The following is a 288358-nucleotide window of genomic DNA, read 5'->3' on the forward strand; positions in this document are numbered from 1 at the left end:
CAGACTTTTGCCCAAATAAAATAAAGACAGGTGATTATAAAAATTTCATACATGATCGATTTTTAAAAAGAACTTCTCAAGTCATTTTCATCTCTAGAGAAGAAACAAAGTAAAACCTGGTGGAAAAACAGGAAAATGAGATTCAGAAAAATACAGGCATGTATGACAGGCTGTGGTTTACCATTACTCCTAACACCGCCGTTGGAAGTGGACAGGACTCGGGGGGGGGGAGGGGGGGACCTGTATAGCCTGAGGAAAAGACACCGAGGGCTAGAAATGACGATCGCCAAGGCACAACGAGAAGAAAGGCACGCAAGAGTCTTGCGTTATTTACAACTTAGTACTTTCGCCGAGCTCACAAAATATCCATTCCTTAAAACCCACGAAGCCAGCGGCTCCGCGTCGCCCCCCCCTCCCCGCCCTCCACCCGGGGGCCGCCGCCGCCTGCGGCGGGGCGGCGCGGCGCGGCGCGGCGGCCCCCGGCCCAGCCCGCGGGGACCCTCCCTCGCTCCCTGCCGCCCGCCCCCGCGCACACGCCGGAGCCGCCCGGGGAAGCGGCGGGGAAGGAGCCGCTCCCGGGAGCGCCCCCTCCCTCCCCGCCCGCTCGGCGAGGCGATGCTCGGGGAGGGGGAGGAGGAGGAGGAGGAGGAGGAGGAGGAAGGGCGGCCGCTCGCGGAGTAGGCGAAGCGCGGCGAAGCACCTGCCACGCGGGCTGCCGGGGGGCACCGCGGCTCCCCGTGCGCGGAGGAGGAGGCGGAGAAGGAGGCGCGGCGCTGCGCGGCCGCCTCGCAGCCCCGTCGCCGCGCGGGCTGAGCCGGGCCGGGAGAGGGCGGCGCAGGGCGGCCCCCGCCGCCCCCCGCCGAGCGTCCATGGGGCGGCGGTGAGCGGCGCGGCGCGCAGGCAGCATGAAGTCCCTGCTCTTCAGCCGCTTCCTGCTGCTGCTGCCCTGGGTGCTCATCGTCATCATCGTGCTGGACATCGACAGCAGCCGGGCGCCGCTGCCCGCGCTGGCTCCCCGCGGCGGCGGCCGGCCCGCGGCGGCGCGGGCGCCCCCCCAGCGGCGGCCCGAGGCGGCGGCGCTGCCCACCATCTATGCCATCACGCCCACGTACAGCCGCCCGGTGCAGAAAGCCGAGCTCACCCGCCTGGCCAACACCTTCCGCCAGGTGGCGCGGCTCCACTGGATCCTCGTGGAGGACGCGGCGGCGCGCAGCGAGCTGGTGAGCCGCTTCGTGGCGGGCGCCGGCCTGCCCTGCACGCACCTCCACGTCCCCACGCCGCGCAGGTACAAGCGGCCCGGGCTGCCCCGCGCCACCGAGCAGCGCAACGCCGGCCTGGCCTGGCTGCGCCAGCGCCACCAGCACCTGCCGCCGCCCCAGCCCGGGGTGCTCTTCTTCGCCGACGACGACAACACCTACAGTCTGGAGCTCTTCCAGGAGGTGCGTGCCCTCCCCTCCGCCCGCCCGCCCGCCCGCCTCGCCTCCCCTCGCCTCCCCTCGCCTCCCCTCAGCTTCCCGCCGCGCCTCGGCCGTTAGCCGCTGCCCGCCCGCGCGCCCGCCGGCCGTTAGCCGTTGGCCAACCGCTGCCCGCGCGCCCGCCGGCCGTTAGCCGTTGGCCGCCCGCCGCCGGGCTGTGCCCCATCTCCACTTCCCGCTGCCCCTCACCCAAACTCGGGCGCGGGCGAGTCCGAGCTCCTCCTCCTTCTTCCCGGTCGCAGCACCTTGCGGCGCCCCGTGCCTCGCCCAGGCTGCCTGCGGTTCGTGCATGCGGCCACCGCTGTCCTGAGTTTAAACTTCGTGGCTTTCTCTCTCTTCCTCCTCCCAGCTCCCCAACTTCATAGTGCTGCTTTCTCGTTTTCCTGCTGAGCGAGCCAGGTTTGGGATTTATATAACGGATCAGATGTTTGTGTTAAAGCTGGGAGGAAAGGCACACTGTCTGATACATATTTTTTTTTTTCTAAAGGTTGTGCCTCCTTCCTTGTAGGGCAAACTCGCATCAGGAGTCACGGTCCTGTGGGTTTTTTACTTGCCACAAGTGAATTAATCCAGAAACTGCTCCTTCACGAGGAGTTGGTCAGCCTTTTTGACGCCTTTCGTTTTTAAAAGCAGCAAACAGTTTTGTATATAATGGCTAAACATTCCCTCAGGAATCTGTTGTGAAGGGACATGTTTTGTCTTTATTTCAGCCCCTTGGTCAAGTGCTTGCTCCTTTCTGGTGGAAACTGGCAAATGCTTGGGAGTGAGGTTATCCAGCTTTCTTTCTGATTTCACACTAGCAGGAAAGAGCGATGTTTAATAAGTGGACATAAAAGAGCAGAAGAAAGATCATGTACATCCGTAACCTTGGCAGAAAAGCGAGGGAGGGGAGCGGTAGAGTAGATGAGCAGGCAGGTAGGAACTGTACAGTAGTTTAGACAAATGGAGATCAGTGTCTTTTATTGGTGAGAAGTACATTATTTAGTAGTGTGCACCAATGTTCTGTATTTTGCAAATACTGTATTTCCTCAAATGCTTTACAATTGGTAGGTTAAAATGAACATGATATACAGAAATGGGAAGTCTCTAGAGCAAGTTGTTTTAGGAATGCATATGTTGATTTGTTTTTTAGATTTATAGTGCATCAATTTCTGTTTTCAGTATTTTGACAGGTACACAGTTCCCATTCAGCAGGGATGTCCCAGTTTCTTTCCAGGTTTGGCATTCAGCATGGAAGCTGCTAATTTGAAGACCTTTGCCTGAAGGCTAAACCTTTGTTATAATTGATTTTCTTAAAATCTCCTGGCTGTGCCTAGCTTGTTGTAATGCAGAATAATTGCATATACCGATCTTTGATATAATGGGAGTGTCTGTCCGTTTTCAGGGATATAAAGTTAATATGGCTTATTCCTAGGGAGTCTGTGAGTTGATACAGAAAATACACCTCACTACAATGAGTAATATGGGACAAAAGATATTTGAAGACAAATCTCTGCATTTTTGGAGTATAAATGTTTAGGACAAACTAAAAGAATAGCATTGACAGGCACACCACTTGAGTGACTCACAGCTATTGAAAGGGCAGAGTCAGTTTTAATCTTTTATTATTTCACATACTTTGCTTCTAATTGCAGTAGATGATAAAATAAAATGATAAAAAAGGATGCAAACTACCTTTCTAAAGAGCTAGGCTGTAAATTTAGGAAAACAGGTGATAAATCTGACTGAAGGGTTAACCTTGAAAATTGCAGGCACAACAGGCAATCTGTGTTTATTTTTGCTGAGAAGAATGCTAACCTTATATATAGCTAAGCAGTCCTAAGACTTTTCTTTTACCAGGGTTCAACTGCTAAGAGAGAAGTTTTTAATTTGAATTCTATGTTCACAGGCAGACAAGTTAGCATGGTTGAGTTCTTATTGTGAAACATAATAATTGAAAAGCTCTATTACTGGGAGGAGAAAGATTTTTACTTCTCTTATCTATATATTCCTATAGCAATATAGATATATAGATATATAGAGAGAACGGTTACATCCCTGTAACTGTTGTCTGGTATTATCAACGAGCTCTTTGTAAGACAGGTCTCTGGAACACTACCAACATGGTGGATTCCTGCCTGTATCTTGACCTGGCAAAATTAAAAGTAGCTAGTCTCTTTGCAGATATTGCCAACTTGATGCATCTTTACGATGAATGGGAGAGTACATTTGGAGAGAGACAGTAGTTTCAGTCAAAGCATTGCTTGGAATTTTATTTCTTGTTTTTTTAAAAAATACACCGTTTTCTTGGATTTTGACTCTGAAGCTCTGAAGAAAATCCCCATCTCTCCTTTGGGAATTGACTGATTGATGAGGGTAAACTGTGCTTTTCTTCAAGCATGAAGAGAACAACTTCAGAACACATCACATGAAGTCTAGTAGTAATTCCTTTCATGAAAGTGGCTGTAGTGATAGCTGAGAGGGAATCTTTTTTTCAGCATGCTATTTCTTACCCCTACCAGGCACAATTCTCCAGAGCTGCAGTTGCCTATTGGTGATCCCAACAGAGAGCTGATTAACCATAGCTGCCCAATCAGAAGAGTAGTATAGATAAAGAGCCGGGAGACAGCAGTTCCTGAATTCTGATCCTACTGCTATCGTTTACTGGCTGGGTGACCTTGAACAAGTTACAGTCAGAGGCAAGCCCAGAGGCATGCAGATTCCAAATCGCTCAAAGCTGTGTGCATTCGATTCTGGCCCACAGCAATTATGGATGCCTGCTGGCTCTTCAAATAGTAGGCCTCTGTTCTTGGTAACAGTTTCCTTTAGACTTAATGTTGTTGACAACAGTGAGGACTTATTGGCGGTAGAGTGGGAAATAATGTTTTTGTGGTTGGTTAGAACAATAAAACCAGCACAATAGAAGTGTTGGCATTAGGTGTTCAGATTGCTCATTCATGCAACATTATCAAAGAGCAGGTGTGCCAGGGAACTTCACATAAGTAAAGGATCATGTTTAAGGCAGCTCCTTTGCGGTGGGTTTCCCTAGTGCCTTTACAGAAGACAACTTTAAGAAAGCAAGAACAACAATGGCTTTACTCTGAGTGGAGGTATATAAGCCATAAGGATGCACTCAAAAAGGAACTTACTTTGATGTAAGATGCGATAGGATGCTTTTGAGCGCTTTTGATTACGAAATTTTAATCTCTGTCCAAAGTACTTAAAATGTGCTTATTCCTATCATATCATTATCAGATGTACTTGGTATGTAGTGAGCTGGTCCCATGAGAGCGGGCAAAAATTAAGTGCTCCATGGAAATTAGGAGTCCCTTACCCCCAAATTACAGTGGTATTTTTTTCTGGAAAATACCACTATTTGTGATAAACTTGGAACCCCATGACACTGTTTATAATTGTTGTTTTCCATTACATGTGAGACAGATGACATGTGTATAGCTTAGTTTTTGACTGGCAAAAATATGTCTTCAAAGTAAAACTGAAGAGAGTGAGAAGGTTTACCTCTAGTTTCTAGAATATGGTGGAGTGTGTAATTTATCTTTCTACTGCCTCAATGTATTTGGGATAGGCTTATCTGAGCATTTTGTTAAGTTAGGCTAACCTTTTCTTCCCTGAAAAGGCTTCAGTGAGAGGAGCAATTGGTTAGTTGGTTCCGCAATTGTAAAATACTTTGGAGCGCTAAATGGAGTCACAGTAATGATGATGAAGTATTTCCAGGAGGGGAGGTGTGGTCTTTAAATTATTCATAACTCTTTCCACTTGAGAGTAAATCAGTAAAAGTATGGTTCTTCACTTGAGTACTTTAATACTGGTGGTTCTGGTGTACTATGTTTGATCATTTATTCTTTCTATTTTCTATTCCAGAAACTAGAAACTGATTTTTCCCCCGCTACTTAAATATCATCTGTCCACCTGGAGATCCATCTCTCCATCAGAAATAACAGTCCTTGTTCTGAAAATGTCTTTAGCGTTTGAACATCAGGCTGTGCTCATAATTAAGCTAGTGAGAGGACTGCAGTCCGAAATATGTTACTTGAAATGCTTTATAGATATTTCTACATGAATCGTCGTAGCTTCTTTGTATATTTTACTTGTCGGCTGTTCCTTTTGGAACAGTGACACTGTGTCATGGTTTCTGTTGTGTTTGTGCTTCATCGTAGTCTTGAGTGCAAGTTATTGTAATATTGTGACTGATGCTCAGCAACTACCAATTTTATATTTTCAAACTTCCAGAAAGAAGTCTTAGATAAGGCTGGTATGCCATCTTCATAGCGAGCTTTTAAAAGTCAGATCAGTCTAAGCGCTGGAAACTGAAGGTACACATAGTTGAAGTTCGCCTTCCATTAGCACTTCACATCTTTCATGTAGGTCTCAGATACTTTCTTTGCCTTTTCTGTATTTTGAGTAGTTGACCAAAGGCCACCACTTTCTCATGTGTGGAAATCCAGTCTACTGTTGGTTACACTGAGACTCTGCTGGAACTTCTGGGGATGAGCTGCTTAAGGAGTACAGAGGAATACTGATCTTTACATATATAAGAAGATGAACTTGATATATTTGGAGCGTGTTAATTTTTTAGAGTTTCCTGCCTTCTTGCACCCTTTCGTTACAGTTTGCTCAGATACCTGAACTGAGATGCAAGTGGAATTGAAGTGCTTAAATCTTAAAACTGTGATCCATGATCTCCCTCAGTGCTAACACTAGCCCTTTGGGCACTGGTGTCTAAGATTTTGTATCAAGATTTGCTAAGTGCCTGAAGAATGCGAGCATAGTATATACCACTGTCTTATCTGAGTGTGAGTTGAGCATTCATAGAGTGGGTTTCCTTAGAGGAACCCACTCGATAGAGCCTTTTGAATACAGACTTACAACACTGAGTTCAAAATAAATCTCAGCATTAGTTATCATTTCTAAGGAAAAAAAAATCTCAGTTGTGGTGCATGCCCTTTATGTAAGAGCTTAATAGTTAGCCCAGTTATCCACTAAGTTGGAGACCGGAATTCAAACTTCCATTGGTGACTCTTGCAGAAGAATGCCCTATCATGCTATGGTTGAATCTGGAAAGATTCAAGAAGAGAGAAAGTTAGTGTCCTCCATTCCCTCTCTTGAAATTGAGACAGTCTGCAGAGGAAATCTGAGATTCTTGGAGCCACAGAGAAGGTAAGAAGAAATATGAACCTGGTCAGTAAAGAGGACACTTGGCTGAGTTGCTCTTCCCAGGAGTCGTTTAAACAAAAAATCCCTTATACTTTGAAAATATGCTAAAACTTAAGTAGTGGCCTGAATTGCCCAGATCATCCTCTAGTCAGGGAGCTGGCGGAAGTTATTGCCAAGCCGCTCTCCATCATCTTTGAAAGGTCCTGGAGAACTGGAGAGGTGCCTGAGGACTGGAAGAAAGCCAGTGTCACTCCAGTCTTCGAGAAGGGCAAGAAGGAGGACCCAGGCAACTAGAGGCCAGTCAGCCTCACCTCCATCCCTGGAAAGGGGAGGGAACAGCTCATTCTGGATGTCATCTCCAGACATATGAAGGAAAAGAAGGTGATCAGGAGCAGCCAGCATGAATTCACCAAGAGGAAATCCTGCTTAACCAATCTGATAGCCTTCTGTGATGGAATGACTGGCTGGGTAGATGAAGGCAGAGCAGTGGACGTTGTGTACCTTGACTTCAGCGAGGCTTTTGACACTGTCTCCCATAGCATCCTCCTAGAGAAGCTCAGGAAGTGTGGGTTAGAGGAGTGGACAGTGAGGTGGATTGAGAACTGGCTGAAAGGCAGAGCTCAGAGGGTCGTCATCAGTGGTGCAGAGTCTAGTTGGAGGCCTGTGGCTAGTGGTGTCCCCCAGGACTCAGTCCTGGGTCCCATCCTGTTCAACTTTTTCATCAGTGACCTGGATGAGGGGACAGAGTGCCTCCTCAGCAAGTTTGCTGATGATTCCAAGCTGGGAGGAGTAGCTGATACACCTGACGGCTGTGCTGCCATGCAGAGAGACCTGGACAGGCTGGAGAGTTGGGCGGAGAGGAACCTCATGAGGTTCGACAAGGGCAAGTGCAGGGTCCTGCACCTAGGGAGAAATAACCCTAGGCACCAGGATAAGCTGGGGGCCAACCTTCTGGAGAGCAGCTCTGCCGAGAAAGACCTGGGAGTGCTGGTGGATGACAAGTTGACCATGAGCCAGCAATGTGCCCTTGTGGCCAAGAAGGCCAATGGTCTCCTGGGGTGCATTGGGAAGAGTGTTGCCAGCAGGTCGAGGGAGGTGATCTTACCCCTCTCCTCAGCCCTGGGGAGGCCTCATCTTGAGTCCTGTGTCCAGTTCAGGGTTCCCCAGTACAGGATAAACCTGGAGCTACTGGAGAGAGTCCAGCGTAGGGCTACAAAGATGATCAGAGGGCTGGAGCAGATGAGGAATGGCTGCGAGAGCTGGGCCTCTTCAGCCTGGGGAAGAGAAGACCGAGGGGGGATCTTCTCAATGTGTACAAGTCCCTGAAGGGAGGGTGTCAAGGGGACGGGGACAAACTCTTTTCAGTTGACTCATGTGACAGGACAAGAGGCAATGGGCAGAAATTGAAGCACAGGAAGTTCCGCCTGACCGTGAGGGGGGATTTCTTCCCTGTGAGAGTGACGGAGCACTGGCACAGGTTGCCCGGAGAGGTTGTGGAGTCTCCTTCTCTGGAGATCTTCAAGGCCCGCCTGGATGCAACCCTGTCTAACATGGTCTGGGTGACCCTGCTGAGCCGGGAGGTTGGACTAGCTGATCTCCAGAGGTCCCTTTCAACCTTACTGATTCTATGATTCTATGATTCTAATCAGCCAGACTTGAACAAAGATTCATGAAGAAGAGAGAAAAGATATTAAAGATCATGTCTTTGCTAGATGATTTGACCTAAAGCTGTCCAATTCTATGATACTGTGGAGCAAAGGACAAGTGATCCAGGCTGAAAACATTTTCATAACCCTTGCCCATCACTCTCCGAAAAAGTATGCATGCAGGTAGCTCATATTCTAATTGCTGTTAATAGAGTAGCTTGGAAAAATCCTTTTTAGTAAAAATGTAAGTTATTTGCAGGCATTGCATGTCACATATGGCCACCAACGATATCTGTCAGCTGTATACAGACTTCCTTACTCGACAGAGAGCTATCCGTGTCCACATATCGCTGTTTTATAGTTGTTCTTTCACTCCAGACAGGACCTAAATACAGCAAGGTGTTTCTTTTCAGAAGCACTTCTCATTGTGTCTAAAAGCCCATTTATGCTGTGAACTTTTTGCAGGAAACTTGTGAACTCACCTAACCTTTATGAAATGTCTGTCAGGTGCATATATAACACACAGAGCAAGCGTTATGTATTATCAAATGTATTGATTTTATCATGAGATAACAGGCTTTCAGTACATGTAAATATGCACACGTTTCAGAGTATCGTGTGTTCTTTGTTAATGGTTTGAATTAATTTATTGTTTGTATGTGGGAGATAGCGCTTTTAAATTGCTATATTATTCATAAAGTCAACACTAACACCAAAAATATCCCAGCTCATTTGCTGTCTAGGGACCTGTGACCTGATAGAATGATCAGAGAAAATGGCTGCAAGTTTTTCCACTGATTTGAATGCTCCTAGATTAAACCTTAATTGAGAAGTGGTATTTAATACATGATTTGTCAAAAAACCTCAGTAAAATATTTTGAATGTGAAAATTAAAGCTTTCATGAGAAATTCACACTGTTCATGATTTTGTTCTCTATTAGTAGAAAAAAGGTTTTAAATTTTGTTTTTAAAGTTCGAGGTTTTTTTCCTTGCAGGGAGATTTTTCATGTTAGATAGGGGTTTCATAGGTATGAGCAGTTGGCAATTGAGATTAGACTTCAGGTTTTCCATGACCATCTTTAAAATATTTTGAGAGCAACTCAAAAAATACACCAGAGAATTGAATATTTATTACATATTCCAACCTTAACTAGTGAAGGGTTAGTGCTCCTTTGATAGCTTAATATAGGGTTTTAATCTTAAGACAGTTATTTAAAAAACAACTTCTTCGTATTTTTAATGGCTATACTTATAAAGATTTTTAAAGTAATATAAGTGAATCTGTTCATGTTTCAAAAACATGGAGCTCTTTTATTGTCTCTTGTTGGAGTTGATTGGGAAATCACTGTTGCTAGTCTTAAAAATAACAATCAGTGGCCTAGACAGAACTAAGTATTAACTAGCTGTCATTAGTTATTTTCCTCATTATAAGAAAGATCCAAATATGAGTTAGCAGTGCATTAAATACCTTTCTAGTTTATAAATGATTTAAGAGTACATGACAGATCTTAAATGCATCCTGACATTCCCCTTGCACACATTACATGTAATAGCTGTGCTAAAAAGGTTGGATTAGAAAAGACTGATAGAAAAACAATGAAATAGCTTTAAAATGAAAGGAAACAGGAAGAAAAAGGAGATTTGAAGCAGATAAATCAGAATGAGGAACTCTGGATTACAAAGTACCAAGCACTGTCTGTCTGTATACTTAAGGCAGCAGTTGTCTTATTTCCACCTATGAAACTAATACCATTGCTATGGTATTAAGAATGGTCAACAGCTCTTCAGAGATGCGTTGCATGATGCAGGAACACAGTCTAGTAGAATAATAAAGTAGGATAAGAAAAAGAATAAGTAGGCTAGTCAAAAAGAAGCATGAATAATGAAAGTTCTGGAAGTCTTCTCATTCCAGCAAAATTGGTTCCTCACTGATTTAGTTAAATTTAGTACAGGTTCCTCTTGTAGGGAAGCTGAGTTGAAATTTGTGCTCAAGGATGTCAATATTATTTAGAAGCATTAATCATTGTATCCAGTTAATAAAATGTTGCTGGAGAGATTAATCTATCCTCCCTATTTAGCATGGATGGGATAAGAATCAGCAGAGGAGGTTAAGACAGGTATTCAGAAAAAGCTTTCTAATAATAAGGACATCGGATCAGATAACCTGTGAGGGTTGTGGAGCTTTTATTTTTTCTTGTCTTTAAGAATAGATTAGATGAACATCTGTCAGGAATATTTTAAATGCCATCAATCAGTCTTGGTGGCAATGGGGTGTCGCAGACTAGATGAGTGACTGACAAATTTCCTTGATTTGTAGACACTTTCTACAAGTTTTTGTGTGGAGATGTGTGGGCCCTTTACACTCAGGTTTACTGACAATAAGCTTGCTTTTTGCGGTTGTTACCCCAAGGCCTGACAGTCCCTGAACCACAAAACCACTGGCACAGATTTTTTATTGACTCAGTAACTCCTTCGAAGTAATGGGAAGTAGGGATAGAAGCTCCATTTAGTGCCTAAGAATATGGGCATTGCGTTGTTGCAGCTGAGCTGTCCTGACTTGTAGTGCAGTCACGTAAGTTTTATGGAAGCAGAATTCAGCTTTAAATGACCTGTAAGTCATGCCGGGTGCCTGTTTGAGAACTGATAGAAAAGCTGGTTGTAGTCACGCTTGAACTTTTTTCTCTCTCATGGAGTTGCAATGAAGAAGCTCTAGATTGTATCTTGGTAGCAAAGTATTGGAGTTTTGTGTAAAAATCTGCTTGAGTCTTTCTGTGGTGGAAGGGCAAGCCTGGATGATAATCTGTAGATTGACCAGTACAGATTGCAAATCACACAAGGGTTGAAGTGATAGAGAATGGAAGAAGGAAAAAAAGCTTACTGCATGTGGCAGCCAAATTCGCTGAGAACTTTGAATCCTGGATAGAAGTACATCCAGATCAGGCTGCAAAAACACTAGGATGACTGTTCCAGCATGGAAGCCTTTTCACTGTAGCAAGTATAACTATATTTTTAAATTTGTATTTATAATATTTATATTTATTTATATTATTAGCATGGCATCTTCCTTGTCCATCAGTCCCATATATCCCATGTCTTATTAAGCAGCTTCTCTTGACTGACTAATGAGATGCTATTTTTAGCAGTGCTTTTATGACTCTCTTTTATTGCTCTGCTTCATTTTCTGCATTTTTACTGGTTAGTTTTTCAGTGAGCCTTGTATTATTACTGTATTTACTGCTGCATACTTATCACCTCATTTGGATTTCTCCTGTCATTCCTTAGGCTTCTGTCCTTTCATTTCCTTGCCCATTCTTGCCCAGTTTTGTCCTCCCCATTTCTTTTTGGCTTATTTTAGTGTGCCCCGCCCCAGCCTTCCCCTTCCCCCCCCCATCTTCCTCCAGCCAATACATCGCACACCTCTGGTGTCCTGACCCCTTTTCAGATGATCGCAAAGTAAATAGGGAAAGAAGTGAAGATTTGTCCAAGTCAGGCAGGATGAATCACGTCGGTATACTATCTCTGCTCATTAGCTATCATCAGTCTAAAGAGTTAGCATAGACTAGTTGTCTAGCTTGCAAGAATTAAGTGAGATGAATTGAATTCATGTAAACTACTGGAACTTAATATGTTGAATAGTAAGATAATGTGCTACTGTACATTAAAATGACAGGTGGAAGAGTAACTTAGGAACAGCTTAGGAAGCTGTTGTAATTTATAGGAATTTGGAAGTTGTTTAACCCACAGCAACAAAGCTATTTAGAATTAAGTTTTTGAGTTGCCTTTTTATGGCCCAGTGATTGGTAGCATCAAATTCCAGATAAAAACTGACCCTTGAATCCCAATACAGTCTTTTTTCCATCCTACATGAATACAGCCATAACCTGTACAACACAACCTGTATGTTAAATGCAGTAAGGTTGTTCTCAGAAGGTTAAAAGAAATATCCCTTCTTTCATCTATCTTGCATATCCTGTGGCTATAAGGCATTTTAGAATTAACGTAAATACAGGTGTAGATATGCTCCTTTACTTTGCTGTATTTTTGGTACCTGCTTATTGCATTCTCCAAAAATATAATGATGTGAGAGAATAAAGAAAAAAAGTGTCATAAAGACAAAACAAAGAGCTCTGTAAATATTTACTTAGTTTTTGTTGATATCTGGTAGCTTTACTTACCTCACAGACACTGAGATGGGCCCAAGACTACGTTAACTAAATCATCTTGGACTATTTTATCCTGGTCTGATGAGGTCAGAGAGATACTCTTGTTTGGCAAGATTTTACTATTCATTGTGTAAAGCATAGAAAGTATGACTGCAAATCAGTCTGTGCTAGTATATATGCTGTGGTACCTTTCACCTAATTCAGAAGTGTTGTGTGATCTAGCTGATGTCAAAATATAACTACTGAAATGATTATTGGGAGAAAAGCAAGGTAGGGGCTTACTATGCCTTAGCTACTTTGCTATAATTAAAAGTGTGCATTTTCTGATCTTGTGGCTATTTTATGTTTACCATGGGGAAGTGCATGGGGTACAGGCAGTTGGTCTTGAGTAAATAGTATGTTGTAAATCCATATAATAATAATTTGTTCATATAGCTATACTCTCCAGAAGATTCTTTTTGGAGGAGGAGATGCATGCCTCTCCTGTGTGTATATACACATATGTGGATTTTAAATATTTATTTTAAGCTTTCCCTATATTAAGTTCTCTTAAAAAATCTGCTCTTGTTTTTAGATGTGGAGTGTAGACCAGAGCTTTCTGGTAGATCTCCTAGGAATCTAGACAATGAGTATGATAAATCTTTAACTTTGACAGAGAGGGAAGAGTTTAATATTAAATCAAGGTTTTCTTTTGTTTGAACATCTATAGGTATGGGAGTGCTGTTAGGAAAAACAAGCAAAATTTTACATGTTTGTAAAGTGAGTATTTGGAAGGGATAAGCTTTCCCTAAGGGATAGGCCTCAACTACACTAGAAAACAAACTTAAAAATAATCAAATTAAAGCCATGTTATGCTGAAATAGTTCAGCTTAATACGTGCTTAAACAGGATTATATTTAAGCACAGTACCTGTAGTTAAGTTGCACAGATGAGGTTGCAGCATTCATGAGCTCAGTTCTGGGCTTATCTTCTTTGTTCTCATGTCAGAATGTCAGTGACCTTCCAGTGGGGAGCCATACCTCAGGGTTCTTGTCATGTTACCATCAGTATGTCCTGTTTACCAAAGAAAGTAATTTTCTCACCAGCAAACTTGAATTCATTGAATCCTAATTGTGCACTCTTTTTGCTAGAAAGTAGTTTTCTAATAGCTATAGATTCCTCTAGATTAGATGAGGACTAAAAAACTTCCACACTGACACTGAACTAACAGCAGCGTGCTGGCCAGCCTTTTTTTTTTTTTTTTTTTTTTTTCTTATTTCCAGAAACATTTATATTATACCTAGAAAAGATTAAAAAGGTTGATGAAGAAGATGAAAAATTAAAAAAAAAAAGAAGAAAAGAGAAAAATAGTCAAAACAGTCCTTTTTTTATGAACCTTTAATAGGTCTAGGCCTCATCTTTTGCATAACGCATCTGGTATGTTCCAGGAAGGGAAGAGTTGCATGTCACAATTTCTTGTACTCAGTGTATTTGTTACCAGTCTCAAACTAATTGTACATTTCTTCATGAAATGCGTATTTCTTAATCTTTATCATCATGCTTTTTTCATGGAGCATCTACAATATATAGATAAACTATAGAAATAAACCTATTGAAACAGTGCTATATTCTTACAGAGAAGAAAGATCTATACACCTCTAAATACTCAAATAAAAAAAAGGAAATAAATACTATTTTTCATAGCTTTAAAAAATGTTATTATAAAAGATAACAGGATATTTTCAGTAGAATTGAAGTGTCTACTGGTTAGAGTGCTGGAGATTTCACAGAAAGCAAGTGGGTATGCTCAGCTTTCAAATGCTTATTTTGTCAGGCTAAAACCTGCGAGACAGAATTGCTTTTCAACACCTAGTATTGATGACTAATGCCTAGGTTTTCCATTGACACTTAAAAAACAAACAAACATAATCAACCCAGCTTACTAGAAAACTGATGTAAAATCACGCTCTACGTGCCTCTTGCAGATGCGTACAACCCGCAAAGTGTCAGTGTGGCCCGTGGGACTTGTGGGAGGACGTCGGTACGAGCGCCCTATTGTGGAAAATGGTAAAGTTGTTGGCTGGTACACTGGCTGGAGAGCTGACAGGCCATTTGCTATTGACATGGCAGGTAAGTGCAAGTTGCAAGATGTATATTTCTCCTAATATCTGTCTTTTACACCTTTTATGAGCAGAACAGAAACATGATTCAGTGTAAACAGCTTATAAAGCTTTTAAAATGCAGCCATTGCATATATCCCTTTTAGCATTAAATGTCTTTGAAGCTTGCACACTTTATCTAATTAAGTTGCTTCTTGGTGATAGCCAAACATACTCTCACTCGTTTTAATTTTATGTGGCAACTTATTTTTTATGTTGTATAAATTGTTTGTCTAAAACAAGTTAATAGTAGATTAATTCATCTAATTAATTTTTTTAAGAAGTCCCCACCTTTCATTATCACCAGTCTACACTAGACAGTCTAAATGAAGTCCCTTCTTAGACTTCATGTTGTAAAATGCTACTTATGAAATAATACATTTTTGATTGGTTATTTGGAATGACAGTGATAACTATAGATGGATATAGTTTGAAACAGCAAGCTTAAGAGAAAAAAAAGTCACTAACTACTATAGCCTAGTAGATGAAGGCAGAAAAGTTTCTAAACTGATCTAATCAATCTTACTCTGTGAAGTTAGCATACCACATAGCTCTGTCTTACTGTCAATCCATGCTTAGACAATCATCTGAATTTATTCACAGCTACGAACTGAATCACAAGCATACAGAATTCTGATATTTGATGTGGCATCAGCTTATTTCCCAGAATGTTATTTGTGCTTAAGCATATTCTGTATTGGGAAGAGGAAGGAGAAGGAAAAGGAGGGATATGAGGACAATAAAGAGAAAATAGCCAGCTATATTCCTTCTTCTTGAAACCCTTATATTTTAGGAGTGGGGAAAGTAGAATGCTTTTTCATTTCATCAAAATGTTTTTTATGGATTGAAATGTTTGATGAAAACTACGTAGTGTTAATTGGTTAAAAATTATAATAGGAGAACTAACAGTAGTGTCTTAGAAATATTAACAGCTGAACTTTTCTGCACTATAGAAAGATTTCAAGTCAATGGTATCACCTGGCATGAAAATATTTGAGAGTCTCTGTAGTGACATTCCTTAGACAGATCTCTGTCTCAATCCTTAAATGATTGTGCCTATTGAAGGGCTGCTGCTGCATACTTCAAGAACAGTCTCTGCCTGTATGTTTTCAAATGCACACTGATACTATGTTGTGGAAGTGGTTATTCATGGATATTATAAGGATGATAATATAGTCCATAATTCATTAGCAACAGGCAAAAAGTAGAAGAAATAGCAGCTGTTTCCTGTGTTGTTTTTTCTTTGGCAAACAGGCCATATGAGTTTGTTCTTTAAGTTCCAGTTCAGTTTTAACTGTGGATGGTTTCTAGAATTTGGCACAGAATTTCTTACCATTTTGGGGGGAAGGGAGAAATTAGGTATTTCAAGCAAAAAGTGATACTGATTCTGAGGAGGAAAAGGATGGGAAAGAAGAGTGGAAGCAGATTGTTAACAAGGAGGAGAGTATTTGAAGGCTAGAGAACAAGGAGGTGTGAGAGAAGAGAATAGGAGGCAAAGAGAAAAGGCACAGGTACTCAGAGGCTAGAAAAATGTGCACTCAGGAGAGAGGGGCTCCCCATACCGTAACTAGAAAACAAAAGCCTAAAATAGAGAAGGGGGCGGGGGAAAGAACTCAAAAGTGAATCATGTTTTTTAGCCACGCTGCCAATATGGGAGAAAGCAACAATGGTACTAAAGCAAGGAAGGGAAAAGGACAGAGCTACTCTTTGTGCTTAGCTCCTGAGAATCAATTTAATTCATTTTCTGATAGTTGTGGTACAATATACACCTCTCTTTTCATAGTTAAATATGGTTGTCTTGCTAAAGAGGCTGCTAAGGCCTCTTAGTTTTAATACTGGCTACAGAAAATAGGACCCAGCATCTGCAATATGTTCTGTTGCCTCTTATCTCTTCTCATCCTCTATAGCCCCTTTAGTTTCATAAAACTCAGAGCTTAAGTGAAGAGACAGAACAGTGTGACCTCACAGATAAAATGATTTTCCCACTTCTAGGGTAAATCTGCCTTTGTTTTCAATATAATGCTAAAAGGTATTTATTGTTAGCTGAAACCAACCTGTCCTAATTACTTTGGAAATACCTATTGCCTAATACTGTTGAAGGGATTTTTTTGTATTTCTTGATGAAAATACCATTTAGCTATGTTTTGCAATAAATATTTTGGTACTATTAATACTGCTTTTAGTAAACTACAATAAATAAATGTTTTATTGAACAGAGCTAAGCAAAATCTTAAACCCAGTATATAAAAATTATAGAAGATGGACTCATGTATACTGCAAAATCAGATTCATTAGAAAGAAAACCATCCTTCAGATACAGACAAATATTTCCCAGAGGGTGGAAGGGGAAACAAGTTGTCTTTCAAAAATTACAGTCCTAAGACTTTTAAAGTATTACCAGAATCTTAGTTAAAAATGAACTGAGGAAAAACAGTTAAAAAAACGAATTGAAGTAATATCAGCAATAAGAACATAGGAAGTATGCTCTGATCTCATCTTAATCTAAACAAAATATACCACAAGCCAGACTTCCTTTAAGTTGCTTTGATTACTGTTTCATAGAATCATAGAATCAGTAAGGTTGGAAGGGACCTCTGGAGATCATCTGGTCCAACCTCCCTGCTCAGCAGGGTCACCCAGACCATGTTAGACAGGGTTGCATCCAGGCGGGCCTTGAAGATCTCCAGAGAAGGAGACTCCACAACCTCTCCGGGCAACCTGTGCCAGTGCTCCGTCACTCTCACAGGGAAGAAATCCCCCCTCACGCTCAGGCGGAACTTCCTGTGCTTCAATTTCTGCCCATTGCCTCTTGTCCTGTCACATGGGACAACTGAAAAGAGTTTGTGCCCGTCCCCTTGACACCCTCCCTTCAGGTACTTGTACACATTGAGAAGATCCCCCCTCAGGCTTCTCTTCCCCAGGCTGAAGAGGCCCAGCTCTCGCAGCCGTTCCTCATAGGGCAGATACTCCAGCCCTCTGATCATCCTTGTAGCCCTACACTGGACTCTCTCCAGTAGCTCCATGTCTCTCTTGTCCTGGGGAACCCAGAACTGGACACAGGACTCGAGATGAGGCCTCCCCAGGGCTGAGGAGAGGGGCAGGATCACCTCCCTTGACCTGCTGGCAACACTCTTCCTAATGCACCCCAGGAGACCATTGGTCTTCTTGGCCACAAGGGCACATTGCTGGCTCGTGGTCAACTTGTCATCCACCAGCACTCCCAGGTCTTTCTCTGCAGAGCTGCTCTCCAGCAGGTCGGCCCCCAGCTTGTCCTGGTGCCTAGGGTTATTTTTTCCCTAGGTGCAGGACTCTGCACTTGCCCTTGTCGAACCTCATGAGGTTCCTCTCCACCCAACTCTCCAACCTGTCCAGGTTGGATTTCTGCCTGATTGATTAGAATTTTATTCTGTGATTGCTGTGAAGCATTTGTATTCCTTGGTGTTTCTAGCTGTCTAGCTGGAGCACTTTTTCTAGTAGGTTGGCATGCATATTCTGTAACAGGCCCCATCTTGGTCTCTCGGTCAGGTGAGCGCCACAGTAGAAAGGGAGTGAAGCTAGAATTTCTAGCAGTTTGGCTTGATGTAAAGCTCCCTAAGAAGACTTCAGAACACCACTCCTTATTTCACTTGTTCATCTACTGTCAAAAGGTTTTCAACAGTGAAAGAAAATGTACTAGTTAGAGTGTTAACATGGATGATACTTGTAAAACTTACCATACTGAAGAAATAAATGATATATTGAATAGCAGTATGGGAAAGAATAATTATTTACACTGCCAAAAATAATCCATTTGTTTAGACTGGCTAAAAAATAGTAACTTCAAGGAACAAGTATTTATATTTTGGTGGGTAGAAATACATTGTTTCTATATACCTCCATATAATATTTGAAGAGTTAGCTTGCCTGAGTGTGTCCTAATGTCAAGCTGCACAAATACTTGAATTGTCTACAAGGCATGAAGTATAATTTTATCCATGGACATATTCTGGACCAGGAAAGCCTGATGCAAGTGTGAATGAGCTCCATTCTGTCACTACACTTTTGATATCTAAAAGAATACAAGCCATGATGAGATATGTTTTGGCTTTTATGCAAATTAAATAACTGCAGTGGAGCTTTTCAAAAATATATTTAAACTATATTTTCAGATTACCAGTAGCCATGTGCGCTTTTGAAACAAATGCATTGTGTTGTTTATTGTAGACTTGATTTAAAATACAGACTATTCTATAGAACGGATGCTGTTATTGATGTACTTCTGGCTTGTTCCCAGTGCGAGAGTTTTTAGCCCATCTACAAGAAGATGTTGGATCATGATTCTTCTAATGCCAAGATTGCTCAAGGAAGACAGATGCGTGCTTTAGAGTATATATGTTAGCATTCCAGAAGCTGCTTCAGCTTTAGAGATTGATCTACATGTCTGTTTACCATGGGAATCACCAGGCAAGCAGATTTTGGACTTTTGGTCCAGAATTCATCTGCTGTGCGCTTCTTCTGGGGCCTGAGCAACCAACTTTTTTGAATTTTGCCATAATATCAGATCTTCAGTATGTTATGTTTGTTATCGTTCTGCTAAGAAAAAAGCTAGACTATTAATGACCAGTGGCCACTACAAAGCATGACATCTTTTGTCATGCTTTTGCTTGAAAAAGCACAGCTGAAAGTCAGGAGTACAAACATCAGGAGAGAAAAAAAAAAAACACCTTAAGTCAGCTGCTATGGCAGTCATAGCTCCCCTGCATAAAAATGCAGCAACCAGTGCCCCCGAAAGGTTGACAAATGTTTTTAAATGTTTTAGAGCTCAAGGTAGAGAGCCTATTTCATAGTAATTTAACTGTCAGCAGATCTCTTTTCTAAACTCCAAAATCCTGTTCTCAACCTCTACCTTAGTGCAACCAAAATAGCCTATCACAAGAAGCAGGTATTTGAAGGAAGCAAACCCCAAGCTCTGGGATGTTAAACAAGTTAAAGGTAGCACGTTAAACTGTGTTGAAACCAGCATATCTGTACCAACATCAACACTGAGCATTGCATTTACACTCAGGAAATGATAAATGTTCTCATTTGGTTTCTATTATGCCTTCAGCTATTATCCTATCTATCTGAACCATTCAGGAGGGAAATGCATTAATCACAGCAATTGTCTATCTTTTTGAAGATAAACAATTTCCTAACTGAATGAAGAAAAAAAGTGCTACTTTTTAAACAGAAGGCACCGATCTAACACAAATCACTGTGTGAATTAACAGAAATAGCTTCTAGAAGGAAACGGATCTAATCCTTGCCATATCTGCCAAATTATCTTGTCCTCCAACAGATAGATTGATTCTTATCCAAGTGGCTCTTCAGCCCATTAGATTTACAGCCTTGGCTTAAACACAAACAGCCCTTCACATGCTGGCTATGAAATTGTCTTGTGGTGTTTCAGGTGATTTTAAGTTCAATATGACCTTGCAGGAATAATTACCAAGGTAAAGACCCACAGCACTCTTCACTTATGCTACTTTGGAGTCAGTAATTCCTTGTAATCTCTGGTCAAGGATAGCATTCAAAATAGCAATGGCTTTTCATCTATTACCAAGGGATCACTAGCTACCAAGGGAAATAAATAGTGCTCGTGTAGTCAAAACCTGAGCCATCTCCTCTTTTTGATGGCAAAATGATCCTTCTGTGATACAATCAGTAGAAAGCTGTTACTCGAAAATGGTTTTTACTCAGGTCCATTAGACACCTATCCATGTAAATCTAAGATGTCATAAATGTCAGAGCAAAGTAGAACTGAAGAAGGGGAGCCAGGAGTTTGTTTATTTCATCTTTCAAGTTGCTGCTTACTGGATTCTCTTAAGAGATACAAAGACTGTATCATCATTGATCCAGGAAACAAACATCAGGCCACAGGCCAAGCAGCACACAGTAGTCTATGACCTCACCATATACAACACTTGGTTTAATAATAATTTGATTTTATTTTTCAGTCCAGGTGCCTGAAAACACAGGAGTTTTTTGATAGTATTCCAGAACAGTGGTTTGTAATGGTACCAATGGTGCATGTTAACTGGAGGGGGCATGGCACATCTAAAGGTCTGTTTTTGGAGAAATCCATCCCCAGCACTAAATCTAAGTTTCTCAACAGAGCAGCTATTTTTGCAAGAAGAGAGCCTAGAAGAAATTAAGATGTGTAGTGTGGGCTACTGTGGACCAGGGAGCCAAGCTGTTTGGAATGTACAAAGATACACAGCAGAACATTTTAGATTCTCTTCTGCCTGGGTCTGGGTTCCTTCTCTACTCTAAAAACCAGGAAACTACAGCAGAGGAGGAAAATAGTTTCCTCACATGTTTTCCATGAAAATAATGCTAAGATTAAATCGAAGTACATCTAGTTTTGGTGTTTACTTCATTTTCTTCTTCAAGTATCACCAGCTTAAATCTTAAAAATGAACTCTTGACTCTTTCAAGAAACAGTAACTCACACAACTGATCAGGGCTCCAGTCATGCTTTTCTTTCCCAAAGCATCAACCACATTAAAGCCCTGTTGCACCCAAAACCTGAAATGCACTGTGTTCTAGTTTAGAAAAATCTAACTGTAAATACTGAACTGCACCAGGACAGTTGTTTTGTTCACTGGTGCTAAGTCTACAGTCATCTTTCAAGGTTGCAGAAAGCTGGCTGTATGCACTGGAGCCAGCCTTGCTGAGGGAGTTTAAACTCGCCACCTCAGCTCTTCACAGATGATTATCCATGGCTGCTAATAGCACAGAATGGGAACCCACCTTACACTCCCATGCAGCAAGGCCACAAAACATGTGAAGCAATAAACCTTTGTGGCCTGCTGAAGACAAACGCCTGCCCAGGAAGAGGAGGAGTCCAAACTGCTGCTGTTCTCCCTGTTACCACTCATCTAAACTCAGCAGCAATACCAGAGAAAGGCTTGATCTGAGCACAGCTATTAGCAGATTAGGGAGCCGGAGCTGAAGGCTTAACCATGCAGCCCAAGGGGAGTCTACAGCTGAAGTCTCCTATCTCCTGGAAGGCTTTTATTCACTAGAGTGCTCTGCAAAGGGTGGATAAACCCTTTTTCTCATCTCAATACACCTACTTCTTCTTCGGCTTAGGCAGGGTACCATGTGGACACAGAATTAAATATGTTTTCTGTAGCTATGTCCCTCAGTGAATTGGTATCTCAGTTTCCATCCAAACCCTATTCTTTCATCAGCAGTACCTTGTTTTTCTTAAAAAAAAAAACAAACAAACAAAAAAAAAAAAAAACAAAAAACAAACAAACAAAAAAAAAAAAAACGCTTTCTGGAGCCTTACTATGTTCTGCTACAGGTGAAAGCATGATAATTTTAAGACAGAGGTGGTTTCAACGTGCTTTCTTTGCAGGTGATATATTATGTAGTTTGTTATATTTTCCTTGTTGAAAGGTTCCCACAAAAGCCTGCAGATACTTTCAAGGAAAATACTGTAGCAAGACTATTCTAGTATAAAAGGGGGAACTCATTTATATGCCACTAGAGGACATTACATTCCTTTTTTATGAGAAAATATTAATACTAGCTTTAAACTAACATAGTAATTTTAAATTAAATAGATAACAATACTGCGTTACTACTTCTGTGATAAAATGGCAACTGGAATCATTTGGAACTGACCAAAGGATTTCATTGGTAGACTCGGCTATTAGGGAATTAGACATGGTTTTTCTTTACTGGTAAATTTGTATAGTTTATAGTAACAAGTATAAATGCTACTGAGCCTTACGGAATGACAACTGGAAAGTTATATAAATAGTGGCATGATAGTTGCTTCGGTGAAAGTGAATTTGTACCAACTAGTGATTTGTTTGTTACCTCCCTGTGATAGACCTAAAGTACAGTACTAGGGGAATGCACAGCAAATAACGTCAAGTGCACTTAAGCAGTCCTTTGAGTAGTTCTGCACAATCCACAGATAAGCTACAGACTGTCTTGCAGACTACATTTTGTTAATTATTTTCATTAGTCTACGAGAACTATACACAAGACAAAAGATTACTTTGACTTGCGTTTCAGCAATGTTAATGTTAAAACTGTCTAAAGGCTAACTGACCACAGTAGTTATGATTAAGTAAATGTTATTTTATTCCATTTTTCCTTTTTGACTCTTACCTTTATTACCTAGAAGTGTTTGTACAGTATGAATTTCATACATTTTATTTTAGCTCAAATTTAGTTTTATTTCTTAATTAGAAGTAGAAAGGAAGGATATACTCTGAGACCTTAGCAGTACCTGACTTTTCAGGCAAAACAGGAAAATGACTATATCATGTAGGAGAAGTTACAGCACCACTACAAAAAAAAAAAAAAAAATATTACTGCATCTTCACAGCAAAAAGCAAAACAATGTAGTATGTGTAACCTCATCAAATATTGTCTATCATGTACAGGTTTAATTTACACATTTTTAAAAGGAACTTGGAGATTTCTAAGATTAAGTATAATTTGCATAAAAATGTAAAATCTCAAGGTTTTTCTTAATACTTTTTTTATTCAAGGATTTGCTGTGAGTCTTCAAGTGATTCTGTCACATCCAAAAGCTGTATTCAAGCGTCGTGGTTCTCAACCAGGAATGCAAGAGTCTGATTTTCTAAAACAGATAACAACAGTGGAGGAACTAGAACCAAAAGCAAACAACTGCACAAAGGTACTGATTTTCACACCTACTAAAAAGCTTTTATATTATCTCTGTAGATTACCTAGTACTGTACTAACACACGTATTATTTTACAGGTTCTTGTATGGCACACACGAACAGAAAAAGTAAATCTAGCTAATGAGCCAAAATATCATCTGGACACAGTCAATATTGAGGTATGATCTGGAGATACAGTTATACAGGAAATAGGAGTACAATGGATATATCAGAAGATGGGAGAATTCAGCCAGTTAAAATAGTGTGCTCCTGTGTGAGAGCTTTTATTAGTTATCTGATGGACTTCTGTGGAAACAAAAAAGTTGTCATATACCCTGATAAGCAAATCAGATGGGTGTGCTTTGTTCTAACTTGTTTGCATGCATTTCTGAACTTGGTCTTAAGACACTTAAGACCAGACACTTACTTACCTTTATTTTAAGACTGTTTCCACATAGTAAAAACAATCAAGAGACAAACATGACTGCAACAGAATATTTTCAATATCATCATTTATGTATATAGTTTTTGTATTTATCCAACCTAATGATGTAATTATAAACTGATTTTAAATCACAAACTGTTGACCACCAAAATATTTATGTAAATGGATCCTCCAAATTGAGTATGTTTTCCTTCATTAAAAACAGACTTCTTGAAGAAAGAGTGATCAAAAGGTTCATACAATCATGAAATAAAAAATCCACAATCATTTATGGATTTATCCTTTTAATATAGGGAAATAACATTTTATTATTACGAGGCACCATAAAATGTAAACACAATCACTGTCATAAACCTGGATATCTCTGCAAGGAAAAATATATCTGTTTACATTGAGTTACCTTGTATACATATTGTGCCACTAGTTCCCAGCATTAACACTGTGTACATGCCTCATAAACCAGACTGGATATCTTATCACAGGAAACTCAAATGGATCAAATGCTCTTTTTTTTTTTTTTTTTTTAAAAAAAGAATAAACTATTAATTTGTAGAACTACAGTAACATCCAGGTTTATCTTTCTTTCAATAATTATGTTCCCTGTTATGCACACCATAATAACATCACAGTGAAATGTATGATGAAACAAAATTTGTTTGATACACTAGAAAACATTGCTCAGTGATACATTTACATTCTATTTATATATGATTAAACATTTGTTCATACAGTACCTTCTACAGGATTACTGGGTAATTTGGGTGGAGGCAGGGTTTATTTTTAGATATTACTAACATGATAGCTACATCCCTTATATGCAGACATTTGATCTACAATTTTGAGGGAAAATTCAATATGGGATTAAGCAGCTTCTTAAATATATGGTCTATGAAATCATGTGCATTGTAGTATGAAAAAGCTGCCAATGATATATAAATGTATTCTTGATCTGCTTTTCACTACATCAAATTTAAATCAATATAGACCACAACACGGTCAGTCAGTTATAGTCTTAATCTGAAGAGCTGGGGAAAAAGAAAAATATGTACATGGAGAGAACAGGGAAAGTAAATGCATTTGAACAGGAATGTTAGGTGGCTGTTCTGGGTGAAACTTGTATTGCAACGTTCATTTCCACAGTTGTGTGCTGAGAGTCTGGCCAGAGGAGCTTCCAGTCCATCCTGCCACTGTGCTGGGGGGCTGGCCAAAGCCCATCACGTTGCTGGAACTGCTGAGGGTCATTCCAGCCATTTGCTGATTCATCTGTGAAGCAAGCACACACGCTTCCAGTTAACACTGATGTTGGAAAACATCACTATTAGCTGTAAAGCAGCAATACTTTCTAAATTAGCAACCCAGTTAAAATGTTTTCCTAAAACTAGCATTTCTGATTAAACAAAAATATTTCCTCAAAATAAGTTTCTAGATATTTTTCAAGACACCGGCTCTTCTAGGACCAAGATGACCAAGTGATCATCATTACACACATCAGTTGACTAGCTGCAGCAAAGTGTTTGAAAGATGACAAGTCTGTACAAACATTTTACTAGTGAATCTACAAAAGATGTGACAAAAGGATGTGTCTGATGTTTTTCAAATAATAAGACTTTTCAAATTTTCAATTCCAGTAATATTTCTTTGGAGATCTCAAAATCTTTATCAAAACTTAATAAATTGTCCACTTATCATCAAAGAACAAGACATTTTAGAACTTCAGTATTATCTAAAAATAAGCATTTTTGCTAAAGACTAAAATTTACTCAGATACTGTATTTCTTTAAAATAGAAGTGAAATTATTCATATTAAATTAAAAAAATACATCTAGTTAAAGGTTTAAGAAATTGATGAGTTCAAAATTCAGGTTATTCCTTTTTAGGAAGGTTTAAAAAAAATACTTCTACTGTCTCCAAATACTAATCATTCATTTTAATTTTCAGTGCTCTATGTAAAAATGTTCTTAAAATATCAGCTCCTCAGTACCTTCCCAGTACTACACACTTGCTGGCAAGCCAAAAGCCTAGGCACAGTAAAACATACACAGAGTAAAGATATCCCCTCTCTAGTGTTAGAGATCAGAAGAGCATTTGGTGAAATTAATAATCAGTTTATGAACAGGAATATTGGATTAGGAACATTATAAGCAAATTAGAGATAACATTAGGTAAAAGTCAGAGTTCATGTAAACAAGACTAACAATACCAGATTTCAAAATGAAATTGCAAATCACTGGTGAAAATAAGTAGTTAAATGAATTGCAAACTAGTATTTCAGGGTAAAATTCAGTACTGTGCGCTTCCACGGGTGTATCCGCAAAAACCATGAAAATTGAAGAAAGCAGATGAAAATTCTATTTTAGAGTTCATATAAGTCTTCTTAAAGTTAGATATCTAAAAAGGTTGTTAATATTAATTCTACATTTTTTTTTCCTTCTGACATTTTGAAATTCTCTTTTTAAAAATTATAAAACTAGATGACTTCTGAAAGCAGGATGACAGACCCTATATTCAAATAGGGGCTATTTTATCCGTTTAAGAAATGCTGCTTACTTTCATAAATGTTCACAATGCAGAACTGAACAGAATAGTAAAAATTAACATAATTAAATCCAAATAAGCCTTTTAATTAAATCTAAATAATCCTTTAAGGTTCACTTCGTAGAGTACTGCAGTAAGCAGCATATAATTACTATATGCTTTTTCTAATTCAAAGAATATTACAGAAAATTTAGTTGCTATCATCCATAATGAACTCTTCAATGGAACCATGCAAAATAAGAGACATCATTTAAAATAATGTCTCAAAAATCTGATTTCAAGATGTTCTATTGAGTAAAGTACAAATATAGTACTAATTGCATATTAACACATTTAGATAACCCTTTAAACATGTTTTAAAAATTAAAAAACAGCATAGGAATACTACAGACAATTTGCTTATATTAATCTATTATTTATTTACAGGAGATAAATGTGCACATTCCTCTGAAATTTATCTTGAAGCTTGTTGAAAGTATTAATTGTTAATGACTAACCTTTAGTAATTAAATTCTGCTTTTAGTTGTAACACTGTATTTACAGTATTCAGTACTGCATAACTGCACCTAAGCCAGTTTCTTCCTGGCTTGTTCAGATGTCAGGATGAGACCAGCTACCTCAGCACAGATCTGAGTTTGGTCTATCTATATAAATACAGAATAAAATTTACCAATTCTTTATCTTTAATTTAAACTCTTCTCTGTTCCCCCCCATCCCCGCTGCATACCTGAACAATTCATAGTCCAACAATCTGTAACTAAACCCTGCTGCAACTTTCTTTTTACAACCAAACATTTAGTATCTGAAAAGCAGCATCCTTTTTAAAGCATTTGTATTTGGGAATAGTAAGTCTTTACCTGAGAGAGATTCCATTGAGCTTGTTGATTTTGTTGCAAACCGTACTTATTTTGTGGCGTGACCATTTGTCCCACCATTCCTCCTTGAGGTCCAACGACATTTTGAGGAAGTCCCATCACACCAGTTTGTGCAGTACCAGTAAATCCATTGGGCATTCCCATTCCTACCATCACACCTGTGTTCTGTCCCATGACTGGCACCGATTGTCCCATCATGTTTCCCATCATTCCAGTTGCTGCAGGCACAGGAACTCCCATGGCTGGAAAACCTTGAAAATGAGTTGACTGCTGTGTGGTAAATGGTATAGAAGACGATCCCATGAACATACCTGTATCAGGAAGAGGACGATTACAGCAAAAGTGTTTTGTGATACCCTCCCTCATCCCCTTAAGCTTAAAGTATACACCAAAGCAATTCTAAAGCATAATTTTGTCCAGTTATATCCATCATCTGGCAAAACTAAGAAATTGCTTAAAATCTCTCAAAGGAAAGGGACTTGCTTATCATAGGTTAACTACTAAAAAAGAGTTTGACAAAACTTTTACAAACTGGAATCTTTTAATCATACTACTGGAAGTCTCTAGTTTCATATCAACATAGCTAAGATAAACACATGACAACTCCATAGTGTGCTGGCAGCCTGCTGTTTACACAGAGGAGACTTGCACGTTAAGCAATGAATTCGACAGCAGAAGCTGAATTCAGAAATATTTTCAGTAAATTGTGTGTCTGATATTTAGAACAACTGTAAATGAATTAAAATCACATACTTGTTTTTCTTTAGTCTTGGTGTTATGTTTCCATAATTTCCTCATTTTTTTTAATAAATGGCTGAAATAAAGTTTATTTCAATATATGTAAATGCAGTTTCACACTGTTAGGAAATAACAGCTGTATTGTAAATAAAGCTTAAAATAGGATATTAGATACATTAAAAACATTATTTACCTGGAGCATTTTGCTGCTGCATGGTTCCTGTGCCATACAGTGATAAGATGGAGTCTTTGGAGAGTTGTTTCTTTGCTGACTCTTCTGATTTTGTTGTTTGCTCAGTGAATAGATCAAGATCCCCAGATGTAGCAGATAAGGTGGCAGCTGTTGGTTTAGTGGAAGTGCTCTGGGAAATTAAGGTCAAAAGAGACTACTGAGTGAAACCAGCAGAAGTCATGTTACATTAAATATTTACTGCACATTCTCATTCCTGAACTAAATTAAAAGCAGTTTAGTTATCGGACTTAAAGTAAATGAATGTTTTAGAAGATGTAATATCACCAAAAATCCATTTGTTCTGGAATGAAGACGTAGAACGAGGCTACGAAACAAGCAAAACCAAAACCCTGACCATACTCCAGTGCTTGTATGTGTAAGTTATTCAGTTCTTATGCCTACATTTTTCATCATTGGGCAGCATAAATCATGAGCTGTAGTTAGATTATGAAAAATAATTAGGAAACCAGTAAGAAGATTGTAATTCACATCTCATTAATCCTCTCATAGACAAAAGAAATTGGAGGAGCTAATACAAAAGATTCAGTGTTTTGGAATATACTACTTCAACTAAGACAATCGTATTTTCAGAGAAAAGGCAAAGTAATATTTTAGTTGATCTATTTAACATAATTTCTTAAATACATTGTTTCTAATTGCCTTATGATTGTCTAAGTACATTTGATTTACTATGAAAGCACTGTTATCTAACATTTACTATAGTCCAGCACTGAAAAACTAAGATGCACTCCAGCCATCAGGCTTTTTATTGTCCTTGCAACAAGCATTTTATAAACAAATTACATCCATGTGTCTTTCAATTGTATTATTTTGCTACTAATACATATATAATTCCATATGGGAGCTTGCTTAGGTGACTAGGCAATACACTGTGTTCACGTACTACTTCTGTTCTGTTACCAGTGGAATTTCCAATGTAGGAACTGTACAGGCATTGAGAAAGAGCCAGGATTACAACGCATGCCTAAGTTATGGCCGTATTTTAGTCTGGCTAAGTGATCTCCAAATGTTTAGCATACATCTACCTAATACCAGAACATATTCAATTTTCAGTCCTTTTAAGCAAGCAATGAAAAATAACTATTTGTACTACTGCATTAAAGGGACTGGATCTGCAATCAGGCCCACCATTTTACTTTTATCCCATACCAATGTTTATGGGATGGACAAGAAGCCACTACAAAACAAGCAAATACTATAACACACCTAGATTTCTGCTTAAAGCATCAACTTCAGAACTTTCCCTATTTTTAGTGGCAAGTTGCTGACCAATCCGCTCTATTCATACTGGATTCTACAAGCATTGCAATACAAACATGCCACATATGTTTTCAGAAAAAACAGATCTGATTGCTGAAGTGATAAAAATCCATAGAATAAAGTAGTGTTATAAATTAGAGAAAAAATAATTACAGAAATAATTATAGTACCAGCGAAACTAGTCAGAAACTATTACGAGGACCAACTGCATAATTTAGATGGTAGCTGGCTCAGGAAAGTATCTAAAACTATGGTGGAAGGGAAAGAAGAAAAGAGCAAGAACTCTGTGGCAGTGGAAAACCCTGTGTTTATACAATATTCAATTCAGAACAGAGTCATTAGACCTTAGTAAACAAAAAAAGGTAGGATGTGGCAGTACAAATAGGAAGGTAGATTGGAGAAGACCAGAAATTGTTTTCACCTCATGTGAAACCTCTCTGGCCAACATGTAAGCTAGCAACTTCCTTCTGTGCATATTAATAAAGCTACTGCCTCAAGCTTCTTACTGACACAAATTTCTGATTGCAAAGCAAAATCAAAAAGTGTCATGACAGGGAGCAGGAGCCTTCTCAATCTGAGACGGTCATTTGTCAGGGTGGCATAACCAGTTTTTGACAATGCCAGAGCTAGACTTAGAAAAATATCCAGATAAAAGCCCATACTAAACAATAGCGTTGGTTTTTATCATATGTGCACCTATGTTTGTATAGTCTTATTACTGCGTCAGCATAAGGCAACCTCTGTGCAACAGACATGCTCAGTAGACTGGAGAAATACATTCAAGTAGTGGAAGTACCAGAGGTAAGAGAGAAACTCTTATCTGAGATGAACCACAGTTTAGAGTGTCTCCAGATCTGTGAAATACTCACCTATAAGTGCTTTAGTGAAATTAAAAGAAATCACTGCATTCATATACAGAAGGGAGAGCTGAGGACCTGGGGACTGGTCAGCTCCTACTATGATTATGTCATGAGATTAAATGTTCATTTAATGTCTGTTCATTCAGTTCCTTTTTGGAAGATTCTGAAAGAGCCAAAGGCACTGAACAAGCACTCCCTCAAGTGATCATCAGCTACAAAATAGAAGGTAACACAAAACATGGCAAGAAAATGGCAGGCAGCATTCAAATAAAAATTAAAAACCAAAAAAACCCCAAACCCCCAAACCTCCCACACCTTTGACATGATTTTCACACATTAACATCCTCATGTTATCCAAGACCTCCATAAAAGCATCTTTTGCATACGTACAATGGCATGCCTTTAAGAAGCACTGCGGGCACTGTTCTCAAACAGTCATTACGGCAAAACGGAACGCGCTGCAGGTGGTTGGGGAATAGTACTCACGAGCTGCATGGTGACATTAGTGTAGTGGAATTTCTAAGAACTATTTGCTAGTTATCTGAAAAATGGTTCCTATTTGAGCAGGAATAACTTGTCATTGCTACCTTACATATTACCTGTAAGCGGTAATACCTAAACAAAGGAAATTTTCACTGTGAAATATTGGTCAGATGTATCAGGCCCACAAATATTGTAGCTGAATCCATCACTTTACACTTACCATCTGACAGCACAATTACACATGGCTGACAAAAGGAAGTTTAAAGTAATATATGAGACTAAAATCAGAATATTTTGATTTTGATTTAAATTCCCAACACACTGCAAAATAGTGGATAAAGATCATGGCATTCTTGATATTAAAGTTGGTCTATGGCAGCCACAGCAGTCCAAAAATAAACCACTCACATTGCCCCTGAACTTAATCCTGAAAAATTAGGTTTTCATTTATGATACTGTGTGGCGGTTTAAGAAAATGTATTTTGTGAAAGATACAGAAATCAATGCTACAAGAACACCTTGAACATGGAATGAGTTGAAAGAAAAGACCCAGAATTTGTCCACCACACTGCAATCTCCATAGCTAGACAAGTTCAAACAAAAAGTTAGGCTTCTAAATACTTACACAGTAACCACATCTTTTGTAAGAACACTGTGGATGATCTACGAGTTTAAATGTTATTCAATGGCAGATTATTTAGTTCAGCGAGGTCAGGATTTGTTTCAATGAAAAAATGAAAAGTAATCAGTAAAAACGTTGCCAAGGAAGTTGAGACAGTAAAACGGGAATAAAAATTAGTAAATTATTTATACTAATGTACCATCTAGAAAATCACTGGAATTACTTTCCATCGTCATCCCTTCCATGTCAGATATTATCCAAACTGCTGGATATGGAGGAGCAAGCACAGGCCGCAGGCTCCAAGCTACACATTCCAGAACACAAACAGCCCAGCCCGCTTGAGGCGGAGTGAAACAAAAAGCTTCTGCCAAAAATAAGCCCCCACGTTACCCTAGAAGGGCCCTAGAGATGGCAAGGGCAGCTTCACATTCCTCCAAAGCAGCCCTCTCAGAAACCGCTGCGGGCGAGGAAGCCGGCAGGTGCGCGCCGCGCGTCAGAAGCTGCGCCAGCCGCGCTGAGCACCAGCGGCTCGTTCTTTGAAAGCTGCCATGAAGCAGCTGCAGATTTATGCGTTTCTCTAGGTGTCCCAAAGCTGCTTCAGTCAGCCACAGCAGGCAAGTCCATGGGGCTCTTCCAAGCTAGCACAAGAGTGAGAGAGGGGCACGCTGCCTCTCCCTGAGGAAGGAAAGATGCGTAAGCTCTAAGGAGAGACGAAGACAGATCAGCCCAGGAAGCAGTAGTCTTTTTTCCTTGACATCCGTCTCGATTTTTAGTATGGAGCTTGAGATCCCAAATTTTTAGCAGCTCAGTCAGAAGCATCTGGTACAGCCTTTCATAAATATCAAAGCATTACAAAGCACTTAAGTTTGACTTAAAGCCCAATAATCTACGAACAGCGAGTGAAAAATAAATTCAGCATTACCTATTAAAAACAGAACAAAAATGAAGAGTACAAATTAAAAGAAACAATGACTACCATCAACAAGGTAAGACAGAGCCCAATTTAGCCAGATAATTAAGAGGAATCAGAAGACAGTCTCACAATGCTAATATCCAAGCAGCAGGGAAGCTGGAAGAGGTGAGAAAAATGTGCCATTACAGCTGAGAAAGTCTCCAGCCTTGAGTGCTCAGAAGTACGCATTCCTCCTGGGTGAATCTCCACATGAACAATTTGTTGAAGGAAAGCATGCATGCTCGTATACCTAAGTGTGTGTATGTGTACATATATTTATGTACACGTGTGTATATTCATATATATACACGCATAGCTGTGTGCGCGTATACAAAATTTACCTGAGCAGGGGATACAGCAGCTACTGGTAAGGGGTTAGAGATCATTGGACCGAAGATATCCAGGTCATCGTTCAAAGCTGTAACAGTAGTAGTGCCTCCATTTGTAACAGATGCTTCAGATGGACCATCTTAAAAAGACAACGGATTCACATATTAAATTGCAAATTGTTAAGTGTTTCAACACGGTGAGAATACTTAAGGATGCCTACCCTACCCACCCATCCAAAGTTATACTTGATGTCAGAGATTTTAGACATTTTTCAGGTTGTTCAGATTTTGTAATGGCTTCTCTCCATGAAAACACGATGACAGTGTGCTTCAGAAACAAGACACCACTTGAAGACTTCAAGGACAGCAATGCCACTTTATCAGAACACATTACTCACTTCTTCCAAGTGTTTTCTTCAAGCATACAAGTATTATTTTAAGTGACAATTTAAACAGACATCCTATCAAGAAAGCCCCAACTTGGTAGTACATATCAGACAAAATATACTCAGGTTTTTTTAAATAAAAATTTGTATTTTAGAATGCATGAACTTATTCATAATATGCTAATTTACTCAAGGATACATAATTAAAGTTCATAGTAGAATGAAGCCACCCACCCACTTTTTCAGAACTACTTTGCACCTGCCTCATTTATAGCTTCACATGAAAACCACTATTAAGCACAGAGGGCTAATTAATAGCTATAGCTCTTGCTCTGTACCATTAAAACCTTCCACAGCCTTTGCACTTGTAACCGTTTGAATGCATGAATATATTTAGTGATCTAGGTGAAAATGAATACATGTGGGACACGAAAAGGCTGAAGGATTATGGTTTTAAGTAGAATTGCAAGAAAATATTCAACAAGATGTAGGTACAAGAATACTGCAAAATGTATTTGATGAGTAGAATAACCAGTGCTCATTCTCATTTGATTTTAAGCTGTACAAGAAAAAGTAGAATCAATAACATTTATTAGTCAATTCTTAAAGTTTATCACAAGTAGGTTGGTACTACACAGCACTCAACAAATACAAAGTAAAGATTCTGCTGAACATTATGATGGCTGCACAATGTTAACGGTAAACTTAAGGCAGCTTTTTTAGGCAAAATAAAAAGTTATTTTTTTAAAGTATCCAATACCCCCTGCAAATGTCAAATTTCTTTGGCTGAATTAAGTCAAAACTGTCCCTCCAACCCAAAGAAAGTCATACCAAGTAGCATGGTTGTTTACGTATTAGTAGGATCACTGAAATACAGTATACTGAATTTTATTCAGTTCTAAGGTATTACTAGTATTTTAAAACTCTTTTTTACTTAATTCTTTAACATATTTAAAGAACAAATTTCCTTCTCCCAGTTTCACATGTTGTAGTCACATTATCTGTATTTCATTATTCAGCATAAGTATTAGTTTCTGTAAATCAAATTTTAACTTATTTACCATCCTAACTGGGGGATTTTTTTTCTTGTATCACACAATTACCCAAAGGCAGCTAACTTCATCATCAAGTGCCAACATACAATTACAAACCAACACTGCAATATATTCCAAATTTTAAAAGAGAATACAGAACACCACTTTTAAACTTTTAAAAGCATCAAGGACATTCAAAAATAATTAATGTACATTAGAGGTAACATGAAAGGTATGCCTTACTACACAGAGAAGTGTACAAGGTAGACTGGCAGATGTGAGGTTTCTTTTTATCAGTATTTTCTAGAACTCTCTTAAGTACAGAGAAGTTGTCTAATTAGAGCACTGGTGAGACACAATATTAATTAAAATCAAATCATAGGAAGTATCCAATACTTATTTAAAATTTACTCAAATTTTAAATACTCAAATTTACTTGAGTAAGTTTATTCCTTAAAAATAACATCTCCCTTTGCTCTCCCCTACTTTTTTATCGAGGGGCACAAAAAGCAGCCTCCAGCAGCTTTTGTCACCTTATGTGAAATATTATCATTTTTCATCATTTTATTCTGTCGCGTACAAACTCACTGCTGTTCTGCCAGCTGGCAGCTACGCTTCCCGGCAACCGAAGACGCTGGCACAAAGCGGCAGAAAGCAGAATCAGTAAGAAGCCCCAAAGCAGCACCCGTCACTTCATCAGGCTGGAAACTGCTTCACTGAGGAAACCGTAGGAGCTGACGGGACGAGGTTTCGGCCGCTAACTCACGGGAGAGGACCCGCCGTTCGGGAGCAACCTGCTCGCAAGATCACCGTCCAGAGATGCCTTCTCATTTCAGTCTGCCTCCCCGTGGAAGGCCACCCAAATTTGGCTGCCTTGCATGAAAGCACTTATTTCTATATTTATTTTTAAAGATAAACACTGTTAAAATATTTGCTATATCTTTGAAAACTTGACACAAAAGTCTTTAAAGGTTATAAGTTAGCACCCTCCATGCATAACCGATTTTTCTCTTACCGTAGACATAACCTCTATGCCTTGGTGGACATGTATTTCAAAAAAAAACCAAAACCCCCAAAACCTCATCTCATATTCCAAAGTGGTTCGGTTTCCCTGAATATAATACTTTTCAAGTGTTTAATAAGTTGCTTATAAATAAGTACTATGAAAAGCCAGGTTTTTGCTAGATGGGTCCAAAGCCTTTTGTTATAGGTATTCTCTAGGAGTTTGATTTGATAACGTACATACTTTTGATATCTTAGTGAATTTTACAGCCAGGGAAATGTGTATTTTTAGCTTACAGGTGCAGAAACTAGCCATTTTGAATTACTGTTTACAACACAAATTTTAAATTTGTACGAATAATATTTACAGGAGACCCTGTCTTACTTATTTCCTCAAAAAAGTAATGGTGGGAATATTTATAGCTATTAAAAAGCTACTCTTAAAGCATTTCTCCCTCAACATGAAATTAAAAGATGCCAGAAAAAGCTCAAATTCAGAATATGGAAGAAATCTAACAGTATTTTCACTTCCTGTTTATTACTTATGTTAATGTATTAATTTAAGCATATAATTGCACACATACACAAAGTTGTATTTCAAAACAATAGTTCACACGTGTTTATGGAGATTATGGATCATTTTCACCTTCGACATGCCAGGGCACTGATTAGAAAGCATTTCCTGCTTTCCCTCCTCCTTTTAAAATGCTGCTGTCGTCTAAGGATGATGCTCCAGCTCAGCACTAAGTCACTCTAAGTGCAGCACGGTTCAAACAACTTTTGCTGCCTATCACTAGCAGCTGAGAAGAAGAGGTGCTGGGTGTCTGATACAAGGAAACACGACTGATTTTACACATTGCCTCAAAACACCAAATGAAACTACGTGGCTTTTCTAAATATTTTGAGAAACCTACAGTTTTAAGCAAGAAATGTCATGCTAAGGGGATCCTCATCAAACTACTACGAAACGACTTCCTTTTAATCAGCCACGCTCCCATCGCTCGTCCGGGAAACGCATCAGTAGCTAAGAACGAAGCATGAGACGTGGCAGCACCGCTGCAGCGAGGGCGCGCGCGAGGCACGGCTTTCATGCTCGGTCAGAGAAGGTAACATGGAAAATAAACAGATGTTATTTATGTTTTTCATTGCTGTTCCTATGCTATGGTCTCACAACAGACATTTATTAGATATCAGACCAAAAGATCCATCTGCTATTCCTTCTCTATTTACATTTATGACAATACAACAGATCACATTTGACTGCCATCTTCTGCAACAACAGATGCTGCTTGTGTTTTCAGATTAGAAAGTCTTACACAAATTTTTTTAGTAGGAACAGAACCTATTTACCAGGACACCGTAGTGAGGGAAGGGTGCTAGTCAAGGTTACACTTATAATGTTTTTCTCTATATATATTTTCTTAGTACCTGACATTGTAATTCCTACTTCGGTATTGCCTTTTGTTATGAAAGCTTTCACATACAGCATTGGTATTTGCTGTATTTATCTGTGCCATCAGTGAGAACGACCTACGGGAGAGTTTCAAAGGACCAGCAAGAAAGAGAAATAACAAGAAAAAAGACCTATTCTTAAACTTTGCATTACGTTTCTGAAATCTGTATTTTCTATTGGGCAAACTATTTATACAAAATTTGTTACTAATCCACCATACTTTTTTTTTTATATACATATTTATTAAAACTATACTAAGACTTCCAACAGAGGGAGAGAATATGATCTTGAATTGGGTGTATATAATTATTCATTACACTAAATTACTAGAGCAAGAGGAAGAGTTGCATACATTAAATGAGACAAAGATAAAAATACAGTTTGTATCAAATGTTGTTGGAATTATTCACTGCATTACTGAAGCCTTTGCAGGAAGCAACAAAGCATTATTTGGGAATCTGTTTCTAGAAAATACTTCTCCAAATCAGATTTGGAAAGCCAGAGAGCTAACAGTGTTTTATGCCTCAAATGGTTGCAGCTATTTTCCTTGCAGGTAGACATATTGCTGCTTATCTGAGCATAACCTTAACAAAGCAGCATTGCTGTAAATGTTATTATGTATCTATTATATCTATATACACATACATGATATTTATACATCGGTAAATGTTTTTATTTCATAAATGCAGCTTCCCAACATAAGACCAATGCTACTGCTTTAGTACTTACCAGATAATACTGACAGAAGTACATTTCTCAGATATGCACCATTCAGCTACATCTCATGCTATGATTTAGCTCTCAAAACTTACTCTTCCTTCTCAGAATATCCCCCCAAGCAGCTAAGCAGCTTTTACCACGCCATACTTCGCCTCCAGCCGTGCCAGATCGATGTCCCACACCCTCACATTCATTTAACCATAGTTTCCCTTTCACCTCTACAATATGGCCATTCCCCACTTTGTTGTATTAAACCTTTCCCCCCCCACACACAATAATTTACTTATGGTATAACCAAGAGCTTCTTAAAATAAACATGAAGTAAAACACCATAATAAATTCTCAGCCTTTTCTCCTGGCCATTCATTATAATTTACTACAATGATTATTTCAGAATGCACAATTATCTGCTTAATTAATGGCACATTTGAATATGGTAAATGATGCAGAACATGTAAAACGCATTTTTCCTCTTTTCTGGTAATTCAGTTAAGATAATGTATGTTAAAAATATTAACTTCTCATTTTTTTCTATATTCATGTAATGCTGAAATAACTTCTAAGCAACACTTCTTAATCCAAAACCATCCATATAATTTTCCAAGAAAAGATACATTCTCATCAGCTATCAAGCTATTTTTATAAATATTTTAACAAAATTTTACTTGCATCAATCTGGCATAAGTGAAAACATCCAACTGGTAAGAGGAAACCCCTAAATATCAAGCAACACAGAATGCAAAATTAACACCAACAGGAATAGATAGCAGTGACAATGACCAAAGTACTGAAGAACTTTGGTCTACAGGCTGTGACATTCAAACTGCAAAGTGCTGCATGTAATTCCCTATTAAAAATTAACAGTATAAAACCCATATTAAAGATCTGAGCATTAACTGCATGTCCTAACATTTTCTATAGGACACTTTTTTTAGTGTGGTCAAGATCCAACTAATTGTAGGGATCATTAAAAAAACAGTTTCAGTTTCACACTGCAGAAATAGGCTGTAATTTCTCATAGCTTGGGAAGCAAGGGAAGGAATTTGGAGTTACCTGGTAAGAACAAAAGATTCAACTTGCACATTCAGTTTCCCCACTGTTTAAAGTGAGTGGATTACTGAATTAAAATGCGCTCTTCCAACAAGAGGCCAATGTGCTTATGTAGAGGGGCTATCAAGAATCGAACAGGGAAATTATTCAGAGAAATTAGTTCAGCTAAAAAAAACAATATCCAAGCACTATCTTAACAATAAATTCCCTTGAACAAGGAGTCAAGGGAACCACATGAATCCATTTAAGAAGGCTCAGAAGAATCACAAACAGGATAATACAGGCAGTAAGGATATCATGCCTCTTCTGCTATTACAGGATTTAAAGATACTATTTGCCCAGGCATATTAGCTTGAGAACTTCATCTTCTGTAAAGAATGGGAAAACCCAATTTATTTTTAGAAAATTACCCTTTTTAGCTACAACTGCCAATAGTTTCCTAAGTTTAAGTCCTATTTCACAGCACTTTTTCCTTATTCTGACAAGAGTTTGCTGTTAAAAATCCAGCGGAGACAAAACCAGCAAGAACCCAGAGATGTATCTAGCACTGAGGTTTACGCAAAACCAACAACAATAAAACAGAATAAACTCCACACACCAAGCAACCACATCTTGCAAGAGGTTAGGTTGGTTTGAAAGCCAAAATTCTTCTAGCATGAATTACAATCCATTAAAATTACTTGATCTGCTACAGCAAGTGATTCCAATTTGCCACAGTGAAAACTACTCCTGGGCTTCATTTGCAGAAATCGAGTCCTAAGAGAATGAATCATTACCATTAGAAATGTGTCCACTCAATATGCAGAATAAGCTACAGAATCATATCCACTTTAATACTGTTTGATATGATAAATATATTGCAGTGGTCTTTCTTTTAATAGTATCTGAATCAATAAATTACGAACAGGTAGTCTACTGCAGGATTTCATTAGAAAACTCTCCAAATGAAATACACTTTCATTGATATACTTCTCTTCTGCAGCTCAATGGACTCCAATTGATACCAGCTTACTGCACTGCATTTCCATTTATTTAGAAGATCTTTAAAAACACCTTCCTCTAAAATCATTCTTTGCTACAATACATACTAAACTCCTCCTCTTCTGTATCTCGCTATGCTTTTTTTAACTGAAAAAGCATAGCTGTTGAAGACCAATTTCAATACTCTATTTCACATAAAATATTAAGTTAGCCTATTATAGTCAAGAGTCTGAGCCATTATCATATCATAAAACCATATATTACCATATATTATCTGACAATTTCAGAAGCATACAGTGATCACATTTTATTTCTTAATTAGATTGTTGGGATAGTAAAGGAAAATAAAGGAGGACAAGCTTTCCATCAAGTCCATTATTTTTCTTAACAGGTTCATTCTATATCCATAATCTAATTTCTACTGTGTTAATTAAGATTTGCCTGCCCATTTGCAGCAGATTAGTTGGGATAGGATGTAGACTACATATATACATAAATGGTACAAAAATGATAGTATTTTACATGCTTCTATATCCAAAGAGAAAAAAAGCCTGTATTTTAAATGTCAGTGTGAATTCTAAAACAGGGAAAACAGTTTTTGCTTTGCTGCAATATTATTCATACTTTATCTAAACTCAAAAGTTAAAAAAGGTTTTCTACAAATTCAAGTTTGTAATTGTTCTTCTCATCTGAAGTATGTTAAAAGATTTATCAGCTTCCTCCAATATCCTCAAAAAAACAGGGAAATTTAAGAATAACCAGTATATTGATATAAAGATATAAATTGAATATTCTGATATCCACACACAATTCTCAGAAAGTCCTCCTAAAACTGAACAGTAAAAGAGATTAGAAATAGTTACTGTAATACTTCCTTTTCACGGATGCATTGTAAGTTTTTATATTCTATTCAATGGGAACCCAGTGTATTATAGTAATATTAAAGAAATGAAACATGGAATTTATAAATATGGCCTTTAACAAGCAGAGAAAAAACTTAAAGAATATAATGGTATATGCAAACAGTATAAGTTAAATGATTTGAGTCCAAAACTATGTATTTACAAGACAAATACACTGTTACTTCTCAGTGAAGAAAACAAAAGGTACATTAGATAAAAATGAATGTTTGTCACAGCCAGTTCACACCAAGAAGCCCAATATGTTTATGTATTGTTTACCTCTTAAGTTTTAAAAGATACCAATTAGCTGCCATCCACAAACATATTACTCTTCTTTTAGTATAGGTATTTTATGAAATAACATTGTAGTGAAATACAACTCAGACAACCCCAGCATTTCATGTACAAATACAGTTGCACCGTAGCACCGAAATGCCGCAGTGCACAAGCCCTTTGAAGATCCCTTCGGAAACTCCCCTTCCCACAGGAGCTTGTTACGCTCTTTAGCAAAGCACAAGTATGGACAGACACAGATCCCCATAGTCCTTTCCTTTACAGTTTCAGCTGCATAGACTCAGTCTTACAGTTTTCAAACTCTGCTAGCAGTATCAGTAAGCACAAAGAAAATTAAAAAAATCATTAAAGTACAAAATGATGGATTTGTCTTTGATTGAAAAATAGAGAATGATTTATTGCTTACCGAGTCCTAACAGATCAATAGTGGGTTCTGATGACTTTTTTGGACTTGCTTTAACTTCTAATTGCTGATCCTCTTTCTTCTGTGGCTTTGCAGGAGAGAGAGAGAAAAAAAAAAGCAAGTAACCTTTCTGAAAAACATGCAGTACTTAAAGTATTCCCATTAAAATCTCTGCCCAGTATCAGAAATAAAAGCCCTTTTCTGTATTTGTGTATTATAAATAGATTTGTAATGAGATAAGTTGCACATACAGTATAGTAAAATTTGTACGATCAATTTTAAAATAATGTAATTTCCAGTCTAAGTTAAAAATAAATGGAAATACTAAACTGAATCACTGCAGATCATGCTTTAGGTAAAAAAACTGCCTGTAATCCAAGCTCTCAACTAATTTCAGTATCCAAGTTACACAATTCGCTACTTTAAAGAAAAAAATATTAAAGTTTTTAAAAGTTTAAATTAAAAAACATAGAAACAGACTATTGCCACTGTTCAGCATTCCTGAAAAGACTATCTGCAGAAACTGCAAGCTTTATAGATGCTATGCACCGATGGACACAATCTGTGTTCATGGCCTTTCTTTGTAAATCTAAGGCAAATAACATTATTTCTCCCCTTGGGAAAAGGATTTTCCAGTCTTTTCTTGCCTAGAGATTTCAAAAGGTAAGGTGGAATCAACATGAAATCTGGTTAGGACAATGACTTTTCGTAACTATATTTATAGTTCTTTTTCTCATAGCAATCTCAGGTTGATCACCATAATCCATCAAAGCCTCAACTATCTCAATGAACGCAAACTGCTCGAAAGCAGCGACATTGCGAATGTATTCTCTGGTATGCACTCAGTTTGCATTTACTCCATCGTCACCACAAAAACCCGCCTAGCTGAAGTGGAGGGGCTCATCGGTGAGTAAAGCCACCACCTAGTGCCGGTGAGAAGCCGCGGAAGGAGCAGCGCCCTGCGGGGCTGGGACCCCGGGAGCCCGGTTCGGCCCCCCCTTTAGCGTAACATCGCTTTGGCAGAGTCACCCCATCTGGCAAAGTCACTAAACCGTTAAACCTCAATAAGGAGTATTTAGTATCAGGAAATGTTATAGTTCTGTAACGTGCTTCAGGGCACGGTTAGAAGGTTTCTTTCGGTACGTAATCCTTTACTTCCCTCTCCTGCAAACGAGGAATAAAGAGCAACGAGCTTAGTGCTTATTTGGGGCAGTGAGAAAGCGAAGGGCAGTCAACGTGAACAGAACCTGACGTGCTACTGGCCCCCCGCTTACTCGAGCAATCTGCCACCGAAAACCTCAAAATACCTGCAATAAACCGAGCTCCGTTTCTGTAGTTATACAAGACAGGTAACTTCACACCCAAACTAGCCCTCACTTAAATTTAGGTCTGTCGAAGTCATATTTGCTTACTCTAGCTTAAAAGCCTTATATTTACACTAATGGTGCTTTTTTCAGGAACAAGTTTGTTTGGGAGATTGCTTGCTGGAAACATATTCCATGGTGGAAAGCATAATCAGGTTTCCTGAAACTATACCATAAGACAACTGTATATACATAATAACTAAATTTTCATGTTCGAGTGCGCAATTTGAAGAGAACTATATGTATTTCATATGCTATTCAATATTAGAGAGAAAATTTATAAATACATTTGGTATTAAGAAAAAAAGTATGTTTTTTTTAATTTGAATTATTACTAGGAACATTAACCAATCAACAGCAAGTATGTTAGCAAAGATACATAATTTATCACAAAAATTTGTATGTTTGGCCTTTCTTGGACAGCTATAAGGAACACTATGGGTCACTGAAGTTGTAAAGAGAAGCATTTCTGACACATTGCTTGGTTTCATAACACTAACTTTTTTTTTAAACAGCTTAACATTTCTGAACATAGAACAATTGAAAAGCAAACCTGTTAAAATTACACTAAATGTGCACATTTTTCATTACTCCAATTAAGTTTACAGTCACTATCTGAAGGCACAACTTTGAAATACTTTAAAGTTTGACAGGGTTGGTTTAACCAAAATGCTGCTTTTGCATTCATTAGTAAGAACTAAACAGCCAGAATTCAAATGGCATTCTTTTTTGTTTAGTAATGCATTTATTACTGTAGCAAATAAACCTAATTACTTATGCTAAAAATACAGTAAAAAGTCTACTCAGGTCCTCCGTGTTGTCAAATGAATTTTTTCAATACTTATCAAATGCACTTTTACAATTCAAGCTGGTAATTTTTATCATAAAAGGATTTTCTTTCAGATAATAACAGTTATTCTTCATGTTGCCATATTTCTGCTTCATCACCCTTTAAATAAGAAAAGGGTTGAAAACATAAGGTATAGGAATATTAATTTTCTAAATTAAAAGGTACTTTAAGGTATGATTCCCAAGGATTTCAATACTATTACTGTATTTCTTTATCAACATTTTCTTCCCCATTGTGTCCCATTGCCAAAATCTAAATAACAGATTTTCATAGGTTATTTTGTAATTAATTCCACTTAGTAAGATCTCAAAATTATTTTCAAGCTTTTTACAACAGCAAATATTTTTTGACATTAATACCATATTCACTTCTCTGATGGAGATTTTCTACTTTAAGCACTGGTCACAATTTCTCCTTTTTGACCAGACAGTCTTCACCAACGCCATAAACCTTCAGTTTGAGAAAAGTAAAAAGCCATTTGTCACCTAACAATTTACCAGTGTTCATCTTTATAGCAATGTTCATAATAAGCAATACTCAGCAGACGGGCTGGGGTAAAAAAGATTTCCTCTCAACATCCTCTTACCCTGAAGTTCACCTGCTAGTAAGTTGGTTTCCCATCATTCTCTGCCCACAACACACACTAGTTACTGGAATTTTCGATTCTCCTTTCAAATCTGAAACAATTTCAAAATTCATTGTGCCTTCATTTCTGGCTAAGGTGTTATGGACTATATATTAAGGGTTTTGTGCAAATTCAGAAGATGCATCGCTCAGTGCCTAAGCTCTGCTGTGATTCAGAGATGGAGAGGGACTTCCTTCACGTCACCCGCACTAAGGTGTAAATTAAGCAAGCCTGGTGCTGTGGACTGAGTTGGAACTAACCACATGCATGCAACTGTTCTTAATTTAAGAATACATAAACAAACCTCCTTCCCTGTGCTATTTCTTAAGATCTTGTTTTTTGCTCTTTAGCCTCACGAATCTTTTTTTGCCTGACTGCACTGCGGTCCACCTGAAGCAGGTGCAATGGAAAGCAGCTCCTTATGGAAGTAGGCTGTGGCACACAGCTCCTGGCATACTTCTGGGGCTGGAGCAGGAGCTCCCCAGAGGTTCCTTCCAACCTTTACCTTTCTGGTACAGACAAGAAGGTGTCAGAAGTCTCAGAAAAGAACAAAAGGGGAAGCCACACCAGAGCCACTTGAAAATGTTATTCCAAATCATAAAGAGAAATTTGATATCTAATTTATTTTTAGTAGTTTTGCTTTAGTAGGACTCATACATGACTAAGCTTTACGTAGAGGGCAATCTTTAGAGATGTTAAAGCTAAATATTCCACACTTAGTGAGCAGAGAAGTGGGCGGCAGGCAAAACATTGCATAGGAAGGCAGTGACATTTCTTAAACTTAATGTTTAATTTAGTGTTGTGTTTTATCTAAAAATCACTGCATTTTGTAGCAGTATTTCATACCATGATATAGACCTGCTTGTGAATTCAGCTGCATTAAGATTCACTTCAGTTTCTATTACTAGTCTGCCTGACTATCATAGCAAGTATTGACACTAGTACTAGACAAATTATCCTTCGTTGAGTCCTTTGGGAAAAGCTAACATAAAAATCAGAAACTAAGCAGCATCAGATAAACTAAGAATAGCATTAAAAATCTGCTATAGTGAAGTCAAGTAGAAGGGGATTGGTACGTATTTGTGCACTTGCCTTCAGGGTTACTGGGGCCACCATTTCTGACAAACTTCTAGGTTGGCTTAGCAATGCATTTGGTTTGGGAGCTTTTGCTTTTTAAGCAAAGTACATGATTTTGAGCAATCCCTGTACATATTTATTTCAGGTCATACGTAACAGCTTCTCATTTAAGGTCATCTTTGTTCGTATGAAACACTTCTCTCAAAGAGTAGAACCTCAAAACATCCATCCTGTACAGGTCTTGCATGTCTGTTTTTTGCAGCAGTCACTTACAATCACCGCAATATATATTTCAGGCTGTTGTCCCTTTGAACATCTACTGAAACCAAGCAATGTCCTCTGCTCTAAACTATTCCGAGATTACTAAAAATAGATTATTTGTAAATAGCACTGAAAGAAACTAAGGGTTGGAGAGACTCCTAGGGAGTGGGCTCTTCTGTACCTTCCACATGATCAGCCTATTAAGTAGCATGACTTGGAATTTTCTGCCCTAAGAAAAATTGAGCCTCTGTTTTGAGGTAGGCACAACAACCCCTTGAAGTTATCCCTCTGGTAGTAGATACTATCTACTTGTCTCAACTTAAGGAGACAAATAAAGACCCAAACTTGCAACCTTTTGCAAGTATTTTCACCTATAAGGCAAACCTCTTCAGCAGAGTGGTGGGTATGGGGATGCACTTACTCCTCATTCAAATCTAGTGTGGGCATCCTTATTTTTGGCAATCACAGTTAGATGGTATCTAGCTGTGATAATAGTCCTTTACTATTTTTTTTATCCCAAAGTTACCAACTTTTTACCTAAGTATCTTGTTCTCTCAAATTATGCAGCACATGAAAATTATAAGCTATTTTATTCGCTCTAGCTGGACATCTTTGCTTTTCATACTTTCAGGCAACCTAGTAATCTGTTTATTTTCTCAATGGAAGGGGCTAAAGTAGTCTTCCACGGTCTGTGGGCAAGTCAGTCTCAGCATCACACACTGATTTCTCAAGAGCTCATCTATCTTAGCTGTTTTGGTATTAGTACAGAGAAACACTGTCTCAGGATAGTCATTATGTCTCTGTAGCCATAAACTCTTTCCTTTATCAGTAATCATCCAGTATCACCTGTATCTAATGTAGCCTCTTCCTAGAGCTCTGTATGAGAGGTATTGTAGTAGCAGCTCTGAAGATTGCTTCAGCAATTATGTGCAAGTCTCTTCTGCAGGAGTATGCCATATGCATACTCCATACTTGATTATTTTCCAGTTTGCTTTTTTTAGGTTTCTACTGAAGCAAAGAGAGAACAGTTGCTATGAGGATCCATAGAGGTATGCCATGCTGGTGGTACAGCAAGTCAAGTACTAACAGTAAGAATGTTTTTTCTTCCATTACTTGACTGAAATTTCCTTTTGTTATTCTTCTGAAAAGACTGTGTGATACACAGGAGATTAATACAAGTGCTGCTCCTTCATAAAATACCTGAATTTTGGCTTAGTATTTAGAAGGCATATTAATCATCAAAATATCTCATCATATGGATAACTTGTATAGGTTGCATTTTATTAACTGTACACAAGACAAATGTAAGTAGTTGTGCACTTAAAACTGATGAAGCTGCTACCATGGGAAAATTCCCTCTTCAAGTTCTGCCCTCATTTAATTCACTCCCAATTTTACACCCAAATCAAGCTACATCCAAATCCTGCCTACTGCATCTCTACAATACAGTAAAAACATTGCATTTTGTAACATTGCATTAATATCTTATCCATCAAGATTCCTCAGGTAACAAGAGTAAGTCATCTTTTAATACCTAAACAGCAGCTATTTCTTAAACGATACTGGGGGGAAAAAGTTGTATTTGAAAACAGTTAGGAACTTCTCATTTCCCATAAAAAATGTGAACATTTTGTAACAAATTAAAATGACCAGTGAGAAAAACTTCATCCACAGATACGAAGAATCATCTCTTGCCTGTCTACATTAAATGGAAATTAATGCAGCAATATATGGATGACCACTAAATTTCCATGCACTTTTCCTGGAAGTCAATGGGCCTGGATTTAACAGACAAAACTACATATGCTGTAGAACTTCATGTTGCAAGTTAGTCAGCTTTAATGCTTTGTGCTAATAAACCATCACAAAGAATTCATGTTCAACAACTGTAAAAAGCAGTCATCTGTGGATAAAATCAGGCCATCTGTAATTTTTTTAAAACAAGCAAGTGAATGGGTCTGCTTAAATAATTTTATGAAATGTAATTTTCTTAGATTCACACTAAGTTGATGTCTTCATTAGTGGCAGCTGCACCAGCTAGCCTGCTTGTAATTCATAGAGCTATCTGGTATGATTTAATCAAAATCACTCTTCAATCTTGCCCATTTTCCTACCATTTCATCTCCATGATTTTAAAACATTTTTCAGGCCATCAGTTTTTGACAGAGAAATTACCCCCCCAAAAAAAAGTGTACTTAACCCACAATTTGGACTTGTATTTTGTACAAATTCTGACTACATCCCTACAAGAGCAAAAGCTTATCACTCTAGAATATTAACTTTCCAATTGACATGGAACAAGAAAATTTTCCATTCCACTGTGAAAAAGTAACTTGTAAATTTAGACCTTGCAAGCTACACTTACTTTATATTGCTGGGTTTTCCCCATTATTGCACAAAATAAGTAGGGAAAGAGTAACAGTAGTTATCTGAAATTTAATTCAAAAAATAGGGTTGCAAGAATACCAGTATAAGTCAAGAAAAAAACAACCAAAAAAGAACAAAAAAAGTATGTCTCTGATTGGTTTCAATTTAAAAGGAAAAGTTCAATTTTATATAAACCAATATTGTATTTTATTAAATTCTTACAATGCACTGCTCTCAGTATAACACTAGGGAAACTATTCTGGTTCAATCTAAATGAAACAATTGCTCAAATTAGTTGAAATCAAATAAACCAGTAAATAACACTGTTAATTACTCCAGTCACACATCAAGAATCGGGCTTGATTTTAGAAATTTACTGTCTTATATGCTCTTCTAAAACACATTTATAGTAAATAAAAACATTTCTTCAACAGAGACAAGAGAACTAAATCTAGTTTATACCATGTACTTTGCAAACTATTTGCCAAGAGCAGCTTGAGACAATTAAGCCATATAAAAATCAAAATAGTTGAAATATAAATTAAAAAAAGTCTGCAATAGCTTGTCAGCTGAAAACGGCGTTCATCTTTTAAGTTCAAGCACTGCACATCACTTGTGTAGTCAGATCAATTTACAAGAGATTTCCACAATACTAACGAATCATTTGAGCAATGCTAGCAAGCATTTGTGTATACCCTAGTCACTATGGCAATGTTGTGCTGGTAGACCAGTTGCAGTACTGGAAAGAATCATCTGGGTCATCAAATCCAGTCTCCATTACTTCTGGAAAAGGGCAAAAGAATGCAAGCTTGGATTTCCGTACACCGGGTCACCAGAGTAACAGCAAAGAAAAGTACCCAGGTGACCCTCTTCAGTGGGCAAACTGCCCCGCATCAGACAAGGACCAAAACACACATGCCAGATGCCTCCTGATCTACTCACAGAAGCCATCACGGAGAAAGAAAAGATCTGAGCCCTTCTCTAGCTCCAATCCATATTCCACAAACTATAACAAACCATCTGCCTTTATCACAACATTTTAATTCTAGCACAAGTTAGTAATTATTTGTTCCTCCAGCCACAGTCTTGACTCTTAGGACTGAGCCAGCTGGACTAACTGAAAATAGAGTCACCTTTATTTATTTAATAATTTGCAGAAGAGCAGGCATAGCAAACACATACAAAATAAAATTTAAGAAGTTACAACAGAATGTGTTTGGATATGTAACTCAAAGATTGCAAACCACCATCCACAAAACCTTTATGATACTATATACACTCATACTATATATAAGAACACAGCCATCACCTGCACACGCTGTTCTGTCAATTATGCAAACTCTTGTAGTCAGAAACTGAGAATTTCCCAAGATTAGGATGTGATCGACATAGTCAGTCTAGTAATTGGGTTACACAAAAATGCTACAATATTACAAGTTTGATAATACACTGAAAACAGCAAGCTCTATTCTAATCAAAATTGACATGTTTATTTGTTACAAAAATACACACAAAAAGTGTGTAATTCAGTATAGTGAATGCAGTGAGACTGAAATAAGGCTGAAAATGAATCGCAAGAATGAAACACAAGCATCTTTCTACAGAGACTTCTTCTTTTTTCTTAAAAACTACTTTTAACCTACAATCACCTTTAATAATTTAGGAGTCTAAAAGCTGTAAGCTAGTCACTCAGTGCTCTTTCTGCAATCATGGAGAGAAATGGAAGTCTTCAGAGAATAATTAGTCTTCTTAATCCTATGTTCCAATATTCTCTTTCTGACTATAGGAAGAATCTAAACTAAGTTATGCTTACTAAGGGGCCAATGCTCTAGAAATAATCCTATGCCATGAAGATATTAACATTGCAGTAGTTTTTATAAATGTATGTTGAACGTATGTTAAAAAATCATAAAATGCAAGGACTAACCTTTGTTATCAGGAATGTCTTTTGCAAAGACATGGGTTTAGAAAGTTATACAACAAACAATAATCTTATTTGACAGAAACAAATGATAAAGTAATCAACTTTATGGACAAAGTATTAACTTATTTTAAATAATCTGCACTTAATTCCTGTGGAAATGTCAACAGCAAAAGAACTAGTGAATATTGACATAGTAGTAATGTTTTACAGTTACCTTTTTGAATCAGAAGGTTCAAAGTGAAATACTGCAATTGTATTTGCCTGCTGCTCCTCATCACCTTTACAGTAAAAATATGCTGTAGTGGAAAAGCAGCACATTTCCCCTGCCCCATGCATCTGTAACTTTGCACAATATGATCTGACAGGGTAATATCTAAACTGTGTTTGAATGTATCAGTGATTTCTGACTTGTTATGCTACTAAATTACATTCTTGAGCACCCAGAGGTACTGCACAATTGAAATTATCAAAAGCCTTTGCAACAGAAACTGTGGGCACCACTAGTATTTCGTATCTTCTCTCTAAAAACCTCAGCAGAATCCAGAAAAGATATGACCACATTTTCTGAATTATTCTTCTTAACTTAGTAACTATTTGATTTGAAAAACAGCATGGACTCACTCAATATAGACTTCCATCATATCAGTTAATCCCACGGGCTATTTAATGAAGTTATTTTTTAAACAAAATAACTAACAAATACGAGAATACATGGTCCTTACCATGACACAAAACCTTTTCGCTAAGAGGAGGAGGTTTGGGGTGACATCCAGTTCGAGACTGAAGTTTCTTTCTACAAGCAAGCTTGTTGTCTAGGCTCCATTACCACCAGTGTAGCTCAGAATCTTATCCCCAACTACTTAGTGTAAAAATAAATAAATAAATAAATGAAATAAAGAACACTACAGGGACTCTTATATAAGTCTTCAGTCGAAGACGAGATGAATACTGAATGCAGGAGACATACTACACACACAGGTTGTTGGTTTAGAGATTTCCTACCTGCTGATCACCTTTTGAAGTGATCACAACTATAAACTGTTTTAAGTCAGAAGTGGTACAGAGACATACCAAGTAACCCACCAACCTCATCATTATTTTACATAGGCCCTAATGGAAAGGAACCAAAACACACAAGAGTAGTAAGACATTTATGAAACCAACTACTAAGTAGCAAGAAACAGTTTCCTGGAAAGCTATTTTAAATCTTGATATTACTATAACACAGCCCTTAAAAGGAAGCTAATCATTCTCACCACTATTTGGCCATAAAGTATTGGAAATGGTTACCAAGAAGTACAGAAGACCATCTTTTACAGAGATTTATATATTCGTCTGGGACTTTGGAAATGTTTCTGAACTTCTATGGATACCCTCAGTGATCTCAGAAGCAATACTGAGAAACATCCCACATCTAGTTCCAGCTCCCTCTAAAACCAAAACTACAGTAGTCCTCAAACCAGAATCTCTTCTCAGTCTTATTAGGATCTGGAAACAGAGTAAACTGAACACATCAATCCTGATGTTCAAAGGAACAGAATAACCTCTAGCAAAAGCCCTGCTCAGAGCAAGAAATGGACGGGCTGAAGAACAATTTCACTTATTAACAGTGTCAGATACTACCACATAAAGTCTATGACAGCAGTTTCCTAAATCTGCTATGGTAATCCACTAATAGTAAATCAAAACTTTCAGTACACACAGCTGGTATGACTGAATACACAACTTGCATCTGAAGTAGATTTTTCCATATCCCCAGGCTGCCGAAAATGTTAGTACCGTAAGTCCTAGAAGTCTACCATTTTTTTCCTTATATCTTCAAAATAGTAGTTGAATGCACTCAATTCAGTCTAGAAACCAGTGGAAGACAAAGTTGCTAGCAGTTTAAACTCCAAAGGAGTACAAATGTTTCTATTTCAAATATGTGGGTCTAGTGTGATAAACCACTTTAGAACAAGCTGAATTAAAGTAGAGAAGATTAAGTAATGCTAACTAGTGAAGTGTGTTATCTCACCTATGGAGAAAAGGAACCTGATTCCTGAATATTTATCATTGAGCTTTGTCTTGCAAATAACAATGGACAAAATGTTCACTAAGAGTAGGATGTTTTGTATGAGGAAAATTAATTTAGTAGCAAAATGGATATGAATATCCCAAACAAGCCCTTCACCATACTTTCACCACCACCTCAACACACAGGCTAAAACAATTTAATAAGCCCTACTGCCTCATACTAGAAGCGCATCTCATTCAGCTCTCCCACAGAAACAGATTTACAGCTTCATCAGTGTTGCAAGAAAAGAGCACTAGAAAAGGGAAATATTTTGAATGTCGAAATGTGAGTATCAGAATTTTGCAGTACATGCGACGCTAGAATCTGTTTATCCAAAAGTACACCTCCACTACTGGGAATGGGCAGCCGTATTTTCCTCTGGCGACTGAGATGGCAAGTCTGCAGGAGATGCAATGGCGAAGAACATCGACTCCTGAAATGCAAGTTGCATGCTGTAGAAAGTCCAGAGCCTAAGTAATGTATGTCATCTGATTTTGTTCAGCCAACTATTTTTGAGGATATTCATTAAAAGATACTGGCTGCCTCTTCAGATAAAAGAAAAGTAATGAAAGCTTTGCTAGGTCAATCTTCCTTTTTCCTCTCCACAAAGATAATGGTACAGCATGGATCATATTTGTCTACAGGGCATAAGGTTCTGTTCTAATAGGCAACTTCTTTCTAAGCACCTCTTGTTTAATAAATTCAAGGAAAAAAAGAAGAGTCAATGTCATCATGACTGATGGTCACACACCTATTAAATTCACATACATAACATGATGCTACACGACCTACTTCTGGTGTTACCTATTCCTTTATTTTCCAAAAAGTCAGCTTGCCCTCTCCTGACTCTCAGCATAATATCCGCAGAAAAGAAAGTGATGATTGCAGATTTTTCACTCCGTCTTTCTTAGAATATCTCAGGTTGGTGACAAGTACCTTGTTTGTATCTCAGACAACACAATAAAAATGCCAGAGAAATGCGAAATCAAGTTTAACTAGCACCAGGGAACTCTTATAGAAGGAAAACTGTGCAGATGCATATCTGACTATGTGCAGCCCTGTAGTAATGGAGCTTAAGAGTTTAAAAGCAAGAATGAGGGCAACTAAATCTCAGATGATTTAGGCCTTAACTTGATTCTTCTGACAAAAATAGCACTGCAAAAAGCACTTGGATTTCTTAGCTACAACGTATAGGAAAAAAAATCCTGTAACTTAGGCACTAGTAAAGAGGCTGCAGAAAGCAGTAACCCGTAACAATCTATGAAAACCTCTTTGAATGTAGAGACTTCAGAGAAGAAACAGTTTTTAAAAGGCAGAGAACTCCACTGGGTATCCTCAGGAAAAAAAAAAAGCAAAGGAGGTAGGAGCAAAAAGGCCTAGGCTTCTCACAGAACTCAGGTTGAGTGCTTTTGCTAAATAGCACAGAAGTAATGCAAGAAGGGAAGGTCTTAAAACCTGGAAGATTTAGTTTTTATTCCATACCAGAAAAAACATAGGCTCAGAGTTAGCAATCACTGTTTGCTATGGAGATAAAAAAAAAAAAAAAAAAAAAAAAAAAAAAAAAAAAAAAAAACCCGAAGACCTAGACTGGTGTTGTTAACACTAGAATCATAGAATCAGTAAGGTTGGAAGGGACCTCTGGAGATCAGGTAGTCCAACCCCCCTGCTCAGCAGGGTCACCTAGAGCATGGTAGACAGGGTTGCATCCAGGCAGGCCTTGAAGATCTCCAGAGAAGGAGACTCCACAACCTCTCTGGGCAACCTGTGCCAGTGCTCCGGAAGAAATCCCCCCTCACGGCCAGGTGGAACTGCCTGTGCTTCAATTTCTGCCCATTGCCTCTTGTCCTGTCACACGGGACAACTGAAAGGAGTTTGTGCCCGTCCCCTTGACACCCTCCCTTCAGGTACTTGTACACATTGAGAAGATCCCCCCTCAGTCTTCTCTTCCCCAGGCTAAAGAGGCCCAGCTCTCGCAGCTGTTCGTCAAAGGGCAGATGCTCCAGCCCTCTGATCATCCTTGTAGACCTACACTGGACTCTCTCCAGTAGCTCCATGTCTCTCTTGTCCTGGGGAACCCAGAACTGGACACAGGACTCGAGATGAGGCGTCCCCAGGGCTGAGGAGAGGGGAAGGATCACCTCCCTTGACCTGCTGGCAACACTCTTCCCAATGCACCCCAGGAGACCATTGGCCTTCTTGGCCACAAGGGCACATTGCTGGCTCATGGTCAACTTGTCATCCACCAGCACTCCCAGGTCTTTCTCTGCAGAGCTGCTCTCCAGAAGGTCAGCCCCCAGCTTGTCCTGGTGCCTGGGGTTATTTCTCCCTAGGTGCATGTCCCTGCACTTGCCCTTGTTGAACCGTATGAGGTTCCTCTCTGCCCAACTCTCCAGCTTGTCCAGGTCTCTCTGAATGGCAGCACGGCCCTCGGGTGTGTCAGCCACTCCTCCCAGCTTGGGATCATCAGCAAACTTGCTGAGGAGGCACTCTGTCCCCTCATCCAGGTCACTGATGAAAAAGTTGAACAGGATGGGAGCCAGTCCTGAGCCCTGGGGGACACCACTAGCCACAGGCCTCCAACTAGACTCCACGCCACTGATGACGACCCTCTGAGCTCTGCCTTTCAGCCAGTTCTCAATCCACCTCACTGTCCACTCCTCTAACCCACACTTCCTGAGCTTCTCTAGGAGGATGCCATGGGAGACAGTGTCAAAAGCCTCGCTGAAGTCAAGGTACACAACGTCCACTGCTCTGCCTTCATCTACCCAGCCAGTCATTCCATCACAGAAGGCTACCAGATTGGTTAAGCAGGATTTCCTCTTGGTGAATCCATGCTGGCTACTCCCGATCACCTTCTTTTCCTCCATATGCTTGGAGATGACATCCAGAATGAGCTGTTCCCTCCCCTTTCCAGGGATGGAGGTGAGGCTGACTGGCCTGTAGTTGCCTGGGTCCTCCTTCTTGCCCTTTTTGAAGACTGGAGTGACATTGGCTTTCTTCCAGTACTCAGGCACCTCTCCAGTTCTCCAGGACCTTTCAAAGATGATGGAGAGCGGCCTGGCAACAACATCCGCCAGCTCCCTCAGTCCTTGTGGGTGCATCTCATCCAGGCCCATGGATTTGTGGATGTCTAGTCTGCCCAGAAGGTCTCTGATCCTTTCCTCCTCAACCAAAGGAAAGTCTTCCCTTCTCCAGACTTTCTCCCTCACATCCAGGCTGCAGGATTCCTGGGGGCTGCCTTTAGCAGTGAAGACTGAAGCAAAGAAGGCATTCAGTAATTCTGCCTTCTCTGTATCCCTTGTCACCAGGGCCCCTGCCCCATTCAGTAGCGGGCCCACATTTTCCCTAGTCCTCCCCTTGCTGCTGATGTATTTGAAGAAGCCCTTCCTGTTGTCCTTGACATCCCTTGACAGACTCGATTCCAGATGGGCCTTAGCCTTCCTCGCCACATCTCTACATACTCTCACTGCATTCCTATAATTCTCCCAAGCAGCCTGTCCCCTCTTTCACATTCTGTGTACTTTCTTCTTCTGCCTGAGTTTGGCCAAGAGCTCCTTGCTCACCCATGCAGGTCTCCTGTCCCCTTTTGCTGCACTTCCTACTCACAGGGATGCACTGCTCTTGAGCTTGGAGGAAATGATGTTTGAGTATTAGCCAGCTCTCACAAACTCCCCCTCCTTCTAGGGCCTTAACCCATGGGATTCTTCCAATTAGGTCTCTGAAGAGCCCAAAGTCCGCTCTCCTGAAGTCCAGGGTTGCAAGCCTGCTTGTTGCCTTAATCCTTTCCTGCAGGATCCTGAACTCCACCATCTCATGGTCACTGCAGCCAAGGCTGCCCCCAACCTTCACATCTCTAGCCAGTCCCTCTCTGTTGGTAAGGACAAGAATAATACTAATAAAATATGAGCCTTAGAGATGCAGGTGAACATTTCAAGAGTTTCACCCAAATCCTTCACTGTAAGGAGGAACTGAAATAACAGTATAACTGGACTCACCACCCTATTTTAGATGCTTGAATATTTAAGACACAGGATGTGCACTGGGAAGGTGATAGCAAGCAGTTTCAGCAAATCTAGCCCCAGGCACAGCCCCACACACTGCTTAGACAAATATAAGCAGCAACTATTATACCTGACTACACATATGCGACACATGTATGCACACAAGAGTCTCTGAGAACAAACTGCACGAAGCCAGGGAGAGAGAGAGGGAGAGGGAGAGACTGTCAGACGAGCTACAGGAAGCAGCTACATACATAGTCCTAGACAGGTACAAATACAGAGTAAAATGTATTTACTTAAGTAACCATAAGGTAGGTTCAAGGTGTTATATTTTTATAATGAAATCACTGAAGACTACAATTACAGAACTATCACAATTCACCTGACAAGTAAACTAGGATAACTGGTTTGTACAATCCGTTGCTCAAAGCAGTTTTTAAACTCCTATTCATATTGTAATCAGTTATTTTTCCTATGCACAAATGCCCGGTTGGCTATCAGGTACCGAACAAGATAGGTAGGAGGAAAGGAGAGGGAATTGCAAATCTTGATTTAAACTTCCCTAATGACTGAACAGACACTGTTTGCAAGGTCTTCTGATAGGAGTTAAACTTAGGAGAAAGAGTTAAACTAGGAGAAAAATCTAAGACTATTCAGATCTAGCAGCAACTATACTGCTCTTCAGTTACCCCATTCTCCTTTTTAATCATTATTATGACAGAACAGTAATTAAATTAATGACAAGGTTAGCAGTGATTGACAAAGTTAATAGTGATTAAGTTAGTGACAAAGTAGTGGCTAACGGTAACAAACTGTGAAGTGGTTTAAGGCCACTGTGCTCAGACACTGGCACCCTTTGAGAGCCTTTTGGAATACACCACGCACACCAGATCCCACGGGCCAGTCCGAACTCTGCCTGTTTTGCATACTCCCCTTTCCCAGATCACCGTCCTCTCACACAGGTAGCTGAGGATATTTTGCATGGGGATTGGCAATGGTGAAACAAACTTATTCGGTAAAGGTCGTGTTAAAAAGAGCTAGTAAAAATGCTGCAGTTATTTTTAGCTGTAAATGAGTAGCTTTCAGATAGAAGAATAATGACAGTTAATTCAAGTTTCCATTTTCTGCTTCTGTAACTTTATACCAATTTTTTATGCACAAACATTACAGGTTCAACAATTTTAGAAGGCAAATGACATCAAATAGAAATGTAAAAGTGATAAAAGATACTTTAAAAATCAAAATGGAGCTATTTTGCTGAATTCACCGCCATAAGACATTCATGAAAATAATTCAGTAGATGTCAACAAAAGCATTTAGCATTAATATTTATCTTATTCTCATTAACATTAGCTAGAAATTATTAGAAGGGGAGCATACATGGTGCATAAGCCGCATCACTAACAGGTCTGAAGTAGAAACTCTTGAGTCAGAGCAATTATAAGCCACTATTTTAAACATATCAATTCTATACTGAGGCAAGATATCAGTCACTGTCAAAGATCTGATGTATCATCTGTCTGATCCAATATTTTCTCCTGCTTTTGTACTTAAATATCTTACAAAAAATACTTCTCTGAACATTTTTCTCAATTTCATACCTCAATGAAAAATCCACATGAATCTAGAGTTCAGCCTGTTTCATGCCCATCAGACCTACTCAAACGTTTATTTCTATATCCTGCCACAACTACAAGAAGCTTTATGAAAGCTGAAGTTCCATCAGATAATTTAATGAAAAGCACTCCTAACCTACTTAAAAGCAATTTCCAGTTTACTCACTAGAGCCTGTAAATGCTTCTATGCTTACTGAACAAAAGTCTTCATTTGCTCTTATTAGGTAGAAATTGTATGCCTTCTACATAAAGTAATTGGATTCCTTCCCTCTATTATTGCTTGCTTGCAATAAAACTTTTAAAGATTGCATAAACATTTGAGAATTCCCATATGAGAAAGTAGAGTTAGTAATTTATTATAAGCCAGTAATAGGCCTGCAGATATGATTTTTCCTGACAGCTCATATACTTTTATACTTTTACTCTGGAAGCTACTTTAGTAAGTATCTATTTAAAATGTTACTTATTCAGGTGTCCTAGATTGTTTAAAAAACATTGTACAGCTTTTATATCTGACATAAGTACAAACTCAAAGTCAGTATTATGAAAGTATAAATGATGTTAAAGACTAAACATGTTGTTTACGTTCTTATAACACATTAGCACATTTCTCAGACTCATAACTAAATATGAAGATACTTAACAATCAAGCAGACTCTTCAAAATTTCAGACAAATTTCTCTTTTGCCCAAATAGTAAGAAACCCAGAAAACAAATATATTTCATGTTCTGATCCAATGTAGTATACTACAGTGGTATAATTTATGACGTTGCACAGATTACAGCTTATCAATATGTCACATATTTCTAAACAACAGCAAAGACACTGTGTCAACCAAAAAAAAATACTGTAGCTATTTAAATGAGATTTACCTCAAATAGTTATTACCAAGGGAAAAATTATCTAAGTCTATTACGATTTTTTCAATAAACTGCTCTCAGATATTCAACTACTTACATTAATGTAAGTAAGCTTATTTAGGGCATTTATATCCAAGAGAAAAACAAAATAATCACTTATTTTAACAGAAATTTGTATACATGAAGGTCTCTCAATTCAAGTGCATTACTCAAGGAAAACATTTTTAAGTTGTCATTGATTCAAATTTCCATTTTAAATAGCTGCATGTACGGATTTTGTAATATTTACAATGTTAGGGCAAGGTACTTGCATGTGATTTTTTATAATATGTGCTAGATTTTTATCCATTTGAATCAAAAACTTCATGGCACAACTAACAGGTAGCTGCACTTTAATCTTGCTCGATTACTATGGTTTTACCTGAGTCTAGGCTAATGTGTTAGTAATATCTACGAGAAAGGGATTAGACAGTTCCTGTATTACTTCTTCACCACTTCATGCAACCATTTTCTTTTAACTGAAATTAAAATGTTAGGTCAGGTTTCCTTTACTCAGGCCTTCCTGGAATGCGCTGGCTTACAAATTCTTTCATGTCTCATACGTACCCAAACCAGTTCAGAACCTTCTGGCATGACTATCAGAGACTCTCAGAAGTTGTTTTAGGTGATTTTAAGCATTACAGTGGCATGCATACATTTTCAAATACGCTCTTAAAGCTGACAAGTTCAAAATAGGGCCCAAAGAAAGGGTGGGAGCTCTTTTCCTAAGCCAGAGCTAAGCACTTGAAGAAAAGCACCAAGACCCTGTGAGGCGAATGCAAGGTAAAACTCTCACAGCACGAGGTAGGAACCCAGAGCTGAGCTAGAGAGGGCCGGCAAGCAAGGGTAGGTGCAGCCTGAGTGTGAAGGCAACAACATTTGCCAGGGGTTCTTGGGGCAAGGATTTCAGAGTCTGCTGCAGCTCAAAGTTCTTGAAATGTCATTTAAACCGAGAAGCAACAATTTGCTCACAAGGACATGAAAGGTGTTTATCAATCTTTTTCTTATTTTGTCTTGTCTAGTCATGAAACTTGATTGAAAATGATGAAATATGAAACCCAAGCGTTCTACTTCTAATCCCCCCAAAAAACTGTTTCTTTAAAATTTTCAGAAGAAATCACTGTGAAGGAGAAAAACTAGATCGATCCACTTTAAAACATGGACTATGTCCTATAACAACACACACAAATGAGATTAGGGTTCAAGTGTTTTAATGCACCTCAGTCTGCAAGCTGTAAAATGCAATAAACTTGTTTTGTATTTCTCTTTTAACTGCATCTTCAATTTTAGAACCACATGTAATGGTTATTTGAACTCAGCTTACATATTTGTCCTCTATTTCCATTGAGCTAACTATCCTGAACAGCACTACAGCAATGCAGCTCTATCAGCCTTAATTCCTCAACTTTTCATAACCATGTGGCTCTGCATTCTCTTTTGTAGATACATTGCTTTCCACCCCTATTTGTGAAGGTATGGTTTGCACGCTTTTTCTCAAACATAATAAAACTGCTTTTGACTGAAAAACACATCTTGTACGGATCTCAAGTTCATCCAGTACTGATACCCTACACCCTTCCCAGTCACTAGCTCAGCCTTGTATCTCTCCAGATGCTGCTGTCCTATTCTTTAGGAATACTTTGAGCAATATCATTAAAATGTCGTTTTCCTGTCATCAACTTTTTATCTCATCCAATCCTTGTTCTCCTTTATATTCAATTTTGCATATCAATATTACTTCTGTAAAAATCTCCTGCTTTCTTTGCTCTTGCACATTTGATTAAACTATACAGAAAGTTGGACCTTACAAAAATCTGAATGTTTCAGGCATGTGAACCCTCCCTGTTTACTCTGGAAGAACACCAAAGCCTCAAGACATCGTATCTTGTTATGCTCTGAATGGTAGTGTGGACTAAAGCTGTTCTGCAACTGGAGGGCATAGAAAGCTACATTCTGAGGAAACCTAGAATTGTCCTAGTCAATGTGAAATTCAAAGAAAAAAAAAATCAAATCCTTATTTGCTGATAGCATGTAATTCAGTTATCTGATCTAAATCAAATATATATACAATGCAAGCACCTTTACCAAATGAAGTAATATCCTTAATGCAACGCATTTATGGTCTTACGAACTTCTCAAACTCAAGTTTCCTGTCCATTCTGTAGACCATATACTAACTATTTGATCACCAGCAAGCACAAAGTTTTCTTGACTCCATGTTTTGATGCTCTGATAGCTATATTTATACTTAGGGCAGAAAAACTCCACAGTTTACACTTGGGCCATGCCTCAGGCATGCGCTTAACAATCCCAGTCCCCGAGTCTGCATGTAACCCATTTCTTTCCTTCCTTACTTCCTTTCAGTGGGAAGGGGGAACACAGATCCCACCCCGGCACACTGCTTAAAAAACATAATCTGAAGTATGCCTGAAGTGTCCTTTTGTACTATGAGCAACAAAGATTCTACATAGAAAAAAATTGCACAGTGGTAGTTTTTTGTTCAGAGAGCTATTATGAGGCTTTGGTATCTAACCTATACATAGTCTACATATTCTAAGTATTTTTGTTACTGCCACCACACTGAATGTAAATTGAGCATATTCAATTACTTGAGGATGAAAAATCCTTCAGCAGATGTACTAGAAACAGAGTTCAGCGTGAAAGAAGAACTGGTTCAGCCACCTCAGGCAGAGAAGGAAAACAAAGGAAATTCAATCATAGCTGCCGAGAGAAAGTTTTGACCAACTTCAAGAGTGCAAAGGAAAGCCCCTCAAAACTGATGAAACAGTGGGCCAGATGAAGAGGAAGTTGATGACCAGCTGTTAAAAATTTGGCTTTTTTTAAAGAATACTAAGTTAAAAAAAAAAGGGTAAGTTGGTGGTCAAACTACAGATTTTCTTCCTTCCTTATTAAAGAAATGGTCTCTTCCAATAATTATCCAAATCTTTTTTTAAAGCTAATATAATCTCTCTGAAATTTAATTGTATAGAGAACTTAAGAAATTGATTTCATTGCATGAGAGTCTGCCTTGCTATCTGCCCTAAAGAAGTATTAATCTAGCTTTCATATATCTGATTATCTCCATTGGTGTATTTATACTTGCAATCCAATGCATTTTATCTTTCTAAAGCTGGTATTTCTGTTCCTTGCAAACCAGCCCAGCTTTGACTGGACACCTCAGCTAAACCTGCCCCCAGCTTTCACATTAGAAAGAGCTGTACGCTAAATGTTTCTAGCAGTTACCTTGCAACATCTTCTCAAAGTAACTGTATAGGTAAGGTTATTTTCAGCTACAGACTAAGGAAACTTTAGGTCTGCAATTGCGGAAAAGGCACCAGGAAAGGGGCAGAAAGTAGCCTGGATAAGTTCTGCCAATTTCTAGGAGATAAGGGCATTATCTGGAAGAGCGATGCTGGAGTGCTGGAGATGGAGATGCTTGTCAGCTCAAGAAAAGACACTTACAGAAGACTCTAAGCTGAAAGTTGATGAATGCCAGAAGACTGGGTAGGAAGATCCTGGAAATGCGAGTTGTTGAATACTGGGAGAGTAAACTGACAAGTATTTCTACTTTCATCCTTTTAATATCCTATTGCTCTTTGGAGGAGAATCAGCAGGCAGTGAATAAAAGAAGAAGAGGATATAAGAACATAGTCAGAGATAACAGGTCTGATTAGGTCAACTGCTCCTGAACAACCTGCTAGATTTCTGAATATTATTCCTTTGGTAATTTATGTCTCGTCATACTTGCTGGATAATTTTTTAAAGTATGCTTCAGGAAAACTTGCACTTTTCAAAAAATTGAAAAAATTTTTTCTTTCTTCTTAAAAAAGCTAGGGATTCAAGAGCTTTATTTCTTATACTCTAGTTCTCTGCCAGTGCTTAAACAGAAGGATTAACTTCCCATTTTATTTAAAAATATGTATATATATTTGTGATGTGTCTTGAAAAATAGACATCCACTTCCTCAGACTAACAGCATGATTTGTCCATAGCTGTAGCTAACAAGTCTTTCAACTCATTCATAACTTCCCATTCAAATTTGCATATAAAAGTTTTTCTATGTTACTAGATATCCTGGCTCCCAATTACTAATTTACAATGTGTAAATAACATTTCAGTGAAAATTAAGATGATTCATTCTTGGGAGGTGCCCTCTTGAAACCAATGCTGCTTAAAGTCTAAAATGGACTCCAGTTCACCCATATTTTACTTTCATCTTCTTGAAATACGCTGACAATTATATTTTATCTCTTCTGGTAGAGTTTCTTGAAAACCTTAGTTTTTCAAACCTTTGTAAAATACTGATGAGCTAACAAGGGCTACAAACCTCTCAAGAAATGTAACTATCACATCCCAAAAAATAAATAAATAATTTGAATCCTGACACACTATTACAGTAGCCTTAATATTTTAGGCCACCTTAGAAATTCTAAAACTAAACATAAAGACTCTATAGTTTCCTGACATGATAGATCACTATATGGTTTTCTGCGTGCTGAAAATACAGCATTCAAATTATTGCATAGTTATCCTGGAAAAGTGGAACCATGTTGACATTAGATGCTCTGTAGTCTGTACTGGTAGTTAGTTATATTACAGCAAGTCTTAAAGATTACCTTTGTAAAGCCACAAAATACTAGTGAATCATCAAAGCCTTATATGTATATTTATTTAATGGTTACAAAAAGTTTGTTGTAAAAGAAGCTTATCAACTGTGATGCACAATCTACAAGTGTACAGTACTTTTGCATCAAATGAGGACTTACACAGCAGAAAAGCAACCTGTTTTTTCCAAGCACTACTGGCCTATTACCAACATGGAAAACTGATCAAACCACTAGACCAGACTTTATGAAGTATCAGAAACTAAGCAGTAACAGTGGAGTTGACAACACTACCACCTCCTAATAAGATTTCTTCAGTTTGCTCATTAGACTCAAAAAAACCCTCTATAACAGCCAGTAGCTTTGTGATAATGCCACTTTTTTTTTTTTTTTTTGAATTCTTCAAATTTAATTTGCAACATTATACTCCCAAGAAAACACTGACCACCAGGCTAGAATCAATCTGTAACTGACACAGTAAGATCTTGTTACAATAGAAATTACCCAGTAATTTTGTTACAGAAAGTGGCAGAAAGTGGAACGGTCCAGAAAAATTGAGTCACAGCAAGTATCACTGCTGCTGGCTATTTTGCAGAAGCTTTCTCTCTGGTTTTGAGTAAATTCTACCCTGCATTTGAAATCATTATCAACTAGAAGTCTGATAAAAACACTTACCAACAAAAACTATTTTTAAGGAAATCACGATTATTCAGTAGCAGAGCAATTTCAAACAGAAAACCCACCAAGGTTAAATCAGTTAAAAGGTGAATTTCTGTTCTTTTTATTCAAAGTACACTAATCAGTAAAGTACCATTTATAGTTCAATTAAACTTAAATATTAAGGCAATATTGGAAGAATGCATTTTACTGAATTAATGCAAAAAGTTTCCAGCAACACTTGAAAATGCAAAATAAATAGGGCCAGACATTCAGCTTGTCAAAGGCTAAAGATGACCAATTAGTCAGTGCTGAAAGGCTTTTTTGCAGATGCAGGAGCAGACTAGTTGATTCTATGAAGCAGAGACCTGTACACAAGAACATTATTATCTTTTAGAATGCACATTTTTGTTTCAAGAGCTAACGAAAAGTCACTGTAAGACATAGAAGGGAGGACATTAAGAATTTAAGACTCACAGGAGTATATGACTTCATATAAAGAGGTCCAATGGGACGTTTTCTATAGCTTCAAGTTTCAAGTTTTGACAAGCTTAGAATCTGCTGATTTTTAAAATCTTTATTGGTTCTTCTACAGGATGTCTAAAATTCTGCTTAAATTACCTCAGCCAAGAAAGGTCTCAAAATTTGTACCACACTGCCAGCTGCTTGGCCACGTATCACAGAATCACAGAATGGCTGAGGTTAGAAGGGACCTCTGGAGATCAGCTAGTCCAATCTCCCTGCTCAAGCAGAGTCATCTAGAACATATTAGACAGGATCACAGGCAGGTTTTGAATATCTCCAGAGAAGGAGACTCCACAACCTCTCTGGACAACCTGTTCCAGTACTCTGTCACTCTGATAGTAAAGAAGTTCTTCCTCATATTCAGGTGGAACTTCCTGTGTTTCAGTTTGTGCCCGTTGTCTCTTGTCCTGTCACGTGGCACTACCAAAAAGAGTGAAGCCCCATCCCCTTGAAATCCCCTTAAGGTATTTGGATACATTGGTAAGATCCCCTCAGTCTTCCCTTGTCCAGGCTAAACAGGCCCAGCTCTCACAGCCTTTCCTCATAAGGGAGATGCTACCATGAGAAGAGATGAGATGATCAGTCCTCTGATCATCTTTATAGCCCTGCCTCTCTCCAATAGCTCCAAGTCTCTCTTGTACTGGAGAGCTCAGAACTGGATGCAGTACTCCAGATGTAGCCTCACCAAGGCTGAGTAGAGCAGCAGGATCATCACCCTACTCTTCCTAATACACCCTAGGATACCATTGGCCTTCTTGGCCAGAAGGGCACATTGCTGCCTCACGGTCAACTTGTTGTCCACCAGGACTGCCAGGTCCTTCTCTGCAGAGCTGAGAAGTAGTTTTGATTCATCAACATTCCAAGCTTGAAAGATCTATACTGGAAATACACTATGCAGGAAGGTGACCCTTATGAGTGAAACCAGTTATTTTACACACAAAACGTTTACAACTTTTAAATCGTTTCCTTCTCCAAGAAGCTCAGAACTGGAATAAAAGACATCTGCCCCCTAATGTGGTCATTGAAATATGACACTGTCACCAAGATGCTAGTATTCCCTTGCTGATTCAACATGCAAAATCAAAGATACCCTATAGACAGTCTCTAACTGGACATCAGGTCTGTCATTATCAGCCAAAGAACAATATCCTCGTCTTTAATCAGCTCCCTGAAGCAGAATACTACTACAAAAGTAGCAATGCATAACTCTGAAAGCATAAAAACAGACCTTCCATGTTCCTACCATTCCCCCCTAGTATTTTTCAATGGAAATACAAGCATTCAAGATATATGCATCTTTTCTTTAGATTCTAGAAAGTGACTGGGATTAACACACGTAAAGTTTATAGGCTTTGTCTAAAAACAGTGTATTTTGGATGATCCCTAGAGCCTTAAAGAGCTCTGCCAGAGGAATATCTTAATTAAGAAAGGGATACACAGATGAGTTTAATTTGAGCAATCAGTACTAACACATTAATAATAAAGTATACTCCAGTATTTCAAGCATTTTTCAGTTGTTGCAATAGCATTGTTATCTAATGTTGACGTATTTACCAAATAGCACATTTTGTAGTGTGGGTATTTAAATTCACAACACTTCTTTTTACTTTTTTGGTTATTTAATTGGCAATCTAATGACATCTCAAATGTAAACCTCAGTGGCATTTGAATTAGTTTTTATTGTGAGCATCAGGGTAGTCCCTCAGCTACAACCATGCACTGCTGTCTTCTCTCCTCACCCAACCAATCATTCCTAGCCATGCGACAAGGTTCAGGCAACATTATAAAGGAATATCCACTACCCCCATAGAAAGTGATGCCTTTGGGCTTTAGAAAGTTAAGACTTCTGACCACATTGACATTTTACATCTGCAAATCTCAACTATACTTTTTCTAAGAGCCAGAATAAAACTTTAAGTATGGCTCAAGACAAAGAACCTGTGCCATTATAAAACTTCAATATTCACCAACTTTAACATTCTTACCTTCTTTAAACACGCACTGATCTCCTGCTATATGAACAAGGATATCCTTTTTCACTAAATCATTGAAGCTACCAAAATTGTCATAAAAGTTTTCTTCTGCAATAATAGCTTATTTCAATTTCCAATTTCTGAAGAAAGGTATTTGTTTAGGGGAAGGGCTTGTTTGCTCCACATCTGCATATATTTTTGTACTTCGTTATATTATGCAAAATGAGGAAAAAAAAATTAAGTTTGAAAACTGAACTAAAAGTACATCTGCAGTTATAATGTATCAAAACACAACAGCACTTTTCACAACTATAATACAGCACTACTGGAGAATAAACTGACAGATGGGGACTTCAATGTATTCTATGGACTGCACAGCAGATAAGAACAAGCTAACCGATTCACTTAAACTGTGAAAGACATCTGTCTGAAAAGGAAGTATTATATTTAATACTTAAATTATCTATTCCATTTTTATTTAACTCTATACATAAGCGTACGTTAAATTTCAGATGCAGCTACAACGCTGAAGTTGCTAATTAAGCTTTAATATAGCTGATTAAAGAAACAGCTTAATGAGCAGGATTGTCTCATGTTATGTGACACGTTCTAGTTGAGTATTTTCAAGATATTTGGACTAGAGTTACTAATTAAATTCTAGAAACTGTAAGCTAAGGTTTAAAATGAATTCATTTAAGAAAAATACTAAGTTATTCTAAGTAGTCTCCAAAAATATTCATTGTCAAGTGGACAATGATCTAGAACTATCATTAGGCTGTATGTACCTCAGCAAAATTAGAAAAAGAACATCTGTTCAAATTCATTCAGTCAATTTCCATGCTGGTGTCTTGCTCCGCTTTTGTCCTCTATATATTTACTAGTATTTCACTTAGTCAATCTCTCTTTCTCAAAGATTATCTTATTAAGATAATTTCTAAAGTTCTGAATAAGCTTCATCTTAGTTTAGTGCTCTGTTCACTAAACAGTCCTTGTCCCTCTTGTTATGTAAATATTTTTGCAGGCCAACAAGCTCAAAATGTCTATGGGATGCTCTGCATTGGGATGGAGAATCAGTAATTTCAGATGCTTTGCGTCCTGTTGCTTGAGACTAGCATTTTATTACATGTTCACAGTACAGGAAACATGCTTTTTAAAAAGAAATTCAAAGATAGCAATGGTACAACTTTAAAACCTTAATTATCTGAGCTTACACCTTAACAAGTGTTTCATTACACTCACTTCCCTCTTTCCCCACACTAGTAAAAGATTCCTCCTCATATGTTCAATCTCTATATGCAAACCATAATGAAGGCTACCTGGATTATTATTCAGACATATATTTAAAATTTTGTTTTTCTTCAAATCCTGACAGTACATGGTCTAATACTGAATGTAATTTTGTAGCAACTGAAAAAGCAGTTCATTCTTACCTTTTCAACAGCTAGTTGTTTTGATGGTTTTTCTGATTCTCTCTCTCTCTTTTTCTCTTCTTTCTTTTTTTCTTTTTCCTTCTGCAAGAAAAAGTATTTTGCCAGTACTCAATAACAATGCATTTACAAATATATTTAATGCTCACAATCATACAGAATATAGATGGAAGTCTTCAGTCAGATACAAACCCTGAATTGAAAAGAACTTTCTGATCTAATTGCAAAAATGACTCACTGTGCTGAAAGCATACTACTAAAAACAATGTAACTTCTGAGACTTCAGGAAAACATGCTTTCAATTTCTCATCTGCATTTCCATTTATAAGCAGAAGGAAAAACACAAATAGTGTTGCTCTTTCTAAGCTAAGCAGATCTGAAGAGAAGAACACATCCATAACTGGCCAGAAAAAGAAATGTTTGGGAAAGGCCACTTATTTACAAAAACTAACTGTACCTTACTAAACCTTTTTTCTTCTATATCACTTAATTTCACTGCTTTACATCACCTTCTAGAGAAGTCCTTCCAGGAGAATTTCATCTTTGCTGCTATCCCCTCCGTTGATGTTCACTGGTATCTCCTCCACAAGAGTAAAGCTCCACAAAGAGCCAAAGAAAACAGGACAGCATGCCACGTTTGACTACTACTAGAGACGTTCTGAATGAAGAATTACTTTCACCGCATCGCCCATCTTTCCATAAATCAAAATAGAATAAGTCCTGAATTTCTGTTTCAGAAATCTGGAAACAATGGTCAAAAGATATCAGCATGTAGATTCTGCTAGAAATTCCTCCTGGAATCTGGAAAATGTTTAGAAAAAAGTACCATGGATTTTTCAAGGCACAGAATGCCTTCCTATGAGAATCAGCTATACAAACTACATTGCAGCTCAGAGATGCAAAAAGACAGCTGAAATGTGATAGATTATAGATTCAGCATCTCAAAAGGCACTTAGAGAGTAATCAGGGATTTCTTGCTGTCTTCCAGTGTAAGAACAGTGAACTATCAAATGAAGGCTCCACAGAATAAGGTTCAAAATAAGTCCAAAACAAAAGGAGACTATTTTCTACACATAGCAAAATTAAGGTGTGGAACTTCTTCTCGCTGCCTATTTAGATGCTAAGAGCTTGCGTGGGTTGAGGGGGCAATAAGACAATTTTGTGGAAGAGAAGCTACAACAATTACTAAATTCACAGAAACTGCCATTTGTTAGGCTCATGAAAAAAGGCTCATCTCCACCAAGGAGTACTCTCATTAGTGCTGATTCCAATCTCTGTGACCGAAGAACTAATAAGGTAATTAGGAAAATTTTGAACTAACCACGAGGAGACGGCAGGACAATTCCCGTACAAAACCAAGATATGTAAGCTGGTCTTTGGTACCGCACAAGAAATATTACAGGTAAACCTGTATGCGACTTTCTGCAGAGAGTTATTAATGTTTACGAATTATTCTAGTAGTACCAAAAAGCAATACATAAGATTGACACTTAGCCAAGGAATAAGGAAAGCTCCATCAGGTAAAAGTGAAACAAGTAATGACTGAAAAAGAAAAGCCAACATGTTTGCTAGATATTTTTACTGCATTCAGTATTTGGAATGAAACAAGAGTTTTTACAGCACGGAACAAGAATTTGCCATCTGTAATAGAGGTAATGAGGCAGTAGCTCCTAAATGTTCTTTCAGTCAGCAGGCTTGGATCACTTTGTTAAAACCCTTTAAACAACTTTCTTCTGCAAACTACTATTTTTAGGAAGTCTTCAATTATTGAAGCAGGTTATACAATCGGCTGCGAAGCTCTAATACAAAAAAATGAACAAAGCTCACCAGCCTCCGCATTTCCGTCAATGAGGATTCTTTTTAAACATCACATATATACCATTTCCACTCCGTGTAACAGATGATATTTTGGTTAAAATAGTTCTAACGTTACCATGAAGGCTGTTCTCCCTCTCCCCCTTCTTTATTTTAAAAGGAATTTAAGTATCATTCATTCTTTACAACTTCATGGAATTTTTGTTTTCCAAAACATATCTACCAGAAGAGATCATTGAGATTGATGGCACAGTAGAAAAGTCACTATTTTAACCACAGTGCACTTCTGGTCCCTACTAGAAATGATATCCAAGATACACAAAAATGAAGGTAGCTATAAAATTCAGTCTAAAGAGATGATTCAATGAGATTAGACTTAGTATTATCACCCAAGTCAGAGGACAAGCAGCAAAGAAAAAAGTTTACTAAGCACTGAAGTGGTATCTCAGGGAACTTCCCAACAGCCAGTATCTTCATAACGAGTACCTGTAAGGTAACAGGTTCTTTGCATAGTTATAGGATTACTGTATAAAAGACACCTTGTCCCTAAATTATGTACATCACTTTGATGCCAGTCTACTAAAAAAGCAAAATGAATAGAAGGAAGGAAGCTTCCTTGAATTGCTAGCACCAGATCTATCCAAAGGAAAGTCATACGTCTGTCTTCAAAATTACTTTATTGGACATCTCAGTAACCTTTTGCAAAACAGAGAAAAAAGGAGAGATACAAAGCTAAATGGAACTTGCAAAAAGCCAACACCAAACTAAGCAGAAAACATAGATGAAGCACACCAACAGTGGTACCCCAAATCCCCCTAAAACTTAACTTTTTACAGCTAAAAGGAAACAAGTGCAAGAAAAAAGAACCAAATCTGACTTTTCTCATGAAAGGACTTGACACAGAGCACAGCATGTACTGTACATAGATACCATACAGTGGTATATATGTACTTTAGGAAACTGTACCCTTTCACGTGCAGGCATTACTTCACCCTAGATCCCATTCAGAAGCAGTGTTATTCAACACATATTCTGTGAATAAACTGCAAGACATCAGTAAATCAGTTACTAACTTTAAGCCATATTCAGCACACAAGCGTGACTTAGCATGTGCTGATGCAGTCACAAAACAAGCTCCAGGTCACAACCACACACTGTGGTTTTGTTTTTAATCAAATGGTAGAAACTGTGATAAACAGCAACCTCATGATTCCATTGACAGTAGCTTGCTTAGAGGTTAACACATTCACACTTTTACTTCCAAGTGGGAAGGTGATTTATCTTCTTTCATCCTCCCTCAAAAGGTTAAGTGATTCTTCGATGCAGAGCACAAGAAACCACTCTTCCCTCTCAGTTCATTAAATTCCAGTCATTCTTTATCCATCCATAACACTTCCATAAGCATTTTTGTAGAGAAATACATAAAACTAATGTGCATCTGTCAAAATCAGACCTTCAAGCATGCACCAAAACTGAGAATGACAGTACTTGTGGTTAATATAGTTTAGGTTTAGCATCCCAGAGACATTCTTAGCTTTCAAAATAAGAACATTTTAATGAGCAGAAAAGTTTAGTTCACGTGGCAAGCAGGATTTAGTATTGAACATTTTCATAAGTACAAATGAAACTGAAAACACACAACAAAAACTATTCCCACAGCAAGGTGGAAAAACAGTTCATCCTTAAAAAGCAGTACACTTTTAAACAACAAATCCAGTATCATGTAAAATAAAATATTCACTGATTAGCAGTTTCAACTAAACCCCTAAACCAGAGGGAAGGTGATAGAAAGAGAACATTGTCAAATTCAAAATCAAAAAAAATATACTATTTGTGAGCTTGATTCAGAGGACCAAATTCTAAGAATAGGAAAATCTGTACATCCAAAAGCTAGGTATTTGTGAGGTTCATCTTTACATTGTCTGAGCAACTATTAGTAGTTTCCTTCAGAGCCTAGAAATGAAGGATAAAGAACCTCCCAAAAGAAAGTACTGCACAATTAGCACACACAAGTATTAGCACTTCTGTTACCCTGGGGAGGAAGCACGATTGGGTTGAATATGGTGCAAAAATACTGTGCATTCCCACTTTGAATGCCCATTAATAACAAAAATAAAAGTCTGGACAACTGGCTATCCGTGCAGCAATTGAAACAAACTTCTAAGGAAGATGAATTTTACTGTGAATTAGCTCCTTTATAATTGTAAAAATGCAGTCAGTCTACTGTCAGTAGACAATCTAAGTGTAAGTTCCATATTTATAGAGAAATAACCTACATATTTATTCAATGGAACAAAAAGTTTCTCCAAACCATTTCTCCATCAACATTTCTACAGACCAGTGAATTATGTCTATCCCATTTCTTAATTTACCAAAGCGAGGGCTAGCAATACTACAAAATTTTGTTAGTAACAGCTTTTAAAGCATTCGTTCCATGCAGCTTCAATTGGGATGTGGCACATCATCTGCCTTCAAACCGCACGTCACCCAGGTGAATTGTTTCATCAGGTGTTTACTTGAACACTCAGGTCTTGGAAAATGAGTCCATCACACCAAGCACCTACTTAACTGTGGCTGTCACTCAAGCAACAGGAAATAATGACCACAACAGTCATGAATAGACCCAGTTTATCTCAGAGCCAAGATCTGTCAGATTCAACCATTAAAGAATGCATTTTAATCTGCAGTAAATGGGCAAAGCATTTTGGAATGTCTGTTTTGTGGAATAACAGAGATTGGATTTTAGTGAGCAAGCAGGAAAAAAAAAATGAGCATTCTGGGCCAGATAAGAGGCCCAGCTGACCCCTTACCTTCCCACAGCAGTGTCAAATGTTCAAGAAAAAAAAAACTTACAAAGAGGACAGGTACAGAAGCATGTTTCATCTTAAAACTTTCATATTTATTGTGCTCCTACTTCTTTTTGTAGGAAAAAATAGTGAAAAATCACTCCAACCTCCTCCATTCCATCTATAATTTGTATACTATCATACCTTTTTCAGTGATACTTTTTCCAAAAGTATTTTTTTCTTTCAAGCTGAATAATTCCAGTTTATGCAATCTCTTCCCATAAGGAGGCTGTTCTACATCTTAGACAACTGCCGTTTGCTTCCTCTCCTGGGAAAGATTGTTGGAAGTTCTATGACTGCACACTTAATTTTCAAACACAGCGTCTTACATTTACTACAGCATATTCTAGTGAAAGTAATTTTAAAGCTTTTGCACACATTATTCTGCAGAATATCCTGATTTCCAGTCTGACTTCAACAGGAGTTTTGTTTAAATATGTTTGGCTAGAGAACACCTCACTTACAGAGGGGAAAGTATTAGGAAAGTTTTATTTCTCAAGACTGAGAACTTTGAGGGCTTCAAATAAGTTTCATATCGTAAACACTCCAGAAAGGTAAAGAAGTGTAAAGCAATAAATGCCTCTCATGGCACTTAAGAAATCCCTAATTTCTTCATACTGGAGATTTGAAGACTTAAAATGCACTACTCGCCAGCTTTTCCTCCTCCGTACCTTAACACAGCCTACAGAACCTCTTTTAATTCCCAGTGATTTTATTTTCACTCACTATATTTTTACTGAGAACCTAAAAATCCCTGACTCTTCACACTTTGCACGTTCAATAAGCAAACTTCAATGTTTATTTTTTTGTCTAAAAATGAACTTTATCTCATTCAGATAAAAACAAATTCAGATAAATAAAAACAAATGAAATGTTATATTTATGGCAGAACTTCAACCCTCAGCTATTTCATTACTTGTAGAAATAGTCAAAAAGCATTATCAGTATGCTAAAATAAACTCTCTTCACCTCGCTCTTTAACTCTGTAGAAAAAAAAATTCATTTTTCCTTAAGATTCATTCTTGGGCAACAACCTGGCAAAACAATCACACAGTGAAATTTCCAAATTTGAATGCATCAAAAGAGAGCGTTAAGAAGAGAAAGGTGAATAACAAGAAGCAGCTGTTGCTGTTCCTCTTACAACTTATAAAATGTGCAAGAGGTTACATTTACCAAGGCTTGTGGCCTAGTCCATGTGACTAATTCAGGCTTTAATTAGTATTTAAATATAGCTGAACTAAAATAATTTCTAACATCTGGCTGCATTTTATGGTATCTAGAAGAAAGAGAGCATGATTTATGTTTAGATCATAAGTTATTTTATATAGGATATACAGTCTCAATTTACACACTTCACTCAAAGTGAAGTGTCAAATAAAAAAGCCTAACATCAGGCATTCATGTTTAAAAGATGCATTTCATTTACATTAGGAAGTCTGACATTTACTGAGAGTTTCATATGATTGATGCCTTACCTTATTGGTATTAAATTGTTCATAGGCCTTCTAAACATTAAATGCAACTTCAATATATATATACACTCCCAAATAGAAGGGATACTAAAACCAGCATATGAGTTAACAAAAGGGTCACTAGCTTATTTCAACACTTATATCCACCAAAGTGTACGGCTGATCATTTGGATTCTGAAACAAGCAAGTAATATAGGAAGGTATTGAAAATTATTCCTGAGAGGACAGGACAAATCACTCACACCCATTAGCTAGGAAGGAAAAAAAGCGTTTTGACATGGTTCTGTGACACTAAACCAGAGCAGAATCAGAATTTCAACATAAAGGTATCAATATATGACAATCATACAGGTGCGGGGTTTATCCCACTGAATCAGTTCTCTTCATTTACCTATTCCAGGAAGCAAGGGGGACAGGAGTATTTTAAATGCCCCAAGCTTTACTAAAGATAAAATAAAGTAACCTGACAAGAGTTACACCAGAAAACAGTATACCTCAGCTTTGCTCTTCTCGGCAGCAGCTTGTAGAGAGGGAGAGGATGCCAAAGGCTGAGCAGCATCAGAAGAGGATATCTATATAAAAGAGGAAAGAAATGAGAGGAAAATAAGCAAGAACAAGTGGAAAGGGGGCAGAAAAGGCAGCTAAGAGACATGATTTTCATTCTTTTTCAAGAATTTGGGATAAAAATTCACCCCAAATAGAAAAAAAACAAGAAGAAAAGACAAAGTATTTCCTGATTTTTTTTCTTTTCTAAATTTTCACCAGTAATATTTCTAAAGGAAAACGTTAGGTAACAATGAGTGATTTATAATGAAATTCACTAGAATAGAAAAAAGAAAATGAACCTGGATAAGATCGTATCACAAGCATACAAAAAATAATTAGGTTTCATCCACTGTTCAGTTTTATCCAGCGTGACTACTGAAATACCAATGCCCGGATGCATGAAGGCACATTGTCCCCAGGGGAGGGGGAGAGGAGAAAATGTCTTTGTTCTTGTTCACTGCCACAAAATAGTTGCATTAACAGCAATACAAAATAACGCTGAAAGTTATACATTAATTAAAGTTCTAATTAACTGTTTCAGAGCACACCAAATGAGCAGACAGCTTAGGTTAACATAAAGCAGCATCCTAGCAGTGGAATGCCAGACCTATTGGAGAGGTCATTTTTGTTGTTCCAGCAATGCCAGACCAACTAGTCAAATATTAGCTGCTTTCTAGGAAACACTGTTTCCTAGACTAACTATCTAGTCTATCCTACACTGCTACTAGCATGACCATACTTCCAGAATTATCCAAAAGGTGCAAGTTATATATGCAACAGATGTCGTTTGCTCAAAAAAAATGAGATTTCTCTAAATGCATTTTCATACATCATCTCATCCTATTTCCTGCATATTTGATCACTTTAATGCAAACATTATCTTTCTTTTTTTCCATTTACTACAAAAATGCTACTGAATTACATTTACCAAACAGGTAGTAGATCTTCAAAGCTATAAAGCTGACATTTCTACACTGCTTTGTATTATCTCTACTATCTATGAGGAAATTTTTTTAAAAAATGAAGCTATTACAGAGCAGGTCATTATGCTGGATCAAAATAACCAATTTAGATGACACAGCTTTACTTAATTTCAAAAAAGCAGCTTGCATTAAAAGGAAACAAAGCCACAGAAAAGCCTTACCTCATGTCTAAATGCAATATATTTCTAACAGATAATGCTGCCAGTACCATAGCTTATATATTTGGAATATTCACAGAATATTTATATCCAGTATATTCACAAACTCAGAAACCATGCTTAGCTTGCAAGATGGTGCAGAGTTTCAGGAAAGATTTATAAAAGGATCAAATTTTAAACCAGATTTAACCTGTGAATATGAAAGGCATACTCTTCAATTTTAAACTTACTGTTTTAAAATTCTCAAGTTATTAAGAGTTACTGATACATCTGCCACAATGAAACGGAGTTTCTTACAGTGTTGCATTCTGCCACAATAGGAACACAGTGGTCTTTATTTCACTACACTGTAACGGAAGATACCAGAAAAATTGGTAATTTCAGATATTAAACTATAAGCTCCAGTAATAAATTTTAAAAAGTAATTTTCTAAAGATAAGTGGGATTTTTGTTCTTTAACTCTTTCTTATACTTCAGATTTTAGAGAACTAAAGGTCACTAGCTCTCACAGATGAACAGCAGGTAACAGCTCCCGACCACACAAACAGATGAGCAGAATTTCTTGGGTGTGTGTGGGGGGGGATATGTAGGGCAGAATCAGCACTATAGATGTTTGTGTCACATCTCCATCCTTTTATAATGGTCCTTCTCAATCTACATATCATCTATGTAAGTTAAGGGAGCATCTAACCTAAAATAAGGTAATCTTACGAAAGTTTAATTACTGTAATTTTGCAAACTAAGTACTGGAGAAACAGTATGTAATCTATAAGCGGCCAGACAGAGTGAAAAGCAGTTGCAGTCTACTCTGTGATATGAGACAGGATGGACAAGTGCAGAAATGTCCAAATGTAATGTTTAAAAACACACAGTAGCACTGCATTCTCTTCAGGGTAATAACCAGCAGTCAAAAGCATACTTCACGTATGCGAGCACACAACCAAGCAAGGGTACAAAAGGCATATGAATGACGATCTTTAAGAGAAAAAGCATTACAGTGTACAAAGAACAGACTCGGTTGATATAATGAGAGCAACAGCACGATTTGAGACCAATGAGCAGTTTTGTCACCATCGTATTGTGTTAAATATGCTATCTACGATGCTGCGCTAGATAAGGGAATATGAATGATGAAAAAATTCAGTCAAGTCAATTGGAGGGCCCGCATAAGCCTGAGCACAAAATACAGTTAAAAACCAGACTCCGGAGCAATCCATTCATGAGCAGCGGTTAAGCAGTCAGAGTAGCAAGAGTTGATGAGTGCACCTGAGAAGCCTGGAAAACTATTTGCCATTGGGACAAACATATTTAAGGAACAGCTGACCAGTGCCCTGTTCCCAGAGCAAGCTAATACTGCGCAAGCTATCTCCAGAACTGGGAGCAGGTCAGCACTGTGCTAAGCGTAGAAGAGCCTTCAAGAGGGACAGAGCGAACTAGTCAGGAATCCAGGCCCTGCAATTTCAACTATTTTGTTCCTAATCTATGCTCAGCTGTTGTATTATCTCACATTCATACGTCAAAACTAGCACTAAATACAACTAATACCTATAATGACACTACAGTGTATGGGTAGATACTCTTGTTATCTTGGGTATTACTTAACTAGGGTATTCCAAATTTTGAATAATACAAAAGTAATTATTAAGAATGTTAATACCTTCTTCAAGTGTTAGGAGAAACCAAACAACTCAATCATTGCATACTTGATTTTCAGGAGTGTTTCAAAATGCTCATTTTTAACTAATGAACTAACCCATACAGAATGTCTCAACAAATCAATGGGGTTACCTGATGTTCTGAAACTTTAGTACAATCTATTTTCATTCTCCCTTGTGCTCTCCACCAAGCTCTCCTTACTTTTACAGATTGTGTTACGTTCTTATTTTCAAACTGCAGTATATTATCTAATGTACAGCAAAACCCTCAATATATAGTCCTCCTCATTAGCATAAGCCATTCCTAAACAGCTTTCAACACTATTCTGCATATTTCATTCTCAAAGCCAGATCATTCAAAGTTAGCATTGATATCTATGTCCTGTTTGCAATACATATATATGATGGGTGATATTAGCTACTGAATAGATGAAACATTGATGAAGAACAGTGGTTCACAACAAGTCGTATGTTGCTATTTTATAGTTCTAGCAGTACTTTATGTTTTCAAAACTACTGCTGTGTTGTATAGCTCATAGAGCACTTCCAATCTGTGTATGCTAATGAATCTGTTTTGACTACAAACACCTGTAGTGTTAAAAAGTCTACTGCAAACATTGCTTCCCCAATACAGATGACAAATCTCATGAGAACTGGTAAAAGCAACCTGGCCCAAAACCCAAGAATAGCTGTATCTATCACAGCTTCTACAATGAAAATACCACCACCCAAAGGCAATAAACTGAAAGACCCATTTGTACAAACACTCAGGTGGCATCAAAACTATAGGCTGCAGCTGGAAACCTCACCAACGGGACTTTCCCTTTCCTGGCTCTGCATCACTGACTTAAGCCGTGGCTTTCTAAATCATGGCAAGTGAGGAAGTAAGTGAGGAAGGCATCCAGAAAGCTACCAATATACCCCAAACAGAAGGGAAAAAAAAGGCAAAAAATTGAAGACAGTGAGCAACTGCAATTGAGCCAAGGTCTGGTGGGAAGGATATAGAGGATAAAAAGCCTAAAACGGAAAAGAAAGAAAGAAATCAACAACAAAAAAATAATACTTGGAAATAGAGGGAATAAATTAAAATGAAGGCAGTCCAATGACTAGCTTCTACTGAGTTTTCCCATTTGTGGAATTTCTTTTTTAAATGCAGATTCAGAACTACACAAGTCTTGCCTACTGTAATAAGGAGTTTCACTGCAAGAGTAAGGTAGTTCATTTTCCTAAACAAGTAAGAATTAAAAGAAAACCCCATAAAGATAGCTTTATTTTTCATTCTTTTGGGATATCTGCCTAACATCTGTAGTTAGGTTCCTATTTGCTCCACAAAAAGCACTATTTTATCAATCTTTCAAGTCATTTTTTTTTTTTTTTTTTAGTATGTAAAGCTATTTGTGTAATTGTTGTTTGCGCTTTTTTAACAGGGTTCCAGGAGATAATGACCTAGAGAAGCATAAAGAGTTTTAAGCATAAAGAGTTGCTTTGCATGTTTTACCCTCCAGTTCTAGAACTGTTACATACATAAAAACAAACAAGCAAATAAAAAAACCTATGATGAATATAAAAGATTGGCCTATGCTTAAAAGTGGAAAGCAGGTGCAAGTCTGAAGTGGAATGATATTTCTAAACAGCTTCATATCAGCACCCCCCTGAAGAAGAGTTTAACATACAAAACTACTTCACACCAACCATCATGGTAAATGTTTATACACCAGTTACTAAATTACAGCACTGATGCAAGTCCTTAACTGCTGCAGACGAGCTCTTAGTGATAAAAAGACTCAAACACATGTATATCCCACACGTTACCACATCTTAGATGTATCAAGTTTATAAAGACCCCTAATCCTTTCATGACTATGTGAAGCTTGCTTTAACGGATTCTGTATTATACCTTGCATCCTTCGCAGCCCACTTTCATTTCTAAATATTATTAAGAGGACTCAGCATAAAATTAATTCTACGAAGAGGACAGTATTAAGTTGAAAGAACTTTGAATAAGTCAATTTGTCAACAACTGCTGCTGCTCATAGATGAATATTCAAATAGCAAAAGACTATTCCCACAGTTAACAGTGCCTATATCACACATAGTATTCACGGAACGGTAATACACATATATTCCCAAGTAATATACAGTCAAGTTCAATTGTTTCTTACTCATATTGCTTCTAAATTCTTTTTAAAGGTAAATATTCATTAAAACATTTAAATATTTTTTTAAAAAAGGAAAGTCCTGCATGTTTCAGAATTATATCTTATCAAAGCAAAACCGGAAGCCTGTTAGACAGATCAAGAGATCTGTAGGTTAAAGCAATTGGTTTTTATAAATCTTGATAAGCTGAGGTCTTACCACAATAGGATAATGAACAACTTCCTGAAAAAGAAAGCACTGATCTTTTATACTAGTATGAGTCTTAATGTTGAGAGAGAATTACGATAGGCAGTGGCTTGAGAAATATCACTTCCAAGTCTGTCACAGGATATACAGCTTCAATGCAATACAGTTCCCATAGTGAGGATACACTTCCCTAAACACGACAAATAGCATAGCATTGCCAATGCAGTTTCAGTCATAGTGTCAGAACCCTACAACTACATCTAGCATTTACAAATCATCATAAATGTAACAGTTTTTGAAAGAGTAACATGTATCCAGTTACTACAGTTTCCACTCTCCGTGCTGACCAGAAAGTAACAGCTTCTGTGAGTACAAAGCATTTCCACCTTAAACGCCTTTCTCCTTGAGGATTATGCTTCTCTGAGCTATACCCTAACTTTGAAAGAGACACTCTTGCTTACAGAGCTTCATTTAAATTTAGCCGTTTATGACTTAAAGAAATTATTACCTTGTTCCATAGTTGTTGCATGTACCTGGCATCTCACCAGATGCAATGAGAACTCCAGAGGCGCAGAGAACTTACTGAAAGAGAGCCTCCAAAAACTGATACACCAGAACAAATGACAGCTCAGACTGCTAAGCAGACTCAGTAGTGTGTTACAAGAGTCATATCAGCCAATCTGTCTGAAGACACTTCCATGCAGTGCAACAAAACTCATTTTGCCTCTCTTGGTAAACTAATTTATTTGTAATTCTTTTCTTCGCATTGGTCAGAATAAAGTTTTTAAGTGGTCAAATACTGCAATTTCAATGGCAATTGAAGGGAAAAAAAATCAGAAAAGGGAGAAAAAGTTGACATTCCAATATATTGAAAATATTTGGAAGTATTATTTAAATCACAACGTTTTTATGTATTTTTCTGAAGTTTGCTCCCCTTTTAATACAACATCATGAAGCAACAAGCACATATGTAACTGTTCAAGAGATCCAGCTGTTAGAAAAAGGCTTCTGCTCCAACTAATACCTAAAAAACCCTTAAATATTCCAAAATGAGAAAGGCACAATAAAAACTTTCCACATTAATTTTTCCCTTGAATTCTCAGGCTGCCTTTAAACCTGTTTTTGTGGGGGTATATGCAGTGAATGTATCATTTTTGTGGCTTTGTGTATCATTTTTGTATCATTTTTGAGACTTTTGAGGCTTTTGAGGCAACAAAGCCCCTAGGCTTTGTTGGCTTTTTTCAAGATACATTGCTTATTCTGGAGTGAATCCTGTTTTTATATTTTTTTGCAAGTACTCCTACTTGACTAAAGAATAAACAAGCATAGCGTGATCACCCAGGTGATTTTCTATTATGCCATTCCTAACCTGACATAAAGACCCAGAAAACCTTATTTTGACTACTAGGGGCTATTGTTCATGCTCTGTTCCAGGACACTACTCTCAAGGTGAAAGCCTGAATTTGTGGTTAGGAGATAGACCTAATTTCAGAACGTTTCCCAGTACCAAGCAACTGTTCAATAGTGTCCATCCCCCAGGTCTCACTATAGACAAGTCACAAACCTGCACTAAGTCTGGGCAGCAGAACAAGAGAAAGGAAAGAGGCACAGTACTTGGTACTGTGTCATAAACTGATTATCAGTAACTGGTATAACAGCTGAATACATCATATCACATATTTAGTCTTGAGCAACGCTACAGAATCAGCACTGCACATTTTCCCAATAACAATGGCTCAGAAAAGTTTGAGATCTATGCATTTTGATAGTGAAGTTAATTATTTTTCAAGTCATGTCTCTTTCAGATGATGTTAGATTTTTCTAGTGTGTATTTAATTTCTATTTAAATGTATTATCCTATTTCAAATACAACTAGTGACTGAAAATACTTCTGTTTGTTGCCTAAAGCTTTATTCTGCCTCGCTTTTCACTGAACCATGAAGAAGTCATTAAATTTTCCATATTTGCCTATTTTTAGTCTGTATGTTTGGTCACACTACTGTTCTTTGCACCGGCAAATTTTATCATCATATTATGTGCCTCTAACATTTCAAAGTTAGAACTAAAACATGGTGGTCAGAGAACATACAATTACACAATTAAAATTTTGTAACAAAATAAGTAAGATACAAGAATTTTGAGCATCAGGGAATCAAAAGCTGACCCCCCCCCCCCAACATATACTCCTAGGTGCCAATTGAGAGATTACATTAATACAGAAATTGTACTGTTAGTGAAATCTGAAAAGACAGCCATCTCCTTCCCAATAATTAAACTAATATTGAAATAACATATTATTTTGACTGAATTCTGTTAAAATGTACAACTCTGATGCTACCTAAAGTTTTTATCACCAGCTATTTGTAACAGTGGACCAAATCCTGGAAAATCCTTTACAATTTTAAATAGCACCTCAGGGAAATTAACTAACTCAGGTAAAGCAAGAAACCCTTATATGGTCGGAACAGGACTCCAGCTGATGGAAGTATCATGCTATCAGCTGCTTCGATGCTACCAAAACTTTTGACAGAGGGCTACAAGAGCATGAGCAGGAATCTCCTCCTCCTCACTACACTAGCTTAGCAAATGTGGTCATGTGTGCGCTTAAGATTTTGCTATATATAATTCCCCTCAATAGATTGCCTTCCTCAACCCTAAAGATAAGCAGGTGAATGTGCATTTGCATGACTGGTTGGTGTTAAATTATTTTATAATAGGACATATTTGGTTCTTGCGTCTTTAGACAGTTCATGCACCTCATGTTAGTTATTGACTGAAAAGCCCTAGTAGAAGAAATAAAAGGCTGCTATCTAGTCAGCAGAAACATGCTGTTACTTTAGGATTTCTGGATTCTACTCTTGGTCCCATGAGAGATAAGCAATTTATATTAGTTTGCAATAGGATGAGCAAAATCTGATTAGTCTTTCAAATATATTAAAGCAGCAGTGGTTTCTATCATATTAGACACCTAGGTTCTCTGTTTAGAACGATCTTGTGATGCTTTAAAACTTACTTAAAGAGGTATAGTTGTGAACCAATTTCTACTTCAGAATCAAAGTAAACAACGGCTACTAACATCATAATTCAAACTACAATTTGTGTTTCACCTCGTAAGTGAGCAACTGCCCCTTTACTTCAGGAATACCTAATGAATTGAGCTTCTCAAGTTTTCAGCTTGGTTTTATCCTATAATGAAAATAGTTCGAAGATCTATTTTCACTGCTGGCAAAGGCAGGCATAAATTCCCACTCCTTCCTCCCAACCTGGCATTCATCTCCCTGACAAAATTCACTGTTTACTCAGATGCAGTGATGCAGTTACATTTTAGGCTGTATTTCAATACTACAGATATAGAAGAAGGAGTGTTTAAACATAGAAATACATATATAAATAAAAATTATGTAAGCTCAGTCATAGGCCCCAAAAATAGCTGCATCAAAAAAACTAAAGTGGTCATGAACTTCATTAAATGCTAGTATTCCTGAAACTGCTTTGCCGAGTAAAGCACTCTGTTCACTGCGGTGAACATACAGCTCCTTGATTATAAAACTGCCTGATTGCCCAAATTTCCTATTACAGTACACGTCAGTATAAGTATCCTTCTAGAAGTCAGCAGAGCAACAAGACCCTCACAAGAGGTCTCAAAATACCTTCATTTTTCCTCAAGATTTTCTGAAGAATGAGGGAAGAAAAGGTTGCAAGAAACAGCAATCTTATTTTACTCCTGTACCACAGAAAAAGATGTTCAGAAAGAATGTACAAGTACGTTGTTAAAAAAAAAAAAAAAAATACGAAAGAGCAAAACATCACAATATAAAAGGCTTAAAGCAAGCTATTTGTTGGATGCTTTGATCTTATAAATGTAACACAAAGTACACTGACTTTACCAAATCTGGAAGTAGATTTCAAAAGATATCAAAAGAAAGCTTTTAGTCGCATGTCCAAGTTTTCTACTGTTAAAGTGAATTTGAATATGTCTGAATATAGTACCTCTTCTGTTATAAAATTATACCTAAATGTTCTCTACATTTCTCTTATATAGCTTGCAAGTAAGAAAAGAATATTAGTGAAATTGTTTACTTACATTGAAGGCATTAACTGCATTTTTATCATAATACTTCTTCTTTTCATATTTATCCCTGATGAAAAATTCCACAGCTCTGGAAATAGCTAGTTTAAGGAAAACATGCGTTTAGTTAAACAGCAACATTAATTTGATAACTTATCAGCTTTTTTGGTTAAAATAAGATTCTTGTTCCGTATCACTTTGTATTTTTAAAGCAAAAGAAAATAAAACTCTTTTTATACAAAACAGCTGCTACTGCATTGTCCAAATAGGGTTTTCCTTTACCAGAGGAGGGGGGGGGGGAAAGCAATCAGTATAATCTGTTAATAAAATAGTATGAGAAAGAAATACTAAAAGTATTTCAATGTTCCACAGCTATGATATTTTAATATTTATAAGCTGCAGGGCTGTAGTGCTGTAAATAACTTGCAAAGGTACTCACATACTTATAGTAAATAATTAAAAGTACAGTCTGCCATCATATCTTGGAAAGATTATTTCAGAAAAAAAAAAAAAAAAAAAAAAAAAAAAAGATGATATTTATGTAGCTGTTTTCTGATTTGCACAATTTATACCATGCATCAAAAGCTGATCATAAACTCTTCTCTGAGATCAACAGAAAACTCTCCTGAATGACTTACTACAATAAACATCTCTGTGGAAGGGAAAGAAAACCAAAGCAATACTGATGAAAAGATACTGAAGGAAAAGTGGAAATCGTAGCAAGCATACTGATATAGAAGATGAGATCTGATGAGTCACTAGCTCAAGCACAAAAAGAAAAAGGATGCTAGTTGTGTTTTTTCAACTATTATCTCAGTTTATTTTTAAGCACATAAAGCAGCTCTTCCAAAGCAGTTTTAATACTTTAACCATATATAAAGCTGATTCTCTAGTATCTGTAGAATAAATTTTAACTAATTTACTCTGCAATATGATTATCCATCCAAAAAGCAAAATTCCAAGCTCAGATTCTTTGTATCTCTAACTCCCATATCGATCTTGCTCAATTAAGGGAAAGATACCTTATTTCCACACACTGGCTCTTAAGATTAACACTGAGCTCAGAGCACTCTCAGCTCTTCCATTCTGCACATCAAATCATACCCTCAGCACCCATATTCGGTTTTAAATTAGTTTATGCAACTATCACATGAGACATGACCTAACCTATTTAGCCAACTCACCCATTTTCAGCTTAATAAAAAAAATTCAGAAGGAACGAATAACGGGCATCACTCCCCAACATGGGCAAATAATCACTGCAGCTACCCATACTGCAATCAGAACTAATTCCTAGGTAGCTGAAGTACCTACAGCAAAACCTAAGAACCTTCAAGCAAGAACCAAGTATATAATGTGCTTACTTGGCAGGGTGTAAGTAGCGCTGAAGCCTCTGCTGTAAAAAATACGGCTATAGTAGAATTTGGAAAACACTCTTGAAACTTAGTATTTCAAAAACAGAGATTAAAAGAGAGAGAGAGAGAGAGAGAGAGAGAGAGAGAGAGAGAGAGAGAGAGAAGGAAATAAATATAGCAAGAATCCCAACCTTAGACAACTACCAGGAGTAGCGATTTTCCTTCCCAATCTTCAGGTAGTTTGTGAGCTTTTTTGGTAAGTCAGTATTTCCTCATACTGCCATTCTTTTAACTCAACACCTAACTCAAGACAGCTTTCAACACTAGAATCAATTCTTACACCTACTGATTACTTAGGCAATTAATATACATGCATTTTACTAAAGCAACTGAGATGAGTTTAAGCATTTTAATTTGTAGCTTCCCAACGTGGGTCACTCTACACTCCTTTTGTAGTCAGTGAAGGAAAAGAGAGATCTTCATGCTCCAACGTGCCATGCTCCTTTCTTTTTAATAATAGTGTGAGGTCCTGACCTGCATTTTAGACCTCTTACAGACAGAATTTGTTCTCAATGTCCACAGCAGGCAGCTTTATCCAGCATACTTGACACACAGAACCAGTGAAACAGTAAACTAGCATATGAATACCATCTTGGGTTGTAACTAGCTATCTGTATTCAATTGTAACTAATGGCTGATGTTTCATAATTTATAAAAATAATTACAAGTAGATTGAAAACATTCAAAACTAGATACAGCAGTTTACATGCACTACACTGATACACACGTATCAGTCCCTGGATGTTACCATATTAGCAGATAAAAGTTTATTGTTAACTCAGTGAGGAAAATTACCGGATTTAGAGTTGACTGTCATGAGATACTTTAGAACAACTTACTCTTTCTTCAAAGGAGAAATCTTAGCTACTTGCCAGAATTAACATTTTCAGATGGAACACTTACTTTGTCAATTGTTTTAAGTTTTGTTTAAGTTAGCAGATTTTGGTGCTCCCCACTTTAGCTGTTGTCCTGCAGAAATCATACTCTATTTTGAGCAGTCTCCTAGAATGCTTAGGTTGGCTAACTTCACATTTGATGTTTCAGATAATTAGAAAGTTTTAATTGAAAAATTTTAATACAGAATCATAAGTATATGAAGTTGATAAGGTTTGATTTTCAGTAAGCTATTACACGGGGGTAATAAGTTACATGTTTTGAAACACATCCACTGTATTCAAGTTAACATTTTTCAACACGCAGGAATTTTTGGACCATCTCTAAGTTTCTACAGATAAACAATCTATGGCACTCTCGTTACTAAAGAAATTTAAAACAAACTCAACAGATGTCAAAACTGTTTTTAGAGGCAAGTAAAATGAAGGCATAAAAAAATCATAGAGTGATTTAACCAGCTCTTGGAACAAAACAGCTTTCAAATAGAAGCTAATATTGACACAGAAGACCATCAAGATAATCCCCAAAGATAACTTTGGGGCCAGAATATCTTGCCAGGTGCAACAGAAGAATGAGAAATACTATAAAGGTCAGTCTTGTGATTAAGCAGCAGAAGTCAGACAGGGAATCTTTAGAAGGAGATTGCTGGCAGATCCCACACAGAATCCTGTGTCTCTATTCTACCACCTAGAAAGTAGAAATACCTGTATCATAATGCTATAGGAAGTTAAACATTAATACAAAACAGTATATGCAACAATGATCATTACGTAGCTAGATGTTTTCATAGTTCATCCAAAAGGAAATGTAGAATATCGAAAATATTCACAATCAGAATAGACCCGATGATTTTATGCTGATACAAACAAAGGTCAAGCGAATAGGAGCGGTAAAAGGGCCTGTATCACAGCAGCCTGTCACTTGTACTGGCTAGCTAAGTAGCTGCTGAAGTTGAGGAAGAACTGAGAAATAAAGCAGAAAATGCTGGCATCCTGTCATCTGCTGCTATCTTTAATAAGAACCCATGCAATTAAATATATTGAATGTACCAAGTTAGCATTTAGAAATAGAAAACTGTTCAAGAGACTGTATAATTGTCTCAAGGTATGCAGTGTCAACAAAAGAATTATTTTGAAAGTCTAAAATAAGCCTGAAGTGGCAGAATTGTTGATTATCTCAGTTGTTTATGAGATCTACTGTGCAAGAGAGCTAATGAAATTTTTGGTCTTAACTGACAACAAAAGGTTAAAGTAAAGGCTTATTGCTTCTCCTGCAACAGTAACAGTAAATTCAAGTTAACTGCAGTTAAGTACAAAATATGCAACTTCAAGATCAGCTTTCAAATAAGTTTTAGTCTTATGACTTTAATAAAATTCTATAATATTATAGCCTAAATATTACAGCACTATCTGGTTCCAGTTTTTCTTGTTCTTATGCCTAGCTATCCTTAATTCAAAGCTACCAGAAGAGCAAGAAACATAACTGTTTTGTTCAAGTGCCTTTTATGAATAATAAAATTATTTGAATGAAATTATAATGAATAGCCTGACCCTTCAAAAGATCTTCTACAAGTAACATATCAAGCACAGTACCTAATAAACAGGTGAACCATGATCACTTTTGGATATAGAAGAAGAAGATTCAGATCAAGCTATGACTAAGTCAGTTTATCAGCCTCCATAGGCTGTATCACCATTAGGCTAAGAGACCTAGGAAAAGATTCAGTTCACTTAACCGCAGGTGTTTCAGATCTCACAGTTATGAGGTCCAGTAGAATTACATGAACCAAATCTTACCTGTGGAGTACAATCAATAAATCAGGAGCTAATACAGATCTAAATTAATGTCATTATGCATTATCCTATGGATTCAGTACACATAAAAAAGGTAATTCCTGAGGAAAGCCCTTTACTAGCAGTAGACAGTTTTTCCTCCAGCCCTCCCCTTCCTGGTACATAGTAATAATCGCATTCTAGCACAAATGATAGCTATCAGAGCTTTGATTTATTTAAGTATTTCCATACTAATCATCCATGCTCACACAGTTCATAGAGTGCATACACTTCAACTCCAAAAACTACAGAATACTTAAAATCAAACAGCGGAAACCCCTACTGCTCTTGAGTAAGGTTCAAATGCCAATTTTACTTTACCGTTCAACTCATTATTTTCTGTTCAAATGCTTCTAACTTCAGCTGGCAGTTATTCAAGATAAGGACAGAATATGCAAGAGTGCTCTGATTCTCTTGGAATTCCTACACATACATGGAATTTATGAAGTCACCTCTTTTGATAGTAAAAATAAATGGGGCTTGCAAAATCTCATTAAGAAGTATATTTGTTATAGCTGAAGTCATTTACAACTATTCTGAAACATTTCCACCTTACACTGTTGCTTCCCAGGACTTACATAACTGTATCAATGAAATGATTAATAATACAATTTGCCCAATCTAGCAGTTTCAAGAAACAGTCATAACATTTGAATTGCATTGAAGTCATTTAAATATGAAAACTACAGCAAAAAGGATACTGATCTGTTTGAGGTCTTCTAAAGTTCTCCGGTAGATTAGCTTCATAGAGTAATCTTGCCTTGGTATTTCCCATTTCCTGCATGCACTAAGGAAAGGCAGTAGAAAACAATTAGTTCATGACTATCAATACTTCAAATCCTAAAACAGTCAGAATGCTAGAAGAGTGCTTAAATGACACTGCAAGTTTTAAAGAATCTGGATGCCTCGGAATTATATCATTTAAGAGCTTCCACTTCTCAAACTAATTCTACATATTAGTATATAAGCTAAAATTGATTACTTCTCCCCATTAATATGCCATACTTAATATTCTATCAGTTCAAGTGGGGTATCTAGATTATTAAAAGGTATAAATAATACCACGTTAGATATTTGTGAGTAGACTGAGGCTGCCCACAATCTGCTCAATCTCATGATGTGAAACAAAACAAAATAAACTCTTGTACTATCTACACAGGACATGCTCTCCTTAGAGTGAATCAGAGTGGCTAGTGAGTATATTCAATATCATTTCACTGCCTTAGCACAAAATCACATTTGAGTGACTAGGACTTTTGGTCTGCAGGAAAGGAAGCTAAAATAAAAGAAATACCAGTTAAATATACCTCCCCAAAACCACAAGAATCTTTGAAAATACCCCTGCACATGCAGGAAAACTGCATGAAATCACCCTCCTGGACAGTTAAAGTTGCCCTCAATCATTCGACAGCCACATTAGAGTTGTGTGCTTTGGGAATGTTTGATGAAGCTGTTAACAGCACATTCAGCTCAGAAGGGAAGCGTTGCACAGAGCGTTCTGCAACGGTGCTAAGCTTTGCTAGAGTGTGGTGACCACTCTTGGGAGTGACACAACAAATCTTCAGGTTCAAACTGGCTTGTTAGGTAAGTTCTTGTGTAGAGCTGACACAACTCTAAGATCACCCAGTAGGGAGGGTTCTCCAAGAGGACTAGGATCTGCAAAGGTTTAATATAAAGAAAAGCTTTTTGAACATCAAAGGTTATGGAGAATGTATTAAATCCCAGAAGCAAAAGATATTAGAAGTAATGGAAAAACTGGTCTCCCAGCCCCAGATTTCACTCTAGATTAACACTCTTTGATAGGATACACAAAAGAGCAACTATACCGGCCCAAACAACACCTGTGCTTGTGGCCAATAATCACGTTCAGTTTACACCACAGAGAAAATGTAGAAGTAACAATTCAGGAGCTCAGATAGAGAACTGACAATCATCCTAAGCACCAGATTCAAATTTATTGGCAAACTGAACAAATAGGGTACACGAAAACTAACTCGTTCAAGAGCCTTTAGAACATGAAATCAATTTGCCATCCTGAAACTGGACAAATCTCCTAGTATGATCAAATCAATCAAAACTGCAACTGAAAGATGCAGAGATTTCCTAAATAGAGAGATCTGAAGTACTAGGGGGAAAGAGAACAGCAAGCACATTCAATTATGCCTTGCAGTAGCAGGGAGACATCTTCTCAAAAGACCTGCCTAGAGGAGAGAAGAGGACAGCACATCCACTGCAAAATGAAGCATCTCAAAGGCTCAGCAAAGCTCTGCTCTGAGACTGCATCTTCCCCAAGCCTACTGATCCTTTGGATTACACAATGACAAAGTAAGTGCTAGAGACAGTTACCAGGGTCAGATAGGAGCACTTAAAAGTAAATAGTAACATTCTTTGAAGTGAATCTGAAAAAAAAGAAGAATAGCAGGGAAAGAGGTACACAATGTACGCAGATTCCAAACTCAGCTTGTTCTCATATTGTAGTTTTTCCTGTTAAACATTTCAATCCATTTCAAGCAGGGCCCACTACTCAAAAGTCCACCAAGGCACAAAATTTGCTTCCCACTTCCATTCTATTCTCTCACATTTGTTCACGTAATGCATCTCAGCATTGACCCGCATGCAGAGCTTTAACAATTTCAAAGAGAGCGGAAAAGATCAGGTTCCTACTTGCTTCTTTGCGCTGGTGAAGAGTTCTGCCACTTGCAATTCTCAAAATATAAGAATATTACAGATATGAATATAAGAAGGAAAAACCCTGCACATGCTTCTGACCACCTGAAACTCAAGTACACTGATGCCAAAGAACTTCTGCACTCCTGAAACAGCTATCTCATCAGCATCCCTAAGTTATGAAGAATAACTATCTGCCATGAACAGCCTCATTCCTCCCTGATAATGAGGTACTCTTGTCAACGCTCACTCTAACCAAGTGATCCCAAGTCAAGATCTCTGTTCATAATTTTAAGAAATGGGAGGCAACTGCTAAATGAAACCACATAGAACCGCTCTAGAACAATGTAAGGCATAAAGGCACTGCTATGCTGCCACACACCTCAGGATGGCTCCTCAGACCAAGAGCCACAGCAATAAGAATACTTACTTTGAGTATTACAAAAGGAAATAAAAAAGATCCCTATGCAGTACTGATGCTAAAAACAACAGTGTGAAAGAAGCATACCAGAGCAAATAGCTGCCACTGCATTCAGGCCCTGAGCTAATTGAGGAAGAATTCTCCAGCACATCCAAAATCATGAAATGACTGATATCAAAAGAACGCAGCAGAAAGCAAGGTGCAGGTTTCACACTGGAGCATACCTGGAAAATTCAGCAGCTAGTACACCAAGAGAAAGTATGCAAAGGTCAGAGAGATGGGTGTACTCTTCCTTACTTTCTCCTATTCAGAGACCTAATTGGTAGAGTCTCATGGGTTAAGGCCCTAGAAGGAAGGGGGAGGCCAGGAGAGCTGGCTGATATTCAAACATCACTTCCTCCAAGCTTAAGAGCAGTGAATCCCTGTGAGTAAGAAGTGCAGCAAAAGGGGACAGGAGACCTGCATGGGTGAGCAAGGAGCTCTTGGCCAAACTCAGGCAGAAGAAGAAAGTACACAGAATGTGAAAGAGGGGACAGGCTGCTTGGGAGAATTATAGGAATGCAGTCAGAGCATGTAGAGATGTGGCGAGGAAGGCTAAGGCCCATCTGGAATCGAGTCTGTCAAGGGATGTCAAGGACAACAGGAAGGGCTTCTCCAAATACATCAGCAGCAAGAGGAGGACTAGGGAAAATGTGGGCCCGCTACTGAATGGGGCGGGGGCCCTGGTGACAAGGGATACAGAGAAGGCAGAATTACTGAAGCCTTCTTTGCTTCAGTCTTCACTGCTAAGGGCAGCCCCCAGGAATCCTGCAGCCTGGATGTGAGGGAGAAAGTCTGGAGAAGGGAAGACTTTCCTTTGGTTGAGGAGGAAAGGATCAGAGACCTTCTGGGCAGACTAGACATCCACAAATCCATGGGCCTGGATGAGATGCACCCACAAGGACTGAGGGAGCTGGCGGATGTTGTTGCCAGGCCGCTCTCCATCATCTTTGAAAGGTCCTGGAGAACTGGAGAGGTGCCTGAGTACTGGAAGAAAGCCAATGTCACTCCAGTCTTCAAAAAGGGCAAGAAGGAGGACCCAGGCAACTACAGGCCAGTCAGCCTCACCTCCATCCCTGGAAAGGGGAGGGAACAACTCATTCTGGATGTCATCTCCAGACATACAGAGGAAAAGAAGGTGATTGGAAGTAGCCAGCATGGATTCACCAAGAGGAAATCCTGCTTAACCAACCTGGTAGCCTTCTGTGATGGAATGACTGGCTGGGTAGATGAGGGAAGAGCAGTGGATGTTGTGTACCTGGACTTCAGCAAAGTCTTTGACACTGTCTCCCATCACATCCTCCTAGAGAAGCTCAGGAATTGCGGGTTAGAGGAGTGGACAGTGAGGTGGACTGAGAATTGGCTGAAGGGCAGAGCTCAGAGGGTCATCAGTGGCGTGGAGTCTAGTTGGAGGCCTGTGGCTAGTGGTGTCCCCCAGGGCTCAAGACTGGCTCCCATCCCGTTCAACTTCTTCATCGGTGACCTGGATGAGGGGACAGAGTGCCTCCTCAGCAAGTCTGCTGATGATCCCAAGCTGGGAGGAGTGGCTGACACACCTGAGGTCTGTGCAGCCATTCAGAGAGACATGGACAAGCTGGAGAGTTGGGCAGAGAGGAACCTCATACGGTTCAACAAGGGCAAGTGCAGGGACATGCACCTAGGGAGAAATAGCCCTAAGCACCAATACAAGCTGGGGGCTGACCTCGTGGAGAGCAGCTCTGCCGAGAAGGACCTGGGAGTGCTGGTGGATGACAAGCTGACCATGAGCCAGCAATGTGCCCTTGTGGCCAAGAAGGCCAATGGTCTCCTGGGGTGCATTGGGAAGAGTGTTGCCAGCAGGTCGAGGGAGGTGATCCTGCCCCTCTACTCAGCCCTGGGGACGCCTCATCTCAAGTCCTGTGTCCACTTCTGGGTTCCCCAATACAAGAGAGACATGGAACTACTGGACAGAGTCCAACGTAAGGCTACAAAGATGATCAGAGGGCTGGAGCATCTGCCCAATGAGGAACGGCTGCGAGAGCTGGGCCTCTTCAGCCTGGGGAAGAGAAGACTGAGGGGGGATCTTCTCAATGTGTACAAGTACCTGAAGGGAGGGTGTCAAGGGGACGGGCACAAACTCTTTTCAGTTGTCCCATGTGACAGGACAAGAGGCAATGGGCAGAAATTGAAGCACAGGAAGTTCCGCCTGGCCGTGAGGGGGAATTTCTTCCCTGTGAGAGTGACGGAGCACTGGCACAGGTTGCCCGGAGAGGTTGGGGAGTCTCCTTCTCTGGAGATACTCAAGGTCCATCTGGATGCAACCCTGTCTACCATGCTCTAGGTGACCCTGCTGAGCAGGGAGGCTGGACTAGCTGATCTCCAGAGGTCCCTTCCAACCTTACTGATTCTATGATTCTATTGTCCAGGAAGAGGCCTAGAACATGCTTTCTACAGATACCACAGAGAAAGCTTTCACAGTCCCTGTGGCAACGTACTATATATCTAACATGAGACATAAAATATAACTGAGATACCTAACATGAGATATCTAACATGAGGCAAAAAAAGATAGCTAACCTAACTTCTATACCAGTAGAGGTGTAACAGTAAGATACTACTTACTGTAAAACACCTAAGTTGGGGCAATATGATAAATACAAATCCTTTCAAGAGGATTCCTGACATTTATTAGTAATATTAAAGAGCTCCAGCTCAAAAAATACTGAATGGGGGAGCTTGATTCAGGATCAGCTCCTGCTCTACTCTACTCAGAACTAAGAATTTGAGTCTTCAAACAATGACATGTTAATTCAAATTTCTACCTCAAGAAGCACCCATCCCATTCATCAGAAAGGTATATATTATAGCTCTTAAGACCAGAATCAAACACTGATTTCCTCAAATAAAGCCTGAATTATCAGCAGTTTATTTAGCCACTTCAGTCTCTTGAAGCCAGAAGGGCTCGAAACTTTTCCCTGTATATCTTACACGTACAGACACCACTCTCTCCTCAGAATTTAAATACATTCTATTCTACTGAAAATGTGCTACCCACTTAAATAGTCTTCAGAGGCCAAAAAGCAGCAGAAGGAGGTATGGAACCCCATAGTGCACAGCTATAACATCAGCTCTGGTTGTGCTCTAAGACAGTTCCAGACTGGAACCGATCTGAGTCCTACCACAGATTATGTATGTGGCTGAGCAGGAGGTCTGCAGCAGGATCTTATTAACTCAATCCCACAGAAACAGCTTTTAGAGCTGCCTTACATACAGCTCAGATAGGCAGAAGAGATAGCCACAAGGTTTCAGAAGCCCATAGTTTTTAGCAGATTTTAGAAGTTTTATGGACTCTAACACACAGAACTAGTTAAATATGTTTTCAGATCAAAAGGCTTCTGCTCTGCCTACAACTGAAGTCTGATGGAAGTGAGAGAGAAGATTACCACAGCATGTTAAAGCCTCCTTTTTACAATATTCAAGAAAGTGTTGACATCCACAGACACATTCTTAGACCACACCGAAGTCAGAAAGCCATGCATTTTCAGTTTCCTATATATGCTGTCTTACCAGAGTTCAACACACCATGTCACACATTTTTTACTGAATATTGCACATGCTTCTGATATTACACCACTGCCTAAGAGTACGTACTAAGACACCCATGACTATGGTACTGTACACTTTAATCTGCTGTGGGAGGAAGGAGCCAGATGCTTCTACACTTCATTTTCACTGTATCAGTCATCAAAATAACTGCTCTTACACACCACGTTTTCCTGTAATGGGGCACTGGTCCATCTGAGATGTTGATCACTTCCGTTAGGAGTTAACTTCTGAAACATCTTTGTCCCTCCACCCTGGAGATCACAAGATACATCACACACACCAAACCTATACGGATTTTGTTATGCAGCTTGCGAGACCAGAAAGAGGTATCAACTCCATATTAATAAGACACTATAAACACCATCTACAAATTCATTACGGTAACACCATTTGCTCCATACCTCAAGACTCCTCATAGTCATCAAGACCAGACCTTATTCCCAGTTAATCACAACATGAAAATGAAATTTCAGTTATTTTGGACTGCAGCAAGGGCAAAAAGATAATACTCAGATGAGATGACAGCTTATACTACAGTCCCTGGCTCCTGACAGTTCCCCAGCACAAAATAGATGCACAGATACATGGAACATGAACCTGGTAAAAAATCTGCAAGTATTTCATGCCTGTAGGTTCAATAAGAACACTTCAGGTGTAGCCATCTACAACTGAAATAGTAACAATAAGGTTCCAGAATTGTTAGCTCTATACAGGCACTTAAAAATACTGCCCGTGAAGTTAACATTTTTAAGTAATTACTCCAGTGCTACATACAGTATTACTATTCAACATCTGCATGACCAGGTTAATTATTATAACATCAGAAAATTCATTTCAGAGGAACAGCCAAAATGAGTAAGTTAACTTCAGAAGTTGATCAAATCACTTCAATTTAAAGCAATTAACTACAAATTAAGATTTTTTGAGTTTTAAAGTTTCTTTGTATTCTTTCCATTTATCAAGCAAGTAGAAGTAAACACTTCTCTCTCACTACTTCAGCCCAGACAGATTTCTAAGCACACCCTTCCAATTTGAAAACATATTTTAAAATATTTTACCTGTATTTGCTCTGGTGTCCATTGGTCCAAGTTGACAGACTTGACCCTTGATATATGGACCCCAAGATTTCGATGTATTCCAGCACATCTGATGCAAATAAAAACACCAGTGTTCCAAGAGGCCCATCTTGGACCTAAGGGGAATAGAGAAATAAACCAGTTATGTTTTCAAAATTCTATATATTGTGAAGAATTTTTTTTGACATAATTCTATACTGACAGCAAGAATAAGCAGTGTTGAATAAGGACTGACAGATGTTTTTCTCAGGGAGCTAGTCAGACTGCTAGCAGTCTCCACAGTCAGCAATTTTATCTTTGGTTGCTATTTCCAACTGATATCAGAAAAAATTTGAGTTAACTAGATTAAGCTAGGAAGCCCAACAAGGTATTACTTTTTGAAAAATCCTTATGGCTACATATCAGAGGCAAACAACAGCAGAAACTAGTAGAAGTTACTTCTTTTTCTCCAGTTAAAAGTTTTGTAAGACGTACATCTGTATATACCTTGAAATTAAATGCAGTGCAAGCTTATATTATTGTAACAAATCCTTTAGACTTGTGCACACACAGACATCACAATAGTAGCAACAGAGATTTTTGAGGGACCACTTCTACAGCAATTTGTAAAACAAGCTCATTAAAATATCCAAAACTATGGATGCAGCAAAATGGAATAAATTCAGAACCCTTGATTCCTAAACTACAGCATGATTGCTATTCACAGCCAGTGAATTCTGTATACAGGTTCAGGTTGATTTGAGTCTTATCATTGCTTCTCAGCTGTGTTGGCATTTTAGACAGAGACCTAGAGTATGCTGGCCCTGAACTCCCACAGCAACACTTAATGAGTGACTTGAAGTTACTTTGTGGCCTCACATTAAACATACTTCCTTACATTGTTTTATTCCAGCTCTGAGCACCACCACTGTCAAAGGCACTGCTTTAAAGTCCATCCACTTCCAATTCTAAGGAATTAAGAGATTAAATAATCACCATCAGAAGTAGAAAGGCATGTTGAAGAGACACAAAATGTTCTGAGCAAATGTTTTCTCCCTCTGTTTCATAGATGCAGGTCTAGCCTACCAATGCAAGAGCAGCAGAGAACTAAAGTATTTGTACAAACACTTTCCTGGGACCTTGAAAATAATTTTTGCCTCCTCCTGATCCTTAACTCAGATCCTAGGTGTAAACTTTGTTAATCTAAAACACTGGAAAGAGACCAAGACTACATTTTAAATTCACTTCTAAAGATTTCTAGACCTGCATTTACTGATAACTTTTCAAAATTAGTGAGCCCTTCCAGCTTCTCATATTGCTATGTTCTGAATTTCAAATAAGAATGTTATTTGAATGCTAAGAAGCAAGAGAAATCCTTCCAGCTGGACTCCATTCCCTTGAATGCTATTCCAAGAAGAGTAATAACTGAGAAGAAGGCTTTCCTTTACCAGGGGAAACACTGGCTATACTGCAGGTAGCTGTTTTGCTTTTAATTTTCTTTTTCCCAAACTCAAAGACTCAGAATTCCAATATCCTTTGCTTGACCTTTAAGACCAAAATGATTAAGATGACTGGCAGTTTTCAAAGTGCTACCACTGTAAAATTAGATTTCAGAGATCAAGAGCTCTAACAGTCCCTCACTGAATGTTACTGAGTTACTTCAGAAACTGCACTTCTATGGAAAAACAACTACTTGTCAGGCAAGACCTAAAAATCAAGGTCTTTGCAATCCCTATCTTAATTAGCTCAAAGGCTAGCCCTTTAACAAGGGCAAGTGAAAAGTCCTGCACCTAGGGAAAAATAACCCTAAGCACCAATACAAGCTGCGGCTGACCTCGTGGAGAGCAGCTCTGCCGAGAAGGACCTGGGAGTGCTGGTGGATGACAAGTTGACCATGAGCCAGCAATGTGCCCTTGTGGCCAAGAAGGCCAATGGTATCCTGGGGTGCATTGGGAAGAGTGTTGCCAGCAGGTCGAGGGAGGTGATCCTGCCCCTCTACTCAGCCCTGGGGACGCCTCATCTCAAGTCCTGTGTCCACTTCTGGGTTCCCCAATACAAGAGAGACATGGAACTACTGGACAGAGTCCAACGTAAGGCTACAAAGATGATCAGAGGGCTGGAGCATCTGCCCAATGAGGAACGGCTGCGAGAGCTGGGCCTCTTCAGCCTGGGGAAGAGAAGACTGAGGGGGGATCTTCTCAATGTGTACAAGTACCTGAAGGGAGGGTGTCAAGGGGACGGGCACAAACTCCTTTTCAGTTGTCCCGTGTGACAGGACAAGAGGCAATGGGCAGAAATTGAAGCACAGGAAGTTCCGCCTGGCCGTGAGGGGGAATTTCTTCCCTGTGAGAGTGACGGAGCACCGGCACAGGTTGCCTGGAGAGGTTGGGGAGTCTCCTTCTCTGGAGATACTCAAGGTCCATCTGGATGCAACCCTGTCTACCATGCTCTAGGTGATCCTGCTGAGCAGGGAGGCTGGACTAGCTGATCTCCAGAGGTCCCTTCCAACCTTACTGATTCTGTGATTCTCTTGATCTGCCAATTTTCCCCTCACAAAACATTACAAACTCAGAACACTTGTCCTATCCTAATTTTTTTTTGCAGATCTATAGCACAGGAAGATCCCATTTTCCTATTTACAGTATTTTAAGTTTTAGTGCCCGAGGCTGGAGCTCTGCAGGCCACTTGCCTGAACATAGTAATGCTTCAGCTAAAGCAGTAAAACCCAAGAAAGAAGAATTCAACTTAAGGAAAATACTTCCTTAGCTTGCCACTGAAGATAAGAAGTTCCTCAGCTTATACAATTGTTTACTGCAGCCAAAATGGTTTAAAAACAAAAAGAAAGGACAGGTACGGCTTGCCTGAAAGCTTGTCCAACTTTTCTCCATTGTATAACCTAGGAATGTGCCTTCTAAAGAGGGGAGCCAATTTCAATCAGGTTACTGTAGGAATGAGAGGAATTGCTGTACTATATGTACTGTCCACATTTTTCTCCTTATATGATATTTACACAGCCACTACAAACTTTTTACTACAACAGAGTTTATATAGCTACACATCACATCCGTGTCTGAGTGGGGTGCATATGATCCCAGATATGCAAATTCTACATTAATGAGGCAAGACCAGGGCTAGGCTTGACATAATTAAAGTCTACCTTAATGTATGAAGAGGGAGACTTAACTTTGTTATTTAATATTTTAGCTTAAAACTTTCTGTTAACAAAAGGAAAGATGATAATATCACTTGTGAACTAGCTGTTATTGTTCTGGAAAGGAAGAGTTTCTCATTTTCTCAGGAGCCTGAAGTTCATTAATTTGCACTTATTTCTGAAATAACTTAGGGAAATTAAATATATTTAAGCAATAAAGAAGCAAATTAAACAGTAGAATAACACTGACTAATCTGAGGCCAAACAAAAAATAATGTTTACAAGAAATCTCTGTAGTTATTTCAGGTTAATGGCAGTGTGCAATATTAAACACTTCAAAGAAAAAAATGCATTAATTCATACAAATCAATTATAGCTACAGAAAGCCATTAGGCAATAGAAGTTACTGAGTACTTTTCCTGTATGGGCATAAAACCACTGAATGAATATGCAATAGGACAGCCTATGAATAAAAAGGATCACTCAGCTAATATGCAAAGTAGGAGTAACTTCTGTTCGTAAGTATTTACTTTAGGTCATTTAGCTTTAACTTAGCCTACAAGCCTTCCTAAATCAGGAAAGTTTAACAGTAACATGGACCAATTCAGCATGCAAATTACAGTTAGCCCAAGTCTGCATGAAGTTAGGCTCTTCATTTATGTACAAAATCCCCATATTTTGCACATAATGAAGTATTCACAGGTTTCTTATGCTTAATTCTTTAAAGAGACGATAGTTTTTCTTCAGTTAAATTTAGAAGAGTAAGCTAGTTCATCCACTGTATGTATCTGGCTTCAGAAATAAGATCAGACATTAAAAGGCCAATGAAGGCACTTTTATATTATTTAAAAAAACTTTATGTCAGAAGTAAAGCTATCTTTCCTATCAAAATGTATTACACATTGCAACCATTCAGCAAGTATTAAGTATTTTGGTGTAAGTTTTAGTACAACAGTGATTTTATTCCTTCAAAAGTCATCTGAATTGTGGCAGACTGAGAACTGGCTGAAAGGCAGAGCTCCGAGGGATGAACAGTGCAGTGCCTAGTTGGAGGCCTGTGGCTAGTGGTGTCCCCCAGGGCTCAAGACTGGCTCCCATCCCGTTCAACTTCTTCATCGGTGACCTGGATGAGGGGACAGAGTGCCTCCTCAGCAAGTCTGCTGATGATCCCAAGCTGGGAGGAGTGGCTGACACACCTGAGGTCTGTGCAGCCATTTAGAGAGACCTGGACAAGCTGGAGAGCTGGGCAGAGAGGAACCTCATACGATTCAACAAGGGCAAGTGCAGGGACATGCACCTAGGGAAAAAATAACCCTAAGCACCAGGACAAGCTGGGGGCCGACCTGCTGGAGAGCAGCTCTGCAGAGAAAGACCTGGGAGTGCTGGTGGATGACAAGTTGACCATGAGCCAGCAATGTGCCCTTGTGGCCAAGAAGGCCAATGGTATCCTGGGGTGCATTGGGAAGAGTGTTGCCAGCAGGTCGAGGGAGGTGATCCTGCCCCTCTACTCAGCCCTGGGGACGCCTCATCTCAATACTGCGCCCAGCTCTGGGCTCCCCATTGCAAGAGACACATCGAACCACTGGAGAGAGTCCAGTGTAAGCTACAAAGATGACCAGAGGACTGGAGCATCTCCCCTAGGAGGAATGGCTGCAAGAGTTGCGCATGTTTAGTCTGAAGAAGAGAAGACTGAGGGGGGAATCTTATCAATGTCTAGAAATATTTTAAGGAGAGGTGTCAAAAGGATGGGGCCTGACTCTTTTCAGTGGTGCCAAACAACAGGACAAGAGACAACAGGCACAAACTGAAACACAGGAAATTCCACCTGAATATAAGGAAAATTTTTGCTGTTAATGGTGACAGAGCACTGGCACAGGTTACCCAGAGAGGTTGGGGAGTCTCCTTCTCTGGAGATATTCAAGGCTCACCTTGATGCAACCCTGTCTAACATGGTCTAGGTGACCCTGCTGAGCAGGGAGGTTGGACTAGCTGATCTCCAGAGGTCCCTTCCAACCTCAACCATTCTGTGATTCTGTGAACACAAGCTTCTCACTTGAAGAGTATTCCACAGTTTCTTCAAATCTGCAAGCTGAGCTGCACTTCAGCTTGTTGCACCACTATCAATGGATATTGGATTAAAAAAAAGAAAAATACTTTAGTTACTTTCTTCACTTTCTTCAGTCACTTAAGGAATGGGTAGACTAACAGTTCAGCTGCTTAAAAGTATTTGCAACCTCTTTCATCTTTTGCTAAAGATAACATAAGGAAAAAAGGTAATTTTCAGAGCTGGGCAAGGTCACATGGCTATGGGTTCATTCTGGTCTATTCTAGTAGCCCAGCAAGCCTTTGGAACACTGTCATGACACATCAAGAAAACCTGCCAGTAATCCAAAGGCAGACTGCTGCTTCCGAGACAGAAGTCCAGTTCTCATTTTTCTAAACTTTTCCTGCTTTTCACCATTGTTTGCCTACTGATTAGACTTCAATTTGCTTTTGAATGCTTAACATGCAGCTAAATAAGGTCAGCTGTGAAAGGTATGTGCTACTTTGCAGAAAATTCACCAAGATTTTGAATGTGTTAGGTCATTGGTAGTGAACAAGGTGAACACTTGACAACCTCTCTTAAGATGTTTTCACATAGTAAACAATTTAAGTAGCCATTCAGATTAGAATGAATACTAATAAAGAGACCAGGAGATTTTATACACATTTAGTGTTATTTTGCAGCTGTAATTCAGTTACCTTCTTAAAAAGCTGACAGTGATTAGGTTTTGATTTGAAATTAAAACAGAAAAAGTGCAAGCTTTTTATACAATTAAGAGGAGGCATGTATTTGAGTAGTTATAGAGCTTCACACAAATTAATCTGGATTCTTGTATATTATGTGTTATATGGAGAACAAGTGATATTTCCCACTCCTGTAGTAATTTTGTATTCAAGAATTCAGTAAGTCAAGTGAGCAAGAACTGGAATTCAACTGAACATGCAGAAATACAGCACTAACTGTGACACATCTAGAGTATTTAAGAAGTCTTTTTTTCTCAGGACATTGAGCCTTTCAGAACAAAGGGAGTATGTAACCACAAGACAACATTTCCAGGCATGCCCAAGTTTTAGGATTGCTAGATAACTTAGAAATTAAAAAAAAAATAATAATCTGAAGAGAATTTTTCCACTCACACTAAAGGTTTTACATTGGTATGGTTATTGAACAAAATATTCTCCCTGCTTGCAAAGTATCTACAGCAACCAAAAAAATGAGAACATCTCAAGAGCAGATTTCAGCTGTCTAAAGTTAAAGCAATAAACAGCTTAAAGTCGTTTATATAAAAGTCATACTAACTACATATGAGTCCAAGCAATCAATACAGTATGAAAGAACGTCTTAACCTCTTCCTTTGAATTAGTCAGCATAAATTTTTTTTTTTAACTGCTTTATATACCTTAGTCATCAAATATACATCTTCCGCTCCAGTAAGAAATCAGCAAAAAAAGGCTATAGGCTAGAGGAAAAAGACTAAGGCAGGAGTAGCAGTACTTCCCATATAAGCCAGGGTTTTATTTATATATATATATATATATATATATACACACACATATATATATATATGTGTATATATATATATATATATATATATATATATATATAAAAGTTAAAAATGGCATAGAGGCATAAAAATGAGAGACAAAAGGAAACAAAAGCAACAGAATATGGCAGAATTCCACAAAGGAGCAAGCATAAGATTTCTGCAGATATGACTGCAAAGTAGGAGAATGATAGTGATTGCCTCCTTTACCACAATAATTCAGTTTCTCCTCTCCACTACCATCTGCTCAGGTTTCTTTAATAACAGCTAATACTGAAAACATCCAGGCTTACTAAATTTCTTGCCAACTTACAGGGAGCAAACAGAAGTTAGAATTGGGGAAAAAGGGTAAGCACATGGCCCTTCATTTTTATATTTGTTATCAAAGGAAAGGGTGACTACTTTACACCTCTACAAACTACTGTGGACCCCTTGAACTACGTTTATAAAAACAGCCAGGAGACTATTAAGTTTGAGATAAATCTTTAATTAAAAAAAAAAGAAAGAAAGAAAGAAAGCTTGTCAAAGCTTTAAATCTAAGTATATTTTATACTACAGAGACAGTTAAAGTTAGTTGTGGTTTTAGACTATTGCAGTTACTAAGCAGTCATTACACAAGGAATGAAGTCCAGTAAGTTCTATTACACATTATTTTAACTGCTATGCATCTCAAAATAATCGGTAGCAAACTTCTCTTGAGCTAACATCTTTTAGGACATCTGCCAGACTACAATTCTGTAATTCTTCCATTCACCTAAACTTTTCCCTGCCTACCTTCTGACTATAAAGTACACTTAAGCTACCTGAATTCATTTCTGTTCCCCATATTCTGCTCTTTGTTGATGGACTTTTTGTCAAATAAATGGCTCCATCTTGTGGAACATGACTTAACTGCACACAGATTTGCACATTTCTCTTGACTCATCCTGTCCAGTTCCTAAATGCTATTACTTTTTCACCCAAGACTTACCAAAAAGTCTTGGGGTTTGCATCAGTATAGGCATGTGCATATACTGCTCTCCATCTGCATTACTCCCACACACAGTTAGTGGCACGGAAGTGTTCTGATATTCAAGGTTTTAATCAATGAACATTTTCCAGAAATGGCTGTAATTTCAGAGTTAAGAATCAGGAAAAAAAAAAAGATCATCAGTGCAACTCCAGAATTATTATACTTCAAGATGCCCCTCTTCCTCCTTTGCTTTGCAAGTAGCAGTTATTTCGTAATTCAATACAAGAACATCTACATAACACGATAAACCCCATCTCTCATGAACAAGAGGAAACTATAGCAACTCCTTTGAGTTTCTCATCACAAAACATAAAATGCAAGGGATCAACATTAAAGTCAAGGTGGTCTTACAGTGCTCAAAACCAATAAAATCTACTATTGTCCATTCTAGTATAACCCTGATATTTGAAAGATCCCCTCCTTCAGTTTTTCATTTGAGGCTGTCATTCTCCCCAAAAGAAGCAGACCTCTATCCACCACCTCCATACTATGATTTATGGACTTTCACACACACAAAGCCCACAGTTTTAATCGTATATTAGTCTTCAAAATGGTAATAAGAAGCCAGGAAGAAATATTTCAGACACTGTCAAGAACAGGCCTTTCACACAGAAGATGTATAAAAGTCTTAAAGTCAAGAGAACTAAGCAAGAACCACAGTATGCAATCTTTATTTTCACACAAAATGCTCTTCAAGGACCTTGAACCTTTACTTTTTGAGTCTATTGATATGGGAATATCTACCCACCTCTTTATACACTGAATTAATTTCCGATTAAAAAGAATAAATAGCCTGAAGCAGCTTTATGGCACATCTATTCCCTGACATTAACTTTGATGTACCTTTAAAGTAGCTCTAAAGTAGGTAAAACTTCCTTACTTTGCCTCCAGAGTCTAAGACTGGGAAAACTGCAAATACAGTCTTCCTATGGTCTTCAGATACAAAAGTATAAGAACACAGCAAAATGCTGTTCTATATAAGCAGAGGCAACAAAAGGCTGCAGCTCAAACAGATCTATAGAGGCATTAGAAGTCCCTCCCAACTGGCTGACTAAGCCTGCATTTTGATAATCAAGGTCAAAATTTAAGAGTAAACTTAAAACTTGCTGCATCAAAAAAAAAGCATGTACAGAGGGGTTAGTTCAGTCAAGAGTGGAGATGTTTTAAAACAATTTGAAACAACATTAAACTCAACTGCACCAAGTTCAAGCAACCAAATACACTGCTGCAGAGTCCTGTCAAGATAATGGATAAGCACTGTGCAGTTCAAGATCTATTCCAAGAGCAGGAACACAATATTCACATACATCATTTTTTTAACCAAAATTTGATAAGTTTCATCAAAAAAAATTCATCAGCAGAATTCTCACAAATTTGTCTTGTCTGTTATGGCTCCTTGCATAACTATTTTTCATGAAATAGTCACCCATAGAACCATTAAGCTCAATCCTATTCATAACTCCAAAGAAGCCATGTAGAAATATTCTGAATGAAACGTTTCCTCTGGACTATCCCACCTCTAGAACTTGACTAGGGAGAAATCCATATTAGCTAGTTCCAATTATTCCTTCAATAATTTTGACCTGTTTGCTTCAAGAGCATCAATAATTGGGGGGAAAAAAAATAAGTGTTCTAAAGAGAGTAGGAGAGCATCCCCGTTCGTGGAGCTGTATGCAATCTTCACTAGAATGAGAGAGTAGCGACCGGCATGAATGCTCATTCAGTTATTTAATTCTGCAGCTTAAACATATATTTCTAACTCAGCTGACTCACTTGATAACAACTTAAAGCTTAAATAAAAATAAGCAAGAATTCAGACTTAAAGTAGATACAACTTCAGTTCACAGAATACACTTGAGTCATAAATCATGTCAAATATCAGAAGTTTCCTGTTTTCAAGGGTTTTAAATTAGGAATATGAAAAAGATTACTTTATAAACCAGAGAGCTGGATAGTTACAGATACTGGGCACATACAGGAAAAAGAATTCAGTTTATTCCTGAGATGAATAGCCTTTTGCTTCTGTCAAACAGATATTAGAATAAGAAATCTTGTAATTCTATAACAAAATGATAGGATTAAGAAGTGTCCTGTCCTTATTATAAAGTCAGTTCCTAAAAATCTGAGTTCTGACTGAATATTGTAAATAAATTCATTTTTTTTAAAAAAATCAAAAATAATTTCACCAAATTAATGATATTACACAAATGCCAACAAACTTGTTAACCAAAAATAACAGAATACTTCCAGTTTACTGTGGAGTTATAAGCTCATATCCCATACATAGCTGATCACTCTTCATGTAAAGCAATATTAAGACAAAAGGAATATCAAGAACAGCTTTGGGGCTGTTCCCCAAGATGACATTAAAGTCTACTATCGATCTTATTTCTAAGATGACAGGATGTAAGTAGAATACCTTTCTTATCAAAACACCTTTTTTGATGCAGGCATCAATCTAACTCAAAAAAAACAAAACAAACAACAAAAAAAAAATACCATAAACAAAATTTTCCTTTAAAGCAGCACTTCCCAAATTTCATGTTCCTGGATCGGAAGTGTTGCACGTTGCAGATTCCCCCAACCATCCTGAACGCCCAGTAGAGATAGGCAAGCAGGATCATAACAAGCTACTGAACTGTCAGAGGGCAGCTCCTGATCCTTGGCTGTGGATCACGCCTGCCAGCCTCAAGCCTGGTTACCAAAGGCAGGAACGCAGAGCGCGTGGGATAATGCCACAGTATTCCTACCACTCCTGTGGGACACTAGGATGCCACAGCACACCCTCTAGAAAGTAAAGCCACTCCTTAAGGACCAGAAATGTGAGAATTACCAGTCTCAGATTCAAAAAGCTAATAGCTTTGGATATCAAATTCAACTTTAGCTAAGAAGCAGTACTCTAATTTTATTCAGTCTGTTTACTTGTAAAGAAAAAAACAATGCTAGGGCCAGTTTAAGCTACAAGAATAAGGTGTGCAAGTATACACTGCCTGTTAGTAGCATTTGATACACTTTCTAAAAAAAGAAATTTCTGTGGCATATTAGAGTATTGACAGCAAGTTTCTGGAGTTGATCTTGACTACAATTATTCCCTTGCAAGGAAATAGCAGGGAACAGCTGACAGGCTTCCTCCCGTCCCTTCCCCCCAGGACTTTTTTTTTTTTTTTTTTTTTTTTTTTTTTGGATACAATTTAAGTGTCCTTTTCTACAAATGAAAAAATTTGGGGAATAGCAAACAAAATCTTAAAATAATTTTATAAGGTGATAGCTAAGCTATCAACTACTTTCATCAGTATCACTGACATAAAAAAAATACTTGTAAATCTATGCTACTCTATCAGTATGTACAGCAAGAGTCCTCCTGTGTAGCCCGACACAAGATAAAGGTTACATAAAGCATCTGCTGTGAAAGTCTTCAGTCAGCAATAGAAGTTTTTCCCTTCCTGTAGATTTTTCTGCAGTTAACCACGACAGAAAACTAGGAAATAAGTCAATATTGTTTGCAAGTTCAGTTTATAATACAGCCTGCTTGCCATAAACTAACAAGAAGAAAGAAAAATTGTCTTTATTCGCCATTTATATCTAGTAGTTGCATTACTTCAGCTTTCCTCTACCATTTTTGTTCTTCAGTTGTATTTGAGTAGACTGCTAAAGCAAAGCCCCCCAGCCGGCCCCCTCTGCGCAGCCCTCAGTAGCCTCCTCCTCCATGCTGCACTCCTTACAAGCAGATAAATAGCTGGTCACCCCCATGCCCTCTCCCATGTGAACCTGCATTTGGAAAAAACGCACAGAGGAACCAGAAACCTGAGTTTGCAAACAAGAAACAGAGGGCTGAATTCTAGTCTCTGGACAGTAGAAATAGACTAAAATCATATGCAATATTGTCATTTAATTTGTTGTACTGACTTTCTCCATGTTCACTGCTAAGACTTTCTTGCCTACCCCACATACTATCTTCCCTCACACTCCCTGCAAGTAAACAGACTAGATGAAGTATATTTTTGTGCTACATTTTCCACTCTTTCCTACAGTCTGTTCTCCTCCACAAACACTAGTATACTGCATTATTAAGGTGCAGGAATGATTTATTATGTAAATGCAGCTCCAGTCTTGGTTGATCTCTGAGTATTACTGGAACAGTACTATTACCCTTTCACAGACATGAAAGCTTAATGCAAGATCATGGAAAGGAGCAGGTTGAAGGGAGTAGAATCAAGCCGCTCCTCCTTTGAAGTTTATCAGAATGAACCCAGATTCTTCCTACCAATCCCCAGGAAGAGCTTGCATGCCAGTCCTATATACACCGCACTGCAGTTCTTCCCTAAGCCCTAGCAAAGAGGTAAGAAATTGGAGTGCTTCAATACCCATCCTTATAAGAGGGTTTGGGCCACTCCACAGAGCTTACACATCTCACGCAGCACTTTTGCCTCAGTCCCTGCTCTTTAAGAGATACAGCTGCTGTATTTCTCAGAATCACAAAATGGTTGAAGTTGGAAGGGACCTTTAAAGATCATCCAGTCCAATCCTCACCTGCTGATATAGAGTCACCTAGAGCATGTTGCCAGATGGCTTTTGAATATCTCCAAGCATGGATACTCCACAGCCTCTCTGGGTAACCTGTTCCAGTGCTCAGTCACCATCACAGCAATTAAGTGTTGTCTTATGTTCAGACAGATCTTCCTACGTTTCACTTTGTGCCCATTGCTTCTCCTTGTATCACTTGACACCACAGAGAAGAGTCCGTCCCCACCCCCTTGACATCCTCTCTTTAGATACTTATACCCATTGATAAGACTCTCTCCCCGCCCCCCACCGCCCCATCTTCTCTTCTCCAGGCTGAAGAGTCCCAGCTCTTGAAGCCTTTCCTCATAAGAGAGATGCTCTAGTCTTCTAGTTATCTTCATAGTCCCACACTGGACTCTTTCCAGCAGTTCCCTGTCTCTCTTATCTGAAGTGCTGGAGACTCCCCACGACAGAGCCTCAACAGGGTTGAGGAGAGGGGCAGGATCACCTCCCTCAACCTGCTGGCAACACTCTTCTCCAGGATACCATTGGCCTTCTTGGCCACAAGGGCACATAGCTGGCTCATGGTCAACTTGTCCACCAGCACTCCCAGGTCCTTCTCTGCAGAGCTGCTTTCCAACAGGTCAACCCTCAGCCAGTACTGGTGCCTAGGGTTATTCCTTCCTAAGTGTAGGACCCTGCACTTCCCTTTGTTCCTCTCTGCCCAGCTCTCTAGATCTCTCTAACTGGCAAAACAGCCTTCTGATACATCAGCCATTCTTCCCAGTTTGGTATCATCAGCAAACTTCCTGAGGAGGCACTTCTGTCCCTTCATCCAGGTCACTGATGAGTAAGCTGAACAGAACGGGACCCAGTATTGAGCCCCAGGGGATGCCACTAGCCACAGGTCTCCAACTAGACTCCGTGCCTCTGATGACGACCCTCTGAGCTCTGCCCTTCAGCCAATTCTCAATCCACCTCACCGTCCACTCATCTAATCCACACTTCCTGAGCTCCTCTAGGAGGATGTGATGGGAGACAGTGTCAAAGACTTTGCTGAAGTCCAGGTACACAAGCACTCTCCCCTCATCTACCCAGCCACTCATTCTATCAGAGAAGGCTATCAGGTTGGTTAAGCAGGATTTCCCCTTGGTGAATCCATGCTAGCTACTCCTGATCACCTTCTTTTCCTCCACCTGCCTGGAGATGACATTCAGGATGAGCTGTTCCATCCCCTTTCCAGGGATGGAGGTGAGGCTGACCAGCCTGTAGTTTCCTGGTGTCCTCCTCCTTGTCCTTCTTGAAAACTGGTGTGACACTGGCTTTCTTCCTGTCCTCAGGCACCTCTCCAGTTCTCCAGGACCTCTCAAATATGATGGAGAGTAGCCTAGCAGTAGTATCTGCCAGCTCCCTTAGCACCTGTGAGCGCATCCCATTGGGACCCATGGATTTGTGGATGTCAAGTTTGCATAAGTAATCTCAAGGAGAATTGAATTAGATCAATGGGAAGTCCTCCTTTCTCTAGACTCTCTCTCTTGTCTCCAGGCTCTAGGATTCCGGAAGGCTGCCCTTAGCAGTGAAGACTGAAGCAAAGAAGGCATTCAGTAACTCTGCTTTCTCTGTATCCTCTGTACCCAGGGCACCCACCCCTTTCAGCAGTGGGCCCACATTTTCCATAGTCTTCCTTTTGTTACCGATGTATCTGAAGAAGCCCTTCCTGTTGTCCTTAACATCCCCTGCCAGACTCAATTCCAAATGGGCCTTAGCCTTCCTTGCCACATCTCTGCATACTCTGACAGCTTTTCTATAATTCTCCCAAGTAGCCTGCCTCTGCTTCTGCTTTCTGGTTCTGTGAGTTTTGCTCCTTGCTCACACAGGTCTCCTGCTCCCTTTTCTTGACTTCTTGCTCATTGGGATGCACCATTCTAGAGCTTGGAGGAAGTGATGCCTGAATACTAGCCAGCTCTCCTGGACTTCCCTTCCTTCTAGTGCCCTAACCCACGGGATTCCTCCAAGTAGGTCCCTGAAGAGGCCAAAGTCCGTTCTCCTGAAGTCCAAGGTTGCAATCCTACATATTGCCCTGCTTCCTCCACACTGGATCCTGAACTCCACTGTCTCATGGTCACTGCAGCCAAGGCTGCCCCCAACCTTCACATCTCCAACTAGTACCAGCAGTCTGTCTTTGTTTGTTAGTACAAGGTCCAGAAGCATATCCCTCCTTGTTGGCTTCTCCACCACTTGTGTCAAGAAGTTATCATGAATGCTCTGCAGGAGCCTCCTGGACTGTTTGTGCCTAGCTGTGTTGTCCACAGCTGTGTTGTACCAGCAGATATCATGGTGGTTGAAGTCCCCCATGAGAACCAGGGCCTGTGATCACAACGCTACTTCCAGCTGTTTGTAGGAGGCCTCATTGACTTCTTCATGATCAGGTGGCCTGCAGTAAACACAACACTGTCACCCATGTTAGCCATTTAATCTTTACCCATAAGCTCTCAACTCACTCTTCATCCACCCCTAGGCGGTGCTCAATACATTCCAGTTGCTCTCTCACATAAAGAGCAACTCCACCACCTCGCCTTCCTGGCCTGTCTTTCCTAAAGCACAAAGCCATCCAAAACAGCATTCCAATCATGCAAGCTATCCCACCATGTCTCCACAACTGCACCGAGATCTCCAATTCCTCCTGTCTCTTCATAGGAGAGATGCTCTAGTCTCTCCATTATCTTAGTAGCATTTTGCTGGACTCACTCCAATAGCTCCATGACCCTCTTGTAGTGGGGAACCCAGAACTGGATACAGCACTCCAGGTGTGGCCTCACAGAAGGGCTGAGTAAAGGGGAAGGATCACCTCCCTTAACCTGCTGGCAATGCTCTTCCTAATGCACGCCAGGATACCATTGGCCTCCTTGGCCACAAGGGCACATTGCTGGCTCATTTCTCAATCAAGGAATGAAATTATTCCTTTAATAAGGAATGAAAATATTCCTTATTAAAGGAATAATTTATGTAGGAATGGACTTCTTCAGACCATTTAGACTGAACTATGACTTTAAGCAGATCTAATTAGATCAGGCTGTTCAGGCCTTTGTTCAGTTCAGTCTTGAGCATCACTGAAGTATATTCGCCCCTTCACTGGGGGGAATATTCCCACCCCTTCTGGGTAACCTGTTGCAGTATTTGACCACCTCATGGTTTAAGAATAAAATGAAAAAGTAAATCCTTACATCTAATCAGAATTTATCATACTATATGCAAGGCTGAAGTAAGCCTCACATTTTCTCCAAAGACATCCTCTTGCTTCCCAGAACTGTGGTGCTTCCTCTCTGACATGGCCCCGGATTAACAGTATTCACTGGAATTATATTTCTTAAATATTTTAGCATCTTTCATAACATTTTAAGCATGCCTGATGGAGAATTTATCACCAGCATTCAGATATTATTTACCACGGAATCAGCTACACCTGACTGCTGAAGGAAGAGAAGTTTATTTTTAAGGATTAGGGTTTTTCCTGCATGTAATGAGTTGTCATAACTGGATATTGCTTCACATAAGAAAAATCTGATCTCAAGCAATTTTGGTTTGAAAAAAAAAAGTTATTTTTCCAAAGTGATTACTACCTCAATAGCAGAACAACAAGCTGCAAGTGTAAGAAGTTTCTCCTCAAAAGACTCTTCTTCAGAAGCTACGAGAACATATTAAATATAACAAAATAGTCAGCTGCATTTATCTTGGAATTAAAAAGCTCGAAGTATATGTTTGAAGGGGAATTCAGGTTGCTTGAGAAGTATCAACTCTCAAAGTGCAGTCCTACACCTTCGAAGGATCCCCTAGCATGTGATCCTGAGCCTGGATTTCTTCTATTGTATTTCAGAGTGCCTTATTTAAGGTGAAACAGTTGACAGAATTTTATTGATATATAAGCAAGTTATTTTTGGAGTAATCTTTCTGAATGAGAATTGTATGAATACATATATTTAATGAAAATTACAGTGAACAATGCAAGTGTGAAGGGGCATTTAAAATCATTTCTTTCAGATGCTGTTTGTTAAGGGTGGCAGAATGACCAGAAAAAATAAGTAAGGCTTCATAACTTTTATTAACCAAGGGGAATGACAGAATTTTTTCTGAATCAAGTAAGCAACCCTCCAGACAGTCAGCATATTTAGAGTAGAAAATAACCATCTAGATATTACTTGGTAATGAGACCACAGACAAAAGGCTTCCAGTCAGATCTGCATTATTAGCGTGACTGTTCTGTTTCACCAACCCCTTAGAGGGGAGCTCAAATGCATAAGCATATTTCTGCTAAAAGCATTAGAAGGGGCGAGTGCTAACTATGGTGTTTGCTATGCTTGAAAAAAAGCTTGAGATATTTTTGGTGTCATCTACTGGTAACAGACAATTGAACAAATATCCCATAAATGTATACCTTAATGGGAAAGTCAGTTTCCACATTAAAAAAAAAAAAATCATTGTCACTTACCGGTATACTGGTTGTTCCTGCAAATTGTTCCTAATTACAAATTTGAACCCAAGTGATATGATGCTGAAGAGTTTATTTTATAGAATCTCAAACCCAATTGCCACTCACTACTATGTTTTGAATTTACCTGCAAGTTGAGCTGCATTTAAGAATTACACACACACACAATAAATCACTTCCATCTCCTTTTGCAGAAATTCCTGTAGGACTACTATTGCCTTTAATCCTACTAGAGAAGTCCTGTATCATCAAGCTTCATCCTTATGCAAAATTGCATAATAGATTCTTGCTTCCTCTTCCTTAAAAGCGTGAGTTAGTGCCCAAGAAGAGTTTGGCAAATAATAATCAAACATAGAATATCAAATTCTCTTTCTCATCGAGGCAACAGAGACAATTGCCTAGTCATAGTGGATATGTTTTCTTCCACACAATCGCAGTCAGGCATAGCTTTAAGAAACAGAACTGCTCTTCCTTCAAGTAACACCTGCAAAGTTAGAAAGGCGCAGTGTTGCTAAGCAACTATGCATCACACATCACCAACCACAGCCTCACTGTCACCAGGACTGAACTACATTTCTCAACCCTTTTTCCTCCATGTGCCAAAATAATCTATAGGAAATAAATACTTCTCCTCAAAAGAAGGGATAGGAAGTAGTCAGAGATATAGGCTTACTGAGATAACAGGCTAACTTTCTGACTAAATCTTTCACTTCTCATACTTAAAAAAAAATAAATAACAAAAGAAAACCCACAGACACACACACTTTTCTCCATATCCATGAGAATTAGTGGTCTCTATATTTCCATATCCACAGCTACCAAAAACTTTCAGTGCAAGGATGCTCTCTGAATCTTTGAGCCCTTTCTCTCCAAACTGCAATGCCAGAACACAAAGACATCTGGCTCCTGTAGCCAGAGGAACACAAATTAACAGTTACAGTAACATATCCAGGGGGACATTCTACCAGGTCACAAGTGACAAATGCAACAACAGAATCAGGCCTTCAATACTTTAGGTTGGAAGGGACCCCTGGAGATTATGTAGACAGAAGGGACCCCTGGAGATTATGTAGACGGAAGGGACCCCTGGAGATTATGTAGACCAAGCTCCCTGCTCAAAGCAGTGGTAAACTACAGCAGGTTACTTACCAACTTGTCCAGCTGGGTTTTGAGCATCTCTAAGAATGGAGACCACACAGCCTCTCCTAGCGACTCAGGCACACCTGCCCCCAACACCACCCCACACACCACCTTCTCTTCTCCAGGCTAAACAATCCCAGCTCCCTCAGCCTTTCCTTCCACGACATACTCCAATCCCTTCATCATTGTCATTACTCTGTTGCACTTCCTCCAACGTGTCCATGTCTCTCTCATACTGGGGAGCAAGAACTGGAAACAGCACTCCAGGTGTGGCCTCACCAGGGATGAGTAGAGGGGAAGGATCACCTTCCTCAATCTGCTGCCAATGCTCTTCCTAATGCAGCCCAGGATATCACTGGCCTTCTTTGCCACAAAGGCAAGAGAACCTCTCATCCACCAGACCACCAGTGTCTCTTCTGCAAAGCTGTTTTCCAGTTGGCTGGCTTCAGCCTGTACCAGTGCATGGGCTTATTCCTCCTTCAGGGAGGAACTTTGCACTTCCCTTTGCTGAACTTTGAGATTCTCATTGACCCATTTCTGCAGGCTGTCATGGTCCCTCTGAATGGTAGCACAGCCATCTACTCTGTCAGCTACTCTTTACAGTTTTGTAATATCTGCAAACTGGCTGATGGAACATTCTGTCCCATCATCCAACTCATGAATAAGCAGGTTAAATATCAGCCTTAGTACTGACTCCTTGGGTTTACCACTACTGATTGGCCTCCAGCAGGACTTCGTGTTGCTGATCACAACCCTCTGAACTCAGTTCAGCCAGTTTTCAAACTACCTCACCGTCTACTTAAGTTTCATTGACAAATTGATGAAGTACAGACTAGTTATGTGAGACAGTGTCAAAAGCCTTACTAAAGCCAACAAAAACAATATGCACTGCTCTCCCCTCATCCACCAAATCAGTCGTCTCATGGCAAAAAGTTATCAGGTTGGTTAACCATGATTTCTCCCTTCATAATTACATGCTGATGACTTTTGATCACCTTCTTGTCCTTCAAAAGTTTGTAAACAGCTTCCAGGATTATTTGCCCCATCACTTTCTGAGGGATCAAGGTGAGGCTGACCATCCTGTAGCTCCCCAGATCCTCCTTCCTGCCCTTCCTGCAGCTATAGGTGATATTGTCTTTCTTTGGGTCCTCAGAACCTCCCTCATTTGCCATGACCTTTTCAAGATAACCATGAGCCAGCTCCCTCAGCACTTGTGCCAGCATCCCATCAGGTCCCACAGGCTTGTGTTCATTTAGTTTAAGTGTTCCCTAACCTGATCTTCATCCACTGTGGGTAAATCATCTTTGCTTCAGACTTTCCCACTAGTCTCAGGGTCTGAGATTCCTGAATGAAAGTCCTGCCATACTTATTTATGTGCATATACTTGAGGTGAGCCCCTTTCAGCCTTGTTCTGTTGATCAGGTCTCCTATCTACCTCAGCCTGCACCCTTTGCTTGCCAGCTTGGTCCAGCACTTCCTCACCTAACTGTTGGCCACCCTATCCCTCTGCTATTGTTACTAGTTAAAAGCTCTCCTCACCAGGTTGGCCAGCCTAAGGGCAAAGATGCTTCCCTGCAGCCCTTAATTCTCAAAAAGGGTCCCAGAGTCAAAAAAGAAAAAAAGCAAACAAAAAAACCCACAACACCATGCTTGTTAGCAACAGCTGTGCAACCTGCTGTTGAGCCACAGGATCTGTCTGCTCCACAAGTCCTTCCCTCTCACTGGCAAGATCAAGGAAAACATATCCAAAAGTCTACAAAAACTAGCTGGAACCCAGGAAAACACAGAGTTAATGAGCACAAAAGAGAACTGCAAAGGAGTTACTGCAGTAATATTACTAGAGACCCTGGCTGGCCAACTGATGAAACTCAATTTGAAGCTAAATAACTTCACTGCAGTCTTTTGATTATAGGTTTTTATTAGCCAGAAACAAACAGTGCTGAATTAAAACACACACACACACACACACACACCCCTACGAGACTATAGCCATCTCAAGATGATTCTAGGATGTATACTAGATCTTTTTACTACTCCCTCAAGGTTAAAAAACAAAAAACAGAGATAAGAACCTATGCAAGTCTTGCTACATATTTTTACAGGCTGTTGAAATCTTCTCCAGGCTTTGTTCCTTTTGATAAGCGTTTGAAATTAAAGCATGCTGTTATCTTCCCTAGAAAGATGATCAGTGAAACAACATGCAACTGACATTCACAGAATGCTGCCCTCAAATGCTAGTTCACATAGCGGTATCTTATAGGTACCTCAGTTAAACTGGCAAGAGGGGAATACGAACAGCCAAGTCTTGACAGTTTACTTGGCATAACTGTTTTACAAGAAAGTTCATGAGAGCAAACAAGGATACTCCTAAGAGGTCCTATTCTATTCAGGTAAAGGCTATTTGATGTCCAAAGTTTAATGTCCACACAAGCAGCCTAATGTCTTGCTGCCTCAGCTGAAAAAAACAGTAAAGTCTCAGTCTTAACCCATTTTAATTCTTCTGTAGTAAATGATAACAGTATTTTCAGAAAGGTGAGACAGAATTCAAGTAGCTATGGGTTCAACAATGAGCCAGTCTAACAAGATCTACCACACTTGAGCTAAGTTAACCTCCCATTACCACATGAGTCAATGGCTTATAATTGACTCTTAAACTGCATAGGGAAATCTGGATTAAAGAGGGATATATCTCTCTCCAGGAAAGGCACCTCCCTAAGAGTCTACTTATCACATACACATATCTAATTGCTTCCTCTGTATTGTTGACAAGCATTTCTTAAGGGTAAATGGCAGCTGCTCTTTCTTAAAAGCTACCTAATTTTTAGAACAGAGAGGGAATCAGTGTATTCACAGGAAAGCATCAATTTAAGTTCTGCAAAAGGAAATACAGGCACAAAGCAGAGACTGGCTTTAATTTCTGGCATCAGCAGCAACAAGAAACAGAACCATAACTTAGGTATCATTAGAACAGAGACTCTAGTTGCCCTGAACAAAGAACTGGAATGTCTTGTGCTGTAGACAGTAAGAATATGGTTTTTATAACATGACCAATTCTAGAAGATTTTTCAGAAACTGTCTAACCTTTATAGTTCACCCAAAGGACGCTGCCAATGTCTATATTTCTGAGTGTAGGACAGCAAATTAAGAAAGTAAGGATTTCTGTGTATGCATGATCCACTCAGTGAATGAGAAAGGTCACAACATAATAATAATAATAATATTAAAAAAAAAAAGCAAGTATTAGTAGTCTGGTGACCTCTCACTACTCTAAGAGGCAAAGAAACACAATTCCAGTTGCTAAGAGCTACAATACCTGCCACAATGAGCTTCACTTAACAGCTGGTAGCTTCCAGTTGTTGTATTTGTCTGTTCATATTCCAGTTTAAGCTCGCGTGCATTTTTTTTAAAATTGCTTATAGCAATTGTTTGTTTATAGCATTGTATGCTAGAAAATGTTCCTATTGGTTTAAAACATAGAACTTATGTTCAAACAATTAGAAATACTAATCTAACAAAGTCTTACTGCCTATACTTACAGGTGGTCACATTAGACTAGATTTATTACCCTCAGTTTATTTTACAGGCCTGCTGGCTCAGCTGACTAGTCCTTTGATACTGTTGAGTATCCTGTCCCTAAGGTTCTAAGGTATCTTCTAAGGTATCTTCTTATACATTTTGTCACACACTTCAGATCCCAGATATTTGATTCAGTACTATTAAACACTAGTACCAAAGTAATGCCAGCCTTGCTTCCAGGTAATAACATGCTAGAAGTCTTCCAGGCTTATGTTGCACCTAGGTGCTAAGTATGCAGAAATAGCAAGTTATGAACCTCCTCCAGTCAAAGGATTGCTGACAGAACTTAGCAGAACTTTTGGACTTTGGTTGCATTTTATAGATCTGTAAGAGCTATTATTGCCCAACAGATTCAGACACCAACACTGCAATAGCAATAAAAATACATTTAAGGTCCCTATACGTTGAAAGGAAGAAAAAAAAAAGTAGTAGTGCTTCAGGGTGCATCTCAGCATAGTCAGCTCACCAGATAGATAAACATCCATTTTTTACTCCTAGCAGATACAAAGCCTTCCGACTCCCGATAACTTTACTGGTTTATATGCAGAAAAGGAATACAAAGAGCTGCACCATACAATTATGCATCAGAAGGAATTTTAGTTGTTTCTTTCTTTAAAAGATTCAGGATAACCAAAGTTACTGCCTACATGCCTTACTACCCATCTCTAATATTTGTAGAAATTAGTATAACACTAGTAAGTCATCTACTGCCTTATATAGATGACTTTTCACGTAGGGATGTAAAGAGCCAGTACATAGACACAAGAATCGCCCCATCAAACACCATCCCAGTCTATACTCCAGATATCTCCGTGACTGCTCCAGAACCTTTGACTTTTAGGCTTTCTCCACAGAGGAGGCTTCTAACCTTGCTATGTAGTTATAAGACTCAGACTTTGAAGGTGACATACAACTATAGCATGGCATTAAAGCAGGTAGCTTCCAATGTATTTTTAGCAGTGGCAATCAGATTCATAGCAGCTGTTTCAACAGCTATAAGGTAAATACAGAATAAAAAGTATTTCCAGAAAGTAACACAGTGTCAGCAACAATCCCAGTCACTGCTTCATGCTACTCTGGCAGATGTGTCCTCAGCTGTACCCTCTACCTTCCAAAAGGCCTGCAGAACAAAGCTGCAAAAAGCTGTAATTCTGTCCAATATATACACATCTGACTAAGAATGGAATTACTGCAGAAAAGAAGAGACCTCCAGAGAACACTGAAGTCTGAAGGAACAGGATACAACTCAGATTTAGATGCAAGGCATTTCAATGATGTTGCTTGCTATTTTTAATACACCTTAGCTATAAAGCCTGGGAAAGTGCTGGGAAAGTCTCTGCCTTCAGAAGGCTAAGGAGTCAGGCATCCCTCAAAGATCACAGAGCAGACCATTTAAGCCAATCCAAACTAAGCAAAAGAAGGCCTTCAGTACACTATCATCCCTTTTCTCCCATTTCCTACGGAAACCTAGTTCTGAAAGCTAGAGGCCTCAGAAAATAAGCATTAGGCTTTTTTGTTTGTTTTTAGCTAGTGCCAACCAAGTAGCATCGCAGTCTCAGTTACACCTTCCAACATTGAACAGAGGTACCAACATTTGTAGGGCTTGGAGTCTCCTGTATCTGTCATACCACAGTTAGAACTCACATTCAGAGAAGGAATACATTTTTTTCTGTTTTTCCATAGGAAGGAAAAATATTAATAGGCACAGCCTTTCCAGAACAAGATTCAAGACAATTGCAACTCAGCACAACCATAGTTACGCATAAAGATAATCCAACAATTAGGTAATCAGGTATAATCCAACAATTAGAAAAACAGAAAGAAAAAAACAGAACTTAGAACTACTGAACAAAAGAAAGGATGACGACAAAGAATTAAAGCTCGCACAAAAGAGGAAGGTCACAGAAACTGAATGGACAGTATTCCAAAGACAATCAGTAACAATAACAAAAGGAAAATGCAAGTTCTGAACTAGTACTCACATCAGAGAGCGTGAGTAAATATTTCAGCCTGAACAATTTCCTTAGCCAGTCTGTAGGAGCCAAGATGAAGAAAATGGAACTGACAATAGGGAACCCCAGGGAGGAATCACAAACGTGTTCAGAGATGAAAGGAGAAATGATGTTGTTAGTGATGCAAGAGGTAAAGGAGACTGTGACAGTCTAGGCATAGCCAACTAGACAGCTCACAGACTTTGGTGAGCGAGTAGAGCTATTTTAAATATTGTTGCCTCAGATAGCACCCTGCACTATGACTAGCTAGACCGTAACTTACCTACTAGCTAACTTACCAGGTTACTCACCAGCTAAACCATAACTAACCATAACAATCCAATAGCCTTCTACAATGGTATGACTGGCTGGGTAGATGAGAGGCAAGGAGCAGACTGTCTACCTCAACTTCAGTACGATTTTCAGCAACGCCTCCCATGACATCCTCATAGGCAAGCTGTTGAAGTACAGGCTACAGAGTGAGGTGGACTGAGAACTAGCTGAAAGGCAGAGCTCAGAGGGTTGTCATCAGTAGCATAAAGTCTAGTTGGAGACCTATAGCTAGTCGTGTCCCGCAGAGCTCAGTACCAGGTCCAGTCTTGTTTAACCTACTCATCAATGACCTGGATACCAAGCTGGGAGGAGTGGCTGACACACCCGAGGGCTGTGCTGCCATTTAGAGAGACCTGGACAGGCTGGAGAGTTGGGCGGAGAGGAACCTCATGAGGTTCAACAAGGGCAAGTGCAGGGACATGCACCTAGGGAGAAATAACCCTAGGCACCAGGACAAGCTGGGGGCCGACCTGCTGGAGAGCAGCTCTGCAGAGAAAGACCTGGGAGTGCTGGTGGATAACAAGTTGACCATGAGCCAACAATGTGCGCTTGTGGCCAGGAAGGCCAATGGTCTCCTGGGGTGTATTAGGAAGAGCATTGCCAACAGGTCAAGAGAGGTGACTCCTCCTCTACTCAGCCCTTGCGAGGCCACATCTGGAATGCTGTGTCCAGTTCTGGGCTCTCCACTGCAAAAGAGACATAAAACCACTGGAGAGAGAGTCCAGCGCAGGGCTACGAAGATGACCAGAGGACTGGAGCATCTGCCCTAGGAGGAACGGCTGTGAGAGCTGGGCCTGTTCAGCCTGGAGAAGAGATGACTGAGGGGGGATCTTCTCAATGTCTAGAAATATTTTAAGGGGAGGTGTCAAGAGGATGGGGCCTGACTCTTCTCAGTGGTGCCAAGTGACAGGACAAGAGGCAACAGGCAGAAACTGAAACACAGGAAGGTTCGTGTGAATATAAGGAAACATTTAATTACTGTGAGGGTGACAGAGCACTCGCACAGGTTGCCCAGAGAGGTTGTAGAGTCTCCACCCTTGGAAATATTCAAAAGCCATCTGGCTACAACCCTGGGCAACGTGCTCTAGGTAACCCTGTTTGAGATAGGGGGAGAAGGGGTGTTGGACTAGATGATCTTTAACCTCAGCCATCCCATGATTCTGTGATAACTTTGTCAGACATCAGAAAATCATCAGCACTTAACTACCATGCATTAAGTGGGAAACATCTTAGGAAAAATCATCTGGTGATAAATTGAAAGGAATATCTTTCACTTTTCTTCTTCTTTTGGTCAAAAATAAATTCCAACAATGGAATGATGAGACAAGGAAGAGTTCAACAGTGACATTATGATTTAATGGCAGGGGAGAGCTCTATTTCTTTCCCTCTCCTTCCACACTGCCTGCCTCCTGAAACTTACAGCAATCTAGACTTCCAGGGTATAGTTTCAACATTCTTCACACAACTCCCCTGCCTAAAAGGAAACTTTCTAAATGTAAGACCAGAAATCTACTTAAAGTCTCTGTATATGAGTACATTTCAGTCAAGTGCTTCTTGAGTAGCTGAAACTAAGCTCAGTTTACCATTCCAGAATCTTCCCTTCAACTGTGAGGAAGCCATGTACCTACCTAACTACAGGAGTCTGAAAAGCCAGGACTGGATATCCAGAACAAGCAATTACACCCTTCGAAGAACTGGAACAATTTGTCCCAAAAAGCAAGCCTAGAAACTAACAGCAGCAGTGCTCAGGCTGTGCGTCTTCAGGAGCGTAAAGGACACAGATACCCAGCAGCTAGCTCACATGACAAAACAAAGTGAGGAAAGACTTTTTACTGTAAAATACGGCCAAAGCTTTATGGAAGGCAAGGGCAGATTGTCATTGTAAGAAGTTAATAAAAACATACGAGATCAGAAAGTAAGATCACATAACAAGATGAGGCATTTGTACATTACATTTAAGAGATGGAGAAGGAGGGGGATACAAAAACTAAAAACAAAACCCAACCCTCTCAATATTCCAAACTCACATTATATCACAAAGCGCAGTTATGTCACATTTCCTGGGAGCTAGGGAGGGGTAGAAGCAAGCAATGCCTTTAGCACAGAGAAAGGCAGCAAGGGAAGAAGGAGCTTAAAGAGCAAATAAGAAAACAGGAAGAGGCCTTTAGCTACCTTATCTAAAAATCTATCTGCACTTCTATGTAAAATAATTTGTTAGAAAAATGGAAATTGAATTACAGGTACTGTAATTCAGAAGACAGCCTGGTCAAGAGATTAGTAGGTGCTTTAGAACCTCAAAACCTGAACAGAAGGAACAACACTCGAGACAAGTCAAAGCTTGAACTGGTAGAAAGATCTTATAAAAAAGAAAGGCATGCAAGCATCAAAGACAGAAGAAAAATGCATGGAGACACTCAGTAACACAACCAGCAGAGGAAGGAGGCTGGAAGTATCAATACTGCTGAACTGAGGTGGAGAAATAAACCAAACAAAAAGGACTATGGAAACTTGCAAATTAGATGATGCTTAGGAAAAGAGAATTCACAAAAGTGGATAAAAATTAGTTGTAGAATTCCAAATTCTCTTTTTGAGCAATCAGCTTCCAAAGCATATGCTTTGGTACTATGGAACAACATAAATAGAGAACTTGAACAGCTAGTAACTTTGAATAGCATTAAGTATCAAAATTCTCTAGTGTCAATAAAGCACAAAACATAGAAGCCTGATTCCCCCCAACCACCAAAAAGTACATAACCAATGAGTCTCTAACACAGTAACCAAAAATCTGAGCAAATATCCATGCTACAAAAGGAGTAAGAAGAGTTACTTGCAAAGCAGTAAGAGTATTTTAATCACCTCTGGAGCAATTCATATTATCCATATCTAAAAGTTGTATATAAAGAAAAAAAAAGGAATTCTTATTTCTGTGTTTCCATAAAAATGATATATGAAATCAGCTCTTCACCATGCAAAACGCTGCATGATTTATGTTCATGGTCAAGAAGTAGCACATATGGCTTGAAAAGAGACAATACATAGTGCAGTTGCTGGGAGTAGCTCACCACACTTAATCTCCATTTGGGTAATGAGGAGGACTGAACAGGGCAGTTCTGGAACTAACCATACACTGTCATCACCCAATTACTATTTAGAAAGCATTATATTTACAGTAGTAAATTTCTCTGCAATCATCTTACTTACGGACACATCTTAATCATTTGTCTTAACATGAAAGAGGGGTATGTTTTTTTTTTCTTTTCAAATTCATCAAACTCAAGCTAAAAACAAATGCAAATATATATCCACTTCTGGACAGAATAAAACTATTTTACTAAAAAGAGGTAAAATTTGAAAGTACTGTAATGCTTCCAAATCTGTCATCACTAAAGCTAAATCTACAAGCTTAGCTAGAGATATGCATCAAGACCTTAAGAGTCTGACATTCATGTGACTCAGTCAACATTTAAATAGAGCTCATTACTTTGGGCATTCAACACTCAACTCATCCAGCACCTGCTCCTAAGCATCGGCCAGCAGCCGATGAAAGCCCACTGACACGACTCACTTCTGCTCAACACCTGCCAACGCAGAAAGGGGCCGCGACGGCGAAACTCCAGCAAAAGGCCGGGTCTGTCCTTACAATAAGCCCCAGCAAGGAGGTTTTTCTGACTTCAGCGTAACGAAAATACGGCGCATCCGGGCGGGGAAGCGGCCACAGGCCGGCAACAAGCCTGCGGGCGAGCCGGCTCCCCCGGGCGCCGAACCCCTGCTGCCGCTGCCCTCCGGCGGCGCCCGCGGGGCCGCTGCCGCGGGCCGGGGCCGCCCCGCGGCTCCTGCGGCCGCGGAGCAGGGCGGGGAGGCGGCCGCCCCCGCAGCGGCGGCCCGCCGGGGCGGCGAGGCCGCGGGCAGCGGCCCCGCAGGCGCCGCCCGCCACACGGCCCCGGCGGGCCGCAGCCCGCCCTCGCGCAGCCCCGGCGCGGCGCCGCCCGTACCCTTGGCCTCGCAGTCGGCGCAGTACTTGTTGTCCTCCTCCCGCAGCAGCTTGGCCAGGATGGCCTGGTGCTGCTCGTTCTGCTTCTGCGCCTTCTCGCGGCACGAGCGGGTGGCCATGGCGGCGGCGGCGGCGGCTCGGGCGCGGCGCTCCCACCTCACGCAGCCACGGGAACCGGCCGCCGCGAGCGCCGACTTCCTCCACCGGAACTACTTACCGCCGCGGACCCATCCGCCGCCGCGGACCCATCCGCCTCCTCCGACCCCGCCCCCCACGCCGCGCGCACGGCCACGGCCGCCCCGCGCCCGCCGCGAAAATAGTCCGCCGGGTCCTAGTGCCGCTGACCCCGCCCCGCCGCGCCGAGCCGAGGCGCGCCGCACTGACTCAGCTCCGGGCGGGGCGGGCGGTGGCGCCCGGGAGCGGTGTGTCCGTCCGCCCCTGCCGCCGCAGCGGCCCGCCGTGTGCGAGCCGCGGTCCCCCCGACGGGAGGCCGCTTCTGCCCGGTGGCCGTAGCGCCTCGCGCGGGTCAGCGCTTCGCCCCTGGCGACCGGCCCCGGCGCCTCCCGCCGTTAACGCGCGTTGCCGTCAGGCCGCGAGGGAGCCCTGCAGCGTGGCCTCCGCGGGCGGCAGCCCCCGGGTGACAGGCGCCCGGGCGGCCGCAGCCCCGAGACCCGCCGGCGTCCCGCCGCCCCTGCGCCTGCCCTGGGGCGGCCGCTCTTCCTCCGGGCCCCCCTGCAGCCCTGGGGAAAAGGAAACAGATTGCTGTGACCTCTCGACGGGCTGGATCTTGCCATAGCATTAACTGGGCCTCCGAGCTTCCCAGTGCCTCGCGGAGGATGCGTTTTATCTATAAAAACCGCTACGGACAGGAGAGACCTTGCAGCGAGGAGACGGCGGGGCCTTCGCACCTCAGCCGAGGCGGCAGCGGGGGCGAGGGGCAGCGGCTTGGCGCCCTGCGGCTGCTCTGGGGGTCGGACCCAACGCGGCGGACCTGACTCCCGCGAGCGGGCCGGGCTGCCCTGCGCCATCTCGCTCCTCAGGACCGGGCCTCCTTCCACCCCGCCTTTCTCCGTTTGCCTCCAGTGTGCATGCTGCTGAGTCCTCCACAGAAACATCCTTTTTGTCAGCTCATTCCTAACATTTTTTTTCTAATCTAACCCTTCTGGAAAGAGCTGAAGCCTATGTATAGCCTATAAAATACTTCAGTGAGGCACATGGATATCCAGGTCTCTTCTCTCTCAGTCCTCAGATTACTGAAGCACGCACAGTGTAATTTTTTCTGCTCTAATCTAATGGTTAATTATCTCCCAAAACTGGGGGACACAGAAGACTGAGAGAACTGCATATCAGATTATAATTAGTAGCTAGGCTACTGCATAGCACGGGAAAACATGCTTTGGTCTCCCCCAAATAAAGTAGGAAGTTGAGGTCTGCCCACAGGCTAGGAGAGTATGCTAGCCCGTGAGTTACCGGTGGTGAGATCACAAACACGAGGACATGGTATTGATGCATAAACCCAAGAGATGGGTTATGAATCCTACTCGGAGCTGAGCATCTAAGAGTTAAAACTAAAACACAAATAGGGCACTAGGGCATGACAAAGTTGAGCGCTCCACTTGCCTCACTTCAGTGCTTAAATCCAAAGCTCTGTGTCAGCTCCTATGTTGCCTATTCATTAGCCTGGAAGAGTTAGAGACTCAGTCTCCACGCTGAATAGAGAACTACTGAAAGCGGGAGTCTCTTTGGAGCTGTGAAATATGAAAAAGTGAATACAGGTGTGCTTGCATCCTTAGGGACTTAGCTTAGTGAATGAGCCTTGGAATCTGCAACCAAAAGATAAGTGCTTACAATATGTAGTAATAAACAACATGACAATAAGCAGCACACACTGGTTTTATTTTGTTTTGTTTTACTGTAATGGCTGGAGAAATCCTGTAGAGCTTAAGGAGCACAGGCTCACTAGCCATGTGAAAGGACAGGAACCAGCTACTTGTGTCTAGGGAGCACCTCCCTCCTCACTCTGCTACCAGGCACCCTGGAGCACAGGCAGAAGAGAGTTAAAAGATCTGCTGTATCAGAAGGAGTGTAAAACAAACATAAATGTAGCCTGATATTAGCCTTACTTGGCTAGGGACTTGATTACTGGGGCACAAGCATCCTGGTTGCTTAAACATGCCACTGAACAGGACTGACTTCTTTCAGCTAAGTACTCTACATACAAGCATACAATTGTTTTCCTTTTCTAGCTCAAGGTATCTTGAATTATTGGATTTTTTTGTAAAGGAAAACAGCCTGAGCTAAAAAAGCAGAGCATACTTCTGCTCCTCACCTTCATCCCAAAGCTCTGGGGAATAGAAGCCTTTTCAGAAAGGCAAGAACTGTGGATCTGAATTCCCTGGGAGATAAATGGAAATGAACTTATCTCTCATGTGCTAGGTGAGTTCTTGCTGGGTCCTTGTATCAAAGGACTGTGGCAGCAACACTGCCATTTTAAAAGGAAACCATAGTTGCTTTTGTATTTTGTGAAGAATGTGACCTGTACATTACATATGCTCTGAAAATGTCTACTGTATTGCCAGAATATATCAAGTAGCTTTAAGCATTCAGCTTAATTTCATGTGCATCAGTTTTTCTAATCCTAAAATGAAAAGGATACTTGCCACGGAAAATAGTTATTGATCCAGTTCCTGTATTTGGAAAACCCGAGAAAAGTGCAGAGTAAGAGCATTATTTGGTATATGCTTTGGCATTTGTGACTTAAAAACTAAAAGTCTTGATTGCTTGTATTCAGGGTCTAATTCCCATTTTGTGTGTGCATGTGTGTCACTTTTTAAAAGAGGTGGACCGATCCTCTTCTAACTGTCCAGGATTAGGATGTGCTACTTGTGAGCAGCTCTCAAAATTATGCCTCTCCTTCAAAGCACCTGCCCACCCTTCTACAAAGTTATAGAAACATTAAATTGCATGCTTCACTATGGGGCTGAGAGGAATTAGTTATTAATATTTTAATAGTGCTTTGAAAACAGCATGCTATAAATGCATTATTAGTTTTTTTTTCTCTGAGAGCTTAAATGAATGTAAGGAAGACAAAAAACTTATCCCTTCTCTGCCTTTGCTGCTTTTTTTAGACCTGGAAGAGAGGCAGAGGATTCTAGATATGAAGTTATTGTCAAAAGCATTTTTTCAGGGAAAAAAAAAAGGAAAAGAAGGAAAAGGAAAAGGAAAAGGAAAAGGAAAAGGAAAAGGAAAGAAAATGTCTTTTAGGGTACAGTATGGTTTTAGAATGAGTTAGGGTGTGCCTGCAGCATGCAGTGAAATTTTGTGCAGAGAGGCCAGAGATGCCACCAACTAAGGCTCCTCCAGAAGTAGATCTTACACAACTGTCCTGCAGAGTCTATTTCAGTTTGGTGCCCCTCGCTCCACTCTGCTTTAGCTCTGCAGAGCACAGACTGTACAATCCAGTTTTGGAGTTGTTTAACTGCCTGCTCAATGTTTCAAGCTCCATATCTTCAGAATTTAGCGAGTTTCATGCAGCTAACTGTGATTTTTCCATAAAATAATGTAAATACTGGAGTTCTGCAGTCTCTGACCTTAGCGACTGTGATGTGTTCAGTAAAAACACTGGTTTACTTGCATCAGAAAGGCTTCTCGCTAGCTTTCACTACTCATAAGCTTCACAGTTCTTCAGGGATGCTGTTAGATAACTTCTGAAGTTCATGTTGTCTTACAATCTGATAGCACATTCTTTCTGTCTGAAACTCACCAAATCTGGATACCTACCATATTCAGAAGTCTCCCTAGAAAACAACTTTAAATAGTATTTGCTAATCAGGACAATGTTAGCATAAATTTGACTTAATGGGGAAGAATGTATCAGGTGCAAAATTATTAACAGGAATGAAACCAGCTGTTCAAATAGCTGTTTTTCTGATGTCTCATCCTTTAATATCAAAGTCCACAAATAAACAGAATTACATTTGGAGCTGATGAATCTGAGAATTTCTGATTCATAAGAAGCTTTGGTGCTTCAGACATTTTCGTGCTGTCTTGAAAAACAAATGTATATAAAACTTCTCAGGAAATGGAGATTTCAATAAATGTTTCCAAAGCTCAACTCTTAGAAGCTGGCTCCCCAAGCAGCTCAGGGAATCAGGTAATGTGGTACCTGCAGTCTTCGGCTGGCACAGAATGGCAGAAGCTGGAAAGTTAATTTCTGTCACAAGCCTGAAGTATTTAAGAAAATTTTTAGCTATGAGCCAGTCACCCTGTCTACCCTTTGAGGTCGAGGGAGAGAAACAGATGTTCCAGGAGGGGATTCATCTCATTCTGAGACAGGTGTTGAAATCCAGTGAGATGAATTACCTTCTACAAGGGCCTCTCTTAGCGGGAGATGAATCACTTTCCGGATTGTTTGTGCCTCCCTGCTGACTATAAAGGGTAGAGAGGGTAACCGTCTTGTACATGAGTGTACACAAGTTAGTCATTTATGAAATTAATTCTCAGCTTTATTTTTAATTATTACTTTTCAACGATGTATTTTGTGTAGGGCAATCTCTGCCCAGCTTGATAACTTCAATCAAAAAAAGAGAGGAGGAATTAGTAACTTTAAGTTTCAAGTATTGGAATCTACAGCCATACCACCGGTTTCTGTTGTTTTTCTTCTTTGCTTAAAAGGAAAAATATAACTCTGCAAACGAATTCCACAAAGTGTTATAAGACAACAATTTAACACCTCCCCTCCCTGCCCCGCCAAAAACGCAAAAGTCTGTGAAAGTCAGAAAGTTTGGAGTGAGTTTTCGAAGCTAAGTTCCATAAACCTTTTTAATATTAGCATACAAACTATTTGTATATGTTAACACAATACTTACATTAATTATGCTTTACAATATTTCAGTTGTACAATACAAAATGTATTTATACTGTACAAAAATTTCCTTATGTGATGCAAAAACCATTAGGGGCAAGACTGTTAAACCTATGTACATAGGAGTGACAAAATTATATCTCATCTTCCCCAAAATTGGTATTAAATGTTAGACAACATTGCATGGTCACTTAACATTGAAATTGGAAGTTGATCTGTAACTATTGTGCACTTGCCCCAAGAGCGGTGTGAATCGTGTATTCTCCCTGAGCTTCAGCACTTACTGCATGCCCTGTGTAGCGACCAGTGATAGTGTCATAACTGAGAAAATGAAAAAGTATAAAAGAAGGAAGTTTTATAGGTGAGACAGTATTTTAAATATCTTCATGCTTCTGTCTGACAACTTGACTGGAAAGATGAGTTATTAGAAGTAATAAATTTTTTCTTCCAGATTCTTCGTTCTTCCTTTACTTTACTTTCAACACACATAGACTAAGCCTCTGATATTAAATGAAATTAGACATTATAGCACCAGAGATAGAACAGTCTTATGTCTATAGGTGCTGAGTATTGAAACATCCTGAAATCTAAACATTGTGGTCTGTTTGCATTTCTGAAAATTAGAACTGAAGTTCTTAAATCTAGAAAAGGATCTCAATCTTTTCTGAAGTGAAATCATCTAGTGACATTCCAGCACATGATGACATATCACAAGCAATCTTGCTTTCCTGAAAATTATTAGTAAATCTGGACTGTAATTGTAAATGCCAATGAGTACCAGGCAGGTAATTATATATCAAATAGATGGATGCAAACAACTAAATACATTTCAATGAGCTTTTCTGTCAATCATATATTGTGTAAGCTCAGAAAAAAAAACATGCTGTGCACATAATATGCATGTATACAGTTATGTTTTAAACTACTGCCTATATTGGTGCAGTATCTTCTAGTGTGGACTGTAGTGTAGAATAGCGTAGGTGTAGAATATCAGGAAATGGAAGTTCCATATGGTTCTGATAGAAGCATGGAAGAGATCTTAAAATTGAAATGCTTTACACTTTCCAAGCTCACGGTGTATTTTGAGCTATTTAAAGCTGTGTGTGTGTTTCAGCCTGATTCTTTTCATTTCAGCTTATCTCATTTTAAGATTGGGCTTTTTGGACAGAAACTCAAAAGAGAGAATTTTAGATGGAACTTTATGAGTCATGTATTTGGCTCACTCAGGCTTTGAGAATAAGGATACCAGCCGTAGGTATCAGCAGTCGCTGATAACTAGCCAGGAAGAGGAGCAATGATCAGATGTGAAATCTGTTGCAAAATCATAAATTTAAAATATTAGGGGAAAATATGAAAAGAAAATACATAAGGAGGCAGCTGAGCTCCATTGTGATTACTGTTTCATGTGCTATTCTGCAAGAGAGTCTTTGAAGTTTAAAAATGTTTTATTGACTGGAATAAACTGCAGGATAGACACTAAGTCTAGGAAACTTTTGGTCTTGCCTTCACATGGATCAAATCTTAATTTTAGCTCTTTAAACAACAGCAATTGTGATTCACATAGCCTATTTTTTTCCTGCCCAAATAAATTATGAACTTGTAGATAATGTAGATTAAAGACTAGGTAATGAACTGCATGCTTCACATTGTTGGAGATGAAAGAATCTATCTATGCATAGTTCCTGCAACAATTTTCCCTCTTTAACAGTATGCTTTTTCCTGCTATTTTCTCTAGTACAGTGTTTAGATATTAGTGTAAATAAATCAGTGTATGTATTTTCAGTTGAGAAAACTGCATTTTATTTAAAAGGGGCACAATTAATAATTCATGTGTGAATTCAAATAGGAATTCACCTGTTTGAAAGTCTGTAGTGGTCCTGCCAGTACTACCTGCTTTGTCTTGGTAGAATCTTTCTCAAAGAGTAAAAATGTTCAGGAAAAACATTTTAAATGTTTTTATGTTTAAATGTGACTTTTTCAAGATAATTTCATGCTGTGGGAGACATTCAGATAGTGAGATCAGCCCTGGCTATGCAAATCATACTGGCTTCTGAGTATCTCTGAAGTTCAGTGATGCTGAAGAAGGATCATTTTTACTTCCAAAACACCATTTTTGATTGTTAGAAGCAGTGAGTCTTTTATCAATAAAAGAATGTCTGTAACATCTGCAAGCTGAGCTCTTATCTGGAAGAAAGCATGGTTCTCTTTAGCTATCTAATACTAGGAGCATCTCTCCTATGAGGAAAGGCTGCAAGAGCTGGGCCTCTTCAGCCTGGAGAAGACTGAGAGGTGATCTTGTCAATGTCTACAAATACCTTAAGGGAGGGTGTCAAGAAGATGGGCTCTTTTCAGTGATGCCCAGTGACAGGACAAGATGCAATGGGCACATAAAGAAACACAGGAATTTCCGTCCAAATATGAGGAAAACCTTCTTTATTGTGAGAGCAACAGAGCACTGGAACAGGTTGCCCAGCGAGGTTGTGGAGTTACCATGCCTGGAGATGTTCAAAACCTGCCTGGCTGTGACCCTGTGCAATGTACTCTAGGTGACCCTGCTTGAACAGGGTGGTTGGACTAGACGATCTGCAGAGGTCCCTTCCAACCTCAACCATTCTGTGATTCTGTGAATTGAGAAAAGTGATTCTCCTTAGAGAGACAGTAAGTTTAGCCTCTTCCTTCAGCCCTTCTTTTACTTGAGCAGGAACACATTTGGGTAAGTTCGCAGTGTCATGGCTACATCTGGCAGCTAAAAAGGCTCAGCTGGATGGTTGCCTTGGGAGGTAGCCCCCAAGAAGTCTGTGAAGGCTGCTACGATGTTTCCCTTCTAGCTCCTCCAGGTTGCCCTGTATGGAAGCGTGATGTCAAGTATCTCCGATGAGAGAGTGGCAACTTTGGCTCCAAAAGCTTTTGGCTCTTGAAGATGTGCTTGGCCCTAAGGAACAGGGTTATCACCGAACACACATCTGACTCTCTCTGGGATTCCCTGCAGCCTGCTAGCTTGCTTTGCTTTTTTTACTGCTATATTTTAGGCTGGAATTCCTTCCAGATCAGGATTTACCCTCATAGGGAAGTTTCTGTGAAACTCCCCTAGTAATTGTATAGCTTTTCAGCAAGAGCTTTTCTGTCCATAACGAATCCATCTTGTACATGGGTCCTTTGCCTCCCAGTTGTTTCCTCTCCATGTTCTGATGTGGAGTACTGGTTACTCCTCACCTAGTGTGTTTGTTTTCACAAACAGATAGATATATCATTTAATAAAAGAGAAAAATTAAGATTGCAGGGTCTGTGCTTTTATTACTACAGCATCTTAAATATTAAAGTCCTGCTCAAAAAAAAATGGTACAGTAAAGCAGAAAGGATTTTCTAAAAGCAGTGTTATTTTGATTGTGTAAAAATAGACTTCTATCTCCAGGAAGTATATTGAATTTTTTTCTCTTACAGCTTAATGATTTGCTGTTATGACAGACTTAATTAATCTGATGAGTCCATGTTCAATGTTCTGGCAAATATAATCAGCCCTGGAGTGTTTTTGTACTCCTGAAGGCACATTGTTTCTATATTTATTTCATTCAGATGCTTTATATGGGCCCATATTTCTCTTCCTTCAAGGAAAAAAGTATACCTTTCTGTCAAATACATTGAAAGCCACGTGTTTAATTTACCAAAAATGAAATGATCTTTTTACTTAGGAAGTGAAAGGAAAAGATTGTGGAACAAAAGGTCCAGCTAGCTAGTGGGTATAGAAATTATGGGAAGAAGAGGAAAAGGTTGATCATATAAAAATCACAGGAAAAATTTAGAAGAGAGTTTACAGTAAAATAAAAGTCTCCTATAAATCCAAGGCATATATAATCCTCTGTCTTATTTCTAAAAATGATCTACATGATGTCCATATGTTTGACTTCAAGATCTACTTTCCATAACTCATTTCTGTCTTGCTCCTGAAGCTTCATTTTGTGTTCTGTAATGTCACTCATCTGCCAGATTAGTCTAAAGCTTTTGAAGTGTGGAAGGATCATCTGTTTTCAAGCTTTACTCCCATGCAGAACTCCATTATGCATTACAAGTCTTTCGGGGAGGGATTTGTCTTCTAGAAAGAATGAAGCATGTTGCTGGGTGCTATAAAATACTGAATAAAAAAGAAAGCAGAGAGATTCCAGGCTAAAAAAAAAAAAAAAAAAAAAAAAAAAAAAAAAAGGTAGGTGTAAATATAGTTTGTATGTGTTGTTAAGTGTACTTACTATATGGAAGATCATTATTTAGCAAATAGTACACCCTTTTAAAATTTCTACTATGTAGTACTATGAAAACTTTTGCTCTTCAGAAGGTGCAGTTCACAGTGTGTTATATCAGTGTTTGATACACTGATTTTAGCTTTTGTATGTAATGGTTTGTACCTTTTCTATTGGAGAGAAGGCAAGAAAAACTGTAAGAAGGAACTGCTGTTTCACACTAATTGTTTTATTACATTGCTAGACCCTGCTCATGCTATGAAATGCTGTGCAGAAGGGGCCTTCCTTCACTGGACCAATTGAAAGAATGATTGGGAACATGCAGACTATTGAAATAAAGTGTCTTTCTTCATGTGACAGTTGAATTCTTGTGCATCAGGATCACTTAGACCTATTTAAATGCTGTTTTGTTAATACAGCACATTTAATAATAGTCTACTGCTAGGCAGGGCATAATTATCTGCTCTGAGAAGGATAATTTGTAATGAGCAATGTTGCCCTTACATATCTGATGACAGGACATCCCCTGTGAATCCTCAAGCTAAATGACTCACTCAAGTTCAGCCATTATCTCCATGGATTCTTAGTCTCATGTAGTCTGATATGCATTGTCCTTAATATAAAAATTTAGAGAATTTATGTCTGTGACAGCTGTTTAATGCTACAAAAGGCTTTTTATATTCTCTTCATTATGCAGTAGAAGTGGTCATATCATTAGCAACAGGCTCTTAATAATGGTGATGTTTTATAATGTGGAGCAACAATTTCTAACGTTAAAATGGCTGTGTACTTTTAAGTGATGATAATTAAGTTAAAATCTATAGTTCTAAGAGATCTTAGATCTTATCTAATCATGATAGATCTTAAAATTATGATAAACATGCAACTGTGTAAAATAAGGATGTGGCTTATTTAGATCCTTTTGACACACTATTCAGTAGAAATACTAACTGGAATAGTAAATGTGCTTCTGAATCCATTGTACTCTGCCAGTGGATACTGATCAGATGATAATTAGTATGACTTTTAACCAATGCAAAATTGCAAAATAAAGAAGAGTTATATCACATCTGATGGCAAAGTTCTGTTGAATAGTTGTCTTTCTCTGCTGAGGGTTTTTTGGGGGGTTTTAGTAGACAACGAATATTTACTCTCATTTCGAGTTTGGGATTGCTTTCAGTGAAATCTCTCAATATCAGCAGTGGGTTATTCTGGCTCCTTGATGATTCTTAAATCACCTGTAAGGCAGAGTACTGCAAGCAACTCACAGCTTCCTCTGGTTTCAGCTGAATCTCACTGGCTGTGCCACAGATAAGCAAGCATCAAATTTCTTGGGTGTCACACCAATACTGAAATTTATTCATGTCTGTATTATACAAGTTCCTTGTATTCTATGTGACTTTTTCTCTTTGCATTTCAATGGTTAAAGACTAGGTTTCATGTCTTTTGAGCTGCAGTTTTCAGAGCCATGACACAGATTAACTAAGCTCTTTAAGTAGCTCTCTAATTTCAAGGTGGTTTGCATGACATTGATGGTATAATTTAAAACTAAAATACTGAGCTTTTTCACCTTTTATGTAACACACATTTCCATAACCTACTTGGACCATAAAAAAGGAGAAAAAATATAATTTCCCAATGATTTTTTTTTGGACTGAATATTTAACATACACTAATCCCAGATGCATAACCAGTCTCAGTCTGGCAGTACACAATGTCATAAATGAACAGATTACTCAACACTTATATTGTGATTTTTTTTGTACTTTCCTGTGACGTGTCTAGTTGTGGTCAGAGATAAGATTTTGGCTGGATAAAGTGGGTCTGATCCAATATAGGCAGTGCCAGATCTGATTTTGGCCAAGTCATTCCACATCTAATGGCTCAATTTCCCCATCTGTAAAATCAGAATAATGTACTGGCCTCCTTTTTAAAGTAACTTCAGATTTATGGATTTTAAGGACTACTAAAGGACATGTTATTATTAATTCCTGCATCCCTGGAGCTTGGATTAAAGTGCTCATTATTTGTTATCTAAAGTGTCTATCTGCTTTGTATATATTTTTAGAAGATTCCATGGATTTTGAGGTTCAAGTAAGCACTTTCTTCCTGCACTTGAGACCAACTGCCTCACTTGGTTGACCTTTTAAGGCATCAAGCTGTCTGAAATACAGGAGAGTTTCTTCTTCTCATCCTGGAATGACAGCTCTCAGGAATATGCATCACGGAACAAAACTGTAAGGTAAGCAGGTTTTTCCCTAATTTCCAATCTCATTTCTGGCTCAGACTAAAATACCCTCTGTGTCTTAGATTCCATATCTCTTAAATTGAAAACCAGTACTCTTAATGTACCTAATTCAAAAACCAGTTTTGGCGAATTAGTTAGAAAATAGCCTGATGCATAATTCCAAATTGTTCTGACCATAAGAAATACTACAAGAGCAGTCAGAACTTATTAGTATAAGAACTAATAGATAGTAGAAGAAAACCAGAGCAAGGTCTGCAGAGGTGGTTTCCAGCTGAGGGGTGCCCAGTAGGTGAGAACAGGGTGGGCCTGAGAATACCTGCACTGGGTGCCGAGCCTGCCTTGTTTTAGCTGCATGGTTTACATATGTGGAGATTCAGCCTGATATTTCAGTCCTAAAATTATCATTTTTTATCTGTAGTCAGAACCAAAAGGGCAGGTTTTCTGCTGTGGAAAAGCCTTTTTAGTAAAGTTAAAATAGAGAACAATTCATTAATAATCTTTGGTTTTATGAATACAAGTATGGGGGGAGGAAAATATATTATCTGATATATTTACAAATATATCAGATGAAATCTACACACCTAGTTGAATTGGAAGTTTTACTATTAGTGAATGATTGCTGAGAGGAGTCCTAATCTTTTCCTTTAAATGCTCAAAGATAAACAACCACAGATGCAATTGATTTAAATCAAAAGTTTTAGTTTAAGCACTGCCAAAAATATTCAGCAAGAGGCAAGCATTTGACAACCGTGTTTACTTGCTTATTATTAGAGAAGTGAAGAACGTGATAATGAATTGAAATTAAGAAGCGGAGTTTCTCCTACTTCAGCTAAACTGACATTAAAATACCGAGTATTTAAGAAAAAGAACTGCTTTAAAGTGGTTAAAATGCAGAAGTATTGATGAGAATGCTCCTTCGGAGCCTAAGTTTTATTCCAGTCACATGTAGAAAGAAATACTTATTCTGAGAAAAATGTGTAAGAACTGAGAAAGTATCCACACACTGCAGGCAGTTTGAATGTGACATAAGTAATTCTTTGTATTAAAATCAGGGGTTTATCCGATGTGTCCAAGAGGGCACTTGCTTGGGGACAGTGTGTGTTTGTTTTCACCTCAGCGTAACCGATACAGAGATGCAGCTCTGTCACAAATCTCCCTTTCTCTGTGTGGCCTTTGGCAGACGCCAAATCTGGATTTTTTTCTGACATGTGCCCTGGCTCTGTAGGGAATAGCCTGAAGATGCTGCCTGTTAGGGAGCCTGTGAAACAGACTCTTTCCTTCACAAACAGGTCAACCTTCACCTGGCTGAACAGTATTATATGAGCTGTCATCTACAGTTGTGCAAGCTGTTGCTGACTTTGTTTGTCAATCGGCCATCCTGGCCAAGATGCTTGTTTTCATCAGTGAGTCTCTTCAAGTATTTCAGCTTGCATTGGCTTATATATATGATTAAAAATAATCCTTTCTTTTTTTCTTACTATAACAATTTAGACTAACTATTTCTCCAAAATTCTGCTGATACTGACTTCTTCCTTGAGGAAGAGAGGTCAACCCACATTAATGCCACAATGAACCCACGTTATCATGAACCCAGAGCAACAGTGTCAGCAGCCCAGAGTGGAGAACAGGACATCAGCACTTAATCTTTGCTGTGATACCTTCTCAGTCTGGCACACGGTATCCAAGTTCCTTTGCTTGTTAAAAAATACCAGTTTGGCATTTGAGAATGCAATACCTGTACAGTTATTTGTAGATATAAAATGTGTATATATATAGCATTTGAGTTGATCTTACACATCAACAAATGTATTAAAGAGCATTTGTAGGGAGAAGGGGTATGTGTAAAGTATATCTCCAAAGAAACTCTTATTATTGTCTCTTTCAGTCCCTAAATCCTACTTCAAGCAGTAGCCATGAGCCACCATGAGCCAGCTATACTATAATGAATTAATCTATACAGCCATTTCTCCTTGTTCTTCTTGTTTTTCCTGTGTTTTTAAACACACTCCAGCCACAACAGGCATGAAGTTTAGTTCACCTGACTAAGTCTTCTGAGCACTGTTGCCCATAAACTGAGAAAATGCTAATTACTGAGTATTAGGCTCAATGTATCTCCCAAATTCTTTCCATGGTTTACTGACGATGCAAAGGAAGCATTTTGTGCTGGCTTTGTGACCACTGCAGAACAGTGGTCCAGCCTCCAAGTATAAGAGTAAACAGCCCAGGGTATAGAAGCTGCAGGAGCCTCAGCTAGGTGTGAGATCTGTGCCCTGTGTTTTGCCAGAAATTGTTTTTTAATGTCATGGGTTACAATGAACTATGCAGACTTGGGGAGAAATCAAGAATGGCATATTCCTACAACCTCCTGCTCACTATTTTGCATGTGTGATCAATTAGAGACCAGGATACAGATCATGGAAATTAGATGCTGTTTACATTAGAATTTCAAGTGGAAATAAAAGCTAAAGAAGTAGCATATTTGAGCAGGATTGAACCCCACTCGAATAAGCACAAGTAAGAGTTCATCTGTGAGTATAAATTTTGAAAACAGAACTAAGGAAAAGACTGATTTATTCAGAGAGATTTCTCCATTGAGAAATACAGCTGTATCTGACAGCATTTCAAATTTTGTTCTCCGATTACTCTAAAAGTACAATGATACTGTTATTACAAATGATAAATATGCAACAAGCTTTCTTATGGCTTTCGTTGAATACTTTCAGAGAGAAAAAAATTGTTACCCACATTGGACTCAGACTCGCTTCCATTACAGTCAGTAGAAACATTACAGTTGAGCATCTCTCTTGTATCTTACATTTATTCTCTATATTGCCTTCTTTAATGATGTTTATCTTTTTATTAACTATATTTCTCCACAAAGGAAACACTAGAAGTCCTTTTGACCAACCAGAGCATTAAAAGACAAATTATAAGAAACTGTTGCAAAGGAGATGTTGACGAAATGGCTCATCAAATCTTTTCCAAAGCTGATTTATTCCTGTGTATATTAGTTTTGTTTCTTACTGATTTATTTTGTGTATGAGATATAGGTCTGTTCGAGGGGCAGGGGATCCTAACTGTACTGAAAAACTACGTATGATTCAGACGTTAAGATCATGGTAAGATCTAATGGCAGAATGAAAGAAAAACTATCCCACCTATACCTATTATGAGGGGATTTCTGCCAAAGCACCTAGTGATATTTCTGTTGGATGAAGAGTTGTGGACTGGATGGATCTGGGTATACTCTAGATATCAGTTTTTTACAATTTGATGTGTCCCATCAGGATTCCTCTTTTGTGTCTGCAAAAATGTGCATTTGGTAAACAACTTTTCAGCCATTTTGATGATATTTCCTTTTTACTCCAGTCTTGATCTGCTTTTCATTTTTCATTTTTATAAATGATATAAAATATGCATAAACTAGTCAAACCCTAGAAGAAAAATTATTAGCTGTATTTGACTAGTGTAAAATATTTTCTTATAATTTATATCTGTCAAGTTTTGATACATTGTGAAATGGTTTCATGAAATGCCAAATTCCCACACAGTGATGAAATCTGCAAACATTTCTATAACAGGCATATACATGTGAATAAAGATATGCAAATATATGCAGATATTCATATTCTAGAAATGGTTACAATTTTCAATTTCATCTTTGTGTGGAAAGCTGTTATTGAAATAATTGCTTTCCACAGAGAGGAACAACATACACATTTTGTCTTGCCGAAGAAGAGTAGATGAGAAGCGCATGTCTGGTAGCAAACGCTAGGAGTCCGAATTGCTACCTTTACCTTGGCTAAGAGCACTCAAGCAGTCTAAAGGATGACCTGAGCTTAGCAGCCTACAGCCTCTATCTACTGCTGTAGAAGACAATTTTGAAAAACTGCTAGGTAAGACTATAGGTTATCTTGCATCTACATGGAATAGTAGGGAATCAGGTTGACTCATCCCTTCTGCAGATGATATGCTTGGGTTTGCCCAGCCCATAGCCAGGAAATGGGGAGAGAGAGAGCTGGAAGTACTGGGAGAGAGGTGACAGACAGGGTGGTGAAATTGGGATTGGATGCAGCACAGCAGGTCTGAGAGAGGGAGCTGTGGCATTCAGTGATACGGGATACTGAGTCACTGGAAAGTAAGCTGTATTATGGCTGGCTCCCCACAAAACTTGTTCTTTATGTATGCAATCAGTGATTCACTGTAGTGCACTGTACTGCTCATGCACTAAGTAAAAATAACCACCACATGCCAATCAGTGTCAGCAAACTTAGAGAGACTGGGACATTTGTGAGGGTAGAGTCCTCTAGTGGCTGAAGTCCCCAGTACAGTGAGCCCTTCTCAGAATTCAAGGTAAAATCTAGGCCTCTTGTGCTGCAGTCTAGCAGAGCAGTGTATTCATGTATTCATTCTGAAACTGGCTCTGGTAAGGAAACCTTGGAGACAGTCTAAATTAAAAAAAAAAAAAAAAAAAAAAAAAAAAGTTAGCAATACTGGCTTAGGAAAAGTCTGTTGTGTGTCCAGGGACAGTATGTAATCAAGTCTACTTCTGAAGTTTTATCAGTACGTGTCTGGCTGTTGAAGTACATAGAAGAGCCGTTGGAAAGGGTTCTGTGGACTACAAAGTCAAATTTTGATTTGGAGTTTGATTTGATTTGAAATTTAGGAATATTCCTGAATTACGTTGTATGAGAATTTCCCATATGGCAGGTGTTCCAAAATGTTTGAGGACCAAATTTTCCCATCACCACTCATCATCTCATTCCATACCTTGCCATTTCTTTTCCATCAAGACAGTGGATGATGAAACAGCTCCATGCAAAATGATTACTTTTCTTCCAAAGGCCAGGAGTAATCATTATCTCCTCTGCTCAGGGATAACAAGCCAACTTTATGTTTTTCAGTGCCACAATGGCCTAGAATAATGCAAACAAATTCATTAATGCTGTTCAGCAGTCAGTGGCCTGTTTCAATACACACTGGAGTGAGATAACCTCTTTCTCCTCATTAACTGAAAGCAAAAGCACTCACACTGCTGTGATGAAGAAAATCCTGGGGTCACATAAAAGCATGTGAAAAGACACAAAATGGAGACAAGAATTGAAACATTTTTTTTTTTTTTTTTTTTTTTTTTTTGTGATTAGCAGACTTAAAGGATACATAGTACTATATTCAGGACCATTAACCTTAGGGAGGGACAAGCATTTGTTTCCAAACACTTGGTTTATGGGCTCTAAAACCCCCCAAGGGAAGGAGGTGGGGGAGGAGGGACCTGCTGATGGACATGCGGAGGGACTTTCTTAGTTGACTAGGTGTTTTTCTGAACCTGTCAGGGCAGGACTGCAAGACTGGCTACAACAAGAGAAGGACAGGTACACGTCAGAGTGACTTTGCCTTTCAGCAACAGAAGGAAGAACTTCAGAAGCAGAAAACAATTCACCAGCATTCAGGGTCCAGCTCCTGCAGCAGTTTAACCCTGGTCTGGTGCCAGCTGAGATGTGAAAGTCTACTCTTGCCTGCCTCCAAGCCTTCAGCCAGCATCTGCTGGTAGAGGTTGGCCAGTTCTGCTGCAAGTGCAGATGGTCCCATCTACTGTGTGCTCAGGCAGGCAGTAGAGCTGTGCTAACGACTTGACTTCAGTTACGGCTTCTGAACCTTTACTGGTATCTGCCACACGCAGCTCGCTCCTACCTGCTCAGGTACCTGCCTGCCCTCTGACAACTTAGCTACCAGCAGAGCTAATATTCAACCCCTCCCCCCTTTCTCTTCAGCCCCAAATATGTAAGGAAGTGGGCCAGAAAATGGTCAAAATGAGGCATTTAAAGACACAATTGTTTTAATATTATCACTGCCTAGTAATATACACACACAGTTATTTCATGTCACTGTCATGCTCCAATCATCTAATTCTCCCCCCCCCCCCTTATTTTCAAGAATATCAGGAAACTACACATTTTTCCTTTTGTTGCATCCTTGTGCTTTCATGCTTTCTGGCTTCCTATAAAGCATCACAGTCAGTGTGAATTCTGCTTAGAGTATTTCACCTTTTATCCTTGCATACAGTTTGCAGAGCACAGCAGGCCGCTGAGATATGGCTGGTATTATCTGCACCTTATTACAAATGGTTTTATAGGTAGGACCATCTGGTCTTCAGCTGCCCAAATGCACACTTGCCTGCCCTTCTGCACCTGTTCCTGTGCCATTCAGCGCCCCCCTGCCAGGTGCTCTCGCATCAGAGGTCTTCGTGAGTGACGGAGAACAGGACAGAGCAGGTCTCCCAAAATACTGGTAGATGCAGAAACCACTTTGATATCTGTATTCTTACATGAGACTAAATCACAGTTTATCTTCAAAACTACAGGTAGCACTGAAAATCACTACCTGGCTCAGAGACCAACCTTCTACTACTCAAACAGCTTCATCTGTGCTCAAAATGGACAGGCCAGGTTCAGCGTCTGAGCTGCCATCACGCACAGCAGATGTGTGTGTCACTGATGTCACTGTGTTCGGGAAACCCCTTTGCTCAAGGCCCTGTGCCATTTAAGAAGCGTTATCCACTCTTAGCTGCTCACAGGTGAAGCAGCACTGTAACTGCCAGCTGATTATCTTAGCACTATATTTCTCCGTGCAAGCTAAGAAGCTGCCAACCCGTAATAATAATCTAAGTGACTTGGTTTTGGACTACAACTGTCACACCTGAATTTCAGTACTGGGCAGACCGGACCCTCCAGTCACTTGCTTTTAAGAAAGTTCAGTTACACAACCTTAACAACTAAACTATCTTTGCAGATGCCCACTTAAGGAAGGGCATGTTAAAATGGATTTGGTTTTGTGTTTAAAGCTTTCTGAGAGACTGGTCCTACTTGTTTGAGCATGTCTTTTTCTCCCTTCGCATATTTGCAAAGAATGATGCATCTCCCTTTGCATCACTGCCTTCCCACAAGAGCTACATTTTACCAGAATGATGAACCTGAGTGTCACAGTCAGACACAACTCTGGAATGGAGGCATTTCGGTAAACCAAAAACTACAGGGCTTATCTTTTGGATATGACTGTCAACAAAATCTTCACATACAGAATACAAAAACATCAAGATTTCCTACAGAGCAAGGAAGGAAAGGGAGAAACAACCACAATTTGTGATTCATTTTTGTGAGGAACCCTGTTATTGCTCTAAAATGAACTAAGGGTATTTATCAAACAATGACTTAAAGGCAATGGCAAAAATTAAAGGCAGGATTAAATAATACATAATTAAAAGAACTGTAGGGGTCGTTACCAAGAAAGATGACATCAACATACACAGGTAAGATGAAGCAATACACCTGCCAGACCACACGCTTTCTTGTTATTACACTGTCTGCCTATCAACAAGAGATTGTCTGAAAAAATATCTGTCTCAGGTCACACATGCATATCATAAAACTTGCAAGTGAAGGCCCTTATGGGGGAAAATAAGCTAAAACTAAGTAACTAAGTAGTCCCTGAACTAAGTAACATTTCCTCATCTATGTTGTAGGAGACAGTGAAATTTCCCCCATCTTTCAAATGGAAACTATAAACACACAATCCTTGTTCTTTAGTCTTTCATGAGGAAGTCACATAGACTGTTTGCTCATTATATTCATTTTTTTCTTATATACCAGCATCATCTTGATATTGGTTCTCTCTCTTTTGATAGCATGTCAAATGAAGACAGCTCTGTTGTTACTTTGACATGCTTCTGCCTTTCCTTATTAGGCAAAATCACAGTTCCGAGGTCTGCAATACTTGGTATCATCCCAGTATAAAACCACCCAGTGTTACCTTCTCAGCTGTGTGACACATCAGGTATTTGGTCAGGAGGTAAACAGGCAGAACGAATTAAAAGAAATCTTAGTTTCAGATGTCTCCCTCCGATTTTAAGGGAAGCAAACTCCTGCTACAAGGTGTCAGAGTTGGCCTGAGCCTCTCCGCACTCAGCACAAGCGTACGGGTAGGGCACGGGCAGAAAAAGCGCTGGTGGGGGCCTATTGCCTCATTGCAAAGTTCATTCAGGAAGACAGCAAAGAGTTCACACTTCATATTCACCGACACGCTGGCTTCCCTGTTGTTACCACCACAAAGCTGGCACACGCAACTGTATTTATCTAATGACATCTAGCCTAAGATAGCTATTTAGGCTGCCTTTAAAATTAACGGAGAGAAGCAGACGCTTCAAACTTCCTCCCATTCACCACCTGGAATGAAGAATTCATCTCCCCATCCTAAGATGAACCACTTTTTGGAGGCACTTCCCTCCATTGCTGCTGATTATAAAGCATGCACAGATGACTAGATAAATCATTTAATTCTTAAGCAGATGATTAGGAGAGAGTCCTGGTGTAAATAATACTTCAAAATCTGGCTTCTAGAGCTAATCTGACCACCAATTAATTTCATAGCTCACCTAATTCTGACAGAGACTTTTAGAATCCTAAGTGTGTGTTTTGGTGGCCAGGAATGTCAGCTTTATTATAAATGAATTTGTTAAAAATGGACCTTAAAGAGCTTCTGTAAACATTCTCCTCATCCAATAAATGCAACTAAAATATGTAAATTTTTATATGCCCAAGACTATAGCTGCCTGGGAGATGTTTAGCCCCTGGAAAATGCATGTCAAAGTCTTACTGCTATAAGTTTTAATTGGTACTTCTGATGTTCTTTCAAGGGAAAAAGAAATCATCCTTTCTCACACAAAAGAAAAATACAGTTACTGAGTATTTCCAAAGAAAATACATATGGCATCAGCTTGGCTTCCAAAGGATAGGATGCTAAACTTTAACTATTCTTGAAAAGTCGGGAGAGGAGAAAAGTTTCCACTAATTAAGTTCTTGCAAGTTCTGTGAAAAGCAGTTGCTGGGTAAAATAGAGAGGTCCAAATAAAGCTGCCAGTAAGGGAAAGGCAGGCAGCGTTATCATTATATGAGCTGCCCACTCAGTGCTTCAGATTAGCCATAGCATTTCCTGTCTCTTGCCCAATGGAGATAACTTCAATCAACAAGGGAATACGGAGAGAAAAACTGGATCTATGGCAGACATAGAGGAACAAGAATTCATTAGTTCCACTCTCCACAGCACTTTTTTTAAATAGAGCTGTCTCTCTTCTCAGGATTTGCCAAACCATAATTTCATAATTATGCTTCTATTCCTAGTGTTCAACCCTTTCCACAAAAAAAATCCTGAAGATGATTACACGTTACCACCCCCTACCACCAATTACCAAGAAGTAACAGGGAGCACTGGCATACTAATATTAGAATGCAGACTGCACGTCTCAGCTGGTGTGATATCAAGTACCAACCTTCAACTAAGCAAAGGTGTTTCCATATTGCTTGTTATAAAAGCATGCGATCTGACACAAATTTTAAAGTTTTCAGATCACCATCAGCACACAGAAGTACATCCTCAAACCATTTATTTCTGCTTTGATGATATGCTTGAAAGAACTTGTGATTGATAACCAATTGCAAAAACCACTTAATTTCTAAATTCTCTTCTCTTACAAATTAATACACATTTTCTTAATGCTTGCTTCAAAATGAGGTATTTTGGTCTCTTTCAAAAGACAAAAACAAATAACTAGCATATAAAAAGATTTGTTGCTGCAGATCATTGGAATCTGTGATCATTTATTGAAAACAACTGAAAAAGTAGTAAGGTTTTCTCATAAAAACACCACAGTTTTTCTAGTGGCTTGCAAATCCCACAGAAATTTATAACAGCATTCTATACTTCTTAACAAACATCCGCTATGATACAGGGTAATTTTACTCTGATTCAGCTGTACAATAAAATCTTCCATTTTAACTGTCTTAGTAAAATTAGCACTGAAATATATACTTCCCAAACAAGACAATATATAGTAAACATTTTCTTTAACTGTAAAGTGCAATTTTATGCATTTCATAATAAGGTAATTATAGAGCAACTCTTTCAAATAATAAGGACTTCATAATTTTAATAGATATACAAAGGCATCTACGCAAGTCAGTAGAAACAAGTTTAACTTTGAAAAAAAGCCTACTGCAAAAACACAAGTATTTTAATAAATAAGACAAAAAAGGAGCAACATATATCCTCCAAGACTGCAAGATCTTGCTTATACAAGCAGAACAATTTAGTCTCACGAAAATTTAAGAGAAAGAAACAGAATACAACCTCTGCTGCTTTATGCCCTGCCATACTAACAAAGAGAGCTAAAGAAATAAGCTCAGAGTGTTTCTGACAAAAGTATGCCTCTGTGGCTATCTAATGCCTAATACCACATTACTTTACCCTAATGCTACATTACAGTGAATTGCTAATATTAATCATCTGGAAAGAACAGGAAGACAGCACTGAAAAAGTGCTGAAGTATTTTTCTCATAACTGCAGATATTCATTTATCTGCAGTATCATTATATCAACTGTTACGTTCCAGTCACAACTGGTTTTGATAGATACCGCAAGAGATCTTGCGCACCACAAAGCAGTTATTTTGGACTCACTTCTATGGAACCCAGGACTTCACTTTCTGATAAATGCCAAATTGCTAGACCACAGTATAAGGTGCCTTAGTGTTCTCCATTTGGATGTTACATTATTTGTTTGCTCAAACATTCAGTTTTTCATCTTATATTGACACATTCTCTAACCAATTAAGCAAATGCACAGTGGTTATGGACACCGGCCTGGAGTGGTAAAGAGGGTCTGAAGCTGAAACTGTGTCCTCCACTTCCTGACTGTCTACCCCTTGACAACAAGTATTTACAACACAGGTTATCAAAAGCCTTTTTCTTTTTTGAAGGAAAGCAGTGCCCGTGTCTTTGTGAGGCGTTTGGTCTTGGCCTGGACAGCACGCTCAAGGGCAGCTTTCAAATCAAGATACTCAGTGGCTGCAGGTGGGGAGAGCCTAGCTCCTGCCTGAGTTGCAGTGGAAACGACCACTTGTGGCTCACGCAGTAGCAGTCTTTGCCCACGGAAGAGCAGACCCTCAGGTGCCTAAAGAGCATTCAGGTCAGACAGGAAAACAACCAGAGATTTATCAACTTTCAGGATAGCAGCAAAGCAGGGAAGGATTGCAGGCTCAGACACAGGAACCTCCATTTTGCCAAAACCGTTAGTAGATTAAGCCCTTGTTCACAAAGCAGAGGGACAAAAGTTAACTAATTGGAAAGGAAAATAGCCATAGATAAATTTGAGAATTTTTATACGGTAGCCAAAAAGACCCAATTCTGCAACCATGGAGGACTGCAGCTAGAAATCCATCTGTGATGAAAGTGATGATTAGAACTGAAAATCAAGAATGTCAAAAAGTAGAACTAGGTAACAATTAATGGAGCTTATACTGGGAAATATAACACCTGCTAACAGAAGATAATGACATCATGCAACAACAATCTATGGATAAGGAGAATAATGAGATTTAAATTTCAGAAATAAAATAACTAAAGTTGTGTTATCGTGTCATCTAATTAATTGCTAATTAATATTAAGCATATTAATAATGATGCAGAAAAGCAAGTTTCCAATTAAAATTTCTGCTTTGTATTTGACAAGGAGGTGGTGTATTGTATGATGAAGCATTTTCTAATCCACTGTCATCTAAGAAGGAGCCAAAGCAATATTATAAGCAAGTATTTTAATAAACAATGTACATTAAAGTTTATAGATAGCCGACCTGGTACACTTTAAGTAGCTGATAATTTCAATAGATTTTGGAAATTGTTACTGTGGTAATAAAGAAGGGCAAACAGGATGAATCAGGTAAATACAGATTAATTTTCCAACACCCAAACAACACTGCAGAATTTAAATTTACAGAGAATTAAAGGCTTAAAATGTAAATATCACTAGTCAATGTCTTTTATGAAAAATAGGTTTTAACAAACCTCATTTTACTCTTTCATGAGATATTTGGTTGACAAACATCACTGAATAGATCACGTATTTCTGTAGAGTATGGCAGTGAGTCATTTTAGTTCACTACTAGCCTGATATCACATCAATAAAATACACATTCAGTATACGAACTGACAGATCTCAAAAAAAAATCTCTACTGACTACAAGTGGGGTGAGTTTTAGCAAGGTTTTACAGAGATCTGTAATAAGACTAACATGCTTTGAAAAAAACATGCTAAAAGTAATGCTAAGTGGTACATTCTTACACAGACCTAGAGTAATTCTGAACAATACAAATCATGGTGTAAAGCAACTTTCATCAGGTAAAATTTGCTTTGGCACCACAAAAGGCAGAATTATCCATGTAGGAAAAAAATAAATAGTAGGCTACAGAATGTGAGACTGTCCTTTGCTCTCAAAAAAAAAAAAATATATATATATATTCAGTTTTAATACCCACTGTGATGCTATTGCAAAACAGCTAACAGAAACTGTGGATATTTAAGCAAAAGAGTTTTAAGTAAGAGAGAATAAGCTGAAAAATCAGCTAAATAGCAGGAAAGAAGCACAAAGGGAAGTAAAGGATTATGTACAGTAGAAGACTAGAGAAGAACAATTTATTTAGTCTATTAAAATTTGCAAATAAATACAGAGCTTTAATATGTTCACTAATTCAGTGAGAAGACATGATGAAAACTGCTGAAAGCTTAAGTCAGATGAATTTAAATTAAGAAAGTGGCACACATTTTTAATGATAGCTTATGCTCATAGTTAATTAGCAACCACAAAAGTGGTTGATTTGCACTCTCCAGAAGTATTCGCTACATAAATTCTTGAATGAAGAACTGAGCTGCATTTGACTAAAAGATATTTAGTTCAATGCCAGATAACTGAGTGAAGTTTAAAGACATGCAATATAAGGATCATCTGGTATAACAGTCCCCTTTTGACCCTTAAGTGTCAGAAAAAAATGTTGTTTTTCCTCAGGCAGTTTTAGCCAATTTTCAAATGGACATCTCTACTGAGCAAGGAAAGATAATGCAAATAGCTCTAATTATATAAGCGAGGTTATAAAAAAACAATATTCTAAAACTGCATATATGGCATCTCTCCATTACCCAAAATAAGAAGATGACCCTCTTAGAATTAACCTCCATTTCTCTTTGGCCGATAAGCAATCATCATGCCATTTAAAGCCTGACAGCGCAAGATAAGATAAATTTGAATTTCTATCTGTTCTGCACAAAAAGTAAAGAAAACATTTTTCACTCTATAAGAGACAGAGCGGATGATTCTTGATTGGTAAAATACCCCTCCTGTGCTGTATGTCAGCTAAGTACTGTTCTTCTCCTCAGAGGTGGCTGTAATTTTGATGAACAGTGGACAGGTTCATGAACTGCAAAGCTCTTTCAGCACTCAAGACATGACATAAATTTTTAACTATATAAAAAAATCCAATCCCTTAAATATCTCAGAAATATCCTCGCTACGGATTTCACATCACTAAGCTGGCAACAGGGAGTGTAAATACCATTAAGGATCAAATGAATATGATGCAAGTAACAGCTCAAAAAACTGAGTTACCATGGCATGTTTATTTACATAATATTTCTCAGAAAAATCACCACAAACATGACAGAAACAAGAAGCTTCACAACAGGAAGGAAAATTTAAGTGAGATTTCTCTATACATTATCTTTTTCAACAACTAGAAGCATTTTATTAGCAGTAGATACATTTGTACATTAAAAGTCTATACAACGTCCTTTTCTCTCCCAGTCTCCATAACGTGTAGGTTCAGGGCCTTTAGGTCCACCCTTCTCTTTTGTAGTAGGATTGATTCCATCAGGAAATTCTAAAATGATAGGGAAAGTTTATTAAAATACCTATAATGTTGACAAATATATAGATTTCACTATCTAATATATTTGCTTCTCAGTTTTGCTTTTTAACACAAAATCAATTATTTTTTGTTTTTAAAGGCAAACTTGAGTTAAACATTTCCCAGAGTAATACATCAGCAATTTCAGATAGTTTTGTGACTACAATCAAGAATGTATTATTATATTCAGTTATGCAAATGAAAAAGCCGCTCAATGTCCAAAGGCACTAAAGCACCAGTTTCCAGTGAATTCATAGTGAGAATCTGCGTCATTCAGGTATGCTGTACATATGTTCACCACACTTAAAATATCACTTCCCGGGTATTTTTGGTCTCTAATTTTGAGCATTCATGTATGAAAATTTTAGTCAAGATTCTATAATTACTCTTATATTAAAAATATATCTTCATGGATGTTGGTATTTTTTTTCAGGAAACAGCATGCTAATGTTTTATACAGACTAGATGCTACAGTTATAGGATGTATTATAAAAACCTAAATAGCCAAGATTAGATATTTTACCTTTTATATTTTAGAACTTAACCTAAGCCTGATATATCATTGTGATGGCCCCTAAGGAGAGGGAGACTTTTCCTAAGCAAGATCTCAAAGGGATTTTCAAGTCTCTTTGGCAAGCCACATGCTAAGTTTAAACATTAGCAATGCTGCTTCTGTCCCTAGCACCCTACCTAGCTTCTGCCACCTGCTCCACACGCTATACAGCTTTGTTCCATTACTCACGATAACATCTTTACACTGATCCTTATCAACATCCTACTCAAGTGCTCCCTTACACAGAGCCCTTGCTTAAAGCAGAGACTCAGTCTTCCATGCTGTGCAGCAACCATCCATTCCACTATGCATCACCAAGCCATATAGTACTTACTGAGGCTGGTTGCCGTGCTTTAGCACAGCAATGAATTTGATACAGTATATTTTTACTGCCTGCACTAGACTGCAGGGCTCCTTCAAGTGTACTATATCCCCCACATCCACTCGCCATGTTGGTTCCCCAGGGCCTCCCATACATACATGACTCAGGGCTCCCTCAGTCGCATCCCTACCTCAGCAGTGGTGGGAAACAACAATGAAGAGCAGAATTGAAAATGAGAAAAGACAACAGAAATCCTGGAGAACAGAGAGAAAGAAGGACAGTAATGGAGGGAGACTCGTGTTAACTACAGGCTATACAGAATGACATAGTGGGATGTCTGTTTAAAAATTCAGTGGACCAGGATAGGAAATGCCAGTATTTGTGCACCTCTGGCAGTACAAGGAGCACAAATGCATCTAACATTATTTTGTAGATGTCATCATCCCAATATTCAGTACTACTGATGTGCTGACAGTTGTTGCAGAAACTCAAAAGATTCCCCATGATAGAAAATGGCCAGTTTAAAATCAGTAACTCTTTTTCTAATAACTACGAATGATACATTGCACAGTTAGCATCCTAATAAACTATTGCTAATGTCAAATGTAAAAATAAATAAATAAATAAATAAAAACCACAAGTAAATTTTAAGCCAAAAGAAACCTCGAGTCTTGCAAGAAACATAGAACATTTAAACAAAAAATAAAAAATAAAAATTAAAAATTATTCATTTGTTTTAAATGAAGCAGGGATGGTGTATATTTTCTTGAGAATAAACAGAGGAGGGATTCAGAGTTAAATAGCTCTCTGCTTACACAGTAACTCCTACTCTGAGTCACTTCTGAAGTGAGTCACAATCTGAAATGGGTTGCAATCATTTTGCAGATGATATTGTAATTTTTAAGTCATTCTGTCATCTGGATATTCATAGTGATTTATTGATGTATTAAAAAGCTTGAGCCAGAGACCGCAAAATATATAAATATGGGTTATTTCTACTGCTAAATGAACAGTAACAGAACAGCGTGCTGTTGAGGTATGTATGAATAAGATAAAACATGCCTAGCACTTTTAGCTCAGGAAAGATAGCTAAGCAAAAATAACAAAAGTTAGATTTTTTCATTCTTCTGTCTAATAAAAAAACCCACACATTTCTATTGACATTTAGCAGCAATGTATTTAGTGCCTTAATCTTGTCAGGTTCTCTAAATGAATCCCACTGAAGTCAATGGAAGGCAACACAAACAGCAGGAGTTCATTAGGTCTCCCTAGATCCTACTGAGTGGCTCAGTAAACTTAGTATCTGTCGTTGCTTTTCAAAACACTACGTGCAAGGCTAGCAAAAGACCAATCATGCAGATATAGCAAGGATCTGAAATCCAAGGACTAAGAAACAGAACAAGCTTTTTGCATTATAAAAAAGTAGTTTTTGCTCTGGTGAGTTTACTACCACTGTTTATACTGTAACAGACCAATACGAGCTACACCAGCTACAAATGTCAGAATCATAGAATGGTTTAGGTTGGAAGGCACTTTTGGAGGACATCTGGCCCCATCTCTGCTCAAAGCAAGGCCCAGGATGTCTAGGCGAATTTGAATATCTTCAAGAATAGAAATACCAAAAAATTCCTGGGCAATTTATTACAATTTTAGACCACTCCCGTTCTGAAGAATTTTTTCCATATACATCTCTTTCCACAACTTGTGACCACTGCCTCAGCCTTCTGATTCATTCAGAACCACTGAGCTCCAAAAGAGATTTTAAAAAGTGCTGAATGCCTATCCTTCTTAAACTTACCTCAAGGTGGTCAGATCTTTCTTTTAAAATATGGCTTTCAATTCTGGTAAAACATGACTTACTTTCCAGCGGCTCCCTCTCTATATTGGACTCCTCTGGTTCATCAAACCGACCTACTGGTAACTTCGGTTTCTTAAGCGACTGCTTAACAGGTTCAGATCTTCCTTCTGCATTAGAGTTGCTGCTCCCCAGAGAGCTGCAAAGCAGTGATGACCCTATCAAACAAATGTACATTTCTAACATAAATGTGACAGTTTAATACTGAATAGCTGTATCACTGTTTAGAAAACCTCTGGAAAAAACTCACTCAGAAACTACGAAGTGAAGGACAGCGAATGCTAAATACTGCTTTAAAGTTCCTCTCATGGACACCTAAGAAATCAGCACAGATTCTCATTTTTGGCCCTAAAAACATATGCAGGCACAACTATGTTACTTGTAAAACTTAGTTCTCAGGATCAGTATATTTTAAACTGCTTGTTTTTTAGACTCTAAATAGTAATTATACTAGCACAGAATAGAAGTACATTCTGTTTTCCTGGAGAAGTCCTAACCTCCCCCAAGAAGCCTGCTGATTTCCAAGTCTTGGCTCATTTCCAGCAGTTTTTGAGTCAGAAGAAGCCTCTGCTTTCCCAAATGAAAGTATTAAAAAATAAAGAGAGTATGTTGTTCCCTTAGTAACGGGTTTTCCAGAATGCTGGTAGAGACTAGTTGGGCTTCCCTTATGATGGTACAATAATTAAGATTGTAGCCAAAAGCAGACACAAACTTTGAGCAAATTTAAGTTCAGTTTGCTAAGCACTGTATCCAAGTGATTTAATTAAAAAAAAAATTTTTTTCCTCTTAGACTGATACTTCTGCATTTGATTACAAACTCAAATGTCCACTGTAACCACAAATTATCTTCTAAAAACATTTCAGCTGTGCATATGTGCTTAAAGCAGCTCTTACTTTTCTTAAAAATGAAGATGCAAATCTTCCCGGTAGTAGACTGGGTGCAAAGCACTGAAAAGAACTATCATTCTTCCTTACTAAGGAGACAACCTCAGGAAACTTTCTCCAGCAGTATGAACTTGACTCACTCATACCATCAATCCATCTGTATTCCCAGAATCAGCATATTCATTCTTTTTAAGGTTATCGTATTTTAAGATGAAACTGTACAGTCATATAAACTGTATCATGCCAAGTGTTGCCAATGCCCAAAAGAGTTTTATTTTATTTTATTTTTTATTTTAAGTATGGCATAGTGGATGAGGGAAGAAACTTAATTATTTGGGATACACTGGATTCCTCCTCTCCTGCCAAGCATCTGGCTGTTCTTCAGCAAGTTGAATAAGCTAACCAGAAAATTAAATTATATTTGATATTCTACTGTAAACTGAAGTAAGAGTTAGATCAGGGTACAGATATCAAACTAATGACCTCAGTCAGCAAGGAAAAGGCAACATCTGTTTTTCCTTTCTGCAATATTTGATATTGTTGAGCACAACATATTCATTTTGAAAGTTGACAGAAATTCCACACTAAGGTTAAGTACCTCTGAGAAAGATGGGATGAAGTCAACATTACTGGTAAACCCTATTCTACAAACAGATCTGAAATACTGGGGCATTTTTTGATGCCTCCTTTTCTAAAGAGCCACAAAAAGAAAGGGACATATGAAATAAACAGCATTCATCAAATATCAATTTCATTTAATACATTAAGGGAAGGAGTTAGTCCAGTGAATAGTGTGGTGTAGGAATCTCAACTAGCTCCCAGAGCACAGTCTTTTTAAGTGGCTCCCAGAGTTTTACTTATCCTAAAAGAAGCATTCATGTTGTGTGTGCTGGGGCTAGGCACTTACTGGGACATTCAGGGGACTATCAGCCGATCCTCTCTTTGAAAACAACGGCTCGAAACAGCCTGGAAGGCCCCACAGATATCTAGCATCTTCTCAGCTCTTCTTGTTACCACACACTGTACTGGTCTATTTCTGGAATACTATACCTAGGATTTAGATCTAGGAAGTCTCACCTTTTGACATAGAAGGAACTGGCAGGATCTGTAGCCCTACTGAGTAGACTAAATTAGGCATTGTGTTGAACAGATAGATTTGGGGTTGCAGGTTACTTTTTTCTACTGTTTTTTCAATCCCACCTATTCTGTGATTCTATGATTCTTATGTGTTCCCAAACCTAAGCTTCTCCATAAGCAAATCACCTGAAATTCCCTATATAAAGGGCACAGACCAGTACCTTCCAAGGCCACAGTAAGTCCCCTCTAGCCACTCTGTAAAATAGCATTGACCTACCTCTTAACATTTCATTCCTGCTTATAAGTGCCTAATAAAGATACACACAGAAAACCTTCAGACTTGATATTGAGGCATGACAACACGCTGTAGGTTTGCAGTGTATGCGAACATACCAATATACAAAGAAATATACAGAGGACGGCTAGAGAAAAAAGAAGGGGGGGGAACCTATGGCAGCCCAGTCCGCCCCTGGCGCCGCGAGATGAAGGAGAGGGGGTGACACCGCGGCCTCTGCCGCCGCTCCGAGCGGCAGCCGAGCGCGGCCCGTCCCGGCCGCCATCTCAGGCGCGGCCGGTAACCGCCCCTCGCCCGCACTTGCACCTCCCCGGCGCCATAAAGCGCAGAAGAACAGAAGGTGGGGAAGCCCCGAAGCGGCCGGGCAGCTCCCTTCCTCCTCCTTCCCTCCCCCGCCCGAAGCGGCCGGGCAGCTCCCTTCCTCCTCCTTCCCTCCCCCGCCCGCCTCTTACTCGCTGCCCTCGGCGCGACGCGCAGCAGCCGCAGAGCCATGACGGCGCCCAGCTCCGCGCGCCGGCAGGACGCAGGGGACGCGCACGGCGCAGGCGCAACGGCTACGGCACCGCGGGGAGGGGGAGGTGGAGGGGGAGGGGGGGCGAGCGCGGGCTCGCGCTGAGGCGATTTGGGGTGGCGCCTCCTCGGCGGGAAAGGCGGTTGCGGGCAGCGCAACGGCCGCCCCCGAGCGCTTGAAGAAGCCTCTCTGCGTGGCTGCGGCCACCATAACTCAGCTCCCGGCCCGCTGCCCCTTTGACCGATGAACGGAGGTCAGAAGCGTGCGCTCTCGAGGTAAGTTTCTGAGCAACGCAGCGTCTACGGCGCATCCAGCTTCTTGCCAGTGCTCGAGAAATACCGACGAACTCACGAACCTGGAACGAAAGCTGCTCACATCTCCCGTGCCATTCAGAGTGACTTCACCCCTGTGAACGACCTGCTCTTTTTCCTAAATGCGTAGGGCAGCCTCATTAACTACACCTGTCCCCACCACCCGGTGAACATAGCTAAAATACATGGCTAAAATCACATGCAAAAGCGATTATGAAATAATTCAAGCTGATAGCATAATGTTGATGCACAGACCAAGTCTTTGTTCGTATACACTAAACAGTAGTTTTAACAGCTGTGTGCTACTATTAGACTGATCCAGTGGATATAGGAGACACTTGAGCCTGGATTTTAGTTCTTTGAGCATTTTTTTTCCTTCAAGTGTAATAGGATACTTCAACAAATCATGATAGCTAGCAACAGGGAGCTTGAATCATACTTCCCCACTAACTAGAGAATGAGCTGAAAGTCAGCTAGGTGAAGGACTAAACCCTGACCTCTGCCTGAAGTTCAACAGGTGCCTGTAAGAGCATAAAAAAATAAAAAGAAAGAAAAGAAAGAAAAAAGACTTAAAATCCTGGTCTGTAACAGGTCCTGGAGAAAGGCATATTTTTGTTACTGTGTAGCCATACCCTCCCTGGCCTTTCCATCTCCCCTCTCCTCCTTACATCCTTACAGCTTGGAGAGATAGGCCTGGAGCATGGCTTATGCAGATAATGTTTTAAGAAACCTACCAGTATCCAAAATAGTCAGACAAGTACAGGGAACTGTTTGGCTGTCTTGCAACAGCCAAATTTTTGAGTTTTCAGATAGGCAAATAGTATGTGAAAATCTCTCAGTCATCCAAGGGTATACAGGGACCCATATAACCGGAGTAAGAACAACTCTGTGCTCTTTTGAAGGAACTGTTGGCTACAAAGGGAGAAAAGGAAAATTTCTAAGCCAGAAAGAATTGGGTTTTTTTTAGAAATAATTTTACAATTTGTTCTCATAATTATATTATTTAACAATAAATTTGACTGTCTTCAGTTGTATTAACACCTATGCCACAGCCGATGCCTTTTCTGCACTTGAGTAGCTGTTAGTCACCCCCCATGAAGAAGGCAGCAAAAAGTAACAAAGAAAATCCCATTGTTGAACAAGACAGCAATACAGACTACATCTTTTCAACTTCCAAGCTTATGCACTGTGAAAGGGTTTTGAATTCTGTTTACTCTCTCTCAGCATGAATCTAAACCTGCGCTAGACAACATTTGGGTGCATATGGTGCAGCTCAGAAACCCCTGTTAAAATTGGATATGGCAACATTTGGTTTTAGTTGCTCTTCAGACATCTCCAGATGACCTTGTTCTTCAATAAAAGAACTCAGAAGTCTCTGTCTGGAGATACTACTAAACTACAGAAAACAATTTTCATTCAGCCGTTCATAGAGACTGGAATACAAAATAGCATTTTGTGTTCACATTTGAAGAGTTTAAATCTACGTGGTAAATTAATAACAGTGATGCTCCACTGAGTTTATCTGGCATCTGGCAGTGCCTACACTGAAAGTCATTAAATTTAATTGACTGCCTTATGTGTGACATTTTCTCAATCAGATTTTTATAACATGGTTAATTGGACATTAGAGACAAAAAATAATGAAATATCCTCTATTCTAAGAGCAAGATGCTGGGCTTCTAGACTACAGACAGTAAAGATGATTACTGATGGTTCATGCAGAAAAAATTGCTCCTGCTACCACAAACAGCAAGAAAAAAAATAATTCTATGGCATGTTGAGGAACTTATCAGCTATGAGGTCAATATAGTAAAAGCTACAATGAATTCCCTACCTTAAAAATATTCATGTATCAAATTGTCTGCAGGTACCAGTTAATAGTAAGCTCTATTCCTCAACAGCTTAAGGCAAATTCATAAAAATCATGCTAAAATGCATCAATTCTCAAATGGTAAGAATGAAATAACTATGTAAGATTAATTATTAACGATTCTTCCACCTAAGAAATCAGCTGAGGTCTACAAAGGAATCTTTTCTAGTCTTCCTTTCTTTTATTCTTGTAAAAATGCAAAATTAACTTTTTACTCCTGAATAATGTATTTTTAGATCTTGTGGTTGAGGAAGTAGTGAATCTGAACACAGGTAAATATGAATGTAGCATTTGCCACAGAATTTGCCATTTTGCAGTTAAATGCAGTATTTTCTTTTTTCAGTTTTCTTCATGCTGCTTACTGATCACTTATTTCTCACTCTCCAGCTTGCCTCGCCTCACAAGGACGAGTCAAACTATATTGTGTTCTACTTTATTTTCTAATAAATTTAGATAAATTTTCTAATAATTTTCTAAAAAGTAGGGAAGTTGAGACCTAAATAAGCTGGAGTTGAGACCTACTCTGAAACTGGTCAATTCAGATAGCCCACATGGCCAGCTTACAATCTGGCTCATCTGGAAAATATCACCAGCAACCACTGCCACAGGCAGCAAGCAAATATGCTGATTCTGCCTAAATCCTTCTTGCTTCCTGTCTGGCTATCTGAACAACATACCCGTTTGGGGCTGCACACATAAAATAGGCCTGAAACGAAGGATATTTTGTGGCTATAGAATAAATTTTCCATCAACATGGAATTTCCTAGCCTGCTGCAAAGTCTGGTGACTTCCTCAATAGAGTATTATCCCTTTTTCCCAATTAGTAGCAATTTCCAGATCTATGAGATTAGAAAGTTTAATTTTGATAGAAGATTCAAACACAAACCAAGGAGCTCATTTAGATATACTACATACAAACAAATGTTTAAATACATAATCTCATCTTAGGCAATGACCTCCTAATACTATCATTGGGAATTTTGTGAAATAACATCAGCAACATAATGCCTTATGGGAACATGAGACTGACAGATTTCTAGACGAATGCTTAGAGCTTCATTTTTGTCTCCCATTCTATAAGCAGCACCTGAAGCAACATATTTCTCTTTTCAAGTAGCTGTGGGATGCTTACTCAGCGCTATAATAAAAGGAGAGGTCACTGTCACCACAGGAAGATGAAGCCCTGATTCAAGCAGAAGAGGGGAAGGAGATGAAGCGCTTTATGGCTCTTCATGCATCTGATTACGTATAAAAGTCCCGTATTTCTATCTAGGAAATCCCAGAATATGGGGGGGTATGCCATGCAACACACACACAGCTGTCCAGAACTTCAAAGATCTATCACATATGTTGCTCATACTGCAGCTACAAGTGTCATACAGCTTCTAAGTGCAAATATGAAACTTCGTATGCTTCAAGGGCACACTGGCCTCATCATGCTACTCAGTATCATCTTATTGCAGACAAGTAGTGGCCATTTATCTGGGACTTATGGGTCATAAAACAGCACCACAAAGATACAGGACTGACAGGACTACCAGACCACAAATGGATTGCACTGGGTAATACAAAGTAGGGAAGAGAAAAAGAAGTTAAAGTTCTGTTAAATTTGGCCTGTCCTTGGCAAACTTGTATCTAAATATCATATGATTTCTTACAGCCTCCATTTTCTTCATAAAACAAAGTTCAAGCCTGCTTAAATGCATGGGATCTAGGATTAAGAAAAAAGTGGCTACACTTCATTTCTGATGTGCTAATCACAAAAGCATGCTCTACGTAGATTTTTAGATTTCCAGAGACATTTTCCTATAGTGACAGAAATGTCAAAAAACTTATGTATTGAGTAGTTTAAATTGATCATTGTAAATCAAAGAAAATTATTTTGTAGATTTAGCTCCCTAAGCTGATATTAAAAATTTAGCTACAAGCCAGCTACTAGAATACTGTTATCCAAAGACAGTTGAGATGTTGGAACATAATTTAAGTATTTACCACATAGCAACATGGTCATAAAATAAAAATTATTAATAAAAATAGACATTTTTAGAATGGGAATGTATTTAAGATATTTTTCTGTCATTATAAGGACTTGTCAGATGCAACTTAGTAATACAATATTCTTTTTAGTGTATACATTGCCAAACTACAGGTGCTCATCTGAAACTCTTAAGCTACAGCAAAAGAAATAAATTACAAAGATTACATTAACAAACCATATCAAATGCAAGATTACTTCATTAAAAACTGTTATTGCTGTATTCATTTCAAATAATACAAAACATATAAAGCCTCCCCAGAATTTTGGTAAATAGCAGATTTCAGTTTCTTTAATTGCTTCCATTAGAGTCATTTGTTCATTTTATTAACACCAGATGCAATAATACAATGCTAAAAATAAACATGCATTATACAACAATTTTGTATTTTTCAAAAAAAGTTCATTACACTTAGTGAATGCACATGTAACCTTTTTTCCTACCTTTAGTGAACTGTTGTTGGAAATACATGAAAGGGAAGGAAAGAGAAACCAAACTTAATGCTATTCAGCACCAGTAAAAAGTCAATAGACTTTAACGTTCCCGTAATATCAAAAACATTTTATCTGTATCACTAAACAGGTAAAGTTTATAATATTGTCCCATTTCAGGATGTATTGATTTATATTTACAATACTTTGTAGTCAATAAAACATTTTAACAATATTTAAAAATTGCTTAAATTCATAAAAGTATTGCAGAAATTTATAACATTTACTTATTTTACGTACATACAAGGAAGTCCATGTAAAACTGTCCATGTTCATATGAAGATTTGACAGAGTAAGGAGTAATTTTAATAAATTTTGCAAAACCTCAATTATTTGAAGGCAGCTATCATTAAACATTCAAAAATCCTTAGTTGTCATTTGCTTCTGAAAACTGAAGTTCCAGTAATCAAAGTAAATATGTAAACTAATATGTTTTTGAGATCAGTAGAAAATATATTCCCACAGGCATAACATGTTTAATAAGGATGATAATGATTTTGTAGAAAACTGTTAAGATGTAGTGATATCTAAACAGACAACTCAGTAGTGGTCTTCTTTGTGAAACCGACAAATATAGTCATTTTCAAATATCCAGTATTTTAGCAGCTTATTGTGTTTCCAGTTAAACTTTCTGCAGTGCTAAAATACAACTGAATGCTTAATACCTTATTAGAATTTTTTAATTTCCAAATTATTTTGGCATCTAAAGCCTCTAGTAAAATGTAGCCATGTAATACTGACTTCTTAAGTCTAAGAACCGATAATACTCCAACCAAAAGTACACACTGAGCTTTAATCTTGAAATAATTAGGTACCCAAAATTAAGAAAAAGTAATAGAAAAGTAAAAAGAACAAAATAAAAAAAAAATATTGCACAGCCACATTGCCTAGAAAGTAAAGTTGATGTTAAAAAGCCCTAAGTGTGGATGATATAAATTATCTTCCATATAAAAAGTATAAATATCTCCTAAAATACAGCTGCAGCTATACTTTAATACCACACATTATTTGATTCATCTGTTAATGAGGTAATAACCAAGTCTCTTACAACACTTTTCTCTACTGGAAATATTTTAGGGCAGCAACAAGAAAGAATTTTTCTAAAAATATTTCTGAATCAAGAACAGCAATGTGTGCAGCTCTTCCTATGAGAGAATCTGCTGTATTGGGCAATGCATTAATTACATTATAACGAACCAAATTACATTCCTTATTTTGAAGAACTGGTAGAAGCAGGTTCTGGATCATTTCAGCATAAATTGGTCCTGTAAAGGAAAAATAGAAATAAGCTGTACTGTATGAATCATCAGAAGCAATTATGATTCTATGACCTTTAACTGAAAATATATGCATTCCAGAATAAGAAAGGGAATGCATGTCATGCTGTTTCTCTGTTAAGATAGAATATAGGAAATTTAATTTCCACAGAAATACTTGAAAAAAAAATTTATATCTCGCATATTTTATTGTTCATACATTTATCATACTAATTTATTATAGTGGCAATTTAAAAGGTATTTACTTGTCAATAAATAATGTTAGAATATAATTGTGCTAGAATATCTTTCAATAAATATAATAACCTGCCATCTCTGAAAATAAGTACCTTTCCTTTCAAATGCTAATATTAAGCCAGTGTGCTTGCAACTACAACTTGATGTCCTCAAAAGCTATTTGTGCTGCCTGTTTGTTGAGTAACACATCAGGGGCTGTGTTCATCTCACCTAATTTACAGCATCTCATCAAAGCTTCTAAGTTAGCAATTTATTCAGTCCCATCTCCTTCCGCATTTAACAAAACAGGACAAATGCAGAAAGCAGTTCAGCTCTCACATGGATTTCTCTCTCTTCGTTCCTGAAGAGTAAGCCCAGGGTGACTAAAGACTTAATTGAGGGGCTTCTATAAAGCACCTAAAATTAAATGGGATGAATCTGAGACCTATGAGGTTAAATCTCAGTGGAGTTTTTTTGAGAATATTTATTACCTGATTGCTTATCCTTTAAAGCTGTTTTACACATCTCAATGCGAGCAGAGTGATAAGGAACATAACGATCCTGCAGAGATCCTACTAACACTATGTTTTTGAAGTAATGAAGACCTATAGGAAAAGAGGGAAAAAATATGTATTATAACGAGTCTCTTGACAACTACTACAGAATAATTAAACATTTTATAGCTAAAATTGGGAACCAACTTATTACAAGTCCTTGTACAAAAAAAAGGTAGAAAAATCAATTACAATAGGTACAGCAAGAGAACTAACTGTTGGGTACTGTACATATTTTAATACACTTGGATTTGACTGATTTGAGGTGTTAGGTTTATCTCGGTTGGTTAGAGTGGGTGCTGCTAATGACAAGGTTGCAGGTTCAATCTCCATACAGGCTACTCATTTGAGGGTTGGACTAGGTAATCTCCAGAGGTCCCTTCCAACCTTACCATTCTATGATTCTGATGATTCCTACTTAACCAAAGGTTATGGTTCAAACCTTTGTCTTGTGTTTTAGGATGGAGGGGATATAGGAATAAACTGTACAGTTTCTGGATGACAGAAGGGAGTAAAGCCTTTACATTGCTTAAAGAAACCTAAAGATGACTGATGCCTTGTCTTCCCTGGTATTTCAGTCAACAGTGTAGCTGCACATGGATTAATGCATAGCATAATGATGAATGTAATATAGCCCACCTAACATACGTGCCTCTTTTAGGCACTATCTTGCTATAAGATTTGGCCAGTTTTAGCCCCAGATAGGGGTCTACCCAACACAACTTTCCAGATTCCTGTTATAAATAAACCCAGATTTCCTACTTCTTGGGTAAGTAGTCTAATAATAAGATGATGCAAAGGTAGGATCCCCCCATTAGTGAGGAAGTTATAGTTCTCAACATATTTAACCTTAATGAGTTCTCCAAAAAACTTCAGCAGACTCTTAGTACTGTCCATCTGCTTAAGCCAGAATACAGTGGATTTTTAGGGAAAATTGGCAGCCTCTGCCTTAGAACAGCCCCTCTGAATATCACAGCCAGCTGCAGTTAAATACAAAGGGAACAGCTAGGCAAAAATCGGCGAACACTTAAAAAATTTAGGTGCATGTAAGAGGAAGCTGTACTCAAAAGCAGCCAGCTTGGCTTGTTCTTCAGGAATCTCGTAGGTGTTAGGTGCTTACATCTCATGAGCAGACTTGATCTAACCACATTTACATCAGTGCTTAGTTTCACAGTGGGGATATCAATCAGCCCTATTTTTAAGTTCTGGAGAATAATGGTCTCTAACCCTTCCTTTGTTCATTTACAGAATTTACTTAGTATATTTTAAAAATTATAGAAAGATTGAAAATAAAATAATTTTTCAAAGGTGCTACTCTGAATCTGTAGCAAACACTTCATATAAATCAAACTTTTCTTTCATTAAAACAACAAAAAAGAGATAAATTACTGCAGTAAGAAAAATAAATGATTTACTATCTGCTTTTCAGAAGCTATACTGCAGGGATAAACTCCTGAGTTTTAGTTTCTCTGTGTTCAGATAGAATATATGTAAGCATTAATATATCTTTATTCTTAAAGAGGAGAATAGATTCCAAAGTAAAACACCTTTCCTTCTTCCCGGATATTGTTTCCTAAATTTCCAGTATTTTATAGACTGTATGAAGACTATATCCCAAAACCAAGTCAGCTACAAAAACAATGCTGAACAACTTTAGTATGTAAAAGGTAAGTGGAGCTTCCTAGATTTCAAAGGAAATTGATAAATAAAAAATCTAGAAATCTATAAAAATGTATAGAAAATGTATCCAATAGAGATCTTGGATTCAGTCCCCTTGAAATAATAAGCAGGTATTTTTTGGTACTATGTGTCCATGAAAGACAACTCTATCTCAGATAATGAACTAAATCACTAGGATCTTTTATTTGACATCTGATGAAAAATGACTGCAGAAAATCTTATGCACAGATGTGGATGCCAGTTCCAAAACTTTGAACTGAGCTGAAGATAACACATTTGGAATAAATCAAAGATAGGAGTTCCCTGCAGGCTGATCTGCGATAATTTTGCCAATTCCTTGGATGTCTAGGTACCTTGTATTAAGTATTTTTGATATAAGCTTCCCCACGAGAAATATCCATTACGGTTCCTGCAAAAGGTAGAGAGAAGTGGACTGCCTAGATTTTTTAATCAACCTGCGGAAGGACAGAAGGAAAGAAGGAATGTCCTGAGGATTCATTAGAGGAACATCTGTCTACATCAATCAACATTTAATAGACTTTTTTTCAGCTTGGTGTGCAATAAGAACAAACAAACAGAAAACACACAAGCTTAAGACATCACAATCTAATAAATACGACTTCCCTCTTTTGGTGACAGTGACTCATTTTATGCTTTAAATTCCACTCCAAATTCACAGCAAGAATGTCTTGAGCTTGCCTTAATTTTAGCCATGATAAATATCAGTAATCTTTCATTACAAGACATTTGTTTTCTGCAGTAGAAACCCACTTTTGACTAAGACTTTTGAGAAAAGCATTTCAATAGGGACTCGGAAGGCATATAGAGTATTTCATAATCATGAATTTTATTGTCTAACTGTTCTTCTTGGGTTTTGCTTTGGATGACCCTTTGCACTTATGATGAAGAAAAAGTGTGAATCTTCTGGTTTATTCTTCTTGTATTCTTATATCTTCTTTTTTATTCTGACATGGTTTGTGTGACCCCTATGACTATGGATGGGTGTTCCAAGAAAGAGAAGAATTGAAATGGAGAATAAAAACATATAACCTCTCAACCTTCTAATACATTAGAAACCCCTGAACCATTCATCAATGCAAAGGAACTGCACAGTATTCAACAGCTTCCTTAATGCGCTCTGAAAAGCCTAAGATAATACCCAGGACAAAATCAGAGAAGGATGTCAAATACGGAAGCGTGCAATGCTAAACTGTGCCCAAATTAAACGTGCTTTTGGAGAACCGTCCAACGAACTAACTTATCATATTCTTTCTTTTATTTAGCAGTAAAAATTTGCCACCTCAATCATCTTTATATTTTGTTGTTTTCATTTACTTCCTGGACTTTGAATATATTCTGCCTTTAATTAAATCAGAAATTCAGCAATAAATTGAGGACAAGAATAAAGCTCAGTTAATTCATATGATCCACATCTTAATTTTCCCTCCAAAAAGACAAAAAACCTATGCCATAAGAGACCTGCCACATAAACTTATTGGAAGTATTAAAAAACGAAAACAAAAAATAAAACTCAAACTTACGACACAATTATTCAAAGTAATCAATGATCCATATTTTCTTGTGAAGTAAAATTTTCAGCTACTGAATTAAAAAAATCTAATTAAGTCAACATTTCCAGAATTGTTGCAATTAGGCAGAAGTGCTAGAAGATTAAAATCTAATTCCATTGGGGGGGGGGGGGAACTCCCACATTTGGACTCATCACATAATTTTTGCAAAGTACTCTTAAAAAAAAAACTGAGCTTTTCATTATCTAGAAAATACTGTCTAAATTTTTCAACAGGATTTGGGATAGTTTGAAAAGAACAATGCAACTGAAAGACTATTGCTGAAATAATAAGCTCTATCCCATATACAGAATGTTCTCTTCTGTGGTAAGGAAACTTTTCTGGGCTTTCCATATTTGTATTCCTCATCTTCTAAAGAAACTTCAGTCTCAGCCAAAGTTAATTTAAGCATGTGCGGAATTTCATATATGTCAGCAGATGAGTGAATTCTCAAATAATAGCATTATTAGTCATTACTGAATTGACAACAGCTACAATTTTTTTTTTTTTTTAATAAATTTTCAACTGGGTGAATCTGGAGCAGTGTATAGAGAGACCTGATAACCCACAACTAACTACAGTCAAAGATTTAATCTTTTTGTATAAACTCTAGTGTCAGAATCAGAAGACTTTGTAGTTCTATTATGAAATCTGCCTTCTAAGCATAGTCAATATCCAAGTAAGTAACAAGAGATGGAGCAAATGGTTAATGGAACAACAGGCTACTGATTTTCTCTGACACTTCTATGACAAAAGAGATAACAAAATGCTATATCTCCTTCAACTCATTCAAAACAAGGCTTATACTGTTTGCAGTGAACAATATTCACTATGAATGCCAGAGTTACTGAGCACAATCGAATTAAAATCACTTACAAATAGCTTTAAAAAACCAAAGTCCCACCATCTGATTCCATAAGCAAGCTGTTGTTTTGCTCAGCAACGTGCTAATCATAAAATCCTGGAATAAAACAGTTTAGGTTAAAAGAGACCTTTGGAGATCACCTCATCTTACCCCCTTTCTCAAAAGACTGCCCACTTTGGTGTTAAATTAGGTAGCTCAGGGTCATATCTGGTGAAGTTTTGAGTCAAAGAAAACTTCTCAGTTCTGTCAAAGTACAATACTCCTGATGTTTCCTACAATTCTATCCATTCACAAACTGATCTGGAAAGAGGGATCTGGAAGCTCTGGCATAAATGAAGTGTGGAAAAAGGGGGGTTAGAAATTATGCCCCAGAATGCAGCCATCTCTCCCACAGTTGGCCTTCTGGACTACTCTGTAAAGCTAACACATCACACACAAAGTTAGATTTGCACTCCAAAAACTCAAAATCTTGAGATGCTGAGTGCACTGAGGTCCAAATGCAAAACAGCTCAGACTTTCTGTGGCAATTCTACAAGGCTGATTAGGGAGTTAGATTTGTGCCAATTCAGAGTTTCATGCCAGCTCAAACTCTGCCTTGAAGACTTTACTTCAAAGAGCTTGGCTGCAGATGCTACAGAACCTACCAAATCTTTTCAACTTTGTTGGTATAGAGCTACAGAGAGCTGGGAAGTCCTAGCTCTTAGCAGAACTGGTTAGGTCAGTCTCCATGCCACACGACCAGTAGTTATGCTGTTTCACTTCTAGCCCCATTCCCATGCTGAGTTATAAAAAAGTTCTCCCTCCAGTCAAGAGGTGAAATGCTTCCTCCTTCCACAAAGCCAAACAGCACCAACTCAGCTAAGTGGGCATCCTGTGTGCAACAGTCACCTCAAAGCAAAAAACATGTCAACCAAGCTTGTTCAATGCTTATCTGCTGTTAATGTGGACATAAATGAAAACTAGAACTTCTTCACTTCAGAGATTAGGAAAATTCACATTTTAAAGGGGGAGAATAAAGCAATAAATAAGCATATCAGAATTCTGCTAACCAAACTCCATGGAAAAACTGTGACATTTGAATATAAGCTTACCTATTAAGTACAAAAATATCCTGGAAGAGACTAAGGATACATCTTTACCTTTGTGAACAGTGTAGCATAAAAGAAACAGAACTGTAAAGCAAATCTGTTGGTACTGAGAATCCCTTACTCATCATAATTGCCCATTTTCAGGGGAGTTTAATTTGGATGAGCTGTAGTCTGGTCCTATGGATAAGTCCATTAGCTGTTCATAAAGCTCATTAGCTGTGCTCTGAGGTAAATGGGGATGATGAAGACATCTGCTTCCAAATGCACTCCTGAGCCAAACTAAAGTACTAGCACAGGCCCATTCTACAGCTGACAAATAAGACTTCAGAAAACTACAAAACTAAATCTGAGGTAGAAGAACTTGAAACTCCAAAATATGTTGCAGGAAATGTTCCCTACAGTGAGCAAATAGTTCGTAATTGGCATAACTTCTCAACAGAGAGCAGCGTTTCAAGGTTTACTTTATGGTAGCCAACCTCAGCAGGCTATGGTTCTCACACACATAATCATTCATTACAGGAGAACTAGTTCTATCAAAAGTTTTGATGTCACTCTACTTTACTGGGCAAGCCCTTAATTGCAAAGAATCTATCAAAATTGTATCAAACTAAGGGAGGCCCTGCAGGGAGATGCTAAAGTTGTTTCTGGTGACTGGCTACAGAAACTTGAGCTTCTCAAAGACCAACTGATAGAAATGGAGTCTTTGTTTTTATATTTATACTAAGCAGTACTGGAGTTCTAGACAAAGTATTCACACACAAGAGACTTGTTCAAAACTAAACTAAAGCCAAATATTACAGGTCATTGACACTTTTCTTAGACAAAGCAGAACATCAGAACCAGCCTACATGTAAATGAAATTGTTCCCCTCTGACTGGCAACTTCTTAACGCATCAGGCTAAGCAGGGTCTCTGAACCTGTCAAAATGACTATCTGAAGCACCATGAGCAGGAAAGGACAGATTTGCTGGGTTGCAATGGCTACAAAGCAAGAATTTACAGTATATTTTCTTAGACTCTGGAGTCTGTAATTTTTGCTGAAGCATATAACTAGCTGAGTATACAATGTGAATAAAGAAACATAATATTCTAATCTGAGAGAAAAAAGCTTCTCATTTACCTTGCACAAGACAAAGTGAATTAGAGAAGCTGGGAGAAGTGCATGGGACAGTGCTCCAGTTACATCTGAAAGCATCTTCACTTTTATTGGAGCTACTGTCTTTCTGCTTCCTTCAACAAAAATCACAATATGCTCCAACTTGAAACAATTACGTATTTGAATACACTGATCAAATGTACACCCTTCTTTTGTTAAAAGAAAAAAAAATCCGATTATTTCAGTGATATACCAATGAACACTTACGTTTCATAAACTAAGTTATTTTTACATTTGATGTTAGAAAATAAATATGAAGGTGCAATTATAGCTTATTGAAAATGTTTAACAGATCAGTAGATTAAGTGAAAGCAGAAATCAAGATCTGTGTGCATCCCAGAACTTGTCACTGAATCACTATGTGACGTTACGATAAGCAACTATTTCACACACTAGTTCCAAATAATAACTAATTCCCAGTAACCTTTTAGGGACGAATCTGCATAACTAATGTTTTGTATGTTTTGTGGTAAATGTCAACAGTTCAGTTACAAAAAGTACTCATTTCCACTAAATAAATAGACCATACAAAAGTCTGAAAGCCAAGTAAATAGAAAATAGATAATTTAAGTATGTATTTTTTTTATCTTCATGTTTAAAAATTTTGTTCTTATCAAGTTATTTTGAAATATATATTTTTGGAAACATAATACTTTAACATGAAATTATGTTTACCTAGACCACAAACATTTGCATTTTTTTTTTATCTGGGTTGCTACAATTCTTTTTGTACTGAACAGCTTGCTGTCATCATAGCTGGCAACCTGTTGTAATTTCTTGTCACAGTATGAAATTAACAGTCATTTCCAAGACCCCAGAAAATACTAGACAGATTGTGGCTGCTAAAGATATGACAAGCAAATTTCAAGGAGATTATTCCCAAAGGTAAAATAATTCTATAAATTCATCATCATCAAGAAGCAACACCAGAAAATGAAATTTACTACTGGGCTAAACAAACATATAAATCTCTCAGCTAGCAATAAAAGGTGATGTGTGCATAAAGTAACTGAAAATCCTGAAATTCGCATAAATTTTAACTCTCTTCATTTTGAACTATCCTATTTTGTTGCTATGAGCAGACATGGATACATCTTGTTCTTAACAGCAATTCCCAATCATGATAATTTTAAAAGGTAAGAAAAGCTTGAATTTAAAAGAATTTTGAATGGTCAAGTCGAGAAAGGAAACATTCAGATTTTTTTTTTTAGATAAGATAACAATCTGATCAGAAATGGCAAATGTTTAAATCTCAAATTTCTTCTCATCGCCTGCTTTTATTTGTTGCGATAAAAGATATCTTTTCACATGGCAACTTGTATATTGCCTGAAATATTATTCTGTTTTCCAAATTCTAAAGCTCAAAGATAAGGTATAAATTGGCTTTTTAAGGTCACTGACTTTTTAAGGTCACTTTCCCTTGTCTAACAAAGAAACTTGACAGCTAAACAATGAACGAATTGTACTTTTCCAAAGTATTCTACAACAGTAGCACACCATCAAGTGCATAAAACAAAACTAGCTTGTAGACAAACCACAGACTAATTTAGGAAAGCAGAGACTTTGCTTCATCATCATCACTTGTCATATACTACATTTTATTGAATCAATCATTTAAGAAAGGCATTTATGATTTTACAAATCAATGTCTATCTATACAACAGAAATCTATGAATAAAATTGTTACATGAATTATCTATCATCCTGTCCTGATAATTTCATTTTCACAATAATGAAAATGTTCCATAAACTCTGGGAGTGGCAGAGAGACAAACTAGGCTTGCTTCTAATTATGAGATCAAAGATCGGAGGTGATGCCCAAACTTTCCCCCAATGGGAAGGAAAAAGCAAGATCAGTAAAAATGTTTGTCATACATCCTTCCAAATGCATTGCTGTGACAGAAGCAGTACTGAAGAAGAGTTACCAGAAATGTGGTTTTGATTGCAAGATTTCTGCTGTTAAATGGTAGTGCTTCTGGATTCAGAACAGAGAATGGATATGAGCAAAAATCTCATTTCTGAATGGTGGTTAAGTATTAGTATTTACTGGAGCTTCTTTTAAGAGGCAGAAGAGGAAATGCTCAACTCTACTCTTACCTAGAATGATTGACAGGAAGAAGGAACTTCACCCACTCTGGGGTTAAACAACATGATGTCCTCTGATAAATTTGAGAACTAGACCCACAAACCACCCTACGCCAATACGGTTGAGACCTTGACTCTCAAAAATATCACCTGCCAGATTCACAGCCACTTTTAGGGATGATCTGGAAACCAGCTAGACCACAGCAGAGTTGAAACAGCAGCTGCTTTCGCTGCCAGAGGACTGCAGGTGAGAAGACAAGCCAAAATTCATACTGCTGTTTCTGCCAATACTCAGATATCCATGGCACAAGGCATTGTGCTCGTGATAGAACCATTTCTACAACAGTAGGAGAAAGATATTTTTAGCTTCTGTCATATGCCTGGTGGCTTTCTTCACAGTACTGATGGAACAGAAGTGACAGCACCAAAGCCAATGTTTGGTCTTTGGAACTGGTTGAATGGTCTGGAGCCCTGTAAGCCAGAGAAGGCATTGGGAGACCACTCTTGATGGGTTTTCCCAGTGAACTCTAGCTATAGATGTGAAGATGAAAAGAGTGGTATTCTACTGATCCTTTAAGAGAATGGCTTCTAGCACATTCTTAAGTCCTAAGGTAAACCTGGGCTGGCATGAAGGATAAAAAAGTATAGGTAATAAAAAGTATAGATAAAAACCTTACGGATTTTGCCAGTTACAAAGCCCGAATCTGAAGAAAACATCACAATAAGGAACAACAGATACTAATGCAGCTTAGACTATTGTTCTACAGAACTAGAAAGATCAACACAAACTGCAAAGATCAGTACTACATCTCCCCTGTTAACAGTGTGGTTGCTGAGTACTGGTAGACAGAACATCTTGTGCACAGCTTAGGGTAAAATGATTTCTGGAAAGCGTATGTTTATAATTCCTATGGATAACAGTATGCAAATTCTCTGGGTCAAAAAAATGAAAACAGGAACTGCATAGTTAGGGCAATCTCAAACTCATCTCATCTGGAGTTTGACAGTCAAGCATAGCCCACACTGTATGTCCACTGAACAGAAGTTTGGTAGGACAGAAATATGCCTTGTACACATGTCAAGAGTTAAAAATACCAACTTTTACAGTGGAACAGGAACTTATCCACCCTTCAAAAGAAAACCTTCTTCTCCTTCTCTTCTTTTGGGAAAGCAAAAAGGCAAAATTTTTTTTTTTTTTTTTCTTCCCTCCCCTCCTTCGTTCTCTTCCCTTATATAGTATTACCAGACTCTTCGCATCTCTCTCCTCCTCCCCAGCTTTTCCTTCTCCCTTGCATAAAGCTTACTGGAGAACCTGGAAACCAGATGCTGTATGAGGCTGTGACCCCAGATACAGCTCTTTCCATCTCTTCAGTAAAAAGGCAGAAAAGGGAAGCTGAATCTTCAGAAACCAAATGATTCCCTAACATTTTTGGGCCCTCCTACAGTTTTTGAGAATAAAATCTGAAACTTGGGTCACAAACTCTTAAGACAATGCTATCTATGTCTTTCTAAAAGTCTGTCACAGAGGTTTGTCAAAAGAATACATAGGTATTTCTTGAACAGACAATAATACTCGAAAAATAGACAATACTCAATATCCGCATCATGGATAAGATATTTCTTCTTGCTCCCTACTCCTTTCTGATTCTTCCTGTTCCTGGAATTTTTATTTCAAAGGTATTAGGAGCTGGACCTGTCAGTCTTCTCATGCCCACATCTTTGCACCAATTTGCTCTCAACCAAATTTCAGTGGTGAAAGCCTACAACTATTTGATAGAGAAACATGCCCAAATTTTCCACAAAACAATACTGTGCTCACCATGAGCATCTTTGTTTCCATGAATGCTTAGCTGACACATATTTGAAAATATTTGCATGATAAATCTGCAGTAACTTTATAATGTTTAATGTTATGTTTAACCCCCTAAGTGGCATGTTATTCACCCCCCAAACTGACTCTCAATCAACAGCTGAAATAAGAATATGCAAACCACAAAATTATATGAGTGATACAGTGTGAACACTCTTGCCTAATTTTAACTATTACCTTAGGTTCAACATCTCTTTCCCTTTCAAAAAAAAAAAAAAAAAAAATGTCTTCCCAGACCAACTTAATGAGGATATAAGACTAGCTAGTAAAAACTTTACAGCAGATATTTAAATAACCCCAAGAAAAACAGACACAGAAACAGGTAATCCTAAATGAGTGTGCATGTACTTGACTAATCACAGTGAAATCACTAACTTCAGTGGCTGAAGAGGTGGCTGACACATACAGCATGGTAGCTGCTTCCATTCATTAAGTTAAGAAGGGATATCTGAAAGTAACTGTCCACCTCTGGAAAACAACCGTCTACTGTTTACTTTACTTGAAGAATAGGGTACTAAAGCCAAAGTAACTTTTAAGTAAACTGAAACAAGAGGTGGTTGGACAAATATTTTTAGGTTTCTTATTTACATTTATGTACAGTGGTCTTTAGAAGGTAGTAAGCATTAGCAGAGCTTACCTGCTTTTTTACTGAGTTTGTATAAGAAAGTTTGTCGTGGATCCGAATGGTCTCGACATGTCAATTGCAGTAAAGAACCAGACTTCTTCCACTTCTGCATAAACCACAGACCTGCATTGTTAGGTACAACATGAGTATAGATCCACAATAAAATATGAAAAGTAATTAAATGCAAGTAAAATATGTAAAGCTAAAGCCCATACATTTAGCTCCTCATATGCTACCATTTTATTTTTCATGTCAGCATTATGGAGCCCAGAAACATTTTAAATTTCTTTTATACATTATTCTTTGCTGTCTGCATATGTAATAAAGCATAAAGAAAATTATTTCCACTAATGCATATGCCATCATAGGAAAAATAAGTACTTACAAAAAGTCAAAATATGTTAATATGTTAGCTGTAAGCTAATTCACAGATTTTATTTCAATATTTTACAGAATATTAGAATGTTCTGATGTTGAAATGTGCAGCAAGTTTTACTTCTCAAACTTCTAAAAATAACTTTATAGAATCATTTAATTCATTAACTACAACCAGAAGGAAGTATTTTCTGGGAGGAAAATCATCTTTTTCTAGAGCTGTTCTCCCCTCTTTATTAGTCAGTGAGCTAAGCCAACTAGCTAACTGACTTTTCAGCAAATCTTATATCTCTTGCCAAGTAGAAGAAAAGCAAGCAACCAAGGCCTTATATCCTCAATAATGTCTTTATGCACTGATTCAAGCCATTCAGGGAAACAGTTATCTTCTGCCCAGCAATTTACTGAAGGTCATTAATGTACGCACACAAATATAGTAATGTAGACTACAATACCATTAATTATTATAATTTTACAAAATCTTAAAAGTCTAAAATGTAGAGGAAGGTTATTGTATGAAAAGGAGGTTTTGTACATTCTGCAACTATAGAAGATGAAATGCTTCTGAAATCCATTTTTTCAATGAGTGTACTTTGGATGATACTTCAATATCTTTAATCTTAGATAACTGAGCATCATTTGCTGGTGATTACATGAACGAGTAGATATCCATGCCTCTCTGTAGCCTGGAATATTGCAATTTATAGAAGCAAAGGAGTGTTAATGCTGCTGGGGAACGTCTATCAAAAAGGTGGGATTCAGTTACACATCAAAACACTTGCAGATAAGTGCCTACAGGTATACTAAGTTAGATGCCCAACAGATAGATGCCTGCAGTGAATCCCAAAGTAAATGTCTTGATCTTGAAGTGAACCTTACCCATGATGTAGTGAGGACTATATACAGTACCATTTCAACCAAATTCAAACAGCTCTCATGTTCTTCTACTTCTGTGAACTCTAACAATAACTCCAATTAGCCAATAAATCATGTCAACTCTTTTTAGGTACAACACATACAAGTTAGCTAGTTTTTCCTCCATGATTTTTGTATGAAGGAAAACAAAAGCCAGTAAGTCATTAATACAGCACTACATAGAATAAATTCCTTCATGTACTTCAGCATGTTTTAAATAGTTTAATAAGCACATTCATATTTAATAAGTGCTACTCAGTTTTGTTTGGGGTCTATCGAGGTAAGTGGTAACCTCAGAAAAAAGTTTTCATCCTTAGTACTTCATTTAAAAATTTTAGGCTATCTGAAAATATTTTCTCATATTTATTTCAGAAGTCAGCAGTTTCGACAAGTTTTCCTACTGCTACAGTTAGTCTTTAGAATGCGCAGAGAAAAACAGCCATTCATAGAGTATACACACAGCTGAAAAAACACACTGGAAAATTCAGAGAAATCCAGACTTTCTTTCTTAATGTAAGAAAAGGTTGTCACTTTGACAGACAGAATACATCACTAATAGTTCAGAATTCCTGTAGTGCACTTTAACTACTTTATTTGCATATTAAGTATATTAAAATGTAGCTTATAATAAATGGAGTTCAACACATTAAAGCTGAAATTTCTTTAAGGTGCAACAGAAAACCTGGTTCAAGCATGCTGGCAAACTCCTGTGTCAGTCATCTCCTACTTCAATACTTTATTTCTGCAACCCTTGCCTTTCCCAATGACAACAAGGACACATTCTCATAAGCCAAGTAAGGCAGAAACCTGCACCCTACCTGGAACTTCTGAGACCATTTCAGGGACAAAACCTCCCCTAAACTTATTATACAGAAAACAATGCGTTACCTGTATTAACAAGAGCACTGCTGTTGTAGAGTGTACCAAGATGTGGTCCAGACAGGGACAGGAAGGTGTGAAGTTTGTTGAGGTAATATTTAAACCGAGGTCTTGTGAGCACTGAACGGATTATTAAATTACCCAGTGAATGTCCGATAAAGCTGTTTAGAAAGAAAAAGAGTATAACAGAACTAGATGGCAATCTTTTTTTTCTTTCTTGCTCTTTAATAGTGAAAAATAAAACTGATGACATAAAATGCTGAAGGAACATAGGAAAAGAAATTAGCAAAATGCTTTCACACACAAGTCTGTACTTTAGATCATACAGAAAACATAGCTTGTCCATATCTCGCAAACTGCACAAATTCCTGAGAAACATTCTCCGCTTCTTACAATTACTTTACACATGATTTTTGAAAAGAGAGAGAAAACAAGCAATCTCCACCAACCTCTCCCACCCAAGATCAAGATTATATTTGAGTATTTCCCTTACCACCAAATATTTAGAAAATATTTTGAGATGTGCATGACTGAATAAACCCCTGCTTTGACACATGATGGCATTCAATGTGATAAATGCATGATAGTTACTAGAACAACCTGCAGGAGAAGGACTCTGAAAGTACTCCTGTGAGGAGGAAGAACATCACTTCTCTTACTCTAGATATTTCAAAGCAGAAGCAATATCTCAAATCTGCTTAGCAACTGGACCAAAAGTAGTGATTAACAGCTTGAGCTAGGCAATTGCAAAATACCTCTCTCTGCAAGAAGTTGATTGCATTTAGTTGTTTCTCTCACTAATCAGGCTATGGGGAAGATTGATGGGACTCTATTTAGCTTCATGTATCTACAAGAATAATTTTAACTTGATCTGTGTTGTCTACTGTCATAATACGTAAGTCTGTATATACCACTTCTCTAGCAGGGATACTAGACTTACTCTCGTTATTAATGCAGCTGTTATGCTTACAAATCCCTGGTGAGGTAAAGATCACACTATCTTAGACACTGAGTTTAAAAGTATAGTACAGAAGATGGACAAAAGCAGAATGACAAAATGCCTTTCTACTTTACAAATGTAATCTCAGGACATGAAGAGAACACGTGACCAGCCAAATATGCGCAGGAAATCTGTGGCAGAACTGTTACAGCCAGATCATTTGAGTGCCACAATATTATACCTGTGATCATCTTTTGCTGTATATTACTACATTCTTAAACAAAAACTGCTAAAACAAAGCTATGTATGTCTACGTAGAATATAGTAGTAACAAATTATTTGATAGTATAATTTTTCCCAAGAAAGAATTATTAACTCCGAAAATTCCAATGTAAGGCTAAATGAAAAAAAAAAAAAAAAAAAACAAACAAACATATTAAGGTACTGAATGCCAGAGTTGCCCTAAACTCATTTCCTCTAATGCAACAGTGTATTACAGTGACAGAATAGGGTATTTGTTTCTTATCAATATACAGCTTAACCATACATGCATAGTCTTTCCAGTCATTTTCACTACCAGATCACCAAAATTGCTGCAGTATCAGATGTTCTCCACTGCAGCTTGATTTGCCTAACAAATTTAGGAATGAAAAATACATATCCTCTGTGTTGCCACACAGTTGCTTTAAGAGCATAACAGTGGTATATTTGGAAAATAAAATACTGAGCTGCTGGCACTCTTGCACACTAAAATTTTAAAATATTCTTCTAGAATACATTAAAAAATATGAGTAAGAAAATCAAACACATAGATGTTTTTAGAAACAACAAAACATCTCCAGAAATTGAATTAGTTTATCCTGAAGATAAATGTCCATCACACTTACAGCTCTTGAAAAAGAGACATAGTCTTCTAAGATCTGAACATTAACACAAATGCTCTCTGACATCTTTTTATTCACTATTTAGTCAATGCTATAAAAAAATAAGAAACTCTCCTTCTGCATCATAACCAAGGACAATTTCCTTGCTGGAAACAAACCAGTGACGATCCATCAATCACTGTCAGGAATATGGACACCTCTGAACTAAAACTTCAGAAACATGAGGCACTGATTTGAGATAAAAAGGTGCTTGCAACTAGCTATGTGAATGTACCTCAAAGATTAAACACTTATTCTTCTAACTTGTATAGACTCAGAGAAAGAATAGATTACTGCAGTATACAGTGTTCAAATCCAGAGGTCTAAGGGAACATGTAATAAGTCTTTAATATTATTTTCAAATAGAGAAAGGTTTAAGGATTTTGTCAAATCTAGTGTGAGAAAAAAGGGTTTTGAAAGTTTAAGACAGAAACATGACTTGTCCTATTTGTTCTTTCTTTCAGTTATCTGCAACTGCTGGACGTAACGATATAGCTCTGCAAAACCAGTGCATTTCTGAACAGCAGGTGGCAATATTACAATCTTTTGAGTATAAGATAGCATTAATTCAACAAACTAAAAAAAAAATTATACTGCAGTATTTGTATTTGCTTTATAGCACCAGCTTACCAATTCAGATCATACTGTAAAATCAGACACAGTAAAACTCCATTAGTCTTTGCTAGCAAACAAAAGATCTGGTCCAACTACAATAATTCACAAAAGGAAAAAAAATAATCAGCAAGAGCTGTAAAACACAGAGTTACTGAAACAATCTTAAGCTCAGCAAGTCTTTAAAGTGCCAAATGGCATACCAACAACTTATCCTATTACATGCCCTTCTCTTGTATTCTTTCCCTAAATATCTACCTGTAAGAAACAGCTGACTAGGCTAGACAGCTTTGGTCTGACCAGAAAACAGATGTTTTACTGTACGTGCAGCACAAAAAAAAATCTCTTTCTCTTTTTGTAAGCCAGTAAAAGGATGAAAAAGCTGAATAATCCAACTAAGATGAAAATCCAATACGGCTCAGAAATTTATATAGAATTTTACATGAGGACAATGCTTTCTCCAACAATGCTATAAGATCTTGCAGTTTACTTTCTAGCTACATGACGACCAAAAAAGGTTGCCATCCTTGGAGAGGCTCAAAATTTGAATGGATATGACTGAGCAATTTTCTCCAACATCAAAGCTAGATCTTACTTCAAAGTCATATCTAACTTTGAAGATGCCAATGGTGTGAGTTGTACAGGTCCAGATGACCTCCAGCCTCCTTCCAACCCAAATTATTCCGTGATTCTTTCACCAACAGTTGTTTTATACAATAAACTGGTGTTGGTTTAAACAAAGCTTCCAGTTCTTGCTTCCAACCCACACTGCACTGAAAAGAGAGATTTTTTTCAGACTGACAAGAAAGCTAATGCCTACGTTGAGTTGCGTACCAGTGCATTACCTGGTATTAGTGCCTTGGTAGTATCAAAAATGTTGTTTTATTGAAGCTGACATTACAGTACAGCTCTGTGCTTCGAGTGCCTTTTCTTACCTCACTACAAGAATGTAACCCACTAAATATGTTTTTGCCCTTACTTGTGAAAGGCAAGGGGCTTTGCATTGACCCAGCAGTGCAGAATCTCAGGACTTCTCTGGCTTGTGCAGAGACAGGTATCATACGCCAGAGGTCCCAGCTAATGGTCAATTAATGGTCACTGCAGCAGTGCAACCTTGTAGGTCAGGGAGAAGAAAAAACAGCATTAGGGGTAACAGAAAAAATGAGTAACTGGGAAACAGTGAAAATAAAAGCATGTGAGCAGACTGCAAAAAAAAAAAAAAAACATAAAAAATAATGAAAAAGATGTATAAAAAATGTAGGAAAATAAATCCAGGCAGGCCCAAGGCTAAGGAGGCAGAACGCCCCATTATGAACATCTTCCTACTCCTGCTGGAGCACTGGGATGCTGATGACTCCCTGTAACCCTTCTCCTCCTGGTTCTGCTTGAGGATGATCTCAATCTCAGGATTCAGATGGCTTTTGGAAGCAGAGTATAACATCAGAGAAAAGAGATTAGGTAGGTTTTGTATAACAACTTTAACTATATTAATAATGAGATTTTTCTGTATTAATTTGAGCTATGAATTTTAGTGTTTTTGTAACTGGACTAATAGTAATTTCTTGTTGCATCTTTGATTAGGTTGTTAAAACATGAACCTGATAAACAACAGATTCTTAGCTCTGTATGCAACATGTGTTCCCTTTTGGCCACAGCAAGATTTTGACCATCAGAGAGCCATAGAGGCACTAAACAGATTTTTCTGAGACACTACTGTCCAGTCTTTTTTGTCCCATGAATTCATTTGAGATCTGGTGGCTGATTTGACTCCACTCCGGATGAAGTTCCATTTGCAAGGACCTAGATAGAGAACACTTCCTTTACTAGACAAGGAGACTTTGCAGGAGCAACCAGTATCATCCAGGAGAGCAAAGCTAGCTAGAACAAATTACACTTTCCCTAAAAAAGGACAGCCAGGATGAGGTAGAAATGCACACTTGAACACAGGTCTTCCCAAAAGTTCTTCCTTGGCTTTCTGGGTCCTCCCTTGAAGGACCTGCATATAAGCACATCTCTTTCTGACAGATCTTTCCTATAGTTACCAGGAAATAGCTGCAGCGTTTGCTGATAGGCATAACTTTCTCATTAGACAAGCAAAATTTGACAGATGGAGACTTTTGCTTTGTGAAGGCCAAACACAATATAAATGTTGAAAAAAAAAAAAAAAAAAAAAAATCTCCCAAGTGACAAGCAGTAAAAAAACCTGATAACCGATGTTTTTTTTCCTAGAAATTAAACATCTGTTGAGACAACAAAAGAGGCTCTGATTCGCAGGTATGAGCAATGAGAAGGTAACATGGTGAGTTTGCTCACTGTAGCCTTTAGACTACATGATGGGAGAGAGCATGTCAACATGTGGGGTTACAGAACTCTTCAAAACTGCAAGTGCTAATACACTGCTCTGCATTATACAAACACAATCACCTAGTAGATTTTTTAAAAATTGTTGATTTAGACAAAATTAACCATGTCAAACCCTACCTATGTTAAAACAGAAACACTTGTTTAAAAAGTGAGATTATATTTAAAGCATGTTAGATGTTTTTTTCTAGTTGAGTAAGGCCTACCAAACAAAGGTTGTAGAAATTCTTCAGCTTCACCGACCTCAGACTTAAGGGGGAAAAAGGAACAGTACTTAAAAAAAAAAAAAAAAAAAAAAACTTTCCAGGCCTCCCTTCCCAAACTCTGTGCCCTTGTCTCAGTATTGTAATGGAGCATCCTGCACTTTTCTATTAATTCATTCTGTTCACGAACACCATCTAAGTAGTTCTTAATTGATATATAACAAAAATGTTTTCTGTTTCTTGGTGCTTGCCACATTTTTATTTACCCAGAAAAATGTATGTATATTAACTGATTAAAAATATTTATTTTTTCCCACTCATCACTTAACATTGTATTTCCCAGAAGTGCTGTTGTAGGAGATGCAACAGTAACCAGTCAGTCAAAAAACACTCCAGACTGATAATTTGAGGGTATCTAAACAAATGGGTAAAGTCAGACTTGAATCTGCTCCCTTCATCTACCTATGAGCCAACTCAATTAATGCAGCTGTGTTAGTATGCACTCTGCCCCCAAAATGTATCCTACTTTGAGAAAAATAAATGGGACAGGTATTCCCTAAAAATAACAGAAAAAGAGAAAAAGAATATGCATACTGGGATAAACCCTCTATTAAGATGTAAAACATGCTTTCTAGAGGATGAAACAATGAGAAAACGTCAAAATAATGTAATTTTTCCTCAAGCAGCTGCTCTTTAAAGTGATAAATTAGATGAAATTTTCCTGTAGGAATGTCATTATAGACAGTCTGCCATGCCATACTTCGTAAACAGGCTATGAAGTTAGAAGAAAGCTATTTTAATTTAGAAACAGCACTGTTATTATTTCTTCCTACTTTCTCAAAATATTACTGTTTTATTGCTGAACACAACCAAACAAGATCTCTGAGGAGGCACAGGACAGTAGGTCCCAAAATACAATGCATAAGTCACTCTGCTCCAAAAACCACTGGTAGGATTAGTTGCGACTGATACTGTTCAATTTTCTTTCTGCTGGGTATTCTCTCTCTTTTGTCTTCCTTTCCCCTACTACTCCTCTCCCTCCATGAATTTCTCTTTCCCAGCTGTCTTGTGGCCTGCTGCTGAGCATCACAGTTCAGAACAACACAGGGCTCTACTTTTAGTTTTACTTCTATAAATAGTATAGAACAGATATTACCTGATTTTTGAAAGGGTTAGATTATAAATTTGAATATACTGTATAATTTCATCTAAAAGGCGATCTGTCATGGAATCAAAATCAGCAAAGGTATCATTCTGCAAAATAAAAGAAATAAAAAATAACAACTGTATTTTCTAATGCAGCAATATATATTCTGCATTCAGTCTGAATTCTTATTCCCCAGTGTTTTTTTCAATATAAAAGCACATAAATAAAAGCATCTATATTAACTTCAAACAGACACATTGCAGCTGGTTATTCTCATTTTTCAATTTTTTTCTTGTAACACAGAATAAAGTGATATACATTTTTTTGTAAGACTACTTTGTTCTAACACACCAAAACAAATCTCAATATAACAAACTGCCAGCCTTACATCTAGGCCTCCCCATACACATAATCTTATCTGTAGAGAAACAGAAGACCAAACTGCATATACAAAACTAAATCACACTGCCCATGAAATAGAAGTATGGGACAATTGCTGTAACAACGGAAAGACAGACTACATTAGCACAGTTTAATTCAGAACAACCCCCTCTCTAAAACATTACTGCCAATTCATAGCTGCTTCTCTACAATCATTAACAGTAAAAAAAATAAAAAGTGGTAGGCAAAAAATGCAGTAACTTTTCAACGCAAATTCCAAAGGATCTGTGCTAAAATCTGTAGTATTCAAAATATTCATAAATGATCTGGAAAAGGAAAGGAGGAGAATAACAAGAGATTGTTGTCAGCACCAAATTACCCAGGACAGTCAAGTCTAGAACTGACCAGAATTACAGAAACATCTTATAGTACCGCACAACTGGGTGGATAAAATGGCAAGGCTTAGAAACGCAACACAATGTTACGTCGAAGAACAGTCCTAAATATATACACACATAATAAAGTGTGTGTGCACGTGCGCACGTGTGTTATGATTAGCTACGTTAGGAAATCAATAGAAGAACAGAAAATATCAATATAGTATTTAGTAAGTCCATAGTGCATAAGCATTTTCAATGTCTGATGAAATTCTGATCATCCCATCTTAAAAGAGAGGAAGTTTGGAGATAGGCAGAAAAGGATATCATGAATAGTCAAAAAAACCTGTTCCACACCTCTTCCGCAAAAGAAGAGGCTGAATGGACTAGGTCTCAATTCCCTAGAAAAAATGCATTCAAAAACCCCATATAAATGTGTGTGAGTGTATACACACACACACACACATATATACATATCTCAATCGGCCAGTGTCAAGGAGAAGAGTCCATGAGTAGCTATTAGACTCAACGGTCTCAACGGGATTCCCAACTTGGGAAGTTTCAGAACTGCTGACTGCCAAAAACTATGAGGCAACTACCTAAGAGCAAGCACAGCTCAGTGCCTGCCCAGCCTGATCTCATGGTATCCCAGCAGCTAGCACCAGGAATATGCCACTGTGCTAAAGTAACCTTTCACTGGACCCATTAAAGACGCTCTCTATTCTATCGCTTCCCTGAAGTACATCTAATACAATACGTAGCCCAGAAAAAAAATATGTATTTATAAAAATAGGTCTTCTGTGTTTTTTTAAGTTTACCTCTTCTGAAAATATGAAAGTTCACAAAAGTTTAAGACAGCTAATTTGATACTGATTCAGTGTCATCATGCAGATCCTACAGTACAGTGACAAAGAGATCGATATTTTGTATTTCTCAGATCTTGTGAAATAAAAATTTCCCTTCTTCCCCTACCAATTTCTAAAATATTAAAATCAAGGGTATTTTATCTATAATTCCGCCTAGTTATGCTGAGAACTTAGAGGATTTCAGTATATACAACAAAACAGCAGCAACAAATATTATTCATTATATATCTACCTTCGGTTTTGTATTAGGTGTTGTAATTACTTTAATACAAACTACAGATCAAATCACAGACTCTGTGAGGGGACTTATTTGCATGAAATACATTGAAATCATCATTTCCTGCTAAATGCAATAAAAACATACAGAAGGTGGCAAACTGCAAGGCAACAGTGTCATTAAATATGTCTGAAAATGTACACTATTTATTGCTTTACAAAAATTCTTTTGATGTTGGCAAATACCTGATTCCTCTCGGACATAAGAAAATCTATTCTCCCTCCAGGCAGCCCTAGCTCAATGTAAGTCTTCACTAATCTGAGATCAGCGCTGTTACCTTAAAAGGGAAAACAATCAAGAGTTACATACTTTTTACTGCAAGTTAAACTTGCAGAAAATAGAATACTGCAATAACTCGGCAGCACAGCTTTATATTTAAACACAGCTAACGATATTCTCACCCCTAATTAAAATTCAATGAGACCTGGGAAGATAAACTGCTATGTCAAATACAATGTAGAAAAAGTCTGTAAAAATGACATTCAACTTAGCCACCACTTAAAAAAGGATTTAGGAAGTCATGTTTGATGAGTTTGTCTCAGCACCCAATAGATACATAGCACTCTGAACATTAAATACTTAAAAATCTGATTAACTTTGATAAAAGTCAGTTAAAGTTCTCTGAGCTAATTTAAAGAACTTGGTGAAGAGGCAAGGAATAAGGGCATATTAGAAAGCTTTTTGCAGGGTAAAAGTCAAAGTGGACTGTCAGCAGATAAAGATACATTAAAAGTGGTACACAAGACAACTAAAGCTAGTTTAGCCAGCCTCCGAAAGATTCCCCTACATCAATGATCGCAAATAACTTTGGAGTTTGTCAGGAAAGAATAAGGCCCTTTTCCTCCATCACTCCACATTCACCATCTAAACCATCGTAAGATTACCAAGAAAGGCAACTCCTACTGCCCTAATTAGAGAACAAGGTTCTTATTTAAATCAGTTATTAATAACTGATTTAAATAGTAAGGAGAATCCCTATTTCTTTAAAAAGAAATCTGACTATATGGACTATTTGAAGGCTTCAAAGACATGTTTTTAAACAATAGTTTTTATGGTTAACTTTTATATCAACTCTTGGCACCCAATGGCACCTGAACATTTATGCTAGTAAGAAGGCACATTCAGAGTTCAACGTTAAAAGTGCTTAACAATGGGTGCTTTCTGCCCATAAGCAGAAAGAAAAGCTGTATTTTTTTTTTTTAATTTAGGAATTCAAAAGATGAACAAGAAAGTCCTGCAAATATAAAAATGGTCCAATATTTTGTGTGTTGCTTTGTTGATTTCCTCACATCGTTCATTTTAGAAGCTTCACAAAAAGAAACAGAAAGACTGATGGCAGAAAGCTATTAAGAAAAACAAACCAGAGGGGATATCACTTCTTAGCATGCACTTGTGCTTCAAACTAAAAGCAGGTGAAAAGATTCAAGCTGTTCACATTTTCCCAACTTCTTGCATTTAGCAGGAGACTTACTCATTTCTACTACAATATTCTCTCCATCCTTGGAGATACGTTAAAACTTGACCGGACATGGTCCTGGGCAGTCTGCTCTAGTTGCTCCCATTTAGAGCAGGGGGGTTGGACTAGAAGATCGCCAGAATCCCCACCAACCTCAACCAGCGATTCTATGACACGTATGATTCTATCTAACGTTTTAAAATCTAATACTTGATGTTTGCAGTAATGTCTCATTTTACATGTAGAATTTTCCTCATAATATGATACATGCACTGAATTTTCATCGACAATGTAACATTAGCCTATTACCAGGGTATGGGCAAATATCTGTATGTAATAAAAACTAGAAGATTTACCTAATTTGAACTATGACATAAACTGAGCTTATGTGTACAGAAGTTTTGAAGAGAAATGTTACATAAAATTCTTAATTTAAATGATTTCATGGAATAAAGTGTCAAAGCCAGCCTTACAAAGTCAGGTTCCCATTTCCTTTCAGTGAACCTATTTCAGCAAGGTTTAGTTCAGAGTTCAAATGACATAAGGTAAACTTGACTGATGTGAGTAATCTGAACCGATATCTCATTCAGTATCAGCTTTCCCTGCATACCGTCTAGGCCATGGACGCAGACTATAAGATGTATTCCATCTTCTGAATAGTCATCCTCTTCCATACTAAAATAAGGTATCGAAGAAGCCAGTTTGAAAACATCACTATACATAAATCCAGGAAGTTTAAGTTGCTTCAGTTCTTCTTTAGCCTGGAGGAAACTGGAACAGAACAATATTTATGATAAAATATTTACTATACTATGAGTAGACAAATGTAGGGTCTCCTAAGGTAGAGTTCTCTACTGTCTTTTTACTTTTGCATTCTATTTAATTGGTACGAAGGAAAAAACATTTGTCAAATTAGTATCTTCACAAAATAAATTAGTCCTTCAAAATATTTTTTCAGTTCAGCTTCCTGAAGAACCTTTTCTCCTATAACTAAATTCATAACCCAAGCTCCACTCCCTTCTCCTTTGAACATCTCTGCAAACTGTGAAGTATTTCTGAAGCCACTAAAGATGTTGATTTAATTGTGGTCTTGAGTAGCAACAGCTCTGCTTAAATGCAATGCTAACAAAATTACATGAACTATAATGTGATCTGAAATCAAGTCAAAGATTGACTTTTGATAATTCCTGCCAAACTTGAAACTTATTTTCTAGGTCTGTGGGGAGCTGTAGACAACACTGCAATTGCTCTCCAGAAAGTCCTTCTGATAGAGGGAACAACTGATACTTACTTCAAACAAAAACAGATCCAGACCTCCGATCTTTTACATATCATGTGAGGATTTACACTACATAGTTTAAAATAGCTGAGCTCCCCACATGCTAGGAGTTCCTCCTTCCCTTCCCCTCCTCATAGTTTCTTTGAGTAGGACCTTCCTACAGGATTAATCATATTTCAGAGTTTCTTTGCAACACTTCACATATTTGTTTCATGCCAAAAGTTTTCCTCTTCCCTATATCCCTTCCCTCCTTATTTCATCTGTTCTGCACAATCCCTCACAGTGTCACCCTGGAATCTTGTCCTCCTCAGGCTCTCCAGCCTCGTGTTCCTCCCATTCTACTCTTCTCCTTCTCTGTTTTCTTGCCTTTCTCTTTCTTTCATTCCTCACTAACTGGCAAAAGCCAGTCAGCTAGCCTCAAAACAGTCAGCTTAAACAGGTCTCATTGCTGTCTGTTGGTCTCAAGTAATGTTTTATGAACCAAATGTATCAAAATTAGTTCTCTAAAACAACTCCTGATGTCTGGAATTCCAATTATCCTACCCTGCAGAACACTGCTCTCCCCAGGGCCAAGCCCCTGTTTTTACTCCCACCAAGTTCCCCCTTTCTTTCATGGTTACAAAACACCCTAAATATTCCATTTTTCATCTCTCCTATTCCATGCCACTATCCACCCTCTGCTTCCCATTTTCTGTTATATCAGAAGTTGTGTTTCTGTCCTCTCACTTTTATTCTTGCTTTCTTCCACCACCACTAGATCCTTGTTAGTGTCCTCAACTGCTTCCCACAAGCTCTCTCGTCTTCCTATTTCTTCATTTCTCTCTGCAAAGTTTTCTTCTTTCTGATAGCAACATGTTACTTCCACTGCACTACATTAAACTGCTGCTTTCTATGTTCACGTAGCAGTAGGGGGTATCAAGGAAAATGCCCATTTGCAATACAAGAGGATACAATCTGGAATCTGTGATGTTCCTCTAAATTCAGTTTTTATTACCATACTGCAGTGTAATTGGGAGTACTATGGTCTTTCAGGTGTTAAATTTTGGTATTTAAGTTAAGACTAAAAATAAGGCCATCAACTTGGCCAGTATCACACACAGCTTTGCTTAACCAATTTGAATGGTCAACAAGTTACAGGGCTTTTTTGACTTCTTATTTTTCAAAATCAAAGCATGTTTTCCTATACTTACTGTTTCAACTGTTTCCATTTCATAAAACACCATTATTATGCTCAGTAGCTATTACTGTATCACTTTTTGGCTGAATGCTTATTTTTTAAAAAAATGGTATTACTACAGAAAAACAAAATCTATTTTGCTTGAAGTTTGTCAAAACCACTACCAGGGTAACTGATGAAAGGAATTCTGTGCTAACACCTTTTACCTGAACATCTAAAACGTGATGCAACTGCAGCATGCAGGATCAACAAGCTACAATTCTGGGGGCACTGGGGAGCCTAAGCGTGCTTCTTTTTCCCTTCTACACATCACTGACACCATTTCTGAGGGTAAATAAACTTTGTTTTAAAACAGTCACTTACGCTAGCATTTGAGGTTTTGGGGAGCTTTCATACCAGGAAACAGATGAAGCTGAGCTGTAGGATGTGCTGCCTGGCTGCTGAGTAATTGCATCAGATTTAGTCCTTGATGAGCAGATAACATTGCAAGGAGAGTCTCTCAGAGCAGAAGGAAAAGACAGGCAACCAGGAGTACAGACAGGAGGCACAGTTATCCCATCTCCTAGATACCCGCTATCAGTCCTCTCAGATCTCAGAGTTCTCTCTTCTGCAAAACCACGATCCTGGTCTGGGTCAGCACTGGAAGCTCCATCTAAAATACTATAGTCCGTTTCTTCATAATACCCGTTTTCAATCATTTCTTGATCCTCGTTGTCTTCTTCATCTTGTTGAGAAGAGCAAATCACTTGTTTTTCATATGTTTCCTTTTGAGGGCTAACAGGATTGCTGTTGTCCATCGGCCAAATATCTGAAATATCTGTGCTGCTTCGAGAGCCAAAATAGTTTTCTACAAGCCCTTGCTTTACTATATCAGTACTACTGGTTGGAGAAAAATTATCTGTACCAGTTTCACTTTTAACTATTAACAATTCTTCAGTTGTCTCCTCTACTCCTAAAGTTTCATTATGTTTTCGTTCATTGGTTTTTTCAATCTCACACTCAGCATTTACGGATGAACAACCTGACACAACAGATGGCTCACCCATACAAGTAATTTCCAAAGGCAATTTATCTGTTTTTTCTGTAGTGTTTTGATGCTTTTCAAGGTCCTGAGAATCCTTGGAAGTTGCACCAAGGTTTGCCCGTGGGCTGTAACTTTTGTTATCAGTAGATGTATCGTCATCTGAAGCAACTAAGCGCAAAAGATCTTTTGTGTCTGAATGTGAGGAATGTATGGACAGAGTTTCATTATCTGAATGCCCTGAAAATACAACACACTGTTGCTGCAAATTGTTATTTGGTTTTTCACTGTCATCGCATTTTGGTAAGTCAATTGCTCCAAGATCCAATACAGTTTTGCTGTCACTTAGCTGGCATTCAGGTACAATAGATATCTTTGAATTTTCATCAGGTGACAGCTCATCATCTGAAGGCAGAGAATTTATTGATGTCAGGGATGACTGTATTTCACTTACAGCACTGGTACTCTCAGTACAATGGCTTTCTATTGCATTTTTTATAGCACAGTCTGGTTTTAGCAAAAGCTGAGGAAATAATCTTTCACTAGTGTATGCACTTTGCCCTGGAACATTTTCAAAAACCTGATCAGGGTTGGGGTGAGTTGCAAAAGAACTTGGTTCGCTTTCTACACCTGAATCTGAAAACCTAGAGGAGGCACAAGTTACACTAACATCTGGTAATTTAGTCATGTCTCTACTTACAGAAACTGGAGTTTCTTTTGTAGAAAGAGCAGGCTGATAACTTCTTGCTCTTGTGAAGACATCACCAGTATGTCGGAAATTTCTTTCATGGACATCTTCCTTCCCAAATACTTGTTCTCCTGAGTTCAGCTGATTTTCAGATTCTGAAGCCTGAATATGGGATGTCACCAAATTCTCTCCTTGCAGTCCATCTTGTGGAAACTCAGCCCACGATCCAATGTGAACAGTTACTTTCTCCCCTTCGTAGGGATTCTTATTACTCGGTTTGACCTCAATTGTCCTGACACCTGATGAAGTTGGCTGACCTTCATGACAACCGTCAAGCGTACCTCCGGGCTGCAAAGCACTATCTGTTTCTGTAATTCCAGGACCTGCCTGGGAGATATTAAGTCCACCAAAATCGGCCACATTTGCACAGTAAGAATTCACTGGGCTACACTGACTTGGTTGAACACTTTCAACCTTGGCAGTCTTTTGCTCAGTTCTAGATGGCAAACATGCAAGTTCTGTTTGACTTATTTGCCTTGTGCAGGTCTTTGTATCACAAGGAAATCCACCTAACATAGGGTCTAGCCCTTCAGTAGCATTACATGAAGGTCTGACCTCTGAGCTTCTAGAGGAATCTTCCAGTGCTGCACTTTTCAAGCATTTGTAGCCCACTAAGACCACAGAGTCCTTAGAGTTCTGTTTCACAATTTTTTTTGTGTTCTCAGGTTTCATCGTTTTCATAAGCTTAGTAACCTTAACTTTGGATTTATTTGCATCTTCATTTTTCCCTTTCAAAGATTTTGTTAGCAGCTTTTCACTTTCTGCATGCCAAAGGTTGGAGGCACCTGCAGGTCTTATTTTCAATTCTGGGCTAGTAAAGCCAGCTACAAAACCTTCTTCAGCCTCAATTTTATCCAGTTTATTGGACTCTGACCTTGGAAGATTCTGAACTACCAACCAGGGTACATCCAGATCTTTTATCAAAAAAAGTGAGAAAGAAAGTATTGTTTACAACAAGATTATGCAAATAACTGAGGTTATAAAACATTAGTAATTATAGAACTTTACAAATCCTCAAAACTCAAACCATAGCAACATCTCATAGAAAATGAGAATATACTCTGTCACAGTCAGGAAGAAATGCAAAGAAAAACACTCAATTTTTCTATCACTTTTGCTCATTTCTCCAAAGAGAAAACTGCAATAAGGTTTTTATTTACCTTCAGTAATTGAATCTAAATACCGATCTTCAAAGATTATAGGTAGGGAGTTCGTATCTCCATCTAGTTCACTGCATTCAACAGGGAGGGGCGGGAGAGAACTGCAGAAGGAAGTATTTTTGATAGCTGCGCACATTTGTAGATGACTTTGAGCACTGAAAGAAAGAAAGTCATCCTATATGACAAAATACAAGTATTTATATTTACATTAGCAGAAATTAGTAGTAGTTTAACTCACTTCAGGAGAATGTTTTTTACAAACTACTTACTTAATAGAAAGGCTGTTCTATTACTACATTTGAATTCTACTGCCTTAACTTCTTATATGATCTTCATTAAAAAACTTTAAATGTGTATTTAGAGCATTTTCTCCTGAATTTGTTACATAAGTATTTCTACAAGATAGTATTTCTACACAGCATAAGCTATAGAATAAATACTGCTGGGTGCTATATATTGTGCACTTCAAAAGGCTACTCACTGTAGTTCTTGGTAGGCAAGGGCAGCTTGCCTAGGATGCTCAAGACAAAAGAATGCTTCTGCAAATCTGCGCACCTGCAAGATCCAAATAAAGTAAGAGCTGATTTTATATTACAACAGTTTTTGAAAATTGACCAGGATTCCCACACTGCAATGTTACTAACTTGCATGGACTACACAGACAATGATTTTTTATAAATGCCCAGTTCAGCTGTACGAGGGAGCAGATGCCATGGACAAGACTATCAACTGAAAAGAGAACTTTAACTTATGCCCTGGATGACTGAGGGAACTGCATTAGACTCAGTTGCCTGCTGAAAACTCAATTATAAAGAAATGAATCATCCAAACAAGGCTCATCTGGAACACTAACATGCAAAAATATTAAGAGGAATTCAAAACATTCCCGTAGGGATGCAAGTGCGAGTTTGCACCGGACCCCACGGGCAGGCATTGCACCCCAGCAGGTCCCCATCCTCGGCAGTGCAGCGAAAGCCAAGCCGTGTGTAGTAGCTGGCCACGTCCTCAGCATGGACACGGCACTGGGCAAATCCGCTGCGTTAACTGGCAAACACAAACCTTTAAGGACCAAGTTTACTTTTGTTAAAAGATAAAGAACTGCTGAGAAGCAACTGAAAGCTCCTCTTCATCCTGATAAATCACCACAGAAATGTTTAGAGAGCGCATCAGTTGGTCAAGTTTTATGTTTTGTAGCTTCCACCTTTTCTTTTTCCCCTTATTTTTTTAATTAAAGAAAATTTGGGGAAAAAATCTCCAAGGTATTTAGAAAAAACACTCTCCAGACTTCACTATAAGCTTCAAGCCCTTCCATCTCAGCATTAGAATCCAGTTTATTGTATTGTACAGAATTAACCTCAGTGAGGTTATCTCAGTGAGGCACATCATCTATGAAGTGCCTTGGACAATATTTTAAAGTCAAAGGAAGTAAAAGAAAACATTAAATCAGATACTTCCTTGTAAAGACAGCTTCCAATCTCAGTGATCATAAGCACATGCACACACAAACAGAAGAGACCTACGTGCTACAAGTTTGCGTGTACACAAGGTGGGCTAGAATCAGAGCACCCCTAAGTAACATCCTCTGTGTTTTCCCAACTAGCATATTAAATGGGTATCTACCTTCTAAAAATGTAATTTACTCACAGTTAACCCTTAATGTTCTCTCCAGAAAAGGACAACACTCCCTCTACAGACATCTACTGTTTCAAAACTAGGTTTTTAAAGCAATTGATCATCATGATGACTGGCTGTCATCCTAAATAACTTAAAAATAATCAAGAGATCTTAATCAGCTGTATGACAGGAAATAAAATAATAACAGGAATATTTCCCAATTAGTAGATGTTTCTGTGATGCCAGACCAAGAATAGAGCATAAAACTGTTTCTCAGCAGGAAAGGGAGGTGGGTTTGAATTTAGCTGCAGTCAGTCACTTCATCACGTAAAGTAACAGGAATTATAGGGAGAACAGGTCTTGACAATTCTGCCATTGACTGCTTAGAAAAGCAAGAGGAAGGGTTTCTTTTGTTTGCTATTCGTAACTGTTCAAACAATTCCAGTACTTCTGGAGAAAATCCAATGACCAGCTCCAGTGAGCTCTCAGTACAACAGCAAAGGCACAACGCTAGTAGAAAGCAAACTTCGGACTGCTCCAAATGCCCAGATAAATTAATATTCTGAAGGGGAAAAATGCAGTATATATATATTATCATTATATTTTTGGACTTATCAAACTGAAAGGAATGATTTTGGAGTACCATGTTCAGACCTACCAGAAGATGTCACTATGGAACAAATATCTCCTATAAGCTAATATAGTGTGCCAAATTTTGTAATACTAAAATAACATATCTCAAGTAGTTTTTTCAATAAAACTCAGTTAAAAAATTTATTATTAGGAGGATATTATAGGTGACAGATGCTCCAATAAGCCTAAAATTTCCCACCTTTTTAATGCAGCAATTAAAACCTGGTAGAGCTTTTTATGAGATGTATTCAAAGTGATTGTAAGGTATTTAAAATATACTATTTCATTATAACCTTATTTTCTAACAACATTCCAGCAAAAACAGCTGTTTTATAAGCATATAAAATCAATGCACAGGGAGTGAAAGTTATTTGACCAAATGCTGAGGGCAGGAACTTCTAGGGAGCTATTTTACTATAGACATCTAAACCAGCCATATGAATGTGTTCTAGAAGTGTTTGTTTCTCTTGGATTAATACAAGACTTTCTCAGGGAGAATCTCCTGTAGAAAGCGCAGACGATATAGTATTGTAAGAGGAAATGGTAAAATTAAGAGACATTTAGCATCCAGAAAAGAATACAACAGAGTATCTGCCTTTAGGAAGACAATGAAGCATAACGTAACTGCAGAACTCACTAAAACATTGCTAGTAGACACGTCTTTTTCCAAAACAAAGATCAACTTTTTCAGTTATAACAATGATCACCTTTGAGCCCAGTGGTATTAATTTAAGAGACTGAGCTTTCCTCAAAAGCAAGCCACTCTAAGGACTATGGGAGATTCCCCATCTCACACTGTTATACTGTGAGTACAGATTCATACCTCCAGAAAACAGCATTTCTGCAGCTTTGATTAAAAAATAACTTTTTTTAAGTGACAGTAGGCATATAAGCAATTGGAAGAGGAAAAAAATGTAGGTATGAAACCAAATGTCACTTTTTTTTTTTTTTTTTTTTTTTTTTTTTTTTTTTTTTTAGGAGAGGGAGGAAGGGACCTTCTCTTTTGTGAAAACTGGAAGGCATCACAAATATACTTTTAATATGCACAATATCTCAACTCAGTGTAATTAACTACTTTGATTTACCTTTATTAAAATAACTGCAGTGAAATTCAATTTTTAAGGTATTTGGCAGTTAGAGAGACTGAATTAAATCAGAGCGCTCAAAAAGAACCACATTGAAGAAACTATGCACACATCATTCCCATTACCCAATATATTTTATATTTTAGCACCAGGACCAACAAAAATATTAAAGCTTATTCTTGCTTATTAAATACATATTTCTAAAAACACTAACATAGCAGCAGTGGAATGCAAGCACAGGTTAACTGAAATAGTATTCTCCTTTTATAGCTTCTACCAGAATTAACTTCAAGGATTCCTGAATTTATATGAACAGCATGTAGTGATAAGTAAGACGACAGAGGAACAGTGAAATGATCACAGGTTCTTACTGCTGGCATGTCTAATCTAACAAATAAATCTTTCTGAAAGATTTAATTTGTCCTCCTGACTAAGCCTTGAACTTCTCATTAACAATGTAGTTTATCAAGTCTTTATGGTCCATCCCCTCCAGAATCTAAAGAGAAAAGCTTTTAATGCAAGGGACAGAAATGAAGGTTAGACCAATCAGATCTTTGAGAGCTAAAATGTTGAAGCAGATTTTAGCCCATGACAGTTAAAATATTTAAATCACTGATGGCATGTATTCTCCTTAACCACTAGCAAACTGCCTGCAGCTTTACAAGAGCAGCTTTTAGATAGCTTCTTAAGATGACCTTTTCCATAATGTGTTGTGATAAATGCATGGGTTATGATCTCAGACAGTAAAGATGTCAGGCCAGCTGAAATCCAAGTTGTGTGCTTTGTTTTGTTTTTTGTTTTAATAAATCCTAGTCTGAAAACTTTAAAACGTCAGGTTTGTTCAAATCTTTGATAACAAAAGTGGGGAAGAAAAAGTATTTATTAGGAGATGAAAGCACAGCTTTAGCTAATACTTGAAAATTGTTCAATCTGAGAATCAGTGTTGCTGTGATTCTGCCCATAGAAAACCCACAGCAACTGTATATACATGCATATACATATATATATATGATAAATAGACAGATAAATAGAACAACTTTCTGCGAGCGTGGTTATTGCTGCATATATATACACATTATATACACACATACACACATATACACATACATATACATATATATATATATGCTTGCTCACATCTCAATTCATTTCTGATTTTAAAATCCTGCTTAAGAGCCCCTTCACAGCTTATGATTGTTATAAATTCTTAACTCAGGAAAAATATACTTCATCGCATGACTTGAGTAGACAGCCTAGATATAGCAGTAAAATGGGCAAGCACTAGGCATGCCTCTTGAATAAAAATATATCATTCTACACAAATACCTCTTGTGCCACAGCCTACCCTTTGCCTTCTGAACTGCATTTTTTATTCAAAAGTTCAATAAATTAGTTGGTTTGTATTTTATATATTATATTCCAAGAACAAGCTCTAACAGGATACATGAGCCAACAAATGCAATCCAACAGCTCCGTTTATGATTCAACTTCCACAAATAAAGTTAGGAAAGTTAGAATTTGGAATCTCATTTTCATACCTATTTCCATAACAATGTGACATGTCCTGTATAATGCCAGAGTCAATACTCACTCTCAATGTGTGATGCTCCTGTGCTAGCAGTGCTGTGACTTCCTCTTGTAAGGTAATGACCTCCAGAAATTGCCCCCAGAGAGCCATTAGAAGTGAGCACAGCTGAGCGAGATTCATATTTATAAGTTCTGCCAGTTCATCAGGATTTTCCATTTTCTGAAATTTGGAAAAAATATTGACACAATTGTTGCCCATAATGTGCAGACACAATCACACACACATACACACAAATACTTCTCCTAAGAATTTTAATTAAAAATTACTTCCATTTTTGACTGCTTTGTCTAAATATCAGAACCGGATTATTTATGTTGCAACACTAACAGAATACTTTGTGTTGCTTTAAATATTATCCAGTTGTCTTTTAAATTTAGGACTCCTGATCTTAAAACAACAGTTTAAGTACAAGTTGCAACCATTTTATTTCCTACAACTCAAAACTTTAGTGTGACTATAAAGAATAGGAGCCAGGAATTAGAAAACAATCAATACCAACCATATTGCAATTCAATGCAATCATGAAGGTACGTTTTTAAAAAAAGAGATTTTCCGTTTCAGAATAGTCGCAGCTGACTATAACACCAAAGAGGGGAAGGAAACAGCACGGGGACAAGTCCCCCCCCGAACGGGGGGCGACCCCCCTTGGGCGAACTGCTCGCACGCAGCTCGCTACTGCTGCTCGATTTTACCACGCTGTTACAGGAGACCGTCAAAAAGGAGCATTTCAGACTATGAATGCAGAAAATTCAAAATGGGATTTTGGTACAGTGCCGCTACCGCCACAGCAAGACGCCACGTGAACAGCTAAGTTCTGCAGTTGAGAAAATTCGCTTTGAACGGGGAACTGTTGAAAGAAATGCTGGCAAAAACTACACAGGAAGTTACTACTGAAACCAGCAGTTCATTCCCAAGTAACGTAAGAAATCAGCATGCTCTAATTTTGTATTTATTTCACTTATGTAACAAATGAAGAAAATAGTACCTTTACTTCTTCACACAGTTCTGTAAGACGAACTTCTACATCTATGTTCTCTGCAAAGAGGAGAGACGAGTACACGTGAAAAATGTTTTTCCCCATGTTGCGGAGCAAAAATAGTTATCTCATACACCAATTTAAACACACATTGAAAAGAACAGAGGCCATGAATTAAAATTCGATGCCATGGTAAACACAATAATCAGTCCCAAAATCATGTAAATTTTGAAATCCAGTTAATTTCTTATTAATTGCTGAGGTTAAGGACAGAACATAACCAACTAAAACCAAGTTTTATTTATCTGAACAGTAAGCTAAGCTACCTACATGCATAAAAATACAGCTGTTTAATTGCCTAAGGAATTATATTTTGCTCAAAAACTATTCTTTACATAATACTGAGATACTGAAAGGATGATTAAGAATAATTTAATCTTCCACAGTACGGCAACTTAAACTGGATTACAATCTGGAAAGACTTATTTCTTAAAAATAAGTCTTCTTTCATATGGAAGGCTATGAACCCAATGGTTAACCTTGTTAACCACTCCAATTCTACTCAAGCGATCCCAATCAATTAAATAATAATTTATGACTACGATTTGATTTCCTTCTTTACCTGAGGTACCAGTAATAAAACGGCAACTTATGGCCCCTAAAACTGTTTGTGACCAATATTTATATTTAAATTTATTCTTGAAACACAATATTAAGGGGAAAAAAACCACCATATTTCTTGAAAACATACATACCAACAAAACACACCTCCAATCCCACAATATAAATAATAATAATAATAATAAAACAAAAAGATATGGACAAGGAACATAAGTTTACCAAATGGCAACCGTGCTTTTATTTAATTTACCCTTGAATAATAACACCTAGATTTGCTGAATACGTACTGATTTTCAAATAACTGCATCTATTATACTTAATGCCATTATACCTAATACCAAACAAATTAACTCACCTAAAGTTCTGAGAAAACCTACAACTTTCAGAAATGCATGAAGCACTCAGAAACAAGATCAGAAATGTTTCTGAAAGATACTGAATAAACCTGTTAGCTAAATAGGACTTGAAGATAATTATTTTGAAAATGTATGAAAACTGTTTAAGACAACACTTTGGTTGTGTTTGCAGCTGCACAAGTTTTGTCATTAGTGAAAAAATTAAATGGCTAGTTTATCAGACCCAATACTGAGCCTTTATCTTCACTGTCACACTGCAGTGTGTAATAGGTTTTGAAAAACAGTTAAAATTTTGAGGTCTAAAATCATTATGGAAAACTCAAAACTACAATGTTCTTAATAAAAACAACAGAATATAGACAATATAATGCAAAAAGTGAAAGGGAATTAACTATTAACATTCTACAGCAGCAATGTTCATCCAGCAAACGTGATGTAATTTTGCTGGTTCTGTTTCAAAATGCAGAAACATTTTCAAAAACAAAATGCAGACGTATCATCTCATCAGGCTCATGACCTGCTATGAGTCTGAACTGTCATTTTATTCTTTCCCACCATAAACTGCCTTGTGCTTAAACAGCACCGTCTTTCGGCCAGCGCCAGGGGAACAGCGACCCTCTCCGAAGAGGGAGCTGCCCAGCGGGCAGGGGCTGCTGCAGCTGAAGCCTGGAGAATGTCTCCTGCAGTGGGTGGCAGCAGCAAGCTCTGAGATAGCAGAGGTAACCCGAAAGATTTGGCAGGGGGGAAAATATGAGTCTTTTACTATTTACAAAGTTGAGTCTGCAATGAATAACCTGAACCTGCCTTTTTTAGCTGGCTATTTAAATGGTGACAACGGACTAAACTCTTCAATCATTTCTGTTTAGTAAGATAGGACAACAAAAGTAAACCACCACTAAACCAACAAAACAGTAACAATGTCTCATTTCACCATCTATATTCAGCATAGACATAGTAGCTCGACTCCACAAACTTCAGAGTTTGACACACTTTCTCTATGGCTGAATATAGAGGATTTTTTTCTCCTGTTTACATAGAAAAATATTTTATATTATTAATAAAGGTCTGAGGGGTTATATCATCTGCTTTGAAAACATACCTAGGTAGGCGTCTCTCTGGGTTCGTGGGTATTTTCTTCTGAGAAGGCGTTCATAAAGGACCTGCATGCTGGCCTTGGCTAGTTACAGGGATTGCACACACATGACTAGTTACTAACCTCCTTTTTTCATCTGCGATTTATTATTTGCCTTAAAGTTAGTAATAAAAGAAAGCTTATTGCTAGCCTAGCAATTAGTGCAGTTAGATCAGTACACTAAAGTATATAATTTTAGTGTAGTTTCTAGATTAGATACTATTCATGATGTACATTATGCTTGCTTGTTTTCCTGTTTATTTCCTGAAACCAGTAATACTTAAACGCTCAGTTATGGTTACTGAGTTCTTTGCACATGCTTCTGCAAAAATCACTGTCTTCTTAAAAGTATATGATAGTTTACAATGAGTTGAAATGTACATCATAAAATCGAGCAAACAGAAGAAACAAAATTAAAGAGAGAATTTATTTAAAACACAGAAAGATGATGATTCTGAAATTTAAACAGGACTTGAGGTTTCCTTCCCCAAAATCCATTTAATTTTCACATATAAGATTTCCACAATTAAATAATTCATTTATTTTAAAAATTAAAGATAAATACAACGGACAACAACTGTGTACTTTGTGAAGTCCAGAGTGCTTCAATTTCTTTGCATACATTACATAAACATGGCTTTCTTTTTTTCATTGCTGATGGATTTTAAAGAAAGTACTGTTAATAATGATAAGCACTGGTTATTTGTCATGAGCAAAAGGTGAGCAATAATAGTGTAATTAATATTTATATTATTAGTTCCTTTTGTTATAGCAATTGTCCCAATCAACATGCATACAACTGAAATAAATGAAAAAAATCATAAATAAAAAATAAAGTAATTACAGCAGAAACTGAAAAGATTTTGAAAAAAATAGGAAACAAACCGTCAGCAAAATATGTACAATGCATGTCAAATATAATTACAAATTTTCACATCTCTCAATCTATTGTTCAGACTTGCATTTCCTTAAGGTAAGCTTTATACTCACAGAAATCACTAAAGGTCTGACTCAAGTTCCACTGAAGCTTATGAAAATCTTATTGTTGACTTCAGTGAGGTTTGAAGGGTACCACCCAGCTGTGAAATTCAATTACTTGCTTCTTTATTATATGTATTTTTAAAGAATGTTTTACAGAACGTAAGGTCCTATGTGAAGTATTTAAATATGATTTAGTCTAAGCCTACCCTTACAATGACAGTAAAACTATCAGATACCATATGGCAAAAAATGCATTTTGTCAGTAGAAGGAAGACTAAGAGTTGAGTCATTCACGTAACAGGGCACTCCCTCCCCTCTATATCAAAATAAAGATAACTGTCAAAAATATTCCTTGCACCTTAACTCTAGCAGTATTTTTACTTCTATAAAGCAAAAGCCTCCGTTTCTGCATTAGTGATATGTGCAATGCATAGACTTTTAGCGCCCTTCCTCTAAAAATCCCATTCCAAAAATGGCTTTGCAATTTTGAATATATGTGAAACATTAATTTTTAAGTGTAACATGGCAGCTAGCTACTGATTAAAACAATTTTCCTATCTGCATTTCCTATCTCATAAATTCGTAATGCTTAGTTCTGATATTGTTAAAATTATGAAATAGCATAATCAATACCTGCTGTCTACACTCAATGTAAATTCCAAAAGACCTGTCTGGTTTTTGAATTTAAAAATTACATTACTCAAAGGGAATATGTTCACTGGGAAAAAGGTCCAACTGGTCCTTTATAAGGCCAATGCACTTCCTCTTTATTTATAGCACTCTCCCAGTTGTACAAGTTGAGAGCAGGCTCACTCACATACTAGCATGCTACAGAAACGCATTTCATGTGGTATTTTCAGGGGTTTTTTTTAAATCAAATGTGGTTCATTCAAGTTACCAGGAGTCTTCACTGACATGAACGTGTAACTTAAATTTCTTTCTATGAATCTGTTCTGTAAGAGTTTAATTTTAACTTCATTAAAGAAATAGCTGCTCTGAAAACATATTTTAACTACTCCGTTCTACAGAAACGGTTCTTCTGTATTCAGATTGTTTTTCCTAATTCTCAGGTAATTAAGCCATTGGTCAACCAGCCAGTTTAAAGGACAAACTACAAATTGAGTCAGCAGCAATTTCTTTTTGTAGGTCTTGTTTTCATGTAAGTTTCCAATGTAATATTCTTCTTAAAATTTCAAATTTTAAATGACTATACCATGTTTCCTATAATATACAAGTACAGCATGCTTGTTTCCCGACTGTGAGTTTCTCCAACTTTCTCACCACAAAAAGCAATGATTTGAAAAACAGGCCAAATCTGAAAACAAAGACCTACAAGAAAAAATTATTTGTATAAATTCAGACTGTTAGCTCATTATTTCATTAGTAGGGTGATGGTACTTTATTTTTTTTTCCATGAATTATCAAGTTCCAGTTCAGTTTGAGCAAAAAATTTTAGATATCCAAGATGTACAAAATTAATGCCAATTCAACCTAGAAGAGGGGACATTTTTAATAAACACTGAAAGGAAAGCGATGCATTTTATTATATTCAACATACCCAGTTCAATTCGGTGAGAAGAGGGGAGCTCCTTTGTAATCATAATGAAATAGCTATGTAACCCTTTGAAAGCAAGCAGCAAACTGGCACAAAGTGTGTAGTGGAAATTATAGGCATGATTGAGGAAAGACTCTGAAACTACAAAACTGCAACCCTAAAAAAAGAAAAAAAAATGCATATATTAATTTTACAGCATAAGTAAAGCATTAGCAATAACTAAAACGGGCTTTTCAATGGACTGCAGTATCTTAAAAAAGAAGGTCAAACACTAAATATTTTAAGCTTTCCATCTACATGATCCTGAAATATAACATAGCTTTTTGAAACAATTTTACTCTTTTCCTACATCATGCGGCACACTGAAGTACCTCCAAAGTTCACTCCTTATCAGACAGTATTTCTGTAAACAGGTAAAAATCCACACTGACCAGCAAAATATAAATCAAATGTTCAACAGACGTATGCTTACATCTGCTGATAGCTGTTTTGTGTAGTTATTGCCAAAGACCACGCTTTCCAGGGAAGGAATAGCAGAGTCCCTGTTTTGTGCTGGTGCGTTCCTGTTTAACCATGTATTCTTCACTGGGCGAGGAAAGCTGTAAAACAAATTCAATATAAAGATATCCACATCTTTATAAATGCAAATGAACTGAATAATTCTAACATACTACGTGTCACAAATCCATCATAGTTACAAAAATTCTTAGTTTTTCAAGAAATTAGCAAAAAACACAGATTCTCAACAGTATACTGAAAGTTCCCAGGCTACTAGGCTCCCCTTTTAAAGCAGTACTTGTAAAGTCATTCTCTTCAAAGACCATCTCCAGGTCACTGGAGCAATATAAGAAGTTATTGCCCTGGACTGTTTTGTTGCCATCTCTCACCACGAAAGTCAGCAGGCTCTGTGCCGGGAGACTAGGCAAGCTCTTCCTCGTTCTTTTTAATGCAGAACTCAATTTTAAACAATATTCCTGAAAGTTTAAGCCAAACAGCTCGATTTTGAATCATAACAGGTAAGAAGCATTCACCTCCTGCCAATTTTGCTGCAGGGACATTAGCTCCTAAAGGTGAATGAGCAGCAAAGGCTTGGAGAGTTGTCACTCAAACCATCACTGCTGTTTTCTTAACAAATGCCTGACCTCAGCTACTCGAGGAGACCAAAGGAGATCCCAAACCCCAACTTCTCCCCAAATTGTTCAAAAAAGGACAACCTGGATCCTTAATATTCATTCCTGACTGAAAATTAGCAGGAAAACTTGTTTTTCACTTTCAATGAAACAAAGTTCAACCCCACATCTAAGAGACAAATGCAGGTGAACCCCCTGACTTCCCCTGCAGTATGCTTTGGCAACTCACACTCTGTATGCATGAGGCTGCTTTAAGGGTGCGATTTTATCAGCTGAAGTCTTCAACAGCAATACTACCTCATTCCCACCTCCTCACTGCTTACTCCTCTCCCAAATAACCCTGTGCCAACCCTTCAGATCTGCCAATTCAGTTATCGTATAGCCATGCCTGAAACACATTGCTGAAATAATCCAACTTGGAGGGGGAAAAAAAGACGAGGGGGGCAGAATAAAAAATAAAAAGTCGGCTGAATTCTCCAAACCAGCACAGTGCTGCTGCACAAAACAGCAGTCAAACGTACATGACGACGTAGCTGCCATGATGTGAAGACAGAGAAGTGGTGGGAACACCTGAAGCTAAAGTCTTGGACCTACATGCCGCAGCCTGAGTATGAACAGGAAGAAACATAAGGGGAGAAAATAGCGTGGCATATTTGAAAACCCTGAAAGGTGCCAAAGCTAGATACGCTACAGAAAAAGCCATGTAAGGAACACACTTCATACTTGTGACTTTTCATGCTCACTTTTGAGACAGAAGTGGGGAAGACAGATGCTGTAAAGGATGACAGAAGTGATCTGTTTTTTGCTTATTCGTGGAAGAAAAGAAGAAATAAAGAAGCTTCAGCAAAAACTAGGCAAAAGCTTATTTAAAGAGAAAATGAAATCGCTCTGCTTCATTTACTTTAGAGAACATAAATGCATCATTTGCAGACATTATTGCCGTTACAGCAGCAATTGAAAACTGAGAAATAAAGACAGACACAGCTGTTTCTGACAACACCTATTACTGCGACTGATCAGAGTCATCAGCTGATCTTCTTGATTAAGAATATGTATAAACACCTTCCTCCTCATTTCTCCAGTTTTGGGTATTATCTCTGTTCTGCACCATCTACTCATTATTTCTAAGAGAAACAAACTCTAGATTTGTTCCAGGTAGCTCTTAAAACAAGAGGTTTGCTCTGACCCTTGAACGCCAGAGTCGTCATGAAGAAAATTATGTCGTACACAGACTTAACTCCTTCCTAAGTATTCTATTTTCACAACATTTACAACTGGGCACCCAAACACTTTATTTGCATTTTATTCACAGGAGATTACCTTATCAATGGCTGATGCAGAGCAACCAAAGAAGCATGGACTATAACAGATATGACAGAAAGGTGGAAGTAATCAAACATAACATTGACATAATGATGAAGGCCCCGATGCAAGTTAAAGTGCAACTTTAAAGTTCGGCTACTGATTGGCTGTAGTGTGCTCAGGTCATCGGGTCTAAAAATAAGTAAAAAAACACATATAATTAGAGTAATCATTTTTAAAGTAGGTAAGCAATAAATATTAGAAGTGCGACACGTAAGCAAGTTATTAGTAATTGATACAGCTATCAATTCAGCATTGGTGTATACTTTTGAATGTTAATTTAGAAGCAATTAACATTGTTGTTTTAATAACATCATTTACATTTAAACTTACGAATAGTCTGTATCTGTGAAGTGTAGATCTAATGTTAGCAGAAAATTCATTTCATTAAGAGATTCTTCAATCTAAAAAGAAATAGCACAATCATGAAATCCTTTCAGGTCCCATATTTATAGTAAAGCAAACTGTAAATAACAAAGACTTAAGGATCTGGATACAGTAAGCTGAACGGCAGATTACCTTCCTCTCATCTAACAGCATTTTTATTTTGAAAATCATCACATCATTCACGGAAACTTCTTCATTTTTGTAAAGAATCTGAAATGTTTTACTGCAAACTACATTGTCATGGACTGAAGCAGGAAAGGCAAGATCTGCACCTGAAAAGAGAGAACCAAGTGTTAATATAATTGGTCTAGAATCTGGAAATTCTGGAGCAGCTAATAAGTGAAACTCCCATTCCTATAATTTCCACGTCCACTATTAGAACTATCTTTATTAACGGAGATCACCTTAGCAATGGCTGATGCAGAGCAACCGAAGAAGCACGGACAATAACAGACATGACAGAAGTGGAAGTAATCAAACTTAACACTGATGTAATGATGAACCAACACAATTAGTTTGCATTTTAGTCAGCAGCTACTGGAGTTTAAACGAATGTTTTTGTTTCTAAATAATACTGTATCGATATTTTTGAATGTAATTTACTTTTAACACAATTCCCACCTTGAAGATTTTCTGCTTCATTTCGAGCTGCAGTAGGTCATTCCAAGCACCAAAAGTTCTAATAAAAAGCATGAAGTTTGTCTTCCTTCATTCAACATTACTGTCATTTCAAAATTTTTAAGCATGTTGAGAACTGAGAATTACTTACAGATGAGGCAGAAAGACTAAACGACATGCACTGCCCCACTGAATTAATCAAGCATACAGGCGATTCTGTCCTTCCTTCCACAGTTCTGCATACTACTCTGGTCAGACCAGTTCCAAATATGTCATCTAAACCTTACATTTCTTGTTCAATCTGGCACCTCTGCTTTCAGTCCAGAAGCTGCTGATCAAAGAGAGTTCACAGAAGTGTGACAAATGGTTGGGGAATCCTTTGTCAAGAAAGGTCAAAAGACTTCTAGTAGGAATGAAAAAGGGAATGGTTTAAAAAGGAAAAAAAAAACGTTGTTGAAGAAATATTTAGCATAATAGGAAAGGGTTTACTACACAGGAGAAATCATGGCAGGCACTAACCTGTGAAGCAGCACGTAAAAACAACAGAACTTGGAAGAACAAAGGTAAGAGTTGAACTACTGGCCATTTCGTACCACTCCTCGGCAAGCAGGCTCAATAGCATCACCATTTTGCAGGAGACTAACTCTTAGAAATGGTGCATATGCGACTGTGAAGCATTTTGAAAATTCTTTTTATTTTTCTTAATAGATTACTTCAGAAAAATCCACAAAAGAAAAAAAAATCAATCTGCAGAGTTTGTGCTTCACAGATTTGGGATTTACAGACCACTGACAGAAAATCACTGAGTCCATGCAAGGCAGACATTCCCACCCTGTAACATTTGTAACAAAGTTTAACCTCCTTTCAGAAACCAAAAACAAGCATAAGTGCTTTTTCACTGAAGCAGTTTCATACACACTCTGCAGTTAGGTCGCCTGGACCAGTTAGATATAAAGGCTGAACCAGTAAAGGAAATTCCCCCACGTAATGCCACTTTCAGCTTGTATCAATCCATCTGAAGGGCAGAGAGGGTATGGTTTCCCATTACACGTAACCTGATATAACTGCATGTCCCCAGCGAAACGGATAGCCTCTAGTCTGACACAAAAGAGGCAGTGGAAACATATGGCCACGGTCCCGCTGCCTGCGCACCACTCAGCTCTTTTGGTACCGCTACCCGTCCCACCAACCGCAGTGCAAAGAGAAACTGTGCCTGCAGGAGAACGGCTGCAGAGGTAAACCCAAAGCCAGCAACTGCAGACTCACACCCGTGTGGGGATCAAACGCCCCCAACCATAAAACCAGCAAGGCAGAACAAATGTTTTTTAGTCAACCACGGACTGACTAAATTACTTCTAGGCTTGTATCCACACAGCTAAGCCATCTTAGCAAGCTGTAGGTTTGTAAGAAAGAATGGAAAATGCACGAATCAGGGGAGGGTAAAAAAATATTGGGGAATCCATTCTCTTCTGCAAGGTAAAAAATTGACATCTCATTCCTAATCTGATTATTTCTTTTCTGAAAAAGCACCACCAGTTTCTGATAGAAAGTGGCATTTAGAACAACTTCAAAGCTGAAACAACCTCACATAGACTAGAATTATTCTTTTGCTTTCTGGAGCACGACTGCATCTCCTTCCAAATCACAAGGATGCCACCAGACCTCCACAAGGCTGGGGCTGAAGCAGGCGCCTTGCTGTATCATATTGTAACGGAAGTTTGTCCTGGGTCCTGCGTTCCTCTAGTGAACCACTACCATGGGAATACGGGAAGGGAAGGAAAAGGGATTAAAAGGAAACATGGAACCTGATAAAGAGCTGGAAAGAGCTGGACAAGTGATGGAAGCAAAAGCAATGGAGCAGGAAGAAGGGAAAAACTGAGATGGTATGCTTCACTTGGGGAATAGAAAGGAAGAGTTAGATCTCATGAAGAGTCAGATCTCATGAAGAGTCTGAGAGAAACAGGAAAACACACAGCCAAGGCAACGAAAGTGTAAGTGATCTACGGAGAGGCTAGGGAAAGCTAGAACCTCTCTAGGGAGAGCTAGTAACTCAGCAGGAAGACATGGCCTGGGGTGAGAAAACCATGATGCTGTCAAAGGGAATAGGACCAGGAAAAGATCTAAGTATGAGGAAGACTGAATAACAGAGGCACAGGAAGACATACCTGGTCGCTATATCATACCCGTCTCAAGAACAAGAACCACAGGCTCCTGCCCAGCTACAATTCCTCTACCAGCAACAAATAAAAGATGCTTGCATAAAGTGGCTCACCCCTTCCGTGCTAGTCCACAGGCAGCATAACAGTAGCTTTTTTTTTTTCAAAATAATGGCAGCCTCAGTAACTGATATGAGCTATTTGGTTACCTTGAACAGTAAACTGTGAACTAGATCTAAAGCTCTGCTAAATTAAGTAAGCAACTGGAGCAGATGTATGACAGGTCTTCTAGGAGATAAAGCATGATCACATTCACAAGCAGGACAAATGAATACTACAGTGACATCTTCCCCTCCCCCCAAAAAAAAAGAAAAAAAAAAACCCAAAACAAAAGAAAGCCCCCCAAAACCCCCAAAGCCCTCAAATAAGCCAAAAAAAAAGCTGTAGCTTGAGGTGCACTTAAATTTGCACCCACTCTTTGGTTTACCTTTCATTCCTGCTCTCCACATTGCTGTGGCACAAACATCAGCAACTACACAATGAACTAGATGGAAAGACTGATCTAAAAAGCATCCCAGCTTTTGGATTTGGGGTTTTGGCTTGGTGTTTTTGAAAAGATTGTTTACCAACTGCATTAGCTCCCCGGTAGAGTTCACTGCCCAGATCAGACATTTGTGTCAGAACAGTGCACAGAGCAACAGAGCAGCAGGAAATAGCCAGAGGGAAGCAAAGGCTGCTTTTTTTTGACAACACTGTTGATTTAAACTCATGTCAAACTGCAGACTTGATGTTAATGTAGTCTATGTCTAGCAAAGAGAGACAAAAAGGCTAGAATATATGTCACAGAGTTCATTAAGCTTTCTGAAAAATAACTGAAAATAGTTCTAAAATATGTCATCAGAATAAAAAAAAATCTTTCAGAGATAATGAAAATATTATTTAAGTGACACTATAAAAAAAAGTATCAGTTTAGTAGAGCTAAATTCCTGTAAACCACATTACACTTCCGAGTTGAAAAATGTGTCCCTTTGTGCTCATAAAAATTAACTCTTTGCTTCACACACATCCAGGAACTATTCAAGAAGCTTCAGTGTCTATATTGTGATCCTGCTCAATAATTCAGGTCTCTGTACCTTCATATCACATTTTCTCAGTCTGTAGCAAGTTTTTCTTCCTGGCAATTCCAAAAATTTCATTTGACATTTGAAGATTTAATTCATTCTTACTTCTCATATTTTTTACAGAATTAGGAGAGCATTAATATGTTTCTCCAGGTTTAATTTGCCCCGGACACAAAAAGCAAAAGTGATTACCACATTTAGAAAAAAACAGGGGTATGAGGAAGGTGCTAGCATGTGGATATTTCTGTTCAGGAGCTTAAATCAATTTTTAACTTAGCCTCCAGAGAGCAGAACAACAAGGCTGGAGGGCAGAGGAGGAAAAGAACCGAACATTTCCAGAGCCTTCCTTTGGAAAGGAACAAGTTTGGCAATCTGCAGGAAAGTCTTTATCTGAAGTTCTCCACTACTTTGAGAGTACCTACCTAAATGAGACCTACCCAAGGCCTTAGTCACTTTAGTCCATAACAAAGGAAAACTAAGCAGATCAGTGGAAAAAGCAGAAGACGACACTAATATAGAGGAATCACTGTGTTGTGCTACCAGTAACGGGAATCAACAGAGGAAATACTGTAACACAAATTCTGTAATTAACTTGTAAGTCTCATTACTAAGAACAAACAAGCTAATTTTTCAGTAGGTCAGCATGAAATAAGTTACATTTCAATTGCGTTAATAACAAAATACAGAATTAAAACATTCTCATTAGTTGTAGTAGCTTAAGACAAAAAGGACGCTCCCTTAATTAGCAAAGGAAGATAACCTCATTTGCTGAAAGTTCTTGCACTTACCAGTTGCGTGTAACAAGCTAGCTTCTAATTTGTGGGGAATTCTTGGTGGAATTTTCATAGATGCACGAATCTGGTAAAAGCTAAAGCAAATAACAGTCATTTGCAACACATTCAGTTCAGTACACCTCATTTACCATGTGCAGACACATACACCGACAAAGGCAGGGATAGGAGGAAGGGGAGCAGGAGGAAGCAACAGGCCTAAGAAGCCCCCAAAACTTAAAGAACTGTGTTTTTCTTTTAATTCTTCATCCATCTTTTTTATCATTATCTAGAAATATAGTCAAAAAATGAATACAAGAACAAAGTTTCAACACAACTAGCTGTCTTCCTGCTCCTCCAGAGTGTTGGCACAAGTATTTATTTAGATACCTGCTCCCCATCTTCGAACAGGTCTTAACCCTGCTCCAGTTCCACACTGCTTCCAACTTTGATTTTGATCTATGAAATCCCTAAATTGTCTCTTATATTGATTTTTATGGAACTCATAGTATGACACAAGAATCTATAAACATACACTAGATGATCTGTTCTCTCCATCTCATCCCATTTCAGATAATTCATTTTTATTTTCAACAGTTAGCTCCAGCCAGTTCAGCGAGCTGATCTGACACCGCTGCACAGGCTCCAGTGCCGACCAAAGGGTGAGAACAGCAACATTCAGAAACAGAGAGTGGGAGGGCAAAAACACCTTTTTGGACAGAAGCATGGACTGAAATGCTCTTAAGAGTCTGTATTTCATATCCCACTCATAGTCTTATGGCTCTTCTAATCATCCAAACTCTGCAAATCCAAAGCATCCTCATTCTGTTTTGTTTTCAACACCACAACTAAAGCTGAGGCACCAGGACTTCTGTAACAACTGATGCAACTGTGTACTAGCCTTACAGTCAATAAATAAAAATAATTCTTAATTAAATCCTTTCACAAAATTAGAAGTCAACTTTAGTTTGGTCAAAACAATATATCAAAGAATGCCATATAATAGAAGATACTTAATAAACCAGCAGTGTGGTTAATGCTACAAGATGATAGCAAAATCATTCCTACCTTTTAAAAATCTAATAAAACTCAACCTATTGTAAACTGATAACCATACCTTTATTTATTTAGTTTTTTAGAAACCCATAGATGAAACCATTTTGAATACATTTAGTAAATGATTCATTTAACAAGGTAAAAATGCAAGGTAAATGCAAAGTAAAAACTAGACACGGAACAGAAAGGTGGTGTAATCTGACATTCCTATTACTTAATACAATTAGACTTGTTCTCTGTAATAATGCTATTAAATGAATGTTTACAATCCAGGCCTTCAAAAAAAAAAAAAAAAAATCAAACAGCACTGTTTATATTCAAGGTCACATGCTTAGAATGTAAATTATGTAACAAAAAGGCTATTAGAACATCCTTACTTCCTCTATGATTACTTCCCAGGATTTCATTAAGAGCAGAATATTCTACCCCTTATACTACTGTCTATGTGATGTATTTTAATTTGGGTTAATGGAGAGATGAAGGTGTATTGTTTGCTTGTCTGAGACAGGTCGCTTTGATATTCAGCACAGATTTGTACTTTAAGCAGTTTATAACATAAAACGTTTACCTGTTAATCTGAATATCAAAATCCTGTAGGGGTTCATCTCAGGGCAAATATGGAAACATTAAATTAAAAACTTATGTCCAGATCTTTGAAACAATTATTTAACTGCATCAAGATACTTAAATAAAAAAACCCAACCTCCTACACAGTATTTACCCAAATTGTTTGTTGCTATTCATCTTTAGAGACCATAGGTATTAAAGATCTACCTGCAAATGAAAAGCTCCAAATCAATGTTTACAAAATCAAGCATCTGATAATTCAGCAGGATGCATTTTGATCATCTTTGATGATATACCTACAGTTGAGCATTTTAAAAGCCTCAGCTAGAACAAAAACTAATCAAGCAGGATCCTAAAATGAGTCACTGCAGGATGGGCAGCGCAGAGAACAGCTCTGGGAAAAAAGACAGCCTGACAGCTGGCTGAAGGTCTCACACCACAAAAGGAAGAGATTTTGAGTGAGACTTTAGCATCAATTTGTCAAGACAAAGCAGCCTGAGAAGCAGGTTATGGCTGCTTGAAGCTCTCCTTGCTGATGCAAGAGCGATTTGATAGACTCCAAAGGCAGGCTGAGCAAGCAAACTCTCAAGAGTCTCCCTGAGCCTTATGAAGCATTTATGAAGCTCTGTTGAAACAGCTCTCCTAATTAGTGGCCAAATAAGTAACACATCTTTAAGGAACTATGTTTTTTTCTGGATAACATCACTGAGCAGAAAATACAGCAAGCAAATGCGGAGACCATCAGAAGAACCAGATAATAAAATAAACTGCTTTCAAGGTAACTGGAACACCTTTTGTACCAAGGCCATGTGAAGTCTCAGACTTGGCAGAAATGCTTAGCCTGAAGGAATGAAGTAGGTATCTCTTATTTCTGAGGATTTTCATCCCCTTAACGGGAATATTTTCCATCATGCCATGAGCTTGCCTTCTGCCATATTTGTGAGCAGAGACACATCCAAGGCTTTTCAAAAGCCTCACCTCCAGGCTGGAAACACAGTGACCAATTCTGAAATTCTCACTGCTCAGGAACATCACTGCATTCAGTATTACAAAGTCTGTTTCTGGATCATCTCTTTTCCCCTAGATTCTGCAACTGAAGAGTAATGCTTACTACGGCTATCACTGTTTTATCTAGAGAATGCACTCAGTGGAGACAGGGGTCATTAAACAGTCCAACTTCTATCCCTATAGGCCCATATTTGGATTCCCCATGGACGATTTAATTGAATAGCTATGGAAATGCATTCTTTTCATTTCCCAAATGCCATCAGGACACCTACTCCTCAATGAAGAAGCAACAGTTATTTTTAATATGGCCACAGTAGCAGACCTTCCAGGTACTAGTCTTGTTAAAACTGGGCAAGTCAGTGCCACTTCTGAAACACCAGGAAACCTTCATTATTATGTGAATGAATGCTCCCTAACGCTTCTTTAAATTTACCTGATTCAGAACAGAGGAATCTCTGCTAACTGCTGTCATCAAGGAATATTTCAGGTACAGTGATGAGCATACATGCTCTTAAAAAGAGAAGTGTTATTAACAGTCTATATGGACCCAGTGCCACCAACAGAATGCACCCAGTAATGGTCCAGCTTGGTGTCTGACTGGTTAGAGAACAGCTCTGCTGAGAAGAACCTGTGGGTCTTGACAGGTAGTAAGGTAACTAAGTCAGCAGTGTACTCTGGGCTATATCAAAAGGTTGACTGGATGTAAAGAACAGTATTCTGCCATGAGGATAATGAAGCACTGGAACAGGTTGCCCAGAGAAGTCATGGAATCTCCATCAATGAAGGCTTTTAAGACCTGACAGGACAAGCTGTAAACAATATGGTCTGAATTCAGTGCTAACCCTGCTTTGAGCACAAGGGTGGACTAGATGACCTACCAATACATCTTCCAAACTGAATGAGGAATTCTATAAAACAGGGTACAGCAACTTACAACATGGTGACAAAAAGGTGACAAAGCAAGAGCTGCACATGGCTGGGAGCTGACATCCAAAATAACTTGGAGAGACTTCTGTGAAAATAGCAAATTCCAGCTCCTGGCTTTCCTGAATCTAAACTCAGCAAGAACTTGCTGTTTGAGCAAGATGCCTCTTAACAGCTGATTTGCTCCCTTCTCTGAAAGGCAGCATCTTCCAATTCTTATTAAATTTCCAATGCCAGAGACTTCAGAAACATAATACACAATACTACCCCTGAAAATCTGCCAACCTCTCCTTATGGAAATGCTTCCAGCAGCTACCCTTGCTTATCTCAAGTGCAGACAGCAGGTCCAGAATGAACACCAGATCTCCTGCTCTGTTGCACTGCTGAGAAGCTTTGTCCTGAAACAAGGTTTTAAACTCACCCCCCAGAGGCAGCGTTGCATTTTCTTCATAATGTGAGAGCTGGCTTAAATATTTGAGATGCTTTCTGAGACGGTACATACAAGCAAAGCTGAAGTCATTAGTGAAGAGCTTATAAATATGAAGGGGATTTGTGCCAATCCCAGTCTACTCTGTATTCTTTCAGAAAACAAGTGTGTGTGCTTGCTGATGTCCATTCGTCTCACCTGGCCCTGAACATAATAATCACATGCAAATCCATCACGCTTTTAAAAGGTTCACGGATATCTTGAGTTTTGTATCCTTAAACTTACGGGCCTTATAAGAAAAGGTCTTTTAGAAAAGTGCTTGTCAGTATTACTGCTCTCACAGAGGGAAACTTCTGCTCTCTCTTGGAAGCAGAAGGAACCTTTATTGTCCATTCTGGATGAAAGATTAAGTTTTCCAAATAAACTGTTTTAAAATCTGGAAGATTCAAACAGAGATAGGAGCCAGAAAACACTTTCCCACTCAGACATATTGGCAGAATTCTTTTTTCACTGGGATCATAATTTAGATAGGTATGAGTAAGTTTTTTATCGCATTTGTTGAAAAACATGATCTATAATCTAAGCAAGAAGTGGGTTGGACAATATCTGGAATATATCCTGCTACCAACAAAAAGGAAATAGTGGAAGTAAAACAGTTATTTCACTTTTAAATGCTCTCACATAGAACCATAGACCATAACGTGTGTAAATGCAGTATGTGCAAAAGGGCAGGCATGACTTAAAGAAAAAAAAGAAAAAGAATAAGAAAAAGTGTTTCTACAGAGATAGCTACATGAACATTTACCTGAAAAAACACTTACTTTGCCAGCTAAAGTACATTCCAAGGGAAATAATGTACATCCTAGATAAGCTTCATAATATAATCCATCCTTGAGGCAAAACTTTTTTGCAATTCCTCACTCCAAGTAGACAAAAAGTGCAGGCAGCAAATTTCAACCTGTCATATTCCCTGAATACCAACACACAATGTCACGTGAACTTAGTCACATTAACAAGCGTTCAGCACCTTGAACTGCAACACTGACATGCACATTGGATCACCTGCAGAGCAACTTCTAAATTAATCGGTTCACACAAAGGGGGAACAAATCTAAAACCCAAGGAGAGCTCTTGGGGTTTACTGAATGCAAGGCCCTGCTGAAAACCATGTCTTTGGCTGCAAAACACCAGCAAGACCTCTCTCCTCCTCTTTTTCCAAGGTCCCATCAAATGGACGGGCACAGATGAAGCAGTGGATTAGGCAAACAAGCTTTACCTGGTGCACAGGAAAATAGTGCTGGGGACGGGCTGCAGCACTGCTTTGTGAAAATGGGAGGTGGGACAGAAAAGAGGAAATATGAGATGAAAAGCCAGGTGCGCAAGGCTCCAGAGGAGCAGACAGCTTTGCAGACAGTGATGTGTTTGTAATGGCTACATTGGACCTCCATTAGCAGAGCCTACCACAGATCACAACTCTTCTTACAGAAGCAAAGCTGTGCTACCCAAAACTCATAGTGCATCATCCGCTTGAGTCAGTTATATATTAAAAAAAAAGAAGAAAGAAATCCAACAATGAGAGATAAATAATGTTTTTATCATCTGCTTAACATCTCTCTGACCAACATGGGATTATACTCTCTCATAATTGTGCGCTTTTACCTTATTTAACAACTTTCTAATTCAGATCCTTGAGCAATATGAAATAAATTGTGCCAAAGACAACTGCTTAAAATCTTTTTATCTATCCCTCTCATGAAAAATCCAGGAATTTCTCAGCTGGATAAAATATTTTTATTAAGACGAATAAAACAAAGAACAAGCTTGAAGGAATCATATCTATTTGAAAGCTAGTTTGCTTAAAACAAAATTGCTTTTTAAAAGCACATCACGTACGTATGGTACACGTTATTTCTGAAAACTGAAGATATAGATAAACAAAACAGTTATTAGAGCATAAGTTTGATGAGAAGCATTTGGAAGAACCTCAACAGTAGTCTCAACAGCTTGCTACAAAACACGATCAAATACTTAAGACAGGAGAGAAAGGAAAGTAAGTGTTGCCAGGGATTTTGCCTTATTATCACAAAAGGCTTTTCCACATATTCTTTTACCAGCACATTTGGCACAATTCCTGCAGTGGTTACAAACATTCAAGTAAGAACTTTCAAGGGGAAAACTCTCAAATAAGTGAGTGTGTACATATATACATAATATATACATATATATATATATATGTATTTTTTTTTAAAAAAAGCAGTTGCATAAACACACGCTACTATACTAAATTATAAGAGCTATGTGAAGCTCATATTTGGTTTTGATAGTTTCCCCCACTCCTTAATGTTAGAACTTTATAAATGTATTCATTTAGCTTAATACTAACTTTTTATTAGACTTTTTGATTCAGTATACTAGTATCATAAATGATAATTACAGCTAGGGTTTAACCACTGGGTGGCTTGAACAGTTTAGTTTTCTGAGGACAAGGGTACGTGATGCAGAGTTTTCTCGGTAACTAGAGATAGAATTTTTCAAAGTTTCAACTCTTGCAAACAGGCACCAGTTTTTATTCAGACGTATCATAACAGGTTAACTTTGAAATCAAAGCTGAGTAAATAGAACAGACAGAATACAAGCCTGACAACTCATTTTCAGGTATTTATTGTTAACAGTCTTTTAAATTTTTTAAGTTGGCAGCTGTGCAATTCTGTTCTTCTCATGTATCAATAACACAGTATACAAGTTTTACAGTCCACTTTGTAACTTTCTTTGAGAAAAGGCAATCTCTGCTTTAGTAGCAAATACATCATATATTTAACCTGAAATGGAAACTCAGGTGCTACAAACAAAATTGTGGTGGGGAAAAAAAAAACAAACTGCCATGTCTTATGTGAGATAGCTTAAAGGTCACCGCTCTTCTGTTCCTCACAAACACCTTTATCTTTTTCCCTGTAGAAACCTACGTACTCAAGGAAGTCACATTAGTTCCTCTAGTTCAATGTTCTCAACGTCACTATAGTTTCAAATGCAACATACTCCTCTGATATTATTCAGTCATTAATAAAGAAAAATTGTCTTTCAGGAACAGATACCCTTTTCGTTCAACCAAAGTGCAATTTCACGATTGATTTAAGCCAACTTAAGACCATTAAGGCCATTAGTAGGAGTAACAGTTGCAATAGCTCCACTATAAGGAGCAAAATAGCTTCATTACTAGGAGCAAAAACGCTTTTTGAACGGTTTCTGCCCCTTCCTCACACAATTTCTAATATTCCAGCTACTGTATGGTAAAACAGACCAACATGCTGATGCATCTGGGGAAAAGAAAAAAAAAAAAAAAAAAAAAAAAGAAAAGTTGCTTTTCCTGGATAGATTTTTTTTTCTTTTTTTTGTGCCAGGATGAAGTAACTTCTAGAAAGCTAGAAAGCCTTCAGTTCACCATCTAGTTTGCACTGGCAAATACACGGTTAGAAGAACAAAGTTCAAAATCCAAACCCCCAAGAGCGAAGCTCCTTGTGCCAGCCTAAATGACAAACTAAACAGATTACATGGTCACCAGAAGACCGAGCTGTCAAAAGCCTTTTTCTGCTGCCAGCTTCCACTAGCTGGATGCCCCAAAGGTACACAGGAGCCAATGGACCTGTTCAACGAGACTGCCAACCTCAGTACTAGACTGATTCTTTGCACACATCTATAAAAATTAATGAAGTAAACAAAACAAAAAAGCCCCTGGCTAACATCTATCTTTTGCCAAAGGCTTTTATTTTGAGAAAACTGTAATGAACATTGCAGAAAATTTCAGACGCTATCCAAAATGATTTGGAATAAAAACAGGTGATGGAGAAGAATGCGTTCAGGGAAAGTAGAAACAAAAACTGGTGAAGAGGCGGCATGGGAAAAGACTGCGGGGAGAAAAATGGGATGGACAAAATGGTATAATGGGGAAAGGGGCCGTGGATAAAAGGAGATCTAACCAACGTAACAGGATTCAAGTGCAGACAGGGTCCTCCAGGAAATAGTATGGCCTATTGCATGTGTGCCCTGAGGGGCCCCAGTTTTTCGGAGGGTAGAGGTGCCCGCTGCCTAGGGGAGAACACCTCCCTGCCAGCTGGGATCTGCCAAGCCTGCTCAGGAAGAGCCCTCTTCTCCTCGGGGGCTGGATCCTGGGTCTCCGCTCCCCTGGACGTCGGCAAGCTCCCCTTTTGCCCGTCACCTCCGCCCTCCCCCTTTGGGAGCTGGCGTACGGAAAGGGACCGGGCTTTTGAGAGACGATCAGGGCCCTTCCCTCAGCAAACGTCAGGGTCTGAGTAATAATGAAGTACTTTTCTTTTTAAAGTGTGGTATATTTTCATTAGTTTTATAAATTCTTGATGTGTTATTGGAAAAAAATCTTTTAAACTCAAACAAAGCTAAATAACACAATTGACTCATTGTCACACAAGTGTGTAAACCTATAGTTATAATAAAGAGCTACGGTTCATATTTTGTTTTACCTTTTCTGCTCCTAGTCTGCTGGTACAATAAACTTATGCTTAGCTGAAATATTTCCATTTCTGAGACACATGATGAAATGGCAGACATTCTGCATTGCAATTTTCTATTTTATTTCTTTTTTTAAGACAAAGTAGACACATAACTATCATTTAGATAGTTATAAACTCAGGTCTGGCCAACTGTATGCATATGCAAATTACTGACAAAATAAAAAAAAAGATTAGTGACAAATAAAAATTTAATTTAATTACAAAAATGAATGCAGGTAGAGAAAATGTAGACTACAACTGTTTTCAAAAGAGATCTCATAGCAACACATGGGCTATGCTAAACTGGAAACGGTCAGCTAAGTTTATGCAGCCCCTTAGATTTGCCCATCCACAGCTGAAGAAAATACAAGCAGCTCTAGAGAAACGAAAACCTCATCTTTCCGTAACTGAGAGTTACCAGGTAACTTCTCTCCTTACCCCTAAGAAAGGCAAAACGATCCCAAGTTAAACACCAGGATTATGCTGGTTATGCTACCTGGAATCACTTAGGAGCATCTGACTACACACAAATTCCCGACAGCTTCAATAACAACCGCTTCCGAGGAGCGGAGCACAACTGCGGACGGGGGCTCCCCCGCGAAAACCAAAGGTCCTGGTGGCGGGACGCTCCCCCCGCCAGCCGCCGCTACGCAGGGCTGCACCACTGCCCACAATCAGCCGTTTTCCTGAATAAAAGTTGAGGATCTTGACGCACCAAGCAAGCTTGTAAACGTGGAGGGGAAGCGCCCGCAAGTCACAGCAGAAGCACGGGTAAGCAAGGCAATTTGCTGTTACCAAACCAGCAGCAACGTCTGTGAAGAACAGGATCACAAATGCAGTCCGCAGTATGCGAGAGGTAGAGCAGAAAATATTCAAACTTTTGTTAGATGCAGTGCTAAAAGTTAGTTACTAATCGTTAAGACGGTTATGTGTTATATAGGCTATTTTTCAGATTTTAAAGATATACACTATTTGTGACTGGCCGTTATCCTCAAGGATCAGTTAACAACAGGACTTTAAATCACAGTAAATATGACTGGTGTACCATGACAGAACATGCCCAAGCACAAGTAAAGCATCATACCCTGTGAGTAATGTCAGATATACCTCCGCAGACATCTGTTTGCAAATCTGAGTAATTCATCCTGTGCTAGGCAATTGACCTATGGACTACTCTGATAAGAAGTTACATATTTATTTTTAAATTTAAAAAGTGCACAGGCAGCGAATATCACCGATACTTCTGAGGTTGCAGTTTGAGAAATAATCCTCTAAATGCAGCTAATCCTCCAAATATGTAAAATCATAAATGGCTACTAAAAAAAAAACCACTTAGTTGGGACACACTGCATTTTCCTTCTTTGGGAGGAATGAAGACTGAATAAATCACTTGAAACACAGAATAACTGAGGTTGGAAGCAACCTCTGGAAGTCTTCTAGTCCAACCCCTGCACAAAGCAGGTCTAATTAAATCATGTTGTTCAGGAACCTGCCCAGTCAGGCTTTTAGTTTCTACAAGGATGTAGACTCCACAACCTCCCTGGGCAACCTGTCCCAATGTCCAGTCATCCTCATGATGAAAATGCTTTTCCTCATGTCTAACTGGAACTTCCCATTTCTTTGCTGAGCCTGTTGCCTACTGTTCTATCACTGTAAACTTTCAAGAAAATATAACAGAATAGTTGTATTAGATGAGGATACTATTTAATTTTCTTTAAATTGCATACCTCTGTCACTCACAGCTGCTAACCACAAGAATCTCCATAGTCATAAGCAGGCCCTTTCTTAAACTAGTTGAGAAGCAGGGAGATACACATACAGGTAAGTCTCATGTATTAGAATAAGTGTCTGTGCATCTCTCTTCCCTTTAGAGAATATCTAAAAGTTATCTAAAAGGAAAGAAAATAAAACAATCTGCTTCAAAGGGTCAGTCAGGAGAACAATATATTTATAAAGGCGAGTCAGTTCCAGGACCCAAGAGTTGAATTTAATTTTCAGTGAAATACTATGAGAAACTCTGCTGAGTCTGGGTTTAGAGCAGCAGCATGTTTTGCAGGCACTTCCCCTAGCGATCCCAAATCGCTACATGCTGGTTCACTTTACTAAGAGCTTTTAACATGCATAACCTAGATCTTTTCTGGAGAAAATTAAGTAACTGACTCTGAACTACATGTTGCAAAATGCACTTCAACCTGCAAGAAAACACAAAGGTCTGAACCAACCATTGGTCTTATAAACAACTTCAATACCAGGGATATCTTGTCCAGAGGACCAGACTAAATCTAACCTGAAGTAACCCTGAAACCACACAAATAAAGGGACCTCAGCACTAACTGCTTCTACTAACTGATTGGTAATGGGCCAAATTAATTGTTAGTGTAAGTACAGTCATAAATGCAACAATTCCATCATTACAGATCTCGATCCAAATTTCTTCAAATAGTTACAAATCGAAGGAGAGGCAATACTGTTTCAGATTGAACATTGAGATATAAGGATCCTACAGAAAAGGAGGTCACAAAAATAAACTCAAACTAATTCAGTTTGTATTTAAAAATACAGACAAATGATTGACATCTGTAAATATATCAGAGTGAACTGACTATATTACCCAGACCAAAAGTCATTCAAACTATAGGACAAAACCAATGAAAAAAAGGCAAAATAAAACAGTCAGAAACTGCTCAGAAAGAGGTTTATGCTGGAAATTACAATGTCTCTAATAACCAGAGGAGTAAGAATCTAGAATTATTCTCCAACAGGAACATCAGGAAAAAAACTAGTAGAGTTTTAAAAAGGAGCTTTATCAGTTTGATGTGATGACTTACAACAGCAGACATCTTGTTTTACACAGTTCAGAGAGTCATCCTGCTTCCAAAACCAGGAGACACACATGCTGAACTGGAAAGGCCTGCACGCACATGCTGCCGTACAAAGACAGAATACGAACACTTCTATACTCGACCTTTGGTTACACAAACTATGCTAAACAGAGCAGTAGCTCAGAAATCCCATGCTACCAAGTTTTTCCTATTTGTTGATTCAATCCACCATGCTCCTCTGGCAACACAAATATTACATTCAATCTCCACTAACTACAAAGATAGACAGTATACTAGAACTTACTCAAATTGAGAGACACTGCAATAGTCGTGCTACTACCTATGTCTTTTGACTTATTCTGGAAGCTCCCACTTTTTCCTGACATCAGTTTCTAAGGGAGCATATCTAGACCTAAAGGTTCAGCTTGAAACCAGAGAGGTAGCATCTTTCTCATAAAGGTGTCACCTTTTTCATTACATGAGCTTTCCACTTCTCTGAACCTGTTCTGTGAATTTACTGCTTTTTAAAGAATAAGCAGAAAAGAAACAAGTTAAGGGGAGCACCAGTAATTATACTGCCATGCTAAGCTTCTAAACCACCTTTGAGTAATCATTTGAATCAGAAGGCTAAGACAAGCAAAAGACTTTCTTCTCTTCAGAGTCCTTCCTATTAAAGTTAACACATTGCCATTTTCTACCTTCTTTCTCAATGATTTCAGAGAGAAAAGGAGGACACAGTTCAAGAGACTGCTTTTTTTGCTAAGTAATTAAAATACTCTCAGTGTTTTTCCAGACCTCTTAAACCTTCCTCAGTCCTCCTCCTCCCATGAAGAGTGAAATTACAACCTATTCTAAAAGAGGGACAGGCCCATATGTATTTATTACATATACTTCAGCTGCAACAGCTCAGTACCAGCTCCAGGTCAAAATCTAGAGAAAGGTTAACTTTAATAAGCTCTAGATGAAGACCAACAGTAACATAAAGACAGAGGCTAGCTAACTAAGTGTGCTATGTAACAGCATCTTACGCCTTTTTCTCCTAACCTCCTGCCCAATCCTACCTTTTTCATGTTCCACTTCCCAAAAATATCCATCTCGGAGCTGATACAAAGATACCCATCCTGCAGCAAGAAGAATTATATGCATCCCAAAGCAGGTAAGCATGAAATTCTGCTGTTACCTTACCTGAATGGACTCAGTTTGTTAAGAAATGAAACAAAACAAAAAGCCCAACAACAAAAAGCTGTCTTGCATTCTGATAAGGTTAAGAAGAAAAATATATTTTATTCTTGCTAAAATCTTTCTAAGACAAGTTCTTCTATAATGAAAAAAATGAGCTATCATTAAATCAACAGTGACTCATATTGTTCACTGTCTGTAAACACTGACACAGCCTCAGATTTGTCTAAAACAAACATCATTAGGGCTAAAAATTGACAGGTATTTTTACTGTAGTCTGTCAGAAGGTTTACAGAAAGCCAATATACCACAATGCTAGATGACCAATAATCTCTAACGCCTTAGAAATAAGCGACAAAGCATTATTTCCCACATAGTCATGGGTAAGGCGGGCCTTAGAAAGGAATCTGGGAACAACCAGGCTGTAGCAAAGGAAAGGGATGTTTAAAAGCCTTCTACAGAGACCCGGTGGAAGAAGAGAGGAAGTCAGGAAAGTGTCTTCTTTCACTGAGGAAGTACAGTACAGTAAGTAGAGGAAAAGAGCTGGTGGTGGAGTTCTCCACTGTCAAATTGATAAATTAATAAGATAACTGGGGCAGCAACATTTTAAAAAGCCTCAAGAGACGTGCCTGTATTATTTCACGCGAAAGGGATTACAGCAATTGAAATATGAAAGCATAAAGACCTGGATAAGAATATAAGCTACCCTCAAAATCTACCTAACTTCTCTCTTCTGCCATCAGACAATAAATATTTTATTAAAACTTACATTTTAGGCCAAATTATTTGAGCATTTTATTTTAAATCCTAGAAAATATCTGCCTTTCCAATAAAGAACAATTTTTCAAACCACTATAAAAACAGTCAATAGTACGTGAAGCCACACTACATGACACCATCTATTAAGGTCTTTCCAACATCAGCCATCCGCCACCACAGTATAGTTTGAAATAATACACTACCTACCCTCTTTGAAACAAATCCACATTGAAGAATTTGTGGAGCTCCACGGAGAATTCTACCATAGCCTGAACTTCACTCATGTTTATGAGGATGAAGAAGTCAAAACTTGTCAGCACCTTAGTTACTGAAAACAAACAGAAAACAAACTTTTTAGAAACATAAGTGCAGAATAACACCTATCTGGTCCCTCCAGGCCCTCTCTTGCCCCATCCCCACCCCTGTAACACAGTTTTTCACAGATTCCTTAGATATATATACCCTGGGATAAGCAAGAATGTAGCATGCACCCAGTGCTTAGCATGTGCCCACGGCTACTCACCATATTTGTAACATTTGACTCCTTTGCAACAAAGATACTAGGAAAGTATCACATCACCACCAGCACAATGCAATCCTGAAACTCCCTGATCCCTACCTGCCGCAGCTCTGCCCTGGCACCTTGCCAGGAGATGAAGCTGCACTGCCAGCAACAAGGGAAATAGCGTGGTCTCCTTTCAGCCCTGCTTGAAGCAGAATGACCACGCAGGTGGCACTGACTCAGCTCCGACACGAGGACAAGGACAGCTGAATTACCATGTGGTCCCACTGACCAGTTCAGGTAGGACTATCCAAGGAGAGATTGTAGAAGGATGGCAGCGGTTAAGGACGGAAACATGCCCATCCTTACCTAATTCTTGCTAAAGTAAAGTGTTAATTCTCACTGTCTTCTCTTTGCAGGCACAGGCTGGCACTTTGCTGCTGACTTTCAAATGCCTGCTGATACTTAAATTAAAATCCTACAGACTCTGGCTGAGTTATTCTGTTTTTCCTTCAACGGTATTAATTGGATTAATAAAATAAACTACTGTCTCCACAAACACTGTCTTCAAACTTCCAACTTCCTGCAAGTGCTGTCCGGATTGAGGAATAAACAAAACAAGCCCCGTCCCTCCCCAAACCGGATGATCCTTCATGCACATTAGTTCCTGTTCTGGGTCTAATGTAGAAGCAGTGAGCACAAAAGTTGAACTGGCCTGAGCTTGAAAGAGTTATGTTTTTTTCTTCTAAGAGTTTGAAAAAGCACTTGGAAGCTTGTGAAGCAGCAGGTGGTACTAGTGAGACAGAAAACAGAGTAGCTGGCAGAGAAAAATCACACCAAAACAAATTTTGGTCACCTGAAATAAAGCTATCTTTAGGGGCTACCCTCCAGCCTAACAAATAAGCTTACACGGCATCTAGGCCAAAGATAAGATGTACCTTGCTGTGCTCACTTTGGAGGAGCTGGCAGCTTTCAGGTCTAGCTAAACAGCATTGTAGTCCAGGTTTAGATTTTTTAACTATAAACAAGCAGTGAATTCTGACCTTGGTTTAACAGCCAACATGAGTACTCTGCAGGCACTTTACTAAAAACACAGCAAAAACGAGAAGCTAGTACTGCTGAAGCAATACGGGATAGGAAAACAGGAGTTCTGCTTCAGAAGCTGAGCTATCACAGTATGAAGAACTTGGATCAAGGGTCCTTTGTGCCAGACCAAAACCAGACAATCTAGATGACAGAGTTAATGCAGCTTGTCCAAAACCCCTAGGTTGATTAAAATTTAAATCACGGGGACTTTGCTAGACTAATTCAATGACACCACAAGTTTTGCCAGAGTATCTCATACTAAGACTCTCTCTAATATCCTACAGGGTTTTGAAACAACTCCTTCTTCCACTGCTCTCTCTCCAAGACTATTGCGTAGGAATGTTCTTATTGGTCTTCAAAGCCCAAATCGAGAAGCCCTGCTTTTTCCTGTGGCACCCTAGTTCTCCGGGGTTGCCATGTACGATTATGGGTTTCACCCACATGATGCAGCATGTCTTCTGCAAACAGCCAGGCCCACCAGTCATCAAGTACATAAGGGAATCTGATCTACCGTTGAGAGGAGATCCTAGACCTGCCACATCCCTGAGAAGAGGCTTCTGTGCAACAAACCTTGCAGGCAGCATATAACAACATATGATGAAACTGTCCAGTACCTCAGAAAGCACCTCACTGTGAAATACTCAGGAAGAGGCAAAAGTATTTAAGAAGGCCAAGGATGCCACAGGTCAGTCTTGACTGACTTGCATTTTGATGAAACTAACCACAGCCTCAAGAGATGAAGATACCACATCATCACATGCCTCTGACTCCCCAGTTCAACAAATGGCACTGTATGCATCTCTAACAGCTCACCTCCATCAAGAGAAGGGAAAAGTCCCCACTGTGCATGCATGAGCTAAGTACTTACACTGCAGTCACTCCCAAATGCTTCTGTTCCCTCAAGTCCCCAGGAGGAAACTCAGAACAATGTAGAACGGGTCCAGTTAGATAAATTTGAAAGCCCATTTTATGAATGAGACGTCAACAAAAGAAGCTGGCATGCGCCATATCCTGCATTACTTTCAAAAGGGCTGCCTGGTGAACTTGTGGGATATCTATCCTATTTAATACATCTCTAGCTCTGGCCACTCCCTTCCTACACCACTGAGCTGACCTGGCATCCTTTGCCACTAATAATTGCTCAGGCAGGCAACCAAGACCGAACACAGGTCCAGCAAGCAAATACCTGCACAGCAAGACACTGCATGTTTTAATCCAGTAACATACCCCTTGCTCAGTTACCAACAATAGTTGGAAAAGCGATACCCATGGCTTGCTCCACTATCAATTGCAAAAGCAACCTCAACAGAATTGCATATCCAGAAAGCAATGCTGCATGCTGCAGTAAGTACCTGACATTGCAGTCTATTAACTGACCCTCAAGGACTGCTTTTTCTTTGCCAACCATCAGCTAGTTGCAAGTACACCTTAATCTGGGTGAAGAGAAACATTGGGCTGACATAAAGCAGAAGCATATGAACCATCAGAGCCACTGGAAGAACAGCAGGTGTGTTGCCAGAGCAGCCAACAGATTCTGCAGTAAGCCCACACTACAGTAAGCCACTCGGTCCTTTTTCGCAAACTGAGGTTTGGCATTAAGTCTGCCCTCAGTGGTTCTTCCTCTTCTTGCTGATGGACAAACACATTTCACCCATATGTAGCTCTTGATTTGTGGCAGCACAAGGTTTCCAGCAGGTGGTTAGATTGTCAGTGATTGACTTTATATCAAAACACCAAGCGCAAGCAGGATCACCAAGAAGCGGTACTATAACTCTGCTAATCTCAGTAAATCTAGTATCACCCTAGGCAAAATAAAACAGGATGTCATCATGTATTTTCTCAAAACATTGAACTTTGATAGCACTAAACAGCCCCTTTGATCTCCTGGAGCCTAGAAGTTTTCTCTTTTGCAGTTGTTCATGATCATTTTCCAATTGCAGTATGACTGCTTGTGTCACTACTCACTGTTCTTCTCACGTGCCCACGGAGTCCATTGGACAGGCACATACCCAGAGATATGGGGGAGAAAAAAGCTATTTCAGATGTAGTCTATCAGTCTGCATACTTGAGTGTGGCTGCACAATGAAAACAGTCATTAAGGTCCTTGAAAAGTTGTATGGACAGTATCAAAGCCTTCCATAGTGGGTGGGGGTTAGGTCAGTCACCCTCTACTTGCTCTAGTCCTGTAGCAGCTTGGAAGCCAAATGCATTGGTGCCACCTACCACTACTACCACAACTGTCACAAGGAGACAGTTGAACATGGAAACAGAGTCAGCAGCATAAGGAATCCACTGCCAAAAATCCCATACTGCACTTGAGTCAAGTAACCCATGAGAAGCTCAGGGTCAGAAGTCAGAAAGGTGCAAGGCAGGTAGGACACACAGCTCAATGTCCAGGCCTCACAAGAAAACAAAGCCACTACCATGTGGTCAACTTGGCAAAGATCATGCATCTAACTTTGTTGAATAAGTTCAAAATATCTTTTATCAGAAGACACAGATGTCCAAGGATCCAGTATAAGCAAGAAACCTAAGCAGCAGAACTGCTAAAAGGGACAGTTGCACTGAGAGAGCCAGTACACACGACTAGTTTGTTTTCAGCTTTACGTTACATTCCTTGAAGTATAAAGTCTGGATCAGCTGTATCCTGCTTGAAGAGGGTAAGAGCAGGCTGCTCTTTCCCTGGAGAGAAACTAAGTACGTTTCAGGACACGAGGTTCTAGAAAGCTTTTCAGATTGTCGAGTGCTGTGGAAAAGAAGGAAGTCACAGCAAGAAGCCTGGAGCTCGCAATTCAAGCTGAGACTGCTGAAAAGAGCAAGGAACAGACACCCAGCTCAGGGTGACAGAAGGAAAAACATACAAAGAAACGAATAGGACTGAGCAGTTTTCTACAAGTCACTGAGCTAGCTGAAATAAAGTGAGACATACGGCAGCAGCAGAATTATTTATAAATTTTCCCTATTTCTGTTCTGTTTTGCCTAGTCATTTTGAGTTTTCTCCATTTAAAATATTTAGCATTCTAACTTCTATTCTACTGAAAACCTTCAGTTTTCTTTGTGCAATTCATATTAAAAGAAGGTCTATGCAGATGCATTTTAAGACCTCAGCTTGCTCCAGACTCTGTCCTCACCACCTTGCCAGGCTCCTGACTCGCAGCCTTACTGCTTTTGCGCTAGCATAAGCATTCGCATGGTCAGCACAGACAGCTTCATCAGGCACCGGAGCCAACCGAAAACTAACCATTCCAGCAAAGACCTTGTTAGTTCCCTTAGCCAGCCGAGCCCGTGCTCACACAACTGGCAGCAGCACTTAACAATACATCGACAGAAGAGACAAAAATCACCTCCTCTATGTCACTGTTGCTTTGAGTTCAAGCAAATTATGTATCCCTGAGACGCACAGTCTTCCTTTCACCTCCTCTAAACCAGTGTGTGCTCGTGCCACTTCTGTCAAAAATGTGGAAAAAATGAATGCTAACATGAGGCAGGCAGACAGGAGGAAGAAATCACCTTTCCTACAATAATTCTTTACATTCAGAAAAAAGAAAAAGAATAAAATAAGCACACACATTTCTAAGACTCTTAACATTTAACCATATTAAGTTTTATATTGATTTTTTTCAGCTCAGTTCATTTTTATGACAGTCACCAGGTTTATGGACTCAAAGCACTGTCAAAATCTTTCCAATCAGTGCAAAGAAACACAGGCTTTGAACTGCGTAACAGAAAGCCTCATATAGCAATTAAAATACTTCAAGGTAGAAACTCAAATCTGGACAACCTTTAATTTCTGTTAATCACACAAAGCTCAACTAAAAATATAAACCCATTTGAGGTATTTCTTTATACACATTACGTTCAAATTTACAGCTAACTTCCACTGACTGACTTCAATGACAATAAATCTCTGCAACTCATTTAAACCCTTAATAAGCTGATTGCTACATTTTAAAGCATACAATTAACATTCAGAAACAGAGATACTGAATGAACATTTGTCTGAAAGCTTCATTAAAAGCTCTCTCCATTTGAACAACAGAAGTTAATGCAGCATGTAAACATGCATCAGAAGCTCTGCTGATGATGGAGGAGAGCATCCCAACCCACTGCCTAGGACAAACGGGAGGTTTCCCTGCTCTTGGGTGCTACTTACATTCGCTCACCTTAGAACTTGCACAAATCAAAGCACTATCGCAAAATCCAATAACCCTTAAGCACTAAGACTGAACAGCTCCAGTAGTTAAAATGTCAGTTAAAGCCGCTTGGTCCTACATTGAGAACCCAAATTCTACTTTGCTTTACTCCTACCAGAGTGTATTTATGTGAACAGTTTCTTAAGAAGGAAAATCTCCCACGTGTCCTGGTCAGTCTGTGCTGTTCCCACACTAGCTTACCACTCCCTTATTTATCCAAACTAATACTTTCTGGAGCAACAATATAAAATGGATCACAGAAATATCAGATTCAAAAATCCCTCAAAAAGGAAAATGAAGTGTTTCTTGATTCTGTTTTTTCCTAAATAGATCATTTTAATGATACTTTACAGCAGCTGCATCAGTACACCTAAGAGGACAATGAAAAGACAGATGCAGATGTACAGAAACCTCCTAAAACAGCTTTATTCTCTGAGAAATGCTTGTGTATCAGTGCCATTAATCTAGCTAGCTGTATTGGAAATTGCAAGAGAAAGCTAAAAACAAAACCACAGTACATTCAAAGAATCTCTTACCTCTACTGGCATAATCTCCATTTTAGTATGTTAATTAACCAGTCTTCTAGTTCTTCATTATTGCTGTCAAAAACATACTGCTTGAACTAAAAAAAAAAAAAAAAAAAAAAAAAAAAGTTTTACTTAGAATAAGACCTCTAGAATTTTCAGTACTTATACTCCCTATTCTTTCCTTACGTTCCAACAACACATCCCATCATGTCCTTTCCAACAAACATACACACATCTTCTGCAAGCCAATTCGTCCTTAATTCCTGCACTGCTGTTTTCACCTCTTTACAAGTGCAGCAGTCCAACATTCATTAAAAAAAAAAAAAAAAACACTTTGTGGAGCCCATGCTTTGGAAAAGTTGATCTTCCGTGTTCTACCAAATCATGCCCATCTACACCCAGGAAGTGAAGCTAAAATCCAGTTCCCAAAAGAGCACTGCACCCCCAGCCACCTTGCAGCTTCCTTGATCTCCAAAGTGAATCTCAGCTCACTGGGAGCCACGTAAAGATGAGGAGGCAGCAGTAAATTCTGGCCTGAGTCATCAAACACAGCTCATACCCCACGCAGTTCCACATAGCTACCAGACAGGAGACAACTTGCAAGAACAGGCCACACGCAACTTTCCGGTAGATTTTCATGTCCCTTCTTTTCTTCAGGAGTCAAATACATTCTGGCTAAAATTCAGAAGACGAGTGCAAGAGCCCTAAGACCGAGAACTCACTTTCTTAGAGCAAACATTATAGCTAAGTCAAATAACCAAAACGTCTAATATTCTGAAACTCTCCTTGAAGCTTTTGCTAACCCATTATCTCAAAAAATATTTGTTAAGAACCCATCTAGCTTCATTGTATTCTTAAAAGGCCAGGTATTTAAAATAATGAAAAAATAACCATTGTCTCCTGTTTATTTAATATCCTTCAGCTTTCAGACACAGACAAACTAATTTTTATTTTTTCTTTCTTAAAGGAATGTTGCTTATGCTTTTTAAGACGGCTTCAGAGAAATACAAATGCAAAACCTATCACAGCTTGTGCAGAAAAACTGTGCAACCACATTGTTTTTGCCTTAGCTTCAGAGAAAAGAAAATAGAGAAAGTGTAGCATAAATAAATACAGTACCCAGAATTTTTCAAAATACTTACCACTTGTGCATATCATGTAATAGTACATCTTATGATACCACAAATTATCAATAACGCCTTAGGTAAAACTGTAATCCCACAAACCTCCCACTAAAATGCCACTGACTTTTATTCCATTTGTTTAATTATGCAGTACATGCTAGTTATACTAATGATACTAGTTCTCTCTAAAAAAGGACTGGGTTTTTTGTATATTCAGTCTATAACTGAATCCAGGTTGGATAGAATGAGAGAGAGATAGACAGAACAAAATACTAAGAGTAGTTAAAATTATTCTAGCCTTTAGTACTTTATATTCACTAAAATTTCAAAGCAAAACCAGAGAAGACGAAGAATGAAGATACCACAAGACGTTCCCCACCCTCAGTTTTCTTCTAGTTGCTCTTTTGACACCCTTCAGGTAATTGTTTTTTTCTTCCAGGTTCCTGCAGGAGCTTTGTACACCTCTCCACCTGACCTTCCTTTCTGTCCTCTTCTCCCTTTATACTGAAATCCAGTATCTACCAAGACAAACTCAGCTACCATCTCCACGCCGATGACTCACAGATCTGTACCCTCACCCACGGACTGCCTTTCATTCCCATTCCACCTTTAGCTGTTTCTTGGACACAGCCTTTATCTGAAACTCTGTGTGGCTAAAGGGAAGTACTTAACCTGACCTTCAAAGCTATTCTAATACCTACTCTCTGTCTGTGCACACAGTCTGACTGTAAACCTAGGCAGCATTCTTCATTTGATTTTGTCTAGGTTCTCACAGACTTTGGCAAGCCTATGCACAAGACCTGCCAATTTTTCTGCATGGGATCAGAAATATGTCCCATCTATCTATACAGCCAAACCTCATCCAAACTCATATCCTCTTTTGCTTTAATTACTGTTAGGCTGAAAAAAGCATAATTCACTGCATGTACTAGTTCAGCATGGTGCCACAAAGGACATTTTCCTAGCCTGTTATTTTGATCATTTCACCCCTCTTTTTACATCCTCCTCAGAGAGCACAGGCTACTGCATCCATCACAACCCACTTGTCTTCTTTTCAAATCCTTTTGCAGCTGTTCAGCACTTAGCATGATAGTGTCCTGCTGAAGACTAGAGCTTCCCGGAGCTACATATAAGCATGGACCCTCTGTAATTAAAAAGGAAAGGGGGAAGAAAAGAAATGCTAACTGAATTTTGATGTAAACATTATGATTTAAATCAAGGAAACCAAAAAGCCATTATGTCAAGTGTAGAGATCTTAGGATACCTTATTCAAATCTCATTTTCCCTATTTTGAAAAGGAAACATGACTACCACTCAGAAAAAGTCAACAGAAGAGACCACTCTACATCAGGATTTATTCATTTTATAGAAATTAAAATTCTGAAGAGTTTAAATATTCGTATGAATATCCACAGTTACTCAGCTAAAGTTAAATGGTGACCTAATTTTTACGGTTCACGCAAAACCCAACAATGAAAGTTTTCTTGCATGGTTCTCTAAGGATATTTCATTTCACAGGCAACCATTGTAAGATGTGATTCACCTTTTCTAACAAAGCTAAAACAGGATGCCTATGATACCTCAATGGGCCAGATAAAGAACGAGCTTAATCAAGTACTAAAATTCAAGCTTTCCTACATTTTGGCTTTAAATTTAGCAACATATCTGGTCCTTCATGAGCACGCTGATGAAAACAACATATTCACTAGTCTGAGCTGACAGCTTGATGAATCCCACTGAGTATGCAAGTCATTAGCATGTTGCACTGACTTCTTTTCTTCTATTCTATTCATAGATCATATGTGCGATACAACAATTCATCCTGCACTTTTATTAAGCTTATTCCCTTTTACCCTTAACATTGGTCTTTGTCTGACAGACGACATGGTATTTCTAGGCTTTTTCATTAAAAAGTTGAACATGAAAAGTTTGGTGAGCAGCACAGCTAGGCAAGCTTGCTTTCCCACAGCCGTGCTTGTCCCCCTTTGGTTCTCCCTTCCCACCACGACACCTCCAGATCTTTTCTGAAGCCTTGATGAGGCAAACCCCCACCTGTGCTGTGGGGACCACGATGCCCTGGCCAGCACCTGCAGAAGGGACCCGCTCACTGCTGCCTTTCGCCTCTCACTAAGGGTGCTAATTTCAGCATCTTTTCTGTTCAGCTCCCAATTTTGACTGAACACCGACTTTATCATCAGTGAGAACGTCTCCTCTTTCAGATTTGGCTAAATCAAGCAACAGCCTCATAATTTGCGGAGTATTTTATTTACTTTTTACAAACACTTCTCTTAAAAACAAAAAGCACATTTTAGAAGTAATGGTGAACAATTAAAGGACTTAGAAAGAACAGGCAAAACTTTGACATCAAGTCTGACCCAACAAAATACAACATTTCCCTAAGAAGTGGTGGCAGTCTGGGATGCATGCAATGATGTAGGCCAGGCCTCTGCCCTGCTTGGGTCCCGAGCCCTGGCTGAGGGAAAAGACTGAGCCCAGTACTGCCACCTTCCTCTCCTAAGCCCCGGGAGAGCGGGCAGCCTGAGTGGGCAGCTAATTCTCCCCTTCACCATCAAACCAATCTATTGAAAAGGGCAATACAGGCAGAAAAAAAAAAAAAAAAAAAAAAAAAAAAAAAGTGAAATTCTCACTCTAAATATGCAATTAAGAGTCTTCTTCAACTTTAAATAAAAGGCATATAATGATCTTACAATAAACTAAAAAATATGTAAATTGCAAGATGTAGTATTTTGTCTTAAAGAGTAAATTGCAGAACTTAATACATTTACCTTCTCATAATCTAGAGAATTCATAAGGATGCACCGGGTAGGAATTAAATACATTAGGAGAGTGAAGCTTACTAAAATAACTTGATTTTGTCCAGCTGAAAAGGTTCTTCATAAAATATTAACCGTTTATTTCAGTGTACTTAGAACTTATTTCATTCTGCTACTTACACAAAGCAAGAAATCAACGCTTGTTTGAATGCCATGTGCCACTCAATACCATCAAATGCAAACTAACTCCCATATGCACAAATGAATGTGGCATTAAAATGTCTGCAACTGCTTGTTAATATCATCACTTTGACATATTTAATGAGTTAGAACAGTGCCCAAAAAAGCCAGTTGTTGCAGTTTTCTCCCACCCCAAGAAAATTTACTCTTAAAAAAAAATAAAATAAAAGCTGTGATTTAAGAGAAAAAAAAAATAATTTAGCTGCATATGCTCAGTAAATTATGTCATAAAAGGTAGTAATTCCAAATTAGGCAATTTTGTAATAAAACAGAGCACAATTTACAGAGTTAAGCCACTGTTCTGATATCCGTTCTGAGGTCATGGCTTGACAAGACAGTAAATGCAGCTCAGATTTGACAGGTTGATTTTGTACTGTAAGGCTTTATGTCAAATAGTTCCTTCCCCCCGCCCCCCAAAAGGGCATTCAGTCAGCGCAAGTTATAAATTGCATATTCTTATTAATTTAAGAAACACGAGCGTTTGCCTGCCAGATCAAAGCTACATTTTGGGAAAATCTGATTGCAGAGAGACCTAGGCTCAGTAGTCACAAAACCACTTCCTTGGTAGTTCCAACACCGATATCATCTCTACTGATAGGCAGCAGGCGCCAGCATAGAAAACCAGTGATTCTGCTAAGATTGTTATGCAGATATAAGTTATTTAAGAAACAGATGGGAGTACAGTATCAAAGTCTAGTTTATTTTTCAACACCTAATGTTAATAAGCTAACACAAAGTCAGCTGATTCGGAGCTGGCTTCACAGGGCTATGTCTTTAAAAAACATAACCCCTCAATTTAACTGTTTTTGGATTACAGTTTGGCTTCCAGTTTCCTATCATTTTAATAAAAGAAACTGAGACAAGCATTGCAGCAAATAAATTCAGATTAAAAGTTTGATTCTTCAATTTTAAATGAGAAGAAAAAAAAGAAATCTAAAGACTAAATTGAAATCATTCTTTTCACCTCATAAATTTTGTCAACAGCCTTTATTCAGTATGAGGCAGAGGAATATCAGAGCTTACTTTATTCTTCCTTTTTAAAAATGATTTTCTAATCACGGGTCTTCTAAGATAGAAGCATTCTTTCTATCCAATTCTTGGGAATCTTATCTAAAAATATAAAATAAATATAAAATAAAATAAATATAAAATAAAATAAATATAAAATAAAATAAATATAAAATAAAATAAATATAAAATAAAATAAATATAAAATAAAATAAATATAAAATAAAAATAAAATAAAATAAAAATAAAATAAAATAAAAATAAAATAAAATAAAAATAAAATAAAATAAAAATAAAATAAAATAAAAATAAAATAAAAAAACTTTAGAGCTTTAGAGCCTCCTGTCCCACCTTCGCGCCCCGCAGCAGCAGTGCCCTCTGTGCCTCCCAGCAGAGGAGGAAAAAACACATAAACGGTGCGTATTAAGTACACCAATACAGCAACCCTATCAAACTTGAGTTGTGTTTTCCTCTTACAGCTTAACCGCCCCGTGCGCCTCGCACCTCTCCCTCCCCGTGTGCCATCTGACAGGGAGCTGCTAAAAAAACCCAACATGAATGTAGCTCGGCTTCAGAAATAACATATTCCAAATAAAACAAATCTAGTGATCAACTTCAATACCTTCAATGGGTACATCTGAAGGGTTACATCAAAACAAAGCAGCAAGTTGATTTCTGAATTAGCCTGAATCATCACCACTGCTATTCAAACAACTTTTGACAGTGTTTTATATGGAATGGTTTCTGCTCGTTCCTTTTTTCCTACGATTTACTTGTCACGTTCAGTCAGAAATTCATGTACTAACGTTTGCTGATCATTAAATCCTCTATATTCTGCTTTCAAATTTGCTGCAGCTAGAATAAGGAAAAACACTTATTAAATACAAAATAATACATATATACGGAAAAAAACCCAACAACAAAGAATCAAGTCATCAGAGGTTTTGCCTACCTTACAGACACATAGCTGGCTAGTTTTCCAACAACTCGACCCATTCAAACAGATCCTTATTACCTCCTCACCTGCCCGAGGAGAATAAACCACCCACTGACTATACTGACCGGCCTGTAAACTTATCTTTCCACCTAGGGTCCATCTAGCTTCCAGACATTTCACAAGTCGAAAGACGTACACACTTCTACTAAGGTTTCTAGTTGCAGATCGAAAACCAAGCCAAATATTTGTAGCACGCCAAGATTCAAAATAATTTTAGAGTAATTCAGTCTGCTTGGTATAAAAGAGGTCCTGTCTTCGCAATGTGCAAAGTAAAAGTAGCACCAGGTTAAATCTGATGGCACAGAGTTTCTGCCCAAAGATACAAGGATGTTCATTAGAAGAAGTCCAATCTGAACAGTACAGGCACAAGGCTGGAGACCTAAGCAAGTGCTGACTTCCACCTATCAGTCTGGTATTGACCTCAACCATTACAAGGTTACTTCTCTACACTCTTTTCACAGGTAAAACACATTTTTGATTATCTATGCCTCATTGTTTTGACACTTGAAATATCCTCAACACCTCAGATAGTTTGATTCAACTTATTTCACTGACCTGAAGGGTTTAAGGTCATAGATGCATAAAACTATAGGCTGCAAAATTATCTGATAGCTAGTATAATCTCAGAGGTTTTTAAAGCAGCAAAGCTTTAAAAAACTCCATGTATCCAAAGCTAGATGGGCCACATATAAATAGGTAGGCAAACCATACATACTGTAGATTAAAATGTCCAGATTTACAAGCACCTTTCCTACTTAAAGGTAGCAACGTTCACCTGCATTAGATAGATTTTTTTTTACATGGAAATATACAATCATCATGCAGAAAAAATGATCATGTGACACCTGAACTGACAACCCAGGAGAAACGTACAGGCTCTTGGAATAACGCTTCTTAAACCTGCAGAGAAGGAGATACTGTTATGTTTCCCTTTTACATTTTAATAGGAAGAAGACAGAAGATGCACTGCAAGGCATCTCGAGATCAAAATTCCAAGTCCTTAAAGGGAAACCCTCATCATCAACTCCAGAAACTCATCCAAAGCATAAAGAGAATTCAACTCATTTACTTTATAGCTAGAAAGCATGACAGCTCACCTAGCCTGACATCCTGTATAACACAGGTAAGGATCTACGCTCACTATGATCAGTAACATATACCAATGACAGATTCATGAAGTTAAAATAAGCAATAAAACAAGGTTGTGATTAGAGTAAACAGAGCTGGATCTTAGAAACAAGTTAATTTATTATTTCGAAATGTCAGAAGTCAAAGCTAAGGCCTCTTGCACCACTGATGAAAGCTGCAGATTTTTTTTTTAATCTGAGAGGGTTTTTTTTTTTCCTTTTTAAGCGTGGTTGGTGATTAATCTTACAAATAATATTCCGCAAACTATAAGTAAGGTGTTGGAGGAAATAAATTTAAACTTTTTAACTTAAAAATTAAAAATAGGAAAAATACATTTTCAATTTTCCTGATATAAGTCATGCAATTCAGAAAGGAGGAAATTTATTTTTAGCAAGAAATACTGATAAGGAAGACTACACATCTTGTTTCCAACAAAACTGTTGGCAAAATATAAAGTTTAAGATTCTTAGCACTGGAGCTGTTCCTGATCCCAAAACCTTTAAAGAAAACTGATAGAAAAGAAAAAAAAAAAAGTAAGAAGGTAGCATTGAAATCATCTAATGAAAAACAGAACTGATATCATTTCATTCTGCTTTACTTTACCATACCTCAATCTTTGTTCCGCCTCTAAACAGAGCGCTGAGAGGCTTCGCTCTGCTCCCTACGCCTCTGCCTGTTCTTTCCAAGAATAGCGCTATCCTAGGTTTCCTGCTTGAAGTAAACAGTTTGCTCACCTGACTTCTCCCTGACCCTGAAATAAGTAGCAAACTGATTTCCTCCCTTTCAGCCTTTTCTCTCGCGTACGCTTTGTTGTGTACCGCTCTGGCTACCACAAACATTCCACGTATTGTTCTCCGAGGAGGAGAATTTTGCAAGACGGACTTCTACAAACGCGAACTGCGCTGCATTACTCGCATACCGACTGCTTTTGCTAGAAACGAACGCATAAATATTTAACTGTGCTCATACTTCCACAATGACAGAAAGGCATAGTTTTCTATATACAATACGTTGAGATGTTTTCCATGAATGAAAGCGACCAAAACGTATTCAGTGAAATGTCTGAGTAGGCCAAAATACTTAACACAGTTGAAAGCACATATCTTGCTGCACAGAAAAGCATAAGGTGCATGAACATCAACAGAACGTAAGGCCATCCTTTATGTTTTTGCGCAGCTGTGGCAGGAAAACTCAGAAGTAGTATTTATTCAGAAACACAGTCTGACTGTAATAAGTTCACAGGAATATCAGAAGGTGGTTTTGAGTCTATTTGCCTAATCAAATCCAGTCTGTCAGTCCTGATCTTAAACAGCAAGATGCAAAGCCTTGTAGGTTCCTATACAATATCCTATATAAAAGGCTCTGGAGGAATTGCTTTATAATCAAACTTTTCATTAAAAAATAAATATTTTCCAAGCTTTTTGATTAGGAGGCAAAAGCGAGTGCAAGACTAAATAATTAACAATTCAACAAACTGTAAGTTGTGTTCAGAGTTTAACCAAAAAAAGAAATCAAATGTGCCTGTGCTCAGCACAAACACCCACTCCGGCCACGTGCATTTTGAGCCAATGGACTGTCAGAGCTAGCAGATCTGTAAGAGCAGGCTTGCAAAACTAACACCCATCACAAACAATTACTGGTCAACATGCAGATGCTGCTCATCTGCTCCATCAGGAAGACAATTAATGCACTAGGGAGACTGTATTTTTCCATAAGGAGTAAAGAGGGAAGGGGGGGGGGAACCCACACAACAAAAACACAACTCTCTAACACTGGTTAACTACAGAGCCTATTCTTCCAAGTCTACCTGATAGTCTTTAGGGATTGGGATTTGAAAAGGAACAAAAAGATTTCAAGACAGAGGACACAAAAGTGAAGAGGAATCATTTACCAGGCAAGGACGAGAAGCACTAGTCTATGCCAGTAACACCTTGAAACACTGAAACAAGGTCAACAGTAGCAAGAATCCACAACAATTTCTTATGATTATCAGATTAAGGCCTGTCTTTGATAACCATTTACTTCTTTACTGTTCAGGATAGGCTCTGGATCAAGAGATACACATAAACATCAGTTCTCTCAATATTCTATTAATAAACATTAGGGTATATAGATTGGGGCACACATCTAGGTTCTCCTAATAATAATAATACATGGGAAGAGTCAGAGCTCACACAGGGCTCCCCTGGCTTTAGCTCTAAGACACTGCCCCTCACAGTAATCTGCTTCACCCCTTTCCCAGAATTTGCTTCCCTTTCCACCTCCACAGCCAGTTAGACGGCTGCAAAATATATACCCTATCCTAATCACGTCAACTTTGTTTAAGTAGAGGAACTTGCACCAAAATATCAGATGGTAACTTGGTGAAAGTGAGGCACTGGCAGAGACATCCAGCTACACGGTGTTAACAACATCGTAAAACCACAATCAAGTCCGGCAGAATTTGTCAGAACCTTCCTTGGTGGTGAAGTGGCTAAAAAAAGTCAAGAATAAGTGCTGAAGATAGCAACAGATCTCAAATTTCACATCTCTCTGGGCCTGACAACTACATTCTACTAATTCTCCCACACAGGAGAAAACGCACAAAGTATCCCTAAAAAATCACGATTTGGAACCTGCGTATTTCCCAGGGAAACATGACCACTGGACTAGAGCGCCAGGTAACGGTTTCACCCTAGCCTTCCTTGAGCCCTTCCTCAACTCAAAACATAACTAAATTCTACAGCACCGACAAATGTGATTGAACCAACAATATGTTGGCTTGTCTGACAGATTTTGAAAATCACAGTTTTGAAGACAGATTTCAGTTGCTGCAGGCACTTTAGTATTACTGATTATATTCATGCCAAACCTTACCCAGGCCAGTCATCCTGACTGTAATTTGAAGTGAAGATAACAAATCAATTTTATTAATAGAGCAAGTGTAGATCTGAGAAGAAAACTAATATTTTCACGTCCTGTGTGAATCAGTTCTTACCAGTTTTAAAGAACTGTATTTCATATAAAGCAAATTTAAACCATTTCAAAGAATGAGTTCTACCTCATGTTCTGTTATTTTAATTGATTACTAAAGGAAAGCTGAAGAACTGACTTACACTACTTAAAAAAGGGGGGAAAAAAACGAGAGGCAGTAAAAGGAAAATAAGTTCGATCATCCAAAGGAAACGAAGATTAAGAGTTATAGCCACACTCTGACATTTCAAAGGCAGGTGCTCAGCCTGTGACCGGCACAGTCACACGGAAGAAATGGAGCAAGATGAGTCGTCTCTGCTCCATTTATCTGAAGTATTTGCAAGATACAACCACAGCCTGGTTTTATTGTTCACTTCTTACAAAATAGTATTTTCACTTTGAATGGGCAAAGAGTTGCTGAATGGAATAATAAAAGCTATGGGGAACTATTTAATTCACTCTTCCACAAACCAAGAACATCCTGAAACAGCCATAACGTTCCAGCAAAAGGGAACTTTACCGGATCAGGTTTGGGCTTTAGCAGCTTTAGCCTAAAGCAAGGGCCCGGCAGTTTTTCTTCACAAACAAAATATTAAGAAAGAGATATTTTCATGGAAGAGAATGTAATACAGTCCCTCTGAGAGCAACAAGGATCATGTCAATAACATTCCCTACTTCTTATCAGACCAGCAAATGAAAAGCAATGTGGATTTTTGCTCAGACTTTGCCCATGCGTAACACGATATTAAGCTCATAGGTTCACTCCCTTAAAAAACAAAGCAGAACCCAGTAAAACGAAAAAAAGGTATTTAGGGCCTGCCATCTGGTAAAAGGTAAGACTTCAAACAGAAGTTTGCTTACCTTTTAGCCAGGGAAACCCACTGCAGGAATGAGAAAGCAAAAGTGGGCTTATACCCATTTCTAATGTAAACAGGAGTGTAAATCAGTAGATTTTTTTAAAATCTCTCTTTGAAATGACGTGTTTGTAATGTACGATCCATGAAACAGAGCTTTCAAGTAAGTTCTACTGAAATTTGTTTAAAATAATCCGGGGGGAGGGGGGGGGGGACGTAGCAAGCTGGGAGCACCTTTACGCCGGCCGCGGCACTTTCTGCGAAGCGCCGATTCCTCCCCCGGCACTCACTGATCGCGCGAAGCCTGCGCCCCGCTGCTGTGCTCAGCGGCCGCCCGGCGAGGCGCCCGGCTCCCACCGCCGGCCGCGGGAGCTGCGCACCGAGTGCGCCGCTGAGCGACGCCCGCCGCCCCCGGGCCGCGGCAGCGCCCGCGCCGCTCCGCGCCCCTGCGCAGCGGCTCAACTTTCTGCCCTACCCGAAGAGAGGGTACCGCTCCCCCCCTCCCCCAATTCCTTCTTTTTTTTTCTTTTTTAGGGAGCTTTTCAGGCCCCGGGAGACCCCAGCACCGCCCGGGGGAAGCACAGCAGCGCCTGCAGCCGCTCCGCGGCTCCGCTCGGCCCCCTCGCCGAGGGGACGCGGCGGAAAATTATTTTTCTGACCTATTTTCAGCGCCGCCTCCGGACCGATAAACAATGAACAAGAGCCGCGAGACCCTCCGCGGGGAAGCAAACGCCAACAGCAGCAACAAACTTCCCGCCGCCGCCCCCCTCGCGAGCCCCCCGCGGCGCGCAGCGCGGCCCCGCACCCACCTGAGCCGCGCCGCGCCCCGCTCCGCTCGCCGCCGCGCAGGCCAGGCCGCGGCAGCCCCGCGATGGCGCAGCGCAGGCATCCGCCGCCGCCGCCGCCGGGGCGGCCCGCGTGGGGAGCCGCGGCCGCGCCGCTTCCTGCCGCGGCGCCGCCCGCTCAGGCCGCCGCCTCCTGCTGCCGCCGCATGCTCCGCGCCGCGCCGCGCTTCTGCGGCCCCGGCCCCGGCCCCGGCCCCGGCCCCGGCCCCGGCCCCGCCGCGCAGGAGTCGGCCGAGCTGCTGCGGCGGCTGCTGGGAGCCGCGGCGCGGCCGCCCCCGCCGGCCCGGGCGCGGGCTCCCCCTGCTGCCCCGCCGCGCCCGGCTCCGCGCCCGGCTCCGCGGCGGCCCCCGAGGGCCCCGGCCGCGGCCGCGGCGGCTACCTCTGCCTAAAGCCCTTTTTAGGCAAAGCTCGCCCCGCTGGCGCGAGGAGCGCTGGTGCTACGGCAAAACGCGAGGAAACCGGCCATACGCGGCAACAGTAAAACCCGTTGTCTCAGCAAACGGGGGAGCGAGGCTAGGCACGGCCGGTCTCCCGTTAGCAAGTGCAACGTGCAGCCTGAAAATCAGTTGGTTCGGCAAACTACTGAAAACAAAATAACTGGGTGACTTTTTTCTTTTTTTTTTTTTAAAAAAAGAAAAAACCCCGCCTGCTTCCCTTTCTATCCGCTTGCCTTCCTGTGGGGGGAAAAAAAAATCTTTGATGTGGAGAAAACTTGGCCTCTCACCTCAGAGACAGTTCTTCACGATCCAGCATGGGCTTTCCTTCCGAAAGCCAAATCTAAGCCTGCAGCTGCCTCGCAGAAGTCTGGCAGAGGAGCTGCAAAGCAGGCCATCAGCAGCAGCTTGCTTCTGCTCTGATGAGTACTCTCAACCACGCGGTCTCGGACCCGTCAAGTGGCCAGCGATCAGAAAGCTGATCTGCTAGTCATCTGGAGACAATTCCTTTGTGTGCAATATGGTCACCAACTGTTTACATGCCCCACAAAGACTGTGAAAAAAAGCAAATATCTTCTAAGGCTGTAGTCTGCTAAAAAAAAAAAAAAAAAAAAAAAAAAAAAAAAAAAAAAAGGAATAGCAAAGCAGGAAGTCTGAGTACTTCTGGGCTGGGAAGAGTGATGATCATTGCAGAGCACCAAAACCAGCTTAGTGAGGAATCTTCATGAGTTCCCAGCACCCATTCATTTCATAAAATTGTTCTGAGCACTACAGACAGAAACTTGCTCTGCAGGCCAAACTCATGGCTATCTGGAAATTTAGTTTCCATAAAATAAATAAGTCTTAGTTCATGGGAAATGAGTGATCTTAATGAAACTTGCATCTGATTTACCAGGGTCGTGAGAGTGTCGCAAGGCTTTTTATGAAGGCAGTTGAAAAGGCATCAATATCGATCCCTGAACCTGAAAATGCCTGGCTGCCAGCACACCCTTCACCTACTCTTGATTATTTCAGGATAGGCACGAGTAACTGCCCCATGTTCCTGCACAGTCAGTTCTGGCATATGGGAAAAGTGCCAAAGCAGTCTGTGCATGGCTGGCAAAAGGATCTCCCTGGCTTAAACCTGACACACTGCAAACTTCTTTGCCTCGCAAGTACAGCATTTGTGCGTTAAGAGACCTCAGTACCAGATAGTGCCGGTGGCTGTCCAGAGCCGGGTTTTGTTGTTCTGCCTTCTGAATAATCCAAGGTCAGGCTGACACTCTGGATTGGCTTTATATATTTGCACAGATAGAAACTTGCCTGGCCTTTTTTTTCCCCCCTAATTTTGACTCTCTTGAACCTTGCCTAGACTTCTGCTGATTTCTGCTGACTTCTGCTGTCACGAAAATGTACCTAGTAGGCTTCTTTCTTTGTCAATTGAGGAAGCATCTCTTGGCAACAGTCTTTTCCCCTGACACAAGCAGAAAACTGGCAGCCTGTTCCTATAAATGGCAGAGCTCCAGCCCACATCAGAGAACCCTAATTCACTGCTCTTTGACCAAAACCCACTTGGGGAGATCTAGCTCATCAGCCCAATTGCCAGCCCTGTCCTTCTTTCCTGTGTGTTGGTGACTGTTATGGACGGAGTCCCCTGAGCGTCCCTCACAGCTTTCAAATACCTCTCTGCTTGCTCACAGAGAGCAGGATGGTCTGACAACCCTTTTGAATTAAGACAAATAATCTGCTGGAATAACCTCTGCCTGAGTCCCTGTGCGAAGCTGCCCTCACCTCCAGGACATTTCTAAGGTATTGGGGCTGTACATAAAAACAGCTGCAGAATGGATACCCATTCAACACCAGATCCACGGTAAGTATTAAAATATAGAAAATGCGTTATTCTAGAAGGGAATCTTATTAAAAGGGAATTCTTATTAATAATTATGGTAGAGAGGCCCTAGAAATAGTTCATTACTTAGGTACAGTGCAATGGACCCTAGAAGCCTGCTTCTACTGCAGTTCTGATTCTACCCAACCTGCCTTTTACGAGGAAAATTGAATTAAATCCTAAACTCACAACACTCCCTTAAAAGAACAGCTCCCTGATTTATGGATATGGCTGCATGACTCTCTGCAGCAATAACCACAGGTCCATATCCTCAGCGTAATATTTCTAGTCTCCTCCTGCATCTTGACCAAACTTGTTCATGTATGTGGTGCAGTGCATGACCAGGCTAGGATGCTGAAAACCCATGTAATTGCTCCAGCAACAGAGGTGAGAAGTGCGACTAATTAACGCACATGCAATATGACTGAAACGACTGCATTACTTCCAGGTCCAGAGCTGGCCTGACCAGTTATCACCTGGGGATGTCTCCGCAATGCTCCAGGGTGCAGCGCAGCACATTACGGAATGAGAATATAATGATAGTGAGGCAGGATGGCGCTGCATAAGTCTTGTAAAATTGGAAGTTTGATCTTAATTTCTGGAAAAAGAGAAGCCAAGGGATAGTCTCGTTAATTCTGGGCAGGATGCTTGCTGAGAGTGTGGGCAAAAGACAAGTGGTTGGTATATCTGGAGCCATTAAAGAAAGTCTGGAGTAAATAAACTGAGAGAAAAGGGTCTGACTGAGAAATTCCTATGGATGGGGGAAAAAAAAGGTTGAAAGGACTAAGAAAGGTTGAATTTTAGAAGAATTAAGGGAGGAAAAAAAAAGTGGGCACAGAATAGGATGATAAATGCTGCCAGATTCTGAGTCAGTATTATAGTCTGTGTTTCACAACTGATAGATAGTTCATGTGTTGCTTACTACGTCGAGGATTTAAACTTGAAAAAGTACGACTGGAGGAACGAATCCTGTCAGAGAAGCAGCTGTTGATTGTGCTTCTTTGCTGTCAAAATATGGAAAAATGCTGAACGAACTTTCAACTGATTGCTCAATGAAAATAAAATTCTAGACAACTGCCAGATTTGGCTGTGTGCCCCAAATGAATATCCAGATATAGGATATACAACACTAAGCATGTTCATTTTTTGGATAACAGATTTGAAACATCCTCTGCAATAGCTTTAATCATAAGAAAACATAGAAACTAATTACATCCTGAGAACACTGCGATAACTCTGTGTTGAAAACAGTGAATGAAAGAATACTTTTATGCATGGCAAGGAATTTCCAAATTCTCCTTAGAACATACAATTATAAAATCATAATTAAACTAATATGCTACTAAAATAGCAAGTGTTACAATTAAGGTGTCATTTTTTACTTTAAAGAATTTGACTTTTTTTGGTCATTTGGGAATTCCAAACACGAAAGGGTGAAGAATCGCATATAGAACACAAACTAGTTATATAAAATACGGTTACAGGATTTAAAGGGTCAGCCTTCACATGTCAGCAGAAGTTCTCAAAATGCTGCTCAGAAGAGGGAACTTGGTGCTGTAGCTAAGAGTCTGCTCCAGCTTGCATGCCGCTAGGTTGGTATAAAAGTAAAAATAAAGGAACTGGCTTTTGTAACACAAGGTATGCTAACAATAATATAGGGAACCCTGCAAACCACTATTGTAGTCAGTGGTTTCAAGGGAAGCAACAGGAATTTAGGTTTAAATTTACTGACTTTAAGGAAGTGTCAAAGAAGATGGCTAGTACAGGATTAAATGGTTGAACACAAGTTAGGTGTTGGAGATAGGCAAGTAAAGATGAGAACAGAATTAATGCAAGGGGATAAATTAGTAAGAAAGTGAGGTTGTAGAAGTAGAAGAAAGTGATCCAAAGGTGGAAGAACATTCACAAGCACAAAAAGGAAGGAGGTACTGGCAGAGCAACAGAAGTAAGTGAACTACTAGGAGACAGCAAAGTGAGAATCGCTGAAAAAATAAGATTTGAAATATGGTATATTAATTATTCTTCAAAAACAGCAGAAACAAAGATATAGAAAAGATATAACCAGTAGGATGTGAGAATAAAATATCTATAGTTGGTTAGAAATGCTAGAGAAGACAAATTCTACAGAAAAAAACTGCACTTGTTTTTATTTTTAATCACAAATGTAGTATTTCAAGGAAGACATGCAAGAGTCAAAGTATTCACTAGGAGGGCATAGCAAATGTCCTCTGAGCGTTCATTGACGCAGGAAAGGGAGGTGCAAAAATAACCCGGAGGCTCTTAGCACACGCTTGTGGTGGCCCTGGTGGCCGTGGGACCTCCCCTCCGAGGCGGAGGCCCCGGTCAGCCGCATTTCGGGGGACCTCTGTGTTGGAGCCTGCTGATTTGGCTGCTGGTGACGTACACCGTGGCCTCGCAGGTCTCACCTCGGAGCCGAGAGCCGCCTCATATTCAAATCACAATTTGCTTTGTCTTAGCTCAACCTTAGCATTGGCCATTCCCCTCCTTTTACAACATGCTCTGAGATCACAGATATTCACGGTCCCACCAGAAATCATCGTTTCTGATGTTGGTGATTGCACGAGTTTAGGACTGCCAGCCTTTCTCATAAAGTGATGTCACTCAGTAACTGATTTTCTCTGAATTCTGCCTAATCTTCTCTGGTGTTCATATGGAACAAAACACAGCACTCGGGGTATAGCCTCGCTGGTGCCAGCTGGAGAGAGAGCACTGTGTGTTCAGACGTGTCGGCGTACACAGTCAGCCCCCGCCCTGCAACTTTTTAATTTACTTTTCTGCAACATTGAATGAGAGGCTCATGAACAATTTTCTATTCATTATCATCTCCAAGATATTTTGGGCAATTCTTTCTCTGGATATTATCTCTTGCATTTATATGAGCTCTGTGTTAGGTTATCTCTGCCTGTCACATCTCTCGTCTCTCTGGATCCTTTCTATTATTTCTTTGCACTGGCTGTTGATCTTAACTTAGCTATCATTTATAAATTTAATTAATGTATTGTTTGCTTTTGCTTCTGAAATGCAAATGAAATTGTTAATTGAGACCAAAAATGAAAACAACAGTTAAAATATTCAAGTAGATGCCTTTCCCCAACTTTCCATGTTGCCATTTATTGTTATCTTTTGTGAATGGTATGTCTCCTAGATTTCAGTCCAGCTGTAGTACAAGCTTTACCATCACCCTTTTTATAATAAGAGTATATACCTCTAAGAGCTGGGGAGTCCAGCATAAATCCGTAGGGATTTATTCTGCAGGCATGTGATTGATGGTTGAAAAGAGCTCCCAGCTCTCTCGTAATAAGCTTGGAAAGAGGAGAGGGAGGTGTGGAGTAACAAGCATGAAGAAAAGAGAAGGAACAAACCTTTCGGGACTCAACCTTGCTTCTCGCGGTGCTTTGTTCCGGGTCGGTCAAGGGCTTAAGCAGTAATGTATGCCCGGAGGCCAGAGCTTAAGAAGTTTGGGCCGTGTACGGGTTTGTTACCGGATTGGTGAAGGAGCCTCCCAGGGTCGTTACTGCAGTCACCGAGATTGAATTTGAACGAAAGCGTAAGCCTCGGTTAAATAATTATCTTCCCGAAAATTCAACTGTTAGTGTGATTAATTTAAGAGCTGAGGGTAGCCCCGTGTATACCTTTTCGATGTGTCTAACTTTTTTTCAGACTTTTCTCACAACAAAGTTTTTGAAGCCTAAAAAGATAACCCATAGATAATCTCAGATTTACAAGATTTGAAATTTTGATCTCAAAATGCAGTAATATACATTTTGTTATGTTCAAACAGCTGTGAATTATTTTTCATTTAAATTCTCTTACTTATACCTAGTCTGAATACGAAATTCACTAAGACAAACTGAGGGTCTTTCACTGTTTTTTTGCAAAGTTACCATCAAGTTTAGAACCTCCACTGTTAAAAAAAATCTTTACAGAATTTAAAGTATTGCACAATTCCAGCATTATCTGATCATATACCATTTAAACTTAACACTACAGCACTTACATTTTGGATTAAAATTTCAGGTCTTCAGAGATAAACTCTCTATATTAAACAGGAATCTCTGAAATGCTGGCATTTTAAGATCCTAATAAAGGCAACAATTTGAAAGACATGAGAAATAAAACACTAAATTCAAAGGTAAACTACAATCCTGAAACAGCTAAGTAGAAAGAACCACCTTTTTTTCCCCTACTATCATGCACAAATTGTAACAGACTTCGTAGGAAAAAAAATAGCTTTTGCCAAAAAATGTTTTCTTTTCAGGGTTACTGAGAGCAAGGAAAAATTATTCTGAGGGTCTCTGGCCTTTGCATAGTTTGAAAGGTCCTTACAAGATCAGAGGGAAGTTGCATCTGAGGGCAAATATCTTTTCATTATTACTGCAGATTATCTACTTCCAAATTTCCCTAAGTGTTGAAGTTTTCTCATCTCCACTGTGACTCTGAAAGTCCTTTAAACTTCAGTTCCCCTGGAGAGAAGCGTATAAAAGGTTTGGGAAAAGCGGATGATTCTGTGCCAGGGTGGGCTAGCTTGTTTCTTCAGTAGAAAAATATTAAATTTTCTCTTCAGCTGCCTCAGATATGAGCTAGTACAAGTGTCTGCTGGCATGGAGAGGTGAGGTAAGACTCATTTTGCAAAGAAGAATGAGAACATCACAATTTCTAGCCACAGGCAAAAGTAATACAAGTAGTGTTACTCACAATAAAAACTGTTTTGCAGGTGACTGCAAAGTTTGTGCTAGTACCATGCTTCAGATGGTTCTGACACAAAATTAACTTTGCAACTAACCAGTCAAATGGAGAAATTCAGGTGCTTGTCCTGTTGCTGCTTATGTATCTGAAGATGATTTTTATTGGCCTCAGTAAGAGCCATACTGTTGAGATTAAAAAAAAAAAGAATAAATATCCTCTTTGTATGTTTTAAAGGAACTCAGAAGACTTTTGGGTTTTTTTTTTCAAGATACCTCCTTCTTTCTCTTTTCAAAGGATGGTAGCTACTGCTTTACCATGCCTGCTACAAAATATTGTAGTTTTTCTCTGATTATTTTATTGTAAATCTTACATCTTCTGGGATTTTAATTTCCAAATCTACCAGAAACATGAATATAAACATATAGTCTTTGGTAATACCATTTCTCAGTAAACCAAATGTCTCTAGCTTTTATGGTTGTAAAAATAGGCTGGGAAATATGAACCCCAAAGCTGAGAAAGCAACAAAATACATTCAGCTAATCCAAGAATTCAATTTTTTAAAATCCTCTCATCTTTTGAATGATGGAGGGAGTGTTATAGCAATAATAACTTACATTTTTGCAGGTGAGCAAAAGAATTCCGGGCAAGATTGCTGAGACAAGACAGAAAGAGTAATTTGCTTTCTGCCTCTCTGTGGTTGCCCAGACAGCGGGTCCCAGCATCTCTCTATTCTTCCATCGGAGCAGATGGAGCTGGCATGGGCAGTACCTTGGCTCTCCCCATCCTCCTTGCTCTCCAGAATGACAAGAGCTAGCAGCGGGTGTCCTTACTGCTGCCCCACGCAGGCTACCACGAGCCCCCAGGGAATACACAGAAGGAGAGAGATGCATGAATCAGAAGGGTTTCTGCAAATCCCAGCGCCTCGTGGCAAGACGCGGGTTACGCACACAGCCTGTCACACCCAGCGGTTCCCAGAACGGCGTATGCCTTTGCAGGCATGGTGCTGTTAGTCTTCTGCGTGATACAGTCTGCGTTAACAGTATGCACAGGCTAGATACCAAAAAAGCACGGCCTGCTGCTGCTAATTCAAAGTAATTGCTGCTAAAATGAGATCAAAATGAAGCTCTTTCTCATTTGTGTACACCTATTCTGTGCACTGGTATCTGATATAGGGACCCAGGAATAAGTCAGCTTAGCTGGAGAGTGACTCCATGCTACAGCTGTGGACTAAAGGGAGAAAGAAAGCATGGATTTAATTCAGCAAAGTGCAGCATCAAATTGTCCAGTGTTAGATCTACATGTCTAGGGGTTGATAGTGCCATCAAGGCAACTGGACATGAGTGCAAAAAGTAGATAAAGAGGCTATGAAGTATTAAAAGGTTGAATATAAACACACAGATAAGTCTATACTGTTCATCGGAGTATGGTGTGGAGATCCCTGATGGGACCAATTCATCAGGGTACAGCACTGAGTTAACATGGAAATATTCCTCTCAATACCCATGCTAGTAGATATACCTTAAGAAATCTGATACAGCCTCAGCAGCCTGAACAACTGGACTACAGTAGCTACAGCACGGTGAGTGAGAAGTCTCATTTAAAAAATTACATGTTAAAAACTGGGATGGATGCAAATGTATGTCCCAACTTCTCCTTCCATGCAGCCTGCTCACCCACCCCCCTCAAAAAAAAAAAAAAGGCTGATCTGATCCCTCTCCATTCAAAGGATCTCCTCCTTAGTTTGTGCATGGAAGAACATAGTGACCTTGGGAGACAGAAGAAGAAAGGGAATAATGAATGTCACCATGGGTCTCAACTATCATTGTTTTTGCAAAAGATACGAGATTTGTGAGTGGGTTATAATCCTTGCTACAATCCTTGCTGCTGCTTGGTCAGCTGCTGCTGACCAGAAATGATCAGAGGATGTTTCCCCACTCTACAAGGCAGCCCCACTCTGCTCTTGTTCCTTGCTCATGATACTGTTCTACTTATGATGCTGATGGGGGGAAAAAAAACCTTCCTACAAACTGGCAGCACACAGTGGATGAATTCAATACTATCTTTTAATGGAAAGTGCTAATGCAAAAACAAAAAGCTTCATGGAGCATACCCCAGCAATGCATGACTTACTGTAACAGTCGTTAAAGACATTTCCATTTTCATACTCAAGATGTTAAGACATTATCCCCTAACTGCTGCTTTTATTCAGGTCGCTCCTGAAGATTAATAAAATATAACTCTTGGATCATTCAAAATTCCAATGCAGCTCTGGGATTCTTTGATACAGAAAGTGTCTCACTATTACTGCAACTTGAAATCTACTTACTTCATTTATGACAAGATAAGGGAAGGTTTGGCTCACATAGATGGATGGCATACTTTCTTAAGCAAGATCTTTCCTCTGTGCAGGTATCTGAACTGCAAAGTATTTTACGAAGTTGCAGCAAATTGAAAAGCATTTAAAACAGTTATTTTACTGCTCTTTCTGCTAGACGCCACCAATTAACTCATTTATATTTTGGAGATACAATTTACAGGGAAAGTCAGCTTTCCATTTGTTTTCCTAGAGAAGACAGTTTCACAAAATGGAGAAATTTGCTGGCTCAGAGATTCGGCCAGCACAATACATTTTTTTTGTTTTTTTTTTAGATAAAACTCACTATTTCTTAGTTATGGCTGTGTATTGTGAGTACAGAGTTGCATTACATCTCTGCAAACTTTATTTTCCTCTATTGGATTCAGGTGCAATTAGATCAAATTCGTTCAATATTAGTGACAGGTTTCAAAGAGTGAGGTCAAAGCAATGGAAAATGCAGGTGAAGTGACCACTGAGCTGCACAGGAAGAGGCGCAGGTGACCAAAACCCACGTGCTGCTGGAGCAAAAGCAAGGAAGGAAAGCAAGGGTCTAAAGGAAAGCTGAAAGAATTACATGTGCAAAAACCACAAAAAGTGTAGTGTCACAGGGATATGTCGGAGACTGCTCAGACTCATTAGCTACAGGAGTGATACGATAAACAGTCTTTACAAGCTCCGTGGGTTTGTTTTGTTGCATATCATGCAATCTGTGGAAAACAATGCTGGGGAAGTCAGCTAGTGAGCTACGGAAACTCGAATCATCATCAGTTGCCATTGCTCCCTAGCTCAACTCCAATGACAAGAGGAAATGCATTTTTCTTTGGGACAGTTTTATATAATGTTTGCAGAGTTTTTCACTGTATTTGGGCAGATAGTTCAATCTCACTGAACTTCTGCAAAATCTGAATTTAGATGCAAACCAAGTGCACTAGTGAGCTACAGTCTCATTGACAAACTTCAACACATTGCAGATAAGCTTGAGAATTCAAATACATGCAAGTTTTGCTTATTGCCTTTGCTGTGCGAGGTGATGCACCTTTGATAGCCCTAAGTGTTTGGTGGCTGCAAAGCTGATCCTTTGCCTGCAAAGACAGTGTGAAGAAGGAGACACATCCAATACTTGAACAGGGAAGCAAAGAGCTCTTTTTGCTGTCAGCCAGCCAGACTCGCGTTCCTCCACCATGTCACATGGGCTCAGCGTGCCGCTGTGCTGCCTCTTGGCCTGCTGGCTTGTGTCAGGATATGGCTTCTGCAATCAAGGCAGCAGATGGTTCCTTGGGTCGCCTAAAACCAGAGTTGGCATGGACACATCATTTATGACGCTGGTAAGAGAGAACGACATATTGGCATGCACATAATAACAGATCTCTGGATAATGAAGGCATCCTGTATCCTCCTAATCCATTCACATTAAACACTAGTTTCCAAGTTTCTGAAAAATAATTTTTCTATTAATGTGCTTGCTTGTTTCATATCTGGTGATACATATGCATTCAGTTCATAACCCATCCATTTAAACCCAATTAAACACAACTGTTTGGGGAATATTTCAAGTTTTGACTATGCTTGTGGATAGCACAGCATGAGTTGCCTTGAAAACATCTGTGACTGCTGGGCCAACGATAGATTTGCCAATACTAAACTCTTGGCCAAGAGATTTCTTTCTGTTTTGCCAGGCTCCACAGAGTGAAAGCAACACATTTCTGAGGAGGCGTTGGCACAGTGGTTAAAGCAAGTCCCCACAAAGTCCCAGAAATGCAAAATTTCAGGGCCTCACTGCTAGTCATGGCCCATTTTTGCTACAATATGTTTCAGATAGAAAGGAGTGAGAGGCAGAAGTATATAGACCTTTGGTATGTTAAACGCACCATCACATCAGCCTGAGTCTTTCCAGGAAAGCTACTCTAGTCTTAGACCATTTCTTGTTTTAATGCTCACAATATGTTAGCTCAGAGCACTCTGCAAATGTTGACATAGAGCAAGGGAATGAATTATGGTCCTATGGATTGCAGAGCGTGCATGCCATTCGCTGAATTGCTTGTTATAGCCAAGTGTGGCTAGAGAGCGCTGATATTGATCACGGCACTTACGGTAATGAGGTGATCCTTCTGCAGTGCATCGGGCCGCTGGAGCTTAAATAATCCACAATTACTATTAAATGGGAGGACTCTTAGTGTGCATTTTCAGGTAACCCCCAAGGGGCAGGCCTCTTGTCAAAACCTCACTCAAATACGGTACAAGAATATTTGTGAGGAGGGAAGGGAGGAAGGAAAGAAGGGAGGAAGGGAGGGAAAGGAAGGGAGAGAGCTCTGTAAGGTCCTCTTCGCTTTGGAGTGAGGAGGTCAAGAAGACAAAGTTTACCAAAAAAAAAAAAAAAAGACCACGGGCACAAATATATACGGCTAGTAGATCTTCTTGTTTGGGAGAGCACATCTCTTCCTTCTGTAAGATGTTTCTAGGACACTCTTTTTTCCACACCTGTTCCTGGCTCATTTGGTCTTTTGGTGTCTGTTCCTTGTAATGAGACCCAGTAGTACAGTTTATTCTGTGCCCATGAGAGAGTTGTCATATGGTTGCTATGCCTCCTTCCCTGTTTACTGGCTGCTACATGTGAAAATCGATAGGAAGGGGAGCAGAAGACCGTTGTTTGCCTCCTGAAACACGGCTCCTTAAAATTTCCAGCCTTGAACTTTTAAAAATGATGACTTTACCAAATAAATTAGTGTGTGTTATACTAATCTTTTCCCCTAGATTTTGAAACTTCAGTAATCACTGCTTCTAGCCTAACTCTATAGCTCAAAAGCCAGCAATATGCTGTTTTGCAGGTAAAAGGTTAGATTCTCATGACTTCATGAGAAGGAACCTTTAGAAAGAATACAAGACAAAAGAAAGCACAAAATATACCACAAAAGCCCTGTGAGAACCAGTAACATGCATGGCACCAGCTATAGAGCCTTAGAGTACTGGTTAGCTAAGCCAAAACATTGAAATATATTCAGAAGTACCAGTTGTCAGATCCTTCAGTACTGACACCATGCCATCACATGTAGGCATGTGCACGCACAGCTAGAGCTGTGCATCTCCAGTTTCAATGGCCATTTAAAAGAATTCTGGCTCCTGCATTGTAGAAGGCTCAAGATTTAATGCTTAATGGGAAGAGGAAAGAATACCATGCTTTAGCTAAAATTACATAATGCAAAGATATCCAAATATTGCTATGAAAATGTGAGTGACATGTAAATAACTGGAATTTACAGAATATTTTATAAACTGCATAAGCTCATGCCTTGCTTCAGTTTTCACATACCACTACTGCTTTGGGGGGTTTGTTTGTAGTAAGTGTTAGGTTTTATGTGATAAAAGGCTCTTCCTGCAAAGAAAGGGGCTCAAAGGACCAAAGGTAGATGGGGAGATGCCAATGACCCCATCATGGAAGTGGAGCCCCTGAGACATCTCCCCCCAGAGCTGTCTCAGGGGAGACACCAAGGGCCCCTGATAGGCTGTGACACCCCCAGGTAGAGCAAGGGGAGAGGCTCCCCGGCATTGCCCCCAAACTGAGGGGGCCCAGACCCCTGGGGCAGGGGATCATTGTGGGATGCTGGGGACCAGCAGCCTGGGGTGGAGCAAGATGTATTATGAGGTGCTTAGGGGGAGAAACCAAAAATGGGGAACGGGAGGCATCAGGGTGGTTTGAAGAGGAACAAACATGGGAAAACAGAGGGAGCAGGGAATGGAAAGGGGCTGGTTGTGGGCAAACAGGGGCTGACCCATACATTTGTCTGGCCGTGTCCTGCACTCGATCACCACAGCCTGTCCTGTCTTCTGATGAAAGTCCATTTCTAACCATTTTTCTGCTCTCTGGTCTGCATGCGCATGTGTGCCCAGAGGTCTAAGTGCTGGCAGCTGGAGTGGGACCGTAGGTGGTGAGAGCTGGGGAGCCAGGTGTCGTGGCAGCTCTAAGCCTGGAGATGCCAGAGGGGCTGAGATTGGGCTGGATTCAACATCTGCTAACAGTAAACCCAAACAACTGAGAATAATAAGCTCTTCCATTATAAGTTGCATTTTTCCTAGTATACCTAAGATTTAGCAGCTATGTTTCACCCAACAGCATTCTCCATCTTTATGGTTTGTCTAATACATGATAAGCTCTTTGAAATGTTTTGTCTTATTTCTTACTGGAGAATATGTTAAATAGTTATATAAAATGAATACAGTACTATATTTCTCACTTTTTAGGATTTTAGTTAATGCATTTGTTTTTCTTATAGATCATGATCACAGTGCATCCTGAATATCTATTGCTATGGGATCACAAAAGGGTTTATTTTATGTGCACAAAAAGTGTTTAGAGTTTTAATAACTAGAATATTTTGAACTCCTCAAACTTCACAGCATCAGGAACAAATTTAATCCATGTCATAATATTGCTCAGCTGAATAAATATATTCTGAGCTCTTTAAAAATAGTTCTGAAGGAATTTAGTACAAATGAAAAAAATGGAGCCCTATATTCAACTGCATGTCTCATTGGTCTCTTCCAATAGACATTAAGCAGCATATAGAAACATGGCTCTGCCCATTTCTTGTCTGATTTGGGCTCTGGCTGCATTTAAATTAACAGCAATGTTCAAATTGGTTTTGGCAGAGCAGCATCAGCCTGTTACTGCGAGGGATGAATGTGGGATCAGCACTTTGGAACGGGAGGATCAGCATATTCATTGCTTTTTTGGCACTCTGCATGCCCATAGTGTTCAGGACAATAGCAGTCGAAAAATTTTACATTGCAATAATTTGCTACAATCTTCTAGACATTATTGGAGAACAAATAATTCTGCACCCTTCAGACCATGAGGCGTACTGCTCTGGTGAGGAACTATGCACTGCTAACTAAGCATGAGGCATGTTCTCCATCTCTGCCTTGGAAGACATGCATTAGCGTGTAACACGAAGAATAGCTCACTCACTGAGCTCTTGTGGGAAGGGAGAAATAATCATAAATGATATTTTAAGGATATAAATGCAATGTTTCCCCTCTATCAAAAACCTAGATTTAGTTGCAGGATCTGCTATGAACTAGTACCATTGAAGCAGTAAGAACTTAAAATGACAGGAAAAACGTTACAATCACATTTTTTCTTAATTGCTCAAGAAACAGAAATGATTTGCTAATATTTAACTATTAAAGAGTGAAATCAATAGAATGCAGTCAGTTTGTAAACTGATAGGGAACTGTTTCAGAAAACTGTTTATCCTGGTCTAATGATAACTACTAACAGTCTATTCTGTAGTACAAAGTGGAATTATATGATTATGATGAAGACATTACCCTAAACAAAATATGTGTAGCAACCAAATCCAGTGAAGAGATTGTATCTGTGTTTTCAACAGACCTTCAGCCCAGTTTTTCCTGGATTCAGTCCCCATTTGCTGAGCAAGCCTAGACAAGCTGAAGCAGCAGAAACTAGCTTGGATTAAACATGTTTAGGCATCCAGCATGGAGGAAACCAAAGCGTATTAGAGTTTGTGTTCTGCTCTTCACATTGGGAACCAGTTCAGATCTAGTTCTTGCACAATATTGTCCAGGGTCTGCAGGATCAAAGAAAATATTTTATTTCTAGATGGGAATGTGATCACTGAAAAAAAGTGGTTTTACCTGTCCCTGAAGACTGCCTAAAAACTAATTACTTGTAAATATATATCCTTTCCAAAAGCTCTCTGGGCCTGTGCAAGAAGTTGCTATGCTCAGCAGCAGTAGCTCACATGAGCACCTCTCAATCCATTTCAGTGGCAGGGATAGATATTAACTTAAATAATAATGTACTAGCAATGTATATTAGTTCAAACAATATGTTAGCTTAAACCAGCTGAAGTTTAGTTTAAAATCATTTAAATAACCATTACTGAACTGGAACTTTTAATGGAGATATGAACCTCTCCCTTGGCAGATCGGCAGGGGTGGCAGCGAGCACTTTTAAAAGCAAACAGAGTGAAGCTAAATGTCAGAAGAGTTTATTTCCAGATGAATGATACAATTATTAACAAGCAAGTAATCAAGCCCTCAGATAATATAAAATTCAGAGCATACCTCTGACATTTTGAGTAGAAGTATAAAAAGTGCAATTAAATCAATGCACTTCCCTAATAGAGTTCCTACGTCAAAATTCTGGATGGCTAAAGTTAACTCATAATGATTTTGTACTAATTTAAAAAATTATATTTGATTACTGCTATCTATTTCTACAGAAAATCACTAATACCCTTTAGTGAAATTGGTCATATATCACAAAGATTATCATAACTTACTAAAAAGTTTTCATGGAAATATATACGTATTATAGATTTCAGGGAAAAATTATATAAAGAGATCATAGATACAAAATATAAAGTCAGTTTAAATAAATCTAGATGTTGAATACCCTCAAATATATGTAATATTCAAGATAATCATTTCTGTTTCAGGTCCATAGCACAAATTGTATCTCTCCTTTGTACTAAGAAGTCACAAAAAACAAATCAATGCTTGAGAAATAAATACTTTTGGTGACCTGTTTTGTTCTCACCAATCATAAGAATTAAATTACATTTCTAAGCTGGCATAACTTTCATGAAATTCAGATTTCACAGACGTGAATGTTGTTGAGAAATGTCAGAAAGATAAAATAGTCTGAGGGTTTTAAAGATTCATTTCTATTTCTTCTCTTCATATCCCCAATTTTATTTTCCCGTCATCTGGCAGTTGAAAAAATTGTCACATTACAGTAGTACACCAGATAAATGTCATTTATATACTATTAGCCTTCTGCAATACTAATATATAGCACAGGTGTTGCTGGCAAGCTGAAATTCACTAAAATCTCCTACCCCAAACTAATGAATTGAATCTCCAGCATTTTACAGTAAAATTATACACTAAGCCAGCTCTTTTTCAAACTCTGAGCTGATAGACCTGCCAAGCCTGTGAGGATGATTTGATTTGGTTCTTCTGATTAATCTAGATACCTTCAAACTTCCTGATATTTCTCAAGTAAAATTCTCAAGGAAGCTTTTTGTTGTAAATCCGAGTAGATTTTTGGAGGGTGAAAAACAACAATAGACAAAATGGCAATGAGACAGGATAAGTAGAGAAAGCAAAGGTATTTCTCTGTTTTCCAAAGCCTTAAAGTAGTTTGGAAAGCCACCATTTCAAAACAGATAGGCCTAGAAACTGCAGCTGAACAACACAAGAAATGGTTAGGCTGCAGGAAGAGTCATGCCTTTGCTTTGCTTTGAGCGTTAGAGTTACAAAGACTGCAAGGCGATTTTCCCGTGGGAAGGCTACATCGTCAGTAAGTAGGTAGATACTGTGGCTCTTTGCAAGCTTTCTGCAAGCAGCTCCCTTGTATACAATCTGCAGTAATACCTGCACTCGTGATAGGAATATTTGTAGATAAGCTGTCTGGAACTGCAATATGTAACAACAGAAATAATAATATACTTCAGTGATGACAGCGTTTGCCCTGGAAACAGCAATTCGGACCTGCGTAGAAGCTCTTCTAACTAGTTCCTAAGCTTGAAGGCTGCATGGCCCACGCAGACCTCTCTTCAGCTGAAGCTCCACTGCTTCTTCTTGACCTGCCGATAGAGCCACAGACCACCCACCTTCAGGGCACAGTGCAAGAGACATTTATTTTGTTGAGCAGCTGATTGACTAGTTACAGATTTTTTTCTTGTTTTGCTTTCGTTTCTGACAACAGCATATCTAATTTGTGATTTAATCTTTATTATTCAATGCCTAGTTGTCTTAGCAGCCTGCTTTAAGAACTAACATATGGAGTATGTACATTTTGTGTCTGTTGTTCGCAATTAATCATCAGTGATTATGTAATTATCTATCCCATTGAATTTAATATCAGTAAAGCATAAATGTTAAAGTTACTTTTGCCATCGGCATATTTTTTCTGCCAACAACTATTCAGCCTTTTAAGGATTTTTCTGAGCAAAGATAGCCATCTGCTAATCTTGACCATGCATTTATTCTAAAATGAACTGAGTAGATTATATAATGGAACTGGAAACAGGGAACATGATCCATGCAGTTTAAGATTTTGTTATCTGACTATTGATCAACAAACATTTAAGTAATTTCTTACCATTATTTTCCCCTTTCTAAATTGGCGAGATTTCCCATTTCTCATTCAAACATCTTTGAAGCTTCTGAAATTTTGTACTATTCAAGGCAGGATATTTTAGAAAGAGCTATCTGTAGTCTGGTAAAGGACAGCAAATGTTCCTTATTTTCTTAACCAAATTCCTGTAGCAGTTTCTTGTTTTCAGCTAAAAAGCTATTACATGTATTTATAGTTATATTTTCATGCTATTTTCATTACTGATGTAAGTGGTAATTTTGGATGGTACCAATCAGCATGTAAGAATTCAGTGTGAGGATATTAGGATTAAAGGATGTATTAGGATATACTTACCATTAGCTCCAACCTTCCTCTTTCAGAAGGTTTCACATGAGGAAGGATCTTGCTTTATAGGAAGATGAGCAGTGGGAACAATCTGTAACATCCTCCAATCTTTGCCATGCGTTGTCTAAACACGCATTTTTTTCAGTCTTTTCTTTAAAATCTCTACCCAATAAGCCAAGACTTTTAAATTTTATTCAAGAAAAACTCATTTTAAAGGGATTGGGTACAGCTTGTAATGGGCCAGTTGGGTTTTTCTGAATGCCCAATCTGCTTTACTGATTTTTTTTTTTTTTTTTTTTTTTTTTACATGAAACTAGTTTATTCATCAGTTCCCTTACTGGAAACTCAGCAATTATTACACTGAATTTTCATTACACTGACTGCCAGCAGCCCTTATTTTGACTCTAACTTCTGATTAAATGTGGATTTTAAAAAAACACATTTCTTGTTATTTCTACCCACTAGAAAATGTCTGAAATGCATAAATAGCCACTTATATGACATTTATGCATTTATAAATGTAATAAAATATGTTTTTCAAATAAATGATTCAGCCTGGTTTAAAAAAAGGTTTTCTAATACTTTTGCCAAACATTGCAAGCATAAACATTCAGTTAATAAAAATGTCTGTATTCAATGCGTAAACAAAGCTCTATCTTTATTTCACTCCTATCCATATCAACACAACCATAAAATGTAGGTTAGAGAGGGTATGTTTGCTTTTAAATTAATTTTAATTCCTTTTTAATTAGATTTTAATTAAATTATTAGAACATGAATAAAAGTATGATTTAGTAACATACATACTTTTATTCTGACAAACCACTGAAAAATGTCATAAGAAACTTTTCCAGTCATTTCCATTTAATCACATACCAGCTGCGCAGCTAACTTCTATTTCCCTAATGAGTGAGTATCTTTCCAAGAACTTTAAGAAAAGCCACTGCTTATATTAGTAAAGTGTATTTGTTGTTTGACTACAGTGCGCTGCATATCTTTGTTTTTAAAAGTTCACCAGTGAATCACCAATGTAAGAAATATGTTCACCTTCTTCTGTAATAGATGAGTGTAAAGATTGATATAGCAGAAATTCATGAGTATCTTTTGTTTTAGTGATGAACCAGAAAAAAATAGGAAAATTTTGGTTTAGGTCAAATAAAACAGAAACACAATTCCTTAAAATTGGTTTGGATTATCTCAGAATGATTCTCTTGACCGAAAATGAAATGATTTGCTTTAGTTTTGGATCATCTCAAACTATTAAAACACGTTTTGGTAAATTTGGATCCATTCCTAAAGAATCTTCTTGGAAATGGAGAATAACAAGTTATAAAACCATTTAAAAATATTTAAGCAAAGTATTTCAGTATTCTGAAATGAATTGCTCATTTTTACATTAGAAATACTCTCATTTTTGACCAAAGTTCTTTTTTTTGGACAAATTGACTGTTCGTTAAAAGTTTTGCCAAGCACTTTTTCTGATGAAATGATGATCTGAAAAACAATCATATAGCTAACAATCAAGGATATTTTAGAATCTAATTAATGAAATGTGATTCAAAAATCACATAAATTATGACTCATTTTTTCTACATATTAAACAAATGCTGACAAAATCTGCATATTATATGTGTTACAATATAATCCCATTTTTTTTCTAATTCAGGAAAGATAGATTAGAGGATATTATCGTACCAAACCTTTTTTTTTTGTTTGCTTTTTTTACATTAAGGACGGGGGTATGGATGATCCTCCCTTACGTTAGAGCATTACTTCCCAGTTATATTTTATCAACCGTATCAAGCAGTCAGAACTGGAGCCCAATTCTAAGCCGATTCTGGATTCCTCCCGATGCTCTGAGCCGGTCTGGGTCCTGTACTTCATCATGGAAGAATTCAGGGTTCTTTGCCACTATTTCATTCATAGATACATAGAAAAAGAGTGATGGAGAAAGAAGGAGTCATCGTCTGAAAATTCTTTACTAAAAAGGCTACTTATTTCTGTTGGGTGTGATAAACTGCAGCTGCTGTTAAAGATGTACTGTATATGTTTAATGTAATCATATGTCATGATGGTAAAGTCTTGTTGTACATATTTCTTTCATTAATAGAATCTATGATTCAAACACAGCTTTTAGTGGCTAATCGTGTGCAGTAATTTTAATCACTTATCCTTTCCACGGAAGCATTTGCTCTATTTACGATCCATTATGTTTTATTTGCTCTATTATTTTCTTTCTTTTTTAATTTTCTTGTATATAATTAAATGCAGTAATCTTGTAAACTAGCTGCCTGCCCTAAAGATATGCTATAATTTAATCAAATTATAATTGAGCTAAACACCAGTAAAAAATATTTTAAAAAAAAAGTCTTTGAGGGTAAGGCTTGCATTGTTAAGGTCCACGATTATTTTTCTTTTTTCTTTATAGTGTATCAAAGCTTCAGTATTTTCCTTTCGCTGCCTTTGATTAATCTTTGTTTGGTATAACCTACATTAATCTACAACAGCATGTGACAAGTGACAAGGAACCCGTGTGATCGTAACCTTCCCTGCCTGCCTGCGTGCGCTTTTGTCCTTGCAGCATTAGAACTGCTGCTCTGCCTGTAGCCAAGGCCTAGAAGAAGCAGTGTGAGGGTCATACAAATATGTGAGAAACCCTCCTCTGTTCTGAAAGTCAGTTGAACTGGCATAGCTTGGGCTTGCGAGAAGGGAAAGAAGGCTTACCAAAACCTACCCGGAAAGTGAAGGACACGATTAAAGAGCAGGTTTCGTCCCCTATTATGTTGTAGCTCATTCTGGGAGCATTTAGGAGAAGATTCAATTCCTGATGACATTTCTGTTCCCAGTTCCGATATCCACTTCTGTAGGTCTCTGCTTTTCAGCACAAACACTCTATCACATCCATTAGAACAGCTAAAATGTAGGTACAACTCAATGTGAAGAAAAGCAAAAAGCAAGCACAGGCTGAATCTTAGCAGGGGTACCATGTTTTAAGGAAGATGCCTTTAAAGGAAAAACAAGAATGGAGGAAATAAATGTAGGAGAAGAGTCAGAGTGAAATGAAATAATGAAGACAAGACATAATTAGAAGTATTTATGTCGGAAGAACTGTCGTCTGGTTATTCAATATCACTTAGCTCAAGCTAAGTGATATAGGAAGACCAAGACCATGACAAAACACGTTTTTGCAACATAAAAAAAAAAAAGTCTGAACATGACAGCTACGAATGTCTGAGAAATTACAGACTAGAGCAACAGAAGGACTTTTAATAATACAACAAATACTATTTAAGGTAAGATAGAGAAGTGATTCCAGTGAACGTCTTCTGAACATGCCTACTGGACTGTATTCCTTAAGGGACTTAGATTACCAGGAGGTGGATCCAAACACTTTTAGGGGATGAGAAGCCCAGTTCAGCCCACAAAATGTAACAGAACTATAGGTGCCTTGGTAACCACATTGGTGGAAATGGACTTATGGGCATATGAAAAAGATTGGTGGGAATAACCTGCTCCTTGACTTCAGGTGTTCAAATTTGGCATTAACTCCACTTACAGCATGTAAGTGTTTATGTAGATCCTAAGAATAGGATTAAAAAATCTAGTAAGCTAAGAAAGAGGCTTCCCAAGCTAGACAACACAAAATATTAAGACTTGGAAAAAACACTGACACTGCTTCGAGAATGACTTTCAGATGGGTTCTGCATTAGGACAAATGGAGGAGTGCCTGTTTTGTGAGTCTTACTGAGATGTAAGTGCTGAGAAGCTCAGGGGGTTGCATGAGATTCTGTAGGGCAGAAATTTGGGCACATGTGGATTCTAGTAGAAATCTTCTTTTGGTCAAAATACTGAAGCGAAGTGGGGGTTCAGAAGATACTGCTGACTACTAATTTTGAATTACATTAAAGGCATCTAAAATCCCTTTGGGGTTTTGTAGCTAAAGTCCTGATCCCTTACTGCTTTGTGCTCCATGTAATCATTTCAAGTTTTGCAAAGCAGCTTAGTGCCTTGGAGCCAAAGCAGCTGGTTCTCATGCATAAAAGTTAGAATAAAATTGAAGGGACTCTCTTAGGTCAAGAAACTGCTTTACTTGTTTGCATGCTTTAAACCCCATAGATGCATTATGACATATGTCCCCTGATGTATCTGCTTATTTTAATATCATAGCCTTCCTTGTAAAAATAACAAACCCCAAACCAAACAAATCCTGCACTACCACCAGGACAGCCTGGAGCTTTTACAAAGATGTTTTTTTTCCTGTATTCATGAGCTCATTAGTGTCCCCCTCAGCATGTCTGGTTTCATCGTGTTAGTGTTTCTCAGTAATTTCTATAGAGGGGGGGAAAAGAAGGAGCCAGCTGGTATTTCAGAGAAACTGCCTCTGTGAAAGCTAATCAGGCTTAATAGTAGTTGAAAGTAATTCCAGGTAATATTGTTGCCTGTCAGGTGTGGTACTACAGCAGTTTAAACTGACCTCAGGTGGGAGCTGACACATTCCTACTCGCCCCTCCTCACCGTCGCCGATCCCGGGAGATAAATGATCAGGGAACTGATCCTGCTAAGAAAATAGAGCAAATCATTTTCTGCTGGTCCTCTGCAGAGGCTGGCCATGCCCTGTGAGGGCCAGCACAGCGGAGGGTGCAGGGACACACGGCTGGGAGGGAAGCCCTGGGCCACCCTGACTGATGGTCCCTTAAACTCTCAGGAAAAATGAACACTGCTTTCCTAAGGGGTTTCCTCATTTTTCCACTGGCTTTCCTGCCCTGCTGTCATAACGATCCATATTACCACCCCTGAAGGAGTGAGAGCCCTGATTATGCAATATCTGGCGATGCTGAAGCCGGTGGAGTTAGTTACTCCTGCCTGTAAAATTAAGTGTCTTCTTGATCAGGCCTGACTAGGGAAAATCAGTCTGCTAAATATTGTCAACTGCACAAAGTAATTGGAAAAACAAGACTTCTTCCTCTCCTCTTGTTCACTCTCAGAAGTCTTGCACAGCATTTGTAATAACAATGTAAAAGATCCTGCAGGTGCGACTTTCGAGATCGTTTGTGCCTTTTCTTCATTAATCAACTTCAAAGATGCATTCAGATTGGAAGGAAGGAAGATGATTTTTCTTTTTCTTCCTGGCAATGGCATATTCAGTTTCTTTCAAGGGAATGCAGTAACACCCATGGAAAGAGTCTCTGCATTTGTCCTGAAAGGACTTTCATGGCCTGATAGAAAAAATGCACAAAATTTCTAGGGGAATCTCAGCATTTTAAGATATTCTCCTCTGATGCCACAGAGTATTTGGACTATTTTTCTGAGGTTAGCAGATGCTGTTCACCTGAACAGTCAAGTGAAAACAAGATGCACTCTGAAGTGCAGCGTAGCCAGAAACAGCCGTGATGAGCATGAGGAGAGTGCAAAGGACATCAGGGGTAAGGACTTGTCCAGTAAAAAAAGACTTAAAGTGAGGATAATTCTAGAAATGCAATGTGCCTTTCTATTTCCTTTGTTTCTACAATGAAATATTTTTATTTGTTTTTACGCTTATAACAAAGTTAGTATCAGAGTTGAGAGCAAGAGGAACAAACTGGTTAGGAAGCTCCAGGTCTGTGGAACTGTTCTGCAAAAATGAATTAGAGTAGAGAAAATGGAGCCCTAAAAATAATGCATATATCCAAATAGAATAAGCTGTAACCATCGGGAATTAAGGCAAGCTAACAAAGAGAGTGTTTCAATAGACCTTGAGTAGATTTTGATTCCATAATTGCTTTAAGAGCCTGAGTTCCAGAAACTACTGCTAATCTCATCCACCACTGGGTTCAGACCCTGGTCCTTCTCCTCTTTAGACCTCAGACAAAGTTAACAGATGACTCATGCCACACTTGCAGCAGAACTTTAAAAGCTTTATGCAGAGCCTGAGTATGGGAGAGCCAGAAAGATCCCCTACCCGTACTGTTACTGAAAGCAACATATGCACTTTGGCAATGTTTAGAAACAAGGTTTCCAAGAAATAGTTGTGACGTCTAGCTTCCAGTCCTTGATTTCTCCAAGAGAATCCACAAACAGGGCTGATGTACTGAGGCCGGGTGCACAGTGGGTGATGAGAGCTGGGATGCATCACTATGAGCGAGTACAGGGAGATGAAAGTGAACATGGCCTACGCTTTTGGTGGTCTCTGTCATTTTGTAGTCTTTGTCCATTTTCTTATCAGTGTTTAGATAGCCTAACATACATCATTTCCTACTGCACAATCTGGAAAATATGTGAACAGATTTCAGAGTGATTCAGCTATCATAAATACAAATGCATAACAAACTCATAATCAACACTTCAGAAATCACTTCTTCATACATTTCTTTATGAAAAATGTTGTGCTATCGGGGGGGCTCAAATACCCATTGCAGTTTGCAAATACATGCATTTTCTTTATTAATTTTTAAATTTTTCAGTGTAATGAGTCAGCAATTAATACAACCGGTGATGAACTGTTTCTAACCATTGTGTTTCACACATCTTTGATCCTTACCAAAACACACCCAGGGCGAAAGGCTAGATTGGCTGATACTAATTTACTAACAATTTACATTAGTGCCTCAAGACCTGCAGTGGGAATCCAAATGAGGCATCTTTAAGCCAACTGGAACTGGTCTCCTTTGATGTAGGTAGAGGGGCTCCAGAAGGCTATGAGTGTCTTTTAGCTCATGCTTTCAGCTGACTTGCAGCTACAAGCTTACCTTATGAAAGTCTCTGGGATTTGTAACATTTTGCAAGCTATGTATCATAAGCACTTTCTAAAGAAATCACATAAGACAGACACAGTTGTGTCAGTCTTGGGAAAGGAATGGTTAGGCTAAGCAGCTTCCTTTGCTCCTCTGGTACCAGTGATATTAGGGATCACTGTAACACAGCAGGACCAAAACCAGAACACGAGTCTAAATCTAATCACTGCGTTACATGGCAATGGGCACTGAGATGGGAAAGGTGATTTTGTGTTGTTCTCTCTGCTCTAAGGCAGAGCCCTTCCTGCCAGAGTCACCACAGACCATGTAGGAGCAATTAATCTTCCTGGATGCGGTCCTTACCTAAATACTGCTTGGGTAGCTTTCACAGAGTGACACCTCCTTCTCGTGCTCAGCCTGCGAGACTGGAGCAGATAACGGGTATCAGAATGGATGGTTACAGCCTTCTTAGTTTACAGGGTAAACACCCGTCATGCCACAGATGAAGAAAATAACACAGCTGGAAGATAACTGTGTGCTATCATCTCATAATCTATGTGATGTGGTCCCTAAAGAATTCTCCAGCACTTGTAAGTAAATTCTTCACTAATTCAATTTTTTTGCTAACTCCCTTTAAACATTTCTCTTTTTATATGACAGTCAAATGAATAAATGAGAGAAAATAATTTGTGTATGTGTTACAATGGTTGTAATGAAGCATGAAAATGCTCATAATTCCTACCAAGCTGTGATTCAATAGTTTTTATGAACAAAACTCTTGTATCTGTATTAAGATGTATTAGAAAGTATCAGATGTATTAAGAGGTATTAGATGTATTAGAATACAAATGGTATTAGAATAAAATTAAATAGATGACTAATAATGATAGAACAATTTAGCTATTTGAATTTCTAATGGTGAATAAAATAATTAAGATGACTACTGTATAGGAGCTCTACTTACTGGATGATTTGGCTTGCTCTGTTATTCACAAAATAAATATACCAGTTGATGGCATTTTACTCTCTCTACCCATACATCCATACTGAAGGGGAACAGGAAAGAACCTTAGAAAAAAGACATCTGGTTGTAACTCTTGGAGAATTTTAAGATAGGACATCTAAGAGTAAGGCAAGTTTTAGGCATTTAAAACTATTTTTTTCATATTATTATTTACTGATACATCTAGATGTCAAAGGAAATATGTTATTGACTATAACTTCATTTAACTTTCACAAATGCCTATACATTTGATATCAAACGTATCTGGAGAACATAACAAGTTTATACTTTTTAAATGAAAATATGAAATGTATTTAAGTAGGAAATCTAGCAGGCATGACTAGGAGCCACCTTGGCTGAATGGAGAGCTCCTGACTGAGGCTAAAAGCAAAGAGGAAATGTACGGAAGGGAGAAGTGGGACCAGGCTACCCTGGAGGAGTATAGAAGTATTGCCCAGGAACATAGGGAAAAGCCAAAGCTCAGCTAGATTTGAAGATGGTGAGAAATGTGAAGAGAAGAAAGAGTCTCTATAGGTACATCAACATCAAAAGGAAGATCTGTGAAAATGTGGCCCAGCTGCTCAATGGTGTGAGCAAAAAAGAACATGGAAAAGGCTAAGATAGCTTATTTGCCTCAGTCTTTACTGACAAGGCATCTCCAGGTTTCCATGCCTACTGAGCGAGCCTAGGGAAGAGATGTACTGCTTGCAGTAAAGGAAAATTGAGTTAGGGATGACTTAAGCACGTAAAGAAGTCCATGGGACCGGATGGGGAGTGGAGAGAACTGGCCAACACTATGGGAAAGCCAAGCTCTATTACCTTTGAGAGGTCCTGATGGTCACTTTTCCAGTGACTGGAAAAAGGCATCCTCACAGGACAAGAAGAATGATCTGGCAAACTAAAGGATAGTTGACCCCACCTCGGTTCCTGGGAAGGTTATGGAGCAAATTCTCTTAGAAGTCATCTAAGTACCTGAAAGACAGGTACCTGAGAGTGGTCAACATAGATTTACCAAAGGCAAAATCAGGCCTTAACAGCCTGACTGCATTTAGTGATGAAATGACTGGTTCTGTGGATAACGGGAGAGCAGTAAGTGTCATTGACTTTGACTTTACCAAGGCTTTTGATGTATTTACCTATCGCGTCTTTATAACCAGAGTGAGGAGATACATCCTAGAAGGGTGAAGAACTGGCTGAACTGTTGGGCTCAAAGGGTTTTATGTCTACCTGCTGGCTAGTTATGAGTGATGTTTCCCAGGAACTGATCCTGGAGTCAAAACTTTTGACATCTTCATTGGTAACGTGGCTGATGGAGTGCAACAGACTCTCAGCAAATTTTCAGATACCAACAGATTGGAGGGAGCAGTCAGGATGCTGAAGAGCAGGGCTATTTTTGAGAGGAATTCTGACAGGCTGGAGAAATGGGCTAACAGAAACCTCAGGAAATTTAACAAAGCCAAATGCAAAAGCTTGCGCCTGGGATGGGAAGATATCATGCAACAGCCTGGGCACGAGCAGGTGAAGAAGGGGACCTCACAGATAAGAAGTTGAACATGAGATGCAGTTCACCTGAGGTTTGATGAAAGCTAATCACATAGTGGGCTGCCTTGGCAGGAACTCAGAGGGAGGCTGTGGGTGGAGTATTCCTCCAATTAGTACTTCTGAGGCTATATCTGGAGTACTCAGTCCTGGCTTGGACTCCTTTCGCAAGATAGATACTAACACTCTGGAACAAGTATACTGGAGAGCCACTAAGATGGTTAAGGGGCTGGAGCCCATGATGCATAGGGAAAAGCTGAGAGAGCTGGGCCTTTTCAGCCTGAAGAAGGAGATGCTCAAGGGGATCTTATTACTGCCTTCAGCTGTCTTAATGTGGGGAAGGCTATAGAGAAGGTAGAGTCAGACTCTTCTCAGAAGTACACAGTGAAAGGATGAGACAACATATATGAGTTGCACCAAGAGAAATTCTCTCTAGATGTAAGGAAAAAAATTTCACCATGAGCATGGTGAAGTGCTGGAAGAAGTGACCAAAGAGACTGTGGAATTCCCCAACTTTGAACAAATTCAGAAGTTGAATGGATGAAACCCTGAGCAACATGATCCAACTTGCAAGTTGGCCCTGCCTTGAGCAGGGAGTTGGATTTGATGACCTCTGGAGGCCCCTTCCAATCTAAATTTTCCTGTGATTCTGTGATTTTCTAAATGCCGTAGTTTACAAGGTTTACTTGCTTACTTTCTATATCATTCTGTCTAAGCTATATTAGAAAAAGTGGCTAAGACTTGGATGCTGTGATTCATATGACACAATTACTGAAAGTCTTCAGCTGGAAGTTAAAAATGTATTTAAAAATTAGACTATGAAGGTACATGTTGTTTGGTCAAAAAATAGTTCAAAAATCTGCCCACTGATGTTCCTCTTCAAAGAATGGGAAATCTCTCCCTTTCAGAGTTTGGCATGGATATACTCTTTATCTCAAGAAAGCAGGCCGTAAGATATTTATGCTTTAAACAGAGCTGTGTGTATCAAAACAACCAACCAACCAACCAACCAACCAACCAACAAACAAACAAAAACACTGCAAAGAAATTCCACAGAGAATGTAGGTACATTTCTGCAAAAGCAGCTCTGTAAAGCAGTTCTTCTACCATGGCTCCTGGGCTGGGCTGGTGGTGTTGGAGCTGCAGGTAAGAACCACCCTGCTGCCTCCCATCCCATTTCTTTGGCTAGAAGAAGCTTCCTATTTAAATGCACCTCAAAGGTGCTGAGGTGTTTTCTTACTGAAAATATTCTCTTCTGGAAACATTTTGAATGCTTTCATCTCAAATCAAACCCTATCAGTTCAAAGTTTTCCACTGAGGTTGTTGGTTACCTCTATATAACTTATCCTCTCTTTCCCTGATGCAAACCTTGTTTATCTAATGTTTGAGACATCATCTCTCTCTTAAGATCACAAATGCAAATGTTTTCTATCTTAATACATGCCAGATGGTGATTTCCTGTACCCTTGTTATGTCAGTGCAGTAGGTTATATACAGTATAAGCCATGTGCTACTTTGATTACTAAAAAATAGCTATTTGTGCTAGAATATTTTTATTCTATTATCTATTAATATCTAGAATATTAATTGGGAAGCTAATTTAGCCAGCTGGCATATACAAGCCTCTGGCTTAAACAACTCAGAAAGAAATGACTCAAATGGCACCCACTTCTTTTAAGACAAAAAAGACTGAGAAAACAAGATAATGCATTCTTGAATGGCTTCTTAAAAATGAGAAACCCTTCATTAATTTAGAGAGCTAAAAGATTTGCATGATTTTGTTGGAAGCAATTTCAACTTCTGAAAACATAAAAGACAGCTCATTTGAATGCAGTTTAAATAATGGAAGTTTACTGAAAAGTAGGTACTCATGATTTCTCAGTTATCTATATCGTATATAACCTATACAGTTAATAAACAGTACACAATTAATGAAAAGAATAGATTACCCATGATAGAGCAAGCAGGATTGATCTTTCTGTAGAAGAATTGATCAGTTCTTCCACACGCTGTTTCTGGTGTCTGTGGTTCCCTAAAACAAGACTCCTCATTAAAGCAAAAAAGGGATTAGGAGGAGTCCTCTAGAGTAACTGAGTAATTGGATTTCTGTCCCATCCTCAGTTTTACAGCTTTCGTCCCACTCTCTCCCTGCAAGACCAAAATATGTTAGGCCCCTCCAAGAGCAGGCTGGTTCTCAGAAGTGTCATTGCCATGGCAAGCTTTCCACCGAGGGAAACAGAGAGGAGGGAACACTATTCCTTGCTTTGCTGTTCTTTCCAATTTGTCTTTTCCTTTTGTTAATAATAAAATAGTCATTATTAGTAATGGTGATTGCTTTGCTTGATTGCAGTCATGATAGTTCCTAACATCCAACATGACAGAAGTAGTCTCCAAATCCAGAAAAACAGCCTCCAACGGAAACAGCTATTCCAATTAGGCCTACTGCTCTTGTTACTTTAGACTATATATTTTAGCTCTTTTTAGATAGTTTTTGTTCTTATAAACCAGCCCATTTTACCTCACGTTCACCCCAGTGTGCGAACTTAGTTCTGGTCCAAATTTGGAAAAATAGCTCTGCAGTTTTTCCAGCAATGGTCACTGTACATCTATACACTTACACAACTATAAACCCGAAAAGGCAGCATACACAGAAATACTGCAGGTATAAAGTTGCCCATGCTATTTTGGTATTTACATTTATTTTTGTATTAACTAAAGAAAAGCTAATCCCAAGCATTCCTCAATATATTGTTTTTCTTTGTAATTTAAAAGCTAATCCCAAGCATTCCTCAATATATTGTTTTCCTTTGTAATTTTTCTACTTCCTGATTCCTGGCCCTCAAATCAATATTCTCTGAGCAAAGAATGCTGAATGAGAGCTGCTTAGGAAAATAACAACATCACTGTTGTTTTAGCTAGTGATTGAGAGCATTGATTTTTATCTCAAAATAGTAATGGAAATGTATTATCCAAAGACATGTGTAATCACTTTGATACTAACAAGACAAATATCTTCCTAAACATGTTTTGTTTCAAATATAAATGTATATACTTGGTGAGCTTTCAGATTTTTATTTAAATCATTGTGTCAAAGTGTATATAACCATCTGAACATTTTATATAAGAAAGCAGGGTAAACTCACATAGGAGAAATCTTGCTGCCTATTAATATTGGTTTTTAATACTAATATTAAATAGTCAACAACACTGGTGCATTTCTGCTAAAGAATAGAGGCTGAAAACTCATGAAAACTTAAAGCCTGCACTTTTTCAGAGCTGCAGGATGCTAGTCTACATGATAGCCTCAGCACTGGCACTCAGGGATATATATTACAAGACAGGCAAGAGGCTGAGGAAGAAGTGGACCCCTCTGGGACTTGAAGGTGAGACTTCTGTCCTTTGCAGCTTCATCACAACTGTACATGCACTGAAGGGGTCTAAGATGCACAGAAGTACTTTATTCATTAAATAGGGTTGAGCTGAAATGTTGACACTTTGTACTCACTGGAATGCTACCATCTCCCCAAAGTATACTTTGCTTGATCCCTTGGTCTGTCGGGCAAGTCCTCTAAAGAAGCGTGGCTGTGTTCCCAGGCGGTAGCTTAGTTAGCTATGTGCCTTATTATTAAGCTGCACAAAGGAGCAGAGGAATCTTCAACCAGTGTAGTGAATTCATGTAATAACTGGTCCAAGGTGGAATGCTTCACGGAATTAACTTGTACAGCTTGACTATGACTCACAACCCTCTTGCACTTCATGCATAAATCATCTTCTCAAGGCTTTACTAAGTCATCATGTGAAGGGGAGCAAGAAAATGTAAGTGGGCTGATCTTCCACAAAGGAGATCACACTCAAGATTTACAGGGCCCCTCCAGAGTCCAAGGAAAGTCACACCTACAGCTGCATGTAACTGCACTGGATGACCTTCTCTCCACTCCTTCTCCCCTGCGGCTCTCCTCCCGCCTCCACTGTATGTGCTCCTCTCTCTGGCAACCCTTTTCAGGGAGAGGCACTTCAGGACAGTTTACACCTAACAAAGCTAATATTTCAGGCTCATCAACAGGTACCCTGTTGCCATATTTTGAAGCTTTTCTCCATATCCAGAAAGAGCTAGAAACATTTTCTTCTAAAACGAACAGTGTTACTCTGATCTAATTGTGTGGTCCTGGGTCTTGCCCAAGATTTGGAAGCGGCGCCTCCCTTCTCCCCACCCTAGGTGCTGCTGCATCATGCCTTGGCAATGTCTGCTCCAGCTCTGAGCCCTCCTCCTAGCCTGCGTGACTCAGCTGTAATTACTCTGAATTTTGATATGGGGGCTTTGGCACATACACAAATCGTGACTTAGCAAGTGAGTTGTCTATTTCTTATATATGGCTCTAAAGAGACATTGTTTTCCCTCTTTTTCTGCTCCTGTTTCCTCCACAGTGTCCTCCCAAAGCCCATCTGAAGGAGCAGGAGGTGAGCCCAGGCTCCAACAAGGCTTGGGTCTGCGTTCACGAGGCAGATCCGGTGAAGCCTGTCTTCTGCCCTGCGCTTTGGTGCAGCTTGTTGGCTCTCCTTGGCCCACTCTGGCCATGAATGCTTTAAATATGGCCAACGCTTGTGCAGGGCGTAGCAAAATGCTTCCTTTTTTGGGGGGGAGGGGGGAGGGTAAAGGATGCAGCTTGTGCATCCATTTTAAGCTAAAGAGGACTTGGCAAAATTTGGACTGACATAGCAGCCTTCAGGTAGCTGACTAAACATTTTGCTCGCTTTCTGGATTCTCACAAAGCTATATAAGTGAAAGGAAGGGGGCAGAATCCCTGCAGCTTGCAATTATGGAATATCCCTTTGTTAACAATCTACTTCTTCATGTCTGCTCTTAGTCATTTTTTTTGAACTTAAATTTTTCAATTCTTGTTCATAAGGAAGTCTTTCCTTGATTCTAATTATTTTTGTCACTTACCCCTGAACTCTTCTAATTTCTGCTTGATTAAAATGCAGCTAGTAATTTTGCTCAGAAAGAGATCCCTCTGTTACTGACTGTACAATTTTTGCCATCAGGATTGCAACCCCCCCAAAAAAAACCCCACAAAAGCAGGTCAATAATTATTTAAATAAGAAAAATCTAGGTACTAGATTAATTTTAATACACTGCCAAGAAAGTGGTAATTTGCCACTACAAAAGACATGTTAACATGCTAAACATGTCAGCTATGAATTCTGTAATGACTGGGGATGCGATTTCAATAAATCTAGCTGCAAGACCCACTGTCTCAGTATTTATATTCAAATTAACCAATCTCTGGTTATTATGGATGAATTTAGCAATTATATACTTAAGCAAACTTGAAACTATTTTGGGAACACAAGTGTAGGCTGTGAATTTTCTCATCTCAGTTTAGAGAACACAATCTCCACCTCTTGACTTAAGGTAAAAACAGTAATGCTAAATTCATTAGGAGGTTAAGAGCATCATCAACTCTGTATTCATTTATTTTCCAACATCTTTGTGCTGCTTTTTCTTTTTCTTTTTTCTTTCTTTTTTTTTTTTTTTTTTTTTTTTTTTTGCCTCAAGCAGATAATCCCTCCCTTTCTTTGAACAGGAATAATGAATTAAGTCCTTTGAATCATCTCATTTTTCTTACTAAGGAAGTTCAAAACAGAAATCGTAAACAAAGTACTCTTCGCTATCCATCACTGCCCAAAAAGCATCTTTCCACTTTATCTCAGGGCCTTTCTACTTCTTTCTGACTGTGTCAGGATATGTTTGTGCTTTCACTTGTTCAGTCTCTGACATAATCCCTCCTCATAATTTACCTCCACCACTGATACAAACAAGGTGAGCACCATCAAAATGGTTTTAGAAATTAATGTATAATATATGCAAAATGGTATTAATTTCACTATGCTATTTCATTGTTGTTGTTGTTTTTTGGTTTGCCAAAAGAGCTAGGACCTCTGTGGGAATCATCTGGCTATAACATATTATGGAATATGAGTGAAGCATGATAAAGAATTTTAAAACTCTTTAATGATATGATACAAATGTCAGCTTCACCATTATAAGTGCCAACCTCACATACAGAAAGATCAGTAATAGCGGAAAATCAAATCTCTTCCAATAAGGTAGACATTTTCAGTTTTTCTCTGAAAACCTGGTTCACTATGTGATTTGTCTGTAAATTCTTCTCAGTATGAAAGTGAATATGTCCCTTTGCTCTTTGCGTAGGCTGCCCAGTCAACTGCAGCAGCTTCTTTGCAGTGAATACTAAGGATACTAAGTGAATACTTAGGATATGCAATGAGCTGACAGATAAGAAAATAATTTAAAAAATAAATAATTTAAAAAATGAATAAATGATCAAAATGTCTGGCACGAGCTTTTACTGATCAGTTGTGGGATTTCCTTAATGTTTCTGAAAGATATTACATGGGAGTTGAAGTGTCAGCCAAATTTCATTTCCAAAAGTGGGGAGAAACACTCTTCCAAAGATAAGGGGCTCTTGGTAAATCAGTAACAGCATAATGTGATAACACTCCTTAAAGGAAAGAAAAATAGCACGGCAGTACTCTGAACTGTGTGTGTGAAATGCCAGTATGATAAGGAAAGGGCTAGACTCTATTAACCTGCAGGATAAATAAAGGACCGCGCAGCAGTGGAATGGTTTACAATCTTTAAGACAAATCCTGTCTGTCTTAAGACTTTGAATAATGCACTATGCAAAAAGGAGGCCCAGATCTAAACAAAATTCATTTTTGTCCCTCAAGCCTTTAAAATTCTTCTTGCACTTCATGCAAAAAATTTGATTTTTATAGCAGAACCATGACTGTGGCAATTTTGGAAAGAATACAAAATAACAGAAATACTAGTAGGTCATCCTAAGGTTTGATGCGTGGTTCTTGGAAAACTATAAAAGTCAGAATATCCTAAACACTCCAAAGACCATTTAATCTGTGAACGTGAAAGTTCAGCTCCTTTTTGCCACTGGCATAATAACAGAATGGGAAGCCTAGTGGGATCATTTACAACGCAGGATAAATAAGTCTATACTATTTTGTCACATCTTATAAGTTAACTGCAGTCCTCCTAACAAAAAAATCCTAAATAGAAATGTGATCTACACCATATAAATAAAGGAGAAAACTGCTATGGTCCTTACTCTATCTTCTGTATGTATCTGTATTTCAAGTATTACAAATATGTACTGTTTGTGTATCTCAGCATTCACAAAAACACTGTTGAATTGCTCGTAATTTTTATAAAAACAAAAATGCAGAGCAATTTTTGTTGTACTTGACTTTTCACCAAAACACCACAAGCTTCACAGTTGCCTAAGAGCTCAGCAATTTTGAAAACTCACTGTTGTAATGGTTTCATTTTCAAACAGAAATTGTTATGTATGTGCAGAGACTGTAAGTCTCTCTAAAAATGCCTGAAAGGTAAACTTGATTGAACAGATATCAAGATCTGCTTGAGCTGGGAAAAGTATTAACCGTGATCCTCCAAGAGTCTGCAGAGCAATGTAGACACCAATATACTGTTTAATATCTAAGACCTGGTGGAGGAAAGATTATATTAGATTTTTTGTTAAATATTTTAGAAATATATATGCACATTCTACATTCTATTTTTATTATGTATACCGATTTATTATGATGTTGATGTTTCCTGGCTTTACAGTTCTATACACATATGTGCTTAGCAAAAAACCACTGCAAATATATGTAGTCTTCTGAAGAATATAGGATATAGAATCTGCAATGTGTGTCCCATCTCCTTGTTATGTAAATGAAGTTCAATGTTTTATAAGATTTCAGATGAATGGGATGAAATCAAAGTTAGAATCAAAACTCTTAAAATGTAACCAATATCTTAATATACTTTTTATATTTTTTCCATAAATAATACTTTTAAAGGATATGTAAAGAGTTTATTCTTTGCCTTCAAAGCTATAGTTACTCAGGTCATGTGCTGAGCCTGGATTTTGTTATCCAAATAAATGACATAATCTTTAATATAAACACGAAAAACGAAAAACGAGAAATTGTAAATATTTTTTACTGTTGACACTTGTGAAAATGGAAATATATCCAAATTCCTATCCAGACAAATCAAAAAAAAAAAAAAAAAAAAAAAAAAAAAAAAGGCACAGAGAGAGGTAGGATGGAGGTCCAGTGATGGACATTTATAGTAATGAATGTCTATAATATACAGATGGTTGAGGTTCACCTCTAAACACATTTTAGATCCACTCATAGCAAAAGATTGCTAGTACAGTTGTCATAGCAGGTGTAGTATTCATATCTTATTCTCAATCTTCTATAATTAGTCTGTGATTATTCCCAACAAAACAGACACAGATATTGCCATTCAGAGACTAACTCCAAACAAAAAACTCTGTTACTTACATTTCACAATTTTAAATACAAGTATATTATGAAAAACCACACTGCAACTCTTCTTTGAAGATCACAATACTCTGTTTAAATAAAAAGGAGTATTTGCCATCATTTCCTCGTTTTAGTAGAGGATGGCCAATCTGTGAAACGTGTTCAGTGAATCGATTGCTTGGACATAAAACAGCAACAGCTCTGATTTCTTTTTTTTATAGAAAAAAATCATAAAGGAAATGCTAAGTTTTCGGTCCTGCTGAGAAGAGGAGGAGTTCTGCAGATTTCAATAAAGCCACGATTTCGTTCAAAGGACTGTGAGCATGTCGGTATGACCCGAGCCAGAGGGTTAGGGCTGTGTGTTAAGGCAGCTGAGTAGTTAGTACAGGCCAATATCTCTGGCACTATACTGGATCTAAGCAGCAAATTATTTAATACAATAGCCAGTGAGCACTTGTCCATCTTTAATATAAAAATGCTTATTTGCCATGTTTTCTTGACAGAAGTTGTCCCACTTTTCCACATTTTTCTGAAGTTAAAAAAAAATTTATGCTAATGCTATTTCACTCTATGCCCTAACTAAACGTAAGAAGAAATACAGTCATCTGAACAGATGATTGCTTAATAGAGCTGTTTTGTAATCCTTCTTTAGCTACCAAAACTTACTTTCTAACCGCAAAACCAGAGTATGACAAAATACTTACAGAACTCATAATTTTTGCTAAATGCGGACTTTCAAAACATGTCTTGTAAACAAATACTCATTTGTATGTAATACCGAAGAGAAATTTCTCAGCTGGACTGTGCAAATACAGCTTCACGGAAGTCAGTGATAAGGACTCCGAGAAGCCGGAGTCACAGGCAAGGCCGCAGAGTTTTGTGTAGCGGCTGCCGCTAAGTGCAGCTCCATCCCGGACTCAGGCTTCGCCACCTACACAAAGCAGCATCTGGCTTTGTGCGTTTTGATCAAACGTGCTACCATTTCTCTTAAAACAACTATGTTGTAGCTGCACTGTGTATACCATGCTTCGTGGCCACTGTGCACTTTTTTCCTTGCTTTTATGCAAATGTTCAGCAATGTGGAAAACGAGAAAAGCACGGCTGTTCGATTGCATGAGGAAGAGAAAGAGTGGCTGAGTTGCAAAACTGAGCTCTCTCCTGCAGCAAGTGGATGCCTCTCTTCAAATACCCAGGCTTTTTATTAAAACTCCTTTCACTAAAGTCATTGATAAACATCTTCTGTTCGCATAAAGAAAGCTCTTACCCGTTCTGACAGTTTTATCTCATTTGCTGATATTGACGGAAAATCCTTTTTCCTCCCTGAGGTGCACAGGAGCTGAAGTAAAAAGGAATACAACAAAAGGGTTTGGAAGAATGCATCTAATGAAAGCTGATGGAAACTTTACATACACCAATCGACACATCTGTATAGGTGTTCAGTGTCAACAACCTCTTCTTTCTTTGTCCTTTTCAGTATCTGCTTTTCTCCTCTAGATGACATGACCAGATATTACAAGCTCAAATTCCAACAACATGTAGTTCTGGCTATCCTTTATACCACTCTCACCCTGCCCATGGCTACATGGATCTGGTAAATTAAATAGCACCAGGGAACAGGCCCAGGCACTGAAATGCTATTGTATATATAATTAATTGCTGATATGTTCCCTTGCGTGGTTTTGGCTGAGGCTAATTTGTGCTCTCCCAAGCAGTGCCGAGCAGGAGCTCATGTCAGCTAGCAGGGGTTCCCAATTAGCAATTTATATTTGGCCACTTGTTGTGTCTGTGAGAGTTTACCGGTAGGAACATGGTCAGACCATGTTACTAGCCTTCAGGGCCTGAGAACAGATTCTGCCCTGATTTACAGTCAAGTCAAGGCTTAGTGCCACTTGATCGAAGCTGGACGCAAGAGAGGATGTGTAGGGATGCAACAAAAGGATTTGGAAGAATGCATCTAGTGAAAGCTGATGGAAACTTTACATCCACTAATACTTTCTATGACCATCAGGTAGCTAGCAGTTTTTGTCCCATTGTGGTGTGCAGTAAAGAGGGTCTTATTCACACCTTCGTCATAGGTGTGCACTTCTCACAGGAGATTGCACTTAATTACACAGGGGTCCCTTTCAGTCCTGGTTGCATGGTTGCGAAAGGATTGCATGATTCAAAAAGCTGCATCTGGAACTACAAACCAGCCTGGATGGACACTCATCATCAAATACTGTTATCAAGCGAGCCACCCTAAGAAGAAGAGGCCATACTAAACTCAACACTTTTTATGAAGATGTTACAAATAAAATAGTCGAGAGAGAGAGAAAGAAAAGATTTGAGGAAAGGATGAATTTTGCAAGTAGAGAGGTTGTGTGAAAATATCCTGCTGGTTCCATGATTTTCAGTTCCCTCTCCATGAAGTAAGAAGAAGACTACTTTAATTCCTGGGGTTGAACTTAATTTAAAGAGGATTAGGAAACAGAATGGTAAGTATAGAGGGAGAAAAGATGGGGGATTATGCCAGGAGAGAGAAGAAAAAGAAGGAAGGAAGGTGCTCATCCTGTGGTTTCAGTTATTAAATACTAGCTGTCACATGACTGCTTCCGAACAAGAGAGTGACTTTGTCGGAGGGTTCAAAAGAGTCTGCCTGTACAGTGAAAAAATATCTAAAGCTGTTGAGCTAAAGATGTTAAGTACAAAGCCATCTGCTAACTTTCAGATTGATATTGGCAGCAGTGCAGCTACTCGGCAAAAAGACAAAGACCATTTCCTCCAAATGGATTCACCTTGGCCTCCGTTCAGCAAGACGTGTCCACTAGAGCCGCCACAGTCGATGCGGCACAATAGCATCTTCCTTTTCTCCATTCCCAGCTCTACCAAGGAGATCCAGCTAAAAGGCTCCTCCATCCTCACCCCCAAAACCAACAGACAAAATCTGAGAAGCCATTAAGAGATTGGGAAAGTCATTCAACTGGCCTTGACAGAGGCCAGTGTGAACAACTTCTTTCTGTTTCATCCTACTGGATCAAACATTTGCGGGAGGTGAGATTTCCTCTTACGCACCTCACCCCTCATCTTCCTTTTGGAACGTGACAGCAGGTACTTTCTTATACACAAACACATGATGAAAAAATAAGTAAACTGTGCCCAGCCTTTACAAATAGTTTTATGTCTACCTGCTACTGAGATAGGTCGTGACAGCTTCTTCTTTATATTTTTCTGACTCTGAAGATCTCTCAAACTCTTCAGCAAGGTAACCTCTTCAGCACAGAAGCCAGGCGTCCTGACAACTAGTATTAATAAAATAACAATTTGCATTTTCACAGCATTATTGAGCAAGGTAACCTCTTCACAACCTTCAGGGTTTTGCTATGAATTTGCAAATTCCTGTTCTTTTAATACAAGTTTTTGTATTAAAATACAAGTTTTCAGAACTCCTGGATTCTGTGTTCGTTTTGCCATTGAGGCACTGAATGATCTTTGGTATGATAAAATCCTCTCTAAGTTTTTCCAGGTGTGAACCTGAGGTAAAATGTACCTCCCTCACATATTATTGTACTGTTGTGCTATGTAATTGCTTGTAAAATCCCTCCAGGCTCTTAGATGGAATCTGTTGGCATCATGCTAGACACCGTTGCTTTTGTAGGCTCTTGGGTTGCTAAAGGACTTACTGAGTCATTCTTTTTCACTGGTTGGTTAATAGCAAAAAAATAAAATGCCGTTCTTACCGTGTCAGGATGCTAGACCTCCTTTTTTAAAAAGACGTTTCTGCATGCATTATGTCTTTTCATCTGTGTCCCTGAATTTGTACCGGAAGAAGGACACCTGACCTGAATAAGAGCTTTTAATTGAATCTAATTTCTAAGCAAACACATATTATTTCACATATATCAGCATTGCATAATGCTCTCACCTCTCTGTTTGGGGTCCAGAGTGGACTTGCAATAGTTTTAATCATAAGAAAGAGGTTGATAAAGCTCTTGCAGATGTGTTCTATTTTTGTTGTATTTGATGCTATCAGCAGCCAATGAACGGAAAAACAGCTATACGGACACAACACTGTGTGAAGGACACCAAATGCTTTCAAAACAGTTAGTTCTTTTTCAAATCATATAGGATGTATATGAAAATTGCTGAAAATTGTGTATTATTTTTCCATTTTTAATGACCTTTGTGCTGCAACACAAAACATTTAAACACAAACCACAGTTTCACGTTCATATAAGAGACATTCCATTGCAGATGATTTGTTTTGTTACATTTTATTATTGATAGAGAAGGTGGAAGTGAGGTTGTAATGCTATTAGTTAAAAGCTGGTAAGCATCCCTTCTGGAAAGATCTTATAGAGCTTAATAGGAAAGAAATCAATAAAGAAATCTTTTAATAGGAGGAGGTAATCTACTGAAATTGATAGACAATTATTTCCTTTCTTATTTCTTCATGGATCCTAGAGAGCTCTACAGCAGAGATACTTCTTTCTACATTTTATATAAAAAATGTCTAGCCATTCTGATTAAAATTTGTACACTATCCTTGTAAAATTATGTAAATCGGGATCAGAATCATGCAAGCTATATTTGTCTTATTTAGCTGACATCGTTCTTTCTTCATTTTCATCCTAGCCCTAATGTTTATATACATAAAAATGATGCATTGTAGATACATTGATTTAACTCTTTACAACACAAGCTAATTAATTTAAACCTAAAATGCTCACTTGAAATAGATAATTTGACCTTCCATTATGTAAATGTGAAAATTGAACCAAGAGGGGTTAAACGAACCATCTCAAAACAGAGAGAAAGCGCCGGTACCAGGAGCAGAAGTCAGGCGTGCTTCAGTTCCAGTTTTAACCTGCTACAACAATGACAAAGTCCAGAGGGGAGGTAAAAGGCAAAACAATTTGAAACAACAGAGCTGCAAACAATGGATCAGAAGCATAGGATATCCCATGGGACCTTTATATCTGTTAGTTTAACTAAGGTTTTCCTCTTACGCTTTAGAATACATTTTTATTGTGAATTGCTAAAAAATCAATATAAATGGGAAGTAAAGAATAGGACCTAACCATTCAATACAATCAATGTAGAAGGAAGCAAACATGAGGAAAAGTGGGTACAAACACTACATATGGCCCATGATAGCCTGCATCTGGAAAAGCATTTCAGTTAGCTCATACTACTTCTCTCTTCTGCTTTTCCATGGTACATCTCTTTTGCTTGTCATTAGTCTGGCCTTGCTAAAAAACAAACAAACAAAACCCCAAGACAGCATGTTTTTATGGCCATTCACTAATGTGTTAATGTGGTTCTGTATGCACTTTTTATTTTAGTTGAAGATTTTTTTTTCAGATTAGTATTATAAAGCTTACCGAAGCATTTATTTTTGAGACATTATTTCAAAATTCCAGCTTTCTATTTGCCTGGGAGAAGTCACTTTTTGTAAGGACAAGTGAAAACATCATTATTCTTTTTAGTTTGCATCTTCAGCGTGGAAGAGTGGACAAGATAACTTTTATACAATGGCTGGTAAATGTCAGGAAAATTTGGCAAAGCTCTTAGTATGTTGTCCAGACTGACTACAACAAAACTTGCTTCTCCTTCTGCTTGTTACGTGGCTCATTCACCCAGTATCGTTTTGAGCATCCTGCTGAGGGTGAAGTAGAGCTGTGGCAGTTTTGGAGAAGCGTAAATACTGATGTCTGATGATGGAGATGCACAATATTCGTAGCTTTAAATTAGCATTTGGTTTGAGAACAGGCATTATTTCCATGTGTGTTTTTCCATACAAAACTTCTGTTTTACATGTGCATGCTGAGGTGCATAGGTTTCTATGGCAACAATAGGTTTGCAGAATATTCAAGAAACTCTGCAAGTTAAAATTAGCTCAGATGGTCATGCACAGATGATAGGGGCCTGGGGCTAGGCAAGTTTATGCAAAATGTTTTGGTGAAATTTGGTGGAGGATGTTATAGTCCAAGATCCATATATTGTACCAATGGCTTAAAACAAGTCAGTAATCTAGAGCGAATGCTGAGAGCTGACTGACTTTGGGGTCTAATATGAATACAATGGCATTTAAAAGACATATTAGGAGAAAACCTGACTTCTAAAACACTAGATAATGATGAAAAATTAATTCTGATGAATTAGAATGAATGGAAATTAAATAGCGGGGAACCTTTTTGCTGTCATTAAGTTGAATTGTTCATGCAATCATTCCAGTTTATATCTGACCGCTCCTTTGCCTGGACTCTTCTCACCCATGCTCTGTTGTAGGCTGAATCACTCCACAGCTACAAAATGTAAAATAGGCTTCAGACAGGATATGGATTTGTGACCCCCAGGTCTCCATTTGGAGTACAAATACAGCAGTAATGTAGAGACTTTAGCTAGTATTTCTGTTTGAAAGAATCCTCCTTATGATGCTGTGGGAGCTGAGGGAATTCAAGCAAAGCTGTAGAGAACTTGTCCATCCTATGTCTGAGCTTGCCTTGCTCCCTAGTAAATGCTGAGCAGTTAAAGGTAGCACATGTGTGAAGTTAGACTTCAGAAAGCGAATCATATTTAATTATATGCCTTTGTCTTATCTTTTAAGATGCTTTGTGCACTGTAACACAGGACACAGTCTCAAGTTTTGTAGTCATTATCTACTGAGGAAATTAGAGACGGTATGTTTGGGTGTATATCCAGAATGCTCCTATAATATCTTAAAGCTTTTTAGCTACACCAAATTTATTGTCCTAAACAGTTCAGAGGATACAGAAATAATTTAAAAGGCAGAACTACACTTCTACTGCAGTCAAAAGGAGACTTCGGTCCAAGAGAAGGTAAAGTTTTATCCAGTCACTACTTTAGCAGAGTAAAACCTACAGCATTCATTATGTGTAACCACCTGCTTCTTATCTGAACTACATAATTTTATTTTTAAAAATTTTATTATATTTTTAAATAGAAGATGGGATGTGTCACTATTCCTTGCTGTTAAAGAAAATTCTCTTCAAGATTTTTAAGATATCAGCTAGTTGATTGAAGATACTGACATTACTGCAGAGGAGGAGAAATATGAAATATGGAGGGGGAGAGATGTTTATTATCCTGATGTTACTATTCTGATAATTTTGATAACATGTGAATTCCACCAGAGTTTAATCAAGATTTTTTATTCAGCCACTGTGGTGACTTCTGTATTACCTCAAAAAACCCTTTGGGAAATTATAAAACTGACTCTCAGTTACAAATAAAAAGGAAGCTAGGATTAAGGGTGCATTGGCAACATGGATGCTCTACTCTGTGGCTGAATATTAAAAAGTTGCCTGCATTCAGAGGCTCACCTACAGTTTTCTATCAACCCTAAAAAGAGACCAGCATATCACTGCGAAGAGACCAAGCGGTAGCAAAAGCTGTATCATGCTTATGTGTGGCCGGGCACTGGAAAACAAAAGCAGGTTGAGCTATGTAAGGAAGAAGAAGCAAATGAGCACAGAAGTCAGCCATTAGGCAAATCAGTGGTGTGGCTGCATCTGCATACGCTGTACTCTGCACATCAATCTGCCTCCAAAACACTGCACCTTACGCAGTACAAGAAAAACTGCAACGGTGCAGCAAGGTTTCTCTCAGCTGAAAGGAGGCTGAAAATATGGGCTCTGCATATTTTAGCCAAAAATTAAGGGGACACGATAAAAAGATATTTTAAGAGCAAATGTAAAAGGGAGGTATATCAGGACCTCTCCTCATGTCATAATACAGTGAAAGAACAAGAAGACATTTCAGCATTTAATTCATCGTTTCTGCCCCTGCTTCCCAAGAGCAATTAGCACTGCTAAGGGAGAGCTGCGTCCTCAGTGGAGTCTGCCTGACTCCCTACTCCCCATCCCTGGGTTTCCTCACGCTCTGCTGTGGGACAAGGAGCTGAAACCAGGCAGTCGCTGGCAACAGGAGCTTCCCAACAGGGATTGGGGAAACGGGGAACTGTCGCCAAAAGGGCAGAGTTTCTCACCCTCTTAAAATTATAAAGTAGCCGGGATAAACTCCCCTGTAGAAAGAGGAGGAAAGTGAGCAGTCGGTCCTGGCCGACTCTCCATCTGCTCTGTTACCTCCTCAGATAGCACAGCTACGTATTGACAGGCTGTTCTCTACGTCTTAAATAGAAATGTATGGCATTCTCTTCTTTCATAGTACGTGCTGTGTACAGAAAGAGAGAATGCAATTTATACATAAAAGAATGGTAAAAAGCTGCAGCAGCAAGCTGCATGTCAGGTTGTCTGAGAAACAGTAGTTGTTGGAGAAAATACGCGATCATATTAGCACTGCATTCGTGCAGCATTTTTGTGATTTTAAGCACCCATTCTAAAAAAAGATTGCTTGTGCATAGAGTTATTTTCAGCAAGCCGTAACTTGGCCAGATCTAAATGGAATTTCATCAATGCATTGATGTGTGCTTTGTGAGGGCTATTTTGCTAAAAATCAACTTTCTAGCCAAGCCGTTGCAGAACTGCAACTATTCAAAAGCAGATGAACTTTGTTTGTTTGTTTGTTTACTCATTCAAGATCCAGAAGTGAGTTAAATCTTGGACAAAAAAATAGTCTGGATCCAACAGGTAAAAATTTCAAGAAGTAAGGAATATCTGGAAAAAAAGTAGATCATATTGACAGTGCCACAGCATCTGTCTGAAATGTTTGCAACTAGAACACTGCTAGTTAAAAAGAAGAAAAGCACTGTTGGCCCTTTTCCCCCAATACAGTTTTTTAAAAAACACTAAGCAGCAAATTCTCTTGTGCGCACTGCCCCAACTATTAGAGCTACAATTAATGACCATTCAGAATATTATAGACATTTGAATGAGATGTAAACCACCTCACATACTGTTTTAGAGCATTTTACCTGAAACAGTCTGTTTGCTCTGGCAAACAAAGCCCATGAAGATCTTTTCCTTGGTTTATTGTACACAGGAAGCAAATGACAGACTAAACCCTAGCAATCAGGGCGATTAAATCTTTATCTTAAAGAGTGGTCTTGGGAGTATGCAAGCTGTAGAGCTGCAAGGCACTCGTACAGTAACCACTGTCTACATTAATAATAATAATGACTAAAGATGAAAGAGGATGTGACCTGTAGCAAAGAAATGTGCATGACATAGGGAAAGTTTCCATGGGAACACCATCACAAATTTTAAAATATCTCTGCATTTGATAAGAAAAATTGGGCACACATAAGCTTCTCTCACAGTGGAGTGCCTTTGGTGGTTAACAGGCTCACTGAATAGGTGCCCAAGCTCTGCTTGTATCAGAGCTTATATTCGACCTGATTGTCTACTGTCTCTGTCCTCCAGCAGCTCTTACAGTGTTCATCGCGCAAGCAGCGGACAGGGTGCACACAGACCAAACAGGCACACTGAAGGATCCCATTATTTATTTAGGAGGCTTTTATATCCAATGTCAATATGCTGTTTTGAAATGTATGTTCTGAGCCAAATTCCAGCTTTTTCTACAGCTTTGAAAATCTGGAATACTTCCATTGATTTTTGTGAACATGCTTGAGACTAACTCAATAATAGAAAGAAAGAGATCAGTAGTGAATTGCCTAGCTGTATTCTTTGAAATGTATAAATCTGTTAAAAAATACTGGATATTTTTTCACCAGAAACTGGTATTTATTCACAGAATAGCTACAGGAGAAACAGTGCAAACAGTCTGAATACATATTTTCCTGCCTGGGTATCAAGCCCTATGTTCTGTCTCCTTCTTTTGCTTGTTGATTTTTATAGTCTAGACTCTTTTCTGCTCTTTGATATTCTGTATTCCCATGGTTTCCAGGCTGTTCCTTTGAGTCTCCTGCTATCCCCTAGCTATTCTATCAGTTCTTTCTTGGCCTCCCTCAAAGCTTCATTTTTGTCCTCACTGTTTTTACAGCCAATTCATGAATGATGCACTGTGCTGCCCAACATGCTCTTCTAAGACAGTAACCCTAAAATATACTTCCCCTCCACTGAGAAGTCTGCTTTACAATGTGGGTAGCTCATCCCAAACAAACACATATAAACATCTTAAAGTGGCCCATGTAGAGCAAATATTTTTATTTTTGTTCTTTTTCAAAGAACTGACCCCTAGTATGAATCACATCTTGGGGTTCTTTGTTTTTTCTCTTTCTCTTACTTCCCTCATAACTTTGCTCTGAGAAAAATCTAGTTGCCTTTTCTCCAGAACGCGTTCATTTTAAATGTACCATTCTGATATAATTATTCTTGTGTTTGCATTGTTTTTTCCTCCTGATCTTTTTGATACTAAGATTTACCCCTTTCACTACTGTTCTTCCTAGATACTGAAGTGTATGTTTTGCTTTGAGAATACCAACTCCTTTAGAGTTAATTCTCAGGGCTGCTTGTTGAACTGCATGCGAAGTTAAATCCTCTCCTTGTTCTCCAGGCTGCAGACAACAAAAAGACTGCAAACTCTTGGGATGTATTGCTTACTAGAATGGGTTGTTATAACCACAACCTAAGTCCCTGCTAGACAAACCATTCCCTTTATCTGGAATACCTTCCTTTGTACGTCACGATCGGCATTTAGATTTTGGCACCAAGGTTTTCAAAAAGATCTGGTGACTCTGGATATCTTCTCTGTAACTCCTTATAAGGCCATGCTCTCTAGATAGTGTCAAGTGGGCATCCTCTCCAAATCAAATCTCTTAAGTTGTTGCATATTATACACTCGACACTATCGAATACCATCAATCTTCTTTTTCAATCTTACCCTTTAATCTTAGCCTGGAGCCTGCATTTTATGAGGTTTCTGCAGAGCATTTAATTAAAATGTTAAGTGTAACACTTTTTCTAATCCTGCATGTGGAACTTAGTGCTCTCCACTGAGCACTCCAACCTTAGATCACCATACAGCATTTAACATATATCAGTTTGACTTCTAGAAGTACGTTCAAAGAAACAGAAATCTCAACTGTATCACATAATTTTGTATATTTCTTAGAACTTTTTTCTAGGCTTGTAAGGTAGCTGAAAGTGGTGTAAGTAAGAGGAAAGAAGTATCTACACTGAATTTGTCCACCTGTACAATATTTTTGTACACTGAATAGAACTGAATAGAAACTTCATTACAAACTGGTATTTATCAGTAACTGGCATTTTTCAACACATCTTCTTTCTATCACAAAAAGACAATTTGCTAATACTGCAGCTTTCTGAGGACATGTGCATGTTCCAAGTACAGTTTCATCAGTAATATTTTTCAGGTACTGGCTTGAATTTCAAGCAAAGAAAAGGGTGAAAGACCAAGCTATACCACTGTTCAGAAGATTCACATGCAACACCTACACTACACAGCGAGTGTGAACACAAACCTATGTCCTGTCCAAAGGGCCCACTGTCCACTTTGTATAGACCTCCACAGTCTTTCTCACTGGCAGAAAAGAAGTGACTTGGAGGAAATACTGGGAAAAACTCAGACCCACGTTAGTACTGAATGCATATTTATCTACAATACAGATGTGCCAAGACTCCACTGATTTGCTAGGTTGCCCCATATATACCTCGAGACACCTTGTCTACTGTGAGGTTGAAAGGATGTCCTAGGTCCTTTCTATGAGGCCCTGGTTGTCTGCTGCAACAAGGCTATGTGGCTGTCAGCCTGAGCACAAAGCTGGCCAGGGTTGCTGAAGTGTACTGCAGCCAAAGAGTCATAGGCCACAACCCCCTGCTCTGCTAAGCAAGCCTAGTGCAAGGAGAAGGCCTATCTATGCCTTTGGAGCAGCCCCTGCCTTTGGACTCTGGTAAGATGCTTGCTTTTCCTGCCTGGTATCTTGATTTAATTGATATCTAACGCAAAAATGTGACAAACTTGAAATAAGTTTAAAGGGAATTCCTGTTTTAGAGCCAGCTCTAGTTCTCAGATTTGCTGCTGTATGGATGATTTAATTTCCCTAGTTCAGCTAAATCCATATTTACACAGGAAGAAAAATATTATGGATCACCATTTCAGAATGCTGGACATCCTTCAATTATCAATGCGTTATTCCAGTGAGTAAGTAGTGATGAATCCAGCATCCAAATAACCCTGACATTTAGCATTGAGAAATTGTATTAACAATAATAAACTCAGCTATAATTTAGCAAAAACAACCGAATTTTAACTCCTTTTTACTACCTGTAACCACATGCAAGAATATAGCATCTGAAAAGCAATATAACACACTATGTCTTACTAATTTTCTTGCCTGCAGCATTTACAATATTTTATGGGCCTCTGTTATAAAATATAAGTTTCTAGCCAAGTAATATTTTCTTATTCTGAGTGTGAGAGAGATTCTTAAATTACTACTGCTCTGGAATGTGCGATAATTTACAGACATTTCTACATTTGGCTTCTATCCAGTTAGATATACCTGGTTTAAGAGAACACCTACAGAAAAAAAAAAAAAAAACTGCTAAAGCTGCAGTATCTCATCCTCTATTGCAAAAGGGAACCATGCAGTCAGTAATAGATAGTGCCAGCCAATTAATTCTTTTCTTTGGCTTTTTTACTGTTCTGTAATAGCTGATTGAATAAATATTTTTAGGATTAATCCAATAGACAGTACTACTTGCTCTGTCTCACCTAACTGATGTGTTCCATCAAGCTATACTAGTTTAATGTATTTTGTACAAAATGCAACAGAAGATAATTATCCCAGGCAATTTCCAGAGTAAATGTCAAGATTATACAATAACTAAAATGTCTAGCAAGTTTTTAAAAGGTTATATAGACTAAACTAAACAAAAAATTTAAGTGCTTTACCAATACAACATTTTGTTTTTAGGGATATCCTCCTAGAGTGGAATCCAGGTCTCAGAGTTAGGTACCTATGGTTCCTATACAGTGCATAAGCAGAAGTAGGCACACTGTAAGGCCTATACCCTAAAAATCCCGTGTGCTGCATGAGGAGCCAGCAGGAAATGGTGGGTAAAGGAATGTGTTGAAAGTCCTCACCTAGAGCCAAAGTACCTGACTCAAGGCTTCAGGAAGTTTCCTCCCTGCCTCTAGGATGCCAGAACATGCAGTCCACCCTTGAGATTAGGCATTTACAACTCATATTTGAAAGAACAATCAGGCACATCCTTTTCAAGTCAATAATAATCAGGATGATTACTGGTAATGGTACCACCACACCTATTTTGTATCTAACAACAAACTAACTAGCACATGCATCCAGCAGATATGAGACCAAGCTTTAATTTCTTCTTCCCTCTGGTGGGAGTGCCCGAGAGTCCTGTGTGTTCCAGGTGTGCTCCTGGGTACACTGCGTACAGCAGCCAGTGCAAGATTTGTCAGGTCTGAAGGCGAACGTGCAACAGAGGAGCATGACTTAAACATGAGAAACTGGAACTAGAACCCAAAGGAATGGATCCAGCTTCTGACAAGACTGGGAATAGCAGTCAGGTTCCACAGCTTGGCCCATGATCACTCTCCTGGCTCTTTTGGTTGCATTTGTTTCTAGATATCTTCACAGCTGCAGTAGCAGGATTGTTGTATTTCAACTGGGATGAAAACACTGCACAATGCACAGCTTCAAGCAAATAGGTAAATAGGATGTTGCTTGATAGAAAATAAGAGGTGACAATGGAGAAGTTATGAAAATGTCTTTATGTAATTAAAAGTATGCAATCCCACTCAAGGGGTAAACAGAGAACGCAGAAAAGACTGAAATGTCATTTACATTAGATGAATAATGGGCAACATAACACAAGACCATAAAGCTAATTACTAAGTGATAGAACAAAAGCTTCTAATATTTTTTCAGTAAAGTTCTTTTTACAAAGGTATCTACTTAGTAGGTAGTATTACAGTGCTTAAAAACACAAAAAAGTCTTATTTCTTGAATATCTCACCAAGACAACTAAAGCTGCAAACAATACTGCTTTGGATGCCTGTATACTAGATTAAGATGGAAAGGGCCAGTAATACATGCATTTATGCATACATACATCTTGCATTTTCAATATTAAACAATATTAACACACAGTAAAGCCTAATGTAACCTGCAATGAATGAACAGAATAGCATGAACATCTGAGCATTGGTGATTGTAAAACTCCACCTATTGGACAGAAAAGTTAATTCACTGATCACATTGCCATAGGTAGTTTATTTGTGTCCAATAAACACTGGAAAGGATTCCCCAACTTAGATCATTTCTTTCAAACGAAGATCTGCTTTTCCTGTAATGGCTTGTGCCAGTTCAGCAAGTGAATTACTCCATGCTGATGAAAGTCCATTTATCTAGTATAACTGTGTATATGTTAGGACTTTTCTAGTGCAAAATATCATAAGAAAACTCACATTCTGTCATTAATATAACAGGAAAGGCTTCTGTAATGCAGACCTCACCTCATCCTGAACAAAAGTTTCACATAAGCAGCATTAAACAGAATTACAGAGGAGGCTTAAGGCACAAATAGCTTGAAAATAGGGGAATTTCTAAGGAAAGTATTGACATTTCACAGAGCTATTCATCAGAGAATCCTGTGTTCAAATTTGTGCTGCATTACCTTGAAAATTATGTTCAGGGCCCTGGAGTGTTGTTCCCAATTACATCAAAGAATACAGAATACTCTGAGAAATGTCCTAGAGGTATAGTGACAATGGGACTTGAGTGACAGTGTGTTTTAGAAAAGGTTCTCGCCTGTATTTATATGCTGATTGTGGCAAGCAATTATCTTGGCACTTCTTTGCCCCAAGATTGCTATTTCATTTAGAATGAATTCAGTAAACAACTATATTTACAAAGCATCTATCTGAAAGAATAATCACATTTTTGAACAAGTTGTCTAGACAGACAGGATCTCTGTCCTTGTAGGTACTCAAAACTTTACAAGGTTCTGCGCAACCTGTTCTAACCTGCGGGTTAGTCACGCTCTGAACAGGGGATTGGACCAGGTCACCTCCAGAGGCCCTTTCCAACCTAAGTTATCATATGAATCTCTGATGCACTTTTGATAAATTCATTGTGTTACACACACCAACACAAATAAGATGTTTGCGCTCCTCAGTCAAGTGCCTCAAGTGTAGAAGATCTGGCTTGAGAGAACTTGTACTTAAAATGGTCCTCAAATAGTTAGGACAAATCTAAATAATAGATAATATTAGGAATATCAGGAATAAATAATATTCCTGAGAGTAGCATTCAATCATAACTATCTGTCTCAAAAATTATTCAGAGTATTGCACTGATCAGAGGACTGTTCATATGTACCTAGGTTTTTCAGACAGATTTACAAAGACTTAAAAGATACTGGTGTAGCACTTCTCTGAAGTCCTTCGCTTATTCTCAAAATTGTCA

The 288358-nt window shown here is 38.7% G+C and overlaps 4 protein-coding genes across 13 annotated transcripts; 1 reads left to right on the forward strand and 3 right to left on the reverse strand.

Moving 5' to 3' along the window:
• The first annotated feature begins 905 nt into the window (after positions 1–905).
• B3GAT2 (beta-1,3-glucuronyltransferase 2) lies at positions 906–23432 on the forward strand. Its single transcript, XM_062572854.1, has 4 exons — positions 906–1439; positions 14403–14547; positions 23111–23259; positions 23346–23432. The coding sequence occupies exons 1-4, from the start codon at positions 906–908 to the stop codon at positions 23430–23432; spliced, it is 915 nt and encodes a 304-aa protein (XP_062428838.1).
• On the reverse strand, positions 23171–122825 carry SMAP1 (small ArfGAP 1). Of its 3 annotated transcripts, none has more exons than XM_062572852.1 (11): positions 122615–122825; positions 94847–94980; positions 87778–87863; positions 82951–83026; positions 73676–73753; positions 67052–67132; positions 40828–40906; positions 32612–32739; positions 28034–28202; positions 27085–27413; positions 23171–24955 (listed from the first exon to the last, which is right to left on the reverse strand). In XM_062572852.1, exons 1-11 carry the CDS (start codon positions 122730–122732, stop codon positions 24821–24823), a joined length of 1413 nt encoding a protein of 470 aa, XP_062428836.1. In that variant the 5' UTR covers positions 122733–122825; the 3' UTR covers positions 23171–24820. The 3 variants fall into 3 exon arrangements, with proteins under 3 accessions (XP_062428836.1, XP_062428835.1, XP_062428837.1); XM_062572851.1 differs by having other exon boundaries at positions 40828–40912; XM_062572853.1 differs by lacking the exon at positions 73676–73753 and having other exon boundaries at positions 40828–40912.
• Positions 122826–147435: 24610 nt separating this feature from the next.
• Positions 147436–153281, reverse strand: SDHAF4 (succinate dehydrogenase complex assembly factor 4). Of its 2 annotated transcripts, XM_062571084.1 has the most exons (4): positions 153181–153281; positions 150477–150629; positions 148807–148870; positions 147552–147714 (listed from the first exon to the last, which is right to left on the reverse strand). In XM_062571084.1, exons 1-4 carry the CDS (start codon positions 153218–153220, stop codon positions 147705–147707), a joined length of 267 nt encoding a protein of 88 aa, XP_062427068.1. In that variant the 5' UTR covers positions 153221–153281; the 3' UTR covers positions 147552–147704. The 2 variants fall into 2 exon arrangements, with proteins under 2 accessions (XP_062427067.1, XP_062427068.1); XM_062571083.1 differs by lacking the exon at positions 148807–148870 and having other exon boundaries at positions 147436–147714.
• A 4196-nt stretch (positions 153282–157477) lies between these two features.
• FAM135A (family with sequence similarity 135 member A) lies at positions 157478–237654 on the reverse strand. 7 transcript variants are annotated; one of them, XM_062572857.1, is made up of 22 exons: positions 237569–237654; positions 225692–225777; positions 219582–219702; positions 206128–206207; positions 201577–201716; positions 201391–201461; positions 201016–201189; positions 199038–199164; positions 198569–198722; positions 195997–196074; positions 193930–193979; positions 192948–193103; positions 188506–188579; positions 188025–188179; positions 185492–187778; positions 183250–183410; positions 181369–181460; positions 179292–179389; positions 173106–173257; positions 170943–171053; positions 159932–160045; positions 157478–159212 (listed from the first exon to the last, which is right to left on the reverse strand). In XM_062572857.1, exons 3-22 carry the CDS (start codon positions 219656–219658, stop codon positions 159007–159009), a joined length of 4557 nt encoding a protein of 1518 aa, XP_062428841.1. In that variant the 5' UTR covers positions 219659–219702; positions 225692–225777; positions 237569–237654; the 3' UTR covers positions 157478–159006. The 7 variants fall into 7 exon arrangements, with proteins under 7 accessions (XP_062428841.1, XP_062428839.1, XP_062428842.1 ...); XM_062572855.1 differs by having other exon boundaries at positions 185459–187778; XM_062572858.1 differs by lacking the exon at positions 219582–219702 and having other exon boundaries at positions 185459–187778.
• Positions 237655–288358: the final 50704 nt, after the last annotated feature.

Source organism: Rhea pennata, chromosome 3 (assembly GCF_028389875.1).
Source record: "Rhea pennata isolate bPtePen1 chromosome 3, bPtePen1.pri, whole genome shotgun sequence".
Taxonomy (NCBI): Eukaryota; Metazoa; Chordata; class Aves; order Rheiformes; family Rheidae; genus Rhea; species Rhea pennata.

What these genes read in the sequence shown, in the direction of transcription:
- B3GAT2 (XM_062572854.1), top strand. Translation starts at nt 906, where the DNA reads ATGAAGTCCCTGCTCTTCAGCCGCTTCCTGCTGCTGCTGCCCTGGGTG. An exon ending in ATTTGCTATTGACATGGCAG is followed by an intron (nt 14,548 to 23,110) that starts GTAAGTGCAAGT and finishes TTTTTATTCAAG; the next exon opens with GATTTGCTGTGAGTCTTCAA. An exon ending in AAGCAAACAACTGCACAAAG is followed by an intron (nt 23,260 to 23,345) that starts GTACTGATTTTC and finishes ATTATTTTACAG; the next exon opens with GTTCTTGTATGGCACACACG.
- SMAP1 (XM_062572851.1), bottom strand. Translation starts at nt 122,732, where the DNA reads ATGGCCACCCGCTCGTGCCGCGAGAAGGCGCAGAAGCAGAACGAGCAG. An exon ending in CGCCGACTGCGAGGCCAAGG is followed by an intron (nt 94,981 to 122,614) that starts GTACGGGCGGCG and finishes TATTCCCCTTAG; the next exon opens with GTCCAAGATGGGCCTCTTGG. An exon ending in GGACACCAGAGCAAATACAG is followed by an intron (nt 87,864 to 94,846) that starts GTAAAATATTTT and finishes GCCTTTCCTTAG; the next exon opens with TGCATGCAGGAAATGGGAAA.
- SDHAF4 (XM_062571083.1), bottom strand. Translation starts at nt 153,220, where the DNA reads ATGGCTCTGCGGCTGCTGCGCGTCGCGCCGAGGGCAGCGA. An exon ending in CGTCGCGCCGAGGGCAGCGA is followed by an intron (nt 150,630 to 153,180) that starts GTAAGAGGCGGG and finishes TTTGTTTGATAG; the next exon opens with GGTCATCACTGCTTTGCAGC. An exon ending in AGAGAGGGAGCCGCTGGAAA is followed by an intron (nt 147,715 to 150,476) that starts GTAAGTCATGTT and finishes CTATCATTTTAG; the next exon opens with AATTTCCTGATGGAATCAAT.
- FAM135A (XM_062572855.1), bottom strand. Translation starts at nt 219,658, where the DNA reads ATGAGTGAAGTTCAGGCTATGGTAGAATTCTCCGTGGAGCTCCACAAA. An exon ending in TTCTCACCGAATTGAACTGG is followed by an intron (nt 196,075 to 198,568) that starts GTATGTTGAATA and finishes CCCTGTAACTAG; the next exon opens with CCAAGGCCAGCATGCAGGTC. An exon ending in CCAAAACCTCAAATGCTAGC is followed by an intron (nt 183,411 to 185,458) that starts GTAAGTGACTGT and finishes GTTCTGTTCCAG; the next exon opens with TTTCCTCCAGGCTAAAGAAG.